Raw genomic sequence first — 263,652 nt, forward strand, 5'->3', positions numbered from 1 at the left:
GAGTTTCTAGGTGAAAGTGACTTTTGACGTGCCTATAGAGCTGCCATTGAGCCCCATGTTAAATGTCTCAAATTTGAAAGCACTATATTTCTAAAACTATGAAACATTTCAAAGTTTCCTTTTCAGGCAAACATGTCCACCGTAAGATGAACCTAAGTAGGCTAGAATGGGGTTGCTAGGTGTAAGTATGTAGTTACTAGTGCATGCCAAAGTTTGTGCTATTGCCATAGAGAATGCATTGGGCGTTTAAGTTAAATAACTCATAAACTACAAAACATAAAAATAAAAAAAGGTTCCAGCATGTGTCTCCACAGTAAGCTGAATAATAAAAAGTGTGAATGGAGTTTCTAGGTGAAAGTGACTTTTGACGTGCCTATAGAGCTGCCATTGAGCCCCATGTTAAATGTCTCAAATTTGAAAGCACTATATTTCTAAAACTATGAAACATTTCAAAGTTTCCTTTTCAGGCAAACATGTCCACCGTAAGATGAACCTAAGTAGGCTAGAATGGGGTTGCTAGGTGTAAGTATGTAGTTACTAGTGCATGCCAAAGTTTGTGCTATTACCATAGAGAATGCATTGGGCGTTTAAGTTAAATAACTCATAAACTACAAAACATAAAAATAAAAAAAAGTTACAGCATGTGTCTCCACAGTAAGCTGAATAATAAAAAGTGTGAATGGAGTTTCTAGGTGAAAGTGACTTTTGACGTGCCTATAGAGCTGCCATTGAGCCCCATGTTAAATGTCTCAAATTTGAAAGCACTATATTTCTAAAACTATGAAACATTTCAAAGATTCCTTTTCAGGCAAACATGTCCACCGTAAGATGAACCTAAGTAGGCTAGAATGGGGTTGCTAGGTGTAAGTATGTAGTTACTAGTGCATGCCAAAGTTTGTGCTATTGCCATAGAGAATGCATTGGGCGTTTAAGTTAAATAACTCATAAACTACAAAACATAAAAATAAAAAAAGGTTTCAGCATGTGTCTCCACAGTAAGCTGAATAATAAAAAGTGTGAATGGAGTTTCTAGGTGAAAGTGACTTTTGACGTGCCTATAGAGCTGCCATTGAGCCCCATGTTAAATGTCTCAAATTTGAAAGCACTATATTTCTAAAACTATGAAACATTTCAAAGTTTCCTTTTCAGGCAAACATGTCCACCGTAAGATGAACCTAAGTAGGCTAGAATGGGGTTGCTAGGTGTAAGTATGTAGGACTAGTAGCATGCCAAAGTTTGTGCTATTGCCATAGAGAATGCATTGGGCGTTTAAGTTGAATAACTCATAAACTACAAAACATAAAAATAAAAAAAAGTTCCAGCATGTGTCTCCACAGTAAGCTGAATAATAAAAAGTGTGAATGGAGTTTCTAGGTGAAAGTGACTTTTGACGTGCCTATAGAGCTGCCATTGAGCCCCATGTTAAATGTCTCAAATTTGAAAGCACTATATTTCTAAAACTATGAAACATTTAAAAGTTTCCTTTTCAGGCAAACATGTCCACCGTAAGATGAACCTAAGTAGGCTAGAATGGGGTTGCTAGGTGTAAGTATGTAGTTACTAGTGCATGCCAAAGTTTGTGCTATTGCCATAGAGAATGCATTGGGCGTTTAAGTTAAATAACTCATAAACTACAAAACATAAAAATAAAAAAAGGTTCCAGCATGTGTCTCCACAGTAAGCTGAATAATAAAAAGTGTGAATGGAGTTTCTAGGTGAAAGTGACTTTTGACGTGCCTATAGAGCTGCCATTGAGCCCCATGTTAAATGTCTCAAATTTGAAAGCACTATATTTCTAAAACTATGAAACATTTCAAAGTTTCCTTTTCAGGCAAACATGTCCACCGTAAGATGAACCTAAGTAGGCTAGAATGGGGTTGCTAGGTGTAAGTATGTAGTTACTAGTGCATGCCAAAGTTTGTGCTATTACCATAGAGAATGCATTGGGCGTTTAAGTTAAATAACTCATAAACTACAAAACATAAAAATAAAAAAAAGTTACAGCATGTGTCTCCACAGTAAGCTGAATAATAAAAAGTGTGAATGGAGTTTCTAGGTGAAAGTGACTTTTGACGTGCCTATAGAGCTGCCATTGAGCCCCATGTTAAATGTCTCAAATTTGAAAGCACTATATTTCTAAAACTATGAAACATTTCAAAGATTCCTTTTCAGGCAAACATGTCCACCGTAAGATGAACCTAAGTAGGCTAGAATGGGGTTGCTAGGTGTAAGTATGTAGGACTAGTAGCATGCCAAAGTTTGTGCTATTGCCATAGAGAATGCATTGGGCGTTTAAGTTGAATAACTCATAAACTACAAAACATAAAAATAAAAAAAAGTTCCAGCATGTGTCTCCACAGTAAGCTGAATAATAAAAAGTGTGAATGGAGTTTCTAGGTGAAAGTGACTTTTGACGTGCCTATAGAGCTGCCATTGAGCCCCATGTTAAATGTCTCAAATTTGAAAGCACTATATTTCTAAAACTATGAAACATTTCAAAGATTCCTTTTCAGGCAAACATGTCCACCGTAAGATGAACCTAAGTAGGCTAGAATGGGGTTGCTAGGTGTAAGTATGTAGTTACTAGTGCATGCCAAAGTTTGTGCTATTGCCATAGAGAATGCATTGGGCGTTTAAGTTAAATAACTCATAAACTACAAAACATAAAAATAAAAAAAAGTTCCAGCATGTGTCTCCACAGTAAGCAGAATAATAAAAAGTGTGAATGGAGTTTCTAGGTGAAAGTGACTTTTGACGTGCCTATAGAGCTGCCATTGAGCCCCATGTTAAATTTCTCAAATTTGAAAGCACTATATTTCTAAAACTATGAAACATTTCAAAGATTCCTTTTCAGGCAAACATGTCCACCGTAAGATGAACCTAAGTAGGCTAGAATGGGGTTGCTAGGTGTAAGTATGTAGTTACTAGTGCATGCCAAAGTTTGTGCTATTGCCATAGAGAATGCATTGGGCGTTTAAGTTAAATAACTCATAAACTACAAAACATAAAAATAAAAAAAAGTTCCAGCATGTGTCTCCACAGTAAGCAGAATAATAAAAAGTGTGAATGGAGTTTCTAGGTGAAAGTGACTTTTGACGTGCCTATAGAGCTGCCATTGAGCCCCATGTTAAATTTCTCAAATTTGAAAGCACTATATTTCTAAAACTATGAAACATTTCAAAGTTTCCTTTTCAGGCAAACATGTCCACCGTAAGATGAACCTAAGTAGGCTAGAATGGGGTTGCTAGGTGTAAGTATGTAGGACTAGTAGCATGCCAAAGTTTGTGCTATTGCCATAGAGAATGCATTGGGCGTTTAAGTTGAATAACTCATAAACTACAAAACATAAAAATAAAAAAAAGTTCCAGCATGTGTCTCCACAGTAAGCTGAATAATAAAAAGTGTGAATGGAGTTTCTAGGTGAAAGTGACTTTTGACGTGCCTATAGAGCTGCCATTGAGCCCCATGTTAAATGTCTCAAATTTGAAAGCACTATATTTCTAAAACTATGAAACATTTCAAAGATTCCTTTTCAGGCAAACATGTCCACCGTAAGATGAACCTAAGTAGGCTAGAATGGGGTTGCTAGGTGTAAGTATGTAGTTACTAGTGCATGCCAAAGTTTGTGCTATTGCCATAGAGAATGCATTGGGCGTTTAAGTTAAATAACTCATAAACTACAAAACATAAAAATAAAAAAAAGTTCCAGCATGTGTCTCCACAGTAAGCAGAATAATAAAAAGTGTGAATGGAGTTTCTAGGTGAAAGTGACTTTTGACGTGCCTATAGAGCTGCCATTGAGCCCCATGTTAAATTTCTCAAATTTGAAAGCACTATATTTCTAAAACTATGAAACATTTCAAAGATTCCTTTTCAGGCAAACATGTCCACCGTAAGATGAACCTAAGTAGGCTAGAATGGGGTTGCTAGGTGTAAGTATGTAGTTACTAGTGCATGCCAAAGTTTGTGCTATTGCCATAGAGAATGCATTGGGCGTTTAAGTTAAATAACTCATAAACTACAAAACATAAAAATAAAAAAAGGTTTCAGCATGTGTCTCCACAGTAAGCTGAATAATAAAAAGTGTGAATGGAGTTTCTAGGTGAAAGTGACTTTTGACGTGCCTATAGAGCTGCCATTGAGCCCCATGTTAAATGTCTCAAATTTGAAAGCACTATATTTCTAAAACTATGAAACATTTCAAAGTTTCCTTTTCAGGCAAACATGTCCACCGTAAGATGAACCTAAGTAGGCTAGAATGGGGTTGCTAGGTGTAAGTATGTAGTTACTAGTGCATGCCAAAGTTTGTGCTATTGCCATAGAGAATGCATTGGGCGTTTAAGTTAAATAACTCATAAACTACAAAACATAAAAATAAAAAAAAGGTTCCAGCATGTGTCTCCACACTAAGCTGAATAATAAAAAGTGTGACTGGAGTTTCTAGGTGAAAGTGACTTTTGACGTGCCTATAGAGCTGCCATTGAGCCCCATGTTAAATGTCTCAAATTTGAAAGCACTATATTTCTAAAACTATGAAACATTTCAAAGTTTCCTTTTCAGGCAAACATGTCCACCATAAGATGAACCTAAGTAGGCTAGAATGGGGTTGCTAGGTGTAAGTATGTAGTTACTAGTGCATGCCAAAGTTTGTGCTATTGCCATAGAGAATGCATTGGGCGTTTAAGTTAAATAACTCATAAACTACAAAACATAAAAATAAAAAAAGGTTCCAGCATGTGTCTCCACAGTAAGCTGAATAATAAAAAGTGTGAATGGAGTTTCTAGGTGAAAGTGACTTTTGACGTGCCTATAGAGCTGCCATTGAGCCCCATGTTAAATGTCTCAAATTTGAAAGCACTATATTTCTAAAACTATGAAACATTTCAAAGTTTCCTTTTCAGGCAAACATGTCCACCGTAAGATGAACCTAAGTAGGCTAGAATGGGGTTGCTAGGTGTAAGTATGTAGTTACTAGTGCATGCCAAAGTTTGTGCTATTGCCATAGAGAATGCATTGGGCGTTTAAGTTAAATAACTCATAAACTACAAAACATAAAAATAAAAAAAAGTTCCAGCATGTGTCTCCACAGTAAGCTGAATAATAAAAAGTGTGAATGGAGTTTCTAGGTGAAAGTGACTTTTGACGTGCCTATAGAGCTGCCATTGAGCCCCATGTTAAATGTCTCAAATTTGAAAGCACTATATTTCTAAAACTATGAAACATTTCAAAGATTCCTTTTCAGGCAAACATGTCCACCGTAAGATGAACCTAAGTAGGCTAGAATGGGGTTGCTAGGTGTAAGTATGTAGTTACTAGTGCATGCCAAAGTTTGTGCTATTGCCATAGAGAATGCATTGGGCGTTTAAGTTAAATAACTCATAAACTACAAAACATAAAAATAAAAAAAGGTTCCAGCATGTGTCTCCACAGTAAGCTGAATAATAAAAAGTGTGAATGGAGTTTCTAGGTGAAAGTGACTTTTGACGTGCCTATAGAGCTGCCATTGAGCCCCATGTTAAATGTCTCAAATTTGAAAGCACTATATTTCTAAAACTATGAAACATTTCAAAGTTTCCTTTTCAGGCAAACATGTCCACCGTAAGATGAACCTAAGTAGGCTAGAATGGGGTTGCTAGGTGTAAGTATGTAGTTACTAGTGCATGCCAAAGTTTGTGCTATTGCCATAGAGAATGCATTGGGCGTTTAAGTTAAATAACTCATAAACTACAAAACATAAAAATAAAAAAAGGTTCCAGCATGTGTCTCCACAGTAAGCTGAATAATAAAAAGTGTGAATGGAGTTTCTAGGTGAAAGTGACTTTTGACGTGCCTATAGAGCTGCCATTGAGCCCCATGTTAAATGTCTCAAATTTGAAAGCACTATATTTCTAAAACTATGAAACATTTCAAAGTTTCCTTTTCAGGCAAACATGTCCACCGTAAGATGAACCTAAGTAGGCTAGAATGGGGTTGCTAGGTGTAAGTATGTAGTTACTAGTGCATGCCAAAGTTTGTGCTATTACCATAGAGAATGCATTGGGCGTTTAAGTTAAATAACTCATAAACTACAAAACATAAAAATAAAAAAAAGTTACAGCATGTGTCTCCACAGTAAGCTGAATAATAAAAAGTGTGAATGGAGTTTCTAGGTGAAAGTGACTTTTGACGTGCCTATAGAGCTGCCATTGAGCCCCATGTTAAATGTCTCAAATTTGAAAGCACTATATTTCTAAAACTATGAAACATTTCAAAGATTCCTTTTCAGGCAAACATGTCCACCGTAAGATGAACCTAAGTAGGCTAGAATGGGGTTGCTAGGTGTAAGTATGTAGTTACTAGTGCATGCCAAAGTTTGTGCTATTGCCATAGAGAATGCATTGGGCGTTTAAGTTAAATAACTCATAAACTACAAAACATAAAAATAAAAAAAGGTTTCAGCATGTGTCTCCACAGTAAGCTGAATAATAAAAAGTGTGAATGGAGTTTCTAGGTGAAAGTGACTTTTGACGTGCCTATAGAGCTGCCATTGAGCCCCATGTTAAATGTCTCAAATTTGAAAGCACTATATTTCTAAAACTATGAAACATTTCAAAGTTTCCTTTTCAGGCAAACATGTCCACCGTAAGATGAACCTAAGTAGGCTAGAATGGGGTTGCTAGGTGTAAGTATGTAGGACTAGTAGCATGCCAAAGTTTGTGCTATTGCCATAGAGAATGCATTGGGCGTTTAAGTTGAATAACTCATAAACTACAAAACATAAAAATAAAAAAAAGTTCCAGCATGTGTCTCCACAGTAAGCTGAATAATAAAAAGTGTGAATGGAGTTTCTAGGTGAAAGTGACTTTTGACGTGCCTATAGAGCTGCCATTGAGCCCCATGTTAAATGTCTCAAATTTGAAAGCACTATATTTCTAAAACTATGAAACATTTAAAAGTTTCCTTTTCAGGCAAACATGTCCACCGTAAGATGAACCTAAGTAGGCTAGAATGGGGTTGCTAGGTGTAAGTATGTAGTTACTAGTGCATGCCAAAGTTTGTGCTATTGCCATAGAGAATGCATTGGGCGTTTAAGTTAAATAACTCATAAACTACAAAACATAAAAATAAAAAAAGGTTCCAGCATGTGTCTCCACAGTAAGCTGAATAATAAAAAGTGTGAATGGAGTTTCTAGGTGAAAGTGACTTTTGACGTGCCTATAGAGCTGCCATTGAGCCCCATGTTAAATGTCTCAAATTTGAAAGCACTATATTTCTAAAACTATGAAACATTTCAAAGTTTCCTTTTCAGGCAAACATGTCCACCGTAAGATGAACCTAAGTAGGCTAGAATGGGGTTGCTAGGTGTAAGTATGTAGTTACTAGTGCATGCCAAAGTTTGTGCTATTACCATAGAGAATGCATTGGGCGTTTAAGTTAAATAACTCATAAACTACAAAACATAAAAATAAAAAAAAGTTACAGCATGTGTCTCCACAGTAAGCTGAATAATAAAAAGTGTGAATGGAGTTTCTAGGTGAAAGTGACTTTTGACGTGCCTATAGAGCTGCCATTGAGCCCCATGTTAAATGTCTCAAATTTGAAAGCACTATATTTCTAAAACTATGAAACATTTCAAAGATTCCTTTTCAGGCAAACATGTCCACCGTAAGATGAACCTAAGTAGGCTAGAATGGGGTTGCTAGGTGTAAGTATGTAGGACTAGTAGCATGCCAAAGTTTGTGCTATTGCCATAGAGAATGCATTGGGCGTTTAAGTTGAATAACTCATAAACTACAAAACATAAAAATAAAAAAAAGTTCCAGCATGTGTCTCCACAGTAAGCTGAATAATAAAAAGTGTGAATGGAGTTTCTAGGTGAAAGTGACTTTTGACGTGCCTATAGAGCTGCCATTGAGCCCCATGTTAAATGTCTCAAATTTGAAAGCACTATATTTCTAAAACTATGAAACATTTCAAAGATTCCTTTTCAGGCAAACATGTCCACCGTAAGATGAACCTAAGTAGGCTAGAATGGGGTTGCTAGGTGTAAGTATGTAGTTACTAGTGCATGCCAAAGTTTGTGCTATTGCCATAGAGAATGCATTGGGCGTTTAAGTTAAATAACTCATAAACTACAAAACATAAAAATAAAAAAAAGTTCCAGCATGTGTCTCCACAGTAAGCAGAATAATAAAAAGTGTGAATGGAGTTTCTAGGTGAAAGTGACTTTTGACGTGCCTATAGAGCTGCCATTGAGCCCCATGTTAAATTTCTCAAATTTGAAAGCACTATATTTCTAAAACTATGAAACATTTCAAAGATTCCTTTTCAGGCAAACATGTCCACCGTAAGATGAACCTAAGTAGGCTAGAATGGGGTTGCTAGGTGTAAGTATGTAGTTACTAGTGCATGCCAAAGTTTGTGCTATTGCCATAGAGAATGCATTGGGCGTTTAAGTTAAATAACTCATAAACTACAAAACATAAAAATAAAAAAAAGTTCCAGCATGTGTCTCCACAGTAAGCAGAATAATAAAAAGTGTGAATGGAGTTTCTAGGTGAAAGTGACTTTTGACGTGCCTATAGAGCTGCCATTGAGCCCCATGTTAAATTTCTCAAATTTGAAAGCACTATATTTCTAAAACTATGAAACATTTCAAAGTTTCCTTTTCAGGCAAACATGTCCACCGTAAGATGAACCTAAGTAGGCTAGAATGGGGTTGCTAGGTGTAAGTATGTAGGACTAGTAGCATGCCAAAGTTTGTGCTATTGCCATAGAGAATGCATTGGGCGTTTAAGTTGAATAACTCATAAACTACAAAACATAAAAATAAAAAAAAGTTCCAGCATGTGTCTCCACAGTAAGCTGAATAATAAAAAGTGTGAATGGAGTTTCTAGGTGAAAGTGACTTTTGACGTGCCTATAGAGCTGCCATTGAGCCCCATGTTAAATGTCTCAAATTTGAAAGCACTATATTTCTAAAACTATGAAACATTTCAAAGATTCCTTTTCAGGCAAACATGTCCACCGTAAGATGAACCTAAGTAGGCTAGAATGGGGTTGCTAGGTGTAAGTATGTAGTTACTAGTGCATGCCAAAGTTTGTGCTATTGCCATAGAGAATGCATTGGGCGTTTAAGTTAAATAACTCATAAACTACAAAACATAAAAATAAAAAAAAGTTCCAGCATGTGTCTCCACAGTAAGCAGAATAATAAAAAGTGTGAATGGAGTTTCTAGGTGAAAGTGACTTTTGACGTGCCTATAGAGCTGCCATTGAGCCCCATGTTAAATTTCTCAAATTTGAAAGCACTATATTTCTAAAACTATGAAACATTTCAAAGATTCCTTTTCAGGCAAACATGTCCACCGTAAGATGAACCTAAGTAGGCTAGAATGGGGTTGCTAGGTGTAAGTATGTAGTTACTAGTGCATGCCAAAGTTTGTGCTATTGCCATAGAGAATGCATTGGGCGTTTAAGTTAAATAACTCATAAACTACAAAACATAAAAATAAAAAAAAGTTCCAGCATGTGTCTCCACAGTAAGCAGAATAATAAAAAGTGTGAATGGAGTTTCTAGGTGAAAGTGACTTTTGACGTGCCTATAGAGCTGCCATTGAGCCCCATGTTAAATTTCTCAAATTTGAAAGCACTATATTTCTAAAACTATGAAACATTTCAAAGTTTCCTTTTCAGGCAAACATGTCCACCGTAAGATGAACCTAAGTAGGCTAGAATGGGGTTGCTAGGTGTAAGTATGTAGGACTAGTAGCATGCCAAAGTTTGTGCTATTGCCATAGAGAATGCATTGGGCGTTTAAGTTGAATAACTCATAAACTACAAAACATAAAAATAAAAAAAAGTTCCAGCATGTGTCTCCACAGTAAGCTGAATAATAAAAAGTGTGAATGGAGTTTCTAGGTGAAAGTGACTTTTGACGTGCCTATAGAGCTGCCATTGAGCCCCATGTTAAATGTCTCAAATTTGAAAGCACTATATTTCTAAAACTATGAAACATTTCAAAGTTTCCTTTTCAGGCAAACATGTCCACCGTAAGATGAACCTAAGTAGGCTAGAATGGGGTTGCTAGGTGTAAGTATGTAGTTACTAGTGCATGCCAAAGTTTGTGCTATTGCCATAGAGAATGCATTGGGCGTTTAAGTTAAATAACTCATAAACTACAAAACATAAAAATAAAAAAAGGTTCCAGCATGTGTCTCCACAGTAAGCTGAATAATAAAAAGTGTGAATGGAGTTTCTAGGTGAAAGTGACTTTTGACGTGCCTATAGAGCTGCCATTGAGCCCCATGTTAAATGTCTCAAATTTGAAAGCACTATATTTCTAAAACTATGAAACATTTCAAAGTTTCCTTTTTAGGCAAACATGTCCACCGTAAGATGAACCTAAGTAGGCTAGAATGGGGTTGCTAGGTGTAAGTATGTAGTTACTAGTGCATGCCAAAGTTTGTGCTATTACCATTGAGAATGCATTGGGCGTTTAAGTTAAATAACTCATAAACTACAAAACATAAAAATAAAAAAAAGTTACAGCATGTGTCTCCACAGTAAGCTGAATAATAAAAAGTGTGAATGGAGTTTCTAGGTGAAAGTGACTTTTGACGTGCCTATAGAGCTGCCATTGAGCCCCATGTTAAATGTCTCAAATTTGAAAGCACTATATTTCTAAAACTATGAAACATTTCAAAGATTCCTTTTCAGGCAAACATGTCCACCGTAAGATGAACCTAAGTAGGCTAGAATGGGGTTGCTAGGTGTAAGTATGTAGGACTAGTAGCATGCCAAAGTTTGTGCTATTGCCATAGAGAATGCATTGGGCGTTTAAGTTGAATAACTCATAAACTACAAAACATAAAAATAAAAAAAAGTTCCAGCATGTGTCTCCACAGTAAGCTGAATAATAAAAAGTGTGAATGGAGTTTCTAGGTGAAAGTGACTTTTGACGTGCCTATAGAGCTGCCATTGAGCCCCATGTTAAATGTCTCAAATTTGAAAGCACTATATTTCTAAAACTATGAAACATTTCAAAGTTTCCTTTTCAGGCAAACATGTCCACCGTAAGATGAACCTAAGTAGGCTAGAATGGGGTTGCTAGGTGTAAGTATGTAGTTACTAGTGCATGCCAAAGTTTGTGCTATTGCCATAGAGAATGCATTGGGCGTTTAAGTTAAATAACTCATAAACTACAAAACATAAAAATAAAAAAAGGTTCCAGCATGTGTCTCCACAGTAAGCTGAATAATAAAAAGTGTGAATGGAGTTTCTAGGTGAAAGTGACTTTTGACGTGCCTATAGAGCTGCCATTGAGCCCCATGTTAAATGTCTCAAATTTGAAAGCACTATATTTCTAAAACTATGAAACATTTCAAAGTTTCCTTTTTAGGCAAACATGTCCACCGTAAGATGAACCTAAGTAGGCTAGAATGGGGTTGCTAGGTGTAAGTATGTAGTTACTAGTGCATGCCAAAGTTTGTGCTATTACCATTGAGAATGCATTGGGCGTTTAAGTTAAATAACTCATAAACTACAAAACATAAAAATAAAAAAAAGTTACAGCATGTGTCTCCACAGTAAGCTGAATAATAAAAAGTGTGAATGGAGTTTCTAGGTGAAAGTGACTTTTGACGTGCCTATAGAGCTGCCATTGAGCCCCATGTTAAATGTCTCAAATTTGAAAGCACTATATTTCTAAAAGTTTTAGTTGTTAACGTTAGTTCAACTTAGAGCTGTAATGCTCCATCATCCGTCTGCTCCAATCAGATCTGCGTTACCTTGTCCGCACCCCTTTATAAACGGTCCTCACTTCCCTTCGCTCATCTGTGCTTCCGTTCAGGTAGTCAGGTAAACGCCCATCGATCATGTCAGATCCAGATGACAGCACCTCTCACCGCCGCAGCTCCAGGCTTGCTGCCGCCGAGTACGTCTCCTGGCCAGACGAACTTATTTACGCCGCGCTCTCCGGCCACGGCATCGTTCCCGAACGGGGCCTAACCCATTCTCAGCTAGTGGATCTCCTTCTCGCCACCATCGAGTCCTCGCAGACTCAGCAGCACGAGTCCCCCAGCCAAGGCAAGAGTAAGGGTAAAAAGAAAAATGCAACCCCGCGTTCAGCCGAGCTCACCCAGGACGAACCCGGCGGCTCCCAGGCCTACGCTGGCCCCGTTCAAGATCCGCATTCGCCGCCATCTCACGACTCCACCGCCCTGCTGCTGTCAGCCATGGCCACCCTGGCCAGCGCAGTCGGGGCACTCGAATCACGGCTCTCTCAGCAAGCGCCCGTGCTCCCTCCTCCAGCGGCCGGCAGCGCCACGCTCTCGTCCTCTTTTCCTCCTCCAAACAACCCAGTGCCACCCCACCCGCGGTCCGGGTTCACACTCTCCTCCGCCCAGCCAGTTGCCCCTGCCGGTAATTATTTCATTTCTCCCTTTTCCGCCATTTCCTCTCACCTCAGAGCCCAAATAACCGAAGGGAAGGACGTTAACCTAGCCTCTCTCATCCTCCCCACTCCCGAATGCGACAGAAAGCTGGTAGGCTCCGACCAGCTCTCTGCCGTGTTCCGCGCCTCCGATCCCCGCCTTAACCGTTCCCTCGACTTCTGCGACTTCGTCATAGCCTTCGGCCTGTTTAGGGACACCCTGTGTGATGCCTTCCCAGAGCGTAGATCCGAGTTAGACTCCTACCTCGCTCTCATTAGCGAAATCAAACGTAGATACGGCGGCCCCATGTTTTACGATTATCATAAAGCCTTCTCAGCTAAAGCGGCTAACTTCCTCGCTCGCTTCAATTCTAGACTCAACTGGGCGTGCCTAGACACAGAGCTGCTCATTCTGCACGTAGGCGGCCACAGGGCCCTTACCTGCCATCTGTGCAACCAAGTAGATCACTCCGCCGAATCATGTCCCAAGTCCGTGTTTCTCGCTCCCTCTGTGAAAAAAGAAAACCGCCCAAAAACTTCGAATCCTTCCGCCTTCGATTCTCAAGATCCCTACCCCCAGGACCAGCCCCCCCCGGGCCAGAGGGACTCCCGCGGAAGAGAGGTGACTTTCTTTAACAACATGCCCATATGTAATAACTTTAACGAAAATGTCTGTACTTTCGGTAAATGCCAATTCTCTCACGTCTGTAGCTACTGCAAAGACCCCCACCCAAAGTCCGTGTGCCCGAGGCGAACCCGCCCTCCGAGGGATGCCAGCAGGGAGGGTCCATCTCACAAAACTCCTCGATACTCCAAACCATTCTAAATAGCCACCCCTCCACCCCCATCCACATTCACGCTTTATCCGCCGCTCTATCATCTCACCCCGACCCAGTATTCACGGACTATCTTCTCACAGGCTTATCGCAAGGTTTCCGCGTCGGCGTTCTCTCACCCCTCACTCACTCTCACGTGTTTCCTAATCTCCAATCTGCCCTGTCAGAACCAGAAATAGTCGCTTCTCTCCTGGAGAAAGAGGTTCTCAAAGGCTTCATGGTAGGGCCCTACCCCACCCCGCCTTTCAATCCGTTTCGCAGCAATCCCATCGGGATCGCTACGCGAAAGTATTCAGGGAAAAAACGTTTAATCATAGATCTGTCAGCCCCCCGTCACGACCTGTGCCCCAGCGTAAACTTCATGATTCCGCTCGAAAACTTTTCTCTGCATTACGCTTCTATCGACGACGCAATAAAACTCATTAAAATAGCAGGCCAAGGCGCTTGGTTGGCAAAAGCAGATATCACAGACGCCTTTAAAGTAATGCCAATCCATCCGTCCCAGTGGTCCCTTTTCGGCGTTAAATGGGAGAACTTGTTTTATTTCGCCACTCGCTTAACGTTTGGCTGTAGAAGCAGCCCCCACATTTTTAACCAGCTTTCGGAGGCGCTCTGCTGGGTTCTGCTGAACGTTAACCGTCTACCCTTCGTCCTCCACCTTCTCGACGACTTTCTGTTAATAGATTTTCCCTCCCAGTCCCCCCCCACCAGCCTCCGTTCACTCAAAGAAACGTTTAACGCCCTAGGGGTTCCCCTCTCGTCCGAAAAAAAACAGTCGGCCCGGCCAAGTCCGTCGAGTTTCTCGGCATCCTCCTAGACTCCGTAGAAATGAAAGCTTCCCTCCCGTTGGAAAAGCTAACTCGTGTCAAAGAATTAATCCAGAGCGCCGCTTCACCGCGCACCAAGCGCCAGCTGCTTTCACTTCTGGGTCATTTTAATTATGCAATCAAAATAATTCCCCAGGGCCGCTCGTTCATATCCCGGCTGCTGGAGCTGGCTAGCAGCGTCGATTCCCTCAGCGACGTAGTTGTTCTAGACGCAGGCTGTCAGTCCGATCTCTCATTTTGGTCAAAGTTATTGCAAGATTGGAACGGTATTTCCCTCTTCTATCACGACCCCGTAACTCCGGCTCACGAAATGCACTTATTCACCGACGCGGCGCCTTCTGCAGGTTTTGGGGGGATCTTCCAAAGGGAATGGTTCTCCGACAGATGGCCCGTCGAACTAACTCAGCCACCGGTTTCTATAGCCCACTTCGAACTGTACCCCATCGCCGTAGCCTGCAAGCTCTGGGGGTCCCGCTGGGCTCGCAAGCGTATAGTGTTCAACTGCGACAATGAGGCCACAGTCTTCGTCATAAATAAAGGCCGCTCCTCCTCCAATCAGATCATGCCCCTTATGAGATTCATCACCTGGTCCTCCGTCATGCTCAACTTCACGGTCCGCGCAGCTCACGTCCCCGGCCACCTTAACAATATCGCCGACTGCCTCTCTCGTTTCAAACTCCAGGAGTTCCACCGGCGATGCCCTTCCGCCAAGCCACTCCCCCTGATCTGCCCGGCGCACCGAGAACTGGTTCTGTCCTGATGCCCCACATCCATCACCTCCGTGCTCTCACCAACATCTATATTAAATCCGCTTTCTCCCCCGCCACTGTTTCCTGCTATGCCTCGGCCTGGCGCAAGTTCGGTCAGTTCTGCGCCTGTCACTCCATTCCCCTCTTCCCAGTACTAGTCTCGACCGTCGCCCCTTTTCTCACTTTTAATTTCAAGTTTAACCACCTCAGCCACAGCTATATGAACAGCCTATTAGCAGGGGTCCAGTTCCACGCCCGCCTTCATGACCCCTTTTTCCCTAGCCTGTTCACCAACCAATATATCAAACTCCTCCTAAAGGGCTTTCAGCGATCGTCACGCCACGCCCCAGACCAGCGTCTCCCCATTACTCTAAACATTCTCCACTCCCTCGTCTCGGAACTCAGGAAAGGAGTCTTCACTCCGTATTTAGACCTCCTCCTCGAAGCCGCCCTTCTCCTCGCCTTCTATGGATTCCTTAGAGTAGGCGAGTTCACAACCAGGTCCACGGCGTTCGACCCCTCCAGAGACGTCTGCGTCTCCGACCTGCGCTTCACCCCCACCTGCTTCAACCTATCTCTGAAACACTCAAAAGCCGACCGTGACCACAGAGGCTGCCTCGTCTCGGTGGCCAAGGTCCCCGGCAGCTTCTGCCCCTTCTCCTCCATGCTGCGCTTCCTCTCCGCCAGAAAACGCTCCTCCGGCCACCTTCCTCTCTTCAGCCTCCCGAATGGTCTCCCTCTCCACCAGCACGCCTTCACCTCTCACCTCCGCTCCCTGCTCCAAAGATGTGGCCTCCCGCCTGACCGTTACTCCAGCCACTCTCTGAGGATCGGCGCCGCCACCACCGCTGCTGCCAGCGGCGTCTCTGTCCCGACCCTGCGGGCCCTGGGCAGATGGTCGTCCAACGCCTTCTCCTCCTACGTTAGACCTTCCTCCGCCTCCGTGCTCGATGCCCAGAAGTCCATGGCGTCCTCCAGCGCGGTACCTACATTGACTGGTGGATGTGTCGGGTGGCGGGTACCTCCTCTTCTGCCCACTTCTAAACATGTTCTCCCTCTCCAGGACGCCCATGACTCACTTCCTCCTAAACGACGGTCGACCCGTCCTCCGGCCACACGGGCCTCCTCCGCCGGGAGTCTCCCTGTCTCACCACCATCGCCAGGTGAACCAAAGTTCCCGCCACTGCTCCTTCTCGCAACCCTCTGCCGAGAGGTCGTCCACTCCTACGCTACTAACCCCACTCTCTCTTTTCCATCCGCCTCTGCAAGGTCCCATCTCCGCAGGCTCCTCTCTCTCTCCTCCAGGCCCCAGGCGGTCCAATGGCGCCCTAGGGCAACCCAAGCGGTAAACGACCTCCAGGTATGTTCTTTAAATTCCTTTTGGGGGGCAGGCTCAAGAGCCCCCCCTGCCTCCGCCAGGCAGGATCCGAACCGAGGCTCTGGTCCGTCCCCAGGGGGCCCACGCCAAAGCTCCTCCACTGTCTCCTCCTCGTACCGTCATCATTCTGTTATCATTCTGTTATCATACTGTCAGTCACTTCTCTGTCCATTCACTCAATCCCAGCTCCATACTGTAATCAATTCATCTGCAATAAATCTCACCTCCAACCTCCACCCTCCGTCTTAAGTGTAAGCTCGTTAAGAGTTGAAGTTTTAGTTGTTAACGTTAGTTCAACTTAGAGCTGTAATGCTCCATCATCCGTCTGCTCCAATCAGATCTGCGTTACCTTGTCCGCACCCCTTTATAAACGGTCCTCACTTCCCTTCGCTCATCTGTGCTTCCGTTCAGGTACCCGCCACCTCCCCGACGACCGCCCAGCAGCAGGCTCCACCAGGTCGGCCCCAGGGGGGCAGGCTCAAGAGCCCCCCCTGCCTCCGCCAGGCAGGATCCGAACCGAGGCTCTGGTCCGTCCCCAGGGGGCCCACGCCAAAGCTCCTCCACTGTCTCCTCCTCGTACCGTCATCATTCTGTTATCATTCTGTTATCATACTGTCAGTCACTTCTCTGTCCATTCACTCAATCCCAGCTCCATACTGTAATCAATTCATCTGCAATAAATCTCACCTCCAACCTCCACCCTCCGTCTTAAGTGTAAGCTCGTTAAGAGTTGAACTATGAAACATTTCAAAGATTCCTTTTCAGGCAAACATGTCCACCGTAAGATGAACCTAAGTAGGCTAGAATGGGGTTGCTAGGTGTAAGTATGTAGTTACTAGTGCATGCCAAAGTTTGTGCTATTGCCATAGAGAATGCATTGGGCGTTTAAGTTAAATAACTCATAAACTACAAAACATAAAAATAAAAAAAGGTTCCAGCATGTGTCTCCACAGTAAGCTGAATAATAAAAAGTGTGAATGGAGTTTCTAGGTGAAAGTGACTTTTGACGTGCCTATAGAGCTGCCATTGAGCCCCATGTTAAATGTCTCAAATTTGAAAGCACTATATTTCTAAAACTATGAAACATTTCAAAGTTTCCTTTTCAGGCAAACATGTACACCGTAAGATGAACCTAAGTAGGCTAGAATGGGGTTGCTAGGTGTAAGTATGTAGTTACTAGTGCATGCCAAAGTTTGTGCTATTGCCATAGAGAATGCATTGGGCGTTTAAGTTAAATAACTCATAAACTACAAAACATAAAAATAAAAAAAGGTTCCAGCATGTGTCTCCACAGTAAGCTGAATAATAAAAAGTGTGAATGGAGTTTCTAGGTGAAAGTGACTTTTGACCTGCCTATAGAGCTGCCATTGAGCCCCATGTTAAATGTCTCAAATTTGAAAGCACTATATTTCTAAAACTATGAAACATTTCAAAGTTTCCTTTTCAGGCAAACATGTCCACCGTAAGATGAACCTAAGTAGGCTAGAATGGGGTTGCTAGGTGTAAGTATGTAGTTACTAGTGCATGCCAAAGTTTGTGCTATTGCCATAGAGAATGCATTGGGCGTTTAAGTTAAATAACTCATAAACTACAAAACATAAAAATAAAAAAAGGTTTCAGCATGTGTCTCCACAGTAAGCTGAATAATAAAAAGTGTGAATGGAGTTTCTAGGTGAAAGTGACTTTTGACGTGCCTATAGAGCTGCCATTGAGCCCCATGTTAAATGTCTCAAATTTGAAAGCACTATATTTCTAAAACTATGAAACATTTCAAAGTTTCCTTTTCAGGCAAACATGTCCACCGTAAGATGAACCTAAGTAGGCTAGAATGGGGTTGCTAGGTGTAAGTATGTAGTTACTAGTGCATGCCAAAGTTTGTGCTATTGCCATAGAGAATGCATTGGGCGTTTAAGTTAAATAACTCATAAACTACAAAACATAAAAATAAAAAAAAGTTCCAGCATGTGTCTCCACAGTAAGCTGAATAATAAAAAGTGTGAATGGAGTTTCTAGGTGAAAGTGACTTTTGACGTGCCTATAGAGCTGCCATTGAGCCCCATGTTAAATGTCTCAAATTTGAAAGCACTATATTTCTAAAACTATGAAACATTTCAAAGTTTCCTTTTCAGGCAAACATGTCCACCGTAAGATGAACCTAAGTAGGCTAGAATGGGGTTGCTAGGTGTAAGTATGTAGTTACTAGTGCATGCCAAAGTTTGTGCTATTGCCATAGAGAATGCATTGGGCGTTTAAGTTAAATAACTCATAAACTACAAAACATAAAAATAAAAAAAGGTTCCAGCATGTGTCTCCACAGTAAGCTGAATAATAAAAAGTGTGAATGGAGTTTCTAGGTGAAAGTGACTTTTGACGTGCCTATAGAGCTGCCATTGAGCCCCATGTTAAATGTCTCAAATTTGAAAGCACTATATTTCTAAAACTATGAAACATTTCAAAGTTTCCTTTTCAGGCAAACATGTCCACCGTAAGATGAACCTAAGTAGGCTAGAATGGGGTTGCTAGGTGTAAGTATGTAGTTACTAGTGCATGCCAAAGTTTGTGCTATTGCCATAGAGAATGCATTGGGCGTTTAAGTTAAATAACTCATAAACTACAAAACATAAAAATAAAAAAAAGTTCCAGCATGTGTCTCCACAGTAAGCTGAATAATAAAAAGTGTGAATGGAGTTTCTAGGTGAAAGTGACTTTTGACGTGCCTATAGAGCTGCCATTGAGCCCCATGTTAAATGTCTCAAATTTGAAAGCACTATATTTCTAAAACTATGAAACATTTCAAAGATTCCTTTTCAGGCAAACATGTCCACCGTAAGATGAACCTAAGTAGGCTAGAATGGGGTTGCTAGGTGTAAGTATGTAGTTACTAGTGCATGCCAAAGTTTGTGCTATTGCCATAGAGAATGCATTGGGCGTTTAAGTTAAATAACTCATAAACTACAAAACATAAAAATAAAAAAAGGTTTCAGCATGTGTCTCCACAGTAAGCTGAATAATAAAAAGTGTGAATGGAGTTTCTAGGTGAAAGTGACTTTTGACGTGCCTATAGAGCTGCCATTGAGCCCCATGTTAAATGTCTCAAATTTGAAAGCACTATATTTCTAAAACTATGAAACATTTCAAAGTTTCCTTTTCAGGCAAACATGTCCACCGTAAGATGAACCTAAGTAGGCTAGAATGGGGTTGCTAGGTGTAAGTATGTAGGACTAGTAGCATGCCAAAGTTTGTGCTATTGCCATAGAGAATGCATTGGGCGTTTAAGTTGAATAACTCATAAACTACAAAACATAAAAATAAAAAAAAGTTCCAGCATGTGTCTCCACAGTAAGCTGAATAATAAAAAGTGTGAATGGAGTTTCTAGGTGAAAGTGACTTTTGACGTGCCTATAGAGTTGCCATTGAGCCCCATGTTAAATGTCTCAAATTTGAAAGCACTATATTTCTAAAACTATGAAACATTTCAAAGATTCCTTTTCAGGCAAACATGTCCACCGTAAGATGAACCTAAGTAGGCTAGAATGGGGTTGCTAGGTGTAAGTATGTAGGACTAGTAGCATGGCAAAGTTTGTGCTATTGCCATAGAGAATGCATTGGGCGTTTAAGTTAAACTAGAAAGCAGTTCCCTGCAGAAACTGCGTGGGCTCGCCAAAAGACGCAATGTATATAATGTACAGTGGAAAATGTATTAAAGCTGAAGGAAAAGTTTTAAAAAGAATGTATAAAAATTGGTAAAAAGAATAAGCATAAATAACTGCATAAAGCGGAATAAAGTATGTGGAAGTAGTACGATGCCCAAAAACTGGCAGAATAAAGTAAGTAAAGTATTACTGTCTACTAATGATTTGTAATGTATGAATAATACTTTACAATGTATTCTTGATGAATTAAGAAAAGGTAAAAAAGAAAAAGAAAAAAAGAGTCAATCCAATGGAGTATACATATAAAAGCATTAATGAGCTTAACAGAAATAGCATACTTTTACATGTAAAAAGAAGGTTCAAATAGCATATAGGCTTATCTTTAAAAGCATAAACACAATGATTATTGATAATGGTCTAAGATTTTTCTTTAAATGTAAAAAAATAATAATATTAAGTTCTTTATTAAAAGTTTTTTCTTTTTAAGTTAAAAAAAAAGTTAAAGTTTTTAATTTTTTAATTTTTTTTTAATTTTTCCAATATTTTCTATCTTTTCATTTTTTCCATTTTTTCCATTTTTTCCATTTTTTTCATTTTTTTCATTTTTTTTTCATTTTTTTCATTTTTTTCATTTTTTTCATTTTTTTTTAATTTTTTTCATTTTTTTTTCCATTTTTTTCATTTTTTAATTTTTTTTTTAATTTTTTAATTTTTTTGAAAATATTTTTTTTATAAACGTGTGTGTGTGCGTGCGTGCACTTGCGAGAGCTGTGTGAAGGCCAGCCAATAGGAAGACAGGGTGTGTGTGTGCGTGCGTGCGTGTGTGCGTGTGTGTGTGCGTGCGCTTGCGAGAGCTGTGTAAAGGCCAGCCAATAGGAAGACAGGGTGTGTGTGTGTGTGCGTGCGTGCGTGCGTGCGCTTGCCAGAGCTGTGTAAAGGGCAACCAATAGGAAGACAGGGTGTGTGTGTGCGTGCGTGCGTGCGTGCGTGCTCTTGCGAGAGCTGTGTAAAGGCCATCCAATTGCACAAATAGCAGATCTACAAGCCCACAAGGTATCGCAGAGCAACTCATTGAGATCTTGTAACTTTAATTTCAGCCCTGTAATTAAGCCCTTATATGTCTCAGCTGTGGAAGTGTAAAAGACTGGGAGTGGCGCGCAACTTGAAGGTCTGCTATTTTACAATGGTCCTGAATGGGGGGAAACTATGCCCGAACAAATTGCTCTATCGCAAAAAGTAAAAGTCGAATGCAAATATTTTTTTCGCTGTGAGTGGCCTGAGATATTGAGGTACACCATGTGCGATTGTGGTGTTGGTACGATCGAAAATGTGGTTATAAGAGCGAGTTAAGAATTGTCATCGCGATAATTTCCTCGTAAGAATTTTACAATGGAGGTCAATGAGCAGCTTGACTGTATTTGTGTCACTTAAATGGCCGTAGTTCACATTCTGTATGTCTCTGTGCTTTGGTGGTCACATTGTGTGAAAGAGGACATGTGTGGCTACAAAATGACCAAAGAACATGCGTGTGAAATGAATATTTTGGCCGGGACGACAATTTGTTTGGTAAATTTTCAAGGAAAGATTTTCTGTCTTCCGCACTCTAGTCAAAGAAGCCCCGCACTCTAAGTTGGCACTAATTAGGCGAAACGGCCTGCGATTGAACTGCGATTTCGGAAAAACCGTTTAACGTATTCGAATACGGTTTGAACCACGAAAAAGTCGTGTGAGCTTTCTAAAGTTTAAATCACGTTTCTACGACAAAGTATGCCAGAGTAATGAGGCTGCAAAAGTAAGGTTGATTTAGAGATAAAATGCCATACATTGTCTATGGGAGGAAGTTTAAAAAGTTAAAAAGTTAAAAAGTTAAAAAGTATAAAAAGTATAAAGATTTGTAAAAATTCCAATTGAAGCAATAATAACTGCAAAGAGCTGAACAGTTTGAAGTTTGAACTAAATTTCTAGCATAAAGTATGTGGAACTAGTAGGAAACCGAAGTTTGAAATCCAAGGGTAACAATAGTGTGCTCGCTGAGGCGAGCCCACAATAAATATAAACTGAGAGTAACTAGTGTGTGCTCGCTGTGGCGAGCCCACAATAACTCAAACTATAAAACATTTCAAAGTAAAAAGTTCCAGCATGTGTCTGAATAATAAAAAGTGTATTTAAGTCCATGGTCACAGACCGCATACTGGTCAAGGTAATTTATACTGGTCAACGTTATTTATACTGGTGAAGGTCATTTATACTGGTCAAGGTAATTTATACTTGTCAAGGTAATTTATACTGGTCAAGGTCATTTAATAGAAGGTAATTTATACTGCTCAAGGTCATTGATATTGGATTGGTCACGGTCATTGAGCGGCGCGCTATAGTGCGCGATTCTTCATCATTGTTGAGGATTTGAAAAAAGGTGAATATCAAGGAAATGCAAAAGGCTAAAGTCCATGGTGTCGGAGGGCATACTATAGTATTTCGTTTTTCGCGATTTCTGAGGATTTGAAAAAAGGGGAAAATCGGAGAAAAGCGAAAGGCTATAGTCCATGGTGTCGGAGGGCATACTATAGTATTTTTCTTTTTTTTTCCACGATTTCTGAGGATTTGAGGATTTGAAAAAAAAGGGGAAAATCGGGAAAAGCGAAAGGCTATATATAGTCCATGGTCTCGGAGTGAACATAAATCATGAGTAATAAATACTTGGTAACCAAACTGTAGGGAGTACAAACACAGTAGAGAACCTGGGGTTATCATCCATGAAAAGGCAACACAATGAGCAGAAAATTAAAATAAACGAAAATACAACAAATTGAGCAGAGCACTGCAGGGACTTGAACCCCGTTCTGGTAAACCAGGAGTACCACACCAGTGCCTTAGTTTGTTTTGTTGTAATTTACAGGTCAATTATTTTACACTTTTTCCTCAAATCCTGCAAAATCATGAAAAACGGCATGCGGTCTGAAACAATGGGCTATCTATAGTATGTCGTTTTTTCCATGATTTCATCTATTTTCAAAACCTCCAAAATCATTAGCTTGTGAGCTTGTAGATCTGATTTGTTTTGCTAACCCTCAGAATAGTGATTCTAGGGTTGATGTCGTTAATGTAATAAATAAATACATAAATGAAAATGGATGGATGGATGGATGTATTTATTTATTACATTAACGATATGAACGAATGAATGAATACTAAATGAAAAAAAGATTTGGAACTCCTCTGTAGTAACGCTGAGGAAACCCCAAACTAGGGGTCAGATAACCATGTGATCAGAACCATCACTGGCTCCTGGTTAAATACAGAACCATGTGATCAGAACCATCACTGGCTCCTGGTTAAATACAGAACCATGTGATCAGAACCATCACTGGCTCCTGGTTAAATACAGAACCATGTGATCAGAACCATCACTGGCTCCTGGTTAAATACAGTTCAAAATCCTCCTCACCTAAAAAGCTCTCAACGGCCAGGCACCACAATATCTCAAAGAACGCATCGATCCCTACAATCCTGAACAGAACACGAGTGCGTTCACAGAATGCAACAATGCTTACTGTCCCAGAAATATCAAAAGTCACAATAGGAGGCAGGGTGTTTAAGTCCCAGGCACCTCCGCTGTGGAACCTTCTCCCGGCTTCGGTCCGTGGGGCTGACACGCTATGCACATTTAGGACCATTAAAAACCTCTCTACGACAAAGGCTATAGCTAGTCATCAGTACTCGGTCACCCGACAAAGAAAAAAGTGAGTAAGGGGACCCCTCCACCCAACCCCTCACCTTTGTTGTGTTTGTCTCCCAGTAGTGCTTGTAATTAACACTGTAATTAAGGCTGTAATTAATCCATATACTGCCACCTGCTGGACACACAGCCAGCCTCAGACTGCCGAGGCCATTTCAATGCTGCACATGCTGGACCCGCATCCTGTTTTGGCCGTTCATCTTTAATGCTACATAAATAGTGTTTGCTAGCAAGCTAAAATGAAGACATCCTTGCTCTAGAAAGTGCCAATGAGGAAGCATGAGTTCAAGTCCGTTGCTCTCCCCTTGTCCCCCATATATGGGGACTAGGTTGGAGGGTGTGTAGAGCCCAGGATCACATTAGATGATTGACACAGGGGTGAAAAATGGGTTACAAAATCGTGGAATAAAAAATATATTTACAGTTTTTTTTTATATATATTTTACAGTCAGCCTGTTTAATGGGAGGTGGACGGCAGCGCTAACCTGACGATGCCAGATGAGGGCGGTATTGGGTAACCATGTTCCCAACACAGCAATCATCTGGGATCTCTCAGGCAGTTGAGCTGACAAATCCGTTCCGTACCGGACCAATCAGCGTGAGCTAAGGGCGGGATATGTGCGAAACCGGACGTGAAGCTATATAGACACGTCAATATGATTGGTTGTGTTTGTACGCCCACACGGTGATAGACAGACGGTCCCATCCAATCATCTACCAAGTATCTTGAAAAAAAGGACAGCCCCGTCATCGAATTTGCTTCCGCGATCCCAGATCCCAATAAGCTGTGAAACAAATTTGTGTAGCAAGCTTCTTGGATCTGGCAGCGTCAGGTTACGGCAGCGCGTCCCAGACCATGGACTAGCCTTTCGCTTTTCCGTGAATACAAAACCTTTTTGAAAGACGCAGTCCCATCAGTGTCCGAGTTGCCAGTGACTGTAGGGTTGTGACCCCACACTACCACAGCGAGGTGGCACGACACTAACATACAATCATAGCCCCGTAGAGAGCACTTTATGTTGACTTAGAGCATGTTACGTAGACGGCACTAGAATTGCATTTTATGTAGTCCTAGCACTTTATAGTATAGCATAGTTTATATGTATAGTTTTTCATTATATAAATATTCCACCGTTACGTTCTTGGCTTACGCATGTTTCATGACAACTACTTTGTGATGCATTGCCATGCTTTGATATTGCTTAATGTAAGCATGCTCTGGATTAAGAGAGTCTGCTAAATGCCTAAATTGTATCATTCACCAGCATACTACTACTTCCTTAATGTAAACGAAGTCCAACAAACCATGTACAACCCAGATTCGGCACAAACAAGGGACTAAATTTTTTTCGCTCCTATGCCACCAAAATGTGGAACGCCCTACCAACAGTCATTAAGTCGTACTGTTTCACAACCTGGTCACAGACAAATCAGACAACTTTAAAACCCATAGAATCACTGTACAAGCAGACATTAACTTGACCAAAAGCCCATGCGTTACCACCATTGCCACATAGTTCAAAAGTACATTTTGTACAAAGTTATTTAATTTTAACAGCTTCAAACACTTTGCAGATGCTCGTCTCATTTTTAAGATCCTAAATGGACTTGCACCTCCACCACTGAACCAGTTCATAGATCGAAGGGACAGTGGTGACAGAGCAACAAGGGCGACTACCAGAGGGGACTGTGAAGTGCCAACCAGACGTAGTGTGTTTGGTAAAACAGTCTTCTCTGTTAGAGCCTCCCATCACTGGAACAGTCTCCCCACAGAAGAGAGACTTCCAACTATCCGACCTTCAAATTCAACCTGAAAAGGTGGCTAAAAACAATTCAAATCTGTAATCATGAGTAACCATCAGCACTAATTAGTATTCGGTGTAATTTCTCACTTCACTTCGCAGTTGTTCTGTCCCCTGTACCATGTTGATCTGTATTGTATTGTATTGTGTATGTGTCATAGAGTGGAAAATGTCATTTGGTTTAATGTCACAGAATGCACAGTGCCACGTAGAGCAGCATGATAAATGGTTAACTTTATATTGTGTTTTATTGCTTTATTTATATTTTGTGTTTCATTTTGATTATGCATGCTGTGTTTCATTTGTGTTATTTGATGAGTGCCGTGCGCTATGATAGCGATGGACAATGAACATTATGCCACAGTATTGTTTACCTGTCAGGTGCTCTAACCAAGGCGTGTGCACACTGTGCAGCCTATCAGACACAGACTGAGTCAAGACATTCATTCGCCAGTGAAAACTCCACGCCCAAATAAAAGGTCCACCTAGATCCCACCTCAGGGCTCTCTCTGCTCAGACGGTGCCTGCTGCCGCCGTTGTCGGATCACGCCAGACCTCTCTCTCATGTCCTCTTCTCCCTACATGTTGTAGGCCAGATAGTTATCTCCCCGTCTCTCCACGCTGTGCTCGCGGACCGGACTTCTCTCCTCCTCCTATACTACACCGTGGGTCCGATGTCCTCATCGCCTCCTCCACGTCGCTGAGATTGATCATTCTGCAATGTCAACGCTCTCTATCATCTGAATTAAGGAAAGTAACTATATGCCTCCGTTCTATTGAGTGCGTGGCTTTTTACTAGGGTGACAGTAAAGTTGATTCGAGTTCCCGTTTCTGTGTTGAGGTGCTGGAGCCAGCCGGATGTGGTGACGGCGGTGGAGCAGCAGTCCGAGATTGATTATTGATATGCTCGTCCTACTCCTTTTGAAAGGAAAGTAATAATGCCAGCGTGCGTGTTGTATCACAGTTGAAAGTGCCGGTTGTGAGAGGGCTGTCACTTATTGCACCATTCTCTTTGCCTAACAGCGGAGCGTCAGGAGTCAGGACGCCCGGATAGCGGCGACGCGGAAGACCCGGACTGTACAGTGTGGATCGGACTAAACTAAATTAGCTGTCTCGTCACGGCTGTGGCGAGGCGCAAAACCCGGATCCACTACTGGACTGGACTGTGGTATTTCTAACCCCTGACTCACTGACTCTCTCCCCTCTAGTTTTAACCATTGCTGCTTGCTATTTTAAATGTGATGAATTGATTAATGTGTTGAGTTGATTTATTGTTTTGTTTTTAAAAGAGGGTACCCTTGCATTATAGTATTTGTATTGTTGAATGAATTCATATGCTTAGATTATAATAAAAAGGCTTTTGTACTTTTATACCTTATCCTATTGTGTCGTGTCATTTGCTCCGTACTGGTGTGAACTGGAGTCCGAACTTTAGAGTAGTAACAACTCTCCCAAAAACCTGTTACATAAGTGGCGTAGTCGGCAGGACCCCTTATTCACACCGTACAGAGCAAAATGGCCGACGAAAATGAAACACAAAATATAAATAAAGCAATAAAACACAATATAAAGTTAACCATTTATCATGCTGCTCTACGTGGCACTGTGCATTCTGTGACATTAAACCAAATGACATTTTCCACTCTATGACATATGGTCATAGACTCATAGTGTTGGGTGCCTGCACATATGGCATCAACGCATGGTGTTGTGTGCGGGCACCCCACACTTTTATCTGTATTGTACTGTGTTTTTGTATGGACGTAGTGTTGGGTGCTTGCACATACAGTATGCACACATGGCATCGACGCATGGTGTTGTGTGCTGGCGACCTACACTCTGTCTTTCTTTTATCACTCACTTTAAGAGCCTGCCCTGCAGGGCCTACAGATGAAATTTAGCTTTGGCTAACTCTGGCCCATTTACATTGATGTGAAAACTGACATGTTGATTAATGTGCATTGTCCCTGTCAAATAAATAAAATAAGTGAATCCCTTGACTCCTTCAAAACCGCTCTCAAATTCGAAAAAGTTTGTAAATGCCAAAACACAATGATTAGAGCGCAGCAGGGAATCGAACCCCATTCCAGTAAACCAGAAGCGCCATGCCTGTGCCTCGTTTTGTGTGTTTTTTTTTAATTCATTACCATGAGACTGTTGTTGAAAACTGGAAGACTCACTCCACAAATACCTTAAGGAAAACTCCTAGACGTCAACTAAGAAAATATATTAATGTTATTTGTTCATGCTCATAAAGTGCTGCAAAGTGCTAAAAGTGAAAAGTGCAGCAGAAAACGTTTGGGTCATCGGCCCATCGTCAGTGCCTCGTCTACTGACCGGCGTGAATTATTAAGTTTTAACTGCAAATAGAAGCATAAATGGCATCAATACACATCACATACCGGGCCCGTGTTCATATGGTACGTGTAAAGATGCAATGAAGCTTCACTCGCACATTATAAAAGACATACATCACATCAATCCACATCACATACCTACCCTAACCTACCCTGCGTGCATTATGTGATGTGGGGATGACATGATGAAGCTTTACTCACAAATTAGATCTGATGATATAGCAGACAATAGTCTTATGACCGAGAGGTTTGCTGCTGCACTGTTGACTTTGAGCAATTTATGAACATAAACAATAAAATGAATAGATTTTCTTGGTCTCTGCCCAAGTAGTCGTCATTAGGTTTTCGTGGCACGAGTATTTTCCAGCCAGTTGTCCCATGTTTCCTACATATCAATTTTAAAATAACATTCACAGAAATAAGTGAATGAGAAAGAGAGAAAGAATTCATGCCATTTGTGGACGATTGACATGAATTATACAAGGTGCAAATTATGCAATGGCAGCAGCATTCTTATTTGCTTAATGTTCTTTGTGCCCCTGTATACAAATACAGGGGCACAGGTATACAATACAGCAACACTATGAACATTAGTACACAACACTATGGATGACATCAGAACACAACAGCAATAAACAAATTTCATATGGCGTGAATGATGCACCGACATCATTTCCCGTTCTGTACCTCACCTAAATAAAATGAGGCAGACCGAGGTGAATGGCGAGCTATCCGCAATTGCTGTGAAATAATCACCAACATAAAAATCACATAAATGCACATCACATACCGGCCTGTGTTCATATGTGATGTGAACCGATGGGATGACGAAATGTAAAATGATACAGTTCCAATCAATTAAGAAACTGTACGCGAGACGCGACCCGAATCACGCATCACATACACTAGTGAAGAACTAGTGATAGAAAGGCAAGAAGAAAGAAATTACTTATAAAATGCGAATAAAATAAACTCAACCACAAAAACAAATAACTTTATTAAAGCAAAGAACAGTGAAGAGAAAAGATGAAGGTCGGGTAGAAACCTTGTACGACCAAAATAGTTACTTTTCTGGACAAAAAAAAAAAAAGGACCTGTGATCCAATGATATTTATTATTAATTAATATTAAACAAAATATTCAATAATGGATTATATTTACATCGTGAGCTTGTAGATCGGACATTTTTGCTACTTTAGTGTTTGACACTGTAGCATGACCAAGTAAGGAAGTTAATTTACAAAAGGGTGAACTATATGGAGATACAAGGTTTCTACCCGACAGCCAAAGATAATAAACTACGACCACTTACCTTCAATATCAGCACTAAACAAAACACACTAACCAAGGAACAAAATGACACATCGGCCATCATTTTGTTCCTGTTAGTTTGTACAGATCTACAGCATAGAAGGCTGTAAACAGTAGGGGTGTAACGATACATTTTAACAGCGATACAGTAACTATTTAAAATGTATAGACTTTTTTAAATCAAGTAACGCCACACAAAAATGTAGTATTGATGCAATAGATTAATTGCAGAGCAAAACGATTCGATACTGATTATTTCCATTGCAAAACAATAGTCAATGTTTTGCAGTTTTCATTTAGATATGCTTAGATACTTGAAATTAAAGTTTTCGATGCAGTTACTATATCGTTACACCCCTAGTAAACAGTGTTGAGCAGGCTACATGCTACCATAATGATACAGACATAAATCACACAAAGTCCACTAGTGAAGAACTAGGGCAATAGATAGGCAAGAAGAAAGAAATTACTTATAAAAAAAATTAAGCAAAATGCGATTAAAAACTCAAACAACTGAAATAGATAACTTTATTATAAGCAAAGAAAAGATGAAAGTGAAGTGTATGTATAATGTGTGTATAATGCCTAGGGTCCTAGGCATTATACACACACACACACAAATGGTGTGAAACGATACATGGAGCGAATGACAACATATGGTATGGTAGCATGTAGCCCACTTGCACAAGAAGCAGCAGGAATCAAAAGGTTAAATACTAACCTTCATTGCTAACAGCAAGCAGCAGCAGCAGAGGAAGACATCGGTATTAGGGTACAAACTGTCAGCTTCACGTTCTGAAATGACAGGGGAAAAAAAATAAACAAATTTAGTTGTCGGCCTACAGGATGACATTTTGGAAGTCATAACAGTCACTGACAGGGCTGTGTCACCATTATTTTACTGTATTAAAAGTGTCAAATTGTGATTAACGAAGGGCCACTACACCCCTTTGGCAACCAGAGCTTATTTTAATGTTTAGGATACAAGACACTTTCCTGAGGTTTGTATATGTGCATTACGTTTCTTTGTTATGCCATGTTCATGACCAAAATCATGCCATGAAAATGTGGTCTCACTTCCTTCCTGGACTACAAATTCACACTCCATGCAGCCTCCACAAGGAGGGAAAGTGCACTAAAGCATTATAGGAATTCAGCAATCCAGTCAAACACACACTGGCCATAGCATGCATATTTCAAATTGTGCTATGGTTATCTACTAAAAATACTATTCACTGCTGGAAGAAATTGCAGTCAATGTCCCTTTAAAAAAGGGACAATTCTCATTTAATTGTGACACCAAATGGACCTGTAACTTTGTTCCAATTGTACACAGTTACAGATCAGTGGTTCAATTTGTATACTCTGAGAATACCTTGCCTTTAAAGGCTTATAATTCAAACATTAAAAACATAGATGGAAATAGCAGATCTAACCCGCTCAAGTTTTTAGCTTGTACATCGGGTAATTTTACTATATTCAGACCTCGGCCATCTTTCCAGCAAGGTGCCAAGTAGGTGCAACTTCCCATAGACAGCCCAGTCATCAGAGTATGGAAGCGCTCGTTATCAGTAAAGCAACCTCCTGCTGCCTCCTGCATGATGTGCACAGTCAAAACAGGTGGTACGCATGGGACGTTGAGTGATAGTCAACAAGCGCTTCCAAACTCTAACACTTCAAAAAAAAAAAAAAAAAAAAAAAACACATTTCTTGACAAGTAGCAGCTCATAACATATCTACGGTGGATTTTTATGAAACAAACAATTTGCAGAGAGAAAGGATAATTCAAGCTTTCCGTACAGCTGCAATGCTGGTGAGTTTGATGTTGTTTAATACGATCAGATAGGACTTTTCTGTTTGGATGAATGGGCTGTCGTTGCACCTAGGTAGCACCTTGCTGGGAAGATGGCCGCGGTCTGAACAAGGTAAATTGGGACACTTCACCCCTTTTGCAACCAGCTCTTATTTTGATGCTGTTGGAGAGACAAGAAGCACTTTCCTGGGGTTTATGTGGGTAATATGTCTTTAGATATTTTAGTATCTCACACACACACACACACTATGGGAATTGTAGTCTGGGATGGAAGTGAGGCCAGTGTCCATGATATCATGGACACATTACCCACATAAAACCCCCAGGAAACATCATTCAAATATGGTTGCAAAAGGGCTGAAGTGTCCCTTTAATTTATTTTTGGAAAATAATATCATGTCTGAATGTGTCTGTCAGTCAGAAACACCGCCGTATCTCCTCACCAATCGCTCCCACTTGTCACACAGGCATTGACCATAATAATATGGAGGTCTTAACGAAGCCCTTTCCAATTTAACAGTGTATATAATTAGTCATATCTGCCTCAAGCAATTTTTTTCATGAAGCCTAAAAGCCATGCATGTATTCATATGTTCAACATCAAACACAATCATTTGTATGACAATGAAATAGTAAACTTAACATGTTGTAATGGTGACACAGCCCTAGTTTCTACTACAGCCACATGTAATCCAGGTACGTACCGTGGGGGGCCTTCCGTCGCTCGGTTGAAGATAGCCGGTATTAATAGAGCCGCGTAGGTTGTATGGCACAATACGTCCCGAGCACCGTACGCCTCGTAATCTCAGGGAGCGTTCGTTGACACCGTTATTCGTTTCAGCTCAGCCGAGTAGACACTCCATTACCAATACCAGCCATCTCCTGATGACTGCATCCAAGGTCACATGATTAACCTGCAAGACAGACATAAATCCAACATTACTCTTTATCCAGATTTTATACAGTGTCGAATTCAAACAATATTGAAGGGATATTTCACTTTAAAAAACGCTTTGTCATTTTATTGTCTACTCAGGATTATGTGAACACAGCAGACAGTTTTTAAGTAGGCCTGTAGAGTTGGCCGAATGGTCCAGGCTCCAAAAACCGACAGTCCAAGAATGTAGATCTCTTTTTTTGGTATTCATTTACCTCCAAAACTAATGCCTCCTAGCCCATATAGGATTGTCACAGTCAAGGTCTGAGGCAAAACATAATACAGTCAGAGAAAAGGCTGGGTATTTTTTTGATGAATCTATCATGGTAAAAAAAAGGATTTTGAAGTTACAATGGGTTTGTATAGGAAGGGGCGGGGCAGCTACAATTTATATCAAATAGCCAATTACTGAATCAAGAAACTTCAAAACTGTCTGGGGTGTTCACATAAGCCCGAGTAGATAATTAGTGTTTTTTTTAAGTGAAATAAAGATGTACAAAAAAAAAGGAAGAAGATCTTCAAAATTATATTACCGTATATTAATTATACAACTTTAGTAAAAGTAGAGGTATTGGCATCAAAATGATTGTGCAGAATGTCCCATTTGAAATGTTTTGAAAACGAAAATAGCAGATCTAAAAGGTCACAATGTGTAGCATTGTATTGTGCACGATTATGTGCTTGTAGATCAGCCATGTTCAAATGTACGGCTGTAGTGGTAAAATAAAACAAATGTAGGCTAGTATGTTTTGAAATAATAATCCAAATCTATAAGTAGCTAGTAGTTCAAAGTTTCCAAATAATCGAGTATATTTTCCACACTATACGTCAGTATTAAAATGTAATCATTTACTTTCCAGCTGTCTGTTTGGAACACTTTGTTTGTTTCCTTCCTTCTCAATAACAAACATTCAACACATTGTTGTCCCTTTTCTGCCACAATAAACAATACTATAAAACCACTAATGATTAAATGATAGCCGTGTTTAAAGGTGGATAAAACCGTGTGTTTTATCAAACAAACAAACATACCTTGCTGCAGCTCAGCCCAAACATGCTCTGAGAGTATTTCCGTGTCCCTATTTAAACCTCCTGGATTCGGTGGTTTCACTTCTACATCACATGAAAGTCCGTCCGTCATTGGTCAGAGTTAATGGCTCATCACGGACACACGCAGCACCTGAGTGGAGTTACACGCATGCACAATGCACAGTGCACACACACACACACACACACACACACACACACACACACACACACACACACACACACACACACACACGAATGGGTCCATTAGGTTCCATTTGTACACTCTCAGAGTTACATTAACATAGTTTTTTTTTTTTGCAATATAAATCGGGGGTCTCAGAGATAGAAATTACATTAAATGGGGGGGGGGGGGGGGGGGAGTCCGTATAGACTAATGCATGTCAAACTGTAAATGAAACGGGTTTAAACGGGTTGAGAATCACTGCTAGAGCCATCAAAATCTTCTCTTATGGGGGTCTCTGTCATATATTCTGTCAAATGGGGGTCCGCGGGGCTAATCAGTGTCAATCTGGGGGTCCTTGACATGAAAAAGTTTGGGAATGACTGTTGTATTGAACCTCTATACACTCACAACAGGACTGCACTCCCCTCTGCTGGCCACTGGTAGCATTAACTACTTGAAGTGATTTCACGTTACATAAATAGCTCTATATTGCTTATTGTCATAGAGCAGTGGATTTCAACCAGCTAGGGGTCCTTGAGGGGGTTCCAGGTGGTCCCCAGGTGGTCCGGGGACCCCCAGTGGTCCTTGAGGGGGTTCCAGGTGGTCCCCATGCAGCTAAATGATGGAGAGTTGGTAACCAAATGGAGCCTTGGAGATTTTTAACTCTTGAGAGCGTACAATGAAACCATGTTACGCTCTCAACAGTCACATTACTGTTAAACATCTAATCTGCATTACTTCATTTTTCAGTCTACACAATTAGAGAATGTAGAAGGATTGTTATTTTGATAAACATTTGCCAAAAGCATGGAATCTTATCCAACGACAACACAGTATTCTTTAGTTTTGGGTCTGAGAGGCTAAATGTTATCAAATGGTGGTCCGTGGCTCAAAAGCCAAATAAATGATTGATTGATTGATTGAAATATGTATTAACAGTTTGCAGAATTACAGTAGCCTACATTTCAAGCACAACTCAATACAAAGACTGTTAACTGTGAGTGGACGACACCATAAAAGCATTATACACTTGTTTACAAGAGGGTCCACCATGTTCAATTCATCAAAACATTTAGAGACGTACAAATAGACACTTATAGTAAAACAAAAAGAGAACAGGAATTCATCATAAAGGAGGTAAAAGAAACATATACAGTGAGGGGAAAAACGGGGGGGGGGGGGGGTTCAGATTTCACGGGGCCAGTTTCGAATTCCAGCCGTCCGTAGGTCATGCCCTTTGAGAGTGGTTTTGAAGGAGTCAAGGGATTCACATGTCTTAATGACTGTTGGTAGGGCGTTCCACATTTTGGTGGCATAGGAGCGAAAATAATTTAGTCCCTTGTTGTTTGTGCCGAATCTGGGTTGTAGGCCTACATGGTTCGTTGCACTCCCTCTGGTGTTGTGGGTGTGGACTTCGTTAACATTAAGGAAGTATTTAGACAGGTACATGGGTATCTTGGTGGTGTATCGAATCTTGTGGACCAGACCCATTCCAGCCTGTCAAAGTGGGCAGGGGTGAGGTGGTTTTGGGGGGTGAGGCCAAGTAGGAGTTTGTTTTGGGAGGCTTGGAGCCTTGTTTTAAGGGCCTTTGAGGTGCTGTGGTACCAAGAGGTGCATGCATAGTCAAAGAAACCTTGTACGAGTGCTCCTGTTTCGGTGCCACGCTACGAAACGCTGTGAAAATGTGCCTCAAATCTTTGAATATATATTATTTCAGAGTGAACGTTTTTAACTCAAATCTTTGCTTCGGGGAGGTTCCTGGGACAACATCATTATTTTCAGATGGGGGTCGGCGGCCAATTACAAATAGTCCTTGACATGAAATATTGAGAACCACTGATATGTTTGGGTTATAAATACACATTCTGTTGACTTCATTCTCCACTCCTTATCCACACCAGGTGAGAGCTGTGCTCCACATTCTGAGGCGTCTCGGGTGGACCTGGGTGGGCCTGCTGTTTGTGGACAACGAGGTCATCAACAAGCTGGCCCTGTCCTTCCAGTCGGAGCTGACCCGGTCCGGCCTGGCCTGCGTGGAGGTTCTGCCCTTCGAGCAGCAGAAGAACGACCCGGCCAAGCTGGAGAGGGTCGTCAACGTGATGAAGGGGTCCACGGCTCGCGTGGTCCTCTGTTTAACATATGCGCCCCATATGGTTTTGCTAATGGAGGAGGTTGGTGTCTATAGGGCATTCACTTCTAGTAATTTGTACTAGTTGCCTAGTTTACTAGTCGACTAGTCGATTAGTTGTTTAAAAACACCTTGAGGGCCCGGGCCTATTTAATCCATTAAATAAAATGTGCCCATGGATCAGTTTTCATAGCACTAATTTGACGGAGATTATCAATCTTTTTTTTTGGAAATAAATATTTGACAGTGTACATTGGTGACTATAACTATAATCTACCTGATCTTGAGGCCTACAAAATCAGGGGGAAAAACTAGTAGTACCAACAAGGTCGACTAGTGGATTTACTATAGTCGATTAGTTGAATAGTCGACTACCCTATCGGTGTCAAATTGTCAAATAATCCATCCATCTCAGTGGTACTCAACCTTCTCAGGCTGTGACCACCCAAAACACTCCACATTTAGAGTAGCAATATTTTTTTACCCTATTTGTCTCACCAATATAGTTATGCAAATGAATGCCTCCCCACACAGATGTCTGTGTTGTCACTGCTGTTGTAAAGTTAAATAAATGTCCAACTTCATGTATTCAACCAACGTATATTACATTTCAATAAAACACAAACATTTATCATGTAATTTTGATAATACAAACATCGTCTATATTTTACTACAGTTAAAAAACACCGCTTGAGAATGTGAACTGTAATGTGCATATTTACTCTTTTTGTGCATAAATGCAATCTGAACACAGAATGCATTATATTCTGAACACAGCTGACAAATTAGAAACTAAAGTGAACGAAACCAATAAAAGCAAAACTAAAACTGAACTGAGAAAATAATCCAGGCTCTAATCTGGAAATAACCAAGGGATACATAAAGTGTTATCCTCCTTTCACTATCCTAAATCACCTTAAACAAATTTAAACTGAAAACAACCCCCCCCAACTGTCCTCCAAAAAACAGTTATGTTATTGGCATGTCCTGGAACTATGTACACAGCAGCAGAATTAAATGTACACTACCTGAACTGGAAAGTATCTGTCAAATATAAGCTGCATGAAAGTTTTACCTGCAACTATAGGCAGATTAATTAATCAGTAGGATGAATTTATAATTCAAAACGCATCTCATGAAGCAACTCCATACATGGATCTGAAAGGGCTCTTCTTTTTTCCAGACAGATGCTTGAGTTTTAGCAGCCTGCAGGCTGAGACACCAAAGCTCATCCTCATCATTTTTGTTAGACATGGTATCGTATCGTATTGTTTTGAAATTTAAATAATCGCCATCGAATCGTTTTGCAATACAAAAAATCAATTATATCAATACCAAGTACTTGCGTGTTGTACAGCAATTTTTTACAAAGAAAAAAGCTACTTTTCCATTCAATATGGCTACACTTGGTCCATCAATAAATGTGTGTATTCTCTGTGTTCATGTCAAGATACAGGTTTGTCCATGTGTTCAAATATAATGTCTATGTATTTGCCAGAGAATGGCTGTAGGCTACATATTAATATCCATATTCATACATTTTCCCTTACTATCCACGCGTTTCACACAGATTCCATTTCTTTGCTAAATAGTCACTGTATGGATTTTAAAGGACAACTTTAGTTTTTTTCAACCAAGGTTCATGTTTTAGGTTGTTATTAGAGAAACTAAAAGGTGAGTGTAAATTTTCTTTCATTTGCTGCTTTCTTTCGTTTTGGGGATTTTAGCAGTTTTTGACAGGGGGGCGGGGGCATTCGAGCATGGGGCTAAATATGTATTTTTTTACCAAATTTTATGGTGATTTATTTATTTATTATTTACTATAGTCCTAATAAACCCCAGGAAATTACATCTGGCCACAGAAGATCACAGGATCTACTGAATGTGAAGGTATAGTACTGCGACAATGGCCCCCAGAAGTCGGCATACCCCTACCGGAGTTAGGACCAAACACAACATAGTTTTTCCTCATCTCTAAGGCCTCCCATACATGAAATGGATTCTTGTATAAAAATATTTTACTGCAAAAGTGGTGAAATTGTTATTTAAAGTTATACACTTCAAACTAAAAATAAAGCCTGTCCGTCTGGTGGTTGAGGCACTTAAAGGCATGTATATTCACAATGGAAGCTCTGAGAGGTTCAAAACTTGGCATACTTGAAGCCAGAACATACCTCTACATTCTAGAAAAGACTGAATGTCAATATCTGAATGTCAATATGAGATATAGTCATTTGAACACATACTTACAGTAGGCGGAATTGTACATCTATGTAGATGTCTTCTCTACTTTGTAGTGACTCTGGAATGGATTGTCATAGCAACACATATGATGGCTTGTAGGAAAGGTGAGGTTCTACTGAATCCAGCAATACCAATTGTGTAAATGTAGCTTGCATAATCGTGGAGTTATGCCACAAAACGTATATGGTGTCCCAAACGGGGGGAAATAAAACTAATGAAATCTACAGTATCACATTAGTTTTATTTTTACTTCACTTATCAAGGGTGGGAAAACATAAACAAATCACTTGAGTAGAAGTCCCTAAAATGTATGAAATGTCTCAAACTTGAGAAATGAGAAATTGTGAACAAATAGATGCCGCTTCAATAGAGAAATATGCAAGCCTAGATTGGAACTACTAACTATTATTATGTTGCAGCACATGACCTGGATCAAGCTCAAATCTCAATATTATCCTCCTAAATATAGATAATCAAGTTATTCATTTCTGTTATTTGAGTTATTTGGTTACAGTCAAGTTATACTACAGTATGTGGCTCCACCTGCATCTTATTGCCTACAGTATGTGGCTTTCTTCATAAAATGACCGGTAAAATCATTTCACATATTTTGGAATGTGAAAAGATGAGATGAACCTTGTCAAATCAAGTAGCTATTTAGCTGACTGGAGTGGAGAGTGACCTAGCATTTAGTTCTCTTTAGTGTAACAGAGCCTACTGCCTGTCCAGTCTACACTGACAATAGCAGAACCCTGCCCTGACACTGTTTCACCAGAATGGAAAATAGACTTAATTAGTATCACTTGTAATATGGTTACTGCACATATACTATAGCCTAAAAATAGTGCGCGTAATGCACAACATAGATACTGTACAAATTCTGAAGTGTGTCTTTAAAATTTTACCTAAATGGAATATTGGATCCAAATCTTTGTATCATCTTTGCTAAACAGTTGGAAAAAAGCACGAAACAAGACCCATAATGTATAAAGCCCACGGCAGAAGACCTTCAACACATACTAACTGTTGTTCAACAGAGAGATGATGTTCATAAAACCCTGGCAAACCCAAATTCAATATACTCTCCTCTCCTCATCATATACTGTATCATGTTGAGAAAACTACTCCAGTAAGACCAGAGTGAGAGCATGCCGTCTCGTCAAGAAAACTGAATAGGGTACAACATTGTTGAATAGGATACAACACTGTTTAACATACAAATATATTGTTTCATTTGTGGGAAGGCCAGCACAATTGATTGATTGATTGATTGATGGATTTAATAGTTTATTAGACATAAATGTAAAAACAGCAACAGAGTACAGTCATACAATCAGTCCAAAAGGGATAGCACAAAAAAGTCCTTGCGGTCTTGTGCAATCAGTTCATAGACAAAACCAGGACTACTGGTCAGAGTACCAGAGACAGGGCCTTCACATGGTCACTGGTCAGAGTACCAGAGACAGGGCCTTCACATGGTCACTGGTCAGAGTACCAGAGACAGGGCCTTCACATGGTCACTGGTCAGATTACCAGAGACAGGGCCTTCACATGGTCACTGGTCAGAATACCAGAGACAGGGCCTTCACATGGTCACTGGTCAGAGTACCAGAGACAGGGCCTTCACATGGTCACTGGTCAGAGTACCAGAGACAGGGCCTTCACATGGTCACTGGTCAGAGTACCAGAGACAGGGCCTTCACATGGTCACTGGTCAGAGTACCAGAGACAGGGCCTTCACATGGTCACTGGTCAGAGTACCAGAGACAGGGCCTTCACATGGTCACTGGTCAGAGTACCAGAGACAGGGCCTTCACATGGTCACTGGTCAGAGTACCAGAGACAGGGCCTTCACATGGTCACTGGTCAGAGTACCAGAGACAGGGCCTTCACATGGTCACTGGTCAGAGTACCAGAGACAGGGCCTTCACATGGTCACTGGTCAGAGTACCAGAGACAGGGCCTTCACATGCAGCATCAGAAAGATTGATGAAGTTGTACATCGGCTGCTCTCGTACCCAGATCTCTTTGCATATGATGACAAATATCATAAATGCTACCTAAAACACTAAATATCTAAACGAAATATAGCAGCTATAAAACAAAGAATTAGAACAGCAGACCAGTATCTATGTCAAAGGTTTTATTAATCGTAAAAGTAGTTAACATCTTTCTTTAAATAAATGAAAGTGATGACAAGTCATCACTTTCAATAAATAAGAGTTATGACATACTGAAGACACTGGTCCATGGTTTTCTTCATCGATATATCTGCAGGTCTATGTAGTAGTTCTGGATTTTCTTGGAGATTTGCATCTTCTCTCATTGTGCCCATTTCCCATGGGCACACTTTTAGAGCATGCAACATCAGACTTTCCATGTTCTACAAATTATAATGCTGTATGTTTCCAGGGTTTGTATTTAGACAATATCATCTTCTTCCTCAGAGTCAGTGTCTTCTGTATGTCATAACAGTCAAGGAGTTTATATACCGTAAATGGAAATTGGTGCATTTACAGTATATAGAGCTTTTATCCAAAGCACTTTACATAGATTGTGCATTACATTCACACATTCAGTCACACACCGATGGCAGAGGAAACCATACAAGACACCGACCTGCATCGGGATCAATTAGGGGTTCAGAGTCTAACTCTGGGGGAGCCCTGGATCGAACTGAGAATATGGTATGTTAGTACTACCGGTATATTGTTAGTTCACACTGAATTTTGTCTTGCGAACCTCACGGTTCTCCATCCAGCCGCTCTATTGGCCACTCTATCCCTGAGGCACTGCCGCCTCGGCATATTACCGGTATTATACTGTATATTGTATATTTGTCATCATACACAAACAGATCTGGGTACGAGAGGAGCAGATGATGTACAACTTCATCAACCTTTCTGATGCTGCATGAAGGACCTTAAGTATCTGGTACACATACCAGTACCAGCCATAATGGCTGTCAGATGTTCTGGTCTTGTACTGGTCTTCACACAAATTAAAAATATCTTTGTATGTTAAACATTGTTGTATCAACCCTATTCAGTCTTCTTGATGAGACTGGTGCAGGCATGCTCTCACTCAACATTTGCAACTTGCTCATTACTGCAGCATATTGTCTGTATATAGAGCCACGGTTTTATGAACATCATCATCTCTCTGTTGAGCAACATTTAGTAAGACCATTTTAATTTTGAGTATCTGCCGATACCGATTTTTCCCCATCTGAAAATTATATTTTTATGCAACTCCTCCAATATCACAATAGTACAATATCCCAAATCACGGACAATATACAGTCTAATATCATGATATGGATATCATATTGATACTAGGGATGTCCCAATCACATTTTTGTGCTCCTGATCTGATCATTTAAAAATGTCATGATCGGCCCCGATTTCCGATACACTTCACATTATAAGATCACATAAGATGCACATAGGTGGAGCCAAATACTGTAGTATAAATTGACTGTAACCAAATAACTCAAATAACAGAAATTAATAACTTGATTATTTATATTTATGAGGATAATATTGAGATTTGAACTTGATGAGGGAACAGGCTTTCGCCTTTGCTGCCCCAACCCTGTGGAATGCCCTCCCTAAGGCACTCAGAGATGCCCCTACCCTTCAAACCTTCAAATCCACCCTCAAAACCCACCTCTTCAAAATTGCCTTCCCTTTTCACAGTCTTTTAATGTCCTTTTTCTATTAAAGTTGTTTTTAATTTGTTACCTCTGTAAACCCCCCCCCCATGTAAAGCGTCTTTGGGTACTCAGAAAAGCGCTATATAAGTTTGAGATATTATATTATTATTATTTAACATCCAGGTCATGTGCTGCAACAATAATAGTTAGTAGTTCCACTGTAGGCTTGCATATTTCTCTATTGAAGCGGCATCTATTTCTTCACAATTTCTCATTTCTCAAGTTTGAGACATTTCATACATTTTAGGGACTTCTACTCAAGTGATTTGTTTATGTTTCCCCATCTTGATAAGTGAAGTAAAAATAAAACTAATGTGATACTGTAGATTTCATTAGTTTTATTTCCCCCCGTTTGGGACACCATATGCGTTTTGTGGCATAACTCCACGATTATGCAAGCTACATTTACACAATTGGTATTGCTGGATTCAGTAGAACCTCACCTTTCCTACAAGCCATCATATGTGTTGCTATGACAATCCATTCCAGAGTCACTACAAAGTAGAGAAGACATCTACATAGATGTACAATTCCGCCTACTGTAAGTATGTGTTCAAATGACTATATCTCATATTGACATTCAGATATTGACATTCAGTCTTTTCTAGAATGTAGAGGTATGTTCTGGCTTCAAGTATGCCAAGTTTTGAACCTCTCAGAGCTTCCATTGTGAATCTACATGCCTTTAAGTGCCTCAACCACCAGACGGACAGGCTTTATTTTTAGTTTGAGGTGTATAACTTTAAATAACAATTTCACCACTTTTGCAGTAAAATATTTTTATACAAGAATCCATTTCATGTATGGGAGGCCTTAGAGATGAAGAAAAACTATGTTGTGTTTGGTCCTAACTCCGGTAGGGGTATCTCGAAAACTAAAGCACTTTTTGACTGTTTGTTGCAGGACTAGTAGCCTACTGGGGGAAGGCTTATACTGTGTATAGGCTCAATATGTCAGTTTGTCACATTCAGTAGACCCTGCGATATTTTGTGGCCAGATGTAATTTCTTGGGGTTTATTAGGACTATAGTAAATAATAAAAACATAAATCGCCATAATATTTTGTACAAAAATACATATTTAGCCCCATGCTCGAATGCCCCCGCCCCCCCTGTCAAAAACTGCTAAAATCCCCAAAACGAAAGAAAGCAGCAAATTAAAGAAAATTAACACTCACCTTGTAGTTTCTCTAATAACAACCTAAAACATGAACCTTGGTTGAAAAAAACTAAAGTTGTCCTTTAAATCATTGAATCGTACCGTATCACCATAAAATGTCGGGGGATGTGGAGTTTGCGCTGGAGTTGCCCAAACTGCAAGTGCACGTTTGAGTGAGGAGTCTGCTATAAAGACTATTCCCGGTTGGTATCGGTATTCTCTATCGGTATCGGCTGATTGTGGTATCAGGATCGGAAACGAAAAAATTGTATCGGGACACCCCTAGTTTTGATTAATAAGTAACTAAGATAAATACTTTATTTGAATTATATGTTTATTCAATTTGACCAAAGTGAAATATGCCAAGATTTACACCTATACCTCAGTCAGTGGAACAGTAGGTCTGCTATATTAGGACTACCTAATGGCAGCGGTGGCCGAACGGTTTGCGGAGCGGTCTTGATATCGGAAGGTCGCTATAGTTCGTATCCCCGGAACGGCACGTTAAAATTACCACCGCTGAAGTGCCCTTTGGACAAGGCATTGAACCTGGCACATATAATAGTCTATAATAGCTTAAAACCTCTTAAACCCCATGCAGGGGGGTCCAGGGGGGGGGAATAAAAAACATCGGAGTTGGAACCTGAGACCTTGACCAGCCCCATTTACCCGCTGAGAGCTGTTCATGGAGGTGGACAGCCGCTGCCCCAGCCGGCGGGGGCAATGGGGCTCAAGAGGCCGCTACAAATCAGAAAACGAGTCCAGTGTGCAGGGACCTTAAAGGGACACTTCACCCTTTTTGCAAAAAAATATATGTTAATGACGTTTAGAAGCTTTAGATCACTTTCCTGGGGGTATTTATGTGTGTAATATGTGGTTTTAGTTATTTTAGATTGTAGCAGTGAGCCTGTTGTCTCTGATGTCATGGACACTGGTCTCACTACCTTCCTGGACTACAATTCCCATAATTCTTTGGTGCACTGCTCCTCCTTGTGGATAGGGGGAGAGCTGTCTTACTGAGACAACATGTAGTCCAGGAAGGAAGTGAGCCCAGTGTCCATGACATCAGAGACAACAGGCTCACTGCTACAATCTAAAATATCTAAAACCACATATTACACACATAAAGATCTTCAGGAAAGTGTTCTAAAGCTTCTAAACATCATTAACATATATTTTTTTGCAAAAAGGGTGAAGTGTCCCTTTAAGTGTAAGGCATTGTTTTTAAATGGTTCTCAAACGCGCATCCTTCTTGTTAGCATTACGTTTGTCTCAACTTGAGGAGAGTGCAACTTCACACTCGTTCAGCACGTCAATCATTCACTCTGATGAATCAAGATAAGCAACTGTGGGTTTTTGTATCGTTTTATTTCTTTTGTTGTTCATCCATTGTTGTTTATATTGTCCATTATTGGACAATTATAATGATCCATTATTGTTTTTGTAGTCGTTCTTCTTGTCGTCGTGTGTGATGTATTATTTCAATCATTATCATGTCCTGCGTACAAAAATAACATTTTCAATAAAATATAAATCATTAAAAAAAAGAAGAAAAAAAAAAGGAAAACAAGACGAGGTCTAACGACGGCATGGCTTCTCTGGAGGATGGATCTCTGTCTGACGTCATACGCATGATGTCATATATTGGTCAGGTCGGTCTTGCCCAAATATGGAGTGAAGGACAGTAGATCTTACATTATGAATTCCGACAATGTGACACACACACACACACACACACACACACACACACACACACACACACACACACACACACACACACACACACACACACACACACACACACACACACACACACACACACACACACACACACACACACACACACACACACACACACGAGATACGAAAAATATTCAGTAAAGTGGTTCGCAAGATTAGCTGGACAGAGACAGACACACCCTCTTCTAGATCAACGGTTCTCAACTTTGGGTCCGTACGGCTCTGGAACTCTGAGTGTGTTCAAAAGGAACCATTAACCCATTCTGACATGAGATCAGATTCATACGAGGTTTCCACTGGACACACACTGGTCTGATGGACCCATTCTGACCCGAGATCAGATTCTAAAAATGTAAGTCTTTCTTCGATTTTTCAAGAATAGCAGACCTACAAGCTCGTAGCGCGCCACTCGGTGGCGCGCTATGAGCTTGTAGATCTGCTATTTTTCAATAGCTAAAGCATAGCATAGTGCTAACACCAAAATGGGTTCCCGTTCAGAATGGGTTAACCATGAGGACTTTACATTGTAGATTGGGGATCGAATGGGGGTCCGTGGCCCGATGCATATCAAAGTGGCGGTCTTTGAAAAAGGAAAAAAGGAAAAAAAAGTTGAGATTCACTGTTCTATTTGGGCCCGCTTCCTCGGAGCAATGGCGTTAAAAAAAAACCCACCAAAAAGCAGCCGACACCAAACAAAGCTAGTGCGGACGTTCCATCGGCGGTGCGGCGATCATAACGGGTCGAAACATTTCAGAACGGCTTCCCGGTCGAACTTGAAGTTGAGGAACGATCGGGACGAGAACAGCTGCTCGTAGTCTCTGCTGTTGTTGTTGTACAGTGCCAGGTGGCCGTTGGTGGGACTGCAGAAAACCGCCTCTGTGGGAGAGAGCACAAGATTAAAGCTGCTATAAGAAACGTTTTTTGGAGTGGTGCTACCACTCCTATAGTGCGTCGCAGTCCCGCCCCCTGTCATGGCGACGCCAGGCCCAGGAAATGATTCCCAATGCATTTTTTCCCCATAGACATTCCAAAAGGTATTTATTTAAAGACGGTTGCGCCGCGGACAAAGCCAACTCAGCCAAATCATGACAATAAACACAATAGTTTGGACCAAACAAATAATTACAAAGAAGAAAAACAAAAAAAGTGTTGTAACCTTCCGTTTTTTTTCTTCGCTTAAAAGGTCTTTAAATAAATACTTTTTGAAAAGTCTATGAGGAAAATGAACGGAGAATCATTTCCTGGGCCCTGGTAGGGGGCGGGACTGCAGTCACTCCCCCTTTCAGAACAACGAGTGGCCCAGGAAATGAATCGCAATGCATTTTGACCATAGGCATTTCTTAAATTCTTTATTTAAAAACCTTTTAAGCGTCGTACGAAGCCAACTCTTGTCGTGACAAATCATGACAACACACACAATATTTTGGACCAAACAAATAATTACAAAGAAGAAAAACAACAAAAAAAGTGTTGTAACCTGCCGTTCTTTTCTACTTTCTAATTCAATGTTTGGTCCAAAATATTGTGTGTGATTTATCACGACAAGAGTTGGCTTCGTACGACGCTTAAAAGGTCTTTAAATTAATAATTTAAGAAATGCCTATGGTCAAAATGCATTCTCAGACAGCCAGCAATGAGTAAAAGGTTTGTCTGCGACTCATCTAGGGCAATCTGCATTCAAAGAGTTTACTAAAAGCTTTGTCATTGGCCTGTGTACTTCCTAATTGGTTTGTCATTTCGACCAGGTTTCTTTTCTTCGAACAATGACAAAGCTTCTAGGAAAATCTTTGAATGCAGATTGTGGCTCCTAGATGTGTTAGGCCTGACTCACACCTTCACAACAGATTGATGTATAGCTGATGCATGAGACTTATTGACTGATGCAAGCTAGCAATTCATTTCCAATGGGAGTCACATGGTTTGACAAAACATTTATGTTGCATGAGGGGGAGGGAGGCAGTCAAAACACAGCCGAAAGCCGTACAACAAAAATGTTGGGTCAAACCATGTGACTTCCATTGGAAATGCATTGGGAGCTTGCATCAGTAAACAAGTCTCATACATCTAGCATGCATCAATGTTGTATGCTAGATCGAAAGGTGTGAGTGAAGCCTTACAGAGCGTTTTAGTCATTGCTGGCTGTCTGAATACCAAAATATATACTTTAGATTCCGGGGGGGGGGGGGGGGGGGAGAATAACCAAATTCATTTGGAACAGGATGACCAACAATAATTCTACATTCTGAATCTCAGTTAACGAGTATTATCAGTACATTATTATCAGTGGGATATTCGTGAATCGCAAAGAAAACTTTGATCCCGTCAAGGTCAGATGGTTGGTCCTATAATAATTTGTCATGAAGGTAAACTGTGGAATTTGGCGGCATAAATAATGAACACAATGGAAATACGGTGTGTAACAGTACCATCTGTAGCTCCCAAAATGATCTGAATTCACGATTTGACTGCAATTATATCGTGAATATTCTAGGGGCGCAACAGTTTATCGAACTAATCAATTTAATCATCCATGTCGTTGGCTAAAGGTATATAGGTTTTAACTGCTTAAGCCCTATAGAGCGCCCCCTTTCAGAACGACGAGTGGCCCAGCAAGTAAATTCCCCGTTCAGTTTCCCCATAGGCTTTTCAAAAAGGTATTTATTTAAAAGACGTTTACACCGCGGACAAAGCCAACTCGGATCGTGACAAATCATGACAATAATTAAACACAATGTTTTGGGCAGACCATATAATTAGAAAGACAGGGGTACAACACTTTTTGTTTTGTTTTTCTTCTCACTAATTATTTGATCGGCCCATAACGTTGTGTTTTATTGTCATGATTTGTCATCAAAATAGAGTACCCCTACTCTACGTCCTCCAACCCTGGGAGGTGAGTCAGTAGGGTGCACAACAGCAGTCACAACAGACAAAATGTGTGTGGGGAGGAATTCATTGTCTTAACGACTAAATTGGGGAGAAAAATCACACCCGTGTGAACCGAGTGGTGCAACTCCCCTCTCTCTCTCTCCCCACCCCCCTCCTCCTCCTCCTCCTCTCTCTCTCTCTCTCTCTCTCTCTCTCTCTCTCTCTCTCATTAGCAGGCAACAGTGCAGCACTGTCTCTCTCTCTCTCTCTGTTTCTGGCACAACCCACTGGTACTCATACTGGTGCTCATTAACCAACACATAGGTGAACAACACATAGGCGGACACGGACATTGCTGTTCCTTGGAGTGATTGCGCCACTCAAAGATGGGTTATATATGCTAGTACATAGATTTGTTCCCCCCCCCCCCCCCCCAAATAGGGAAGCCCAGGGTTAAAGTGGTAAAAGTAACTTTGGTAGGTGGTCAGAGAGGAACTGGCAGTAGCGAATCCATTCACTTTGAGTAGTCGTCATTTAAAATAATCATAATGTTTGTAACAATTGTGTAAAATGTGATTTTGAGATCCGTTTGACCATAGAATGAGAGTGAATCACGATTCGTGGTTCCCCCATTACAGAGCACAGAGGAAACAACACAACGATAATGGACCATCTCCCCAGGGACAACCCGAGGTTCTACCGAAGCTCAATGTCGCTTCCAAACAAACGTTTCTTTCTCTCAACTGAATGTACCTTTGTCAAAGTTGTCCTGTAGTCTTCTGGGTTGAAATTTGCGCTCTTCTTTCTGTGGGAATAATAATAAAAAAATAAAACATCGTCAAGGAATGACTTCATGAGAGCCTCATCACACCACATGCCATTTTAGATCTTTCTGGAGCTACTAAGAAACTCAGTCTTGAGGTTATGCTCTGCTCTCACCCCGTTGCCATTGGCTCCTTTCTTCAGGCTCAGAGAATCTTGGGACTTGCGACTGCCTTTCATGTTTGGAGTCTATGGGGGGGGGGGACCAACAAGAGGAATGTTACTTTACGTTGCACTTGACACTTGCTTTTAAGAAAGCTCGTCCACCGCGCTTTGATATCAATGCGTGGTTACTTCTTCTACAAGTATATTGCTATCAGAAAACTATTGATGGAAGATCTGGTGGTCGAAACGTTGAGAGCACAACACAACAAAGTATGTTTAACAAGTGTGCAGACTTTATCACATTTTCAATTATTTTGTATTATGTTGTTAACACAGTCTGTGGAGAATGCATGTACTTGTACGAGGGAGTGACAAATGAACAGCTTTGCATATTTGATTTGAGAGCCATGCTTTATAATGGTGACGAATCTCACTTGCAGTATTGACTTTGTCCATAGGATGGCGACAAAGACCACATAATGAAAACAAAAGACAGGCACTTCCAACTGTAATGCTATAAAACTCAGTCACAGCTTCAACTGTACAACAGTAAAGCCAATAAACACAGTAGCTGCTTGACAATGAAACCCTTTGAATCTCTGAATCCTAAAAGGGATAGAAACTTTTTTCTATCAATTACTCGACATGAATTCATGGATATTCTTTTGTCTTTTGTCGCACTAAGCCAATAATTTGATGACCGGCAGTGGAGTCTCTTTGCGTCTCCATAGGGAACCACTGTCAGTCATCAAATGAATGGCTTAGGAATGTGCAAACAAAAAAACAAAAAAAAACATTGTACTCTAAACAAACTTAAAATTAAAAGTCCATATGTAATTAACGGAAGCCAGACATTAGGAGGGGCTAGCGCACCTCAGAAATACTGAATTCAGTGAGTAATCGATAGAAAGAATGTCATTTTAGGGTTGAAGTATCCGTTTAAGGTGGTGCAACCACTCCATTGAGCTATGTGTGTGTGTGGGTGGGTGGCTGGGTGGGTGCGTCTGAGCACGAAAAAAGGTAGTCGACAAAAACAACACTGCTGTGTTGAATAATAATAATAATAATAATAATAATAGCTCAGATTTATATAGCGCTTTTCTAAATACCCAAAGCGCTTTACAAGGGAACACCAGGAACAGACTTTATTAAGAAAAAAAAGATCAAAGCTAAAACATAACAGATACAGGGTTAAAAAGATAAAAGGATAAACGAGACCTCAACTGGGGAAGGCTATTCGGAAGAGGTGTGTTTTGAGTGAGGTTTTGAAGGAGAGGAGAGAGGGAGCAGCTCTGAGATGGTTGGGGAGTTCATTCAAGAATTTGGGGGCCGAAACATAAAAGAATGAGTCTGACCTTGGCTTTCATGCACTCGTTCAGCTCGTACTGGCTGAGCGGTCCCAGCAGGGTCTTCTGCGGCCTGGCTTTGCCCCACACGTCTCCCAACAGCGCGTCCGGAAGCTGTGGCCGTCTGTGTTTGGACCTACACGGGTACATGAAAACAAAGATGTGTTGAGTAGAAGAATGGATTGAGATTACTCATGATGTAAACAAAAAAAAACTGTCTAACTCACTCAGAACTGAGGAAGAAAGGATATTTGGATTTGGACTAAATGGTCCGAATATGTTAAATCAGACTTTTGATGAATAAGAAAAAAAAAAAACCCAAAAAACAAGTGACTTTATTGTGCGTTGTTGTCTCCACCAGGCCGAAGGAATGGGGAGAGAGTAGGTTTTGCACTTGCCATCAGGCTGAGGCTCTGAGACAAAAAGTATTATAATAAAAAGAACAGAACAGTTACCGGGATTTCTCCGAAGGTTTGCAGGTCGCTCCGGCGCTGCCAGGGAAGTCGTCGTCGCTGTCGGTAGACTCGCCCTTCAGCCTGGCGATCCACTCCCTCAGCGGCCTGCGGACCAACACCCAGGTCAAACAACCACCTCAATCTATTCATGTTACTCAACCCGCTCGGGACGGCAACCCCCTTTTGGTGTTTTAAGCATTGTGTTATACTTTAGCTACTGAAAAATAGCAGACCTACAAGCTCGTAACGTGGCACACAGCTTGTGTAGATCAGCTATTTTTGAAAAATCCAAGAAGAATCTGTTGAATATATATATATATATATATATTCTTTCAGAGCAAACGTTTCCAACTCAAATCTTAGCTTATTTTTTATTTTTTTAATCTGGGTCTAAATGGATTATAACACATTTAGACCCGAGAGGACCTTTCAAAATCAGCACGTCACCACCGCCCCTCAAAACAACACCCGAGCGGTTTGGGTGGACACGGCACGGGGCCCCTCATAAGGTTTGGGTGGACACGGCACGGGGCCCCTCATAAGCAAAGGACTCTCTCTCTCTCTCTCTCACCGTATGAAGGGAATGGCCATGAAGAACTTGTTAGGGGGCAACCCCAGCTTGGATTTGGGCGTCATGTCGTTCCGGTGACAAGGCAGCTGCTCAATGGGGAACCACTCGATGTTCTACAAGAGGGGAAACACCAACGCAATGAAAACACTTTATTTGATTTTTAAACAAACTCGATTATAAAGAATACTCAATTGTAATCAATATTTTGGTTTTCTTCAGAAAATAGCTAAAATAGCAGATCTACAAGGTTTTTTTTTTTTACTAGGGGATGCAATAGTGAATCAAACTAATAGATTTGATCGATTACAAGAATAACCAATTCTAATCAATCAATTTTCAGAAGTAGCAGAAATAGCATGTACAGGATCACAACGAGCTTGTTGGAACGACTATTCTCCATATTCTTGGCACCAGTTAGACTAACTGATTTAAAAAAGACAATTATTTTTTGTCAATTGAACTAATCGAGAAACCAATAGAACGATCACTAAAAAGAATAATCGTTGGTTGCCAGTCTCGAAATGAAAAACGTCCAACATTAGGCAGAAGGCAGGTGGATGGGTGGGTGAAAGATGTGGGTATATATATTGTGGCGTCTCGGTCCGGGACCGCGCGCCACGGTATAGCCACCTCGGGGAGAGAGACAGAGAGACAGGCAGAGTCAAGCGTTGCCAACGGCAACGGGGGCGGGTCCTGGACGGAAGGTACATCCCAGCCCGTCTCCTCGTCTGCCTTAACAAGCCACCTGCTGCGCGACCACACCCAGGCAGGTTACAAAAGGCTCTGTCCTGCTGTGCTCACACTCTCAGACTCTCCCGAGAGACAGGCTGGCGTGCGGCACCCGGTAAGACGGTTCCATATACTATTCCCTCTCCTAGTATTTCCAGTCATGAGTGAAATGTGATGACAAGACTAACTGTGTGATCTCTCACCTCCCAGGCTCACCTACCCTGTCCATAGAAGTGATCGCTGGGCTCTGGGAAATAGGCATACTGGCTGGGACACAGGAGTGCCCCTAGCCCCCCCCCCCTTTAATGAAGATTGAGGGACAAGGTCCCCAAACCCTATTACAGAAGAGACCTAAGTTGTGGCCATGCTCTATGAAACGAAGAGCCCCTGAGTCAAAGCCCATTCCCTAACGGGTGGACATTTATGTTGTTTTTGACCGACCAACAAATAAAAGTGCCGTTGTGTATAGCACTCTGAACTTGATCTCTGTGCCTTTTTTGGTCTGGTGAAACAGTGCCCCCACATATGGTGGAGAATGTGGGTAGCTGCAGATCCTCATCAAAAAATACACCTAACCCGACAAAACTATGGAGCACACAGCAGCCCTCACTGCCCTCCTTGCCAGCCAAGCTGGCCTACAACGGAGCCAGACGGAGCTGCAAGACGCTATGCAGGGACTGCTGAGACGAATGAATCAAGATGCCAACCACACTAGGGCCCCGGGCGACGTGCTGACCAAACTGGCCACCGACGACGATATAGAGGCCTTCTTGGAACTCTTTGAGCGCACCGCCACCAGGGAGAGGTGGCCGCCCGCAGAATGGGGATCCATACTGGCCCCGTTCCTCTCAGGTGAGGCTCAGAGAGCCTGTAGGGACCTCCCCGCTATTGAGGCCCAGGAGTACGAGAGGTTGAAGGCCGCCATCCTCGCCCGCCAGGGCCAAAGCCTCCCAGCCAGAGCCCAGCGATTCCACAATTGGACATACCAGGCGAACCTGCCGCCGCGACCGCAAGTGGCCGCGCTCCGCCGGTTGGCACACAGTTGGCTGTTGAGCCCGGGAGAGCCAGCCTGTGTCGACCGGCTGATCATCGACAAGTGCATCCGAGCCGTACCGCCAGACGCCAGAAAATACTCGGCCCAGGTGAGCCCCGCCTCCATCGACGAGCTAGTAGCGCTCCTGGAGAACCACCAAGCCTACACCGAGATGTTGAGAGGTCTTAACAAGACAGACCCGCCGAAGCAGACCGGAGAAGAGCGCTCCGGTGGCCGGGACAGGGACAGACGGCGACAGAACACGGGGCCCCCAGCGCAGGCACCCCGACAAGAGACCGGACCGGACCGGTCGGGTCGAGCGCCTCCCCGACACTGCTATGTGTGTGGGAAGCTGGACCACCTGTCCTGGACGTGCCCCGCCCGAGCTGACGTCAGTATGGCCACCGCCGCATCGGACTCGGCCCGACCCTGCCTATATGGCACAGGAAAGAAGAAGAAGCATACTTCCCTGCCGGTGAAGGTGGACGGGAAAGACACCCATGCGCTGCTGGACTCGGGCAGTGTTGTCACACTGGTACGTCCCGCCTTCGCGGGCCCCCTGGGGGAAGAGACCGTGCCCGTGACGTGCGTGCACGGAGATGTGAAGCGCTACCCCACCTCCAGCATCCGAATCCAGACACCGCGAGGAAGCGCCACTGTGGTGGCAGGTGTCGTCCCCGGGCTGCCCGTGCCCCTCCTCCTCGGCGCCGACTGGCCTCTTTTTGAGCGGTACTGGAACCCCACGGCAACCCCGTCTAAAACTCGGACGAAGCGACGCAGAGCCCGCACCGCCGGACGGAACCAAGACCCCCGCCCAGCGTGCCCCGCGTTCCGAGACAGCTCGAGCGCCGGCCCGAGTGACAGCTCGCCTTCAGACGCGCAGGAGAATAGGATGAGCGCCGAGCCGCGCAGCGAGGAGGACACCGAGAGAGAGAGAGAGAGAGAGAGGGAGAGAGAGGGAGAGAGAGAGGACGCTGGAGAGGAGAGCGATCCGTTTGCAGAGTTCCCCCCCCCTGACGCAGACCCCCCGGCACACTATGGCGAGTTCGCCACCCAGCAGTGGACAGATCCAAACTTGGAGGCGGCACGTCAACGGGTGGCGGAGATCGATGGCCCAGACGACGAAGCGGTGAGTGCCAGCACCTCCCCTTATTTCATTGTGAGAAATGGGCTTATATATCGAGTGGTTACAAAGCAAGGGGGGGAAAGAATTGAACAGTTGCTGGTGCCAAAAAGCTATGTATCACGCGTGCTGTACTTGGCGCACACGCACCAACTTGGGGCCCACCTGGGTATAGAGAAAACTTACGACCGAATCCTCGCCCGGTTTTACTGGCCTGGGGTAAAAAGAGCCGTAGAGGATTTCTGCCGGGGATGCCACGAATGCCAACTCGTGGCCCCCAAACCACACTACCGTAACCCACTCGTCCCCATGCCCATTATAGAAACCCCGTTCGATCGATTAGCTATGGATATAGTGGGCCCACTGCCGAAGTCGGCCCGTGGCCACCGCTATATCCTAGTCATTATGGATTATGCCACCCGCTATCCAGAAGCAATACCGTTACGCGCCGCCACTTCCAAAGCCATCGCACACGAATTGATGATGCTGTTTAGTCGGGTCGGCATAGCTTCAGAAATCCTGAGTGATCAAGGGACTTGTTTTATGGCCACGATATTAAAACATTTGTATAAATGGCTAAAGGTCCGAAGCATCCGAACCTCAGTCTATCACCCCCAGACAGACGGGCTGGTAGAACGGTTTAATAAAACACTGAAAGGGATGTTGAAAAAGGTGGCGGAAATGGACGGAAAGGATTGGGACCGGTTAATTCCATATGTGCTGTTCGCGATTAGAGAGGTTCCCCAGGCCTCCACTGGCTTTTCCCCTTTTGAGCTGGTATACGGGAGGAGACCCCGGGGCCTGCTGGACTTGGCCAAGGAAGCCTGGGAGAGTCAACCCTCTCCACACCGCAGTGTTGTGGATCATATCCAGCAGCTCCAAGCCCGGGCCAAAGCGATATGGCCCCTAGTGAAAGAGCATATGGAGAAGGCACAGAGGGACCAGGCCAGAATATATAACCGACAGGCGGCTGTACGAGAGTTCAACGTGGGCGAAAAGGTGCTTGTCCTGGTGCCTACGAGTGAATGTAAGTTCCTAGCTAAGTGGCAGGGGCCGTACGAGATAATGGAGAAGATGGGACCTGTCACGTACAGAGTGAGCCAGCCGGGGAAACGGAAAACACATCAGATTTACCATGTCAATATTTTGAAAAAGTGGCATCCACCTAGCGAGATACCCATGACTGCATTACTGACTGTTGTCTCCCCCCAGGCGCCCCCTCCTGTCCCGGTCGGGGAAGAGCTTTCCCCCCGGCAGGTCCAGGAGGTGAACGAGCTGCTGAGCCGCTGTAGCGACCGGTTCTCCGAACTCCCAGGCCGAACCCACCTAGCCAAACATGACATAGACACGAAACCTGGCGTGGTGATCAGACAGCGCCCGTACAGAATCCCCGAAGCCCGTCGGATATCGATACGAGAGGAAGTAAAAAAAATGTTAGAATTAGACGTGATCGAGGAGTCCTACAGCCCGTGGAGCAGCCCGATCGTGATTGTGCCAAAGCCTGACGGCTCACTACGATTCTGTAATGACTTCCGAAAACTGAATGAGGTACCGAACTTTGACTGTTATCCGATGGCCCGGATTGATGAACTGATCGAGCGGCTCGGGCCCGCTCGGTTCATCAGCACGCTCGACTTGACCAAAGGGTATTGGCAAATCCCATTAACCGAGCGAGCCAGACCAAAGACAGCCTTTTCTACACCAGATGGGCTATTCCAATATAAAGTCCTGCCGTTTGGAGTACACGGGGCCCCAGCTACATTCCAGCGCCTGATGGACAGAGTGTTACGCCCCCACCAGGACTACGCGGCCGCATACATCGATGACGTCATCATCCATAGCAGGAGTTGGCAGGAGCATCTAAGACATCTGGAGGCGGTCCTAGATGAGCTGCGCTCCGCCAATCTCACGGCCAACGCGAAGAAATGCAGAATAGGTATGACGGAGACTGACTACCTGGGATTCACCGTTGGACGGGGATGCGTAAAGCCCCAGGAAAAGAAGGTACAGCGCATCAAGGAATGGCCCCGCCCCGTCACCAAGCGACAGGTAAAATCCTTCCTGGGACTGCTAGCCTACTATCAGAAATTCATTGAGAATTATTCCTCGGTGGCCGCTCCACTGTACGAGCTGACCCGCCAGAGGGAGCCACACCACATAAAGTGGACCTCTGAGGCAGAAACGGCTTTCACAAGGCTGAAAGAGGCATTGTGCCAGAAACCTGTGTTAATATCGCCAAACTTTAACCTGCCGTTTCTTCTCCACACAGACGCCTCAGGGACAGGCATCGGCGCGGTGCTGTCCCAGGTGATAAATGGAGAGGAGCACCCCGTCTCCTTCATTAGCAGAAAACTGCTCAAACATGAACGAAATTACGCAACGGTAGAAAAGGAGTGCCTCGCCATTAAGTGGGCGATACACTACCTGCGATACTATCTCTGGGGCCGTCCATTCACGCTGATAACGGATCATGCGCCACTAAAATGGATGGCCACGAACAAGGACAGAAACAGTCGGGTGACTAGGTGGTTCATCGAACTGCAAAACTACAAGTTTGTGGTGGAACATCGACCCGGGAAGTCAATTCCCCACGCAGACGCACTGTCCAGACTACATGAGGAGAGAAGTGATCATGATGTCTCCCGCCCCGGCGTGAAACATAGGGGGGGAATGTGTGGCGTCTCGGTCCGGGACCGCGCGCCACGGTATAGCCACCTCGGGGAGAGAGACAGAGAGACAGGCAGAGTCAAGCGTTGCCAACGGCAACGGGGGCGGGTCCTGGACGGAAGGTACATCCCAGCCCGTCTCCTCGTCTGCCTTAACAAGCCACCTGCTGCGCGACCACACCCAGGCAGGTTACAAAAGGCTCTGTCCTGCTGTGCTCACACTCTCAGACTCTCCCGAGAGACAGGCTGGCGTGCGGCACCCGGTAAGACGGTTCCATATACTATTCCCTCTCCTAGTATTTCCAGTCATGAGTGAAATGTGATGACAAGACTAACTGTGTGATCTCTCACCTCCCAGGCTCACCTACCCTGTCCATAGAAGTGATCGCTGGGCTCTGGGAAATAGGCATACTGGCTGGGACACAGGAGTGCCCCTAGCCCCCCCCCCCTTTAATGAAGATTGAGGGACAAGGTCCCCAAACCCTATTACAGAAGAGACCTAAGTTGTGGCCATGCTCTATGAAACGAAGAGCCCCTGAGTCAAAGCCCATTCCCTAACGGGTGGACATTTATGTTGTTTTTGACCGACCAACAAATAAAAGTGCCGTTGTGTATAGCACTCTGAACTTGATCTCTGTGCCTTTTTTGGTCTGGTGAAACAGTGCCCCCACAATATATATATACGATATGTACCCTGATCTCCTTGCGGGTTTTGGGGTTGAACTTTGTGTCTCTGGACACTCCGGGTATAATGTAGAGGCGGGCCAGTTGGTCGGTGATTTTATGCTCGATGAACACGTCCTTGGAGATACGATCTTTGATGTCGAAGCTCGTCTCCTCCAGAACCTGCAAAGAGCACGGCAGTGTTGTTTTTGTCAGCAAATTTTGATTTTAGTTTTAGTCATAGTCTCTTGAAACGTTTTCATTTCGTTTTTAGTCACATTTTAGTGACCTGGAAGGTTTTATTGTTAGTCTAGTTTTAGTCGACTAAATATCATAAGATTTTAGTCGACTAAATCTACAGTTGATTTTTTTCGTCGCAATGACTGTTTTTACAATAGCCGATCTACAAGCTCACAACGTGTGAGCATTGTGAGCTTGTAGATCGGCTATTTTCAGCATGCAACCAAGTGTAAAATGACTTGTACTGGCTATCTTGTCCACTAGTCCCTTCCTAACATTTTAGTCGTTTTTATTTGTTGATGAAATTGTCAGTATATTTAGTCATAGTTTTAGTCATCATGGCTTAGTTTTTATGTAGTTTTTGTCAGTGAAAAAAGGTAGTTGACGAACATTTTTCGACATGGTACTAGTCGACGAAAACAACACTGGAGCACAGTCAAAGTCACAGATGAGCGGTCGCAGAAACCGCTTATATCTCCACGTTCTAACTTGAATCAAAAGTAGCAGCTCTACCAGCTCAACGCATGGCGTGAAGCAACACGTTTAGAGCTTGGAGATCTGCTACGTTTGCTAGTTTTTGCGGTTGAATCCTGAAATGTAAATCTGTTATAGACATAATGAGGTTTACACCCGATTTCAGTTCAGTTATACACCTGCACTCAAGAAGATGACCTGGCATCTATCGGGGCTGTCAAAGCAATGTCATTTTAGTTGACAATCAATTGGCATACAAAGAAATGACTGACAAGTGACAATGACCCGGACCAGTAATAATAAATAATGTGCTATATTGGCCAAAACAGGCCAATATACTTAATCACCTTATATAACTTTCAAAACTTTTCAGAAATGGCAGATAATACCAGATCCCGACGTGTAGATTGTCTATTTCTGCTATTTTCCAACTGATGAATTCATACAGATTAAGAAACACAAGATACAAAACCAATTCTGACATGCAAAATAATAGCGATCATGCGATGTAATTGTGACAGGCGGAACATGTAGAAAGCAAACTCGAATCAGTTGAACACTAGCAACGTTTCGGCCTATGCGGCCTTCATCAGGCTATCCATAAAGATAGCCTGATGAAGGCCGCATAGGCTGAAACGTTGCTATTTCCCTGTAAATAAAATGGTGGTCACTGCATTTGAAGACAGTGTGCGGTTGTTTTCCTTGTTCATTTTTGGGGCACCGTACCCTCTCCTACGCACCTGTCGCTTGTAGGTGTGCAAAAGCTTTGCTTTTCAAACTTTAGCTGTTGAAAAATAGCAGATCTACAAGCTCATACGAGCTTGTAGATCTGCCATTTATTTTTTTATCGTGAAAACGTGTGCAAATCTTTTAAAATATACTCTTTCACAGGAAACGTTTTCAACTCAAATCTTTGCTTCCGGAGGGGTTGCAGGTACCTGCAACAACATATTTTCAGATGGGGGTCGGCGGCCAGTTACATATAGTTTTGGGGTTCCTCGACATGAAATAGTTTGAGAACCACTGACAGAGAAACACAGGTTTTTCAGAAAACTGTCATGATTTAGAAGACATTTTGTAGAATCGTCCTCAGGTCAAAATGGATTAACAGACTCACTTCTCGCACGGCACAGTCGTGCGGCGCCTCATCCTCGTTGACTTTCCCCTTGGGGAATCCCCACCCTGACTTTGCCAAGTAACCCTGAACCAGCAAAACCTACAATGGAGTGACATAGTTAGGAGTGACATTGTATGGCTCTTCTCGACTACAAAAGGATAACACATGGCTGCAATTTGCAACACAATTTTTTGAGGGCCACTGCACGATATGGGCAAAATGTCATGTCTCTGTATTATTGCCAAATATTGCGATATAGATATGGTATCCGATATTACCGTTGAAATGTAAAAATTCTATATGTGTTGCAACATTGAAAACTAAACTTTTTTTTTTTTAAACGGCATAATAACAAGTCAATATCACTCACGATATATCAACGATATATTGACCATATATCATATCGCAATAGCGTTGATCGGTACTGATATTGCGCATGTTCATACCTCGATAACGATACGATAACGATAAACTGTGCAGCCATAAGCTCCAGCGCGACAATGCAAGCGTAAAAAAAAAAAGGACCAAAGAAGCTAAACAGAATCTAGGTCTGGTGAGTCGCGGGCGTGTGCACGAAGCGAGCACGCGCACGACAATTTCACGGGACCGCGCCCACGTAAATACGCTTGCGTTGTTGTCCCACGACTTCGCCGCGCGTAAAAAAAAAAAAAAGGAGGTCTCATTGAAAATTATAAACTATAGGCGCGTGAAATCACTGCCCGTCTGGAAAGGACATTTAGTGTGTATGAGCACGGAATGTGCTCAGCTGATTGGCTGAGCACGGAATTTGATGTATGATGATTTTTTAATAGTTGAATCTAGAGTTGCAACAAAACCAGCCATTGACAGCCCATACATGCAAACAGAAAAGTTCTCAGATTGTATTACCCCGGAGTCCGCCAGAAACGAGGAACGCGAAGGTTTAAATTAGTACCCTAGCCCGCCAAAGCCGACATTCTCGGGTTTGTATTGTTTAATCAATTTTTTGATCCGATCGTAGTGCTAGCTGATGTTGATACCCGCATCAACACATACTGGGACACTGGCAGCGGCCATTTTGAACATGTGCTCGCATCCACTTCCAATCTAAGCCCACCATTCACAGCTCTGTATCTCAGAAAGGACATTGAGGGGGCCGTTTCTGGTGAATACAAGGGTTTTCAACGGGCTGTAGGAGGCGGGCTGACACTCGCGGTCGCCTTTTTCCACCACCGACCGACACAACAACATCCGGGCATGAGACCGACACATAGCAGTTTGTCATTGTAACATGCGACTACGGATATTTGGCTCTTCAAAGTAAGTGTTACATGCGATATAACCTTGGCAATAAGCTATCGAGGGATTAATTAATGCTGGTGCATTAATATTAATGTCAATTTCAAAACAGGTGGTACGCAGGGCCAATGAGTGATTTCCAACGAGCGCTTCTAAACTCGAACACTGAAAATGATCACCTGCACGGAATGCATCGACAGAAAGCAGCTCATAACGTGTCTACTGGTGCTGGTGCAGACGCGTACGGGTCCCAAGTATCGATCATTTAGCTGGGGGCGGACACCACAATGAGAGCCAGTGCTAGAGTCCATTTACTCACGTGTTCCAGAGTTTCGTCTAAAATGATGGCGCCGTAGGTGGGGACACCCATCTTATATTCCTTCCACTGTTCGATGACTTTCTGGACATCTTGCCCATGAGGCAACAGGAACGGACAGTGTTGGAAAAGTGTATTGCTGTCAAGGAGAACACTAGCAATGGTGGACAACAGGGACCAAGGGAAGAAGGCAGATCACAACCAGCAGTGGACAATAAGGAAGTACATTTACTTACCATTTACATTTACTTACTATCTCGCTGTAAACAACAGGGACATGCAGAGGGTGTAGACTAGAGGCAGGGGCTGAAATTCCCTAAAAGTGCACTTTGGGGCAAAAAATATCAGATCTACAAGCTCACAGCGCATAGCGCTGAGACCTTGTAGATCAGCTATTTTCGGGGTGCAACCCTGCACTCTTCATCTACTGGAGATGTGGCGTATAACTTTCTTTTGCTAAATTTTTATCCCACGATTTTGCAACCAATTCTTTTCACCCAGTGTCAATTACCCAATATAATCCTGGGCTCTACACTTCCTCTGCCAACCTGGGGAGTGCAGTGGACTGACCTCATGCTTCCTTCTATGCATGAGGAGTCCAAGCTGCTTCTTTTTTCACCCGACAGGCGGAAGTTTCCCCCGGTAGCATGTAGAACGTGGAGGAACACGTTATTCCGACCAGTTCCTTTCCCCTGCATCAGGTAGTTTAGAGACCAGGATTACTGCATGATTTTTGTGAGGGCACCTACCCTAGGGGACACGGGGAGAAGATGCAAACTCCACACAGAAAGGCCCTTTCGCCAACCCCGCCTCGGGTACGGGCACTGATGGCACAGAGGAGAGAACACGCCCGCAGCGGGAATCGAACCCAGGACCTTATGCGCCACGTGACTATGCCACACAACATGGATTTCTAAAACAAATTCTTTCAATGCAGAGTTTGGATAAGAAATGTAATAAAACAATCTCCTGAATACTGCCTTCGGGTACGGCATGGAAAGGAAAGGGTTTGCATTTCTTTCACCATAATAAGTGCTGCATTCATGGTCTGGAGAGGGCAGGGGCTGAAACACCCTTTGATGTCTACGTGTGGACGTGGCTGGTAAACACTCTACTCCAGGGGTGTAACAATATAGTAACAGCATCGAAATATAAGTATGTCGAAATGTAAACAGCAAATATCGTATCGTTTGCCTTTGTATCGTGTCGTTTTGCAATGGAAAAGAATCGGTATTGAATCGTTTTGCAATTGCGTTTGTCCATAATGTGTTCAAATGCAATGTCCATCTATTTAGCAGAGAATCATTGTGTTTACTTAGTTTACTTTATATCCATAATATTAAATCATTCCCTTAAAAGAAAACCTGCGCTATCCACAAGTTTCACACATATGCAATGTATTTACTGTTACTGTACCGATTTCAAATCATTGAATCGTATCGCCATAATGAACCAATATCGTTCATGTATCGTGTCGTCAACCTTGTGTCGTGATCACTGTTAAAATGTACCCCCTTACTCCCCACCCTGGGCAAGACCTAAGCTGAAAAGACTATCAGCGGAAGTTGCAAAAATGTAGTGGAAGTGAAATCGTTGATGCTTTACAAATCAGTTTACATTCTCCGCGAATGAAACAAGTGTTGTGATTGGTCGGGAAAATATCGTATCCGGGGGAAATACATTTGACGGCTGTTCCGGAGGATACAACCGCCGATAGCTTCTCTGCCTTAGGTTGTGACCAGGCTTTTCTTTTCGCAGATAAGTAAAGCCTGGGACCGAGGCTGCTTACTCCCTCGCTCCCTCTGATTAACCTCGCGTCACCAGGCTTTCCACCTCGGAGGACAGCCTGGTCTGTGTTCTAAAATCGCCGTGTGAACCGGTCTGGAGCGGATGGTAATTTAAGTCATAGTACTACTGTTTCCCCCCTTGGCTTCCTGCCAGAGGACTACAAATCATTGACTACAACGTGACGAAAGTTACCATCCACTCCCGAACCGGATCATAAAACCCGAAATGGAATGCTGCCAAGGCTACACCCTCAGATAGAAGGATATCGGCCTTGGCGAAGTCCCGGATGCCACACTGAGGCAGGCCTGGTGTGTTCATCATGCAGAAGTCCAGGTAGAACCAGTGGGCCAGCTCGATCTGGAAGCACACCCGGATGGCATTGTCCCTCTCCTCACTGGGGATGTGCAGGATGAACCGACTGGATCACAACCGCCCCAAAACAAAACAAAAGAATAAGAAATGGAAGGGACAACGAAGTTGACTCTCGTTCTATGTTTATATGCACAGGACAAATGGTAAAGAGGGTCCCAAAAGGGGCTATATTGGGGTCCCACTACCAGAGATTAAAATAGTTTATATACATATCATTGCTAGATTAGATAACACAATCAGGTTCACACACCCAGCCATGTTCACAGATATGGGAAATGGTAATGTAAGTGCATTTAAGTACTTTTAGGGAAAGTGTTGTACCTTTCTACTTGTGTACGGTATTTCATTTCTCAGTATTATAGGCCTTCTACTCCATAACATTAGTCCACTACAACTTGAAAAGTTGACAGCTTTAGTTACTTTGCAGATGATAGACCATTAAGTTATTATCAAATTTAAATGAACAACTGCAGGCTTTTATAAAGGGTCCTTGTCCTTGACATTAAAAAAACAGAAGGGTGAGAAATGAGAATCACTGACATTAAGGCATTAAACCATAGACTGTCAGAGATGTATTGATTCTGAGTTCTGACAAAGTCAAATGTTGGGTAAACAATTAAACATAGCATCCTTGGCTTTAGGGCAGAGGTTTTCAACTCTTTTCATTTCAAGGCCAATTAATTATTCGGCATTTGAGCCATGGACCACCGTGTGATGACATTTTAGCCTTGCTGACCCACAATTAAGACTATTAAATAGTTAAGACTATTAAATAGTCTTAATTGTGGGTCAGCGAGGCAAAAATGTCATCAAAATGTTTGTTATTGTTGGATAAGATTTTGTCCCCAATTCGATGCTGCCTGTATTGAGGCCAACGTTGATAAAAAATAATTCTTCTACGTTTTCTAATATGTAGACTTCTTGTAAATTAAGCAATGCCGATGTTTAACAATAATTAAACTCTTGAGAGTGTAACATGAAACAATATTAAAGATCTAATGAAAGTCCATTTGTTTAACAACTCTCCATCATTTAGCTGGGGACCACCTGGAACCCCCTCAAGGACCACTCACTGGTGGTCCCCGGACCACTGGTTGAAAACCACTGCTTTAGGGTAAACTAAAGGGTAACAGGTACAGTCGCCCCTTTTCCATCTCGCCCCAATACTCTACCTAGCTGTAAATAAACATAATTCATGTTGGTGATTAAGCACTAAAGCACTGTAGGCAGCGGCTACGTGTTTTGTATGGGTACATTCAGAACTAAGTGAAGACGTATCATGCAGAGTTGCAGACAACAACAGTCAGAGATATACACAGAAATAAAGTACAGAATCGACCAGTCAGAAGACATCTCTGAGATGGTCAACTGGTGGATCAGACAGAAGAACCAGGCAGGGTTTTGATTGATTGATTGATTGATTGATTGATTGATTGATTGATTGATTGATTGATTGAATGATATATTTATTAACAGTTTGCAGTAGCCTACATTTCAAGCACAACTCAATACAAAGGCTGTTAACTTAACTGTGAGTGGACGACCCAATAAATCATTACACTTGTTTACAAGAGGGTCCACCTTGTTTAAAATGTGATTGGACCAACCAGGGTGATTCGGAACCAACCAGGGTGGTTCTTCCCCGCCACCCCGCAAAAAAAAGTTCTTTGTTCGCCACTTACAATAATAAACCCACCCCCACCCCTCAAAAAAGGTTATTTGTTCCCCGCTTACAATATAAGCTAAAACTAATCCTAACCCTGGCCTAGCCTAAAGTAAGTGCCCTGGGGGACATATAGGGATGAGCCCATAGCCCCTGGCCTAAAGGTTACCTTTACCCGTTGTGACTATCATTAAGGTTTACCTGCAGAGGTCGTCCAGAACCCCAGAAGGAATCTCGACCCGTTTGGATTCCATGGAGTCAGTCAGTCAGTGCATTTATATTAAAAACATCAGCGGCAGAACCATGCACGCCGGCCGGCAGTGATGATGATGATGAATGATGATGATGCGGAGGATGATCGATAACCTCCTCCAGACCAGAACCCGGGGGAGGGGTGGTAATCACAAAGTTATTGATCAAAGATGATCGGCTGTAGATGGAAAACAACCGCCATCATCACATCAAAGCAGCAGCGTAGCGACGTCGCCTCAAGTCAGCCGCGGTGGTAATAAAAGATGCGTCCGGCTGGTGCCTTCACAATAAAAGCTATGATGGTTGGCTCGAGAGCCATAGAGACAGTTATTATGACATTGAGAGGCGCGCTCGAGCGCTGTTCATGCAGCCTGAAGCCCTGAACTGAACTCAACTGGGACAAGCTGGAGTTGGAAATGTATTGTTTTCAACGAGGGCGGCGCAAATAAGAGCTATTTTAGCCGTGTGTGCAACATGACATTGACTGATTGATTGATTGATTGATTGATTGATTGATTGATTGATTGATTGATTGATTGATTGATTCAGATTTGGGGGCCAGTTTCGAATTGCAGCCGTCCGTAGACATTGACTGATTGATTGATTGATTGATTGATTGATTGATTGATTGATTCAGATTTGGGGGCCAGTTTCGAATTGCAGCCGTCCGTAGGTGCCCTTTGAGAGGGGTTTTGAAGGAGTCAAGGGATCCACATGTCTTAATGACTGTTGGTAGGGCGTTCCACATTTTGGTGGCATAGGAACGAAAATAATTTAGTCCCTTGTTTGTTTCGAATCTGGGTTGTACATGGTTGATGGTTTGTTGCACAACTTGCACTCCCTCGGGTGTTGTGGGTGTGGACTGCGTTAACATTAAGGAAGTATTTAGACAGGTACATGGGTATCTTGGTGGTGTATCGAATCTTGTGGACCAGACCCATTGCAAGATGCTGTACTCTGTCGTCGACCCTAAGCCATTCCAGCCTGTCAAAGTGGGCAGGGGTGAGGTGGGTTCAGGGGGTGAGGCCAAGTAGGAGCCTGACCAGTTTGTTTTGGGAGGTCTGGAGCCTTGTTTTAAGGGCCTTTGAGGTGCTGTGGTACCAAGAGGTGGATGCATAGTCAAAGAAACCTTGTACGAGGGCTCCTGTTAAGGTCTTCAAGGTGTTTTTGTTGACCAGTGAGGAGATCCTGTAAAGGAATCTTGTTCTTTGATTGACTTTTTTGATTACGTTGGTGGCCATTTTATCACCGGAAAGATTAGCCTCCAGGATGGAACCTAAGTAGGTAATTTAATCTTTTCGTGTGATAATATTGTCACCCACTCTAACCAAGAAGCCATCTGCCTTGCTGAGATTACTATTTGATCCGAAGAGAATGGATTCAGTTTTTCCCAGGTGTAAGGATAGTTTGTTATCAGCGAGCCATTTGCAGATTCTACCGAGTTCAGAGCTGAGGGTCTTTTCAACCTGCAGTTTGTTCCTGTCCGAGACCAGCAGTGCTGAGTCATCTGCGAACAGGAACAAGTTGCAGTCACAAGCTGATGTCATGTCGTTAACATATATTAGGAACAGTAAAGGCCCTAGCATGCTTCCTTGTGGGACGCCACAGCTCACTGGGAGGTGGGGGGACAGTGTTCCGTTCACCTCCACCATCTGTTCTCTCCCCTCCAGGTAGGATTGCATCCAGCTCACTGATGTGCTATCAAAACCAATAGCTTTTAGCTTGTTAACCAGTATGGAGTAGTTCACGGTGTCAAAAGCCTTTTGGAGGTCCAGCATGACCATGCCGCAGTATTTGCCAGCATCCACCTCGTTTTTGATGTGGTCGCTCAAATAGAGGAGGCATGTGTCAGTGGAGTGGGATGTTCTGAAACCAGATTGGAACTCGTACATTAATTTATTAGTGGCAAGATACTTTTCAACCTGTTCATAGACAATTTCTTCCATCACTTTCGAGATGGAGCTTAGAATAGAAATAGGGCAGTAGTTGCCAGGTTCTAATTTACTCCCTTTCTTGTGCAGGGGGGTTACTTTGGCCAGTTTGAAATCTTGGGGGACCTGTCCCTGTTTGATGGAGAGGTACTATGTGGGTGATGATTGGAGCTATGGAAATGAGTCTGAGTCTCTGAGAAATTTGGAGGGAATATTGTCATGGCCAGTGCCTTGTGGGGTTGGAGGGCACTCTGTTTTTTAAGTACCTCCTCAGTTGTTACCATTGCCATTTTAAAATCATCTTTACAAACACCTAGGTTTTTGTAGAAGGCTTTGATGTGCTCTACACCAAAACGCCCAGAGTGGGAGGGCAGTTTGTTAACCAGCGTTGTTGCAATGTTTGTAAAGAAGATGTTTAAGTAGTTGGCTACATCAAGCTTGTCAGTGATGAGGGGGTCATTCGATTTGATGTTTATGTTTGTAAACCTGGTTTTTATTTTCTGACCACAGCCTATAGTTGTTTAGTAGCTTCCAGAGCTCCCGAGGATTGTTTTTGTTTTCCTCGGCTTTATCATTGATAAAGTTTCTTTTGGCTGATTTGGTCATGGCAGTTACACTGTTTCTTAGCTTGTTACGCTGGGTTTTTAGGATGCCCAGTTGGGTTTGGAGATCACTGTCGAAGCGCTTGGCTAGCTTGGACTTGCATTTAAGAAGTTCTGAGCATTTTTTTTGTCTCTGGCTTTCATTGCAGTCAGTATGTCCGAATAAATCCATGGCTCCGAGCGGGTTTTGACCCTGATGGTTCTCAAAGGAGCCATGTTGTTTAGTACTGATGTAAATTTGGTTTTAAAGCCAAGCCATGCTTCTTCGACTAGTGAGCTCCTGAGCTCATCGGACCAATCCAGACTCTCCAGTTCAAGGTTAAAGGCCTCGCTAGAGTAGGTTTTGAGGTCCCTAGATATTTTGTGACAGCCAGACTTTAGTTTTAGTTTTTTGCAGGTACAGAAAATCATAAAATGATCACTAAGCCCACATACAATAACCCCTTTCTTGGAGATTCTGGATTTGTCCGAGGTCAAAATGAGATCAATGACAGTTTGAATAGAATCACACACTCTTGTGGGTTGGGTAATTAGCTGACTGACACTATGCAGATCACAGAACCGACTGAATGACTTAAACACAGGTTCTTCCTTATGATGCATGTCTGCATTGTAGACGCCAATCAGGATTTTCTCTACACATACCTCCCCAGCTATATGCACCCCTCAAGTATATCATAGAACCCATGCTGGTTGGGCGGTCTATAGACGGTGCCAACTAATACTGATTTAGCATTTTTTTAAATTAATTCAAACCCACAGTTTCAATTTCATCATGCTGCAAGTCAGTACTAGTAATGTATTCAGTATATTGGTGAATATACATACACACCACCACCGTGTTGGTTTCTGTCATTTCTAATGACTGAGTAATTTTCTGTTTTTCTGTTTTAAACTAAAGTATTGTACAGTAACAACTAAAGTCTCTGTAATGTTTATGTTGTATTATTACAAAAAAAAAAAAAAAGGGATTTAAGAAAATGATAAAAAATAATAATAATCTGGAATTCAAAATGTAGGCCTAGGTTGTTAATCCCCAGAAGCTGTTGAGGTCTGATTTGACCATTTTGCAAAAAGCTTTTAACTTTTTCTTTTTCCTTTAGGCCTACTGCAATGTAGAAATAGTTTACAAGAAAAAGTACGGAATTCAAAATGTACTTGAGTAAAAGTACAAAAGTATTTGTATAAAAATGTACTTGTCTTAAAGTACCAAATGTATAAAGTATACACTCATTATGCAGAATGTCCAGTTTCACAAGTGTGTCAATTGTATAAAAGACGATCTACAAGCTCACAATGATTTGTCTCAACCTGTCCGTCTCTCTCTCTGTGTCTGTCTACACCAGCCACTTCGCCCTGACCATAGCTCACCTGCTGTGGCCACTTCAAATCCTGCCTGCCGTTTCCTGCAAGTGTGTGATTGATTTGATTGAAAATTGTATTAACAGTAGCCTATGTAGAATGGGTACATTTAAAACGAAAGCACAAGTAAATACAAAAACTGTTACTGTGTGGACGACACCATGATAAAGCATTACACTTTACAACAGGGTCCACCATTTTCAATTCATCAAAACATTTAGAGACGTACAAATATACACTTCTGTAACAAAATACAGGAAATCCTCATATAAAGAAAGTAAAAAGGGAAAAACATATACAGTAAGGGGAAAAATGGGTTGGGGGGACTCCAACTTTATTTACAGGGGCCAGTTTCGAATTGCAGCCGTCCGTAGGTGCCCTTTGAGAGCGGTTTTGAAGGAGTCAAGGGATTCACATGTCGCAATGGCAGTTGGTAGGGCATTCCACATTTCGGTGGCATTGGAGCTAAATTAATTTAGCCCCTTGTTTGAGACGAATGTGGGTTGCACATGGTTTGTTGAACTCCCTCTGGTGTTGTGGGTGTGGACTTCGTTGACATTATATTAAGGAAGTGTATTTAGACAGGTATGTCATGATGGGTATCTTGGGTGGAGTAGCGAAACTTGTGGACCAGACCCATTGCAAGATTCTGTACTCTGTCGTCAACAGATAAAACTATCCATACAAAAACACATACAGTACATACAATACAAGAACTGTAAACATGGTACAGGCCAGGGGACAGAACAACCTGAGAGTGAGAACTTAAGTGACACCAGTGATAAATAGAGCTGATAATTACTCATGATTACAGATTTGATTTGTTTTTAGCCACCTCTTCAGGTTGAATGTGAAGGTTGGGAGGTCTCTCTTACTTCTGTAGGGAGACTGTTCCAGTGATGGGAGGCTCTAACAGAGAAGACTGTTTTACTTTGACCAAACACACTACATCTGGATGGCACTCCACAGTCCCCTCTGGTATAGTTGCCCTTGTTGCTCTGTCACCACTGTCCCTTCGATCTATGAACTGTTTCAGTGGTGGAGGTGCAAGTCCATTTAACATCTTAAAAGTGAGACAAGCATCTGCAAAATGTTTAAAGCAGCCAAAATTAAATAAGTTATACTTTTGAACTATGTGGCAATGGTGGAAACGTTTGGGCTTTTGGTCAAGTGTTTCTAATGTCTGTAAAGTGATTCTATGGGTTTTAAGGTTGTGAAACAGTATGTTATGTGTGAAAACAATCATAGCATGCATGAAGAGTTTAGCTGCATTCTGTTGTTAGATATGGTCTAATGTGTCTGAAGTTAGATAAATTGAATTTCAATAAAGTTAACCAATAAAATCTTATTAGCTACATTTTAAACATGTTTTTTTTTAATGTTTTTGTCAAGTTTGAGTCTACTGTAATTCCAAGATATTTAAATTCTGATACTACCTGAATACTGTTTGATAATAATGTCAATGTCAGGGTCTGTGGAGTTATGTGAGAAAAACATACGGACAGTTTGTGTGTGTGTGTGTGTGTGCGTGCGCCATAGACTGTAAAACATAGGTGTGCGTGCGTGCTCAAAATATGCAAACATGAGTTCCTCAACCAATCAGATACATGGATACACAGTTTTTATTCCGATGTCAGACAGGCCTAAATGGGTTAATGCTCCACATCCTGACACAGTGACACTGTACACTTAGTTAGTTGTACGGGTGCAGTACTTAGTTTAGACAGTTTATGGTTTAGACTAGTCATTGGTTAGACCTGTCATTAGTCCTACAACTACAACCTACAGTATCTCAAACCCTCACCCTAAACCTAACCTCCCACAGGGCAGCACACCTAAACCTAACCTTAACGGTTAACCTATGTCTAACCGATGACTAGTCTAAACTAAGTATGCACCCCGTATGGCAAGTAGCGAACATAGCTGATCTCATGTTGGCCTATTATCTCATTCCCAGAATAGGAATGCTAGGGTCCATGTGGTTACCAACATACCATCCACGGGTCCCGGACAACGCTAACATAAAACGACATTGTAATGGGTTGTAGAAAACACTATAGTAGCTTGTTGAGGGGAATGAAAATCGCTCATTTTCTAAGCTACGATTTGATTACTTTTACTTTATAGTATTATTGTTATTATATATTTGTTTTCCCGCCCAACTGTATTCATTTAATATAGACTATGCTATAAAACAGGTCAAACATTGGCCTAACTGTCAAACATTGGCCAAAATAGTTGATCTACAACTGCTCGCAAGATCTGCGGTTTTCACAATATTTAACTGTGGAACCAAGTCAAACTAAATGTGACGACTCAACTCCTACATTTTCTGTGCTTGTCAGAGTGGGGGTCTCGAAATATGATTATTTTGGGGGGTCCCCAGTACAAATATGATTATTTTGGGGGTTCCCCACTCTCCAGTACAAATATGATTATTTTGGAGGGTCTCCAGTACAAATATGATTATTTTGGGGCTGTCACGGCCTGAGTGAGAAGGTCGAATACCACTGCTGTAGATCATCAATCTTAACCTCCTATAGAGTAGTGTATATTGTGTACATATACTCTTTGCACGTTGGTCCACTGATGGATGATGGTAGATGACTACATGAACCCTAGCATCCCTATTCTCTGAGCATGTCATACACAAACATTAGATCAGATTATACACTACTTGAGTTGACATGCAAAACGTTCAAATATACTTACTGTGTTGAAACGATTTGTCATCAGAGCCTGCAGTACAATTTACAAAAGAAACATCCTCAAAGCTGCGTGTAGTAGGGGTTAACACCGGTTATATTAAAGGAGGTGTCATTCACTGATGTTTTTCTTTTTACTCCTTTGTACAACATTGTGGGGTTTTTGTATGCTATGTTGATGAATTGTGCATAGGACCGGCTGGACTGCGATAGAAACGGGTCCAGGACTTTTTGTGTGTTATCCTTTAAGCCATAATACATGACTACAGTATACCTCATGCCGATTACATTTCTGACTAATAAAGTATTCAATCAATCAATATGTAGTTTCGATGCAAACTGCATGAGTATAGCTAAATGTGTCTCGTCAACAGAGGTGCACAATGACAGGTCTAACACAAAGACAGTTTGCACCACGATTGCTTTTATAACAACCCGTCATTGGTGTCCTCAAACTCGGCTTGTGCAACCATCTGCATAATATTTAGTTTTAGCTGTGCCTTCTTTCTCGGAGCCATGCGTTTACAGGCAGGGACTAAGCTTAAAAAGAAATATTCATCTTCATCCAACGCCCCAAGCAGTCCCTTGTGTAGGCCATTCATCTCTGGGTATTCTCCTGTCGTGCGTTTAGGTCCTTTGGTCTCAACAACAGTGGGTCGGGCACCTGACGGCTGTGCAAAGGGGCCCACAGCCCTCAGGGATGCAGTGGGCGGGACACTGGCATCCCGATGATGAGAATCGGCATGAGTGTCTCGGACAGCAGTGCCCGCGTGTCTCCTGTAAATGTGTTTCTTCATGTTTTTTGAATGGATCTCTATGTTGCAGTGCGGACAAATACTATGTGTGGTGGATTGAATTGCTCGCTGCACTCTGCAGGGAGGGCTGTCCAGGACAGGGCTGCAGTCGTCCTCCAATCGGGGAGGGCTGTCCTGGATAGGGCTGCAGTCGTCCTCCAATCGGGGAGGGCTGTCCTGGATAGGGCGGCAGTAGTCCTCCGGTTCGAGAGGGTTGTCCAGGATAGGGCTGCAGCCGTCTGCAGTGTCCGCGTGTCTCCTGTAAATGTGTTTCTTCATGTTTTTTGAATGGATCTCTATGTTGCAGTGTGGACAAATGCTAGTGATTTTGGTGGACTTAATTGCTCGCTGCCCTCTGCAGGGAGGGTTGTCCTGGATAGGGCTGCAGTCGTCGCCTCCTCGGGGAGGGTTGTGCAGGATAGGACTGCAGCCGCCTGCAGCGTCCGCGTGTCTCCTGTAAATGTGTTTCTTCATGTTTTTTGAATGGATCTCTATGTTGCAGTGCGGACAAATGCTAGTGCGTTTGCGTTTGGTGGATTTAATTGCTCGCTGCACTCTGCCGGGAGGGCTGCAGTCTCCCCCCCGTCTGGGAGGGTTGTCCAGGATAGGGCTGCAGTCGTCCCCCCGTCTGGGAGGGTTGTCCAGGATAGGGCTGCAGTCGTCCCCCCGTCCTCTGCAGTCGTCCCCCTGTCCTCTGCAGTCGTCCCCCCGTCCTCTGCAGTCGTCCCCCCGTCCTCTGCAGTCGTCCCCCCGTCCTCTGCAGTCGTCCCCCTGTCCACTGCACAGCAAGGTTATTATTGTTAAGGAAAACTAAAATAAAAAGAACTGAAACTGTATAACTTGTATTGTGCGTTTACAAAACTAGCTAAAACAAACTGAAATGATTCTTAAGTTTTCGTTTTTTGTCAATTTAAAACTAACAGTTTTATTAAGTTTAAAACTTAATAATGTTTTTATTAGACTTAAAACTAATAAAAACTAACTACAACTATTAGCATTATCAACAAATAGAATCTACTAATAACTGATCGATAAAATACATCTACGAGAGTCTAAATCTTATTAGGCTAGGGGGCCTTTCTCCCACTCTGCAATTCCATATTCACATACAGACATCAGAGAGAAGACAGTCAGTCTCAGAGAGAAGACAGCAGTCTCTCTCTCTCTCTCTCACACTCACACACACACACACACACACACACACACACACACACACACACACACACACACACACACACACACACACACACACACACACACACACACACACACACACACACACACACACAGTCAGAAGACATCTCTGAGATGGTCCAATTAGCTCTTCACTAAGTCCCACCCAAGCCCGTTCTTGGCCAATACCACGTTATAGCAACGGTTACTAGGTTAGGATCCTAGTCAAGCTTTCAATGCTGGTCAAAATGGTTTTGCAGTGTCAATAAATATATTTGCTGTACAGCATGTGTGGACCTCAGAAAGAGGGTTTGTTTTCTTACCTTGTTATGAGCAAACTAGTCCATTCCATGAATTATTTCGCTCCGTTGTGCAGTTTAATAGTACATATTAGAAATAAAAATAGGCTCTCATTTACTTCCATTGTAACGGGAAACAACTCTCAAAGTCACTCTTTTAGCACATAAGCGAACACTAAGCTGATTCTGATCGTTTATTCTTATCAGGAAAACTCATGCGGTTTTATTTTTAATAAATGTAAACATTGTCTTGTTTTGTTTTGACTTCAGTGTTGCCACATTGTGTGAGAGAAATAAGCCAACCCACCTCCAAAAACAAGCCAACTCAAATAAATAAAAACAAGCCAAAACAAACACCGTGGAATATGTATTTTTTACTAAATCTTATGGTGATTTATCTTTGTATTATTTACTATAGTCCCAATAAACCCCAGGAAATTACATCTGGCCACAGAAGATCACAGGATCTACTGAATGTGAAGATAGCCTACTGGGGGAAGGCTTATACTGTGTGTATAGGCTCAATATGTCAGTTTGTCACATTCAATAGATCCTGTGATCTTTTGTGGTCACTGGTCAGATGTAATTTCTTGGGGTTTATTAGGACTATAGTAAATAATAAATAAATAAAAATCGCCATAATATTTTGTAAAAAAATACATATTTAGCCCCATGCTCAAATGCCCCCGCCGCCCCCCTGTCAAAAACTGCTAAAATCCCAAAAACAAAAAGAAAGCAGCAAATGAAAGAAAATTAACACTCACCTTTTAGTTTCTCTAATAACAACCTAAAACATGAACCTTAGTTGAAAAAAAACTAAAGTTGTCCTTTAACCATTTTGACCAGCATTGCAAGCTTGACTAGGATCCTAACCTAGTAACCGTTGCTAACGTGGTATTGGCCAACAACGGCCTTGGGTTGGGTGGGACTTAGCGAAGAGACAATTAATACAGCTATATTGGCATCAACTGGTGGATCAGAGTTAGACAGAAGAACCGGCAGGATGATTCGGAACCAACCAGGGTGGTACAGTACATATAGGCTACGACTACCCTGCAAAAAAGGTTCTTTGTATCCCACTTTATACAATAATAAACCCATGTCTACCCTGCAAAAAAAGGTTATTTGTTCCCAGCTTACAATACATCTAAAACTAAACCTATAAACCCTGTCCCTGGCCTAAATCCAGGGTCCCAGGGGACTAAAATAAGTAAGTGGGAACTGCATAAAGTGAATGGCAAAGTGAGTTTAACATCGTTAAATGCAGTCAGATAGGACTTTTCTGTGTGGATGTATGGGCTGTCAAGGCCAGAAAGTAGTTTTTGTCACTCTCAGCAGGCGTTCCCTAATAACTTCCGGGTACCCGGGCCGGGTCACACGCATGTACCCCTTTCGGGCTTTTAATACTCTATGCTTTCGGGACCCTCTGTTACCTTTTCTGTATACGGTCGGTAACCAAGGATCCCGAAAGGGGCTATATGCCCCCCCTCCTCCCCTGTTGTGATGATCATTAATTAAGGTTTACCTGCAGAGGTCGTCCAGAACCCCAGAAGGAATCTCGACCCATTTGGATTCCATGGAGTCAGTCAGTCAGTGCATATATTTATATTTAAAAAAATCAGCGTCAGAACAGAACCACGGCCGGCAGTGATGATGATGATGAGGAGGAACTTCCAGAACCAGGGGCCAGCGGGGGTAATTAATCACAAATGATTTATCAATGATCGGCTGTAGATGGAACTGGGGATGCACACGCAGAAGCCTGTACCCAAACAAACAACCGCCATCATCATGTCGATTGGCAGCGTCAAGTCAGCCGCGGTGGGAAGATAAAAGAGGCTTCCGTCTGGTGCCTTCAAAATAAAAGATGAATGGGTGGATGGGACAGGGGTCAATCGGGTCCAGCCAATGTGTGCTTTTGAGTTTGAGTTCCAAGCATATATACAATCACATTTTGGAAAAGTGGCTAAGGCCGTTTGCCCAAGCCAAGGAGTGTTTTTCGTGCTATAGTTTGACCCAGTGCACGCTACTTAAAGCAAGGGAGTTGGGTTGGAACTAATTCAGAGGTGATAGTTAGTAGACATCTTTATGAACACATTTATTTTCCAGATTGGTCCAGAATTCTGCTAACTATCCCTAACTATGGGGAAAGTTAGCTCTGATCCATAGCTCAGTCTCTTCCTACGCTCGCATAAATGCAGACCAGCCTCTCGTCTGTAGCGTAAATATAAAAAAAAAAACGTTTTACCTACTCACCAATACAAAGGCGGTTGATGTATTTAACAAAAAAATCAGACCAGTCTGAAGCGAGTGGTACTCTAAACATCGGTATTCATTGCTGTTCCTTGGAGTGGCAGAGCCTTAATGCAACGGCAGCAAAGGGCATTAGGGCTATGGACCAGTTCACTTTTTTCCCTTTTTTACTAAAGTAGGCTTATCAATACTGCATTGTAGAAATACTCTGTTTACAAGTAAAAGTACTGAATTCGAAATGTACTTGAGTGAAAGTACAAAAGTATTGGTACCAAAAGTAAAAAGTACTCAAGAACGTCCAGTTTGATTCGATCCGATCTATACAAGTTCACAGTGCGCATTATGAGCTTGTAGATTGGCTATTTTCAAAGTGGCTAAATAAACTGTGTACAGTACTGTCATGATCTGTCTCTCAACTTGTCTGTTTCCCTGTTTCTCTCTCTTGTCTGTCTGTCTTTCTACTCCAGCCACCCCGCCCTGACCATAGCTCACCTGCTGTGGCCACTTCATTATAATCCTGCCCTGCCGTTTCCTGCAAGTGTGTGTATAGTGATATACACAAATACCAGACGAGTTGGCCCTTTACCAACTCGCCCCGGGCGTACAGCTGGCGGAACTGCGTGGCCTGGCATTCCTAAAGTGACCTAAGTAAATTATGCTTAAACGGTTAAACCTAACTTTATTCCTAACCTTAACCTCAAACTATGCCTAAACATAACCCTATACCTAAACTTAACCCCGGTAAAACTATGCCTAACGCTAAACTTATTTCTAACGTTATTCTCTGTAAAACAAAATAAAGAATACAAGAACCGCGGCACCGAGCAGTCGGCATAAGGTCTGCGGAAAAACATCGAGGGGCGAGATGGTTTAGGGGCGACCGTACCTGATACCATATACACTACTTGACATGCAAAACTTTCACTTGTCCGTACTGTGTTGAAATAATTTGTCATCGGATCATGCAGATGCAGTACAATTTACAAAAAAAAAACATCCATGTAGTAGGGGTTAACACCGGTTATATTAGACGAGGTGTCATTCACTGACACCGTTTTTTTCTTTTACTCCTTTGTACATATACATAGTGTTTGCATTTGTTGATGTCAGTTTGTAAATACAACAAAAGATGTGGTTATAATCCATTTCTAATGGATGAAGCCTTGGCCTGGAAGAGAGGTCATCCTTCCAACCCTCAAGCACTGCACTCTCCAGTTGGCAGGGTCAGCAGTGTTTGGCCAAGTCACTGCCCCTCTCCTCCAGGCTTCCAGCTATAGACGAATCCACGGAGGGGCACCCCAGCCGCAGCCATCACCGAGGTGCAACCAGCACCAGCTATAGCATTGGCCACACCCGGGGCCAACAGGGAAGGAAGTGACCTGCCGGCCAGGTGCAGCAAACCAGTGCTGACCACACCCCAGCGACCGCCACGCCCTCGTTTACATTTCTTGAGTTTTCTTGAGTATTCAATCAATCAATCAATATGTAATTTCGATGCAAACTGCATGATTATAGTTAAATGTGTCTCGTCAACAGAGGTGCACAATGACAGGTACACCGTATAACACAAAGACAGTTTGCGCCACGGTTGCTTTTATAACAACCCGTCATTGGTGTCCTCAAACTCGGCTTGTGCAACCATCTGCATAATATTTAGTTTTAGCTGTGCCTTCTTTCTCGGAGGCATGCGTTTACAGGCAGGGACTAAGCTTAAAAAGAAATACTCGTCTTCATCCAACTCTTCAAGCAGTCGCTTGTGGTAGCCATTCTTCTCCGGGTGTTGTCCTGTTCTGCGTTTAGGTCCTTTGGTCTCAACAACAGTGGGTCGGGCAGCCCTCAGGGATGCAGTGGGCGGGACACTGGCATCCCGATGATGAGAATCGCCATGAGTGTCTCGGACAGCAGTGTCCGCGTGTCTCCTGTAAATGTGTTTCTTCATGTTTTTTGTAAGGATCTCTACGTTGCAGTGTTGACAAATGCTAGTGCGTGGGGTGGATTGAATTGCTCGCTGCACTCTGCAGGGAGGGCTGTCCAGGCCGGGGCTGCAGCTGTCCTCCCGTCCTCTGCAGTCGTCGTCCTCCTCGAGGATGAGTCGAAAACTAATACAAAAATAATAATAACGAAAATTCAAATTGAAAGATATAGCGAAATATAGCGAGATATATATATATATATATTAAACAAAACAATAAAGATAACTAACTGAAACTGTATTGTGTGTTTACAAAACAAACTAAAGCGAACTGAAATGATAGACAAAACGTCATTAGTTTTCGTTTAAAAAGATATTCGACCTAAACTAAAAAGAAAAATCCAAGAGGATGATAACCTTGCTCTGCAGTCCTCCTCCTGTCTGCTGCTGTCATCGGATGTGTCGTCTCGTCTGTCAGGGATGGGATCATCACTTTCCCGAGGACAATCCTCTACCTGAGACACAAAAAACACACAAAGACAGTCAAAGGTTTAACCCATTTTGGGCGGGAAGTCATTTTGGTGTTTTAAGCATTATGTTATGCTTTAGCAGATCTACAAGCTCTACAAGCTCATAGCGCGGCACCGAGTGCCACGCTACGAGCTTGTAGATCTGCTTTTTTTTTTTTTTTTAATTGTGAAAATGTGGCACAAATCTTTGAATATATATTCCTTCAGACAGAACGTTTCTAACTGAAGTCTTTGCTTCTGGTGGAGTGCCTGGAACAACATATATAAAAATGAAGCTACTAAAAGTTATAATGAGTAAACAGTTTTCCACTTCCTTTTAGCTAACACCTGTCCTAATCATGAATATAAAATATCTGGGACATGTACATTTGCTGCAAAATTGATTGGAATTCATTGGGATGTTTGTATAAATGTGTATGTACAGTATAGTACATTGGTTGACTCTTAATTAAGCAATATTACACGAGCGGGTGTGCTTTACCACCATTAATGCACGCCTGCGTTGCTGCAAGAACAGCTTTAAAAAAAAACACGTGAACTCAATTAGCCCTTCACTAAGTCCCTCCCCAACCCATCCTTGTCCAATAGGCACGTTAGCAGCGAAGAAAGCTTGACCTGCATAGCAACCGTTGAAGCACGGCTATATGGCAGATTGCTTCCTCGAAACCACATGTTGTGTAACCCTCGTTATTGCAACTTTTGTGTCTGCACATGTGTTTTAGACATACAGTACTGCACGAGCTAAGCTTGAACATCTAACATAAAAATAACTCCAAAATGTATGGACACAGACACATGATCAAAACAATAAGTGAATAATGTGGAGAGAAAGAACCACCCAGCTGTGCCAGAGGGTTAATAAAATATGCACCTGGAAAACAGGCTGTGGTCGGCACTTTGTCAAGTGCTTCTCTGTATCCTCCCTTCTCATTATTGTTTTCCTGCAGAAAGGGCAGTGAAAATGGCATCCTCCAGTCCTGCAGGCCTGATGGCATCTCGTAATGTAGAAATCTATAAAGAGACAAAAGCATCATGTGCAACATTGTGTGGTTTCCCTGCTATGAAATAAAACTAACTGGTGTTACATCCTAACCTGGAGTGAGATAGAGGTGAAAACCAAGGAAAGAAACAAAAGGTGATGGACTGGCTTTCAAAAAACAGAGACATTGTTTAGAGGTGGGTCAGTCCAAGTGTTTTAAAGAAACAAAAAAACAAAAAGAAAGTAAGTATAAACCCTATACTGCTAACAGTAACAGGAACGCTCGTCCCAAAAAGCACTCACAGACGGCTAGCCACCACAGCGGTTGTTGTATTCTCGTATTCGTTTTTACTGAGGTTAAGGACTAAGGGCCGATTCATACTCCTATTTTAGAGCCGAATAAAAGTCGGTTCGGCTCTGTAGTGCCTACAATGTGACGTCATTTGAGGTTCGGGGGGGCGGGTACCGTCCTAAAGTCGGCTCTTCGGTGCTACTGAATATTTCTGACGAGCCGAAATAATTTCGGCACTACAGTGCCGAAACAGTGGTAAAATGGTGGTTAGGTTTAGGTATAGTTTTACTGAGGTTAAGTTTAGGAATAAGGTTAGGTATTTTGGTATAGTTTTACTGAGGTTAAGTTTAGGAATAAGGCAAGGTTTAGGTAAAGTTTTACTAAGGTTACATCTAGGAATAAGGTTAGGTTTAGGAAGGAACGCTGTATTTGACCAAGTGTGGTTTGGGGCGAGCGCTCTTGCATTCCTCCTAACACTAGTATGTGGTGTTATTACGAGTAAGTTTACTTAGCAGCAGTACAAACAAACAGGTATAGTAATAATGGCATAGAACAAACTCCACAAAGCGTATATAGACGGTAACTAACCTTCATATTGAACAGATTTTTTTTTATGCACCTCCAAGTGCTGCAAGACCTTGGCCTCTGTCGTCTGAGGCCTGTAGCGGCGAGTGGGGCACAGCGGGCAGTGGAACAGGGAACAGCACTCCGTGCATTTGGTCACCTGCGGTGGGTTTGTTTTGAGAAAAACGCTGCTATGTACCTAATGGAACAACATAGGGAAAATAACAGTCCTGCGTTTAAAAAAAAGAAGGAAAGAAAAGCTCAAAATGTGTTTTTGTTAATTGCTCTAGGCTAGGCTCACTGTTTCTCAACTGCGGGTACAATAGAAATGTGCCTACCGGACTGGTATTAATTTATGTTTTAATTTATTTCCTCATAGAAACGTACAGTCTACATTTAAATAACTTTTTTCATTAGAAAACGCTCTGGAGAAAAAAATTAATTACATTTTACCAGCCCATTAAAAAAAAAGAAAACGAAAATTATAGGCTAGCTATGAATACAAGAAGACTCACCCCGTTTCTGTTTTCCTCCCAGAACTTTCCCCAGTGAGGGGAGGGAGAGGCTGGACAGCAGAAGGCTGGATTTTGAATTTCTCTAACTATAAACTTTCATGACAGCAGACAGCCTAAGTACAAATATAATTTATGAAAAGCTACTACAGTGAAGTCTGTTCACAGAAGTTGTTGTAGGATATGTGGGGATTATCTGACGAGGTACCATTTGAGGGGGCAAAACCTTACATATACTAAATAATACTAAATTGCTTATAGGGTCAATATAAGTAATATAATATAGCCTTTCCACAGGAGTATCTTTTTAGATTTTTCCAAAAAGAATACAAACAGCCAATATCATATTACAAAGTTATCCCCCTCACTGGGGAAAATTCCGGGAGGACAAACGGGCACGCACCGGGGTGAGTCTTCTTGTTACCCTAGCTACCCGTCTCGTTTAAGTTGATTTCCACTTGAGATCAAATGTGTGTCAATTTGAATGGGGGCAAGTCATAAATAACTAGTAAGTAGTAATAACCGTTTCCAGCTGGATGAATGGATGGATGGTGCAGTTGGTAAAATATGTAGGTACGGACGTGCACAGCACAGACACCAAAGGGGGCTTCAGCCCCTGCCCCTTTACCAGTCTGTAAAACAACTGCCCTCTCCAGACCACGAATGCAGCGTTTACTACATGGTGAAAGAAATGCAAATGCCACTCCTTTCCATGCCATATACCGGAAGGCAGCATTCAGGAGAATTGCTTTTTCACCCCCCGAACTGTCTCCTGAACTTGAACACAATATTTTGCTAAGGAGTGCTGGGGTTTGCGCCACGAAAATAGCTGATCTACAAGCTCTCAGCGTGCCGTTGTGAGCTTGTAGATCTGCTATTTTTGTCCAAAAGTGCCCTCTTACGGAATTTCAGCCCCTGCCCCTCAGACACTCTCTGCACGTCCCTGGTAGGTACGATCCCTACAACATGACCAGGAGGCCGGTTGGGGAGCGAGTACTGTACCTCCTCCATGTGTGCTACTGTAGGTCCTTCACTGTCCAGGTGAAAAGAAAGATGGTTGCCTTGATGGCTGGAGTTATCAGAGGAGACTCGTTGCCGTCTTCACCGTCCTCCCAGTGACTTACTGTGGCTGTGGGGGTTAAAAGCTAAAAGGGATATCATATGGATCACTCACTGGAAAATAAAAGCCTGGGTGCCACTGCCGAGGCTACTCGTACAGAAGCAAGGGTGCTGGCGTATTGGCTTAAATTACTAAATTGGGAATATGGAAATATTTTCTTTTGTCTGGGTGGGGTGTTCAATGGCATAGTAGCATTTCTGTTATTATGTTTCTGTACATTTTACATGCTTGATTGATTGATTGATTGAAATATGTATTAACAGTTTGCAGAATTACAGTACATTTCAAGCACAAACTCAATACAAAGACTGTTAACTGTGAGTGGACGACCCAATTAAGCATTACACTTGTTTACAAGAGGGTCCACCATGTTCAATTCATTAAAAACAATGCAAATGGTAAACCTCAGATCTTAATGTTATATATCTGCTTTAATAATTATCTTATTGTTTTACTTTTGAATTTGAAAGAAATGCGTGAGATGTCATTACGTATGCCTGCTCCAGACCGATTCACTGAAATATGAATTAAATAGATTAGATTGTGTTTACAATCTCACAGAACAAAGATCGGTGGACATTTTCTCAGTATCTCTGTAAAGACAGAAATCACTCTCTGTATGCTTTCATGTGTAATTAAAAAAACAAATATAGTTTATTATTTATATATTGACAGTATTTATTAACAGTAAAGACAGTACAGAAGGGTACATTTCACATGAAAGCACAACTCAATAAAAAAGACGAATGAAAAAAACGATGAATTGAACAAGGTGGACCCTCTTGTAAACAAGTGTAATGCTTTATTGGGTCGTCCACTCACAGTTAAGTCTTTGTATTGAGTTTGTGCTAGAAATGTACTGTAATTCTGCAAACTGTTAATACATATTTCAATCAATCAATCAATCAATGCTGTGGACGACACTTTGTTAAAGCTTTGGGCCTACATTTGTTTACAACAGGGTCCAACATTTCAATTAAACTTCAAATCATCGATCTTCACTCTCTCTGTGACCATGACATGTACTCTGAATTGTAGGACCTATTTTTATCATGTAGGCCTATATGTACCAATCAATCGAATGATAAAAAGGGTGGAAAAAGTCCATCATTCCTATAGTTACAAATGTGTTATTACCATTAACATTACATTGTGAGTCTGTGTTTCCTGAACTAATCTATCATCACAATCTCGTCACTCGTTCGTTGTCAACATTGCGTCTTCAAATAAATATAAACCTAGCCTTAGAATCTTTGATCAAGAGTCTTCAAGACTGTCGTAGATGAATTTGATCGATGTTGACATTTGTTTATTATGTGAACATTATGTGAACATCATCGATACGAGACGTAAATACATCTACGAGTCTTGAATTGATCTCGATACTTTGGTATACAACCTATCCGCATGGCAAAACTGTAAATGTTTTAGTTTAAACGCTTTATTTCTGTTAAAAGTGAAAAACACCAACCTCGTTTTCAGCCACCATGTTTGTTTGGATTTGTTTTGAGTTTTGACTGTAGGATGTTGTTGTTGGTTCATTTGGACCCTGTAGACTTGCCGTAGTACACTTCAGTGTTGCCATGTCCCCTTATTAATTTATAAGAGGCCTTGTTTCTAAAGTGCAGTTGATTATTTGGTTTACTTAATTGTTTCCTTTATTATTACTATTATTATTATTATTATTATTATTCTCTAAACCACGTGCACAAGGCAGTGGTTCATGTGTACGCCCAAAATGTACTAATTTTCCCTTTAATAACCCCCCCCCCCCCCCCCCCCCATCTGAAAATGTTTTGTGCCAGTGAGTACCCGGCCGTACCATATTTGTGTTGTCGAAAATATCCAAATATTTTACAATCATATTAATATTATCTCAACATTTTCGCTCCTTTGGTGCTTGTTGTCCTAGAACTGGTTGCTTGTTTCTCTCCCAAAATCTGGCAACACGGCAAGCAGGCTGCAGTATGGAGATCTCCGTCTCCCAGCAGCAGGGGGCGCACGTTAGTAGCATCAAATGACAAACAGCATGAAAAAAGTCCTCCTTGTCCTTGATCTGTTTGCTAAACAATTAGGAGATGGATGGATGGATGGATGGATGGATGGATAGATGGATAGATGGATAGATGGATAGATGGATAGATGGATAGATGGATCTCCTCACTGGTCAGCAAAAACACCTTGAAGACCTTAACAGGAGCCCTCGTACAAGGTTTCTTTGACTATGCATCCACCTCTTGGTACCACAGCACCTCAAAGGCCCTTAAAACAAGGCTCCAGACCTCCCAAAACAAACTGGTCAGGCTCCTACTTGGCCTCACCCCCCGAACCCACCTCACCCCTGCCCACTTTGACAGGCTGGGATGGCTTAGGGTCGACGACAGAGTACAGCATCTTGCAATGGGTCTGGTCCACAAGATTCGATACACCACCAAGATACCCATGTACCTGTCTAAATACTTCCTTAATGTAAACGAAGTCCACACCCACAACACCAGAGGGAGTGCAACAAACCATGTACAACCCAGATTCGGCACAAACAAGGGACTAAATTCTTTTCGCTCCTATGCCACCAAAATGTGGAACGCCCTACCAACAGTCATTAAGACATGTGAATCCCTTGACTCCTTCAAAACCGCTCTCAAAGGGCACCTACGGATGGCTGCAATTCGAAACTGGCCTCTGTAAAATCTGAATCCCCCCCACCCCCCCCCCCCCCTTTTCCCTCACTGTATATTGTCTCTTTTCCCTTTTTTGCTTCCCATATGATGAATTCCTGTTCTGTACTTTAGCTACATAGAAATGTCTATTTGTATGTCTCTAAATGTTTGTATGTCTTTAAATGTTTTGATGAATTGAACAATGTGGACCCTGTTGTAAACAAGTGTAATGCTTAATTGGGTCGTCCACTCACAGTTAACAGTCTTTGTATTGAGTTTGTGCTTAAAATGTACTGTAAATTCTACAAACTGTTAATAAATATTTCAATCGATGGATGGATGGATGGATGGATGGATGGATGGATGGATGGATGGATGGATGGATGGATGGATGGATGGATGGATGGATGGATGGATGGATGGATGGATGGATGGATGGATAGATAGATAGATAGATAGATAGATAGATAGATAGATATAGATAGATAGGCCTTATATCTATGTTCCTGCTGTTCTCATACAGACAACCAGTTTTGAGACAACCAGGTTGAGGCTTTAAACTTTGCTTTTATGAAATAAAGCACCAAGAAACACTCTTTAATCTATTCTATTGCTAGTAGACCACTTCAAACACACTATATGTCTATGATCTCAAAAATAACTATTAATAACCGAAAATAAACAATCTACAAGCTATTTGTAGATCGGCTATTTTTGGTGTGGGACATCTGACATCATGCTGGCTGCTTTGGAATCCAAATGACTGAAATCAGTTGGCATGATGATTCATGTGACTTTGGGATCAGGCAAGTTACAGTATATACTATCCAATAGTGGAGTGGTTCTCAAAGTGGGGTCCGGGGACCCCCAGAGGTCCTTGAGGGAGTTCCAGGGGGTCCCCAGCTAAATGATAGTTTGGAACCAAATGGATCTTGTGGGTCTGCAACTCCGAGTGTACAAATGGAACCGTACTCAGTTACAGTAAATTAACTTTGATTTTATAATATAAATTGGGGTCTCAGATAGAAATGCCAATAAATGGAGGAATGGGGAAATTAAACCAAAACATGTTATTTTTATGGCTCCTTCTGCAACACTACTACATGTTTGGTAAAAGCTCAGTGGGGAAAAAAGGGGAAAAAAAATATTTTTAAAATGTATTTTTTTTCTGAAAAACCATCAGTGGTTCTCAATATATCATGTCAAGGACCCCAAAGATTATATGTAATATGCCGCCGACCCACCATCTGAAAATATGTTGTTCCAGGGACCCCCCCAGAAGCAAAGATTAGAGTTACAAACTGAAACTCTGACAGAATATATATTCAAAGATTTGAGGCACATTTTCATGATTTAAATAAAATAGCAGACCTACAAGTTCATAGCGCTGCACTCGGTGCCGCGCTATGAGCTTGTAGATCTGCTATTTTTCAATAGCTAAAGTATAACATACTGCTTTAAAACACCAAAAGGGCTTCCCGTCCTAAATGGGTTAAGACTAAGGAATTGTTGTAAATAGCGTACCCGCTACAACCCGCTTTTCTGAAAAACAGAATTATCAACGTTCACAAATACATGGATTTCTCAGTGTCTGTATAGGAGATAGAAGCATTTTGAGAGGTTAACATCGTTGACATTTATTGAAAATTACTTTTGTTTTCCCTAATGTTCATTTATAACGAAAACTCTAACAAAGGAAATATAAAATGTATAAAAAAAAGAAAACACATTTCAGTACACATTTCAGGGATTTGTTAACAAGTTGCAGTGCTACAAACAAAAACAAAGTGTTGCTGTATAAAGGACAAGTGGCAGTTCAAGAACAGCCATGTTTTCAATTAAAAAAAAAAGGGTTACACACTGTGTACAAGCTTGTTATATTGTTGTCGGGCAGAAACCGCATTCTCAATGTAGGAGCCACAGTGTGATTTAAATGCCTAGTCTAATATTATTGTTGTTGACAATTTATATGCACAGTGCCCACTTAATTGATTGATTGGGCGATGCCTGCATTGGTATTGGGTGGTGGGCGTGATCACCAGAGCTGGGCACTGCCACACTAATAATATGGCGTTTGCCTGTCACTTGAGTATGGGAAGTTGGACAGAGAGGGAGTGAGCGTGGGAGCGTCATTTTCTGTTGACCACATGTATGCAATTTAACATCTACGTTTAGGTATTTATCGTTGCTGGAAACTTGTTCTTCTTTGCACGCATGTGATAGTGTCTCAGACTCATGTTTAGCAATGTTTAACTTGATCATACTACGGCATCACACAAAAGCATCAAAAGCACATCTAGAAGCTCGAAACATGGTACGAAGAGACGCATTTCAAGCTTGTAGATCTGCTACTTTTGAACCCGACAGGGACAATGGCACCTGCCGTTTTAAACCTGTGCTCATGCTGAAAAAATAAGAAATCAATCACACTCATGTGAAGTGAGGGGCTAATGTTTGTTTAAAGTGCTCTAAGCAAACATTAAAAGTCCAAGACTTGGCTGCCATATGACATAATTTCAAAAGCGAGACGTTAGAGCATGCCATCATCATACTACTGAACTGAGAATGTTCCACAACTGAACTGAATTGAAAACATAGAAAAATGTGTCCAGACATTGTTTTCAATAAAACAAACAAACTGCACGTGGCAGTGCAATTTACAATTTAGGCATTTAGCAGACACTCTTAATCCAGAGCGCGATTTACAGTAAGAAAGGTAAACATGAGGCAATACATCAAATGCATAGAATTAATAATCTACTAGGATCATAGGTAAACCAATAACCTATCATCAGTCTAAAGAAACAGTATAATATCAAAGAAAAATTGATAATCTGTACATTGAAACTATATGATGCCAGATCGAGTATAAGTACAACTCGGGCTTTAGTGTAAAGGGTTTGGATATGAAACCAGATGGAACTGGATCCAACATTGAGGTTCTGGACATTTGGAACCGGATTATCACACTGTCGAGTTGGTATGTGTACTTCTGCTATACATTTACAATACCGGGTGGTTTGTCAAATGTTTTCATTTCAAGAAGACCCACCATAACTCAGAGTGTACACACGGGTCCATGTGCAGGCTACACTCTCTCAGAGTTACTGGCCTGTAAAGGCCTATTTAATAGTCCAAAGTCTCCGTTTTTAGGTGACCACCGCTATCACCGAAAACTACAACATGAGGTCACTGAGCCGCGGTGAAGCGCAATCCACCGCTCTCCCCGGCTCTTCTCTTCTGTTTTTACTCAGAGCAGCAGCCAGCTTGAGAACGAGAGAAGAAAAGGAATGAAATAATAGATACAGCGACATAAACGGAATAGGAAATAAACAGAAAAGGACCAGAAAGGAATAGAATAGAGGCAGATAGGCAGTAGAGAGAAAGCAATGGACGAATTTGAGTTAGTGTTGTTGGCCATGCGTATATCTTTTCTATGTCCGAGCATAGACATGGTAACGCCTCGCCTGCCTCCGATTGGCCTACCGACACTGCCAGCCTTACCAGAGTTTCCTCCGAGGTGGAAGATGCATGCTGGATGCGAGGTTACTCCGTGGTGGGAAATAAATAATACAAGTACCATTATATAATACAAGAGAATGACAGCTTGGCAAAGCGCAACAGTAACTTTTATTTTTAAGAGGCTAACTATAGTATATACATATACAATATTTTAATGTTGTTTATGCCGTTGGCCTGTTTATTTGTATGCATGTGTAAACATGAAACATTATTCATCTTTTCCCTTGATCGTTATCTTTTTTAGTACAATAGTATTAGTTTACTATAATTAGATTAATACACGATAATCAACACTAACACTTTAATTAGGAAAACAACAATCAATTATTCAATCAAAGCAAACGGCACAATTAACAATATTGTCTCTTCTACAAAAATTAAAGTTACAAGTTACTGTTGCGTGTTGCCATTCTCTTGTACTTGTATTATTTCCCACCACGGAGTTCCCTTGCATCTCGGAGGACAGGAAAGACGGGCAGTGTCGGTAGGCCAATCAGAGGCAGGCGGGGCGATATACGCGTTGGCCATGGAGGGTAGGAGATATGAGCACGGTGATGGACTATTGATGAGCACCTTCATCAAAACCACCGTTCTGGTGAAGAGGTCCGAAACCTCAACTATGAATAGGCCTTAAGGGTCCACTTGGAACCCCCATCAAGTAACTCAGAGGGTCCCTGGACATCACATTGAGAACCACTGGCACTGCAATAATATGTACGCAATACTGTATGTATAATTGAATAATTGAAGGCCAAAATTATATACATTTTACAATTTACAATTTAGGCATTTCTTAATCCAGAGCGATTTACAGTAAGCAAGCTAAATGCGAGGTAATACATGAAATCCATAGTAATTGCTATCAAAAAACATATAATCAGCCTAAACAGTATAATATCAAAGATTATGTAATCTGTACATTGAAACTACTATTTGTCAACAAATGAACCTTACATCTGTCTACAGAACATGCTATCAAAATTACATTTTAAAGTCGTCAAGGCTAAGGTGGAGAGGAATACAAGAACGCTAGCCCCAAAAAACGCTCGCCTCGGCCCGAGTCTAATCCGGCGTCGTCGGAAACGGTCGCCACCGGGTATACCTAAACGTAACCTCGGTAAAACTAACCTTATTCCCAAATGTAACCTCAGTAAAACTATGCCTAAACCTAAACTCATTCCGAGTCGACCTCAGCAAATACGAGCGATCTGCGGAAGAAATGGGGGCAAGTATGTTTTGGGGTGAGTGTTTCCGGTTACCGTTTTGAAGAGGTGAGTCTTATGGCAGAGGAATGGGAGTGAGTCTGCAGTTCTAATTGCATTGGGGAGTTTGTTCCACGGTTTGGGAGCAAGAAGGGAGAAGAGTCTGGGACGTGTGGAGCGTTGTCCTGGACGTTTTAGGCAAGATTCTGCCAGCTTCCCTGTGTCAGCTGATCCGAGTGAGCGGGAGGGGTTGTGTGGTTGCATCAGGCTTTGAAGATATGGGACATTGGGGGTGCCATACCTTTGGTTGCTTTGTAGGCCAACGTCAGAGTTTTGTACTCGGTGAGGGCAGTACATGTTTGCCTGGTTGAAGACCAAGCGTGCTGCGGCATTCTGGATCATTTCTTAAAATACAGTAATCGTTAAAAGGGAACCGTTAAGAAGGAATCGGACCATTAAAATGAAATCGGTAAGATCCTAAAGGACCCCAACCTCAAGTTGTAGTACAGTATGCCATCGCCATGCTACTCAAATCGACGGACGTGTTTGCCAAAGCACTCCACGTGCAACGCCTCGTTGCACTGCCTGCAGCCGTAGACAGTAGCAGTGACGCGCGTGTCGGTGCCGTACCTCTCCGTCACACACTGCTTGCAAAGCTTTCTCTTGTCAAAGATTTTCGCGAAGTCGTGCTGATCCGCGGGGAGTCCCTCGGGTGCCGAGGTGCGCAGAGGAGGACGCCTCGTTGTCACCGGCACGGTGAGCTCCTGCGCCAGGTCCTCCAGCCAGTCCTTGTAACCTTTGTACTTGACCGTGAACGGTTTCCCCCCCGCACTCTTTGCAGCAACGTAGCCATTGTAGCACGTGACGGACAGGAAGAAGAAAAAGAGCCTCCTCCACCATTTCTGCGAGCGATGGTGGAACTGGTAATATCCAACCATCTGCTCCAGCAAATCCACGCCTTTTATGTGCTTCTGGTAGTCGGCGATGCATGCCGGCACCACAAGCTCGGTGTGGTTGGACCCGGCCTTCTTTCTCTTCACAGAGCTCTTCTCGGTGGGATCGTGGTAATTGGAAAGCACCATGAGGGTCTTGGCGTCGTCCTGCCAGACACAGAGTGTGAGTTCATCCATCTGAGCCACTCTGATTTCGGGTTTACCCAACCAAGCGCTCTCGGTCGTTTGGTCCTTTAGGAGGCCGCATCTGTTAGAACGAACATCGCCGCAGGCGTTCAGTCCGTGTCTCGTCATCTCCTGGAAAAGCTCCACCCCCGAGTAGTAGTTGTCCATGAAAACGGACAGATGAGAGCCATAGTACGGCCTGGCAAGATCCATGACAACATTGTGAGCCAAGGCCTTCTCCTGTTTCCACACACGGCTTGCTGTGCAGACCTGGAAGTTTGCGACATAGCCGGTGGAGCTCTCTGCCAGGACCCACACCTTGACGCCCTGTTTTGCTTGTTTGTGGGGGAGATACCGACAGAAGTCGAGTCTTCCCTTGTATTTCACCATGGTCTCATCTATTGTCACAGAGCCGTTCACTTCATAGAGTGACTGGTATTGACAGGAGAGGTAGTCGAGAAACCATCGCATCTTCCACAGCTTGTCCGAGCGGTCTACGTCATCTGCGTGGTTATCTTGTAGGTGGAGATACCTGAAATTACACAGAGATATTCACACATGTATGTTGATGAAACCATATATGACATACATTGCTTAACTCAATCTGGGCGGGAACCCCTTTTGGTGTTTTAAGCATTATGTTATACTATTGAAAAATAGCAGATCTACAAGCTCTGGTCTGCTATTTTTTTAAAGTCGCGAAAATGTGGCGCAAATCTTTGAATATATATTCTTTCAGAGCGAACGTTTTCAACTCAAAACTTTGCTTCTGGGAGGTCCCTGGAACAACATATTTTCAGATGGAGGTCGGCGGCCAAATACAGATAATTCTGGGGGTCCTTGGCATGAAATAGTTTGGACGGACAGACCTCATGCTTCCTTCTATGCATGAGGAGTCCAAGCTGCTTCTTTTCAGGGGAGAGTTTTCCCGGCCGGACGTAGCGTGTGGAAGGAACACGTCATTACTATTACTATTAATATCGTCATCATTTATGATCATAATCGTTTATAATCATCCTCATCAAACAAAATATGATTTGTATTACCTCCAAATCATGGTGAACCTGTCCCGTGACATGACTTGGGGTAAATTGGTTTGGAAAAGCCCTTTAGTTTGTCGCCAGTAGTCTCTCCTGGCTGGCAGCTTGAGAATCCCCATGGCGATGCACAGCCCGATGAAAGTCTTCATTTCCATCACGGTAACGGGTGTCCACTTTCCCCTGGAGTCTCTGGACGGTTCTTCCGTTTCGCTCCTGCGTTGATCTGCGTACACGTTTGTTTCCGTCACGAGTCGCAGAAACAGCGTCTCGGTGAACATCTTAGAAAAGACATCCAGCGGCGTCGCATTGTCCGGCAGTTCGACCTTCACCCCCGGCGGGCGGTTAAACTCCCTCTTGGTGCGCGGGTGGTAATTATCGGTCTTCCAGTCCGCTTGGAACTCACCGACGTCCTCCTCTTCGTCTTTGACGATCACGACTCTCAGCCACCGGTTCTCTGCGAGTGGTCCGGCAGGAGTTTCATACTCGTACTCAGAATAACTGCCGTCCAGATCCTCGATGTCACTGCCTTCACTCAGTGGCCCGTGGTCGTCCTGTGGCGCCTGTTCCACTGCCGTTGTCCCTTGCTGACCCACTAAAACAAGGAAAATAACATCATAATAATATTAATCCATTATTTCTGATGCTCCCAACGCGTGCATTTCAGCGAATCGTGATGCATTTCACATGTTCATCAAAAACATCTAACATGATGTCAACTTCCTTACAGTATGTTAACACAATAAAATGGTAAATGGTGCATTTATATAGCACCTTTATCCAAGGTACTTTACATAGATTGTGCATTACATTCACCCATTCACACACACACATTCATATACCGATGGCGGCGGAAACCATGCAAGGTACCAACCAGCACATCAGGAGCAATTAGGCGTCCAGTGTCTTGCTCAAGGACACTTCGACACCAACTCTGGGGGAGCCCGGGTTCGAACTGGAAGCCACTCTACCCCTGAGCCACCACCGCCCTAATAACTTATACAATACAAAACAACAACAGAAAAACGGAAAGAAAGAGAGAGAGACAGCATGAAACTTACTGAGGTCGCAGTGCTCTTCAGGTTCCTCCTTGACACAAACAGCAGTGTCTGGATTTGGATAGGTCATCTTCACCTGCAGTCTGGACTTCACACACTGGTCTGGAATGAATTGAATTAGGACTTTAATAGTAAGGACTTATTTGATAAATGACTAAGACTAACAAGCCGTGCTGTTAAGTAAATAATCTAAAAGGTAGTCTTAAGAAGAAAAAATAAGTGGCCGCACACACTAGTAGCTTATTATTATTATTCTCTGCGTCCTATAATGAATAATCTCAACATCAAAACACCAGACAGTAATATGCAATGTGGCCCTCTGGAGTGAACGGAAAAATAGTGGCCCTCTGGAGTGAACGGAAAAATAGTGGCCCTCTGGAGTGAACGGAAAATTAGTGGCCCTCTGGAGTGAGTGTGGAAATATAGTGGCCCTCTGGAGTGAGTGTGGAACTATAGTGGCCCTCTGGAGTGAGTGTGGAAATATAGTGGCCCTCTGGAGTGAGTGTGGAAATATAGTGGCCCTCTGGAGTGAGTGTGGAAATATAGTGGCTCTCTCGATTGTCAAAGTTGCCCACCCCTGACTGACCTACTCCAACTGTGCTGCAGGGGTTAGTTAGTGCAAGGTTATGTTACATGTTCAAGAAGAAACACATATACATCCAGTGACCTTGATGCGTGTGTCAGAGGTAGTACTGCCACGATTACACATTTAAGTTGATGATTATTTGTCACTCAAATAATTGTGATTAAATAACGCTTTGATTGTGGGTTTTTTGCATGGAACATTGGAACGTTACAATTTGTATTTCCCTTTACCTTTTAGGCTAGTTGTAATCACAAATTGCACAGGGAAGATCATTTAAATATACAAAGAAATCACAGACGCAATAATATATTTTTTTAAACCTTTTCCATAGTGGAAATAGTCAAATCATCATTTTGGAACAACAGAAACGATTGACTGGTTATTCAAAAATAATTGCGAGTATCTCAGAACAGTCGGAGAGAGTTCTACCTGAAGAGCTGTTGATGGAGACAGCCTGAGCTGCTGGGGGAAGTGGAGACAGGTCCTCATGAGGCTGGTCTGTAGCTACATCCATGGAAACTGCAACACATTCAGTGAAAAAGGCAGACGGTTATGTCATCATATATATACCGTACAAAGTTCTGAGTCCAATATAAAGATGTGTTTATTGGCCACGTCTTTAGTTTTGGATTCGCGGTCCAGGCACCTTGGCTGGTAAATCCAGCATGACAGTGAGTGTGTCGCAGGTTCGAGTCCCGATCCCGACGAACTTTGCTGTGTGTCTTCCCTTCCATCTCTCTACCCGTTTCCATATCTATCAATAAAGGCAACCCCCCCCCCCCCCCCCCATTCTCATATTTTCATGTACTCTCTCTCTCTGACAATATGTGACCCACCGTGCATAGGAGCCTGTGTTACGGCCGCAGGCCTATAGGTCTGTGTCTGGGGTCTGTGTTGGTGCGCACAGTGCGCATAAAGTCGTCCTGAGGACTTCATTCCCGGCCGCTGTCCAAGAGCTGATCTCCAGAGTGGAGTAGGCTGGTGACAGTGCGCCCTCCGTGCAAAGAGAGCATGCACGGAGTAGTAACAACATCATGGCTAGAGTTTCTATAATGAATTGTCTATTTAGTAAACCCTGTTTGATGCTATAATCCTTTAGTAATTCGATATGTCATTGTCTGAGCACCGGGCCACGGAAAGCCTGCTTTTTGTACATATTTGTTAGATTAAATTAGAGTATGGCAATAGTAGGGTACTATTGCTTCTTTATTTTTGTTTGTCAGGTTAGTGTGCCTTTGTTTATTTCCCTGAGTTGCTCCGTGTGTCTTGTATGTTTGTTAAAGCCAAGGTATAGTAATTCCATATGTAAATATATTGTTTTCCATTATTGTGTATGCCACAGAGAGTAATAAACACCCTTTGGCATTTTATCACCTTGCAATAACAGTCCAGACTAGGTGAGTCGTTACAGCCTGTCATTGGATTATTATTCATTTTCGTGTCATATGAAAGCAGGGAATCATAGCTTCAAATTGACATATTGGTTGTTCAGTTTGACCCACCAGTTTATAGAGTAATGTCTTGCAGAGAAACAGCGAGTTGAGAAAACAGGCTTGAAAGGTTCACTTCTGTCAAACCATTTTGATAATAATCCTGATACTTGACCGGAGTGTTATTACCACATTAAACCACTTGGTGTCACACTTCACTCAGGAATATAATTACAGTGCATGAAGGACAGTGACAGTGAGTCACACTTGATTTCTCACAAGCTTCACTTTCCTTCATCTAAACATTAACATCAAAATAATAAATAAATAATATTTGTCAAACTGTTTTTTTTTTGGGGGTTTTTTACCGTTACAGTTGTTGTTTTTCTTTTCTATTTTCTCACCACTTTCATCTGCTTCAAATCCAAAATGCCATGTTCGCAGTTTAAATTCTCTTTGACACTAAACCAGTTGCCGCCCCGTCACTAGATACCCACTATCGGAAAAGCTGCCGATACTGCAATTAAAATGCTGGTATCGGCACCCCCACCTCCCCCTGTCCCCCCTCTGACTCACCGGTTTCAACAGGCTTGGCCCGTGGCTTGGCCCGTGGTCCGGCCCGTGGTCCGGCCCTCTTGGCCCGAGTCCCCATTTTGTTATGAAGGTCTTCTACGGAGAGAGAAGGAAGGAGACTGTTTAGACATCAAACCAAACTGAATGGTCAGATGGCTGCTTATTGAGATGGTCATAGTAACATTATTGACACATTTTGGTCAAGGACATGGCGTCACTCATGTCATGACTAAAATATTTAAAAAAACAGGAATGTGTTTCTTGTGTCCTACACATCATTAAAATAAGATCTGGTTGCAAAAGGGGTACCACACCCGGTCAAGTAATTTCCCCAAATTCAAAGTACCAAAAGCTAACTCTGAACTAGGTAAATCTGCCTTTAGCTTCTGTGGCCCTAATACATGGAACGACCTACACAATACATTAAAATTGACCACATTGGTACCCTTGCATCGTTTTTAAAACCTTGGTGAGCATACAGACCCCACAATATGCAACTGTTTTTAGATCGTTTTGAAATTTGTTTTAGTTTTAGCTTTTTTTGTTCATGTAATTCACATGTATACCTTTTGTTTTTCTTTTCCTGATCTTCTGATGTATTGTGATGTTTTTTGTGCGATTGTATTACTCGCCGTCACTGAAAATGAGTTTGATTACTCAGTGTAATTTTGAGAATAAATAAAACTTGAATGAAGTGTCAGTATCATACCATAGAATGATTATTAATTGTGACTACATGGTGTGGTGCTGCCAGTTGAACCCAACATGTATTATTACTCTAAAAAAAATAAAACCCTCACACACACGCCAGAGAGCAAAAAGCTACCCCCCAGCCCCCCCCCCCCCCCCCCCCCCCCCCCAACCCCTTTGCCCTGACTTACCGGTTTCAACAGGCTTTCCTTTTCTCACACCCCTTCTGGCCTGAGTCCCTCTTTTATTATGAAGGGCTTCTATGGATGAAGAGGGAAGGAAACTTTTATTATGAAGGGCTTCTAGGGATGGAGAGGGAAGGAAACAAATCAGATCAAAGCAGGAATTAGTAACAACATTAAGTTCAGAATGTCAGAGTGCATGTGCTAACACGCTCGCACTTGCATGAGGTTGTATAGCGCTGACACTTTAACAGCATTTAAAAGTGCATGCTGTATTATGTAATAAGTCTAAGGTAACGCCATCCGTCAAGGGTTAGGTCCTAATATGTCTTCTGTGATGTCTAACTTGTGATTTTGTTATTATTGGAGGGGTTTAAAAGAATACGTTCACGTTTTGATCTGATGTGATTGACACGGATCGGGGGATAGACCGACGCTCCTAAAGAAGGCGGAGTCTACCGGCCCGGCCAGGTAGACTTGACGAGAGCGAGAAACGAAAAAGGGAGTCTACAAGAAGGGACCTGGATTAGTTAGTTCATTATTAGCTAAATGAATAGTTTAAAAGGCTACAGGAACGATTGTGCTCGCTATTTGAAGAGGCTCGAGACCTTATGTGGATGACATTTATTTTGGATTTCCTTTGCTTGGGAATAACTTTTACGTTCAGGAAGGATCTTTTGGAGTAACTTTGTTTGGAGACCACGGAACTACTCGAGACAATAAGCGTGTGCGAGACGCGACTTGCGGTTCAAACGTGATCCATTCATTATCCTCACCGTTTAACCTGTCTGTATTCATTGATTTGATTGAGATAAAGGGGTGCTAAACTTGAGCTTTGTTTCTGCCTGTGTTTGAAACTATAGGATAACAGGGGCCCGTTTCACCACTGGCAGAATTAAACCATCCCGGATAGAACTTATAAATCCAGGTTTGACCAAGTCTCCGCAGTGTGGCCTGGTTTGTTCCGCCCCACGAACACCAAGCCAGGCTGAGAAGGAGTGACTAGATCGAGCCAGTCTTGGTCAAGCCGGGCTGAATGCACGTTCCATTCACAACACGTCTTCCCTCAGTGGACCATGAGGTGTACATACCGAGCAGCACAGATTTACCCATCCTGAAATGGGGAAGAAGCTCTTACGAGTAGAGACAAACGATATAATCGATAGAATATCGAAATCGGCCATAAAAATGTATCGGTCTCAAAATAATCCTAATTATTTTCACCCATATTGATAGCAATGTGGCCATTTACCGGTTCAGTCCACCCGACGTGCCCACACGTCATAAGAAATCCAACCGACGAGGTGCTATGACATGTGTACACGTCCTAGCGCATCTTCAATGATATCAAACGAATATTCTGATTTTTTTCCTTTTTAAAATGTTTTAGTTGGACTCCCAAGGCCACCATACGCTTCGCTTTTCGTTCATGCGCGGTCCGGTCACTTCCCTGTTTACCACTGCAGAAAGAATGCATCGTATCTCCTAACCCAGGGAGCTCTCCGTGGTTTTGATCTGATGGATATACTAAGCTCTTCCTTTCTGACTTCTATGAACGCGATGGATTATTTAGCGATATTATGGAAACGACAGCAAGGTAAGCAAGCAAAAAAACATTTCATTTTTTTCCGGAACAGAAGGGGCTTTACAGAGTAAAAGCGTCCGTGTCTTTCCGGCACCCCAGAGCTTCTATTTTGAAGGAATGCCGGCGCTGATTGTGTTAATGGCTTTGCACTCCGACTCGCATATAAATATTATATAATAATGTATTATATCGGAATCGGTTGATACCGGCTACAAATAAGCTGCAAATGAGCTTAAGCTTATACAATAAATACTGCCTGGTGTAATACTGTAGAACAGAGAGAATACTTTGGGGGGCAAAAGTGGATAGACCCAAGGTGTAAGTAAGTACCCCCCAAAATATAGGCTACCTTTACTCACCGGTTTCAATAGGCTTTCCTTTTCTCACAGTACACCTCCTGGCTCGAGTCCCTCTTTTATTCTGAAGGTCTTCTATGGAGAGGGAAAGGAGACTATTTTGACATCTCCTCTCTATACTACATTCTGTGCCGGCTAGGTAGAATGTGAGGAGAGGTTAGGTTGGCCTGCCTCACACGCCACACGACTTGTCTTAAATTGCCTCCTCATTTTCCACAAAACCTCAGCACCGGCTTTTGCCCCAACAGCGTCTACTTGTAATTGTTCACTTTACGGGATTTCGTCAGTAGGCGGCGTGGGCCGGACATGCACCAGCACGATATGTGTCATACTTTTCGAGCTGCAGAGCGTGAAGGCGGAAACAGCTGTTCTGCGCTAAGATTCCTTCCCAAAGCTGCAGAATAGATAACCTGAAGTCTACGCGATGTAATATAGGACAGAGTGTCATATAATGTTTCTAAAACATTTCTCTTTTAACCATCGCTTCTATGCTGCTACTTGCTGCCAAATGCACGTTTACTGTTCTCTATTGGCAATAAACCATGTAATCTCACAATTGCTACGTCGTTTACTCACCGGCTTCAACAGGCTTTGCTTTTCTCATGGTACACCTGCTGGCCCGAGGCCCTCTTTTATTCTGAAGGTCTTCTACAGAGGGGGAAGGATACTTTTATTATGAAGGTCTTCTAGGGAGAGGGAAGGAGACTTTTATTCTGAAGGTCTTCTACGGAGAGGGAAGGATACTTTTATTCTGAAGGTATTCTAGGGGGAGGGAAGGAGACTTTTATTATGAAGGTCTTCTAGGGAGAGGGAAGGAGACTTTTATTATGAAGGTCTTCTAGGGAGAGGGAAGGATACTTTTATTCTGAAGGTCTTCTAGGGGGAGGGAAGGAGACTTTTATTATGAAGGTCTTCTAGGGAGATGGAAGGAGACTTTTATTATGAAGGTCTTCTAGGGAGAGGGAACGAGACTTTTATTATGAAGGTCTTCTAGGCCTGGAGTAGGGCAGTGTTGATTTCGACTAAATGAAATAGAAACTAAATGAAAACTAAGCTATGATGACAAAAACTAAGACTATAGATATATTGTCAATTTTGTCAACAAATAAAAACTAGACTAAAATGTTAGGAAGGGACTAGTGGACAAGAGATCCAGTACAAGTCATTTTGCGACGCATTGTGAGATTATAGATCAGCTATTTTCAGCAAGTGTAAAATCAGTAATTACGACGGCATTAAGGCCCGCCAAATTACATTTTAATCGACTAAATCAACTGTAGATCTAGTCGACTAAAATCTTATGATATTTAGTCAACAACACTAAAATCAAAATGTGCTCTCAAAATCAACACTTATTTTATTGGAATCAAAATGTTCACTACAACAGGGGAAGTTCTCGTTTTCCATAAGGTCTACTCAACTTTACATGGCTCAGGGGCCACTCAGCAAAATTCCAAAAGTCCAAGGGCCGGCAAGCTAAAAATGTAAGTAATATTTTGAAACATTTACCATGTTATTTTGTAACAGACTACATGACTAGTTTAACAATGAAGGAAACAGTAAAAAAATGAACGTCTATCTATAAGGCCAAAACTAAATGAACAAAAAAACATTGTGATTAATGATGAAGTTACAAAATGAGGCTTCATTCACAAAATGTGAAGAGAACATATAATGAAGAGATTATCACAGGTGAAGAGAAAATATAATGAAGAGATTATCACAGGTGAAGAAAGTAAGTGGTTAATATTAATACTCAGCTGACATCACTTTCTCTTGGAAGTTGTAACAAACAACACAATACCTACAACCTTGTTCAAAACAATGAAAATAACTAAATATATTTGTATTGGTATGACCATGACGGGCCGGCGGCCGCAGATACATTAACCCATTTAGCCTTCTAAATCCTGACAGTTTTTCATGTCAAGGACCCCCAAAAATATATGCAATCGCCCGTCGAGCCCCATCTGAAAATATGTTGTTCCAGAAGCAAAGAGTTTAGTTAAAAACGTTCGCTCTGAAAGAATATATATTCAAACATTTGGGCCACATTTTCACGATAAAAAAAAAATAGCAGACCTACAAGCTTGTAGCGCGGCACTCGGTGCCACGCTATGAGCTTGTAGATCTGCTATTTTTCAATAGCTAAAGTATAACATAATGCTTAAAACAGCAAAAGGGGTTCCCGCCCAGGGGCACAACCTGCAACTACCAATATTTACAAGAAACTGTACAGGAAAACAAGGCCAAAGTCGCTTATAAGTGTGGTTGCACTTTACACGAGAGTGCAGTGGCATGCACAGATAGACACTAGGGGGTGCTAGAGCATCACCTGCCCTTGCCCTCTGGATAGAAATGTACAGTGTACAGTATGTGGACCATGGTGACATTGATCAATTCTTGATAAAATAAAGCTTTTAATATATTATTTATGCCCCAAAATCTATAAATCTATCACTATTAAGGCAACCGGACGGTTCCACACGCTGCACAAGGTGCCCTTTTTTCACTTGAGCACCTGCCCCTCTAAATGTCTGTGCACGCCCCTGCCAGAGGGAACTGAGCATGCAAATGCAGTGCAATCATTTCATGCAAAGGTGATGGTACACTGGTAGCACGTCGACTTTAAAAAGGGACACTTCACCCTTTTTGTTAAAACATATATGTCAATGTCTTTAGACAGTCCTTGATGCAGTCCAGGAAGTAAGTGAGCCCAGTAGAAAATCTAAAATATCTAAAACCACATGATATTACACACACAAAGACCGCAGGAAATGTTCTAAATCTTCTAAACGTCAATAACATATATTTTTTGGAAAGAAGGGTGAAGTCACTGAAGTGTCCCTCTGAGTCTAAGGAGGGGTCTCCAACAGAGCATAGGTGTTGGGTGAAATCACAAATCAGCCCTCAGCTGTACCCGCTTGCGTTAATCCAAGCAGCCCCCCCCCCCCCCCCTTTTGCCCTGACTCACCGCCGGTTTCAAGTTCAACAGGCTTTCCTTTTCTCATAGTACACCTCCTGGCCTGAGTCCCTCTTTTAGTAGGAAGCTCTTCTACAGAGAGGGAAAGGAAGACTATTGAATGAATCAATTCAACGCAGAAATTAGCAACATTCATTCAGAATGTCAGCGTGCATGGCATGCGTGCGCATGGATGTATGCCCGACTGTGCATGTGCACACGACCACATGCGCATGTAGTGAACTGCACATAATTACAGGAGTATATTGTGGTACTGGCTACGTTGAAATAATAGTTGTACAAGTTGTAATAATAGTGTTATATAATAATATTTTTTGCTGTAGTATACTAATCAGAGAACCACCTTATTGTATAATGAATGACAGGAGAGAGAGAGAGAGAGAGAGAGAGAGAGGGGGGGGGGGGTGTGGGGGGGGGATTATGGAATCGTTAAAATCCTAACGGTTCCCATCTCTTGTAAGTACCCCCAAACATATGGTATATACTAATACTATAGGCTACATTTACTCACCGGTTTCAACAGGCTTTCCTTTTTTCATAGTGCACCTCTTGGCCCGAGTCCCTCTTTTATTATGGAGGTCTTCTGGGGAGAGGGAAGGAAGGGGACTATTTAATGATGCATGAAGAAATAAATAACATTTACATTTCATTGGAATCAAAATGTTCACGTTCTCGTTTCCATATACATTAGACTCAAGTCATCCTTAGGTCTTTCATCGTAACTTTTAGAAACATAATGGCAGGATCAAAACCAGTGTTGCCAGATTTTGCAAGAGAAACAAGCGGCCAATTTTTGAACAAGGCGCTCAGGTGTGAAGAGGCCAGTCTGAAATTCAAGTCCATAAGCAAAAAGACGGGGCTACCACAGCAGAAAGGATGAATGCATTTTAAATTTGCAATACAATATAAATCATTGTCTTCGTGTAAGTAATCAACTGGGGAAGTTTCATTGTGATAACAATCTAATATAGGTATGGTTTTGCCCACTAAATTCATAATTAACGTTCCAATTTTGGAGCTCTGGCTCATGGACAAAGAACCACAAAGAACTGAACCGGGAACCAACCAGTGGAAGAGGGATCAAAGTGTTGTTGATGCAAAGACTCGCAAAGCACACTGTCCCGGGCAGCGCACCCCCACGCCTCCGCCTCCCAGTTCTTCTGCCCCTTTTTCCATACAGTTGTCACGTTTTCCTTTTACTTTATACCTGATGTAAAGAAGTCTTAGTGCTTTTCTGGTTTCATCCTCGTGGCAGTTTTTGTATTGACCCATTTACAAATGTAAATGTAGGCTATATAATTGTACATAATGCGGTAAACTATATTAATGTCTGTAGTTATTAATGCCTGTAGTTATATGTACATACTACATAGCCTACTGTACTTTATCCACGGGATTCAGCGATTTAACCAAACCGATAATTTAAGCATAATAAGTTAATAACAATATAATTTGAAAATGTAGAAAGATGTCTCTTCAACAAATGCATGGGAGCCAGCGGCAGGCTTTTTCCAACTGCGGTCCTTATATAATTCAGTGTTTTAGGCAATGCGATGCAGGCCTAATTATAATATTATGTTCAACTTTATTCATTCCATACCAAAACTCTGTCTCACTCGAGTGTGTGTGAGATTCTGATCTGTCATCTCTGCGTGTGTCGACACTATACACACGCAGAAGAACTGGGAGGCGGAGGCGCGGGGATGCGCTGCCCGGGGCAGTGTGCTTTGCGAGAGTCTTTGCGTTGTTGATGGTCTGAGGACCAAAATGTGCCACTCTGTGCCACTATATTTTCACCATGTCACTTTTTGTACTTTTTCAAAGTAAAGACAATTTTTTGCATCCAAAGAGCCTCATTCATCCTTCGGTGTGCGACGCCCCGTCTTTCTGCTTATGAACCAGTGGTTTAATAAATATTGCGAAGCAAGCCCAAATAAGCAACTACACTTTAGAGACAAGCCCCCACAAAAAACACAACACAAAGGCCACAACCACCAATATCTATGTACATGCAACTTTACAAGAAACCCACCCCAACCCAGTGCTTATAATAAGCAGACATGGCAAACACTGGTTTCTAAACTAAAGTTTGCTATTTTGGGCTTGTTTCCTAAATGTTGTGTTCCAGTGTGGTTGTGAAAGATTGTCTTGTGTCGGCCAGCCAGGGACCCCCGTGCAATGTTTCACATATATCCAAATATCTCACATGATTTTCAAGATTCTTTTGAAAATAGATGATGTTCAAATTAATTGAATATGGGGGACCCCAATGGAAACAAACCATATAGTGCTCTCTTGGGTTATAAATACTCTTAGCAGACCTTGTATTGAACTGTACTTTCCTGTGCTTTTTCTTGCAAACTGTTAATAAAATATTCAATCAACCAATCGAGCAATAATGTGGTTACTGGTTAAACTGATAGGGCGGCCATTTTCTGGTGTCACAGATTGAAAGCAGTAGGCTAAAGCACATTCATTTTTCCCATAGAGAAAATATATAGCCTATAAATATTGTTTGGGAACCAACAAAGCCACCCAGGCTTGAATACCGGTATTTACAACAGTTTCAAAAGCATGTGTTCCTCATATAACACTCAAGCACGCACGCTACATACGATATGCCAGTGGTTAATTCCCAAAGTGGGGTCCGGGGACCCACAGGGCAGGGGTCCTTGAGTGAGTTCCTGGGGGTCCCCATGAGCTAAATGATAGTTAGGAACCAAATGGACCCTTATCTGTAACTGAGAGTTAAATAAACACATATTGATTTTACAATATAAATTGGGGGTCCCAGAGTTAGAAATAATGGTTGAGAATCACTGCTAGAGCCGTAAAAATCTTCTCTTATGGGGTACCGTCCAAAATTCAGAAAAGGTAGCCGAGGGTCCCGAAAGGTGCTAGGAGGGGGTCCCTGGCGTATCTTTTCAAATGGGGGTCCGCGGGCTAATTTAGTGTCAATTTGGGGCTTCTTGATATGAAAAGGTTTGGGACCCCTGCGATTCGCACACATTAGCTTTAGTTGCCGTAGGCAACTTAAGCTTACCGCGGTTACATTAGCTTAGCATCACCCGATGCGGTCCCTCAGTCCCTACGCTCATACTGTAGGAGCTACAGAATGAGCGTATCGAGGGCTAAGCATCACACAGCTCCACTGTGTTAACGGATAAAACACAAACAGCCTCATCATTATCTCCATACGCAGAATCAACATTTATATTTAATCATGATATGATGCAAAATGATATGCAAAATAAAATCATTAAAGGTTTATAAACTGACCAGAGGCTTTCTTCTTCTTCACAACCATGTTGACTTTTGTTATTGTTGTATGGAGCTGGGATGCGAGTTCAGTTACTACGGGAAGCAGCTGGGCTCACAATTAGCTAATTGCCGCCCCCTGCTGTTCCGGAGGGTCAAACTGAGAACTACTGTGATGATTGATTGATTGATTGAAATATTTATTAGCAGTTTGCAGAATTACAGTACATTTCAAGCACAAAATCAATACAAAGACTGTAAACTGTGAGTGGACGACCCAATTAAGCATTACACTTGTTTACAAGAGGGTCCACCATGTTCAATTCATCAAAACAGTCCTTGAAATTAGAATCACTGCTAGAGCCGTAAAAGTCTTCTCTTATGGGGTCCCTGGCAGCCCACAGGCTAATACATGTGAAGTTGGGGGTCCTTGACATGAAGGGTGCATTCGGAAATGCGCCCTGAACTGAAATGCGCCTCTCTCTTGTCGTTCGTTTATTCAGTGCACTCAGTGCGTTGTCGTTCGAAAATCCAGTGCGCTGCGCACCGGGTGTGCAGAGTGCCCACACTGAGCGACCCTACCCTGAAGCTGACGTTGTAGCGGGAAATTGACATGATAGTTCAGTTGGTGATAAAAGCATGAAATTTGGCACAGATGACCTTCATATGTCCCTAATTGATAATCAACCTCGGGCCACGCAGAATTCCACAATTTTTCAAGATGGCCGCCGGTTTGCAATTGGACCTACACAGGTCTACTAGGGCTGTACATTTTTGATTTCACCATCATTTTGATATAAGAGAATATGTTCTGGAGGTATTTCTACCAAGTAAGATCAAATTAACTTTAGGTTTCAATGTGGCGGCATGTTTTCCAATATGGCCGTCAATAAACTGCATAAATGTACATCTGCTCATGGTTAATGCACAGTTGGTGGTACAAACATGAAATTTAGCACAGATCACCTTCATGACACCCAAATTCATAATCAACCTTGGGCCACACAGAAATCCTACATTTGTCAAGATGGCCGCCAGTTTTCAAAATGGCTGCAACTGGACCTACGTTTTGGACCTTGGCTCGGCTCTCCCGCACTGGCACATCCTGTCAATTCAGGTGCAGCGGTTTAACTTTAATTTGGGGCAAGCTAAACAGCATTTAATAAACTATAAAATGTATTAGCATTGAACCCCATGCTGAGTATCACAGCTATAGTGTCAACCAGTGTGCCCTGGTACTGCAATAACACAATAAAAACTTGTCAATTGGGCTTTTGTGATTTTGTAAACCTGTCAGCCATCTTCACAAATGGAGGGATTCTGCATGGCACGAGGTTGATTACCAATTAGGGTGGTATAAAGGTGATCTGTGCCATATTTCATGCTTGTATCACCAACTGTGTATTATCCATGAGCAGATGTACATTCATGCAATTTATCGGCAGCCATATTAGAAAACATGCCACCATATTGGAACCTAATGTTATTTACTTACTTACTTACTTCGTAGAAATACCTCCAGATCATATTCTCTTATATCAAACTGAAATTATAGTCTCAGCAAAAGGATATAGTCCAAAACGTAGGCCCATTTCAACTGGCGAAACCTGGCGGCCATCTTGAAAAAATGAGGAATTATGCATGGCCCGATGTTGATTACCAATTAGGGTGGTATAAAGGTGATCTGTGCCAAATGTCATGCTTGTATCACCAACTGTGGATTAACCATGAGCCATGAACCATGAGTAGTACAGTTATGCAATTTATCGGCAGCCATATTGGAAAACATGCCACCATATTGGAACTTAATGTTATGTTTTTATCTTACCTGGTAGAAATACCGCCAGAACATATTCTGTCATATCAAAATTAGGGGGAAATCAAAGATTCAGCCCCAGCAAAGTGTTATTGAAAACAGGCTTCTCTTTTGAAAAAAAATTGTAATTCTGTGTGGCCCAAGGTTGATTATGAATTAAGGTGTCATAATGGTGATCTGTGACAAATTTCATGTTTGTATCACCAACTGTGCATTAACCATGAGCAGATGAGCAGATGTACATTTATGCAGTTTATTGGCAGCCATATTGGAAAACATGCCACCATATTGGAACCTAATGTTACTTTTTATATTGTAGCCTACTTAATGTTATGTTTTTATCTTACCTGGTAGAAATACCTCGACCAGAACATTTATCTTACATCAAAATGAGGGGAAATAAAAATATCTACAGCCCCAGTGAAGTGATATAGTCCAAAACGTATGTCCAGTTGCAGGCATTTTTTTAACTCGCGGGATTCAGATTTTACAGAGGCCAGTTTCGAATTGCAGCCATCCGTAGGTGCCCTTTGAGAGCGGTTTTGAAGGAGTCAAGGGATTCACATGTCTTAATGACTGTTGGTAGGGCGTTCCACATTTTGGTGGCATAGGAGCGAAAATAATTTAGTCCCTTGTTTGTGCCGAATCTGGGTTGTACATGGTTTGTTGCACTCCCTCTGGTGTTGTGGGTGTGGACCTCGTTTACATTAAGGAAGTATTTAGACAGGTACATGGGTATCTTGGTGGTGTATCGAATCTTGTGGACCAGACCCATTGCAAGATGCTGTACTCTGTCGTCGACCCTAAGCCATCCCAGCCTGTCAAAGTGGGCAGGGGTGAGGTGGGTTCGGGGGGTGAGGCCAAGTAGGAGCCTGACCAGTTTGTTTTAGGAGGTCTGGAGCCTTGTTTTAAGGGCCTTTGAGGTGCTGTGGTACCAAGAGGTGGATGCATAGTCAAAGAAACCTTGTACGAGGGCTCCTGTTAAGGTCTTCAAGGTGTTTTTGCTGACCAGTGAGGAGATCCTGTAAAGGAATCTTGTTCTGGCTCCAAAACTGTGGAATGCACTTCCCATTGCAGTCAGAACTGCAGCATCACTCCCAATCTTCCGCCGTAGCCTGAAAACCCACCTTTTCAGACTCCATCATGGCCCATAGCACTTACCCTAACCCCTTAGATAGCATTTCTGTTGGCTTAGATAGCATTTGACACAGACTTATAGCATGTTATGTAGACAGCACTATAATTGTAGGTTGTATATAGTCATAGCATAGTACATATGTATAGCACATATGTATAGCATAGTAGTGAATATGTATAGTTTATTATGTATAGTGTATGTATAGCTTCATCATATAGATATTCCACTGTTACCTTCTTAGCTTACGCATGTTTCATGATAGATGCTTTTATGTGATGTATTCCCATGCTTTTGTTCTTGCTTAAATGTAAGTCGCTCTGGATTAAGAGCGTCTGCTAAATGCCTAAATTGTAAATTGTAAATTGTTCTTTGATTGACTTTTTTGATTACGTTGGTGGCCATTTTATCACCGGAAAGATTGGCCTCCAGGATGGAACCTAGGTAGGTAATTTGATCTTTTCGTGTGATAATATTGTCACCCACTCTAACCAAGAAGACATCTGCCTTGCTGAGATTACTATTTGATCCGAAGAGGATGGATTCAGTTTTTCCCAGGTGTAAGGATAGTTTGTTATCAGCGAGCCAGGTGCAGATTCTACCGAGTTCAGAGCTGAGGGTCTTTTCAACCTGCAGTTTGTTCCTGTCCGAGACCAGGAACAAACTGCAGGTTGAAAAGACCCTCAGCTCTGAACTCGGTAGGGCACCCAAAACAATGACACTTTACTTTTTACAACTGAGGAAGCCCCGCCGTGAGGCAGGGCATCAAAAAATTTGTTGATACTCATAATGTTCCTCTCCACGGAAATCTTTAGTAAAAGGCGAAAGATTTATACGATCTGAAGAGAAACAAGAGTGTACTGAAGACTAGACGCGACTGGAACCCAAGCAATGTATTCACATAGCACTTTCAGTCACGTTCTTAAAAAAAAAAAAAACATGCACACTCTGAGAGTAAATTAAATGAAATAACACACCGATTTCTGCATCTAGATACAGCTTCAGCGAAACGCTACAGATAAAATAATAGATTTTTTAAAATAAATTGGTTTCTGACTCTATGGTTTCTAACAGCTTTGCATGATGGGGGGGGGGGGGGAGCTAGTGGTAGGATCTAGGCTGCACTGCAGGCTTCATTTATTGGCTGAACACAATCACGTGTCATCGGAGGCAGTGCCAGCGATAGGTGAGCAATACAATTCAGTTTTTGATGCAGTAGGCCTATTTGGTCTTTAGGTATTACAAGGGGCCTTCACATCTCTATACTAGCCTACTCTCTCACACACACACACACACACACACACACACGCGCGAGCGCGCACACACACAGCTCAGTCGCATGATACTTTTCAACCATTTTACAGTTGAAAGACTTATCATTCATTCTAAAACTACACTATGTTCCTGCTGTTCTCAGACCTAAGAAATTGCAGCTTGAGTCTTTTCATGAAATAAAGCACTAAGAAATTGATTGAATACTTTATTAACAGTTGGCAAAAAAAGTAGCCTACAATGGGAAGATTATACAATATGGTGCTAAAGGAAAACACAAAAAAACCCTATTGGGGTTGTGTCCATTGTGGTTCCGTGTATTCAATTCATCACCACATTTAGAGACATAAGATTCAACAAAATAATGTTGAATTCCGTTTTCTAAAGAAAAGAAAAAACGGAATTCTCAACTTTCACTTATTTACATGCATTTCTCAGTGTTGGTAGCAGAAATCAAACTGTCTTCTTATAGCACATTTAAAACAACTAAAGTTGACCAAAAATGGTGAAACAATCGGAGCATATGCGTGTACACAAAATGACAAATAAAAACACAAAAAAATGTGATGGACTGTCACTGAGTAGATCTAATATGGAGGGGCAGGTTATTCCAGAGCCTGGGGGCAGCGTCTGTGGTTTTCTTTCTAGTTGAGTGCGCCTTGAATAGCAGTAGTTTATCAGCAGATCTCAGAGCTCTAGTTATTGTAGGGCAGCTGGTTGCCAAACTTTTCCATGTCAAGGACCCCCAAATTGACACTCATCAGCCTGCGGACCCCCATTAGAAAATATATGCCAAGGAACCCCCATAAGAGAAGATTTGTACGGCTCTAGCAGTGATTCTCAACCAGTTTAATTTCAAGGACCCCTGAATTAGGCTGCGGTCCCCCATTTTAATGGCATTTCTATCTCTGGGACCCCAATGTATATTGTAAAATCAAAGTTAATTTAACTCTGAGATTGTACAAATGGACAGTTGGCAAAAACAATTTGTACACTCTCTGAGTTACAGACCTATAAGGGTCCATTTTGGTTCCTAATTATAATTTAGCTGGGGACCCCCTGGAACTCTCTCAAGGACACCTGGGGGTCCCCGTGACCCCACTTTGGGACCCACTGCTGTAGGGTTCAGAGAATCGACACTGAGGGGTCAGCCCATTTAATAATTCAAAAGCAAATAAAATAATCTTCAAATCAATCTTAAAATGTCCAGTAGACACAGGGAGCCAGTGAAGGGAGGCCAAGACAGTGGTTATAATAATTATGTTCACGTTTGTTTTGTTTTTTTAGTCAGTAATAGAAAAAAAGGTTTAATAAAACTTTATATATTTATTGGAAATAAACGCATTTCCTTTTCCCTAATGTTCATTGAAGTGTAATCAAACAAAGAAAATATAAAATCCAGTGTAGCTGAGGTAGGCACGGAAGGCAAAATGTGTACATTGCTAGCTCAATATTTACAAGTTTGTTTCTGTGGATTGTATGTAATGTTAATGGGTATATTACATTATGCCCTTGAAGGGTTCTAGCCAGGTTGATGCATAACTGTATCTCATGCTCTGCTTCTGGGGGGGTTTATGATCTCAGATTCTGTGTCACGCTTGCACAGGTGTAATATCACATGAGCAGAGCCACCGCCAAATGGCACCAATCTGAATGCAATAGCATTGCAATAAATGGTGAATGGTTAATCCTGAGCTGAAGTGTTAAAAAAAGAAGATGATACTCGACTTTTTTATTATTCAGCTAGACACTTTAGCTTCAGTGGCAGTGGACAAAAACATAGTGGTACTGTAAGGACAAGTTGCAGAAGAAGGATGAAGTCTGCACACCGTTTTAAAGCTCCTCAAAAACGTTTATTACCAGAGCGGAAAAAAACTATTGATTAGGTCGTCATTAAATCCTGAGCTGTTGTAAGCTAGGTTTACACCTGGCAAAAAGGGTTACATATACTGTGTACAAGCTAGTTAATTATATTGTTGTTGGCCTCTGTACTGTATGCCATCATCATCCTACTGAACTGAACATGTCCACAACTGAACTGAATTGAAAGCTGAAAAATGTGTAGACAGAGTAGACACATTTTCAATAAAACAAACAAACTGGCCGAGGTCGTGTAATAACAACATAACACAGATATTGTCAGGACATATCATTATATGTTATTTATATGCAATACTGTATGTATGATAAAAGAAGAATCATCAAAATGATAATATTGTTTTAAAAATAAAGGAATCATTAAGGGGACCGTTAGGAATCGAGCCATAAAAGGGAGCGGTTATGGAACCAACATCGTTGAAATCCTAAAGGATCCCAACCGTAGGCTTTAGTGTACTGTACAGTATGCCATCACCAGCCTACAGAAATCGCCGGACGTGTTTGCCAAAGCACTCCACGTGTAACGACTCGTCGCACTGTCTGCAGCCGTAGACAGAAGCGGAGACACGCGTGTAAGTGGCAGTGCCGCACCTTTCCGCCATACACTGTTTGCAAGTTCTTCTCTCAGAGAGTTTCGCAAAGTCGTGCTGATCCGGGGGGGGTCCCTTGGGTCGTCGAGATGAGCACTGAAGAGCACTCTTGGTGGTCACCGGGACGACGAGTTCCTCTGTCAGGTCCTCCAGCCAGTCCTTGTAACCTTTGTACTTGAATTCTTTTCCTCCCGCACTCTTTGCAGCAACGTAGCCATTGTAGCACGTGATGGACAGGAAGAAGAAAAAGAGCCTCCTCCACCATTTATGTGAGCGATGCAGGTACTGATATAATCCAAGCATCTGCTCCAGCAAATCCACACCCCTCATGTTCTTCTGGTAGTCGGCGATGCATGCCGGCACCACCACGTCGGTTCTTTCGTCGGACTCGGCCCTCTTCCTCTTCATGGAGCCTTTCTCAGTGGGATCGTGGTAATTGGACATCACCATGACAAACCTGCCGTCGTCCTGCCAAACACAGAGTGTGAGGTCATCCTTCTGAGCCACTTTGATTTCGGATTTACCCAACCAAGCGTCCTCGTCGCCGGTCGTTTGGTCCTTTGGGAGTCCGCTTTTATAACGAACATCGCCGCAGGCGTTCAGTCCGTGTCTCGCCATCTCCTGGAAAAGCTCCACCCCTGAGTAGGCGTTGTCCATGAATATGGACAGATGAGAGCCATAGTACGGCCTGGCTAGATCCATGACGACACTGCGAGCCATAGCCTTCCCGTATATGGACCTCCTGCTGATTGATTGTCCTGCTGTGCAGACCTGGAAGTTTGCGACATAGCCGGTGGAGCTCTCTGCCATGACCCACAACTTGACACCCTGTTTTTTAGTTTGATAGTTTTTTGACCGCCGGTGGAAGTCTAGTCTTCCCTTGTATTTCATCATGGTCTCATCTATTGTCACAGAGCCGTTCACTTCATAGAGTGACTGGTATTGACCGGAGAGGTAGTCGAGAAACCATCGCATCTTCCACAGCTTGTCCGAGCGGTCTACGTCGTCTGCGTGGTTATCTTGTAGGTGGAGATACCTGAAAATACACGAAGATATTCACACTTGTATGTTGATGAAAGCATATGTGACATAATCTGTTGTTACAGTTATTATCCATGAGACATTATTATATGTACAATACATGGTGTGCAGAGCCATAGAGTAAGACAGAGTTACGACATTGTGGGGGCAGAAAACAGCCTGGTCACGTGGTCCATGTACTCACGCGAGCCCACAGACTTCCGGTTCATTAGAAGTCTATGTAGAAGAGGCTGGCCCCATGAAGTGAACGGAGTTGTCGTCTTACTTTATGGCTCTGATGGTGTGTATACAGTACAATAGGATACCGTATTGTATATCATTGAATTGTATATCATTGCTGTCTGGCAGACACCTCTTATCTCCATATTTTGTAAATGAATGCCCTTCTTTGTCATACTACAGTTTCACACAAAAATAGGAGAAATTAACAGCACTTTGTAGCTCTGCTATTTTTTTTTTAAATCTTCATCATCATAATTACCATTATCATTTTTATTACCTCCAAATCATGGTGAACCTGTCCCGTGACATTACTTGGGGTAAATTGGTTTGGAAAAGCCATTTTGTCTTCCGCCAGTAGTCTCTTGTGTATGGCAGCTTGAGAATCCCCATGACAATACACATCCCGATAAAAGACTTCATTTCTGTCACAGAAACGGGAGACCAAGTGTTACGTCCTCTGGACCTTTCTTTCATTTCGCTCCTGCTCTCCTTTGCGTACGCGTTCGTTTCTGTCACAAGTCGCGAAAACAGTGTCTCGGTGAACATCTTAGAAAAGACATCTAATGGTGTCGCATGGTCCGGAAGTTCGACCTTCACCCCCGGCTGGCGGTTAAACTCTATCTTGGTGCGTGGGTGGAAATTCTCTGTCTTCCAGTCCGATTTGAACTCACGGAGAACATCCTTCTCCTCCTCTTCAAAAAACAGGTCTTTCATCCACGCTCCCCCGGAGAAATAATTGGTATCATCAAGTTCGTCGATATCACTGCCTTCACTCTCTGGCGCCTGTTCCTCTGCCATTGTCACATCTAACGGTGTCGCATGGTCCGGAAGTTCGACCTTCACCCCCGGCTGGCGGTTAAACTCTATCTTGGTGCGTGGGTGGAAATTCTCTGTCTTCCAGTCCGATTTGAACTCACGGAGAACATCCTTCTCCTCCTCTTCAAAAAACAGGTCTTTCATCCACGCTCCCCCGGAGAAATAATTGGTACCATCAAGTTCACTCTCTGGCGCCTGTTCCTCTGCCATTGTCACTTGCTGTCACTCGCTAAAACAAGGTAAAGAACATAATATTAATAATAATCCATGGTTGAGTCTTGGAAAAAAAACATCCCATAATGCTTTTTTTTGTTTTACGTTCCACCACATGTAGGCTATTTCAGTGAATAATAATGCTTTTTATTTGTCACATATCCGGAAAAGTTCAAAGACACCTAAAAGTATGTTACTTGCAGTAAAGTACGGCAGGCAGACTAATTACACCTGGTATTAACTGTGTACGCACACATTTTACATCCAAATTAAAAGGATTAAGGTTTTGCGTAGCATACAGTACAGTATGTGGACCATGGTGACATTGATCAATTCTTGATCAAATAAAGCTTCTAATATATTATTTATGCCCCAAAATCTATAAATCTCTCACTATTAACAAGGCAACCGGCCGGTTCCACACGCTGCACAAGGTGCCCTTTTTTCACTTGAGCACCTGCCCCTCTAAATGTCTGTGCATGCCCCTGCCAGAGGGAACTGAGCATGCAAATGCAGTGCAATCATTTCATGCAAAGGTGATGGTACACTGGTAGCACGTCGACTTTAAAAAGGGACACTTCACCCTTTTTGTTAAAACATATATGTCAATGTCTTTAGACAGTCCTTGATGCAGTCCAGGAAGTAAGTGAGCCCAGTAGAAAATCTAAAATATCTAAAACCACATGATATTACACACACAAAGACCGCAGGAAATGTTCTAAATCTTCTAAACGTCAATAACATATATTTTTTGGAAAGAAGGGTGAAGTCACTGAAGTGTCCCTCTGAGTCTAAGGAGGGGTCTCCAACAGAGCATAGGTGTTGGGTGAAATCACAAATCAGCCCTCAGCTGTACCCGCGTGCGTTAATCCAAGCAGCCCCCCCCCCCCCCCCCCCCCCCCCCCCCTTGCCCTGACTCACCGCCGGTTTCAAGTTCAACAGGCTTTCCTTTTCTCATAGTACACCTCCTGGCCTGAGTCCCTCTTTTAGTAGGAAGTTCTTCTACAGAGAGGGAAAGGAAGACTATTGAATGGATCAATTCAACGCAGAAATTAGCAACATTCATTCAGAATGTCAGCGTGCATGGCATGCGTGCGCATGGATGTATGCCCGACTGTGCATGTGCGCGCGACCACATGCGCATGAGGTGAACTGCACATAATTACAGGAGTATATTGTGGTACTGGTTACGTTGAAATAATAGTTGTACAAGTTCAGTTGTAATAATAGTGTTATATAATAGTTTTTTCTGTAGTATACTAATCAGAGAACCACCTTATTATAAGTATAATGAATGAGAGAGAGAGAGAGAGAGAGAGAGAGAGAGAGAGAGAGAGAGAGAGAGAGAGAGGGGTGTGGGGGAGGGGGGGATTATGGAATCGTTAAAATCCTAACGGTTCCCATCTCTTGTAAGTAGTAAGTACCCCCAAACCCAAACCCTCTCCCCAGAAGACCTCCATAATAAAAGAGGGACCAAGAGGTGCACTATGAAAAAAGGAAAGCCTGTTGAAACCGGTGAGTAAATGTATAGACCGATTCCGTAGCGGGTCTCATGGTCGCAGCCTACGTATTTCCTGTAGGCGGACTCGACGTAGCTGCGGGGGTAAAACCCTCACCAGGCGCATCTCTTCCACTACAGTGAACGGCAGAGTGACTGATGTTAGTTTGCCTCAAACTTTACTCTTTTACCTGCTTTTTTACTAACACTAACATTACAAAGATGCCCAGAACATCGAGATGAACCTGTGTAGTTTATGGCTGCTCCAACAGTAGTGGCAACATAAAAAATAGATAAAAACGGAATGTCTAATATCCACCGCGTTGGCGGGGACCAGAGCCATTGAGTAATGGTTGAGACGAAGCAGTGAAAGATACATAACGCCAGTCTTACCCAATACCAAATATTTCTGTTTTATTAACACAAGGTTGCTGTACTTTATACCTCATACTTTAAATGCTTAGTATGAGGTATAAAATACAGCAGCCTTGTGTTCATAAAACAGAAAGATTGGGTATTGGGTAAGACTGAAATTATGTATCTTTCAGGACCTTTCACTGCTTTGTCTCAACCATTACTCAATGGCTCTGGTCTCAGCCACCACGGTGGATATTTTGACATTCCGTATTTATTTATTTTGTATGTTGCCACTACTGTTGGAGCAGCCATAAACTACACAGGTTCATCTCGATGTTCTGGGCATCTTTGTAATGTTAGTGTTAGTAAAAAAGCAGGTAAAAGAGTAGAGTTTGAGGCAAACTAACATCAGTCACTCTGCCGTTCACTGTAGTGGAAGAGATGCGCCTGGTGAGGGTTTTACCCCCGCAGCTACGTCGAGTCCGCCTACAGGAAATACGCAGGCTGCGACCATGAGACCCGCTACGGAATCGGTCTATAGGCTACATTTACTCACCGGTTTCAACAGGCTTTCCTTTTTTCATAGTGCACCTCTTGGCCCGAGTCCCTCTTTTATTATGGAGGTCTTCTGGGGAGAGGGAAGGAAGGGGACTATTTAATGATGCATGAAGAAATAAATAACATTTACATTTCATTGAAATCAAAATGTTCTCGTTTAGACTCAAGTCATCCTTAGGTCTTTCATCGTAACTTTTAGAAACATAATGGCAGGATCAAAACCAGTGTTGCCAGATTTTGCAAGAGAAACAAGCGGCCAATTTTTTAACATGTCCCTGGGACAAAATATTTTCACATCTGGATAATTCCATAATTATTTGAGAACCACTAAAGGAGGTAGGGAACTTTGCGCTCAGGTGTGAAGAGGCCAGTCTGAAATTCAAGTCCATAAGCAAAAAGACGGGGCTACCACAGCACACACTGAAGGATGAACGAATTTAAAATTTGCAATACAATATAAATCATTGTCTTCGTGTAAGTAATCAACTGGGGAAGTTACATTGTGATAACAATCTAATATAGGTATGGTTTTGCCCACTAAATTCATAATTAACGTTCCAATTTTGGAGCTCTGGCTCATGGACAAAGAACCACAAAGAACTGAACCGGGAACCAACCAGTGGAAGAGGGATCAAAGTGTTGTTGATGCAAAGACTCGCAAAGCACACTGTCCCGGGCAGCGCACCCCCACGCCTCCGCCTCCCAGTTCTTCTGCCCCTTTTTCCATACGGTTGTCACGTTTTCCTTTTACTTTATACCTGATGTAAAGAAGTCTTTTCTGGTTTCATCCTCGTGGCAGTTTTTGTATTGACCCATTTACAAATGTCAATCAAGCTTGTTTGTTAAATGTAGGCTATATAATTGTACATAATGCGGTAAACTATATTAATGTCTGTAGTTATATGTACATACTACATAGCCTACTGTACTTTATCCAAGATTCAGCCAAACCGATAATTTAAGCATAATAAGTTAATAACAATATAATTTGAAAATGTAGAAAGATGTCTCTTCAACAAATGCATGGGAGCCAGCGGCAGGCTTTTTCCAACTGCGGTCCTTATATAATTCAGTGTTTTAGGCAATGCGATGCAGGCCTAATTATAATATTATGTTCAACTTCATTCATTCCATACCAAAACTCTGTCTCGTGCAAGCGAGTGTGTGTGAGATTCTGATCTGTCATCTCTGCGTGTGTCGACACTATACACACGCAGAAGAACTGGGAGGCGGAGGCGCGGGGATGCGCTGCCCGGGGCAGTGTGCTTTGCGAGAGTCTTTGCGTTGTTGATGGTCTGAGGACCAAAATGTGCCACTCTGTGCCACTATATTTTCACCATGTCACTTTTTGTACTTTTTCAAAGTAAAGACAATTTTTTGCATCCAAAGAGCCTCATTCATCCTTCGGTGTGCGACACCCCGTCTTTCTGCTTATGAACCAGTGGTTTAAACAATATTGCGAAGCAAGCCTAAATAAGCAACTACACTTTAGAAACAAGCCCCCACAAAAAACACAACCCACAAGGCCACAACTACCAATATCTATGTACATGCAACTTTACAAGAAACCCACCCCAACCCAGTGCTTATAATAAGCAGACATGGCAAACACTGGTTTCTAAACTAAAGTTTGCTATTTTGGGCTTGTTTCCTAAATGTTGTGTTCCAGTGTGGTTGTGAAAGATTGTCTTGTGTCTTGTGCCGGCCAGCCAGGGACCCCTGTGCAATATTTCACATATATCTCACATGATTTTCAAGATTATTTTGAAAATAGATGATGTTCAAATTAATTGAATATGGGGGACCCCAATGGAAACAAACCATATAGTGCTCTCTTGGGTTATAAATACTCTTAGCAGACCTTGTATTGAACTGTACTTTCCTGTGCTTTTTCTGCAAACTGTTAATAAAGTATTCAATCAACCAATCGAGCAATAATGTGGTTACTGGTTAAACTGCCATTTGCTGGTGTCACAGATTGAAAGCAGTAGGCTTAAGCACATTCTTTTTCCCATAGAGAAAATATGTATAGCCTATAAATATTGTTTGGGAACCAACAAAGCCACCCAGGCTTGAATACCGGTATTTACAACAGTTTCAAAAGCATGTGTTCCTCATATAACACTCAAGCACGCACGCCACATACTATATGCCAGTGGTTCCTAGCCCTCCAAGCAGAACCCAATGGTACTGAAGTTTCTGACATTTTGACGACACAGACCATGGGGTCCTGTTCCAGCAGTACCATGCCACCTGATACGCACCCATTTTAAAACATAAACAACATGTTTCGCTGCTCCCCGTGCTCTATGACGATATAATTCAGTGTGAGGCTTTCTGAATATGTAAAGTATAAGTACACATACATGCCGCTGCGAATATCTCCTGTGGCGCGGAAGCCGTTAAGTATTTTTAATATATGTTTGCCCGATTTGGAAGCTTGGATTCTTCTTTTCCTTCCTTGTTTATTGACACCTCATTGTACCGCCTATCTGGCTAGCTAGTGGCGCTATAGCTATGACACAGCAGATCAGAGGCAGGGACGTAGCCGCACAAGCCAACCGCACACCGGGAGGCGGTACAATAAACGGTAAACAAACAAGAAGAAATAAAGCGACCAAATCGGCTTCCGCGCCACAGGAGATATTCGCAGCTGGATGTATAGCTACTTAAAGTTACCGAATTCAGAATAACTCAAGGAAAATAATGGCGTCACATGCCGCGGGTCCTATTTTAGAGAGAATCTCCACTTCCGCGTATAGGAATTTCCATACGAAAATACAGTAGTGAGCAGGGACCCAACGTAAAACTCAACAAAATATCAGAAAAGTTTTACGTAGGGTCCCGAGAGGGGCTAAGTGGTTCCCAAAGTGGGGTCCGGGACCCACAGGGCAGGGGTCCTTGAGTGAGTTCCAGGGGGTCCCCATGAGTTAAATGATAGTTAGGAACCAAATGGACCCTTATCTGTAACTGAGAGTTAAATCAACACATATTAAATTGGGGGTCCCAGAGTTAGAAATATGGTTGAGAATCACTGCTAGAGCCGTAAAAATCTTCTCTTATGGGGTACCGACGTCCAAAATTCTGAAAAGGTAGCCGAGGGTCCCGAAAGGTGCTAGGAGGGGGTCCCTGGCGTATCTTTTCAAATGGGGGTCCGCGGGCTAATTTAGTGTCAATTTGGGGGTTCTTGATATGAAAAAGTTTGGGACCCCTGCGATTCGCTACACACAAGCTTACCGCGGACCGCGGTTACATTAGCTTAGCATCACATAGCCCACATGCACATGCACATAGCACATGCGGTCCCTCAGTCCCTACGCTCATACTGTAGGAGCTACATAATGAGCGTAGGGACTGAGGGACCGTATCGGGGCTAAGCATCACACAGCTCCACTGTGTTAACGGATAAAACGCAAACAGCCTCATCATTATCTCCATACGCAGAATCAACATTTATATTTAATCATGATATGATGCAAAATGATATGCAAAATAAAATCATTAAAGGTTTATAAACTGACCAGAGGCTTTCTTCTTCTTCACAACCATGTTGACTTTTGTTATTGTTGTATGGAGCTGTGAATGTGATGCGAGTTCAGTTACTACGGGAAGCAGCTGGGCTCACAATTAGCTAATTGCCGCCCCCTGCTGTTCCGGAGGGTCAAACTGAGAACTACTGTGATGATTGATTGATTGATTGATTGAAATATTTATTAGCAGTTTGCAGAATTACAGTACATTTCAAGCACAAACTCAATACAAAGACTGTTAACTGTGAGTGGACGACCCAATTAAGCATTACACTTGTTTACAAGAGGGTCCACCATGTTCAATTAATCAAAACAGCGCAATATCATAATAATCATATCACAGTACTACTCAAAACTTTTCATCATTGTCAAGGACCCCTTGACCGTGGACTCCCATACTGAAAAAAATATATATATATATATTATATTATATTATATATATCAGAGAATGTACAAATGGAACCAAATTGGTAAACTAACATCGATTTTACAATATAGATTGGGGGTCCCAGAGATAGAAATGCCATTAAATGGGGGTCCGTAGACTAATGCATGTCAAACTGGGGGTCCTTGAAATTAGAATCACTGCTAGAGCCGTAAAAGTCTTCTCTTATGGGTCCCTGGCAGCCCACAGGCTAATACATGTGAAGTTGGGGGTCCTTGACATGAAGGGTGCATTCGGAAATGCGCCCTGAACGCACTGGTGTGCTCTCTCTTGTCGTTCGTTTATTCAGTGCACTCAGTGCGTTGTCGTTCGAAAATCCAGTGCACTGCGCACCGGGTGTGCAGAGTGCTCACACTGAGCGACCCTACCTTGAAGCTGACGTTGTAGTGGGAAATTGACATGATAGTTCAGTTGGTGATAAAAGCATGAAATTTGACACAGATGACCTTCATATGTCCCTAATTGATAATCAACCTCGGGCCACGCAGAATTCCACAATTTTTCAAGATGGCCGCCGGTTTGCAATTGGACCTACACAGGTCTGCTAGGGCTGTACATTTTTTATTTCACCATCATTTTGATATAAGAGAATATGTTCTGGAGGTATTTCTACCAAGTAAGATAAAAAATAACATTAAGTTCCAATATGGTGGCATGTTTTCCAATATGGCTGCTGATAAATTGCATAACTGTACATCTGCTCATGGTTAATCCACAGTTGGTGATACAAGCATGGCATTTGGCACAGATCACCTTTATACCACACTAATTAATTGGTAATCAACCTTGGGCCACGCATAATTCTTCAAGATGGCCACCAGTTAGGTTTTGAATGACCTAGGTTCAAATAGTGTGGCATATTTTGAAATATGGTCACCATCAACTTAGATCATATAAAGCTTAGTGAAGGTTTTTGGCACAGGATTTAGGAGGCAGCCAATCATGACTAGGTTGCTACTACGCGATTGGCTACACGAGTGGTTCAGACTCTCATATTGGCTTAGGGGCAGCAAATCATGACTAGGTCATTAAAAGAAAATTAGCTGTTGTATGCCAGGTTTCCACCTGGCAAAAAATACACTTTACAATAATTATGGGATACAACTGGCCTGGGCTCAGTAACATCACTATCCTACCCCCAGTCCGATCATTCATCCAATGCTATATGTAATTCCTATGATCTGTACACCTTCCAAAAGACTAAAGCCCTGTCTTCCTTGGCTCGGCTCTCCCACACTTGCACATCCTGTCAATCCAGGTGTGGCTGTTTGCTCATGGTTAATCCACAGTTGATGATACAAGCATGGCATTTGGCACAGATCACCCTTATTGGTAATCAACCTTGGGCCACGCAGAATTTCTCAATTTTTCAAGATGGCCGCCAGTTGAAATGGCTTCAACTGGGCCTACGTTTTGGACTCTATCCTTTTGCTGGGGGTGTATTTTTTATTTCACCCTCATTTTGATATAAGAGAACATGTTCTGGAGGTATTTCTACCAAGTAGGCTAAGATAACCTGTACACCTTCCGAAAGACTAAAGCCCTGTCTTCCTTGGCTCGGCTCTCCCGCGCTGGCACATCCTGTCAATTCAGGTGCAGCTGTTTAACTTTAATTTGGGGCAAGCTAAACAGCATTTAAGAAACTATAAAATGTATTAGCATTGAACCCCATGCTGAGTATCACAGCTATAGTGTCAACCAGTGTGCCCTGGTACTGCAATAACACAATAAAAACTTGTCAATCGGGCTTTTGTGATTTTGTAAACCTGTCAGCCATCTTCACAAATTGAGGGATTCTGCATGGCACAAGGTTGATTACCAATTAGGGTGGTATAAAGGTGATCTGTGCCATATTTCATGCTTGTATCACCAACTGTGTATTATCCATGAGCAGATGTAAATTCATGCAATTTATCGGCAGCCATATTGGAAAACATGCCACCATATTGGAACCTAATGTTATTTACTTACTTACTTACTTCGTAGAAATACCTCCAGATCATATTCTCTTATATCAAACTGAAATTATAGTCTCAGCAAAAGGATATAGTCCAAAACGTAGGCCCAGTTGAAGCCATTTCAACTGGCGAAACCTGGCGGCCATCTTGAAAAAATGAGGAATTATGCATGGCCCGATGTTGATTACCAATTAGGGTGGTATAAAGGTGATCTGTGCCAAATGTCTTGTATCACCAACTGTGGATTAACCATGAGCCATGAACCATGAGTAGTAAAGTTATGCAATTTATCGGCAGCCATATTGGAAAACATGCCACCATATTGGAACTTAATGTTATGTTTTTAAAATTAGGGGGAAATCAAAGATTCAGCCCCAGCAAAGTGATATTGAAAACAGGCTTCTCTTGAAAAAAAAAAAAATCTGCGTGGCCCAAGGTTGATTATGAATTAGGGTGTGATAAAGGTGATCTGTGACAAATTTCATGTTTGTATCACCAACTGTGCATTAACCATGAGCAGATGAGCAGTACATTTATGCAGTTTATTGGCAGCCATATTGGAAAACATGCCACCATGCATATTAGAACCTAATGTTACTTTTTATATTATACTTAATGTTATGTTTTATCTTACCTGGTAGAAATACCTCGACCAGAACATATTATCTTACATCAAAATGAGGGGAAATAAAAATATCTACAGCACCAGCGAAGTGATATAGTCCAAAACGTATGTCCAGTTGCAGGCATTTTTTAAACTCGCGGGCCACCATGAAAATATTGAAATTCTGCGTGGCTCGAGGTTGATTATCGATTAGGGTCATATGAAGGTCATCTGTGCCGAATTTCATGCTTTTATCACCAACTGAAATATCATGCATTGAAAACAGCTATTTGAACTATTTCCCCCTAGCTATTGTCCGGTGTCGGCGGTGTGAATGCGTCAGGTCACAGCTGTGGTCGTTCGTAAATAAGGCACACTGTGACGTCACCGCCCACCACACTCAACAAACTGACCATATTCCCGGTGCGCATTTCCGAACGCACCCGAAAATATTTGGGGACCAGATGGCAAGTCTGGCATAAAAGGGCACCCGAAAACAATGACACTTTACTTTTTACAACTGAGGAAGCCCCGCCGTGAGGCAGGGCATCAAAAAATTTGTTGATACTCATAATGTTCCTCTCCACGGAAATCTTTAGTAAAAGGCGAAAGATTTATACGATCTGAAGAGAAACAAGAGTGTACTGAAGACTAGACGCGACTGGAACCCAAGCAATGTATTCACATAGCACTTTCCTTCACGTTCTTAAAAAAAAAAAACATGCACACTCTGAGAGTAAATTAAATGAAATAACACACCGATTTCTGCATCTAGATACAGCTTCAGCGAAACGCTACAGATAAATAAATAGGTTTTTTAAATAAATTGGTTTCTAACTATGGTTTCTAACAGCTTTGCATGATGGGGGGGGGGGGGGGGGGAGCAAGTGGTAGGCTGCAGGCTTCAATTATTGGCTGAACGCAATCACGTGTCATTGGAGGCAGTGCCCTTTCCTTTGTCCCTGGCTCAGTGGCTCCTCATGTCAGTTTAATTTAACCGTCCATATCATTGCAATGTGTGATAACATTCCACTCAACTCCCACACATGTAAAGCATCTTTGAGTACAAGTTCATGAAAAGCGCTATAAATCCCAGATATAATTATTAACAATCCATGAATCCAAGCGATAGGTGAGCAATACAATTCCGTTTTTGATGCAGTATTTGGTCTTTAGGTATTACAAGGGGCCTTCACATGAGTATACTAGCCTACTCTCTCTCTCTCTCTCTCTCTCTCTCTCACACACACACACACACACACACACACGCGCGAGCGCGCACTCACACACGACACACACACACACAGCTCAGTCGCATGATACTTTTCAACCAATTTACAGTTGAAAGACGTATCATTGTCTCCACCAGGCCGAAGGCATGGGGGGAGAGTATGTTTTGCACTCCGTCCGTCCGTCCGTCCGTCCGTCCGTGTGTGTGTCCGTGAGCAGCTAATCTCGGCCACCGTTAACCCGGTCGATGCCAAATTTTGCACACACACTCCCTGGATGCCAACGATGAACCTCTGCTCCAAACTTTCCAGAACGGCCTGTTATAGCGCCACCAGGAGGCCGCTTTGTGCAAAACAAGTCTTTGCACAGTACACCTACAGATTTTGTCCAAACATCGCGCAAATTGGTACACAGTCTCTCTAGAGCCATTCAACGAAACGGGTCTTTCAGATTTCTCAGACTCCATCCTGATTGGTTAAGATTGGCTTCCAAAGTTCACAGGAGTGCTCAGTTTCAAACAAAATGCTGCAAATCATGAACACATCGCGTGATTTCCGTGAAATTGTGCACGCACATTCCCACTAGGCCGAGGACGAAATGCCACATGAACAATTTCAACTCAGCCTCAAGGTGGCGCTATAACTGGCCGAAAAGTGTTTTTACCTCTAACTGCACGGATCTGTGGATAACTTTGTATGCCAACTCCCTAGTTTACTTTTGTTGCCCTTTTATCCAACCACCAGATGAAGGCAAGCTGCAATGTCCTACATTCCTATCCTGGTGGAGACCTGTGCCCAGAAGGGCACTTTTTCTAGTTCATTCTAAAACTACACTAAAACTACAACTTCCTGCTGTTCTCAGACATAAGAAATTGCAGCTTGAGTCTTTTCATGAAATAAAGCACTAAGAAATTGATTGATTGAATACTTTATTAACAGTTGGCAAAAAAAAGTAGCCTACAATGGGAAGATTATACAATATGGTGCTAAAGGAAAACACAAAAAAAACCCTATTGGGGTTGTGTCCATTGTGGTTCCGTGTATTCAATTCATCACCACATTTAGAGACATAAGATTCAACAAAATAATGTTGAATTCCGTTTTCTGAAGAAAAGAAAAAACGGAAATCTCAACTTTCACTTATTTACATGCAAATCAAACTGTCTTCTTATAGCACATTTAAAACAACTAAAGTTGACCAAAAATGGTGAAACAATCCGAGCATATGCGTGTACACAAAATGACAAATAAAAACACAAAAAAATGTGATGGACTGTCACTGAGTAGATCTAATATGGAGGGGCAGGTTATTCCAGAGCCTGGGGGCAGCGTCTGTGGTTTTCTTTCTAGTTGAGTGCGCCTTGAATAGCAGTAGTTTATCAGCAGATCTCAGAGCTCTAGTTATTGTAGGGTAGCTGGTTCCCAAACTTTTCCATGTCAAGGACCCCCAAATTGACACTCATCAGCCTGCGGACCCCCATTAGAAAATATATGCCAAGGAACCCCCATAAGAGAAGATTTGTACGGCTCTAGCAGTGATTCTCAACCAGTTTAATTTCAAGGACCCCTGAATTAGGCTACGGTCCCCCATTTTAATGGCATTTCTATCTCTGGGACCCCAATGTATATTGTAAAATCAAAGTTAATTTAACTCTGAGTTACATGGTTCCTAATTATAATTTAGCTGGGGACCCCCTGGAACTCTCTCAAGGACACCAGGGGGTCCCCGTGACCCCACTTTGGGACCCACTGCTGTAGGGTTCAGAGAGACACTGAGGGGTCAGCCCATTTAATAATTAAAAAGCAAATAAAATAATCTTCAAATCAATCTTAAAATGTCCAGTAGGCACAGGGAGCCAGTGAAGGGAGGCCAAGACAGGGGTTATAATAATTATGTTCACGTTTGTTTTGTTTTTTTAGTCAGTAATAGAAAAAAATAAAGGTTTAATAAAACTTTATATATTTATTGGAAATAAACGCATTTCCTTTTCCCTAATGTTCATTGAAGTGTAATCAAACAAAGAAAATATAAAATCCAGTGTAGCTCAGGTAGGCACGGAAGGCAGAATGTGTACATTGCTAGCTCAATATTTACAAGTTTGTTTCTGTGGATTGTATGTAATGTTAATGTGTATATTACATTATGCCCTTGAAGGGTTCTAGCCAGGTTGATGCATAACTGTATCTCATGCTCTGCTTCTGGGGGGTTTATGATCTCAGATTCTGTGTCATGCTTGCGCAGGTAATATGTAATATCACATGAGCAGAGACACCGCCAAATGGCACCAATCTGAATGCAATAGCATTGCAATAAATGGTGAATGGTTAATCCTGAGCTGAAGTGTTAAAAAAAGAAGAAGATACTCGTCTTTATTATTATTCAGCTAGACACTTTAGCTTCAGTGGCAGTGGACAAAAACATAGTGGTACTGTAAGGACAAGTTGCAGAAGAAGGATGAAGTCTGCACACCGTTTTAAAGCTCCTCAAAAACGTTTATTACCAGAGCGGAACAAAACTATTGACTAGGTCGTCATTAAATCCTGAGCTGTTGTAAGCTAGGTTTACACCTGGCAAAAAGGGTTACATATACTGTGTACAAGCTAGTTATATTGTTGTTGGCCTCTGTACTGTATGCCATCATCATCATCCTATTGAACTGAACATGTACCACAACTGAACTGAATTGAAAGCTGAAAAATGTGTAGACAGAGTAGACACATTTTCAATAAAACAAACTGGCTGAGGTCGTGTAATAACAACATAACACATCCACAGCTTTTTGTTTTTCAGAAATTACCTCCCTACATAATACGGCAGAACACAAAAGCATTAAAAGTCGCAGATCCACAAGCTCTGTGCACAAGGGTGGAAATAAACAGTTTTGGACATTTGAGTCACCCGACGGAGACTATACAACGTTATATACAGTTAATGGCACCTGTCTTTTAAAAGCCGTCAAGAGTTGGTATGCGGACTTCACGTCTGCAATACAAGTAGTGGTTCTAAATACTAGAGTGGTTCTCATTTCAAGGACCATCATCATTTGTACACTCTCAGAGGGTCCATTTGGAACCACCCCATCAAGTAACCCAGAGGGTCCATTTGGAACCACCCCATCAAGTAACCCAGAGGGTCCATTTGGAACCACCCCATCAAGTAACCCAGAGGGTCCTTGGACCTAACTTTGAGAACCACTGCTTTAATATTTATATGCAATACTGTATGTATGATAAAAGAAGAAGCATCAAAATGATAATATAAATGATAATAAAAATAAAGGAATCATTAAGGGGACCGTTAGGAATCGAGCCATAAAAGGGAGCGGTTATGGAACCAACATCGTTGAAATCCTAAAGGATCCCAACCGTAGGCTTTAGTGTACTGTACAGTATGCCATCACCAGCCTACAGAAATCGCCGGACGTGTTTGCCAAAGCACTCCACGTGTAACGACTCGTCGCACTGTCTGCAGCCGTAGACAGAAGCGGAGACACGCGTGTCAGTGCCGCACCTTTCCGCCATACACTGTTTGCAAGTTCTTCTCTCAGAGAGTTTCGCAAAGTCGTGCTGATCCGTGGGGGGTCCCTTGGGTCGTCGAGATGAGCACTGAAGAGCACTCTTGGTGGTCACCGGGACGACGAGTTCCTCTGTCAGGTCCTCCAGCCAGTCCTTGTAACCTTTGTACTTGAATTCTTTTCCTCCCGCACTCTTTGCAGCAACGTAGCCATTGTAGCACGTGATGGACAGGAAGAAGAAAAAGAGCTTCCTCCACCATTTATGTGAGCGATGCAGGTACTGATATAATCCAAGCATCTGCTCCAGCAAATCCACACCCCTCATGTTCTTCTGGTAGTCGGCGATGCATGCCGGCACCACCACGTCGGTTCTTTCGTCGGACTCGGCCCTCTTCCTCTTCATGGAGCCTTTCTCAGTGGGATCGTGGTAATTGGACATCACCATGACAAACCTGCCGTCGTCCTGCCAAACACAGAGTGTGAGGTCATCCTTCTGAGCCACTTTGATTTCGGATTTACCCAACCAAGCGTCCTCGTCGCCGGTCGTTTGGTCCTTTGGGAGTCCGTTTTTATAACGAACATCGCCGCAGGCGTTCAGTCCGTGTCTCGCCATCTCCTGGAAAAGCTCCACCCCTGAGTAGGCGTTGTCCATGAATATGGACAGATGAGAGCCATAGTACGGCCTGGCTAGATCCATGACGACACTGCGAGCCATAGCCTTCCCGTATATGGACCCGGGTCCTGCTGTGCAGACCTGGAAGTTTGCGACATAGCCGGTGGAGCCCTCTACCATGACCCACACCTTGACACCCTGTTTTTTTGTTTGATACCGCCGGTGGAAGTCTAGTCTTCCCTTGTATTTTATCATGGTCTCATCTATTGTCACAGAGCCGTCCACTTCATAGAGTGACTGGTATTGACCGGAGAGGTAGTCGAGAAACCATCGCATCTTCCACAGCTTGTCCGAGCGGTCTACGTTATCTGCGTGGTTATCTTGTAGGTGGAGATACCTGAAAATATACAAAGATATTCACACTTGTATGTTGATGAAAGCATATATGTGACATAATCTGTTGTTACAGTTATTATCCATGAGACATTATTATATGTACAATACATGGTGTGCAGAGCCATAGAGTAAGACAGAGTTACGACATTGTGGGGGCAGAAAACAGCCTGGTCACGTGGTTCATGTACTCACGCGAGCCCACAGACTTCCGGTTCATTAGAAGTCTATGTAGAAGAGGCTGGCCCCATGAAGTGAACGGAGTTGTCGTCTTACTTTATGGCTCTGATGGTGTGTATACAGTACAATAGGATACCGTATTGTATATCATTGTATTGTATATCATTGCTGTCTGGCAGACACCTCTTATCTCCATATTTTGTAAATGAATGCCCTTCTTTGTCATACTAGTTTCACACAAAAATAGGATAAATTAACAGCACTTTATTTTTTTTAATCTTCATCATCATAATTACCATTATCATTTTTATTACCTCCAAATCATGGTGAACCTGTCCCGTGACATTACTTGGGGTAAATTGGTTTGGAAAAGCCATTTTGTCTTCCGCCAGTAGTCTCTTGTGACTGGCAGCTTGAGAATCCCCATGACAATACACATCCCGATAAAAGACTTCATTTCTGTCACAGAAACGGGAAACCAAGTGTTATGTCCTCTGGACCTTTCTTTCGTTTCGCTCCTGCTCTCCTCTGCGTACGCGTTCGTTTCTGTCACAAGTCGCGAAAACAGTGTCTCGGTGAACATCTTAGAAAAGACATCTAACGGTGTCGCATGGTCCGGAAGTTCGACCTTCACCCCCGGCTGGCGGTTAAACTCTATCTTGGTGCGTGGGTGGAAATTCTCTGTCTTCCAGTCCGATTTGAACTCACGGAGAACATCCTTCTCCTCCTCTTCAAAAAACAGGTCTTTCATCCACACTCCCCCGGAGAAATAATTGGTACCATCAAGTTCGTCGATATCACTGCCTTCACTCTCTGGCGCCTGTTCCTCTGCCATTGTCACTTGCTGTCACTCGCTGAAACAAGGTAAAGAACATAATATTAATAATAATCCATGGTTGAGTCTTGGAAAAAAAACATCCCATAATGCTTTTTTTTTGTTTTACGTTCCACCACATGTAGGCTATTTCAGTGAATAATAATGCATTTTATTTGTCACATATCCGGAAAAGTTCAAAGACACCTAAAAGTATGTTACTTGCAGTAAAGTACGGCAGGCAGACTAATTACACCTGGTATTAACTAGGGATGCACCGATCCAGCTTTTTGGCATTCGATACCGATTTCGATACATGGGGGTCCAGTATCTGCCGATACAGAGTACCGATCCGATACCCTATGTCTAATGTATAATGTAATGTATTGAATACATTATTATATATATTATATATAATAATATAATATATATTATTAACACGTGGATTAATAATATTGGTCAACCATGGCGATTTAACAGGGTTTAACATTCTAAGTACAAATAAAAGCTGTGCAGTATTATGCACTTTCATAGTTTTTAAAATGTTTATTCTTTTTATTATTATTATGCCTATAATTATTATAATAATTATTATTATTATTTTAGGTTTATAATCCATAGTTACTATGCATAATTATATTATGCCTATAATTATTATAATAATTATTATTATTTTAGGTTTATAATCCATAGTTACTATGTATAATATTATTATTATTATTATTATTATTATACATAGTAACTATGGATTATAAACCAGCTAGGCCTACACATAAAAGGAAAGTTGTAAAGCACAACCACAATTTAATTTCTTTCTGATGATAGTCAACCACATCATTTTGGTTTCTATTCCTTATTTATATAACTCTAGTTAATGTTCTATTCAGATATTATTCAATGCTTCATGGCCAGCATTAGCCCCATATGTTCCCTCTCCCTACGCACATTCTGTAGCTACTGTGGGCCAGCATACTCAAAGTACTATTATTATTTTAATATTCGGAATCCCCGCACGCACGCGCACACACGCACACACGCACGCGCACACACACACACACACACACACACACACACACACACACACACACGGTAACGATCGTGTTGCTGCAACGTTAGCTTGCTAGCCTAGCAGTGTTGTGTTTTTGCTACTGTTGATAGCTTTAGCAGCTATCGCTAACATGAGGAACAGCAACAACAAGTAGGATGTAATTGAATGGGGGATTTTGCAACTGACGTCCTCTTTGGCTCTCCGTGTTCATCTGATTCTTTATCTTACATAAAGAAATACGAGCGACCTGTTAAAGAAGTGAAGAACACAGCGGGGGGACAGAAGTGACAGAACGAGAATGAGCGCAGCCCCTCCTCTCCCTCACCTCAACTTTCAAGGCTCAGGAGGGAGCGGGCTGAGGGAGCCTGGGGACTGTTTGACTGTGCGCTGTGCACTGGGCAGACAGGAGCATGTCTCAAGTTCCAACGGGAGAACGGAGCGGCAACTGGATCGGATAATGGATCGGCCCATTGCCACCGATACCCGATCTAGAATTTTAGCTCCGGATCGGCGCCGATCTCCGATACGAGTATCGGATCGGCGCATCCCTAGTATTAACTGTGTACGCACACATTTTACATCCAAATTAAAAGGATTAAGGTTTGCGTAGCATACAGTACAGTATGTGGACCATGGTGACATTGATCAATTCTTGATAAAATAAAGCTTCTAATATATTATTTATGCCCCAAAATCTATAAATCTCTCACTATTAACAAGGCAACCGGCCGGTTCCACACGCTGCACAAGGTGCCCTTTTTTCACTTGAGCACCTGCCCCTCTAAATGTCTGTGCACGCCCCTGCGAGAGGGAACTGAGCATGCAAATGCAGTGCAATCATTTCACCACACTGGTAGCACGTCGACTTTAAAAAGGGACACTTCACCCTTTTTGTTAAAACATATATGTCAATGTCTTTAGACAGTCCTTGATGCAGTCCAGGAAGTAAGTGAGCCCAGTAGAAAATCTAAAATATCTAAAACCACATGATATTACACACACAAAGACCGCAGGAAATGTTCTAAATCTTCTAAACGTCAATAACATATATTTTTTGGAAAGAAGGGTGAAGTCACTGAAGTGTCCCTCTGAGTCTAAGGAGGGGTCTCCAACAGAGCATAGGTGTTGGGTGAAATCACAAATCAGCCCTCAGCTGTACCCGCGTGCGTTAATCTAAGCAGCCCCCCCCCCCCCCTTGCCCTGACTCACCGCCGGTTTCAAGTTCAACAGGCTTTCCTTTTCTCATAGTACACCTCCTGGCCTGAGTCCCTCTTTTAGTAGGAGTAGTATCTTTCACTGCTTTGTCTCAACCATTACTCAATGGCTCTGGTCTCAGCCACCATGGTGGATATTTTGACATTCCGTATTTATTTATTTTGCATGTTGCCACTACTGTTGGAGCAGCCATAAACTACACAGGTTCATCTCGATGTTCTGGGCATCTTTGTAATGTTAGTGTTAGTAAAAAAGCAGGTAAAAGAGTAAAGTTTGAGGCAAACTAACATCAGTCACTCTGCCGTTCACTGTAGTGGAAGAGATGCGCCTGGTGAGGGTTTTACCCCCGCAGCTACGTCGAGTCCACCTACAGGAAATACGCAGGCTGCGACCATGAGACCCGCTACGGAATCGGTCTATAGGCTACATTTACTCACCGGTTTCAACAGGCTTTCCTTTTTTCATAGTGCACCTCTTGGCCCGAGTCCCTCTTTTATTATGGAGGTCTTCTGGGGAGAGGGAAGGAAGGGGACTATTTAATGATGCATGAAGAAATAAATAACAAGAGAAACAAGCGGCCAATTTTTGAACATGTCCCTGGGACAAAATATTTTCACATCTGGATAATTCCATAATTATTTGAGAACCACTAAAGGAGGTAGGGAACTTTGCGCTCAGGTGTGAAGAGGCCAGTCTGAAATTCAAGTCCATAAGCAAAAAGACGGGGCTACCACAGCGCACACTGAAGGATGAACGAATTTAAAATTTGCAATACAATATAAATCATTGTCTTCGTGTAAGTAATCAACTGGGGAAGTTTCATTGTGATAACAATCTAATATAGGTATGGTTTTGCCCACTAAATTCATAATTAACGTTCCAATTTTGGAGCTCTGGCTCATGGACAAAGAACCACAAATAACTGAACCGGGAACCAACCGGTGGAAGAGGGATCAAAGTGTTGTTGATGCAAAGACTCGCAAAGCACACTGTCCCGGGCAGCGCACCCCCACGCCTCCGCCTCCCCTTTTTCCATACAGTTGTCACGTTTTCCTTTTACTTTATACCTGATGTAAAGAAGTCTTAGTGCTTTTCTGGTTTCATCCTCGTGGCAGTTTTTGTATTGACCCATTTACAAATGTCAATCAAGCTTGTTTGTTAAATGTAGGCTATATAATTGTACATAATGCGGTAAACTATATTAATGTCTGTAGTTATTAATGCCTGTAGTTATATGTACATACTACATAGCCTACTGTACTTTATCCGAGATTCAGCCAAACCGATAATTTAAGCATAATAAGTTAATAACAATATAATTTGAAAATGTAGAAAGATGTCTCTTCAACAAATGCATGGGAGCCAGCGGCAGGCTTTTTCCAACTGCGGTCCTTATATAATTCAGTGTTTTAGGCAATGCGATGCAGGCCTAATTATAATATTATGTTCAACTTCATTCATTCAATACCAAAACTCTGTCTCGTGCAAGCGAGTGTGTGTGAGATTCTGATCTGTCATCTCTGCGTGTGTCGACACTATACACACGCAGAAGAACTGGGAGGCGAGAGTCTTTGCGTTGTTGATGGTCTGAGGACCAAAATGTGCCACTCTGTGCCACTATATTTTCACCATGTCACTTTTTGTACTTTTTCAAAGTAAAGACAATTTTTTTGCATCCAAAGAGCCTCATTCATCCTTCGGTGTGCGACGCCCCGTCTTTCTGCTTATGAACCAGTGGTTTAAACAATATTGCGAAGCAAGCCCAAATAAGCAACTAAACTTTAGAAACAAGCCCCCACAAAAAACACAACCCACAAGGCCACAACTACCAATATCTATGTACATGCAACTTTACAAGAAACCCACCCCAACCCAGTGCTTATAATAAGCAGACATGGCAAACACTGGTTTCTAAACTAAAGTTTGCTATTTTGGGCTTGTTTCCTAAATGTTGTGTTCCAGTGTGGTTGTGAAAGATTGTCTTGTGTCTTGTGCCGGCCAGCCAGGGACCCCCGTGCAATATTTCACATTTATCTCACATGATTTTCAAGATTATTTTGAAAATAGATGATGTTCAAATTAATTGAATATGGGGGACCCCAATGGAAACAAACCATATAGTGCTCTCTTGGGTTATAAATACTCTTAGCAGACCTTGTATGGAACTGTACTTTCCTGTGCTTTTTTCTGCAAACTGTTAATAAAGTATTCAATCAACCAATCGAGCAATAATGTGGTTACTGGTTAAACTGATATATGGCGGCCATTTGCTGGTGTCACAGATTGAAAGCAGTAGGCTAAAGCACATTATTTTCCCCATAGAGAAAATATGTAGGCTATAGCCTATAAATATTGTTTGGGAACCAACAAAGCCACCCAGGCTTGAATACCGGTATTTACAACAGTTTCAAAAGCATGTGTTCCTCATATAACACTCAAGCACGCACGCTACATACTATATGCCAGTGGTTCCCAAAGTGGGGTCCGGGGACCCACAGGGCAGGGGTCCTTGAGTGAGTTCCAGGGGGTCCCCATGAGTTAAATGATAGTTAGGAACCAAATGGACCCTTATCTGTAACTGAGAGTTAAATCAACACATATTGATTTTACAATATAAATTGGGGGTCCCAGAGTTAGAAATATGGTTGAGAATCACTGCTAGAGCCGTAAAAATCTTCTCTTATGGGGTAGGCCTACCGTCCAAAATTCAGAAAAGGTAGCCGAGGGTCGCGAAAGGTGCTAGGAGGGGGTCCCAGCGTATTTTTTCAAATGGGGGTCCGCGGGCTAATTTAGTGTCAATTTGGGGGTTCTTGATATGAAAAAGTTTGGGACCCCTGCGATTCGCTACACACAAGCTTACCGCGGTTACATTAGCTTATAGCATCACATATCCCCGATGCGGTCCCTCCCAGACCAGAGGCTTTCTTCTTCTTCACAACCATGTTGACTTTTGTTATTGTTGTATGGAGCTGTGATGCGAGTTCAGTTACTACGGGAAGCAGCTGGGCTCACAATTAGCTAATTGCCGCCCCCTGCTGTTCCGGAGGGTCAAACTGAGAACTACTGTGATGATTGATTGATTGATTGATTGATTGATTGAAATATTTATTAGCAGTTTGCAGAATTACAGTACATTTCAAGCACAAACCCAATACAAAGACTGTTAACTGTGAGTGGACGACCCAATTAATGCTCTTCATGTCAGTTTAATTTAACCGTCCATATCATCGCAATGTGTGATAAAATTCCACTCAACTCCCACACATGTAAAGCATCTTTGAGTACAAGTTCATGAAAAGCGCTATAAATCCCAGATATAATTATTAACAATCCATGAATCCAAGCGATAGGTGAGCAATACAATTCCGTTTTTGATGCAGTATTTGGTCTTTAGGTATTACAAGGGGCCTTCACATGAGTATAATAGCCTACTCTCTCTCTCTCTCTCTCTCGCTCTCTCACACACACACACACACGCGCGAGCGCGCACTCACACACGACACACACACACACACACACAGCTCAGTCGCATGATACTTTTCAACCATTTTACAGTTGAAAGACGTATCATTCATTCTAAAACTAAGCATGTTCCTGCTGTTCTCAGACATAAGAAATTGCAGCTTGAGTCTTTTCATGAAATAAAGCACTAAGAAATTGATTGATTGAATACTTTATTAACAGTTGGCAAAAAAAGTAGCCTACAATGGGAAGATTATACAATATGGTGCAAAAGGAAAACACAAAAAAACCCTATTGGGGTTGTGTCCATTGTGGTTCTGTGTATTCAATTCATCACCACATTTAGAGACATAAGATTCAACAAAATAATGTTGAATTCCGTTTTCTGAAGAAAAGAAAAAACTGAATTCTCAACTTTCACTACATGCATTTCTCAGTGTTGGTAGCAGAAATCAAACTGTCTTCTTATAGCACATTTAAAACAACTAAAGTTGACAAAAAATGGTGAAACAATCCGAGCATATGCGTGTACACAAAATGACAAATAAAAACACAAAGAAATGTGATGGACTGTCACTGAGTAGATCTAATATGGAGGGGCAGGTTATTCCAGAGCCTGGGGGCGGCGTCTGTGGTTTTCTTTCTAGTTGAGTGCGCCTTGAATAGCAGTAGTTTATCAGCAGATCTCAGAGCTCTAGTTATTGTAGGGCAGCTGGTTCCCAAACTTTTCCATGTCAAGGTCCCCAAATTGACACTCATCAGCCTGCGGACCCCCCATTAGAAAATATATGCCAAGGAACCCCCATAAGAGAAGATTTGTACGGCTCTAGCAGTGATTCTCAACCAGTTTAATTTCAAGGACCCCTGAATTAGGCTACGGTCCCCCATTTTAATGGCATTTCTATCTCTGGGACCCCAATGTATATTGTAAAATCAAAGTTAATTTAACTCTGAGATTGTACAAATGGACACTTTGGGACCCACTGCTGTAGGGTTCAGAGAATCGACACTGAGGGGTCAGCCCATTTAATAATTAAAAAGCAAATAAAATAACCTTCAAATCAATCTTAAAATGTCCAGTAGGCACAGGGAGCCAAGACAGGGGTTATAATAATTATGTTCACGTTTGTTTGTTTTTTTAGTCAGTAATAGAAAAAAAGAAAGGTTTAATAAAACTTTATATATTCATTGAAAATAAACGCATTTCCTTTTGCCTAATGTTCATTGAAGTGTAATCAAACAAAGAAAATATAAAATCCAGTGTAGCTCAGGTAGGCACGGAAGGCAGAATGTGTACATTGCTAGCTCAATATTTACAAGTTTGTTTCTGTGGATTGTACTGTATGTAATGTTAATGTGTATATTACATTTTATGCCCTTGAAGGGTTCTAGCCAGGTTGATGCATAACTGTATCTCATGCTCTGCTTCTGGGGGGGTTTATGATCTCAGATTCTGTGTCACGCTTGCACAGGTGTAATATCACATGAGCAGAGCCACCGCCAAATGGCACCAATCTGAATGCAATAGCATTGCAATAAATGGTGAATGGTTAATCCTGAGCTGAAGTGTTAAAAAAATAAGAAGATACTCGTCTTTTTTATTATTCAGCTAGACACTTTAGCTTCAGTGGCAGTGGACAAAAACATAGTGGTACTGTAAGGACAAGTTGCAGAAGAAGGATGAAGTCTGCACACCGTTTTAAAGCTCCTCAAAAACGTTTATTACCAGAGCGGAAAAAAACTATTGATTAGGTCGTCATTAAATCCTGAGCTGTTGTAAACTAGGTTTACACTTGGCAAAAAGGATTACATATACTGTGTACAAGCTAGTTATATTGTTGTTGGCCTCTGTACTGTATGCCATCATCATCATCCTACTGAACTGAACATGTACCACAACTGAACTGAATTGAAAGCTGAAATATGTGTAGACAGAGTAGACACATTTTCAATAAAACAAACAAACTGGCTAAGGTCGTGTAATAACAACATAACACAGATATTGTCAGGCAGAAACCTCTTATTCTTCCACATCCACAGCTTTTTGTTTTTCAGAAATTACCTCCCTACATAATACGGCAGAACACAAAAGCATTAAAAGTCACAGATCCACAAGCTCTGTGCACAAGGGTGCGCACAGAGCTTGCTGATCTGCTGCTTTTGAATTTGAATCCTGTCACCCGACGGAGACTATACAACGTTATATACAGTTAATGGCACCTGTCTTTTAAAAGCCGTCAAGAGTTGGTATGCGGACTTCACGTCTGCAATACAAGTAGTGGTTCTAAATACTAGAGTGGTTCTCATTTCAAGGACCATCATCATTTGTACACTCTCAGAGGGTCCATTTGGAACCACCCCATCAAGTAACCCAGAGGGTCCATTTGGAACCACCCCATCAAGTAACCCAGAGGGTCCTTGGACCTAACTTTGAGAACCACTGCTTTAATATTTATATGCAATACTGTATGTATGATAAAAGAAGAATCATCAAAATGATAGGAAGCATAAAGGAAGCATTAAGGGGACCGTTAGGAATCGAGCCATAAAAGGAACCAACATCGATAAAATCCTAAAGGATCCCAAATGTAGGCTTTAGTGTACTGTACAGTATGCCATCACCAGCCTACTGAAATCGCCGGACGTGTTTGCCAAAGCACTCCACGTGTAACGACTCGTCGCACTGTCTGCAGCCGTAGACAGTAGTGGAGACACGCGTGTCAGTGCCGCACCTTTCCGCCATACACTGCTTGCAAGATCTTCTCTTGTCAGAGAGTTTCGCAAAGTCGTGCTGATCCGTGGGGGGTCCCTCGGGTGGCCGAGATGAGCACTGAGGAGCACTCCTGGTGGTCACCGGGACGACGAGTTCCTCTGCCAGGTCCTCCAGCCAGTCCTTGTAACCTTTGTACTTGAATTTTTTTCCTCCCGCACTCTTTGCAGCAACGTAGCCATTATAGCACGTGACGGACAGGAAGAAGAAAAAGAGCCTCCTCCACCATTTATGTGAGCGATGCAGGTACTGATATAATCCAAGCATCTGCTCCAGCAAATCCACACCCCTCATGTTCTTCTGGTAGTCGGCGATGCATGCCGGCACCACCACGTCGGTTCTTTCGTCGGACTCGGCCCTCTTCCTCTTCATGGAGCCTTTCTCAGTGGGATCGTGGTAATTGGACATCACCATGACAAACCTGCCGTCGTCCTGCCAAACACAGAGTGTGAGGTCATCCTTCTGAGCCACTTTGATTTCGGATTTACCCAACCAAGCGTCCTCGTCGCCAGTCGTTTGGTCCTCTGGGAGTCCGCTTTTATAACGAACATCGCCGCAGGCGTTCAGTCCGTGTCTCGCCATCTCCTGGAAAAGCTCCACCCCTGAGTAGGCGTTGTCCATGAATATGGACAGATGAGAGCCATAGTACGGCCTGGCTAGATCCATGACGACAGTGCGAGCCATAGCCTTCCCGTATATGGACCCGGGTCCTGCTGTGCAGACCTGGAAGTTTGCGACATAGCCGGTGGAGCTCTCTACCATGACCCACACCTTGACACCTTGTTTTTTAGTTTGATACCGCCGGTGGAAGTCTAGTCTTCCCTTGTATTTCATCATGGTCTCATCTACTGTCACAGAGCCGTCCACTTCATAGAGTGACTGGTATTGACCGGAGAGGTAGTCGAGAAACCATCGCATCTTCCACAGCTTGTCCGAGCGGTCTACGTCATCTGCGTGGTTATCTTGTAGGTGGAGATACCTGATAATACACAAAGATATTCACACTTGTATGTTGATGAAAGCATATGTGACATAATCTGTTGTTACAGTTATTATCCATGAGACATTATTATATGTACAATACATGGTGTGCAGAGCCATAGAGTAAGACAGAGTTACGACATTGTGGGGGCAGAAAACAGCCTGGTCACGTGGTTCATGTAGCCTACTCACGCGAGCCCACAGACTTCCGGTTCATTAGAAGTCTATGTAGAAGAGGCTGGCCCCATGAAGTGAACAGAGTTAAAATGGTAAATGGTAAATGGTGCATTTATATAGCGCCTTTATCCAAAGCGCTTTACATAGATTGTGCATTACATTCACCCATTCACACACACATTCATACACCGATTGCGGCGGAAGCCATGCAAGGTACCAACCAGCACATCGGGAGCAATTTGGGGTTCAGTGTCTTGCCCAAGGACACTTCGACATGTAGACAGGAGTTGTCGTCTTACTTTATGGCTCTGATGGTGTGTATACAGTACAATAGGATACCGTATTGTATATCATTGCTGTCTGGCAGACCCCTCTTATCTCCTTCTTTGTCATAATACAGTTTCACACAAAAATAGGAGAAATTAACAGCACTTTGTAGCTCTGCTATATATATATTTTTTTAATCTTCATCATAATTACCATTATCATTTTTATTACCTCCAAATCATGGTGAACCTGTCCCGTGACATTACTTGGGGTAAATTGGTTTGGAAAAGCCATTTTGTCTTCCGCCAGTAGTCTCTTGTGACTGGCAGCTTGAGAATCCCCATGACAATACACATCCCGATAAAAGACTTCATTTCTGTCACAGAAACGGGAAACCAAGTGTTATGTCCTCTGGACCTTTCTTTCGTTTCGCTCCTGCTCTCCTCTGCGTACGCGTTCGTTTCTGTCACAAGTCGCGAAAACAGTGTCTCGGTGAACATCTTAGAAAAGACATCTAACGGTGTCGCATGGTCCGGAAGTTCGACCTTCACCCCCGGCTGGCGGTTAAACTCTATCTTCGTGCGTGGGTGGAAATTCTCTGTCTTCCAGTCCGATTTGAACTCACGGAGAACATCCTTCTCCTCCTCTTCAAAAAACAGGTCTTTCATCCACGCTCCCCCGGAGAAATAATTGGTACCATCAAGTTCGTCGATATCACTGCCTTCACTCTCTGGCGCCAGGGGCGTCATTTGCGCCTCTAGGGTGTTGCCATGGCAACACCCTAGCGATTTCATAAAAATAAAAATAAAGTCAATGATGCTTTTTTTTTTTTTTTTTTGGTTGTTGGTCAGGCCCTTTTCCTTTTTGCGTGCTCAAATAAACATCCATATGTTGTTTTTTGTACATCTTGTTCTTGTGATATGTGATCAGCGCATTAGTGCATCTGCACATGCAGGCGCAGTGAGATGATCATGACACATCGATCAAAGGCACGTCGCACGTGACGCACGTCACTCACCTACTGACCCCCTCACACAGGTTGTGATCGTGGAGCGGAAGCACAACAAAAACAAACAGATAGGCTCATCTTCTCTCTAGCTCTGCTCTAGCCTCTAGTCAAGACAAAAAAATGAAAAGAAAACAGTTGGCATTAGATGCTTTTTTCAAGAAAAAAGAAAAAAACAAGAACAACTCAAGTTCCCCATCCACAAGTTGCAGTTTCGATGTTGACACTAACAACAACAATGCCGACCACTGCGACCAGACATCAACAACAACGGCAGCAAAACCACCACCGGCACCAACATTAGCGACAAGTTCAAATTCAGAAATAGAACAAGATTCAGATTCAGACGACGATACAGCACCGGATTCAAGTTCAACAACAGTTACAGCGGCGGCGGCGGCAGCTGCTGCTGCTGCTGCGGGGCCAGGGGATGGGGTCACACTCACTGCCTCAACAGAAGGACTAGTGCAAACAGGAGCCGCCACTGACATTAGTAAGTCAAAAAATGACTCTCCTGTGCAACCTCATGTAACAGTGTTTCCAGTCACAAATAAGAGACGCTTTTCTGCAGCATATTACAAGTTGCATGATTGGATTGAGTACTCCGTGACTTCAGACTCAGTCTATTGTTTTGCCTGTCGTCACTTCAGCAACGACACCCTTTTGCCAGGGGAAAAGAGGGGTTGTCGATTTTTCATGGACCAGGGAATGGGATTTAAAACATGGACAAACATGAAAACCAAATTTCAAGACCATGTGGATGGTAGGAGACACAGAGGGGCAGTGCTGGCGTGGAATAATTACAGGGCTGTTTGCGCAGGCCAGAGGGAATCTGTTGCTTCTCAAATTGTCACTAACAGAACGGCGGAGGTACAAGAAAACAGGGCTCATGTTAAAACCTTGTTTAAGGCTACAGCGTTACTTGGACGCCAGGGACTGCCTTTTCGTGGGCACAATGAAAAGGAGAGCTCTACCAATAGAGGAAACTTCCTTGAGTTTGTTGATACCCTTGCAGGAGTTGCAGCTGAATCTGATGTGGCTCTGAAGTCTAAGGAAAAGAAATATGGCTATTATACTTCCCCTGAAAGTCAAAATGACATGATTCAAGTGATTGGGGATAGAATCAAAAATACAATAACCAATGAGGTAAAGGAGGCACAATATTTTTCCATATTAGTTGATGAAACGAAAGACGTCTCAAAAAAAGAACAACTTGCAATTCTCTTGAGATATGTGCATAATGGCATTGTTAATGAACGTGCTATAGGCACCTTCTATATGAAGGACCTCTGTGCTGAGTCGCTGGCTACATTCATTTGTGAAGAAATATCTAGAGCTAGTTTGGACATGCAGTTATGTATTGGCCAGTGTTATGATGGAGCCAGTGTAATGCGTGGGTGCATGAACGGTGTCCAGGCGAAGATCAAAGAAAAAGTTCCTCATGCCGTGTATATCCATTGTTACGCACATCGACTGAACCTTGTTCTTGTTGATACCATTCGGGACATTCCAGAGGTGTCCGAATTTTTCAGCATTGTGCGGCAAATGTATACCTTCATTGCAAATAGCAACACCCGACACCAGCTTTTTATGGACGCTCAAACTCACCTGAAGCAGAAGGTCCTACAACTGGAGCGCTCATGTGACACCCGCTGGTTATATTGGTACAGAGCAGTTAATAAAATTAAGCTTCGATATGAGGCCATACTGGCTACACTGGATGCAACTGTACAATCCCACCGTGATGGGTCGGCTGAGGCTCTAGGATTAAAAACGCATATGGAGACGTTTACCTTCATTGTGCAACTTCATGCCATAGACAAGATTCTGGGCGTCACACATACACTATCAGAGCAGCTTCAAGAACGTGGCATTGCCATAAACAAAGCTACTGGTCTCATCCGCAGCGTCAAACAACAGCTAGAGAGGAACAGATCACAAAGCGAATGGGAGTCTACAGTAAAAAAAGCCAAAGCATTTGCTGCTACAGTTGATGTGCCCGTGGATCATGTGGATGCAGGCAGCACCCCACTCGCCCGTCCTACGAGGGTACGCACAGTGTCAAAACTGCTTGCTGGGTTTGTTTGTTGGGCCAGCAGTGGACAAAGAGAGCCAGAGAATGATGACATGCATAGGAGGCTCTATTTTGAAATTATAGATCGATTTATTTCAGAGTTTACTCGCAGATTTACACAGAATGAGGCCCTTCTGCAGTCCATAGAGGCATTCGATTCAAGCAGCCCCAAATTTCTGGATGCCGACATGATTGACGACTTTGCAAGTCTGTATGACATCCATGTTGACCGCACCTTGCTCCCATCTCAATGTTACACAGCACAAGGATATTTAACGCAAAAGGATGGCAGCATCTTGTCAGCCCTTGAAAAGTTAGATGCTCTGCCAACTGGCTTCTCTGAAATTAGAAAACTTTTCCGGATTGCAGCCACTTTACCTGTAACAACAGCATCCAATGAGAGATTTTTCTCTGTATTGAAAAGAGTCAAAGATTATCTCCGGACTACGATGGGCGACGAAAGGCTTACACACCTGATGTTAATGGCAGTGGAGCCAGTTTTGGTCAAATCGCTCAACTTAGATGACCTGGTCACAGACTTTGCTAAACTACGACCCCGTCGTTTTCCCCTCATGGACTGAGTCTCAGCTGCTGCCTGCTGGTATCAAAGGTAAGAATCATTTGTATTTGTTTAATTTATTCTGCTAGCCTGCATGCATGTATCGCTGTTGATTGTTTACTTAATGATTGAATCCAATGAGTGGGACTACAGGCTTCTAATACTGCTCAGTATTGTGTTGTGTGGAATTCAGCACCTTGGATAGCAACGCTATCTGTTGTGATTAGACAGATGTGCGCTGCGAGCCTGTGGTGCCTCAGTCAGACAGCAGATAAAAACGGGGACAGACTGACTGACCGACTGACTGGCTGGTTGCTTTTCGTGGTTGTAATAGGAACTTTCTTCTCTTCCCTTTTCCATTCTTCCTTATTAATCCACAGACAGAGTCTGACAGACTCGAGCAATGATGGAAGAGGAAGAGACAGTGACAGACAGCGAGAGAGAGAGAAAGAGAGAGAAAAAGAGACTCTTGAAGGAGCGCCCAAGAGCTACAATTTATAAATGCCATAAACGTTATCTGCGGTGCCTCCTTGGTTTATTGATTGACATTAACATATATTGTATGGCTTAATAAATACATTTATTTTGAAAACAGACAGTAGCCTGGCCTTGGTGTGTTGTTGTTTAGTCTTTCAATTAATTATTTCATTAAGTTCACTCTCATTCATCCTAGCGCATTATTACTGTGCTGTTTATTGTTTGTTTTGGGGTCAGGTCAGGTCTCTCTATATTAAATAGGTTTGCTGTTTTGAAGTATGTTGGCACACATTCACAATGAAGTAAAGTATAGTTAAGCTCAATAATGGTTGTTAACTTGTTGGTCAGGAGTGCCCTTTTCCTTTTTGCGTGCTTAAATAAACATCCATATTTTGAAAAGGCTTATGTTGTCTCAAGCCCTTTGCGCACATTGACACGTTACAATTTAGCCTTTAGACCCGCAAGAAACCGCAAAAAAGTAAGAAAAAACCCGATAAAAACCCGAAAAAATGCACGCGCGCTGCGCGCGCGTGCATGACCGTTCACCCCCGCAACACCCTAGCTTTTGGTCTAATTACGCCACTGTCTGGCGCCTGTTCCTCTGCCATTGTCACTTGCTGTCACTCGCTAAAACAAGGTAAAGAACATAATATTAATAATAATCCATGGTTGAGTCTTGGAAAAAAAACATCCCATAATGCTTTTTTTTGTTTTACGTTCCACCACATAGGCTATTTCAGTGAATAATAATGCATTTTTTTTGTCACATATCCGGAAAAGTTCAAAGACACCTAAAAGTATGTTACTTGCAGTAAAGTACGGCAGGCAGACTAATTATACCCATGGTATTAACTGTGTACGCACACATTTTACATCCAAATTAAAAGGATTAAGGTTTTGCGTAGCAAGGACCATTATTTATTTGGCATTTTAGCCATGGACCACCATTCGATGAGATTTAGGCTCTCAGAGCAGACCCAAGACTTAGAATATTATTTTGTTGACGACGTTAGGATAAGAATAAAAAAATGTAGATGTTTAATAATAACTTAACTTTTGAGAGTATAAAATGAAACCAAATGGACCAATAAGGGTCCATTTGGTTTCATTTTACACTCTCAAAAGTTAAGTTATTGGAACAGAAATAGACAGTCCAATAAGACCATCAACGCCTGGTCGAAACAAGAAAAGAAAAATGGAGACCAAGAAAGAAATACAGCATGAAACCTACTGAGGTGGCAGTGATCTTCAGGTTCCTCCTTGACAGAAACGCCGGTGTCTGTCTGGGTCTGGAGAGGTTCTCTTCACCTGCAGTCTGGATTCCACACGCTGGTCTGGAATGAAGGAATTGATTAAGGACTTTAACGACTTTGATACGTACATGTTAGGTGTTGTTTGCCCGGGCCGGCCTAGCGTTCCGGGCACCTAGGCTGATAATCCAGCCTGACAGCGTGTTGCGGGTTCGACTCCCGATCCCGACGACCTTTGTTGCGTGTCACTCCCAATCTCTCTCTCTCCCCATTTCCTGTCACCATATTGTACAGTGTACTGTACACTATCCAATAAAGGCAGAAAAAGCCCCAAAAATATCTAAAAAAAAAGAAAGAAAAACAGTTAAGTGCCGGAAACTAACAAGCCAGACTGTGCTGTTAAATTAATAATCTCAATATCAAAGCACCTGAGAAGCTACAATACGTGGAAGCATGTCTCCCTGGGTGATGGTCAAATTAATATACTATATACATGTGGCTATAAGGCTATAGTCTATGTTTAATATTGCCAACTACCTGACATTCAGGAATCCCCAGAGGCATTATTTATTCTGGGGGGAACATTAGCCAAAAATAGCAAATTGTGTTGTGCAGCTATTTTTGGCATATAGCCTAGATTTGTTGAAGACAGAACAAATCACTGCAACTGTGCAGGGCAAGGTTATTATTATTATTAATTATAATAAATGCCAGTGTATTTCCAACAATTAAATAAACTGTGGTGTGCTGCCAGTTGAATCCAAAATACTTTTTACTCTCATAATAATATAAAACCATTAAAACCAGGCTAAAGTCCTCTCAAAACAAACTGGTCAGGTTACCAACTTGGTCTCACACCTACAGTAACTGCTCATTATGCTAGGGTGGGATGGCTCATGGATGGTAGTAGAGGACAGAGTACACTCAGTTGCAATGGGCCTGGTCTAGCTCTGATCCATAGCTCTAATGCGAAATGCAATGCATTAGACCTATGGAGCAGAGCTAGGCCTGGTCTACAAGATACTCAACTGACTGAGACATGATCCATGACATGTACCTGTCAAACTACTACTTCAAAAACGGGAGAGACACACAGACACAGTCAGGCACAACACCAGAGGGATCTCTTGACAGTCCCTAGATCTCGTTCAACCCAGATTCGGCACAAACATGGGGTTGGTTACAGCTGTGCTTACAGTGTTCCGTGCGGTGAGCTTGCGCCATGTGAGCTAGTAATTGTAAAACAGACTGTTACGCAATGAGATTGCATTTTTTTTTTACAGAGAACATAATACAACTTACTTTACTACTGTGTGATGACTGCATGGACATGGCGCACTTAACTCGAAACAGTGTAATTACATATGTTTATTTACGTTTTGAACGGTTAAGATGTCTGAGAACATCCGTGTTATTGTTATTGTGTGTGCCAGACAATAAAGTCAACTGCTGCTAACCGTAATAACGACTGCCGGCTGGAACCTTCAAAATAAAATTCCATCGTTTCAAAATAAAATGTCCCAGATGAGTAAAGTATTGCATTGCACGAAGGGAGTCCCTGGTGCAACATGCAGCCAAATACATGTATACTTTGAGGGTCCCAATTGTCATTGACACGAAAACATTTGATAGTCACTGAGTTAAGGTTTAATTTAAATGTTTTCAGTAGGATAAAATACGTATTTAGCCTACTTGTTTATTATTATTAATAATAATAATAATAATTATTATTATTATTATTATTATAAATGTAACACACTTTATATGTGACACTATCTCAAAGTGCTACATGGTATAAAAAGTCAAGAAAAAGACAAAAAATATTTAATAATAATAATAATATACAATGAAATGAATCAAATTCAGGTCTGCCCCAACCACTATAAGAAAAGGTTTGTTACAGTTACACGCCATTGTAGCCGATCTACAAGCTCACAATGTGTTACGAATCTTACGATGCAACGCAATGTGAGCTTGTAGATCTGCTATGTTCAAAAGATTTGTATACATTTTAAGCATTAAAGCATTGTGAAAAAGGACACTGCATTAATGAGAACTTTCTACTTTCTATTTCTACAATGCGGTATTGATACTTTTACTTAAATAAAATAATAAATTACAGCACTGTTTGCGTGCGTGTGTGCATGCCAGAGAGGCAGTCCAGGCCCTGCTGGGGCCCATAGACTCAGGCACTATATAAATGCACCTTTTATCATTTACCACCAATAGCCTGCATAATATATGCCACAAACCTCCCAAACATACATTTGGATGTATTTCTGTTACTAGGTTACAAACACATAAGTACCACAGGAGCAAAGGTCCCTTCCCTATATGGAAAATACAGGTTTTATGTCCTTAACGATAACCAATATCATTTATAGAAACGTTAGCAAGTTCAATTTAAAAAGAATCAGATCATTCTCACAGTTTTGTGGTAATCATTCACGTGATATTACTTTTAATAAAGTTTCTTGGTTTCTTAAAAGTCTTATTGATCATTATATCATTTATTAAACACAATGATTTAAACACCTCGTGAATCAGGCACATCATTGATTAAACATGCAGTTAAAATTATGTCCAGAAAAAGGCAGACATTCATAGAGTTCCTTTTTGATGTTTGTAGAAAAACAAAAATAAACATTTGATTTGGGCTCCTGACTTAGTTCCTATCAGTCTTGATCTTGGGTGTGGCGGTCGACGCCAGCTCTTCTGGTTGGGTGACGCTGATGGGCACCAGCCTCGTACCTGCTGCGGTGGTCTTGGCTGTCGTGGGTGTGGTGGTCGACACCAGCTGCTCCCGTGGGGCGAGGGTAATGGGCACCAGCCTCTCGTTGGACCCTGCCGCGTCCTTTTCACGGGTTGCCTGGAGGCAGAGGAGACCCCCGTCCAGGGAGCAGGTGACGGACTCGGGGTTGACGCCGTCGGGGAGCTCGAACTCCTGACGGAACTCGTGGAGGCGGTACGAGCTGTGGCTGTCCACTTCCTGTTTCCTCTCGGAGTGACCGCTGACCCGCAGCTTCCTGCCCACCTGTCCGGAAGGAGGGAGGGTGTCAATAATATAGTCTAACCGCTTTCAAGCGCATGGCGCCTGTATTTTGGTTATTTATTATAGGCAAAACAACAGGGTGAGAGGTGCTCGCTGAATTAACCTCCCAGATTATCAGGTCAACGGTAGAGCCAGATCACTATATCATCCATTATTAGATTTATTTTGAGGACATTGGTATCTTATGTAAATTGTGTCCCGATAGTCCGGCAGACAAAGGGCCTTAAGCAATAGCTTATTAGTTCCATGTCACAACTTAGGCATGGTAACATATACCCCCCTATAAAAAAAAAAGCAGCTGGTCACTAGTGAATGTATAGACGATATTTTTGGACCAATAAAAACAACTATATATACCACATTTCACACCCCACCTCTACGATTTTATAATTAAGCCCTAAGCTCACAGTCAGTCACAATATGTCACATATTGTACATTTTCACCATAATGACTTTCCCAAAATAACAAGATACCAGGTTGAAAGTGGTTAAGACAATATACAGTAGGCCTGCATGGCCTACATTTTTCAAGTTGATTAGAAAATGTTGCACTGTGAATCTACACTGTTGGTCAAAACGCTGTAACCACTAGCCTAATCGGTGAACTACTGTAGCATCTGGCACCAGCCGGGTTCTAGTCACAAGCATGGACCCCTATATCTTAACACATTCTGACCTGAGATCAGATTCATACGAGGTTTCCACTGGACACACACTGGTCTGATTAACCCATTCTGACCTGAGATCAGATTCTAAAAAATGTCAGTCGTTCTTCGATTTTTCAAAAAATAGCAGACCTACAAGCTCGTAGCGCGCCACTCGGTGGCGCGATATGAAGCTATGATGCTTGTAGATCTGCTATTTTTCAATAGCTAAAGCATAACATGATGCTAACACCAAAATGGGTGCCCGCCCAGAATGGGTTAACTAATTTAGGCCTGACGTCGATTCTACAAATATCTTCTAAATCATGACAGTTTCCAGAAAAACCCTATGTCTCTATATCAGTGGTTCTCAAACATTTTCATTTCAAGGACCCCCAAAAATATATGTATACTATTTGGCCGCCGACCCCCATCTGAAAATATGTAGTTCCAGGGACCCCCCAGAAGCAAAGATTTGAGTTAAAAACATTCGCTCTGAAAGAATATATATTCAAATATTTGCACCACATTTTCACACTAAAAAAAATAAATAGCAGACCTACAAGCTCGAAGCTCAAATGCTCATTATAAGATGGAAATTGGAATCCCCATCGATAAAGTCATTGGTAGGTATAGGCAGGTTTCTGAACTGTCCATGGCCCATCAATGAGACACAGATAGGATTGAGACATCATTAGTGTGTTCCAATTATATGAAGATATGGTTACAAATGGGTGAAGTGCTCGCATAAGGCCACCACTTCCCTAGCCTGGTAAACCATATCCCAGTCGCCAAATTCACATTTCATGTGTAATCTTCAGACGCATGCAGAATAGTAATACACATGAAATGTGAATTCTGCATTGTTATCAGGTCACCTCCACCACTTGCCTATTACTGCTAATTACTGCTAACTACTAATAGGCCTACTACTATGACCTCAGGTTGACTCCACCCACCTGTTTGACAGACAGCTCCTCGGGCGTGTAGTCCTTGGTGTTGAGCGTGAGCGCAAAGGCTCCGCCCTGGTCCTTGCTCATCTGGAATGTGATTGGCTTCAAGGAGGCGGCGGCCGGCGCCGATTGGTCGATCTCCTCCCAGATGCGTTGGTGCAGGCGCTCCATGTAGTCCATGTTCTGCTTCATGAGCTGGAAGTGACGCACCATTTCCTGTTCCAGCTGGTAGAACAGGGGGCGTGTCTCGGGCCAGAGGCTGCGGACGGGCCAGTGGAAATCCCTGAAGGGTGACATCAGCAGGGCCGCAGGGTCGAGGGCGGATGGCTGGTGGAAGGGGCTAAGCATCGTTTTAGGTTGGCCTCCGGGCAGTTAGCTCTACACTGGTTTAGTTCAACTTAAATAGGACCTTATACTATAACGTTATAGGGTTTCCTCAGACAGCACTCTGCTCAAAGCTAATGATGTTCTTTTATAGTTGGCTTTAGAAGTTATATGTCCTCTGGTCTAGTTAGCCTTCCAGTCTTCTGCTGTCTCTCTCTCTCTTTCTCTCTCTCTCTCTTCGTTCTGTCTTCCCTCTGTGAACGTCCCGGCTTTTTATACCCTGATGGAAAGATCCAGTTGCATTCCTGACAGGATGTCGTGTCTGCATGTGTGTGTGTTGACTACCAGTCAATGTGATCATAGTTTAAAAATGTCCTGAGTTTCTCTCTAGTACCCGGGTGCAGAGTGTGTGTGTGTGTGTGTGTGTGTGATTAAACTTGTGAGGGCCTAATGTCCTCACAAGTATAGAAGTGAGAAAGAGTAGAGATAAATTGATATTTTTTGGTAGCCTATAACAGATTTACAAATTTTAAGGTTGCGAAATGTGTATTAATTTAAACAGTCGTTTGTGTGAAGAATATAGGCAACAATAAAGCAACATTCCTAAACAAGGTCTATTTTCCCTGTGAATAAAAGCATCAACTTTAATTGATTCATAGTTTTAACATTTTTCTTCACGACGCTCCTGCTGTGTACTGTAGGCTAAAACATTTATGTTTACAATTAAGAAAAGAATGAGGTCAGATTGTGGTTATAGTGTTAGAGGCGTTTAGAGGTTAGATTTAAGGATTGGGGTTGGACTTATTCTTGATTTATACTTAAAGTAGCAGCTCTATACACTGTACACAACAATAACTAACAATGTCTGCAATATGCCATTCACAATCGCCACCCTACAAAGTTGATGTCCTCACAAGTATAGTTACCACACACGTGTGTGTAGTGTGTCACATTACTGAGTGACTTTGCTCTATGAATGGCTTGTCATTGATGACTCACAGCCTCTAAAAGGCACATGACAGTTGCACCTCAGCTGTGACACCAAATGTATGATTAAATATGATTATGTTGCAAATGCATGTTGTTTAATAAAAAGAGATTTCCGTTACTGAACAAACACTCTATACTATAGTAATGAGTACTAACACAATATAAGAGCTTTATAACACTTATTTAACTAAATAAAATCACTTACTGCATCTCAATTGTCCACATGCAGCTAGACAGATCAGTAATGTGTGGTTTCTAACACTGTCATAGCAATTTAGCTTGATTTGTTTGCGAAATACCAGAGATTTGTTAACCAGTGTCAAATATGCCTTAAACAATGTAAAACATCCAAGCTTTACAGCTATTTCTTATACGTTATTCTCAAAATGAGATCAAGATCAATAAAAATGTGACTAGACGACAATATTGGCAAGACCTTTTTTGCAGTCTTGCAGTGAAACAAATATTCTCAAAAATGAAATTCAAACATTTACATTTGTATACATCTTTTTTATTTTTTATTTCTTTGAACACAAAGAATTATTTTACTTTTTTCCACTTCCCATATTTCAATATCTGTTTTAGCAACAGCTGGTGGATACTATGGGGGAAATCTGTGGGAACTAAACGGTGTCAAACACTGGCCATAAAATTTAAATATTATCAAATATTATCACACAATGAAAACTAAATATTGTCAGTGTCTTCTCTGGATTCTGACTGGAAGCATGTTTGAAATGTCAAATAACCCATTCAGGACGGGAACCCCTTTTGGTATTTTAAGCATTGTTATACCTTAGCTATTGAAAAAAAAAACGTTAGGATTTAGAAGCCTTTTTTTTAAATCGACCTCAGTCCAAAATGTCAAATAACAGCACAGCACTCTTCTATAGACACAAAGAATATAAGAACTTGATTTAGTAATATATCAGTTTGACTGTTTTTTACGATTAACCCGCATTTTAATCAACCCCCCTTCACTGCCGAGATTGTTGTATTACCTTTAGAGCATACGCTGAATTATTTGGGCTTTTAATCCGCGAAAATCCATCAAAAAAAGCTCCCGTGGTTTGTTATGATCTGTGTGTAGCATCCACCATCTTGGTGCACGCGGAAGACGCACACAAGATTGGTTTCAATGAGGCGTTGCACCCAATGCATTTCCATTGGCCTCAATTTCCCAGAAGCCCTAGCAGCCCACAGCATGTGACGATTTCCGGTTTTGTCATCACAGCGAAGGCATCCGGTCTCATACTCCGCGACGAAGACGGATTTTCTTTTGATTCATTACATTACGGCGGATTAAACACATAAAACAAAAGGCGGGTATGTCCGATACGGCAGCGACATTAACCTGGAGTAATCCATTCAAGGCACGGAAACTGATATACAGTACATCGGTTTCAACTGAACAAGAAACCATCTAACCAGATCAGAAATTAACTTGTGATTAGCATAGCACTACTCAGTGTAGGGCCTGTAGGCAATGTCCTGTTGCCAAGCATTGCCAAGCATTCCTTATCTGCTTTTAAACTCCAATGAAAAACAAAATGTTTACAAAATAATACATATTTGGAGATAACATATTGAGAAGACAAAGTATCACAGTATTCTTTTCAGTTGTAATTTTACAATCAACAGAGCAATGCCAACCAAGGGTTCTAACTGAGACAATTAAGCAACGCAACTCCTGTTAAAGCTCAATACTAGTCTAATAATGTCTCTATTGTTTCAGCATCATGTAAGCATAGAAGATGTCCCAGATAAATAAAATAAAACAAAATAAAAAGAACAGAAAACACAGGGTCACAGTTAGAAGTTAATGGTCTTGCTCAGGGAGTCAGGGACACTTCAACACAAAGACTGGAGGAGCCAAGAAAGTGAATCACCCCACACCCACACACCTGAATCCATGCCATCAGGCATGAGGGGGGAAAAACAACCGACTGCTCGACAAAGACTGTCTCTTGTCTGTCCAATTATATTCGCCAACTTGCGTTTATCCTTGAAAAATGAGGCCATTCCCTATGTGTGGGTTTCTGTCTCATGCTTGTGTACAGTTCTCAAGTGTTTCCTGAGGTGGCCAATTTGTATGAATCTCTTGGGGCAGTGGGGACAGGCTCTGGGCTTCTCTCCTGTGTGCGTGTACTTGTGCATCTTTAAATTGTTAGATTCCAGGAAGCCCTTCTCACAGTATGGACACCAGTATCTCTTCTCCCCATTGTGCCATCTCAAGTGCTTGTTTAGGTCCATTGTCCTCTTGAATTTCTTCTCGCAAAGGTGGCAGTGGTATGGTGTCTCCCCAGTGTGGACTCTGATGTGGGAATTCACCTCTTGTTTTGTATAGAAGTCTTTATTGCAGATTTGACAGACAAAGGGCTTTATTCTGCCATGCACCATCTGGACATGCTTGGTGAGGGTGAATTTGTGGGAATATGCCTTATTACACAGCTCACATTTGTAGACCCTAACCTCCCGGTGAGCCTTGTGATGACGGTTGACCGCCCTGTTATTGTGAAAGACCTTCCCACAGAGCACGCAGGTGAAAGGAGGCAGGTTTTTGTGCATAGGGACATGGCTCTCCAAGAGCGCAGCGCTGGTGAAAACGCGGCCACACTGCCCACACTGGTTCTTGAGCAGGCGCCTACCGAGTACTGATAAGGGCTGCAAGGGTGAAACGATCGGTGGCGCTCGGAATACACCGGATTTGTTGGATCGCACCTTGAAGGGAGTTGAGAGTTTGAATAGAAAAGGGGATGAGGCAACACTAGAGGTGGGGGTTCGAAATTCCGACTTAATTGACGCGAGTGGAAAAGGAATTGGTGGGGGAATCAGTGATGAATTAAATGGTGGGGGAGATGGTGATAAAGGGAATGGTTGGGGAGATGGTGATAAAAGCATTCGTGGGGGAGAAGGTGATAACATCAATGGTGTAGTCCAGAAACTGGTGCTTCTGTAAGGTTTTGAAGATGTTGGTATCTTCATTTGGGCCTCAGTGTTTGAAGGATTTATTGATGAACTTCTATTCTTGGTCACTGGAGATCCACTGGCGTCCATTATAGGTGTGGTCAAGACAACTTTAGCCTCTTTCATGATAATACCGGGTCGGACATTGATTTTGGATTGGTTAGATTTAGCTGCAATTTCTGACTTTGACTGAGTGGTTTGATCCAAAGACTTTGCATTTTTCATCTCAGCATCAGCTGCTTTGGGCAACCTGTCCTTAATGGCTGTTGGATCCACAGTCTTAGCTGTTTTCATCTTGGATAATTTAGGAGTATGAGCTGCTTTGAGCAACCTTTCCTCACTGGCTGTATTAACAGTCTTTCTACACTTTTTTGGTATCACAGTATGGTCAATTAAGCTCTGCCTCTTAGCAATTGCCGTACTGGAATACCGACTCTTTTCACGGCCATCTTTAGTGGACCCTGGTGTCTTGGGCCTGAGAGGAGAATGATCACTCCTAATCTTTTTAAGGCCAGCCACAATTTGACTTAAGCTAGATCTTGTAGGACTGAAAGACGATGATGTAACATCAGCCTTTTGCCGGGTCAACACATCTTTAGCTGGTTCACATCTTTCAGGACCAACAGGAGGAATGGGTTCACAGGCGGTCATGTTTGGGCAAGTGCTCGGACAGGATTCAGTAGAGGTCTTGGTAGGGGTCTCATCCTCTCCAACAAATCTAGCTTTCTTAGCTGGGACGGGTGTGGGCCGAGGTTCTTCCACTGCAGGGTTTGGTTCTGGGACAGGTGTGGGTTCTTCCACTGCAGGGTTTGGTTCTGGGACAGGTGTGGGTTCTTCCTCTGCAGGGGTTGGTTCTGGGACAGGTGTGGGTTCAGGTTCTTCCACTGCAGGGGTTGGTTCTGGGACAGGTGTGGGTTCCTCCTCTGCAGGTGTGGGTTCAAGTTCTTCCACTGCAGGGGTTGGTTCTGGGGCAGGTGTGGGTTTGTGTTCATCCACTGCAAGGGTTGGTTCTGGGGCAGGTGTGGGTTCCTCCACTACAGGGGTTGGTTCTGGGGCAGGTGTGGGTTCCTCCACTACAGGGTTTGGTTCTGGGGCAGGAGTGGGTTCAGGTTCTTCCACTACAGGAGTTGGTTCTGGGGCAGGTGTGTGTTCCTCCACTACAAGGGTTGGTTCTGGGGCAGGTGTGGGTTCCTCCACTACAGGGGTTGGTTCTGGGGCAGGTGTGGGTTCCTCCACTACAGGAGTTGGTTCTGGGGCAGGAGTGGGTTCAGGTTCTTCCACTACAGGAGTTGGTTCTGGGGCAGGTGTGTGTTCCTCCACTACAAGGGTTGGTTCTGGGGCAGGTGTGGGTTCCTCCACTACAGGGGTTGGTTCTGGGGCAGGTGTGGGTTCCTCCACTACAGGGTTTGGTTCTGGGGCAGGAGTGGGTTCAGGTTCTTCCACTACAGGAGTTAGTTCTGGGGCAGGTGTGTGTTCCTCCACTACAAGGGTTGGTTCTGGGGCAGGTGTGGGTTCCTCCACTACAGGAGTTGGTTCTGGGGCAGGTGTGGGTTCCTCCACTACAGGGGTTGGTTCTGGGGCAGGTGTGGATTCGGGTTCCTCCACTACAGGGGTTGGTTCTGGGGCAGGTGTGGGTTTAGGTTCCTCCACTACAGGGTTTGGTTCTGGGGCAGGAGTGGGTTCAGGTTCTTCCACTACAGGAGTTGGTTCTGGGGCAGGTGTGGGTTTGGGTTCCTCCACTACAGGGTTTGGTTCTGGGGCAGGTGTGGGTTCCTCCACCACAGGGTTTAGTTCTGGGACAGGTGTGGGTTCCTCCACTACAGGGTTTAGTTCTGGGACAGGTGTGGGTTCAGGTTCTTCCACTACAGGGTTTGGTTCTGGGACAGGTGTGGGTCGAGGTTCTTCCAGCAGCACTACAGGGGTTGGTTCTGTGTGACTGGGCTGCAATTGTTGGGATTTGAGTTGACGGCGATGACTGCTGAGTTTGCTCATGAGGGGATTTTTATCCAACCGTTTACCTTTCGTCTCAGCTGGTGTAGCCGTGGCGTCACTGGAGCAAGCCTGAAATAGAAAGAATGGAAATAGGGTAGAAAGAAAAAAACATACATTACATTTATTTCAAAAGAAAAAAAAATGATTTTTTCAGACTTTTTAAATTAAAATACATTGTGAAAGTAAATATATATATATATATATATATATATATATATATATATATATATATATATATATATATATATATATATAAATAATATTATTAGTTTAGGTCTAAATAGCAGATCTACAAGTGAGCAATTTACACTATTTTTAATAAGTTTTGGTCAGGCACCAAATTTGTCTTTTTGATCTCGAGCTGAAAACGTTTGTAAACGACTACAGTGTATGTTAATGAATATTAAAGACTCATTATTACCTGTTTCTTATCATGATCTACAGGTAACATTGCCATCTGGGACAGGAATTGGGTTTTGGTCATCTGCTGATGAGGGTCAGATGTGTTGTCCTTGGCGAAGGAGCTCGTTCTGGTGGATGGAGCCAACGTCTCGGAAACCAGGTCATTTCTTTCAGTAGATGCCACTGGCAGATTAATCGATTCGATGGCTGATGACTTCTGTCTGACGACAGATGTTACTTCTGGTGGCGCACACGTTTGTATGCATGCGCTATCTGGAGAATCTTCCCAAGGATCAGGAGAATCATCATCCTCATCGAGTGAATCTGGAGTTGGCTGAGCCGATTCGACGGAGGCCCCTGCATGCTTTTTAAGAGTTGAATGTTTATTTTCGGAACAACATATTTCAGTCTGAGGAGGTGGCATCTTCAACACCAGGGACATTTGTTTTTGCAATGCAGGCGACGACGACAACCTAGTCAATCTGACCACTGGATAACGTTTTTGTTGGACAACAGGTGGTACACTTGGTGGTACTAAGGTTTGTACATGAGTGGATAAAGTTGAGTTGTTAGAGCATGCTTCAGTGGATGCAATGGTCATTTTACACCCTGCAGTATTGGTTTGAGTTAATGATATTTCTGAACTGACTGCTGACGTGTCCGTTTTGGTCGATGTTGCTGAACTGACTGTGGACATATCCTCCTCAGCTGTTGGTTCATCAGTGTTTATTGATTCCACCTTGCGTTTGATTGCAGAGGGTCTTGGTACCTTTGGAGGACGACCTCTTCTGGGGGATTTCACTGGAGCGATTTCATCCGCTCTGTCTGAAGGGGACTGGTCAGTTACCGGGTCTACAGTAACACAGGTGGCTTGAGACCGACGTTGAGGTGCCAAATTCACTGCTGGCGCTTCCATTGCTGCTGAATTGACAGGTGATATATCCTTTTTAGTCAAAGTTGTTGCTGAACTTACTGTTGATGTATCACTTTTAGTCAAAGTTGTTGCAGAAATGGCTCTTGAAATATCCGCTTTAGTTGTTGCTGAATTGACTGTTGATGCGTCAATTTTAGTTGAGGTTGTTGCTGAATTAACTGTTGACATATCCTCCTCGGTTGTGGGTTCATCAGTGTTTAGGTATTCACTTATTGATTCCACTTTGCGTTTGATTGCAGAGGGTCTTGGTACCTTTGGAGGACGACCTCTTCTGGAGGATTTCACTGGAGCGATTTCAGCCGCTCTGTCTGAAGGGGACTGGTCAGTTTCCGGCTCCACAGTAACACAGGTGGCTTGAGACCGAAGCTGAGGTGCCGAATTCACTGCTGGTGCTTCCGTTGCTGCTGAATTGACAGTTGACATGTCCTTTTTAGTCAAAGGTGTTGCCGAAATGACTGTTGATTTGATTTTATTCAAAGTTGTTGCAGAAATAGCTTTTGACATATCCGCTTTAGTTGTTGCTGAATTGACTGTTGACATATCCTCCTCGGTTGTGGGTTCATCAGTGTTTAGGTATTCACTTATTGATTCTACTTTGCGTTTGATTGCAGAGGGTCTTGGTACCTTTGGAGGACGACCTCTTCTGGATGATTTCACTGGAGCGATTTCATCTGGTCTGTCTGAAGGGGACTGGTCTACAGTAACACAGGTGGCTTGAGACCGAAGCTGAGGTGCCGAATTCACTGCTGGTGCTTCCGTTGCTGCTGAATTGACAGTTGACGTAACCGTTTTAGTCAAAGTTGTTGCTGATCCAACTGCTGTTTTCGTTGATGTTGCATCTGAATTCATCTCTGATGTATCAGCTTTCATTGATGTTGCTGCTGAGTTGACTGCGGGCGCCGAAGTTATTGCTGAATTGACTGCTTTTTCCTTTGCGTTTGCTGTCAAATTCACCTCTGATGAATCGGCCTTCGTTGATGTTGCTGCAGAATTGACTGCTGGCGTATCTGTTTTAGTTGCTGATGTTGCTGAATTAAGTGCTGACACATCCGTTTCAGTTGTTGATGTTTTTGTTAAATTCACTGCTGATGTAACGGATTTCGTTGATGTAGCTGCTGTATTGACTGCCGACGTATCCATTTCAGTTGATGTTGTTGCTGCATTGACAGTTGAAGTATCCGTTTTAGTTGTTGCTACATTGACTGTTGAAGTATCTGTTTTAGTTGCTGCTGCATTGACAGTTGAAGTATCTGTTTTAGTTGTTGCTGCAGTGACAGTTGAAGTATCAGTTTCAGTTGCTGCTGCATTGACAGTTAAAGTATCTGTTTTAGTTGCTGCTGCATTGACAGTGGAAGCTTTAGTTGCTGCTGCATTGACAGGTAAAGTATCTGTTTTAGTTGCTGCTGCATTGATAGTTGAAGTATCCGTTTTAGTTGCTGCTGCATTGACAGTTGAAGTATCCATTTTAGTTGTTGCTGCAGTGACAGTTGAAGTATCCATTTTAGTTGCTGCTGCAGTGACAGTTGAATTATCTGTTTTAGTTGCTGCTGCAGTGACAGTTGAAGTATTCGTTTTAGTTGCTACTGCAGTGACAGTTGACGTATCCGTTTTAGTTGCTGCTACATTGACAGTTGAAGTATCCGTTTTAGTTGCTGCTGCATTGACAGTTGAAGTATCCGTTTTAGTTGCTGCTGCATTGACAGTTGAAGTATCCGATTTAGTTGCTGCTGCATTGACAGTTGAAGTATCTATTTTAGTTGCTGCTGAACTGACCGTTGACACATTGGTTTGAATTGCTGCTGAATTGACTGCCGTCATCACCGTTTTAGTTGTTGCTGACTTGCCTGACACATCTGTTGTAGTTGGTACTGAATTGACTGCTGATGTCACCACTGTAGTTGTTAAATTGACTGATGTATCATTTTCAGTTGATGTTGCTGCTGAGTTCACTGTCGAGTCTGACGTATCCATTTTCGTTGATGCAGTTACCAAATTCACTGGCGACGCTATTGCCATTTCTGATTTCGGTTTTATTGATGAATGTTCTCTCCCAGGAGATGATGCTGGAACAATTGGAGAACATTCCTCAATCTCCTCTTCGTCTACTGGAGGAATGCCTGCCTCCTCCTTGGCTGTTGGTTCATCAGAGTTTAGGTTTTCACTTATTGATTCCACTTTCCGTTTGATTGGTCTTGGTTCCTTTGGTTTTCGTCCTCTTCTAGAGGATTTCACTGGAGCGATTTCATCCGCTCTGGCTGAAGGGGACTGGTCAGTTTCCAAATTGACTGCTGAAGTCACCGCTTTAGTCGTTTTAGTTGTTGAATTGACATAATTTTCAGTTGCTGCCGAGTCTGATGTATCCGTTTTTGTTGATGCAGTTACAGAATTCACTGACAACGCTTTTGTTGTTGCTGAAATGACTGTTGATATATGCTTTTCAGTTGTTGACGCATTGTCAGTTGAAGTATCAGTTGTTGTTCCTGGTTTATTGACCGTTGCCTTTTGTGTAGACGTGGTTGCACTTTCAGTGAAACCTGCCAAGTTGTGTCGCTTTGATTTCAAAACTGAAAGCTGCAGTGGTACTACAACTACTCTTGGGAAGCGTGGATCGATGAATGGTGTAGATGAGTTGGTAGTTGCACTTGAAGTGGCAGCAGTTTGTGGAGGGGTAATGGGCAGCAATTGGCTGGATGTAGCAACTGCCCTCTTTGCAGGAACCGTGGCAACAGGGGCTTGGGGCAAACCATTTTTCTGTGAAGATACAACAGTTGCGACGACGGTTGACATGGCTGTAGGGGCAACAGAAGGTGGTGACATTGTTTCATCGGCTGTGGCTTGGTGTAAACAATTTTCCTGTGAAGATACATTTGCAATGACGGTTGACATGGCTGTTGGTGAAGGATTTGATATTGCCTGGGCACCACATGAGGATGTTGGTCTTTGCACAACGATTATTTTCTTGGGAGTCACATTGGGCAACACAGTTATTGTTATTGAAGGGAGGGAACACTGTGTCAGTGTCGACCTGACACTTCCTATGGTTGCCAGTGTTACCGTGGGTGCTACGGTTGATGGTGTCACCGTGGGTGCCACGGTTGACGTTGTTGGGGGTGCAGTCGTTTTGAGAGGATCATTATTATCGCCTTGATTTGGAGAGGTGAACGGCAGTGGAAAATGTTGAGTTTCAGGCAGTGCTGATTTCACATCAAAGTTTGCATTTGAGGCATCGACGAGTAGCATTGCCTCTTGAAGAGTTGGATACGATGTGCGGCGTGCTCTTGGTGGAGCTGATGATCGTGCTATTGCGGACTCCGTTTTAGGGGTCACCGCTGTCTCAGTGGCCGAGGGGTTTTCATTAAGTGAAGATGGAGTCACCTCATCCAGTTTCTCTGGTAGCTGCTTGGATTTGGAAGGACTCCGTTTTATCGAGGCATTTTCTCTCCCAGGAGGTGATGCTGGAACAAGTGGAGAACATTCCTCAGCCTCTTCTTCGTCTATTGGAGGAAAGCCTACCTCCTCCTCGGCTGTTGGTTCATCAGTGTTTAGGTATTCACTTATTGATTCCACTTTCCGTTTGATTGCAGAGGGTCTTGGTTCCTTTTGTTTTCGTCCTCTTCTGGGGGATTTCACTGGAGCGATTTCATCCGCTCTGGCTGAAGGGGACTGGTCAGTTTCCGACACAGGAGGCTCGACACAGGAGGCTCGAGACCGACGTTGAGGAGACTCCCAGGATTTCACTTTCATTGGTGTCCTCCCACTTCTTCGGGATGGTAACAAGACAGGCTTAGAACTAGGTTTTTCCTTTGTGGGGGTAGCGGCCTCTGACAAATTCTTTTTTTTACGCAGCTGAGCCCCTGGTGGTTTCCGAGGAACTATAAATGGTTCATCTTGATCCAGTGTTGAGGTGACTGCTGCGGTTTCAGAGGCTGCCGTCGTCACTGGAATATGCTGTATAACATGAGACTGCTGTTCCATCTTGAATGGAAGAAGTGTGAATGCAGAATGCTCCATTTGGGAGGACTGGCTCTGGGTTCCTCTTTCACAAGATGGTTGGTGTTTGGGAAATTCAATGGTAATCCGTTTAACAAAGGGCTTGACTTGGCCTGTTTAACAAAAGAGATAAAATGGTAAGACACGGGTAGAACATTTTCCTCCAAACAAACAACTTATTAGGATTTATTTAACTTTTTTTAAATCCGAAATCAATTTCGTCTTTGTTTGGAAAAGTCCAATTGTACCTTCTTTTTCTTTGAGGACTCTTAGGTGGTACACTGCAGTTGGCTTACCATCCTCCTGGTTCTAAAGACATACAGAGAAACATGTCACAATCACATCCCAAGGGGAAAAATTACTCACTCATCTACTCATTTCTTAACTTTTAAACAGGTTACACAATGTTTAAAAGTGTTAAAGGTCCAATGACACGCCCCAAAATTAATATGGGTGGTACAGTACATCACATGGTCTGACTGAAAACAGTTTGAAAGCGTTCGCGATTGGCTACGGCGCTAGCAACAAGTTTCGGACTCGAGTCTCACGTTCCCCCGGTCACCAACAACCCTGTCTGCCCGCTCTGAGTAGAGCCCTGAGCCCCACAGCGCGACTACGGTTCTCTTCCCTTTCTTTCTTCCCCTCTCAGCCGCAGGCTGACTGTACACCCACTGTAATACCGTAGTTAGTTACCACAACATTGTTCAAGTGAACTATAGTGTGTTTGTATTCATTGTAATAATCAATATCGCTATGATGAATTATCGGCCTGGTTTTCCGAGCCGAGTTGAGGCATAGTCTTGCGGCCGAGATTATGAGCCTCTCCGGGGGGGAGTCTCTCTCTCTCTCTCTCTCTCAGCCCCGGTTGTCCGCGGCCTCAGAATGCCTCTCTTCGGGCATGATGGAGGTGAAAACTCGAAAAGCTTTCGTCCTGTGGATCCATTTTGATTTTTTTTTTTAATTTCCTGCATTCTCTGGGCTGAGGGTGGAGCCGATTGGTCTGTGTGTGTGTGTGTGTGTGTGTGTACACGCGTGTGTGTGTGAGTATGTGTGTGTGTACACACACACAGCACGCAGTGAACTGGGTGGGCATGTGTGCTATGAGCACTGCAGCCTGCATGACCTGAAGACTAGGCTCAGTGCCCCGGCGGTGAGAGGGGGCATCTGAGACGGGCTACATGCGCGGCGATAAATCATCATAGCGATATTGATTATTACAATGAATAAGCATAAACACACGTACTTGAACAATGTTGTGGTACATAGGATATTTGAAGACTGATATGCATTTTAGCCCGGTGCAGTGCCGCTACTCAACCTGTGAGGCTGAACTTAGCCGTGGTTGAGGGCATGTCAGCGGGCGAGAGAGAGAGCTAGATGGCCGGGGCATGGGACGCGAGTGCGAAATTGAGATTATGCAACAGTTACCCTAAAACAAAAAACACGTCAACTCAATGTCATTGTAACTAAGATTTTCGAGTGATTTTATTTTCTTTTTTTCACCCAGTATGAAGCTAAATGTGACACCAAAATAGTAGCATAAGTTGCTATGCTACTACTGCCACCAAGCCCGGCGAGCCCGCATAGCAGTCGATGGGGAAAGTTAATCACACTATGACGTCAGAATCATGATAGCATTGTTTGATATCCGTTCTTATCTCCAGAGGGGCGTGTCATTGGGCCTTTAAAAGCAATTATTATAGATTGTTCATATATTTTCAAACATAAGACAGAAACACAATTAAATCCATAATCGCAAATATTTGAGCGACAATTTAATAGTCAAGTAAAATGTAATAATCCTGACAGCCCTAACAAGAAATTCACAGTAAATTGGACAGAGTAGGAATACATTTGAGCGCCATACCGATAGAGGCCGTCCATCACCATGGGTCTTGGGCTGTTTTTTAACGTCCACAGCCTCCTGTACATCTTTTAACTTGAGAGACTTGCAAGACGGAGCCACTCCCACACGAACCAGGTCTAACACAAAACACAAAGCAAAGAAAGAAGTGACAATAAGGCCAAAAGATTAAAACTCATTGACTGCCAAGGCCCTCCCTGCCAAGGACGAGCATACCAGTATGTTTAAATATGTTGATTTTTTTGACCTTTAGTTGTAAAGTTTTGTAGCAAAGGATTGTCAACATCTGATGTGAGAAAGCACATGGCCCATACAGAGAAAACCCTTTACTTGTACAGTTTGTGGTGAAAGCTAAAATAAAACTAAACAAAAAAACACTTTAATTGTACAATTTTTTAGCAAAGGCTTTTCAGTATTTGATGTGAGAAAGCACACAAACATATTAGTTGTACAGTTTTGTACAAAGGCTTGTCAATATCTGATGTGAGAAAGTAGGTGAGGACCCATACAGGGGAAACCCTTTAGTTGCACAGTTTGCGTAAAAGCTTTGCTCAAAACTAATTTTTGCACCGTTTCTCAAAGGAAAAGAATAATGGGAGGAATGGGAGGAGGGCGGGTCAAGATCAAGTCAGGAAAAAATAGAAAGTTAGTGCAAAGATTTTACCAGAAACTGTACAAATAAAGGGTTTCCCCAAAAAAAAAAGATTAGCTTGGTTTTTTTTTTTTTAGCTTTTAGCACAAGCTGAAACTGTACAAGTAAAGGTTTACTAAGAATAAAAACAAATCCATTAATAGTTAAAATGCAGCAAAATACTACATCAATTCAAAATATGATGTAAATGAAATCTCGGAATCGGAATGACAGACGGAATAGCATACTGCCGATACCAGCATTTTAGGGAGTATCTGCAGCTTTTCCGATACTGGTAACGGAAAAAAACTAAACAGGGCAGTTTTACCAACGTCAATTACGAATGTGAACAGAAACACTTTTAATACATTTTCTAATAAATATTCCTATTGAAGACTACCAATTTATGCTTATTGTTTTTTTTTTAATATGCTTTATAGCAATAGAAGAAGCTGTAAACAATGTCAAGCTAATGCACTGCATGTAAATATACCACTACACTGCCAGTTACTTTCTGTTAGTACCTACCCTAGGGTACACAGGGAGAACATGCAAACTCCACAAAGAAAGGCCCTTTCGCCAACCCCGCCTCGGGTATGGGCACTGATTACACAGAGGAGAGAACATGCCCCCAGCGTCCCCAGTGGGAATCGAACCCAGGACCTTCTAGCTGTGAGGCGAAAGCACTACCGACTGTGCCACAGTGTCCCCCATTTGATCGATTTGTTGACATTAAAGGGTAAGACCACTTTTTTTTTTTAGAGGTTTGGGTTGTTTTCTTACCTTATTATGGGCAATTACATTCCATGAGTTATTTCGCTCCGTTGTGTTGTTTATTAGCAATTTAAGAAATAACAAATAGGGTCCATTGACTTCCATTGTAGCGGGGAAACAGCTCTCAGTCACTCTTTTAGCACATAAACGAACACAACCTAACTATAACAAAATACATACATAAATGGATGCACTTGGGACGTATCCTCAGTGATGTATCCCAAGGTCATCTGGGTTTCGGGTCTCCCAACATCATACCCCTCACTCAGGTGACCCAGCCGGGGTGATCAAGTCCCGACTTACGTCCCAGTAGCTACCCTCGATAAGTCCCATTAGGGAAAAACCAGGGCCACACAATCCGTTCCTCCTGAACTACTCTGCCGGGACTGGGAGGTACCATTCTGGCGCATGGAAGGACTAGGCTCTGTGGGTTGACTCCTGTCCGGGCCCCTCCTACGTCTCACCAGGTCCACGCCTGCTCTCACCAGGTCAGGCCCTGTGCGTTGCACCAGACTCCCAGCACCAGGCACTTTATTCAGGAATGGTGGATTCTCGAGCCGCAACGGTTCCGCAGGCTCCACCTTGCCCTTGGTGGTGCCGCAGGCTCCGCTTGAGGCTCACGGAAGACACATGCTGGGGCGCCAACCCATACTGCTCCCGGGTGCCATCTAATTTCCGACTGCCACCCGTCTCTCCGGTGGTCACCAGACTATTCCTGGTTGTCACGTAGTCTATTCCTATGAGTCACTATAAATAGAATAACTATAACAAAATACATACATAAATGGATGCACCTGGGACGTATCCTCAGTGATGTATCCCAACAAAAGCTGATTCTGACAGTTTATGACAACAGGAAAACTCATGCGGTTTTATTTTTAATAAAATATGTCAACTTTGTCTTGTTTTGACTAATTTGTGTAGAAAGAAGATCCCGTAGGTATGCCTACACCGACCGAATCACTGCTGTTTGGTCCGATCTGATTGGACCAAAACTGTACACCACTTCCTTATTGGAAACGACGGGGATGTAAAGAAATGGATTTGATCTCATCCGCTTGTCACTAAAAACATACACAGTGGACGTGTTTGAGGGAGACACTTTAGAAGACACTTTAGAAGAAGTGTGTAAAGTGTCTGGGATTGCTCATATGCAACGCTGCAGAGAGTTGGGAACGCCGTAGTACTGCTTTAGTCTATCTCCGACTAAAATAGTAACTTTATAAGTCTATCTTAAAAAGACGAAAATAAAACCGCATGAGTTTTCCTGATGTCAAACTGTCAGAATCAGCTTTTGTTGCGTTGGTTTATGTGCTAAAACAGTGACTTTGAGAGCTGTTTCCCCGTTACGATGGAAGTCAATGAGCGACTATTTTTATTTCTTAAATTGCTAATAAACAACACAACGGAGCGAAATAACTCATGGAATGGAATAGTTTGCCCATAATAAGGTAAGAAAACAACCCAAACCTCTCAAAAAGTGGTCTTACCCTTTAAAAGTAAGCCATTTGATCCGAAAATGCTTTTGATTCATTCAAGTAATCAAATTGAAATATTGCTCAAAACATAAGTGATTTTCATTGCTCTCTAAAACGTTTTGTTTTTGAAAGATAATTAGTAAAACACATCTTCTGGCATGAAGCATTTTCAGATGGGGGTCAGCGGCCAAATAGATATCATTTTGGGGGTGCTTACAGATTTAGAAGGCATTAGTAGAATTGGCCTCAGGTCTTAACCCTAATGGGTTAAACTAAGGTCTTCCATCCAATGGCTTCTGCCTTCTAGAAAAGTTTAGTTGCTCCTCATTTCAGCTTCACGTGTATGGGGGAGTGGCCATGTATGGGGGAGTGTTTGGCTATCAAACATTGTGCGGGGGGAGTACTTTCTGTGCCCAATTAGCAGTGATTAATTCTAAGCAACGAAGTGTACAACAAAATGTAAAACGAAATGTACTTGATGGCATCATTCCAATGCAAAAAGAGCCAGATAAATAATGAAAATGTGTTAGTAGCAGCATCGAGTAGGTGACAATAATAAAAACAGTAGGAAACGTCAGTTCACACACACACACACACACACACACACACACACACACACACACACACACACACACACACACACACACACACACACACACACACACACACACACACACACACACACACACACACCTCAGTGGCCATGTGTGGTTATGTTAGAGCGTCCGCCCTGAAAATGGGAGTTGGGGTTCGACCGCCGACCAGGTCATACCAAAGACTGTAAAAATGGGACCAAATGCCTACCTGCTTGTACGTTGTACCTTGAATAATGTACGTATGTATAATGCATAGTACACAGCGGCTGCTGTGCTCACGCACCTATTATCTCAAGTGCTATGTGTATTTAATTTGTGGAAAAGAGACCCTTTAGTTGTACGGCTGTAAAGCCTGTTAATAAGATAAGAGAAACCCAACAGCTGTGCCGTTTGTGAAACAAGCTTCAAAATCCTCTGAAACCCTTTACTTGTATGTTTTGTGGTAAAAGCCCTCCTCCCCCTTCCCTTACTTGCATTTCTTGGGGAAAATGATATGATGGGAACTATGCACAAAAACTAATTTCACCCACTGATGTGACAATAAAGTTGATTCTTCTGATTGGCACTCAACGTCAAGGGCTGGATTATGGGGTCAAATGAGAACAAATTTTGCATACAGCAATGAATGTGACAAATAGTAGGACTTTGACTTTAACTATTGTGCCGTTTGTATGTCTGTAAACACAGTAGCATGAATAGACCTAGCCGCAATTTGCAAATTGCACCTCTAGATAATTTTTTTTAAATATGTTGAATCTAGAGTTGCAACACCAGCCGTTGGCAGCCCATTCCAAGTCCTATCTGATTGTATTAAACAACGTTAAACTCACCAACATTTCAGCTGTACGAAAAGCTTGAATTGTTTTTTCATACAAATCCACCGTAGGCATGTTATGAGCTACTTTCTGTCAAAACAATCTGTGTCTACGGTGGATTCCTATGAATCAAACACTTTGCAGGTAGAAAGAGGATAATTCAAGCTATTTGTACAGCTGCAATGTTGGTGAGTTTAACGTTGTTTAATACATTCAGATTCAGATAGGGCTTTTCTGTTTGGAATATATGTTTCAAGTTGTTCTAGTTGTTCAAATTGTGGCTAGAATAGACGATGAAATCAATAAAGGCCTTTCTCGGCCCCACCCTTCTCCCATGTGTTTAGTTTCCAAGATGGCCGCAGCACCAGGAGGTGGTGGGGCGGAGGTGAGCGGGCAAGGTCAACATATGCCCTTACTGGGCTGCATTCAAGACACTTTCCTTGTGTCTGACACCTGACTTGTGTCTGAACACAGCTTTGATGGATGTGTTCTGCCCCCCTCCCCCCTTCAAACAAAATGTTTGGTCAAACGACATGGGCTTCCATATGTCAACCCAACCCACTCACCTCCACCCCAACCCTCCTGATGCTGTGGCCATCTTGGAAACTAAACACAATATAAACAATTGGAGAGGGGTGGGGCAGAGAAAGGCCCTTATTTCAACAGGACTAGTCTACTCTTTAAATTCTATGCTGTTATTCTATTTCATACATATTTGGGCATTTTGGGGGGAGTTATTGACTGATAAAAGTAAAACCCAGTTGAAAATGGATAAAGTAAGATACAGTTGGGGTACATTATTGTGTAAACAGAGCAGTCACATTGTGTCGTTATATATGCTATACCTTTTGTTTTTTAATATATAATAATTACAAAAAAGTATATATATATATATATATATATCAGCAATATTTTGCAGTTATTTTCGGACAAATAACAGCAATTTTTCATTTAAATAGAATACAAAAAAGGCTTATTTAAAATGTGTTTAAAGGTAGCAGCTCTGTTTACACGTGCAGTGCGGGTAAAACTCACCACACTGAATAGCAGTGTCTCGCCTCGTCAGTTCAGAAGGTCCAGAGGGTTCTTCAGGCGGCGGTTCCTCCCCTCCGTCTCCTCCACACGGCTCGGCGGTGGAGGTCCCCGCGGTGGAGGAGGTCCCCGTGGTGGAGGTCTCTTCCTCCACCTCCAGGTCCATGCACTTGGAGCGCAGCTCGGCGTTCTCCTGCTTGATGACGTTGATCTCCTTCTTCAGCTCGTCCACCATGGTCTGGAACAGCCGGGTGGTCTCGGCCACGGCGCCCCGCAGCATGCCGTCCATGACGGAGGCGTAGCGCGACTGGAAGTCATCCCCCGACATGATGGGGAGGCTTCTTGGGGTTAGCCGTTTGTTTTTAAAGAGTAGACCTGGTTTTGGCTGGTTGGGAAACGGGATGGCTCCTCGCGGGCCTCTCTCTCTCTCTCTCTCTCTCTCTCTCTCTCTCTCTCTCTCTCTCTCTCTCTCTCTCTCTCTCTGGGTTTTTGTTTTTGTTCCAACGGATAAGAAGAAGCGCGGCAGATGGAAGTTGTACTAGTCCTGACTCACTTAGCTCGAAAATACGCTCACATGTCCCGCACGCAGGTCGACGAAAGAACAAGAATACGACGATAAGGTCAACAAAACAACGAACGCGTCGAGGTCTTTGTTTGGATGGCGTGAATAAATCACTTTTTTATCCGATTAAAAACTTATGCGCCCGCCCTCTCCGCCTGGTCTCGAGCTGCTGCTGTTTGTTGCGACGACGTTATCAAACAACGCAAACAGCTTCCGGGTCGCTCGCGCATATCCGCTAAAAATGTTAATACTGCCACCTACCGCAGTAGTTCCCATACTCTATGGTAGTTATCAAAGTTTGGGTTTGGGTCTGACTATAGCAGTGATTCTCAACCCAAGGACCCCCAGTTTGACATGCAGTGAGTAACCTAGACCCCCATTTAATGGCATTTAATGCATTTCTGAATACAATTTACAATTTAGGCATTTAGCAGACGCTCTTAATCCAGAGCGACTTACATTAAGCAATAACAAAAAAAGCATGGGAATAGATCACATAAAAACATTTATCAAGAAACATGCGTAAGCTAAGAAAGTAACAGTGGAATATCTATATAATTAAGCTATACATATAAATGTCTATACTACTATGCTATACATATGTAGTATAGATGTATAGTTTAGTATAGTTTATACATTCCAAGCATTAGTTTTGCACAAAATATCTGACCTCATCACATTTTGTGCTGACCTCATCACATTTGTCATGACGTCTATGGCCGTTTTTAGCCCAAGGAGTGTTTTCTGTGCAAAACTAAAGCTTGGAATGTATTCAGAATTATGAAAAACCCCTAGTATGACATGTAAGTTTGACATTTTTGCCTGCCATAGGATGTTAGGGTCACAAGAAACCCTTATAACAAAATGGCCCAATACCAACAGCCGGTCAGCAAATGGATTCATGAATGTATACATATCTGCCGGACTATAGGCCTAGCTCCTGTAAGGAACCCCCTCAAGGAACCTTAGGCTACTTTGTTTAAAAGGTGTTAAATAAGTCCCGTAGAAATCATCGTTATAATAATAATAATAATAATAATAATAAATTACGCACTTTACATTACATTTTTTATAAAAAGAACAATTAAATTAATACAATTCAGATCAATGGTCAGAGACCCCCTCCCAAACTACACAGCTAAGAAAAGCAGATAAAGGCAGGGGGGAAAAAAGTTTGAGCAAAGCTTTTATCACAAACTGTACAAGTAAAGTGTTTCCCCGTATGGGTCCTCATGTGCTTTTCTCATGACTGCCAAGTCACCTACTCACCTAGGTGATTTTTTCCCTTTTTTCCCACCTGAAACAATTTAAACATGGACCTGCCTGGAAACTTATGTACAGTCACTGTCCACGGTGCTGCTATACCGGCACCAAGTAGCTAGCCTACCTTAAAACTATTTCAGCACCACGGCCAGCGTCGGAGGTGATTAATCATGCATTAGGCTATCTAAAACAAATAGGACAAAACTGAACTGAGAAACGTCACAGTAGCTTACGATGCTATTACAATTCTCTGGTGAGGTGTAACATAGCCCATAAGACAAAGTGCAGAAAAAATGAATTTACTTCATACATTTTAATTATTTACAATCATTAAAATAATGTCACATTTTGAAGTGCCACTGCCAGGGCAGGGTTCAAGACCACAAAAAACGCCATCAAATGGAGCAGTACAGATCTCCACCAGCAGGTGTCACAGTAATCATAAAACTCGGCGGCGACCCGGTAGGTCTTCTTCCTCATAGTAACGGTCGGAACTAGAATTCGGGAAAAAAGAAGCACAAAAAAATCTAAATAAGGCTGTCGTCGAGAGAACAAACAGCGGACACATTGTTTATGAATAGTTTATGAATATATTAGTGTATTATTTTAACTAAAGTAACAATGTGTGACATAGAGACGTTGAGGCTGTTCGTCAATGAACGACTGAGCTCCGTTGCAGAGGACATATTAGCTGTGTTTGTCAGAACTATCGTACAATACCAACAACAAATAGATCTGCAACACAGACATGGAGACGCCACTGAACTAGCAGGTTTGTAACTGATCATATTTTTATTTTATCGTATGTGCATCTTGCCATCTTCCAAGTTCCAACCTGTAGAGTGTAAAACATTGACATGCCAAATTGATTCCCAGTTTAGGGCAAGAAAAAGACAGCAAACACCTATGTTTGGTTCCATGCAGTTCCTGGTCCAACATTTAGGGTTCTGATTCTGGATCTGAACCAATTCATTGTCAGTGGAAACACTCTGACCTGGTTCAAAATTAGGCAGGAAAAAATAATGGAACAGATACAACCTCTGTGGAAAAGAGGCAAGCGAGTAGACAATCTTATAATGAATATCATAGTGACTGAGGTCCATGGTATGAAGATAGGTTGAAAATGGTTGAACCTTTAATGAAATGAGACGCATTGACATTTGATTGATTTATTAACAGTTTGCAGAATTACAGTACATTTCAAGTGCAACTCAATATACAAAATATGTTAACAGTGAGTGGACGACACCATAAAGCATTACACTTATTTACAATAGGGCCCACCATTTTCAATTCATCAAAACATTTAGAGACATGCGAATATACACAACTATATAGTCAAAACAGAAAATCATCATAGGAGGTAAAAAGGGGGGAAAACATAGGCTATATAGGCCTAGGCCTACAGTGAGGGGGAAAAGGGGTGGGTGGAGGATTCAGATTTTACGGGGGGCAGTTTGAATTGCAGCCGTCTGTAGGTGCCCTTTGAGAGCGGTTTTGAAGGAGTCAAGGGATTTGCATGTCCTAATGACTGTTGGTAGGGCGTTCCACATTTTGGTGGCTTAGGAGCTAAATTAATTTAGTCCCTTGTTTCTTTCCGAATCTGGGTTGCACATGGTTTGTTGAACTCCCTCTGGTGTTGTGGGTGTGGACTTTGTTGACATTAAGGAAGTACAGGTACATGGGTATCTTGGTGGTGTAGCGAATCTTGTGGACCAGACCCATTGCAAGATGCTGTATCAGCATTGATGCCATGGATCTAGAGAACATGACATATGCTATTTATTATACAATCTCAAATAGCCCTGAAACATGACAAATCATCAAAATCAAGCGTCATGTGAACCATGGCTAGTTCTTAAATTGAATTTGCATAGACTTGACTCACCAACATATCGTCGCTGTCAGGTAGAAACCTCCATATTTTAATTAATTAATTTATATGCAAATTAATGCCCTACTTTGTCATGTGACCGTAGTAGTAACAATACCCAATCTACAAGTTCACAATGTGTCATGTTCCATCCATCCATCCATCTTCAACCGCTTATCCGTAGTTGGGTCGCGGGGGCAACAGCTCCACCAGAGAGTTACAGACTTCCCTCTCCAGAGCAATATAAGTGCCTTCCTCCTAGGGCATCCGAGACGTTCCAAGGTGTAATCCCTCCATCTGCGCCATGGTCTCCCCCGGGTCTCCTCCCAGTGGGATGTGCATCGAGGCCTCCCTAGGGAGATGCCCGAGAGGCATTTTAACCAGATGCCCGAACCACCTAAGCTGGCTCCTTTCCAGGCAAAGGAACAGCGGCTCTACTCCGAGTCTCTCCCTTGTGACTGAACTTATCACCCTGTTTCTAAGGGAGATGCCAGCCACCCGTCGGAGAAAACTCATTCGTTGTGTGAGCTTAGTTGTAGACCTGTTATTTTTGCCAGGATTTATGTGTGGGATGATTTATAGTTTTATACACCTTAATCAATCAATCAACGTTATTTTCACAACACAATTACAGGTAACAGTGACGTGAAACTCTTCATCGTTAGGGGCTTGCGCTGAATAGTTTGTATAACCGGTTATACAACAAAAAAACAAGCCAATTTCGATCAGGGCATGACTGGCCTACATGAACCCCACCAGTCGCAGGGTATGTGATGCACTTGTGGATTTAGTTCTGATGATATGCCTGCCTGCCATTATCATACATTATCAAATGTTAAAATATTTCGTGTGCTCAACAACAACTCAGATACTACCGGTACTTCTCCTGTCTTTATTCCAAAGTTCCTTGCATTTCAGAAACAACTCTTGCATTTTATCGTCCTTACTAACTACTTACCTAACATGTTCTGAACTTCTGTTGTGAGAAAGCACATTGAGGAGAACCCATACAGGGAAAACCCTTTACTTGTACCCCCCCCCCCCCCCCCCCCACTTGGTAAAACATGCCACATTTTGAGCTTGCATTTTCATAAGTCATGTGCGTCTGTTTGCGCAACAGTTTTCATAATAAAACAACATTTTCACAATACAAGTTTGGGGGTGGGGTGTGAGAGAGATAACATATGCTAGATCACGCGGTCAATACCAAATGAGAAACAAAAGAGACAAATGCAGATACAAAACAATATCACATATAAAGTTCAACCATTTAATTGTTCACTGTCATTCTGTTTTTTTTTTACCCTAGATGTCCTGCACCCCTCTGTGTGTAAAGAGGAGGGTTCCTCTGAACATCAACAGATGAGCTCCAGTCCCATTCAGGAGGAGCCAGGGTCTCCACACATTAAAGAGGAACACAAGGAGATATTCCAAAGACCTGACATGTCAATGATGACGTCGCTAGCAGTGAAAAGTGAAGCGAATCAAAGAGAGCCTCTAGCCAGCACCTCGACGGAACACATGAAAACACAAGCCGATGTAGAATACTGTGGAACATCACAACCAGCTAATGATGTCCAACTCCTCTCTTCTGAATCTGACACTGAAGACAGTGACGAGTGGGAGCAGACCAGGGAAGATCAGCTAGCTTTAAACTCGGTGAAATTACACAAGACACACACTGTGGGTGGACAAAGATCGCCTTTGAGCAACAAGGTGTCCCAGGAACTGAAAGCATCAAGTACAGAGAAGAAACCCTTTAGTTGTACCGTTTGTGGGAAAAGGTTTAATCAACCTGGAAATCTAAAGATGCACATGAGAATACATAGAGGTGAGAAACCCTTTAGTTGTACAGTTTGTGTGCGCAGTCATTAGAGTTTTGAACTTGTCATGTCAGCTTAAAAATAATAGCAATCACACCACACTTACCAACAATTACATCTAATACGTTGGTACAACCTGAAATATTCATTACCTCAATGCCTGCAACCCCCAAACAAACAAGCAAACAAAAAGGAATAAGTTGAAAGTTTATGCCGGTCAGCTACAGCCAATATATTTTTTTAAGATAATTTTTTAGATAACTTTTTTTATTTTATTTTTTTATAGAGGGATAGGTATACAGTAGGCTGACAGGAAATGGGGAGAGAGAGATGGGGGGGTGACACGCAGTAAAGGCCGTCTTGATCGGGAGTCGAACCCGCGGCACACTGCCAGACTGGATTACCAGCCAAGGTGCCCGTGTTTGTTTGTGTAGCTGATAAACAAGCTCTCAACGCTACGCAAAGCGAACATGTTGTGCGTTTGTTGATCTGCTGTTTTCCCTAGTTTGGGTCCTGGGTAAACATCTAATCTCTCTTTTGGGTCTGGACCTGAAAATGTTGGAAAACACTTGAAAGGAGGCTCGTGTGTGAATGATTGTCCACTGCCTTTTCAGCAATGCTATGGATTACATGTGGGGAAAGCAACTTATTTTGTAATTGTCCTCCATCTGCTAACATCTCAGGTCACGACAGTCACCCAGGCAGTGACAGTTCCTCGCCCTGGGGTCAGACAACCTCCTGGCAGAGTGGAGCAAAAGAGGTTGGCCTTGGCCCCCCATCCATACCCAACAGTAAGTCCCAACGTTGAACTACTACATTGTGCCAACTAGTAGTAACTAGTAACTACAGTACATACTTTGGATGGGACCATATGAAAATTATTCGCGCCGATTGGCGATAATCAAAATATGCTTCAATGCTTTTCTCGGGGGAACATTAGCCAAAAATAGCATATCTGCAACGTCTGTTCGTCTGTGAGTGTCCGTCCATCCGTCTATGGGCGTCCGTCAGTCGGCCTGTCCGTCGGCCTGTGAACAGCTAATCTCAGCTAATCTCGCCTAAACCTTTCATTTCATCTGTGGTTACACTTGCAGTCTTACTCTGTCATTTCACACAGGACTGTTCCAGATAGGCAGAGAGAGAGAGACAGAGAGACACTGCATTATGAATATGAAGTAGCTTGAGAGAGAGAGACAGAGACACTGCATTATGGAGAAGGAGCTTGTTGTTAGAAGAGGCTAGTTGGAGAAGAATAATAAGCTGCAAGAATTACTTTGTTTTGATTAATTTTCTTTCTATACAGCTCTGTAACTGTTTTGCAGCATTTGACATGGTCTTACAGACTGTCCCTACAAACAAAAAGTACATTGCGTGATTATTTGGCATTTTTGTTTGTTTAGCCATATTTAGGGCATTATTTTTATACTTTATACTGTTAACAAGTGGTGTCTTTATTGTGTCATACAGTAAGAAGATAGAGGAAGACCACGCGTTGGTTGCAACTCTACTACGCCCGCTGGGCACTGGCCTACTTGTAACGATGCAATTTGGAAATGAATGCCCCACCCAGATATTATGTCTGTCTCCCTTTATGGAGTTCTTTGTAAGGCATGCCCAAATGTGGAGCATATGCAGCCAGCTTGTGGAGTTCTGTGTCAGGCATGCCCAAATATGGAGTGTTGTGAGGTCAGAACAGGCCAACTCCATATATGGATGCTGGGCAGGGGCCCGGTCCAGAGGCCGGGCAGAGGCCTTTTTAGGGGCAGTTCTGGACAGCCGTAGGTCCGACCGACTCGACACCGGGCACTGCACCCCCTACTGTGGTGTGGGACACGTGTGTCGAATTTGAAGTCGGTGGGGCGAACGGTTCTCGAGGATTACACACAGACAGACATACATACAGACAGAGACTTGGTGCATTTATAGATAGATGCAGAGCAGCAGCTGTTGTGCTTCTTTCATTCCTTAAGGTCCACAGAGTGCGTTTTTCAGATCTTTAGCGACGTTTCTCCATCGATTTTCTGAAAAACACGTCCAGTGTGCAACCACCTTTACATACAGTCAAAACAACTGGATGAAATGTCATATTTTCATCATTACGTCTACATGCCACTTCCAACCTGACATCCTTATTTTGGTCTTTAACCCTTTAACACCCAGCGTTGCTTTTTAGCAACAATTTTATTTTATTTAATTACTAAATTATTATAATTTTTTTCTGTTCTTTTTTCACCTAAATGTCATCAGTGATGTTCATTGCAATGCCATTTCAATGACATTGGTCATGATATTTGCATATAAATACCCCCCACAGAGGCTGAAATTCACACAAATTAAAAATGTCTGGACTCTGTGCGATTTTGAACATTTTTTAACCTAAGACTTTTGACCTTTACCCTAATAAAAGTAGGTAAAATAATTGTAATATATGTTTTTTTGTGATCATTAGAATGTCTAGAACATGTTTTATTCATTATTGTGAAAGATATCCCCCAAATGTAAATTATGATTTTTTTATATTATTATATAATTATTATATAATTATTATAAATTTTCCATCAAACTTTATTTTTTTATTTTTTTTAACATATGTTTTAGTGTCAGTCCTAGTAGTACAAAGTAGTAGTAAGGTTGAAATCTATTTTTTGCAAGTAGAAATTAATGCGGGTGTTAGAGGGTTAAGGGCAATTTAAAAAAAAATCACACGCGTGTGAACTGAGTGGTGCAATTCCCCCCCCCCCCCCTCTCTCTCTCTCTCTCTCTCTCACTCTCTCTCATTAGAGACACTACCCCTCTCACTGTTTCTGGCGCCCCCTACTGCTATTATTAAGTCACATACTCGTGCTCACACAGACACACACACAAACAGGTACGAGGACATTGCAAGCTGGTTGTAGGAGTGGTTGCACCACTCAAAAAAAGTAACATCACACTGTGAGCTTTTGTAGATGTAGCTCATGTTTTTATTGAAGGATAGTTGCACAACATAATTATAATGTAGCTAATGTAGTGTATCATTCAATTTGTTTTCCTTTTTTCTAAACAAAGACAAACATACAATACCCCTCCTACTTGAAAGTATAAAATGATTAAGTGTTTGGCACATTTTAGGCCAATTGCGGTTGAACGTAATATATTTTGATTATTGGTACCGCTCATCGTCAGTCATGTCTTTGTATATTTAAGTTACCAAAAGCCTAACAAGGCAAAACAAATGTAATTTCATGTATATTATGTTCCAATGTTCAATGCCAAAACAATGGCAATTAAATAATGTCCTTTCAGACGGGCAGAGATTAACGCACGCATTGTCGCCTGGATCAATGACAGGTCTGCTCAAGAGGGGTGCGTAAAAAAAAAAAGCTAAACAGAATCCTTTTCTGGTGAGTCGCGGGCGTGTGCACGAAACGAGCATAACAATTTCACAGGACCGCGCCCACGTAAATACGCTTGCGTTGTTGCCCCACGACTTCTCTGCGCGTACAGAAAAAACAACGCAGGTCTCCTTGAAAATAAACTATAATAGCTTGAAAGGACCTTGAGTCATAATCATTTGTCTGACAAATCAACTAAAATGTGATGAACTTGACAGCTCTAATGCCAGGAAGCCCAGCCTCTGCAGCCATGGTGTGGCGGGTCCAGGAACTGGATGCTGGCTCTCCATCCTCCCAGGCCAGCGGACTGCCCACAACACAGCCCCAAGTGAGTGTCGGTGTTGTCCACTAATACTATGACGAAAAATGTTCGACTAGTTTTTTTTCCACTGATTTATTGAAAAGATTTCCAGCACAGGATGAAATCCTCTACGCCAGACTCACAACAGACATAATACATATTAAAATTCACAAGTACATACTATACATACATAAATACATTCCTATTCTTTTTTTCTTTTCTTTTTTACACTTTAAAACAAACCAAGTTCATGTGGACCCGCCCTCTTTGTTTTTTTTCTTATATCTTATATCCCTTATTTACCAGTCTATGACCTTACAAGCCAGCCCTATAGTTATACAACTGATGAAAAACGAAATGAAAACTAGTAAGGTGACTAAAACTAAGTCCAAATATATTGACAATTTCGTCAACAAATAAAATCTAGACTTAAAATGTTAGTAGGGGACTATTGGACAAGAGATCCAGTATAAGTAAAAGACAAGTCATTTTACACTTGGTTGCATGCTGAAAATAGCAGATCTTCAAGCTCACAATTTAGTCGACTGAAACTGGACCAACAATAAAACATTCCAGGTGACTTAAGAGTTTTGGTTGAGGGAAGTAGGAGTGCTGGGGGGGCTGGAGCACCCCCTCCCCCCAGGCACAGCCCCCCCTCGGACAATAATAATAATTTTAATCAAAACTGATTTCTGTTACTAGGCCTAATTAATATGCTGTATCACAGTAATGGCGCCTTATCCTGGTTAATTGCCTGTGTCAGTTTGCGCATGCGTGTGGAGGGAAAATGAAAGCCACGTTTCCACGTGCCACGTTGCACGAGCCCCCTACTCACCCCCTACTGAACGTTCAGCACCTCCTACTGTAAATATCTCCCCGCGGCCATGAGTTTAAGTCTGAAACTAAATGAAAACTATTCAAGAGACTATGGGCTCCATTTCCGTAAACGCCTAAACCCTTTATACCTAAACGTCTTTGACTTTTTTTTTGTACTATTTTGAAAAACATTTTTGAATAGTTCAACTAGCCAATCTACATTGACACATTGTGAGCTTGTAGACTGGCCATTTCAACTATTCAAAAATGTTTAGCAAAATAGTAAAAAAAAAAAGGCAAAGAAGTTTAGGGATAAGGGGTTTAGCGGTGACAAAAAAATGGAGCCCTATGACTACAACCTAAATTCGCTGTGAAAATCACGTGACGCTGTCGCTGACGGGCAGAAACCTTGTATCTCCATATCTCAACGTTGTATGTTTTCCTTTGTAACATTATGCCCTGCTTCACGTCACATACAGAAAAGTAGCAGAAATCTCGAAGCGCATGGCTCTGTTTTTGTATACCTCTGGAATAAATGTTTTGAAAGTGGAAGGGGTTAACTGTGTGTCTGTGTTGGGGTTATGAATATAATATGTAAAGTATTAACGAGATCTTGTGACTGTATAATAACAGGACTGGATCTAATGGTTTTGGACATACATTATGACCGACAGTGACCTTAAGTACAGTAATGGTACGGTATGTCTCTGATACGGGTGAAACATGCAGTACTAATCAAACTAATTGATTTAACAATTTATATACATTTCTTTTAGCCATTTTCAAAAATGGCTATTTTCAAAATAGCGAAATGAAATAATTTCCAAAAACAGCGAAAAGAGCTGATCTGCAAGCTTGGGGATCGGCTATGTTTGCTATTGTTGTGGTTTTGGTGACATTTTAAGTAGTTCATACAACTTAAGTTTTTAAGGTGGCTGCATGCTACCATTTTAGGACGATAATCGAATCAACTTTTAGGTGAAAGTGTGATCACCTAAAATGTGATTTTTATACTCAAAATCACCCTTTAGGTGATCACCCTTTCACCTAAAAAGGTAAAGTCGATTGAGAAGCCCCTGACTGCAGTGCGCATTTCGAGGTGCGCAGCTCAATGTGATTGGAGTCAAATGTGGGCTGAAGTCAACGTGGTCGGCCGTGCACAAACGTCAGATCCTCTGTTTTAAGTTCCCTGCGGCTGTTTCAAGTCACCCCCGGAATTTTCGCAGTTCATGCGTATAACGTTTAACGCGTTCACGACACATCGAAGCTATCAATCAGCATATAAACTTACATGAAACCGTGGAAAGTAAGTGAGACTGTTATTATGCATAATGTACTTTGTAAAAAACCCATGTTAGAGCAGTGGAGCAGCGTTGTCACGCTGCAACAAGCGACCCAGTTTCTAGAGGCTCTGTGCGTGACTGTAGTTCTGTTTTTCCAGGAGACGTCACCTTAGTTTTCCTGTTCCACGTCAGTTCGTCATAGCTCCCATTTGATTGGCCAGGCAGCAGATTTGAACCCGGGAAACACACCTTCATATACCTGTATGTTTCAAATATGCTGGTGAGTAGGGCTGGGTGCATTAACCGCAATACCGCGGTTGTGTAATAAGGCATACCGAGTAGGCGTTTCGAGTTCATAAGCGCGATTATTATGTTTTATTAAAATAATATATCACACGATTTTCTTTTTAAACACATTTTTACAAAGTGCCCCTTATATTATTATTAGTATTATTATTAGATATATTTTTTATTTCATTCAAAATAACTTTTTTGAGGTATCGCTCAATACCGCCATAAAAAACAGTGATTTATTACCGCAATAACAAAAAATCCATACCGCTGAAAATCCCTACTGCTGCTGAGCCAATCAAATGAAGCTATGGGAATGCCACCTCCAGGCTGAGCCAATCAAACAAAGCTATGGGAACGCCACCTCCAGGCTGAGCCAATCAAACAAAGCGATTGGAACACCACCTCCAGGAAAAGGGAACTAGTCATGCACAGAGCCTGTTTGGAACGAGCTGGATCTACACAAATAGTTTGATGCGAAATATACATTTTTGGATTGTTTTTATAATTATTTGCCATGCTCCCCAGTGTGTAAAGCAGTGGTTCCCAAACGTTGTCATGTCAAGGACCCCCAAATTGACACTAATTAGCCCACGGACCCCCATTTGAAGATGCCAGGGACCCCCATAAGAGAAGATTTTTTATGCTTCTAGCAGTGATTCTCAACCCGTTTAATTTCAAGGACCCCCAGTTTGACATGCATTAGTCTACAGAAGACTCCCATGTAATGGCATTTCTACCTCTGAGACCCCCAATTTATATTGTGAAACTTAAATCAATGTGAATTTAACTCTGAGACATTTGTACACCCTCAGAGTTACAGACCATTTGGATCCAAACCATCATTTAGCTGGGGACCCCCTGGAACTCCTTCAAGGACCCCTGGGGGTCCCCGCCGGACCCCACTTTGGGAACCACTGGTGTAAAGAGCTTTTCTTTGGACACATGTCTTTGCCTACATTAGGAGTAATATAAGGTCCACATGTAACGATATGTACTCGGTTTGTTGCTTTTCTGTTTCTTAGTTAGTTACACGCAATGTTGCATTGATAGTGAAATAAAATGCTTGTTGCTTGTTTTTATGCCATACTAATTGCCGTGCCCTTTTATGTCTTATGCTTATAGAGACACATCAGTGTGTTGATGGAGGGCGAGAGACCCAAAATTGAGAAATGCGTCAACAGTGAATATTATAAATGTCCCTTCTGCAAATATAAGGCTGCGCAGTATATGGTCCACTACCACATCATAGCCCATGCTTCAGTGAAGCACAGAGGTAGCTACTATTTATTTCATTTGTTTATTGAATTACAATATTGCCATCATTGCCACATTTCGGGCACAGTTAAAACACATTTTTAATACACATTAACTCTTCATTCCTTGTATCCCTTCTTGTCGCTTTTTTATTTTTGAGTGGTGCAACCACTCCAAGGAACAGCAATGTCCGTGTCCACCTATGTGACGTTAACCTACCTATGTGACTATGAGCACCAGTATGACTATGAGTACCAGTAGGGGCGCTGTTGTGCCAGAAACAGAGAGAGAGATAGTGCTGCACTGTTGCCTGCTAATGAGAGAGAGAGAGAGGAGGGAGGGAGTAGGGAGGGGGGGGGGAGAGAGAGGGGAGTTGCACCACTCAGTTCACACGGGTGTGATTTTTATTAATAGATGCCTAGTTATACTATGCAAATCTATATTGGTGCACATACTGTATGTTGTGCATATTATTTTTTGATATACAGTATCTGCAATTGTTATTTAGATGTTATAGAGTGTCGCAGTCCTGCCCCCTTTCATGACGACGACAGGCATTTCCCTGAAAATAGTATTTCCCACGCATTTTTCCCATATAGACGTTTCAGAAAGTATTTATTTAAAGACCTTTTAAGCCTCTTTCTTCTTTTTAATTATTTGTTCGGCCCAAAACATTGCGTTTGTTGTTATGAGTTGTCACAATCCCAGTTGGCGTTGTCCCGAGGCTTAACAGGTCTTTAAATAAATACTTTCTGAAATGTCTATGGGAAAAATGCGTGGGAAATGTGTTCCCGACGTCGTCATGAAAGGTGGCGGGACTGCGACGCTCTATAGACATTGTGCTGCTTGGGTCGTTAGCTTGCTCACAACTTTGCCCCGTCGTTCCTCTCTTTCAGAGTTCACCATCATAAAGTGTGGCTTGAACTGCAGAACAGCAACACACTTCCACTGTTGCTACTGCCCAGCAACCATCGTCAACAGAGCCCAGTTTCTGAAGCACCTGGAGCTGAGGCACCCGCTGGACTCCCAGGGCCACCCGGTCCCAGAGGCCCTGGTCGAACAGCACCCCGCCGAGGCCCCTCCGGAGCACCCGGCGGAGGACCCCCCCCAGGGGCCGTGGTTCTCCACCTTTTTGCCTGGTGGCGGCGACCCCCCAAAAAGACTGGACCAAGTCTCACGACACCATGTCTAACGGCAATCATCACGCGCACTGAACAAACAACGCGTGTTGCGTGCGCACACTGGGGAGAATGGAAAAAATATATATGTTTGCGCACGCATACAGACTATAATAGGCTAAATGAAAAAAGCAAAACCAACTATATGGGTTGTGGCTTTAACAGGGGTTTTGATAAGTGTGTTGCTGTTTTATATTTGACATGTATGCCTTTACATTTTTTCCCCAATTCCTAAGTAATTTATTTTCAACACTGCTGCTGTTGAATGCATTGTATTAGTCGACAACACTGCAAAGGAGTTGAACTACTTAGTTTAATTTAGATAATAAATACATCTTGAACAAAATGAATGATAACAGGATACATAACAATGTTCAAACGTACTCAGACTGTGCATCTTCCTACAGCTCCAGTAGCCAGTAGCCACCCACCCTCATTATGATAAAAAATAAAAAATAAAATCACTACACAGGGTTTATTTATTTCTATGTGATTTGGACGTTTGGTGTTGAAATATCTCTTCATTTTAACTGCCGTTCAGCCTTGATGTGTCAGAAGCTGACAATGATGTTTTTAGTAGGGGCTGTATTAATAATAACTTAATTTGTGAAATTAATTTGATTAAAACTTTTAACGCATCTAATCCACGCTTGGATGACCCATCCAATACATCCCATAATCCCATTCACCCTGCACTAGCTATAGCCCTATATCTGGAGGATGGGGAAAAGTCAGTTATTGGCCATAAAAGGCTGCACAATTTACATATAGGCAGCGGCTCAAATCGCACAACATGCTTTTTAAAATATATACTTTAATAATATTTATCTGTAGAATAACTGCCCTCAGTCTAATAATCTCACACAGGGTAATAATAATAATACATTTAAATTATTTTATTTTAGATTTTTTTTAAATTGCTGTCAGGCAGAAACCTCTCATCTTCATATTTAATTTTTTTGCCCCCCCTCCCCCGTAAAGTAATGCCCTACTACTTGATCATACTGCAGTGTCACACAGAAGCATCAAATCTGCAAGCTCGAAGCACATTTTGAGTTTATCGAATTTATTTATTATTTGAATCCTGGACATAATGGACATAATGACAGTTAAAAACATTAGCATGAAAAAATGGCTTCTACACAGTTTTCTGTGTAGAAGCCACCGACCCCCATCTGAAAATATGTTGTTCCAGGGACCCCCCCAGAAGCAAAGATTTGAGCTCTGAAAGAATATATATTCAAAGATATGCACCACCATCTACAGGTGCTTGTAGATCTGCTATTTTTGCAACAGCTAAAGTTGAATATAACGCTTAAAACACCAAAAGGGGTTCCCGACCTAAAAACAACCCATATTGTGCGCGTCTGCGCGACACCTCAAGGCGTCAAATGGTGCTAAATGCTAATCGGGTGCTAACATGCATAGCCACAACACACAACAGAATGCCATGACACCATCGTGCCTTTCAGGCTGTGCCTTGCGTGTTGGAGATGGAATTCTCCCATCCCAGCAGCACTCAGCGCACTGCGTTGTTTGTTTGTTTTTCTTTTGTTTGTTGTGCTTTTTTTTCTTTTTTATCCCCAATTTAGCCTTTATGCCAATGAATTCCTCCACACACACATGTGTTAATTGTCACTGTCCTGTTGTTGTTGTTGGGAGCCCCCACCGGGACGAAGTAAAGCCTTCGTCCCACTCCTCCCACCCAACGCTCCAGCCCATAGACAAATATCTGAAATATTATGTTTCTCAATAATATGATTTTATCATGCCAATAAAGCTCCTTTGAATTTAAAATTGATACAAAGGTGTCATTAGAAAGCCTACTTTCCTTAGTGGAAGCACTCTGAGCCTGCATTTATGCGATCCCCGGAAGTAATCGGTAACATATAGCTCTAAATGGCCAACGGCATTGCAACGGCATTAGAGCTATGGCCTTCCCCAGTTCCCCGCACCACATCCAGGTGGGGGACAAAATGGCTGACCCATGGCCTCTCCTTGAACCACTGCTGCTGACATTGACTTATGTTCTGACTGTGGGTGTGTGTGTGTGTGTGTGCAATGAGTCCAGTATTTATAGGTGGAGGGTTGATTGTAGCAGTGTTCACAGGTTTGTAATGGGCTGGGCTGATGAAAGTGGAACCAGGTGCAATGGGAAGTGGGAGTGGCCGAAGTGGAAAGACAGACAGAACTGGGCAGAGGGAGAGATACAGAAACAGCGTTTCCAGACCTGAGCCGACAGCCGCGGCCGTGTTCTGCTGTCGGCCAGCATCTTTTTTTCCGGGTTTTTAGACAGCTGGTGGATGGAAAAGAAGCTCCACCCACGTGGCTGAATGCCGCGGCGGCCAGATTCCCGGGAAACGCTTGCCCCCGCGGCAGTCAGCCGCGTGCGTCGAGCTTAATTTCCACCCACCAGCTGTCTAAAAACCCGGAAAAGACTCGCCCAGACAGCAGAAAACGACCACGCCTGTCTGGTCGGTCTGGCAACAGCTAGACAGAACTGGGCAGAGGGAGAGATACAAAAAGAGAGAAATTAGACAGGCAGAGAGCCAGACCATGACAAGAATATAAACGGTAAGACGGAAGTCAGTTCCCAGTAGGACCCAGTGTATTCTTTGTGACTCGCGTCACGCTCAGTGCAACCACACTGGCAGATTCCCAGAATTGCACCTTTCTAGTTTAAGGTTGTTCTTAATCATGCTGATAACGGTTTTAGTTTTTCATTTTTACATGCAGATATTCTGCTGTTAATGTTTGCTTATATGTGTCATTGAAATAAACCGATAAGTAACATGCTATTAGTTTCCATTTGTTTTGTTTCACTCGATCTTGTAAATCCTTGTTGCAAATAAGTAGTAGGCCTACTCCATTTTGAGTTTCAGCTCCAGAGAAATGGCTGACAATTTCAGGTCAGAATCAACATTTCAGACAGTCAGTGAATTTATCAGCCGATCAGGGAAGTGAATTACTAATTATTACGCTTAGCATACAGCCTACAGAAAACGCATAGTCAGATTAATACATAATAATAAAACTTTATTTGTATCGCGCCTTTCATGACATGAAATGCAGCTCCAACGTGCTTTACAGAGCAATGAAGAAAATAATAGACAATTTACAATTTAGGCATTTAGCAGACGCTCTTAATCCAGAGCGATTTACAGTAAGCAAGAACAAAAAACATGGTAATACATCAAATACCTATTAGGGCCTATTAATACCTATTCATACTCCTATTTTACCGCTGTTTCGGCGCTGTAGTGCCGAAATGATTTCGGCTCGTCAGAAATTTTCAGTAGCACCGAAGAGCCGACTTTAGAACGGTACCCGCCCCCCCGAACCTCAAATGACGTCAAATTGTAGGCTTTACAGCGCCAAACCGACTTTTATTCGGCTCTAAAATAGGAGTATGAATCGGTCCTTAGTCATGAATCAAGCAAAGAACCATGGAATATCCATGAATGAACTATGCATATGTACTATATGTCTACAGAAAATGTTACATCTAAGTTACATAAATTTAACCTTTGCATACGCCTGTAAGGTCGTCAAGGCTAAGTGCTATTTCACTATGGCGGAAGATTGGGAGTGAGTCTGCACTCCTGATTGCAATGGGAAGTGCATTCCATAGTTTTGGAGCCAGAAAGGGAGAAGAGTTTGGGACGTGTGGAGCATTGTCCCAGCGTTTTTAGTGAAGGCACAGCTTCCCCGCCTTCAGCGCCTTGGCTGATTTCTTAACATAAATGGAGTGTTAATGCAGTGACAGATGTCTGCCTGGTAATTACTTAGGCTGTAATAGCTCTAAAATACACTTTACACTTGCAGTAGTATAGGTTGCATGTCAAGTGCACTTCATTATATTCTATAGTGGGAACTTAAGTATGCTGCACGACTGTGTACTAGCTCAAGAGACCCCAAACCCTGACAAGCACTAAGTTGGGATTGGAGGACTTGAGGCATTACATTTAGTTTGACTGAGTTTCATAGATAAATATAAAATATTGCAAACGTTGCCTCATTGTGAGCTTGTAGATCAGCTATATGTTTGCCTATTTCTTATGTAATATTTGCCAATTTTGCCAATTTGGTATTAATAAAAACGTCTTAAACGTGATTAAATTGTCACTTTAGAAATGTGCAGATACACTTATACTGTATGTTACTATGGTCCTTCATAGGTTGCCGTTCCCACCCACACACACTACGTGGAATCCGTGGAGATGGCGCATCAACCCACCACAGCAAATCCACCCACTATGACTTTGCAATATCATTCGTCATTTGTAAGTACTGACTTTCTATGAAGACATCGTGCATGAAAATGCCACCCTTAATAGATTTTTGAGTGGTGCAGCCACACTTGAACAGCAATGTCTGTCTGTCTGTGACTGTCTGTCTGTCTAGAGTTGACAAAGTGGCGCTGTTGTGCGTCACACTGTGCGCAGATGCATGATGGGAAGCTGAGCTGAGTTTTTAGCCAATAGTCCGACAGCCAATAGTCCGACAACCAATAGTCCGACAGCCAATAATCCGACACCCTAACAGCACCACTCAGTTCAGACGCGTCTGATTTTTTTATGTATTCTGCGAATTGTTGGTTTAACGTTTTTATTAACAATTAGGTGCTTTCGGGTGGAAACCACATATGTCCAAATATGTCCAAAACTGTAACTTTTAAGGATTAAAAATCAAAGGTAGCAAAAATAGCAAGGCATCGTTTTGAGCTGTGCTACAAAATGCTTATAAAAGAAAGAAAGAAAGAAAGAAAATAAGTCCTTGCTAGAGTGGTTTTGTCAGTCTTTAAGTGTGATTCATTCTGTGTTTTTTTGTTTGTTTGTTTTTTTATAGGCAATTCGCCAGATTTTGGAGGCCACTTTTGAGGGCAGATCCATAGTGCAGAGTCTGGACAGAGAGCGCTCTATCACTACCAAGCAGAGGAAGCAACTGGTCAGACTCCTTGTGTCTCACCTGCTGGACAACATTGGCCAAACGTGAGCTGCATATGAACTGTGCTGGAAGAACTATACTCAAGATGTCTTACTTAAAACCCAGTCAGGACGGTCGGAAACCCCTTTTGGTGTTTTAAGAATTATATGTTTTCTTTAGCCTTTGAAAAATAGTAGATCTACAAGCTCATAGCGCGGCACCGAGTACTGCGCTACGAGCTTGTAGATCTGCTATTTCTTTGAAAAAACGTGAAAATGTCGCACAAATCTTTGAATATATACTTAACTCTGGGGGCGGGGGGGTCCCTGTAAAACATATTTCCAGATGGGGGTCCACGGAAAAATACACAACATTCTGAGGGTCCTTGAGTTGAGCACCACTGACATAGAAACATGGGTTTTTCAGAAAACTTTTAGGATTTAGAAGACATTTAGTAGAATCTGATTTCAGGTCTAAATGGGGTTAAGTGATAAGTAAGCCTTGCCGAGCCATGAGGTCCATAGGGGACATCAAGCTGTAGCGTGAGGCAGCTTGATGTACCAGTACACCCCCTGGACGCTAGTATGTCGTTAGGGACTTACCCCAATCCAACCCTTGATGCCGAGCGCCAAGCAGGGAGGCATTCTGTCCTTCATTTTCCTATAAGAAAATCCAATAGGATTTACACTGACACACACACACACACACACACAGTTAATCTGTTCTCGATACCTTTTTTCAATTCAGCAATTTGTTATAGTCACATATTATATTGATGATTACTAACACATGATGCATGCTTTCATGAATGTAACACACTTGATCAACTGTATACCTTTAACAGGCCACCGTCGGAAACCAAGAAAGCCCTTGCTCTGGCGCTGGTGTGCGAATTCCCATGCCTTATGGATGACACAGGCACTGGCTATGTAAGTTATGAATCTTATGACACTGGCTATGTAAGTTGTTAATCTTATGGCACTGGCAATGTGATTTTTCTTCAAACTACATATTTATACTTATTTCATTTGTTGTAGTTGTGGTGCTTGACGTGAACAGCCCCGTATTAGCCCTGAAACAGTCATGATGACACGGATGTTAGAATTTTGCACGGCCATGGTATTAGCACCCGTGCTTTCCGTATTCCTCCGGGGGTGAACTCTGAACGTTTATGTACACGTTTACTTTGTAAATGTATCAAGGCGACTAGAAAACAGGGGGACGTTCCGCCATGGCGCTTGCGAGGGATGAGTGTGCGTCGATTGTGAACCATGGCTAGGCCCTGTACAGTATATCCAGGCCACTTGAAGATGAATGTAGTTAATGTATGTATTTGTTGCAGGGGGCGTGGTACACCGCTAGCCAGAAACGCAAGCCTGCCACAGGGTTCCTGGAGGAGCGATTGAGGAATGTCAGGAAGCGTCTGAGACACCGGAAACGACAAGAGCAACAGAACTTACAGAAGGACCAGAGCGTCCCTACAACGCCAGGTTACAATCTGAAGTTACACTCCATTTACTCTTTTCAATGTCATTATTTAAATCAGCTCCTGTACGTCATAAGTTTGATGTCACATAATTGGGAAATTGAAACCCCTTTGTTAAATGGACCTGAACTACTAGACTACTAGATTATCGGTTCTTAGTCTTATCTTGACAAATGCAATGATTTAAATAGATGAATCAATTAGCAGAAAGAATGGTTGCTATGTTTATGTGTGATGCATGGCCAAAGCTGTGCCTTCCCGAGACAAGAACATGTATATTGAGAACTACGGAATGTGAATTACGAAATCAGCCTGACTGGTTTCATGCCACTTGAATCGGCAATGCTAATGGAAACAAAATGGCATCGGCTAGCTGATGGAAAAACCACATGCTACTGCTTCTAGAGGCAACGGTAGCTTCACGCCTGCTCTTTATCATGCGTATAAGCCATTACGACCTGAGGCAGATTCTAAATGAGTAGTTCTCTAACCTTTTCGTACCAAGGACCCCCAAAACCAGATGTATGTGGCAGTGGACCCCCATCCGAAAAGGTGTTGTTGTGCACAAGAGAAGATTTATGTCTAATCTAAATCTAAACATTTCCCAATTTTCAAGATTTCCGTTATTTAATTTAATTTATTTATTTATGTTTCCAAAATAGCAGATTCCTATATCTAAATAAAATAAAATGACACGGATGCTTCTCCGGCTTTAACGGGTTAACAGAATCTGCTGCAAGATTTGGAGAGATGGTGGCCTGGCTGAAGGTCCATAAGTGTCCAGCGTCTCAAGTGGAAGCCTACATGAAGGAGACCGCTGTATACAGAGGCAGGTGGATCCGCAGCAATGGGTCCAAGAGCATCCCGCAGATCCTCAACGAGTTCCCCAGGCTCGTCGACAGTCCTGGCATGGTAAGAAATTATTTAGCAATCGTGGTTTTGATTATTTGAATGGCTGATCGGTCCTCGGCAGAGCACTAGTAGTTTGCTTGTATGTTTAACCATTTAAACCCTGTGTATATTTAGCTGACTGCGGTTCCACAGGGGTCTGTTCATGTTCCTGTCCTTATTTTCCCTCAACACCAAATCTCCTCACAGAAATTGCCAATCGACAAGGTCACAACTCACAATGCATCACAGTATATATGGCACATTGTGATTTTCTTGGCCGCTATTTTAAGTCATAACAGGCAAATGGTATATTCACATGTGTACATACATTTGTATACTATTTGGCTGTTATGACTGGATTCACGTGGTTAAGCAATATCTCTTCAGTTTCAGTTTTTCAGTGTTTTATTTGTACAAAATCACACCCAAGGGGTCTCTGTTCACGTTACAGCAGCAATACATCAAAAACATATCAAAGACACAAAACATAGCAATAAGAAACCCTGTATGGACAGCCAGTGTAGTGCTATGAGTGTTGGTGTGAAATAACAAACTGCACCAACTGCATTCATTCAAACTCCTAACTCTGACTGCAGAGAGAGTCTAATGGTCATTACATCCTGATGTGAAAGAAAATGTCTTAAAATGAACATATATGGACAATCAAAATGAGTTGGAAATATTTAATTTTGATGTGGTCATGTCATAATTAAATTATGACACAGTGACTATCAAGAAAATGAAAACTTCGCACGTCATGTCAAAAAGGTTGCCGACCGCCGATCAAAAACAAGATGGATCTGCAAATTGTTTGTGAAATTATATGGGCTGGCAGCTCATATAATTTCTTCAGACACCAACGTTGTTCTATAGTTGCATATGTTGTTTCCCATGTTCTCTGTAATGTATCAGATATCACAAGACTTCCAGCAGCTTCACCCCGAGGCAGTGGGGAAACTGTTGGAGAACTGGGCGTCTATGAGCGTCGGAATACTTGCATATGCCCAGCGGGAGGGGAAACTGCCCCTAGTGCTGGAAGAACACCACACGTCACCAGGTAAGCCAATGGTTCTCATCTCAAACTTTTTACCTTTCAAGGTCCCGTTAGGGTGCATTTGGTTCCATTTGTATACTGGTATAGTGGTTCTCAAAGTGGTGTCCTTGAGCTAAATGAATTAGTTAATATAGCATCACAATTATGTTTTTAACAACTTTGACACTATACTATACATCGGCTATTTAAAAAGACATCTTGAAAGAATGTGGCAAATTTTGAATATGGTTGAATCTTTTTACATATACAACATATATAAATCTCGCATGGGGGTCCTTAGCTGTCACTATTATTTTCACACAAGGGTCCGTGTTTTATGAACAACAATATCAACAGGTGTTTTATGTATATGGCGGCGGTGGCTCAGGGGTAGAGTGGCCGGATGGCAACAGCAAGGTTGCCAGTTCGAAGTGTCCTTGAGCAAGACTCTGAACCCCTAATTGCTCCTGATGTGCTGGTTGGTGCCTTGCATGGTTTCCGCCGCCATCGGTGTATGAATGTGTGTGAGAATGGGTGAATGTAATGCACAATCTTTGTAAAGCGCCTTGGATAAAGGCGCTATATAAATGCACCAGCTTTATTACAAGTAAGTTTTACAAGTTGTACACGTTTTTGTGCATAGTTCCTATCGTGTTATCTTTTCCAAGAAAACAAAGGGAAGCGGAGGGGGGGGGGGGGGGGGGGGGGATGGGTGGCGGATGAAGGAAATCAAGGCAGGAAAGAAGAAAGTTTAAGCGCTTTTATCACAAAAAAGTAAAGGGTTCCAGATATTTGCAAGCTTGTTTCACAAACGGCACAGCCGTATAGGGTCTCTCTTAGCTCATTTACAGGCTGTACTGCTGTACAACCAAGGCAATAGCAATACTATTTAAATGTCAACACACCACTCTACCTTAATTAATATGCTCATGTTGTTTAGACAAAGCTTTGAAACTGCTGCCGACTCTACTTCCTCCGTCCATCTACAAGAGTGGAGGGAAGATCTGCAGGCCCACCATAGAGGAGTCCCACAGGGCCTTCATTGACATCCAACCTGTACGTTTTATTCTACATCTTTGTGTGTATGTGTGTGTGTGTGTGTGTGTGTGTGTGTGTGTGTGTGTGTGTGTGTGTGTGTGTGTGTGCGCGTGCGCATTTGTACAGCATCGTATACGTGTTTAAAGATACATACGTGTTCAACAAAAGGGAATGCTTTGGTAAAAAGATATGTTTTAGTCCATTTGTAAAAGCATCAGTAGACTGTCAGGCTGCAAAGGGGAGGGTGTTCTGCTGTGCAGCAGAAAGTCCGTAATGTTAATGTCAGTTTAAATTGCAACGCTAAACGAACTGATAATGTGCAATCAACAACAGGTGGGGACCAACATGGCGGAGTACCTACGGCGAGCAGCGGCCACTCGGCCCTTCCCGCACATCTTGTGCCTCGGCGACGGAGAGAGGACGCGCCGGGCCTTCACTGTCGTGCGGGACCAGGCCATGGAAGCGGACACGTTGCTGGCCGCCGTGGATCTGTGCTTCAAGGCGTTCTCCGTGTTCAACATCAAATACCCGAAGCAGTGTCTCCCCACCTGGGAGTTCATCCAGCATGCGGCGTACCAGATCGACGGACACGAGTCCTCCAACGTCAAGTTTTTGAGGACGTCCATTTTTTCAGGCAGCCCACACTTCGGTCCGTCTTAAAGTTAAAATGTCTTTACACGGCAGGAGCGTGACGGATAAAGGATCCGAAAATGATAGATGACTCTTTATTGCCACATGTTTGTTGACTTTGTTCTGAATGACTCTTCATGACACGGACAGAAATACCGGCAATTTGAATTAATCACACTAACTACAACTCTCCTGGTGTGTACGGACCTTAAGTGTGAATTCCTCCCATCCCTGCTGCCTTTTTGACAGTTTATAACTGTACCCACAATTCCTGATCATGTTAATTTCTTATTCCTGTAAGCAATTCCCCTTTGGTTGCTCCTATATTATTTATAGGCTGCTGATACAGTCAAACTTTCCTGGACTGGCGTTTATTTAGTGTAGCCTTTTTCCATTTTTTTGTAACTTTGACAGACAATGATGATTGTCAAAATGAACCATTCATATATACTTTGTAGAACAATCTTAAGCAACTGAAAATCAATTATGCACATACACACACGTTTGATCCCTGCTTATGTTCCCACTGATTTAACCCATTTAGACCGGATACCAGATCCAGATTCTAGAAATGTCTTCTAAATCATGACAGTTTTCTGAAAAACCTATCTTTCTATATCAGTGGTTCTCAAACTATTTCATGTCAAGGGTCCCCAGAATTATGTTGTAATTGGCCGCGGACCCACATCTTAAAATATGTTGTTCCAGGGACCAACCATGAAGCAAAGATTTGAGTTAAAAGCGTTCTCTGGGAAAGAATATATATTTTAAGATTTGCACAAACTTTCGTGATTTAAAAAAAAATATATATAGCAGATCTACAAGTTTGTGAGCTTGTAGATCTGCTATTTTTCAACAGCTATCAGGTCTTAATGGTTTAAATACAGGTAAATACAGTTTTTTAGGCTTATATTCATGTTGAAAATATCACAATTTAACCATTTAATAAAACATGGATGTTAACAAAGGTGACCCTGGCTCTATGTTTGGGCACATTTTCAAACGGTCAATCTTGAAAGATAGCAAACATAGCCGATAGATAGAATGTGAAGATACCCTGTATCTTCACAGTTTTTTGTGTAAATTTTTTTTGGTAAATGAATGTCCTACATCAGTCGTTCCCAAACTTTTTCATTTCAAGGACCCCCAAATTGACCCGCGGACCCCCATTTGAAAAGATATGCCATAAGAGAAGATTTGGACAGCTCTAGCAGTGATTCTCAACCCGTTTAATTTCAAGGGTCACCCAGTTTGACCTAAATTAGGCTAACGTTCCTTGTTTAATGGCATTTCAACTTTCAAGAGACCCCCAATTTATATTGTAAAACCAAGGTTAATTTAACTCTGAGAGTGTACAAATGTACAAATTTGTAGTACACTCTCAGAGTTCCATTTGTACAGAGTTCCATTTGTAGACATTTGTACACTCTCATAGTTACAGACCCATAAGGGTCCATTTTGTTCCAAACTATCATTTAGCTGGGGACCCCCTGGAACTCCCTCAAGTCCCCACATTGGAACCACTGTCCTACATTGTTGTGCAAAAGACAAAGAGCCGATCTACAAGCTCACAACAGAGCACACGGCGACTCAACCCCTCCCACACAGATATGACGCCTTGGTGATGAAATGCCAGGTCTTCACCACTGTGAACACAACATTCCAGTGGGTGTACTGCTACAGTAGCTTAAGTTCAAGTTGTTTTATCTGTCATTTACACTAAATACGGGTATAATTGCTCATGTTCAACGTCCGCTACTACCAGTAATGATACTCTCATATATGTTTTTAGAGATTGTGAGTCAACCATGACAGACCATTTGTGCTTAAAATGGAACCAAGTCTCTGTTAAGAATTTAACACGCGGGCGCACACACACACACACACACACACACACACACACGCACACATCTTTGAATGTTGTCAGAGAGAGAGAGAGATAACTTCATCATAGGACAATTTTAGAATATGACCGACACTGACTGCATGGTAGTCAACACACACACACACACACACACACGACACCCTGTCAGGAATGTAACTGGATCTTTCCATCAGGGTATAAAAAGCCGGGACGTTCGCAGAGGGAAGACAGAACGAAGAGATAGACAGCAGAAGACTGGAAGACTGAGTGAAGGCTAACTAGACCAAAGGACAAGCCAACTATAAAAGAACATCATTAGCTTTGAGCAGAGTGCATTCTGAGGAAACCCTATATAACGTGAGGAAAGCTAGTTTTTCAGGCTATAAGGTCCTATTTAAGTTGAACTAAACCAGTGTAGAGCTAACTGCCCGGAGGCCAACCTAAAACGATGCTTAGCCCCTTCCACCAGCCATCCGCCCTCGACCCTGCGGCCCTGCTGATGTCACCCTTCAGGGATTTCCACTGGCCCGTCCGCAGCCTCTGGCCCGAGACACGCCCCCTGTTCTACCAGCTGGAACAGGAAATGGTGCGTCACTTCCAGCTTATGAAGCAGAACATGGACTACATGGAGCGCCTGCACCAACGCATCTGGGAGGAGATCGACCAATCGGCGCTGGCCGCCGTCTCCTTGAAGCCAATCACATTCCAGATGAGCAAGAACCAGGGCGGAGTCTTTGCGCTCACGCTCAACACCAAGGACTACACGCCCGAGGAGCTGTCTGTCAAACAGGTGGGTGGAGTTGTGGTCAGGGTTTTTGTTATTAACCACTTGAACCCAAGGGGCCAGCTATGCACTCCAATGTTGAAGCGCTGGGCCCTAGTGGTAAGAGGAAGGACTGCAGGCGGACCCGTGGATTCCGGACGAGGAAACCCCGTGCAACCGAGCGCCCAATGTTAAAGCCCAGCTGCACTTCCGCATTTCCGGACACTAAAATGTGGTGTCCAAATGCTGAAAAAATGCGGAAATAGACGGTACTTCCGGCAGCCTTCCGGGTGCTTCAAAACGCCACTGAGCAACTTCCACTGACATGAATAGCGGAGGGGGCGGAGCTTCACGTCAGTTTAGTCTCTATCCTTTTAATACTCTATGCTTGAACCCCGGCATCCATAGTCCGAGGGTAACATTAGCCAAACATAGATTATCCGCAGTGAGCTTGTAGATCAGCTATTCTTAAAAAAGAGAGTTTGGCGTAGAGTGAACAAAAAGAAAAGTCCATTTGATATTTGATATACAACATGTAAAGCATGGGAACAGTCTTGAAGAATTGTAATGCGTGTCAAAACATATCTGTTGCTGAATCTAGTTTAAACTCTAACCCCATGTAGCATTGTTAGTCTCACAAGTGCGCACAATCTCCTTTAAGTGCTTCATACGAATGTGATATATCTTCCTACATTTACATTTCTGCTTTCATCTACCCTTTTGGTGCAATGAACACAGTTAAAAGTAACGCAAAACAATACTCATTATGGGAGATGTGTAGTAGTAGTAGCCGTCATAGTAGTAGTAGTGCAGGAGCCAAAGAGTGCTTAGTTACAGTTATTTTCACTTGATTGGTGATGGGTGTGGGACTGTGGGCACCGCGTTGACACTTCATTATTGGTGCAAGCGTCTCTGTGGGTGGCCACCGGTAGTTGACAAATACAGGTATCTGTACCAGTTTAGTCTAAAGGCTCATACATAGTCTGGATTTACGGTGGTGGGGTGACCACCGAACTACAACATGACGTCACGAGCCGCGGTGAAGAGCAAACCACCGCCACCGCTCCAGCCCTTCTCTCTGTTTTTACTCACCACCGCTCAACGTTATTTCAGCTCCGGTGGTCAGCTCACCACCGGAGCGGTGGTCACCTTACCACCGAAAATCCAGACTATGAATAGGCCTTAAAGGCTCATACATAGTCTGGATTTACAGTGGTTAGGTGACCACCGAACTACAACATGACGTCACGAGCCGCGGTGAAGAGCAAACCACCGCCACCGCTCCAGCCCTTCTCTCTGTTTTTACTCACCACCCCTCAACGTTATTTCAGCTCCGGTGGTCAGCTCACCACCGAAAATCCAGACTATGAATAGGCCTTAACCCTTAAGGCTGTTTGAACTTGGAGGCAGGGTGAGCTTGGAGCGATACATTTTGCTGACCGCACACGTACTTTAAATTGATAGTTTGATTCATTTTGGTTAGCTCACTGTTTAAATTTAGCTTCTTTGCACATATCTTATTTATATTTTATATATATATTTATTGGAAATTGTATTGTAATATTTGGTGCACTGAATAATAAGTAAGGATTTTAAACTTATGAGCTCGTTTGGACATTAATCATTTTATCATCGTTTGTGGCACGTCATTACAGTTTGTTTTTAGCTCCCAGGTTTAGCCTGCCGGTTGAGTAATTTATTGGGAATTATTATCAGCCATACAAGTAGTATTACCAGTAGTAGTAGTATAACTAGTACTGTACTATTGTAAAGTCTCACCTCGTCATCCTAAAGCAGTGTTTGTCAAAGGGGAGGTCAGGGGACCACCAGGGTTCCACGAGGGGGGCCTTACAGGTCTGTAACTCTAACAGAGAGACCTGTAAGGGTCCATTTGTACACACTCTGGGTCCTTAAAAATAGGTATGAGAACTAAAATAAACCGTCGTCAACCTATTTCTTCCGGACAGGTGGGCAGGAAGCTGCGGGTCAGCGGTCGCTCCGAGAGGAAACAGGAAGTGGACAGCCACAGCTCGTACCGCCTCCACGAGTTCCGTCAGGAGTTCGAGCTCCCCGACGGCGTCAGCCCCGAGTCCGTCACCTGCTCGCTGGACGGGGGTCTCCTCTGCGTCCAGGCAACCCGTGAAAAGGACGCGGCAGGGTCCAACGAGAGGCTGGTGCCCATTACCCTCGCCCCACGCGAGCAGCTGGTGTCGACCGCCACACCCAAGACCACCGCTGGGGAGGCGGCCTCCACGACAGCCAAGACCACCGCAGCAGGGGCGAGGCTGGTGCCCATCACCGTCACGCAACGAGAAGAACCAGAGACGCCAGCACACACCAAGACTGAGACCAACTAAGTCAGGACGACAGCCCCAAGATCAAATGTTTTCTTTTTCTTACAACCATAACTTTATAAAAAAGAAAGTGAGGGGCGCTAATATATTAACCCATTTTGGGCGGGAACCCCTTAGGTTATAATTTTGCTTTTGAAAAATAGCAGATCTACAAGCTTGTAGCGCGCCACTTGGTGGCGCGCTACGAGCTTGTAGATCTGCTATTTTTGAAAAATCCTGAAAATGTGGCGTAAATCTTTATATTCTTTCGGAGCGAACGTTTTTAGCTCAAATCTTTGATTCTGTTGAGGTCCCTGAAACAACATATTCTCTGATGGGTGTCGGTGGGCAATTTCATATTATATTTTTGAGGGTTCCTTGATGTGAAAATGTTTGAAAACCACCGACATAGAAACATAGGGTTTTTTGTCAGAATTTAGAAGACATTTGTAGAATCGTCCTCAGGCCTAAAGTCTAACACATGTTGGTTAAAGTCTAACACATGTTGCTATGATTATGTGAAAACGGTGACAAAGCAAACATTGAACCTCGTCCTCGCCCCTCAAAAATACAATGTCTTTCTGGACATTAATAATGTATGTGTGTCTGTTTAATCCATAAGGTGTTTAAATAACATTTGTGTTTAATAAACAATATTTTATGATCAATAAGACTTTTAATAACACTGTTTCTGGGGCTATTTGTAGTAATGCTCTGGTCCTATACCGACACCTAAGGGCCTTTCATGCAGTGTTGGTTTCGTCGACTAATACCACGACGAAAAATGTTTGTCGACTACCTCTTTTCACTGACAAAAACGACATAAAAATGTAATAAAAACTAAGCCATGATGACTAAATATACTGTCGATTTTGTCAACAAATAAAAACTAAAATGTTAGGGACGGACTAGTGGACAAGAGATCCAGTATAAGTCATTTTACACTTGGTTGCTCACAAGCTTGTAGATCTGCTATTTTCAGCGAGTGTAAAAACAGCCATTACGATTTACGACGGCATCAAGGCCCACCAAAATACATTTCGGTCGACTAAATCCACTGTAGATTTAACTAGACTAACACTAAAGCATTCCAGGTGACTAAAAAGTGACTATGAATAAATCTAAAATAGAAATGTGTTGCCAAAAACAACGCTGCTTTTATGGATCATTGCATGACTGTGCAGTGTTTAAACGTACACTTCATCAAAGCAAACAATTTTTTTTAAACTATGTAAGATATAATAATGTATTCATAAATGCATTTACTTTTATAATAACATAATAAAAATATAGAATCTTGACAAATATGTCCACCACAAGCCAGCATGGCGATAACCCTTGAGTATAAATATTTATTAAAGTTAATATTACAGATTTTTATTGACTTTTTATTGTAAGTCCTCCTGTGATGTTCTTGTACAATCACATCACAACTATACATTAAATGGTGTAGAGAATAGAGATATATTATTCATATTCAAATCTTTAGAATCGGTATCAAAAATAAAAAACCTGTTTAAAACAATCCGTCACAATAATTATTATTATGCAACAACAAACACCGAACAGAAGCATGCTTTCCAGATCGTCTTCTTTTAAATATTAAAATGGGGTGGTGTTACGACCCTGGGTCTGTATAAATAATGTGCATATGTTAATGCCATACTACTATGTAATATGTCAGCTCAGATGGCTTACTTGAAAAAAAAAATTAACTGTTCAACTAACAGCTTTCTCAACTGTATGAATCCTCATGTGTCTCTTAAGGTGTTCTTTTCGATTAAAACTTTTGCCACAAACGGCACAATAAAAGGGTTTTTCACCTGTATGAGTCCGCATGTGTTTTCTCAGATCACTCATGTCACCAAAACCTTTATCACAAACTATACAACTAAAGGACTTCTCCCCCGTATGAATCCTCGTGTGTTTCTTCAAATGTGTACTTCGAGTAAAGCGTTTACCGCACACTGTACAACTGAAGGGCTTCTCTCCCGTATGAGTCCTTATGTGCATCTTAAGATTTCCATTTCGGTTAAAAGTCTTACCACAAACTGTACAACCAAATGTTTTCCCCCCTGTATGAGTTCTCGCGTTTGGAGGTTGTTGCACTGATATCAGGTCCTGGGACACCTTGTTTCTCAAATACAATATTTGTCCTTCCACAGTATCGGTCTGATCTACTGACTCATCTTCCCTGGTCTCCTCCCAGTCATCACTGTAGTCAGTGTCAGATTCAGAACAGTGTGAAGAGATGAGCTGCACATCAACAGTTGGTTGTGATGCTCCACAGTTCTCTACATCAGCTTGTGTTTTCACGTGTTCATTTGAAGTGCTGGCTAGAGGCTCTGTCTCTCTGTTTTCATTAGATTCACTTTTCACTGCTAGTAATGTCTGCGTTGACCCCTCAGCCTCCTCTTCTCTGTGAATTAGCCCCTGCTGTTCCTCCTTAATCTGTGGAGGCTGTGGTTCCTCTTGGAGCAGGTCGGGCCTCCTCTCCTGTTGCTCAGGTGATTTCTCCTCTTCACAGACTGGGAGGAAGTCTAGGCAGAATAGGAGATGAGAGAAACAGTTAAGGATGCCACGAACCGATCTTCTGATTGGATATCGGAGTGATATCAGCCAAAAATGTGGATCGGATCGAACTACAGCGAAAATGACCGATCAAATACTCAGATCTAAGAACTCCATTCAGGTACTCCGCTTCAGCACGTCGTTCTATCAAGCAGATCCAGCAAGCTATGCAGTACTATCATGCAGCAGGGGCCACGTGACCATGACAGTGTTTGCTAGTAGTTGAGCGGCCGGCAGTACGACTTGAGTGGAGAAAGCAGCCATGTCAACCGTATTGGAGTATTAATATAAAACGAAAAAGCCACAACAGCCGAATTGCTAAACTTGCAATAAAGAAGCTCCCACGCAGTGGTCGACCAACCTCATAAATCATCTTAAAAGCCCTCACCCACTGCTACATGAAATGAGGAATATTTAAAAGATACAGAACATGAAAAGCGACAACGAGATGGCTCCCTCACACAGCCAACGTTGCCAGAGGATTTTGAAAGGTGGAAAAACTCCCAAGTGAGAGAGCAAGAAGCAATAACAGCGCACATTGCCCAGTCTATTGTGCTTGCCGACCAGCCACTGTCAGACTGGGGAATAATGTTTGGTTTAAACGCTTAAACTCTGTTTTTAATGTGTCTATGGAGTTAACATTAGTCTAATAGACCCCTAGTTGTGGTTGTAATATTCGAATACGTCTTTCCTGTGTATTTTTGGTTTCTTCCTAAAAGCTGAAAGCCTTTGAGTCAAAAGGCCCTATCAAAATCACACCACTTTTGTAACATCATAACCCTAACCCCTCCCTCATTATCATATCATTAATAACATCTGTGGGTGAGGCTTAAGTTCAGGTGGGTGGTGCTAAGGTGAAAACCAGGTATACATGGTATGCGCGTTCAGAAATAGCGCACTGAGCGCACTGTGCAATGCAAACTAATAGGCGAGTGCGCTCCCGGTGCACATTTCCGAACGCACCCTTTAATGAACTGGTGGGTGTGGCCACATGGAAACATAATTTTAACACTTTCTGTACACTTTTTAGAAAAGAATATTCGTCCTAGTATAATCATAGTACCTGATGGTCGTGTTTTAGGGGGGAATCACGGCACTCCATCTTTAATGGAGCACTTATAGAGCCTCGCTACATTATGCCCATTGCCACAGCCGGAGTTACATGACTGAGACAGCCATCCTGCAGACTCTTAAAGACGTGCAAGGTTTCCTGGCTGCATAAGCATATGTGGACAGTGCAGAAGCGATTAGTTTCACTACAGACACCAATGGGTTCACTTGAACTTCAAGTAGCTATAAGCAATAATATGTCAAACTGTTAATGACCGTTTTATTTCTTATCTTTTATTTCTTATCTTTTGGTATTCAGACAGCCAGCAATGGGTAGAAGACTCCCAAAAAATATTTTGTCTCTGTGACACATCTAGGGGCCACAATCTGCATTCAAAGATGTTCCTAGAAGCTTTGTCATTGGTCGAAGAACAAAACCCGATCGCAATTCAGTATTTTAGCTGTAACGTGAGCTCAGTTAATTCTACTCGAGATGGAAGCATTAAGACCCATTTTAACCCTCAATGGCTTCCTTTCTGAAAAATAACATCATTGTAAAAAGATTCACGCGTTTAGATATGGTATTTACAATGAGATGCGGACGGGAGCTGGTGCCACTTGGACCCGGACGTAACGTAGCACTATAAAATGACGTCGGACTTAAATACTGAATGACTAACCAATCAGGAAGTAGACAGGCAAATCGACCAATGACAAAGCTTCTTGGAAAATCTTTGAATGCAGATTGCGGCCCCTAGATGTGCCACAGAGACTACACACTACAAAGCTAGATGGCTCACCCACGCTCTGGCCAATGGAGAGCGACGTTGCTACGTGGCGGCCATCTTACCTCGGGGCCACATAACATTGTGTTTACGGGGCATGTACTTTTAAATAACCACAACTTGCTCAATTTTCAACCGATTTTCAAATGGTTTGGTTTGTTATAAACGTCAGAGACTTCCGCATACTTATATGCATTTATACGACCTTCATAACAATAAAGAAAATAATCAGATAGGCCTAAGCATCATAGCCACATTGACAACGTTTGTAATAAACCAACGTGTTTGTAAATCCGTCAAGATTTGAGCGAGTTATGACTGTTTTTGTTTGAGCTGCCATTGAACATACTGTACTGTAGCACCGAAGTAAGATGGCTGCCGGGTGAACGACGTCAGAAACTCCGCCTTAAGCCATCTAGACTTTATATACATCTATGGTCTGAATACCAACAAATTTAAAGATAAAAAGGTCATTAAAATGTTGACATATTATTGCTTATAGCAGCTTAAAGCATTAAATAAAATACAAAAATAAACTAGACCCTGTGTAACAACACATAAGACAACAGATGTGGATTACTGTGACAGTAGACAACAATAACAAAATGGTTGGCAAATGGCAGGTAAGAAATATAAGAGATAAAATAATGTTACTCAATATGAAATACAGTAGGTAATATAAGTAGGCTTCTTTGTTTGACATGGTGGTCATTTCAGGTAAAAAAAATAAAGTTAGTTATTCTCATTGTTGTGAAGGCGGTGGCTCAGGGGTAGAGTGGCTGGATGGTAACCGCAAGGTTGCCAGTTTGAACCCAGAGTTAGTGTCGAAGTGTCCTTGAGCAAGTCTCTGAACCCCTAATTGCTCCTGATGTGCTCGTGTGTGCCTTGCATGGTTTCCGCCGCCATCGGTGTATGAATGTGTGTGTGAAACTGTGAATGGGTGAATGTAATGCACAATCTCAGTGATGAAAATAGGTTTTCATTCAAGTCCCGGGATGCAGGGATGGTCTTTTAGATGATATTTTGCCATTTTTACTAATTGCAACATTTAACTCCCATTTCATTTTATATGGTTATATTCATGTAGAAAACAGAAGAAGAAATGATTATTATAACTAAAGCTAGCAAAATAAACTAGAATAAAAAAACAGTACAGTAGTACAGTAGTGCATCCCGTGGATGCAGAGGTCGTTGTTTTATTGTGTCCCTTAACTATAAACTGCGTTTTGGGATGCTAAATGCACCCTATTTTAATCTCTGCAATCTATGTAAAGCGCCTTGGATAAAGGCGCTATATAAATGCACCATTTAGCATTTAAATCTAAATGGACCCTCAGTCTGGTTCTGACAGGCTGGTAGTGTGTGCAGGCTGTGTGACAACTGACAATCCAGTTGAAGTAATCCTTTGGTACGGCGGTGGGCCCAGTTATGAGACATAGAAACATGACACGATAATGTCATGGCAGTAAGGCTGACCTTACTGGCAACATCTAAACAGATTCCTCTCGTAGGCCTACCTATAAAGTACAATGCATGCAGGCAGTACTATCACATGTCAAGTACACTGTAGTCTGTATCTCAAGTTCAATATACACAGACTTTTTGTACACAGACTTAGATGTACTATGGACAATTCATAACACTCGTAACCTACTGTTGTGTATAACTTGTTTGTTGACTATTATTCTGGGGAGGTTATGTTCTCTGTTTGAGTTACATCACTTGATTAATCCTGACTACAAAATCAAGAATAAAAACAAATGTAAAGATAAAAAAGTGTTCTTCCTGCCAGATATGATATCCAGAGACTGGATCGGATCTGTATCATATTATATTATTTATATGATGCTCGATCGGTATCGAATCGGGAGTGAAACATCTTGATCACAGCATCCTTAGGCCTAATAATTAATATTTGCACACAAACACAATAGGGCATAGTATTATTTGTCAAAACATACAATATTTTACATTATATACTATATTGAATAAATACCTTTTCTTTTGCGGTTTTCAAATGTTTTTGAATTATCGTCATGGTATATGGTCATGATTCACCATAGCCCAAAATGTAGACTCTAGTAGATGTATATCGATTCTGACAGATGTCAGAAAATGTCAGAATCAATAATTACATCTACGAGAGTTTTAGCCACGGTACGAGCGTCATGGCGCAATTGCCTCCTGTTTTACGCGATCGCTATATTTACAGTCCAAACGTGTATATAAACATTCCGATTTGAAATATAAAGTACTCGCCGCATGTGCCGCGGGTGTTAGAAATGTGCTGGTACAGCAATTATCATTGCTGCATCCCGCGTTGTTTAATAATTTAGCATTTATATCCGAGCAGTTTTTTTGCCATTGGCTTTCAACTACGCGCCCCTATCGGTCGGGAGGAGTGTGGCACTCGGTGTGTTCGATATAGGCACGCTGACCGCACTGCCAATACAGACTAATAGGCGAGTGCGCTCCCGGTGTGCAACTGTGGGTTTCCCAAACGAACCCCGTTTGAGAAAAGTAGCCGGGGCCCGGGGCGCTCGGATAAAAATTATTTTTATTAACGCGGGATGCAGCAATGCTAATTGCTGTACCAGCAAATTTCTAACACCCGTGGCACATGTGGCGAGTAGCCTACTTTATATTTGAAATCGGAATGTGTATGTTTGGACGTAAATGTAGCGATTGCGTAAAACAGGCTGCATGCAGTTGCGCTATAATCATCTGAATGATAGTCATGTTTCAGGGCTACGAGAGTCAAATTTTTGGAAGTGGTTTGGTCTGGATGGCATGGTTTCACGGAATTCACGGTTTAATTTATATAAATATTTTCGAAAATCTCTATGGGATTTGTTATATTTTTTATATTGAAACTCTCTGGCAATACAAACGTATGTTTTCTCATGCCAATAATGCTTATTCGAATTTCGAATTGAAATTACCGCATACAAAGCGGATCCATATTTGTGTTGGCATTGCAACGGTCAGACGAGTCCGACAGTGTAAATTAAAGGGTAAATAAATCGTTGTGATTCGTGACAAACCTGTCAGATCAGAGGTGACTTGAGGAGTGAGGAACTCCAGCTGTCTGTGTTGCAGATCTATTTGTTGTTGGTATTGTACGATTGTTCTGACAAACACAGCTAATATGTCCTCTGCAACGGCGGTCAGTCGTTCATTGACGAACAGCCTCAAAGTCTCTATGTCGCACATTGTTACTTTAGTTAAAATAATACGTCGTTGTTGCTTCTTTTACCGACAGAAGCACTGCATTTGATTTAGCTACATACGTAAACAATGAGAATGACTTCCGGGGTCTATGTTGCGGTTAGTCTCGCGTTACCAGACTATTCCACAATCTCCCTGTCACTGGATAGCCTACTGCCAGACTATCAAAAGAGCTGCGCACGTTTTCGGCTGCGCGCAGCTTAAAAAACGGGTTTTTAGACAGCTGGTGGATGGAAAAAAATGCTCCATTTCCGCGACGGCCAGATTCCCGAAAACGCTCTCCTCCGCGTCAAATGTAAACTGCGCACAAGCATAAAAATGAAGCGTGTCACCCGGAAGTGATAGGCACTAGCCAATGGAATAGATGCAGCCTGCAGGCCATCTACGGGTAGCCTGGTTAATAAACCAGACTAATATCGCACGGATCCGCGGAATATTAGTCTGGGGAGGCCCAGGGGGGCAGTCAGCCAGATATTTCGTGAAGCCTCATTTGAAATCGGTAGTTCATATAATGGCCTGTTGTGGCGCTGGACCGGACCCAAAAAGCCCCATAGCTCCATAGAGGCCCATGTATTTTGGCCCAACTTCACCTAGACTGTATTACCTTAATAAACATGGTCATGAATACTTTCTTCTTCCAGTCACTAGTTTAAAGTCTCATTTCTAATGTCATAATATCCTTTTTGGAAAATTATGGTCCCATTAATTAAAAAAATGACCATAAAGAAAAAAAAACATCGCGTATGTTCTGAGGGGCGTGGCTACCATTACAGTCTATGATCGGGATTCCCCTCCCACTCGAGTCAAAATAAAAACCAACGGAGAAGAAGGGGGGAAGTCCCGCCTCGTTGTCTGGGCAGCCAATGACCAGCTGGTATACAAAACGGAGCCAGCCAATGGCCAGCTGGTACCAAAGATGGCGACTTACATCAGGAATTAGCATATTATTACAGGCTTCATTTTACGTTCATGTTAGACCCGGGGAACGCTTTGTCCATATTTTTTACAGTCTATGGGGGAGGCTCAGCTTGGATTTCATTTCCAGGGAAACATTTTCTCTTTGACGCAATTGGTCAGAGCTACTGTCAGTCAAAGGTCTCAAGCATTGAACGTCACTGTAGCCCGCCCATATTGTATACCGTGTCCCTATTGGGCGCACACATTCTCGTGTGTAGGAAATGGGCGTAAAATTGAGCCTCTCCAGACCGAAATCCGCATGTAGGCAATTTTTTTGCCAACGGCTGATTCGGTCTGGTTTATTAACCAGGCTAATCTACGGGTGGGGTTTCAATTGTAGTTTTCTTCTTTCACAGAGCCAAACGCCCCTGGGAGGGACTTGTGAAGTTGTGAAGTGAATGTCGTGGGATACAGGACATCTGGGCACCTCAAAGTAACATTGTCTGTCCAAAATCAAAATAAAACATTAGAAAAATCGTCTGAAGTAATGTAAAGCAGTGCATGGTTCTCATGTTTGGTTCAGATCACCCCTGTAATCTTTTCATCCATGGCACCCCTGAATTATATTGTTATTTATTTATTGTAACCCTGTTCCATGACATTGAAAATAACTTTATACTCGTACGTTTAAAGGTATATTCAGTGATTTCACTTAATTCAAATATCACTTATTCTTTTGTTTTGTTGTGATATCCTCTCTACTATAGAGTGTGCTGACCATATAAGGAGTTCCTCCCTGTACCCAGTTAACCCCTGGGGGTCAAAAAACCTTAGGTTTCGTTTTTGGCTCTCTATCCTGATTGGATGAAAGGCTTAGGTCCCAGCCAAAAACGAAACCTAAGGTTTTTTGAGTGAAATCACTGAATATACCTTTAACCACTTGAACCCGGGGACATAAAATACCAGTATAGAGCGTCGCAGTCCCTCCCCCTTTCAGAATAACGTGGCCCAGGAAATGAATCCCAATGCATTTTTCCCATAGGCATTTCTTATTATTTTTTTATTTAAAGACCTTCTAAGCGTCGTACGAAGCCAACTCTTGTCGTGACAAATCATGACAACAAACACAATATTTTGGACCAAACAAATAATTACAAAGAAGAAAAACAACAAAAAAAGTGTTGTAACCTGCCGTTTTTTTCGACTTTCTAATTCTTTATTTGGCCCGAAAAATTGTGTGTGTTGTCATGATTTGTCACGACAAGAGTTGGCTTCGTACGACGCTTAAAAGGTCTTTAAATAAATACGTTTTGAAATGCCTATGGGAAAAATGCATTGGGATTAATTTCCTGGGCTACTCGTTGTTCTGAAAGGGGGAGGGACTGAGCGTCGCAGTCCCGCCCCCTACCATGGCCCAGGAAATGATTCTCCGTTCATTTTCCTCATAGACATTTCAGAAAGTATTTATTTAAAGATGTTTACGCTGCGGACAAAGCCAACTCTTGTCGTGACAAATCATGACAACAAACACAATTTTTCGGGCCAAACAAAGAATTAGAAAGTAGAAAATAACGGCAGGTTACAACACTTTTTGTTGTTGTTTTTCTTCTATGTAATTATTTGTTTTGTCCAAAATATTGTGTGTGTTGTCATGATTTGTCACGACTCGAGTTGGCTTCGTACAACGCTTAAAAGGTCTTTAAATAAATACTTTTTGAAATGTCTATGGGGAAAATGCATTGTGATTCATTTCCTGGGCCAGGCGTCGTCATGAAAGGGGGCGGGACTGCGACGCTCTATAGTCTGACTATCTAGCCCCCATGAGCTGAGTAACGGAAGTTGCCATTTCCGTTCACGAAAATATATTTTAAAACATCTTTACAATTACAGCAACAAGCTATAGCCGTAGGTGATTTCTATTTATATTAGAATACATTTGCGCGGAGGAAACAGTCTGGTAAAACGAGCGAGACTACGCGCATGTTAATACAGGCTGGGCTCAATTCACGTTGCAGTTTGCAGATCTAGAACGGATATCGAAATATATGAATGTGTAAGTGGAAATGTCAGGATACAGTAGGCGGGCTCTAGACCGGATCTGAACAATAATGTAGAAGCTTTAAAGACTGAAAGTGATTCATGTTGGTGCATTGATGCTGGTCCACTCCCTGCTGGACATAGGTCAACATTGATTGATTGATTGTATTAAACAATACAAAATCTGCAAAGAGGATAAAACCAGAAAAATCATTAAGATTTGTTGTACATAAAGGGTCCTCCATTTTCAATTCACCAGAACATCTTCAAACCATCAAATACACGGTTAGAAAATTAAGGGAGACATCACATGTACTGTATAGTATAATGATATAAAGCTGTAGTTTTTTTTGCATAAACAATTCTAAATAGGCTACGTTTTCAAGGGTTCTTTGCAATATTTGGTGTGATGTTAGGATGCTGCCATTAGGGCATGACATTTATTAAATTATTTATTTATTATTGCACATTACTATGTGAACCCATTCATTCAGAGACCCAGTGCAGATGTCTAGTGTCGGAATTTAAGTCTATTGTTTAATCCTATTTGTATTGTATGTTCACTCTTATAGGCCTACTACTGTTGCTGTGGATTAAAAAGACCAGAAATGGCAGCCATCACTACATAAAGGCAGCATCACCAACCTAACCCTTACAATATAATGAATTCAGATTTCCATAGATGTACTGTATTGTCTCGGATCATATAAGTGTATAACCATACTAGCAGTGCTTAAATTTAAGTAAAATAAATAAATAAAATCACACCAAACCCATGCCTAAACTGAAGCTATACGAATGGTATAGTATAGTTACAATGGCTACAAATCTAACAGCAGAAAATCGATGATTTCCATGATTGATTACTGGGGCTGACTGGCTGTAGAGAGCTGGCTGGTAGCTCAGGTAAGCAACTTTATACAAATAAAATACATTTATACCCAGAGTGGAATTTCTTTTCAAGGATCACATACTGTGTTCATAATACATTTTTATTTGTAAAGCACTTTTTCACAAATCATAAAGTCCTACAGACTACAGAGTAAAAAAAACAGCCAAAAAAACAGCAAAAGAAAAAAAGAGTTAAGAGAGTAAAGTTCACATTTTAAAATGTCTCAACACTCCATGTTATTCATTTACTTCATAATTGCCCTGGACAGTGACAGAATATTAGCTGAAAAAGTTACCTGCAATCCCCAACAAGTTACAGCATAATTTCTATATAGAAAAACACACATTTTATGTATTCAGTGAGTTATTTGATCATGTTGAGATTATCCGAATCTGTGATTCCTTTGCTTCATTATACTAGACCGTCTGTAGAGCACAGAGTCAGTAACGATGGAAGTTGGAGATCCATGCAATACCCGTTGTACCCGTGTCAGAGTACCCATTCCACCCATTTGTCTGTGTCCCGTTTATGCCCATAAATAGAGATTTCTGTATCTGTCTCTCTATGTCCCTTTATTCCTATACAGTATATGGAGTTCTGCGTCAGGCTGTCCAAATATGAAGTGTGTTGCCAAATCTCAATGTGAAGTCATGGAATCTACAGGCGAGATGATTTAGGCTCATTAGGTACTGCCACTGCCACTGGCAGAGCCTGACCTTTTGTAGTGGTTCTGGAATCTGGACAACTGTGTATCTGACCGACTCCACACCGGGCACTGCACTACCTCCCTGTGGTGTAGTGGAACGTGTGTAAAATAAATGTGAAGTCAGTGGGGCGAACAATTCTCGAGTTACGTGGATTACAGACGTATACACGTACACGCGCACACACACACACACACACACACACACACACACACACGTGGTGCATTTATAGCAGGATATGACTTATCAGTGAATGTACAGTATTGATGGATTATGGCAAAATAAAATCTCATGACTGGAAAATGTTTGTATGACCAAGTCCTCCTAACATGTGATTTGTGAAACCCCCCAGGGATATTCCCTACAAAAAAACACAACACTGTAAAATTACGTTTTAGTAATATTGTTCCTGCTGTTCTACATACTGCCAAACAGGTGAAGAAATCAGTGAAATCACAGATTGAGGCTTTGCCTTTAACCTTTGCTTTTATATGAAATATTCCATATTATTAAGATTTTATGGAAGATGCTTCTGAAGAAATTGCTAGTTTGACCACTTCAAATGCTATAATCTTAAACAATGTGTCACAAATGCATTGAGAGCTTGTAGATCGGCTATTTTCGCCGTGCAACATGCTTCCGCAGGAGACGTCCTGACTTCTATGGAATCCAAATTAGTCATTAGTCAGTTGTGGCGAATGGCCAGTATGAGTATGTATGATAATTATGTCAGCTCAGGTGGATTCCTTGATAAACTGTTCAGCTTTCTCACCTGTATGAACCCTTGTGTGTTTTCACCCAAAACATTGATCATAAACTATAAAACTAAGGTATTCTCTCCTGTATGAATCCTCATGTGTCTTTTCAAATGTGTGCATCGAGTAAAAGACTTGTCACACAGTATACAACTGAAGGGCTTCTCCCCTGTATGAGTACGTGCGTGTCTCTTAAGATGTGTACTTCGACTAAAGCGATTACCGCACACTGTACAACTGAAGGGCTTCTCTCCCGTATGCGTACTTGTGTGCCTCTTGAGATCTCCCTTTCGGATAAAAGTTTTACCACAAACTGTACAAGTAAATGTACTTTCCATTGCATGGGCTCTCATGGATGGAGTTTGTTGCACTGATATCAGGTCCTGGGACAGCTTGTTTCTCAAAGAAAATATTTGTCCTTCCACAGTGTGTGTCTCGTTGTGTGTTTTCATCGACTGATCTTCCCTGGGCTCCTCCCAGTCATCACTGTTGTCAGTGTCAGATTCAGAACAGTGTGAAGAGATGAGCTGCACATCAACAGTTGGCAGTGATGCTCCACGGTTCTCTACATCAGCCTCTGTTTTCACGTGTTCATTTGAAGTGCTGGCTAGAGGCTCCGTCTCTCTGTTTTCATTATATTCACTTCTCACTGCTAGTAATGTTTGCGTTGACCCTTCAGTCTCCTCTTGTCTGTGAATTAGCTCCTGCTGTTCCTCCTTAATCTGTGGAGGCTGTGGTTCCTCTTGGAGCAGATAGGACCTCCTCTCCTGTTGCTCAGGTGATTTCTCCTCTTCACAGACTGGGAGGAAGTCTAGGCAGAATAGGAGATGAGAGAAACAGTGCATAACATATGCATACAATCGGCTTGGCCAATATATCGGCACCAAATTAAATACTATATTTTGACAAAGAATAAATTGTTATATGGCCATTATTCACTAGGAGCCTGGATGGCTGTTCCAGAGTTACAATAATTTATATAAATACTTTCGGCAAATCTCTGTGTGAGAAAATGAATGGGTTTTCCATCTGTGGCACCACTGCTTTTGATTGATTGATTGAAATATTTATTAACAGTTTGCAGAATTACAGTACGTTTCAAGCACAAACTCAATACAAAGACTGTTAACTGTGAGTAGACGACGCAATTAAGCATTACACTCGTTTACAAGAGGGTCCACCATGTTCAATGCATCAAAACATTTAGAGACGTACAAATAGACACTTCTACAGTATATACCGGTAGTCAAAGAACAGAAGAGGAATTCATCATAAAGGAGGTAAAAAGGGGAAATAATCATATACTGTGAGGGGAAAAGGGGGGGATTCAGATTTTACGGGGGCCAGTTTAGAATTGCAGCCATCCGTAGGTGCCCTTTGAGAGCGGTTTTGAAGGAGTCAAGTGATTCACATGTCTTAATGACTGTTGGTAGGGCGTTCCACATTTTGGTGGCATAGTAGCGGAAATAATTTAGTCCCTTGTTTGTGCCGAATCTGGGTTGTACATGGTTCGTTGCACTCCCTCTGGTGTTGTGGGTGTGGACTTCGTTAACATTAAGGAAGTATCTAGACAGGTACATGGGTATGTAATGTTGGTGGTGTATCGAATCTTGTGGACCAGACCCCTTGCAAGATGCTGTGAAGTGAGGGGCGCTCTGTGGGCCCATTGCATGGTCCTGATGACGGTTGATTTCGCATATTCTATGCGGGTGAATGGGGTGTCAATACATTTCTCTGTATTGTCTATGGCAGGGGTTCTCAACGTTTTTGGCTGGGGACCCCCGGAATTGCTTTGGCCATGTCTCATGACTCCAGTAGCATGCACAGATAGACACTATCTGTTTGTGTCAACATTAAACCTGTGTATAGGAGGGGCTAGCGCCCCTAAAAACTAGACCTGTAAGTGCCAGCTGGCCACCGGCCTACTTGGGAACGATGCAACTTGGGTACCTAATAATACCCGTTGTCATAACACCTGTTTTTATCTGTCTGTGCCCCTTTTGTGCCCATACTGTATATCGTCACCTTATTAAACTAATTGCCTAAGTCATTTTTTCAAGGTTTTCAGGTTTTCTTAATTATTTCAATTCCAAAAAATATGAAAAAATTACTATTGACATACAAATAAAGGTGTATGTCAATCATGTAACATGTAAGGATAAAATGACTTAGGCCAATATCTGAAGATGCCATTTTAACTTAGGCAATTATAAACCTTATTTAGGCCAAATTACTTCTGCAGTAAGTGACTTAGGCAAAAGGTGTGCCGGCAGGCGCCGGTGGGTGCCGGCATATGTGCCGGCAAGTGCCGGAAGGTGCCGGCATGTGCCGGTGGCAGGTGCTGGCAAGTGCCGAAAGGTGCCTGCAGCCGCCGGTCTGTGGCGGATTAGGAGGCTTTGCCGATGGCAGAGGAAACACTGCCACGGCAGAGGAAACACTGCCATGGCTGTTGGCGGCTGCGCCGTGGCTGCTGCCGCTGCCGGAGAATGCACTCGCTGTCTCTTGATAGTTTGTTTAATATCAGCGAGCCAGGTGCAAATTCTACCGAGTTCAGAGCTCAGGGCCTTTTCAACCTGAAGTTTGTTCCTGTCCGAGACTAGCAGTGCCAAGTCATCTGCGAACAGGAACAAGTTGCAGTAATGTCGTTTACATATATTAGGAACACTAAAGCCCCTAGTATGCTTCCTTGTGGAACGCCACAGCTCACTGGGAGGGACGACGACGACGACAGTGTTCCATTTACCTCCACCATCTGTTCTCTCCCCTCCAGGTAGGATTGCATCCAGCTCACTGATGTGAGCCGATATCAATAAAGCGTCGCAGTCCCTCCCCCTTTCAGAACAACGAGTGGCCCAGGAAATGGTTCTCCATTCATTTTCACCATAGGCGATTCCTAAATTATTTATTTAAAGACGGTTACGGTTACGTTACGGTTACGGACAGTTGGCTTTGTCCGCGGACAAAGCCAACTCGGATCGTGACAAATCATGACAATGAACACAATGTTTTCGGCCAAACAAATAATTAGAAAGTAGAAAAAAACGGCAGGTTACAACACTTTTTTTGTTGTTTTTCTTCTTATAAATGATTTGATCGGCCCAAAACATTGTGTTCATTGTCATGATTTGTCACGATCCGAGTTGGCTTTGTCCGTGGTGTAACAGTCTTTAAATAAATAATTTAGGAATTGCCTATGGTGAAAATGAATGGAGAACCATTTCCTGGGCCACTCGTCGTTCTGAATGGGGGAGGGACTGCGACGCTCATACCAATTGCTTTTAGCTTGTTAACCAGTATGGAGTGGTTCACGGTGTCAAAGGCCTTTTGTAGGTCCAGCATGACCATGCTGCAGTATTTGCCAGCATCCACCTCATGTTTGATGTGGTCGAAGGCATGTGTCAGTGGAGTGGGATGTTCTGAAGCCAGATTGGAACTCGTACATTAATTTATTTGTGGCAAGATACTTTTCAACCTGTTCATAGACAATTTTTTCCATCACTTTTGAGATGGAGCTTAGAATAGAAATAGGGCGGTAGTTGCCGGGGTCTAATTTACTCCCTTTCTTGTGCAAGGGGGTTACTTTGGCCAGTTTGAAATCTTGGGGGACCTGTCCCTGTTTGGGAGAGGAGAGGTTTACTATGTGGGTGATGATTGGAGCTATAGAGATGGCTGAGTCTCTGAGACATTTGGAGGGAATATTGTCATTGCCAGAGGCCTTGTGGGGTTGGAGGGCACTCCATTTCTTAAGTACCTCATCAGTTGTTACCATAACTAGTTTAAAATCTTTACAAACACCTAGGTTTCTGTAGGTTTTAATGTGCTCTACACCAAAGAGCCCAAAGTGGGAGGGCAGTTTGTTCCAGAGTTGTTGCTATGTTTGTATTGTAAAGAAGATGTTCAAGTAGTTGGCCATATCAAGCTTGTCCGTGAAAAAAAAAGCTTGTCCGTGATGAGTGTCGTTCGATTTGATGTTTATGTTTGAAAACCTGGTTTTTAATTTGCTATGCTCTATATAAACAGCATTCCTCTGTAGACACATGAGGACATTATGAGGATCCCCCACCCCCCACAGACACACACACACACACGCACACGGAATCCCCCCCCCCCGGCCTTTGTTTCCCCCCCTCACTGTATATGTTTCTTTTCCCTTTTTACCTCCTTAATGATGAATTCCTGTTCTGTGGCTATATAGAAGTGTCTATTTGTACGTCTCTAAATGTTTTGATGAATTGAACAAGGTGGACCCTCTTGTAAACAAGTGTAATGCTTTATTGGGTCGTCCACTCACAGTTAACAGTCTTTGTATTGCGTTGTGCTTGAAATGTACTGTAATTCTGCAAACTGTTAATAATCAATCAATCAAAAACACAAACGAGGGAAAATAACTGACATACAGATGGCCAGGTTTCCCGCCATCAGGCATTAAAAATTGCATTACTTTGTCATGGGATTGCTATACAAGAATTTAAAAATACATTTCCCCAAGCACTATTACTTCCAAGCCCAAACATTTAGACTCTCGTAGAGGTTTTTTTCGATTCTGACGAATCTCTTTATTCTAAACGGAGCTTGTTTGTTTGTGCCTTAAAATCACTCTTACCTTGTACAAATGCAAAATCTAAGCTGCTTTTTTATTTGCCCCACTTGTCCGTGGGGTGTGCGTCACCATATTAAACAACTGCGGGGCTTATTTTTCAATAAAAAGGGTATTTTAATCCACTGTCTCGGAATCCTCCATTGTAAATGCGCAACAGAACATTGGCCGGGCCCAGGGATCTCTTGCGCATTTACAATGGAGAGAAAACCAAGATGGCCGCCAGATTCCGAGACAGAGTATGGACAGAGTGGATTAAAATACCTTTTTTATTAAAAGAAATAAGCCCCGCAGGTGTTTAATATGGTGACGTACACCCCACGAACAAGTGGGGCAAATGAAAAAGCAGCTTAGGTTTTGCATTTGTACAAGGTAAGAGTGATTTTGAGGCACAAACGTTGCTCTGCGCGACCATATTTGGGTGTAACTCCGTTTAGACTAGAGAGATTCGTCAGAATCGAAAAAAACCTCTACGAGAGTCTAAATGTTTGGGCTAATTACTTCCCTAATCCAGTGGTGGACACCTCGGTTGATTGACCCCTGCCCTAGAACTCAACCAAGAAGCAATAGCCTTTATGGTACAACAACGCATAAACAGATATGAGGTCTTTTCAGGCATCATTTTACAACCAAACCCAGCATTCAGGCCTACCAGGTTTAGGTTCACAATTCACATCAAAAAGCAAGACACATACGATGTAAATTAAAGGGATAATCGTTGTGATTTGTGACAAACCTGGCAGATCAGAGGTGACTTGAGGAGTGAGGAACTCCAGCTGTCTGTGTTGCAGATCTATTTGTTGTTGGTATTGTACGATAGTTCTGACAAACACAGCTAATATGTCCTCTGCAACGGTGGTCAGTCGTTCATTGACGAACAGCCTCAACGTCTCTATGTCACACATTGTTACTTTAGTTAAAATAATATGTCTCTGTTGCCACTTTTACCGACAGAAGCACTGCATGTATTTAGCAACAACAATGAGAAAGAATCACTTCCGGGGTCGATGATGTTGCGCGCATGTTTGCGCATTGATGCTGGTCCGCCCCCTGCTGGACATAGGTCAACACAGCTGCATTTGAACATACAGTATTAGCCTACTTTGTTGCTATGGTGGTGGAAGCATTTATATATATATTATATATATATATATTATTTTTTGCAGGAAACAATTATAATTTAAATACGCTACGACATATTCAATTATGCATTTATTCACTGTTAATAGACACTTAATGACTGCACATTATGTAAACTCATTATTCACAGACCCAGTGTCTAGTGTCGGAATGTAAGCCTATATTGTATTTGTATTTCATGTTTCCTATACAGGATCTCCTCACTGGTCAACAAAAACACCTTGAAGACCCTAACAGGCACCCTTGTACAAGGCTTCTTCGGCTATGCATGCACCTCAAAGGTTCTTAAAACAAGGCTCCAGTCAGACTCCCCTAAACAAACTGTTCAGGCTACTATTGGCTGGATTAAGAGCGTCTGCTAAATGCCTACATTGTTTGTTTTGCTGTTGCTTTTTGGAATAATTATTTTACCATTTAAATGGCTACAAATCAAACGAAGATCTATGATTTCCATGATCGATTACTGGGGCTACATATCAGGTCTGACTGGATGTAGAGAGCTGGCTAGTAGCTCTCACTCTATAGGTAAACTATAGAAAATAGAACAAACACCCATAGTGGAATTTCAAGTATTCAATTTCAAGTAGGCTATTCAGTGTTTATAATACATTTTTATTTGTAAAGCACTTTTTACAAATCGTAAAGTCCTACAGAAAAAACATAAACAAATATATATATATATATGGCCAAAACCACGAAAAACCAAACTAGGGATAAAATGTAGTCTTCAGAGAATGAAGTTCAAATATAGCCAGTGACAATCATTAATTTAAAATGGTGGACCCTATTGTAAGTGTAATGCTTTATGGTGTCGTCCACAGTTAACAGTTTTGTATTGAGTTGTGCTTGAAATGTACTGTAATTCTCCAAACTATTAATAAATACTTCAATCAATCAATCACAAGTAGGGTAGGGATTGGAGCCGGAGGAGAAGTCAATATTAGCTGACAAAGTTGTCTACATGTTGGCTGGTAATCCAGTCTGGCAGTGTGCTGCGGGTTCGACTTACGATCCCGACGGCCTTTACTGCATGACTTCCCCCCATCTCTCTCCCCATTTCCTGTCAGCCTACTGTCTGTCCCACCATAAAAAATATAAAATAAAAGGCGAAAGCCACAGAAAAAACATAAAAAAACAGTTGTCAACATGATATGGTATCGGCCCTTATTTGTGCACATTTGAGTGAGGAGTCTGCTATAAACACAACACGGGATATATAGCTAGATAGGTATAAACACAACACGAGATCACAACACTGGTATCGTTATCGGCTAACACAGAAATTGTGGTATGGGGATCGGATCGGGAACGAAAAAAATGTATTGGGACCTACACAAAATATGTATGATATGTGAGCTCAGGCGGCTTCCTTGAGAAACTGTTCAGCTTCCTCACCTGTATGAACCCATGTGATTTCAGATAGATAATTTCACCCAAAATATTCAAACTATAAAACTAAGGAATTCTCTCCTGTATGAATCTCCACGTGTTTCTTCAAATGTGAGCATCGGCTAAAAGATTTGCCACACAGTATACAACTGAAGGGCTTCTCCCCTGTATGAATATGTGCGTGCCTCTTCAGATGTGTACTTCGACTAAAGCGTTTACCACACACTGTACAACTGAAAGGCTTCTCTCCCGTATGAGTACTTGTGTGCCTCTTAAGATTTCCATTTCGGTTAAAAGTTTTACCACAAATTGTACAACTAAATGTTCTTCCCATTGTATGAGCTCTCATGGATGGACTTTGTCGCCCTGATATCAGGTCCTGGGACAGCTTGGTTCTCAAAGAAAATCGTTGTCCTTCCACAGTGTGCATCTGATCTTGTGACTGATCTTCCCTGGTCTCCTCCCAGTCATCACTGTAGTCAGTGTCAGATTCAGAATAGTGTGAAGAGATGAGCTGCACATCAACAGTTGGTTGTGATGCTCCATGGATCTCTACATCAGCTTGATTTTTCACGCATTCATTTGAAGTGTTGGCTAGAGGCTCTGTCTCTCTGTTTTCATTATATTCACTTCTCACTGCAAGTAATGTCTGCGTTGACCCCTCTGCCTCATCTGGTCTGTGAATTAGCTCCTGCTGTTCCTCCTTAATCAGTGGAGGCTGTGGTTCCTCTTGGAGCAGATTGGGCCTCCTCTCCTGTTGCTCAGGTGATTTCTCCTCTTCACAGACTGGGAGGAAGTCTAGGCAGAATAGGAGATGAGAGAAACAGTGTGATCCTTAATATTGGCATACAATAGGTTTGTGTTGCATTCCTGTGCCAATAATTAGGAGACTCCAGTAGGAGTAACAAACCACATCTCTTAAATTTACAAAAATATAAATGACCTACTCTCGCCCTACAGCACATATAAACAGATCTGACCTATTAAAACATTTTATATCTGAGGCTTTTTGTGTACAATTTAAATAGTTCTGAGAGACAATTTGATAAGGTTCAGCTGCCCCTCGTTCATTACCTGAATAGAAGTACCTATGGACAGGATACAATTAAAGATGTACAAATATACACTTCTATGAAGAAAAAAAATATCATATAAAGAAAATAAAAATGGCAAAAAACATGTACAGTATCGAAAAAAAGGGGGGAGGGGGGGCTCTGACATTTTTATGGGGGTAGTTTTGAGTTGCAGCCGTCTGTAGGTGCTCTTTGAGAGTGGTTTTGAAGCAGTCAAGGAATTCACATTTCTTAATGGCTGTTGGTAGGGCGTTCCACATTGTTGTGGCATAGGAGCAGAACAAGACCGAAATTAATTTAATCCCTTGTTTGAGCCGAATCTGGGTTGCACATGGTTTGTAACAGTTTTTGTATAGAGTTGTGCTTGAAAATGTACTGTAGGCCTATTCTGCAAACGGATAAAAACTTCAATCAATGTTGAACTCCCTCTGGTGTTGTGACTCGTGTGTGGACTTCTTTGACATTAAGGAAGTATTTAGACAGGTACATGGGTGTCTGGTGTAGAGAATCTTGTAGAGCAGACCCATTGCAAGATGCAGATTCTACCGAGTTCAGAGCTGAGGGCCTTTTCAACCTGTTTGTTCCTGTCTGAGACCAGCAGTGCCGAGTCATCTGCAAACAGGAACAAGTTGCAGTCACAAGCTGATGTCGTTTACATAATGGAACATTAAAGGCCCCAGTATGTTTCCTTGTGGAATGCCACAGCTCACTGGGAGGGGGACAGTATTCTGTTCATCTCCACCATCTGTCCTTTCCCCTCCAGGTAATAATAATAATAATAATAATAAACTTTATTTATATAGCACCTTTCATACATAAATTTAGCTCAAAGTGCTTTACAGAGCAGAAAAAATAATAAAAACAAAAGCAAAACAAAACAGCATTAAAGCAGGCATGCAGTTTAAAACAATAGGACAATAGCGCAGTGTCAAATCAGGAGAAGGCAGTGGTACAAAGATAAGAACAGATAAAGCTGGACAACGACATTAAAAAACGACAATAAAAAACAAGCAGTAATACAATACAGTGAGGACATGAATAAAAAAAATAAAAAATCACTTAAAAGCAATGTTGTATAGGTGGGTCTTGAGCTGAGCTTTAAAAATGTCTACAGAGGCTGCCTGACGAATGTACAGTGGGAGCTTGTTCCATGCCCGACTTGCCCGTAGAAGCAAAAAGCTGCTTCCCCGTATTTTCTAGTTGCCACCTCTCTAGGCAAAGCGAGCAGGCCAGCAGTGGAAGACCTTAGGGGCCGGTTTGGGACACATTTATGCAGGCAGTCATGTAGGTAGGAGGGCGCGAGACCATTGAGAGCTTTATAGACAAGTAAAATAATTTTAAAATCAATCCTAAAAACAACCGGAAGCCAGTGCAGTGATGCCAAAACTGGAGTAATATGTTCTCTCATCTTAGTTCTAGTTAAAACTCTAGCTGCTGCATTTTGGACAAGTTGTAATCTGTCAGTTGTTTTCTTAGGCAGTCCTGAAAAGAGTGCATTGCAGTAGTCAAGCCGAGAAAAAACAAAGGCGTGGATTAGCGTTTTTGCATCGTCCAAGGACAAATAGGCTCTGATTCGTGCAATATTTCTAAGGTGAAAAAAGGCAATCTTGGTAACATGATTAATGTGTGAATTAAAATTCAATTCAGAATCAATAATAACCCCCAGGTTCTTTACTGTACTGTTACTTTCTACAGTCAGGTTGCCAAGTCTGCTTATTATTGATTCTTTCTGCTCGCTAGATCCGATTATGAGAACTTCTGTCTTATCCTCATTTAGCTTGAGAAAGTTCTCACTCATCCAACATTTGATGCTAGATAGACAGGTCAACAGCGGTAGGATTGCATCCAGCTCACTGATGTGCTATCAAAACCAATTGCTTTTAGTGTATTCATCGGTATGGAGTGGTTTACGGTGTCAAAAGGATTTTGGAGGTACAGCCTGACCATGCTGCAGTATTTGCCAGCATCCACCTCGTGTTTGATGTGGTCACTCAAATAGAGGAGGCATGCGTCACTGTCAGTGCATGGAGTTGGAGGTTCGGAAGCCAGATTGGAATACAGCAGAATAAAGCTGAAACAAAGCAGATCTACACCTTGAACTGTAGAGAACGAAAATAAAAGCCTGGGTACCAAGGATAATCTACACCTAGATCAGTTGTTTCATATAAGTGTATAATTGTATGTCTTTAAATGTTCTGATGAATTTAAAATTGATGACCCAGGTGTAATTGTGTCTTAGTGCTTTTCCCGGTTATATCCTCAGTAGCAATTTTTTTATTGACCTGTACTTTCGTTTGAACTATACCCAATCTAGTCTGTGAATAATCAATTTGTGTTGGCATTGCAACGACAGACCGTGTAATGTTATGTAAAGGGTTAGGAAAGGGTTATTTGTGACAAACCTGTCAGATCAGAGGTGACTTGAGGAGTGAGGAACTCCAGCTGTCTGTGTTGCAGATCTATTTGTTGTTGGTATTGTACGATAGTTCTGACAAACACAGCTAATATGTCCTCTGCAACGGCGGTCAGTCGTTCATTGACGAACAACCTCAACGTCTCTATGTCACACATTGTTACTTACTAGTTAAAATAATACGTCTATGTTGCAACTTTTACCGACAGAAGCACTGCATGTTTTACCTACATACATAAACAATGAGAATAACTTCCGAGGTCGATGTTACGCGCGTGTAAATATACAGGCTGGGCTCAATTCACGTTGCAGTTTGCAGATCCGGTCTAGAGCGGATATGGAAACTAGGGGTGTTTATGCATGAGTGTGTTTGAGTGGAAATGTCCGGATACAGGCTCTAGACCGGATCTGAACACTAGCTCTCACGTAGAAGTTGTAAAGACTGATCGTGTTGATGCATTGATGCCGTATACTCTAAGATTGATGCTGATCCGCCCCCTGCTGGACATAAGTCAACACAGCTGCATTTGAACGTCACACGTAGTACTTTGTTGGTATGGAAGCTGTATATTGTTTGACTTTTTTTGTTGTTGCAGAAAATCATTCTAAATATGCTACGTTTTCTTTGCATTATTTGGTGTAACGTTATTGATAAATGTAATTGACATAGTTCAATTATTGATGTATTCCTGCACATTATGTAAATTAACTCATTCATTCAGACCCAGTGCAGATGTCTAGTGTCGGAATTTAAGTCTATTGTTCAATCTAATTCTAGCTTATTTACTATACTGTTGCAGTATTCGTAGTAGAGCAGTGTAAAGGGACATGTCTCCTACAATTTGGTACCGATACAGGAATAATATAAGCATTAATCCACTGTTAGTCTCTTGTTTAACTGACACCTGGTTATGTAGACAGATGCCAAAACATTTGTAGACCTGTATACTTCGATGTAGATTATTGATCTTTTTGATGATGCTGTGTTCTTGGTTTACCTATGATGACCCTAGATTACTATTTCTAGATGCATGTGATGTATTTACCTTGTGCTTTCCTTGCTTTCTGTAAATCGCTCTGGATTAAGAGCGTCTGCTAAATGCCTGTTCTTTTTCTCATTATTTTACTATCTAAATGCCTACAAACAGAAAACTATTTCCATGATTGATTATATATTGCTATATATCAGGGCTGAGTGGATGTACAGAACTGGCTGGTAGCTCATTCCACTCAACTTTATACGCAACCAGAATAAGCACCCAGTCGAATTTCCCTAGAAGGATCACATGCTGTGATCATAAAATACATTTTTATTTGTAAAGCACTTTACTATTTCACAAATCTCAAAGTCCAACAGAATTAGAAATAATAAAAAACTGCCAAAACCAGCCAACTAGGGATAAAAACATAGTCTTCAGAAATTAAAGTTAAAATTATTTCACAAATCTCAAAGTCCAACAGAATTAGAGATAATAAAAAACTGTCAAAACCAGCCAACTAGGGATAAAAACAGTCTTCAGAAATTAAAGTTAAAAAAGGCTATAGATCATATTTACATTTTCATCAGATGTCTGCACACTCATGTTATTTATTGATTTCATAATTGCCCTGGGCAGTGACAGGTAGGGCAGGGATACGGAGCTGGAGGAAGGTAAATGTGTTACTGTACCTCCAAACCCCCACAAGACAAAGTCACAGAACTTTTTTTCCATGTGCTTTAGAAATAAAGTGGATTGGACAGCATTATTTCTATTCAGAATATAATGTGAAAAACCAATTTAATGTTGAGATTGTCTGATTCTGTGATTCCTCTGCTTCAGTATCTATGACTGGTTGTCATTGCCAGTGTGTATGATATGTCAGCTCAGGTGGCTTCTTTGATAAACTGTTCAGCTTTCTCACCTGTATGAGCCCTTGTGTGTTTTCAGATCGCTAATTTCACCCAAAACATTCATTATAAACTATAAAACTAAGGAATTATCTCCTGTATGAATCCCCATGTGTTTCTTCAAATGTGAGAATCGACTAAAAGACTTGCCACACAGTATACAAGTGAAGGGCCTCTCCCCTGTATGAGTACGTGCATGGCTCTTAAGGCTTGTACTTCGACTGAAGCGTTTACCACACACTGTACAACTGAAGGGCTTCTCTCCCGTATGAGTCCTTATGTGCGTCTTAAGATTTCCATTTCGGTTAAACGTTTTACCACAAATTGTACAACTAAATGTTTTTCCCCCTGTATGAGACCTCACGGATGGAGTTTGTTGCACTGATATCAGGTCCTGGGACAGCTCGTTTCTCAAATACAATCTTTGTCCTTCTACAGTGTGATTTACGACATTGTGTGTTTTCAGTGACTGATCTTCCCTGGTCTCCTCCCAGCCATCACTGTCGTCAGTGTCAGATTCAGAACAGTGTGAAGAGATGAGCTGCACATCAACAGTTGGTTGTGATGCTCCACAGTTATCTACATCAGCTTGTGTTTTCACATGTTCATTTGAAGTGCTGGCTAAAGGCTCCGTCTCTCTGATTTCATTATATTCACTTTTCACTGCTAGTAATGTCTGCGTTGATCCCTCATCCGCGTCTTGTCTGTGAATTAGCTCCTGTTGTTCATCCTTAATCTGTGGAGGCTGTGGTTCCTCTTGGAGCAGATCGGACCTCCTCTCCTGTTGTTCAGGTGATTTCTCCTCTGGGAGGAAATCTAGCAAGAGATGAGATGAGAGGAACAGTGTGATGTGATGTGAATACACACACACACACACACACACACACACACACACACACACACACACACACACACTTTCTGTTTGGCTTTTCCCTTCACTCCACAGCGAATCATCTGCCTCCATCTCATTCTCACCCTGTCCTCTGCCTCCTCTTCTCTCACACCAACTAACTTCATGTCCTCTTTCACTACATCCATAAATCTCCTCTTTGGTCTTCCTCTAGATCTAGGCATCCTGTCTGGCAGTTCCAACCTCAACATCCTTCTACCGATATACTCACTATCCCTCCTCTGTACATGTCTAAACCATCTCAGTCTGGCCTCTCTGGCTTTATCTCCAAAACATCTGACATGCGCTGTCCCTGCTCTGATGTGTCCACTGTGTTCTAAGATACACCAACGTCTACACTTTCTCAGAAGACTTAGGCTTTTTGGAGTCAGTAGAAATATCATGTTGACCTTTTACAGAGCTAGTATAGAGTCAATCCTAAGATACGGTATATCCAGCTGGTTTGGCAATCTAACTGTGAAATACAAGTCTCAAGTAAATAGGCTAGCAAACATGGCTGGGAAGATCATGGGCATGTCCACCCCACCCATCACTCCCCAGGCCATCTTTGAACAAGCAGTGGTGAGACAGGCTCGGAATATTGTATCTGACCCCTTGCATGTACTGTACCGAGAGTACGAGCTGATGCCATCCGGTAGGAGGTATAGAACTCCACGATGTGTATATAATAGATTTAAACACTCTTTTGTTCCCCTGTCAACTAAAATGCTCAATCAGGGATTGCCGAATGCACTTTAATGACTATAGTTGCACTTTATCAAGGGAATGTGTGCAATATCTCTGTTCTGTGTATGTGGGTGCTTTATGGTGTTTTTTTCTTTTTCGTATGTGAACGTGTCTGTTATTTGTATGCAGCTGTGACTCTGTCTCCAAGACAAATTTCTCCCAAAGGAGACAAATAAAGATATCCTTGAACCTACTCCTGAATCCTATCCACCCTTGAACCTCAACATTTTAGTCTCTTGCTAGCTCCAGCCTCCAGCTCTGCTTCCTGTCTTTTCCTCAGTGCAACTGTCTCTAAGCCATTCAACATATGGTCTCACCACCGTCTTGTACACCTTTCCTTTTATTCTTGCTGATATATGCTCATTTGAATTGAAAAGACTGTAGTATGCATGTAAAAGCAATTTTAACGCATACTTTTGATTGATTGATTGAAATCTTTATTAACAGTTTGTAGAATTTACAGTACATTTTAAGCACAAACTCAATACAAAGACTGTCAACTGTGAGTGGACGACCCAATTAAGCATTACACTTGTTTACAACAGGGTCCACATTGTTCAATTCATCAAATACAAAGCAGATCACCTTGCGTTGGCATTGCGACAACAGAGTAGACAGTGTAAATTAAAGGGTAAATAAATCATTATGATTCGTGACAAACCTGGCAGATCAGAGGTGACTTGAGGAGTGAGGAACTCCAGCTGTCTGTGTTGCAGATCTATTTGTTGTTGGTATTGGACGATAGTTCTGACAAACACAGCTAATATGTCCTCTGCAACGGCGGTCAGTCGTTCATTGACGAACAGCCTCAACGTCTCTATGTCACACATTGTTAGTTACTTTAGTTAAAATAATACACTGTTGTTACTTTTACCGACAGAAGCACGGCATATGTTTTTAGCTACAAACAATGAGAATAACTTCCGAGGTCGATGCGTAGGTAGAAATTGTAAAGACTGATCGTGTTGGTGCTGGTGCGCCCCCTGCTGGACATAGGTCAACATACCGGTAGGTGCATTTGAACAGCTCGAAGCTGTATTTCCCCCCTTTCTTTTTTTGTGCAGAAAACCATTCTAATTAGGCTACGTTTTAAATTTCAAGTCTTCTTTGCATTATTTGGTGTAACGTCAGTATGCTGCCATACTATGAGGGTGTGACACATATTCAATTATGTATTTATTCATTATGTATGTGAACTCAATTCATTCAGAGTCCCAGTGCAGATGTCTAGTGTCGGAATCTAAGTCTATTGTTTAATCTTTTTTTGTATTTTATGTTTACTCCAATTACTACTGTTGCAGTGGATTTACAAAATAGGCCAGAAAAGGCAACCATCTCTACACATAGGCAGCATCATCATATCATATATTGAATTGAGATTTCCCCAGATGTATTGATCATCTGGCTACGTGAGAGTATAACCATACTAGCAGTGCTTAAATTTAAGTAAATCCATTAAACCCCACCTAACTCATGCCTAAACTTAAGCTACGCACGGTAGGCCTATAGTATAGTTACACCAACAAATTACAATGATGCTTGTGTGACACAGAGCAGTAATTGGTTAACTAGGTCATTTGTAAAATTCTAGACCTGTAGGCCTATACTTCAATGCACAAATTATTAATCTTTTTGATATTATATTGTTTAGACTGATGCTATAGGTTTACCGTCCTATGAAAATCCTAGATTACTCATTTCTATGCAATTGATACAAGGCTACATGTGCTTTCCTTGCTTTCTGTAAATCCCTCTGGATTAAGAGCATCTGCTAAATGCCTACATTGTATGTTTTACTGTTCCTTTTTGGAATAATTATTTTACCATTTAAAGGGCTACAAATCTATGATTTCCGTGATTGATTACTGGGGCTACAGCTACATATCAGGGCTGAATGGATGTAGAGAGCGGGCTGGTAGCTCATTATAGCAATAGAATAAAATCACCCAGAATGGAATTTCACTTCAAGCCAGGATCACATGCTGTGTTCGTAATACAATTTAATTTGTAAAACATTACCATTTCACAAATCTCAGTCCTACAGAATTAGAAATATTAATAAAAATCACACCCATGTGAAATGAGTGGTGCAACTCCCCTCTCTCTCATTAGCAGGCAACAGTGCAGCACTTGTCTAATACTATCTCTCTCTGTTTCTGCACAACAGTGCCCCTACTGGTAGTCATAGTCATATACTGGTGCTCATGAACACATAGGTGAACCAACACGTAGGTGAACACGGACATTGCTGTTCCTTGGAGTGGTTGCACCACTCAAAAACAACCAAAACCAGCCTATAGGGATAAAAAGTAGAGTCCTCAAGGAGTACAGTTCAAATATAGATCACATTTTACATTTTCTCAGATGTCTGCACACATAATTTCCCTGGGCAGTTACAGGTAGGGTAGCGATCCGGAGCTGGAGGAACCGGATCCAACATTAAGGAACCGGAATCGCTGCCGGAACCGGGTTTTATCACACTGTCGGAGCCGGTATGTGGACTTTGTCTGCTATACAGTTACAATATTGTATAATATTACAATATTGGTGGACCAACATAACTCTCAGTTACAGAAGTGTAAGGGTCCATTTGGAACCTCCTATCGGAATTGTTAAAAGGAACCGTTTAAGGAATTGGACCATTAAGAGGGAATCGTTACATTAAAATCCTAAAGGATGCCTAGTGAGTGACAGGTGTATTGGAGTAGCATCATTTGGTGAACTGTTCCATTGGGGGTTAGGGTTATCTCAGAGTCAATCTGCTAATCAGAAGGTCACTGGTTCGTCTCCTGGACCCAGTCTGTGTCAAAGTAGGGACACGTAACACCTGACTTCTCCCCGAGCGCTCATCATAACCATCTGAGCAGCCATAAGATGGGTGAAGCTGAAATCTGAATTCCCCTTTATATCAAATTATATTCCACAAGTAAATATTAGCTGAAAAAGCTGTCCACATGTAATATAGATGATTCTGTGATTCCTCTGCTTCATCATCTATGATTTATTTCAGTGCCACAGCAGTGCCATGTCAGCTCAGGTGGCTTCCTTGAGAAACTGTTCAGCTTTCTCACCTGCATGAACCCTCGTGTGTGTTTCCAGATAGCTAATTTCACCCAAAACATTCATCATAAACTAAGGAATTCTCCCCTGTATGAATCCCCATGTGTTTTTTCAGATGTGAGCATTGACCAAAAGGCTTGCCACACAGTATACAATTGAAGGGCCTCTCCCCTGGGGGCGGCGGTGGATCAGGGGTAGAGTGGCTGGATGGTAACCGCAAGGTTGCCAGTTCGAACCCGGGCTCCCTCTGAGTTAGTATCGAAGTGTCATTGAGCAAGACACTGAACCCCTAATAGCTCCTGATGTGCTGATTGGTGCCTCGCATGGTTTCCGCTGCCATTAGTGAATGTGTGTCTCAGTGATGTAAATAGGTTTTCAATGTAATGAGTCCCGGGATGCAGGGATGGTCTTTTAGATGAGTCCCATTGAAATGTTTTGAGTCCCACTTCAACGACATTAGGAGTCAAATTTTGCCATTTTTACAGCATTTAACTCCCATTTCAATTTATGTGGTTATAATGTGGTTATATTCATGTACAAACAAGAAGAAGAAATGATTATTATAACTAAAGCTAGCACAATAAACTAGAATAAAAAACAGTACAGTAGTGCATCCTGTGGATGCAGAAGTCGTTGTTTTATTGCGTCCCTTAACTATAAACTGCGTTGTACCCTATTTTAATCTCTGGTGTCTGAATGGGTGAATGTAATGCACAATCTATGTAAAAGCCTTGGATAAAGGCGCTATATAAATGCAACATTTACCATTTACCGTTTACCCCTGTATGAGTACGTTTTGCGTGCCTAGTAAGACTTGTACTTAGACTAAAGCGTTTACCACACACTGTACAAGTGAAGGGCTTCTCTCCCGTATGAGTCCTTATGTGCGTCTTAAGATTTCCATTTCGGTTAAACGTTTTACCACAAATTGTACAACTAAATGTTTTTCCCCCTGTATGAGTCCTCACGGATGGAGTTTGTTGCACTGATATCAGGTTCTGGGACAGCTCGTTTCTCAAAAACAATCTTTGTCCTTCTACAGTGTGTGTCTCATGTGTTTTCAGTGAATGATCTTCCCTGGGCTCCTCCCAGTCATCACTGTTGTCAGTGTCAGATTCAGAACAGTGTGAAGAGATGAGCTGCACATCAACAGTTGGTTGTGATGCTCCAAGGCTCTCTACATCAGCTTGTGTGTTCACTTGTTCATTTGAAGTGCTGGCTAGAGGCTCTGTCTCTCTGATTTCATTATATTCACTTTTCACTGTAAGTAATGTCTGCGTTGACACCTCATCCTCCTCTTGTCTGTGAATTAGCTCCTGTTGTTCATCCTTAATCTGTGGAGGCTGTGGTTCCTCTTGGAGCAGATCGGACCTCCTCTCCTGTTGCTCAGGTGATTTCTCCTCTGGGAGGAAATCTAGGCAGAGGAGATGAGATGAGAAAAACAGTGTGATGGTTAATACACACAAACACGTCACACACACACACACACACACACACACACCTTTTCCGTTTGGGGTCACCACAGCGAATCATCTGCCTCCATCTCACCCTGTCCTCTGCCTCCTCTTCTCTCACACCAACTAACTTCACGTCATATGATGAATTCATATGATGAATTCCTGTTCTGTTCTTTAGCTACATAGAAGTGTCTATTTGTATGTCTCTAAATGTCTTGATGAATTGAACAATGTGGACCCTGTTGTAAACAAGTGTAATGCTTAATTGGGTCGTCCACTCACAGTTAACAGTCTTTGTATTGAGTTTGTGCTTAAAATGTACTGTAAATTCTACAAACTGTTAATAAATATTTCAATCAATCAATCAATCAATCAATCTCTTTCACTACATCCATAAATCTCCTCTTTGGTTTTCTTCTAGGCCTCCTGCCTGGCAGTTACAACCCCAAGAACCTTCTACCGATATACTCACTATCCCTCCTCTGTACATGTATGTCCAAACCATCTCAGTCTGGCCTCACTGGCGTTATCTCCAAAACATCTGACATGCGCTGTCCCTGCTCTGATGTACTGAATCATATCCTCCACCCTTGAACGGTTGAACCTCAACATTTTAGTCTCTGCTAGCTCCAGCCTCCAGCTCTGCTTCCTGTCTTTTCCTCAGTGCAACTGTCTCTAAGCCATACAACATAGTCTCACCACCGTCTTGTACACCTTTCCTTTCATTCTTGCTGATATGCTCATTTGAATTGAAAAGACTGTAGTATGCATGTAAAAGCAATTTAAACGCATACAAAGCAGATCTACACCTATATTTGCGTTGGCATTGCGACAACAGAGTAGACAGAGTAAATTAAAGGGTAAATAAATCATTATGATTCGTGACAAACCTGTCAGATCAGAGGTGACTTGAGGAGTGAGGAACTCCAGCTGTCTGTGTTGCAGATCTATTTGTTGTTGGTATTGGACGATAGTTCTGACAAACACAGCTAATATGTCCTCTGCAACGGCGGTCAGTCGTTCATTGACGAACAGCCTCAACGTCTCTATGTCACACATTGTTAGTTACTTTTAGTTAAAATAATACACTCTGTTGCTACTTTTCCCGACAGAAGCACTGCATATGTTTTTAGCTACAAACAATGAGAATAACTTCCGAGGTCGATGCGTAGGTAGAAGTTGTAAAGACTGATCGTGTTGGTGCATTAATGCTGGTGCGCCCCCTGCTGGACATAGGTCAACAACATACCGGTAGGTGCATTTGAAGTTTGAACATCATACAGTAGTAGTACTTGTTGGTATGGAAGTTCGAAGCTGTATTGTTTGACTTTTTTCTAAATAGGACTATGCTACGTTTTCAAGGGTTCTTTGCATTATTATGCTGCCATACTATGAGGGTGTGAGTGACACATATTCAATTACCGGTATGTACTTATTCCTGCACATTATGTATGTGAACTCATTAATTCAAGAGTCCCAGTGCAGATGTCTAGTATCGGAATCTAAGTAAATTGTTTAATCTTATTTGTATTTTATGTTTAACTCTAATTATTACTGTTGCAGTGGATTTTAAAAATAGGCCAGAAATTAAGGCAACCATCTCTACACAAAGTCAGCATCATCAACCTATAGCCCACATAGGCCTACCATATTGAATTGAGATTTCCCCAGATGTATTGTCGCTGATCATCTGGCTGAGAGTATAACCATACTAGCAGTGCTTAAATTTAAGTAAATCCATTAAACCCTGCCTAACTCATGCCTAAACTTAAGCTATGCACGGTAAATGATGTTGGTGTGACACAGAGCAGTGTAAAGGGAAATGTCTCCTACAATTTGGTGCCAATACTATATTAATAAGCATGAATCCACCGTTAGTCTCTTAATTGGTTAACTGACTCCTTGTTATGTAGACAGATGCCAGGTCATTTGTGAAACTTTAGACCTGTATGTAGTTTATTGATATTTTTCATATTATACTGTTTAGACTGATGCTAGGTTTACCATCCTATTATAATCCTAGATTACTCATTTCTATGCATTTGATGTATTACCTTGTGCTTTCCTTGCTTGCTATAAATCCCTCTGGATTAATGGTTCTTTTTGGAATAATTATTTTACCATTTAAAGGGCTACAAATCAAACAGCAGAAAATCTATGATTTCTGTGATTGATTATTGGCGCTACATATCCAGGCTGCAGGACATATCAGGGCTGAATGGATGTAGAGAGCGGGCTGGTAGCTCATCATAGCAATAGAATAATCACCCAGAGTGGAATTTCACTTCAAGGATCACATGCTGTGTTCATAATACAATTTAATTTGTAAAACACTACCATTTCACAAATCTCAAAGTCCTACAGAATTAGAAATAATAATAAAAAAAATAAAAAAAAACAGCCAGGGAGTACAGTTCAAATATAAATCACATTTTACATTTTCTCAGATGTCTGCACACTCCATGCTATTAATTGACTCCATAATTGCCCTGGGCAGTTACAGGTAGGGTAGCGATCCGGAGCTGGAGGAATTGGATCCAACATTAAGGAACCGGAATCGCTTCCGGAACCAGGTTTTATCACACTGTCGGAGCCGGTATGTGGACTTTGTCTGCTATACAATATTGGTGGACCAACATAACTCAGTTACAGAACTGTAAGGGTCCATTTAGAACCTCCTATCGGAATTATTAAAAGGAACCGTTAAGGAATTGGACCGTTAAAGGATGCCTAGTGAGTGACAGGTGTATTGGAGTAGCATCATTTGGTGAACTGTTCCACTGAGGGTTAGGGTTATCTCAAAGTCAATCTGCTAAATCAGGTCACTGGTTCGTCTCCTGGGCCCAGTCTGTGTCAAAGTAGGGACACGTAACGCCTGACTTCTCCCCCGAGTGCTCATCATAACCATCTGAGCAGGCATAAACTGGGTCAAGCTGAAATCAGAATTCCCCTTTATATCAAATTGTACTTTGTAAATATCAGCTGAAAAAGCTGTCCACAAATATAGATGATTCTGTGATTCTTCTGTTTCATTATCTATGGGACTTATTTCAGTGCCACAGCAGTGCCATGTCAGCTCAGGTGGCTTCCTTGAGAAAGAGTTCAGCTTTCTCACCTGCATGAACCCTTGTGTGTTTTCAGATAGCTAATTTCACCCAAGACATTCATCATAAACTATAAAACTAAGGAATTCTCTCCTGTAGGAATCCCCATGTGTTTTTTCAGATGTGAGCATTGACCAAAAGGCTTGCCACACAGTATACAATTGAAGGGCCTCTCCCCTGTATGAGTATGTTTTGCGTGCCTAGTAAGACTTGTACTTCGACTAAAGCGTTTACCACACACTGTACAACTGAAGGGCTTCTCTCCCGTATGAGTCCTTATGTGCGTCTTAAGATTTCCATTTCGGTTAAACGTTTTACCACAAATTGTACAACTAAATGTTTTCCCCCCTGTATGAGTCCTCAAGGATGGAGTTTGTTGCACTGATATCAGGTCCTGGGACAGCTCATTTCTCAAATACAATCTTTGTCCTTCTACAGTGTGATTTACGACATTGTGTGTTTTCAGCGACTGATCTTCCCTGGTCTCCTCCCAGCCATCACTGTCGTCAGTGTCAGATTCAGAACAGTGTGAAGAGATGAGCTGCACATCAACAGTTGGTTGTGATGCTCCACAGTTATCTACATCAGCTTGTGTTTTCACATGTTCATTTGAAGTGCTGGGCCTGGCTAGAGGCTCTGTCTCTCTGATTTCATTATATTCACTTTTCATTTCTAGTAATGTCAATGTCGACCTTTCATCCTCCTCTTGTCTGTGAATTAGCTCCTGCTGTTCATCCTTAATCTGTGGAGACTGTGGTTCCTCTTGGACCAGATCAGGCCTCCTCTCCTGTTGCTCAGGTGATTTCTCCTCTTCACAGACTGGGAGGAAGTCTAGGCAGAGGAGATGAGAGAAACAACAGTCAGTCTGATGCTTAAAATGTGCTTACAATAAGAGTTTTGTTGCATTTTTATGTGTCGAAATATATTTGAATATATAATTGTATTACTATAGTCTATATATTAATACAAACTTATGTTTTCTCATGCAGATAATGCTCATTTGAATTGAAAGCAACTAGTAGGCCTATGCTGGTCCTATGCAAAAGCAATTTAAACGCATACAAAGCATATCTACACATATGTTGGCATTGCAACGACACACTACAGTGTAAATTAAAGGGCAAATAAATCGCTATGATTTTTGTGAAAAACCTGGCAGATCAGAGGTGACTTGAGCCTCAAGTCACAGTCATTAGGCAAATGGACTAATATGTCCAATATATAATAATAAAACATGTATGTTTTCTCATGCAAATAATGCTCATTTGAATTTAATTGAAATGACTAGTATGCTGGTGACTGGTCCCGTAAAAGCAATTTAAACAAAGCAGATCTACACATATTTGTGTTAGCATTGCAACGACAGACAGTGTAAATAGTTATGATTCGTGACAAACCTGGCAGATCAGAGGTGACTTGAGGAGTGAGGAACTCCAGCTGTCTGTGTTGCAGATCTATTTGTTGTTGGTATTGTACGATAGTTCTGACAAACACAGCTAATATGTCCTCTGCAACGGCGGTCAGTCGTTCATTGACGAACAGCCTCAACGTCTCTATGTCACACATTGTTACTTTTGTTAAAATAATACGTCTCTGTTAGTTATTTTACCGACAGAAACACTGCATGTTTTTAGCTACAGCCATATATAGCAAAACAATGAGAATAACTTCCGAGGTCGAAACTTCGAAAGTGTTGCGCGCGCGCATGTACAGAATGGCCAGGGCCAGGTATAGAGCGGATATGGAAACTAGGAGTGTTTATGTATGAGTGTGTGTGTGGAAATGTCCGGATACAGTAGGCGGGCTCTAGACCGGATCTGAACACTCACATAGAAGTTGTAAAAACTGATCGTGTTGGTACATTGATGCTGGTCCGCCCCCTGCTGGACATAAGTCAACACAGCTGCATTTGTAGTACTAGTATGGAAGCTGTATTGTTTGACTCTTTGTTGTTGCATAAAACCATTCTAAATAGGCTACGTTTTCTTTGCATTATGTGTGTAAACGTTAGGATGCTGCCATTAGGGCATGACTAGCCTACATTACATTATTTATGTGTCATAACTTCACATTATGCAAACTCATTCATTCAGAGACCCAGCCACTGGAGATATGTCTAGTGTGGGAATTGAATTCTATTGTTAAATCGTATTTGTATGTAATTTTAAAAATAGGACAGAAAAGGCAGCCATCTCTACACAAAGGCATACAGGCAGCATCACCAACCTAGTCCATACAATATTGAATTTTAATTTCCCCAGATGTAGTATTGTCTCTGATCATCTGGCTACACAAGAGTATAACCATACTAGCAGTACAAGTAAAATAAATGAATTAAACCCCACCAAACTCATGCCTAAAAGCGAAATGAGGACCCTGATGTAAACAAGTCTTTATCCTTTTCTGGGCTCATTGTAGCAGTTTTTGTATTTGACTTGTTGCTTTCATTTGAAATGTACCCATTCTACATACTGTGAATACTATTTTCAAACAATCAAACCATTTGCTACCTATACCAGATTAATAGAAGCATGAATCCACCGTTAGTCTCTTGCTTAACTTAACTGCTTGACCACCTGGTTACATAGACAGCTTTCATTGCTTGCAGAGTGTCTGCTAAATGCCTAAATTGTATGTTTTGCTGTTCTTTTTTGGAATAATTTACTATTTTACTATTTGAATGGCTACAAATGAAACAGCAGAAATGTCTGTGATTAATTACTGGGGCTACATATCAGGACTGATTGGATGTAGAGCTGGCTACTCATTTCACATTAACTTTAAACAAATAGAATACATTTATACCCAGACTGGAATTCCCCTTCAAGGATCATATGCTGTGTTCATAATACATTTTTATTTGTAAAGCATGAGCTACAGATAAAAATAAAATAAAATAAAGTGGCCTATGGCAGAAAACATGGCCAAAACCTTGAAAGACCCAACTAGGGATAAATAGTAGAGTTCCAATATAGATCACATTTAAAATTTCCTCAGATGTCTGCACACACATTTATTGACTGGGCAGTGACAGGGTAGGAATCTGGAGCAGGAGGAACCGGATCCAACAATGAGGAACTGGAATCTGTTCCATCACATTTGGAACAGTTTCTGGAACCAGGTTTTATCACACTGTCAGAGCCGGTATGTGGACTTTACATCTGCCATACAATTACAATTTTGGTGGTTCTCAAACCAGAAGGACCACCACAGCTCTCAGAGGTATAGAACTGTAAGGGTCCATTTGGAACTCCTATCGGAATTATTAAAGGGAAGGGAATTGGACCGTTAAGAGGGAACCGGAATTGTTACGGAACCGCAATCCTAAAGGATGCCTAGTGAGTGACAGGTGTATTGGAGTAGCATCATTTGGTGAACTGTTCCCTTGGGGGTTAGGGTTATCTCAGAGTCAATCTGCTAATCAGAAGGTCACTGGTTCGTCTCCTGGACCCAGTCTGTGTGTCAAAGTAGGGACACGTAATGCTCCCCCCGAGCGCTCTTCATAACCATCTGAGCAGCCATCAGCTGGGTGAAGCTGGAATTCCCCTTTATATCAAATTAAATTCCACAAGTAAATATTAGCTAAAAAGATGATCCACATGAGCCACAGTAGGCCTAGTTGTGCTACCTCCAATCGCCCACAAGAACAAGCTACAGAATGTTGTTTCAACCCTGTTGTTTTAAATGTGCTTTATAAATAAAGAATGTATTGAGTTATTTGATTATGTTGAGATTGTCCGATTCTGTGCTTCGAGTGGCTTCCTTGAGGAACTGTTCAGCTGTCTTACCTTTCTTGTGTGTTTTCAGATTTCACCCAAGACATTCTATTTCTTCAAATGTGAGCATTGACCAAAAGGCTTGCCACACAGTATACAATCGAAGGGCCTTTCCCCTGTGTGAGTATGTTTTACGTGCCTCGTAAAATTTGTACTTCGACTAAAGCGTTTACCACACACTGTACAACTGAAGGGCTTCTCTCCCGTATGAGTCCTTATGTGCGTCTTAAGATTTCCATTTCTGTTAAACGTTTTACCACAAATTGTACAACTAAATGTTTTCCCTCCTGTATGAGACCTTGCGGATGGAGTTTGTTGCACTGATATCAGGTCCTGCGACATCTTGTTTCTCAAATATAATCTTTGTTCTTCAACGGTTTGTGTCTTGTTGTGTGTTTTCAGTGACTGATCTTCCCTGGTCTCCTCCCAGTCATCACTGTCATCAGTGTCAGATTCAGAACAGTGTGAAGAGATGAGCTGCACATCAACAGTTGGTTGCGATGCTCCAGGGTTCTCTACATCAGCTTGTGTTTTCACATGTTCATTTGAAGTGCTGTCTAGAGGCTCCGTCTCTCTGATTTCATTATGTTCACTTTTCACTGCTAGTAATGTCAACGTCGACCCGTCAGTCTCCTCTGGTCTGTGAATTAGCCCCTGCTGTTCATCCTTAATCTGCGGAGGCTGTGGTTCCTCTTGGAGCAGGTCGGGCCTCCTCTCCTGTTGCTCAGGTGATTTCTCCTCTTCACAGACTGGGAGGAAGTCTAGGCAGAATAGGAGATGAGAGAAACATTGTGATGCTTAATATTTGCATTTGTTTGTTGTTTGTTGCATTTTTATGTGTCAAAAAACATTTTAAATTTTAATATATATAATATATATAATTTAAAAAAAATCACACCCGTGTGAAGTGAAGGGCACTCTTATCATTATACATCATCATACATCATCTCATGAACAACTGAAATGTGATTGGTTAGCCAATTTGCTCGTCTACAGTCTGACATAAAATTTCCCTTCATTGTCAAATGGTAAATGGTGCATTTATATAGCGCCTTTATCCAAGGCGCTTTACATAGATTGTGCATTTCATTCACCCATTCATACACAGATTGCGGCAGAAGCCATGCAATGTACCAACCAGCACATCGGGATCAATTTGGGGTTCAGTGTCTTGCCCAAGGACACAGGAGGAGCCGGGATTCTAACCGCCGACCCATGGATCATCGGACGACCTGCTCTACCTCTTGAGCCACAGTTGCCCCGTCAATGGCATTTAATGTTTGTGTTGCCACAAATTGACATTATATTTGAGGCACATATGACCTCATTTCTCCTTTCATTGTCAATGGCAAATATGATACATGTGGGGACAAAAGCTGTATATAGGACGGGTTAATGCCCCTCATAAACTAGAGTTTTCAACAAGCCTGGAAAAAAAGGCCCGTCCCTACCTGGGCTCTCATCAAACCCTGTACACTAAAGAGTCAAGACACTGCCCTCACTGCCACCCTTAGATCTCCATATATGGAGCTAACCTGTTCTGACATTCCATATGTTGATCTGATCTCATCAAACCCTGTACATAATTCATTCCATATGTTGACCTGACCCCCAATGCCAAAGCACCAGCGAGCGCTCGCCCATGCAGTCTGCCGTCAACCAGGCAGATGCGTGCACGCTTCTCGCCCTCAGGGAATCTTACTGGTATTACTAGTATATAGTCTACTTAGAGCCCATAGAGCCCAATATGAGCTCAGGCATTTTGAGTACCCTAATGTTAGAAATAATGTTGAGTTTGGGCCGGTCCCCAGCATCTAGATTCTAGAAACTGCCGGATGACAACTTGCATATATTGAATAATTTAAATAATTGGCATAATATGTGACCATACCTTTAAAAACCTGTATAAGGCTAAATATTTTTTTTAAATCATCATGCTTTACGTAACTTCCAACTCCAAGTATTAGTTTTGCACAAAATAGGCCTACACGTGTTGGGCTAATATCGTCATATCCGTCATCAGACATGTGATCACATGGCTATGGCCATTCTTACCCCAATGAGTGTTTTTTCTGCAAAACTAATGCTAGGAATGGATTCAGAATCATGAAAACACCATAGTTTGACATGTCACATGATACTTAAAAAGCATGATTATGTTTTATTTATTTTTGCCTTAATGGTATGGCTATGCCAATTGTGATAGTTGCTCAACATAGGCTATGCAAGTTATCATCCTGACATCCAGCAGTTTCTAAATGCTGGGGACCCAATCCGACCCATACCCAACATTTCTAACGTTAGGGTACTCAAAATGCCAGGGTTCATATTCTGGCAAATGGACTAATATCATAATATGTCCAATACATCATAAAACATGCATGTTTTCTCATGCAGATAATGCTCATTTGAATTTAATTGAAATTACTGTATATGCTGGTGACTGGTCCCATGATGTAAAAGCAATTTAAACGTACAAAGCAAATCTACACATACTTGTGTTGGCATTGCAACGACAGACAGTGTAAATAGTTATGATTCGTGACAAACCTGGCAGATCAGAGGTGACTTGAGGAGTGAGGAACTCCAACTGTCTGTGTTGCAGATCTATTTGTTGTTGGTATTGTACGATTGTTCTGACAAACACAGCTAATATGTCCTCTGCAACGGCGGTCAGTCGTTCATTGACGAACAGCCTCAACGTCTCTATGTCACACATTGTTACTTTAGTTAAAATAATACGTCTCTGTTGCTTCTTTTACCGACAGAAGTACTGCATGTTTTAGCTACATACATAAACAATGATCATGGGCAGCGTCTAGTGAGCTCATCTAGGGCAGCGTCTAGTGAACAGATCTAATGAACAGATTTAAGGCTTCCGGTGGACGATCTCTTCAAAATAAGAGTACCCTCTAGAGTATTGAAAAAAAGTTTAATTTGCACATTAAAACTACAAATTAAGCATTTAAATGATGCTATATGATGCTATAAGACACACATTATGTTTCTGTGTAAAAATAAGTAATTAAATCCTTATAATAATAATAATAAAGTTATCTAAATGGATAAATGCTATTCACTGGAGTGCATGGACTTTATAAAGTGGACACTGGACAAAAGACGGCTCCGCAAGGCAACTATCTGGACATACCCACGCGTTCGGGGAGATGTCCTATACCACACCCCACTCTCCGCTAAGCGGGAGAGGTGTAAAATTCACAGCAGCAGACCTTCTACTGGGGTCAAGGCTGACAAAAAGTACCGTTTCCGGACCCAGAATGGACACTGGACAAAAGACGGCTCCGCGAGGCAACTATCTGGACATACCCACGCGTTCGGGGAGATGTCCTGTACCACACCCCACTCTCCGCTAAGCGGGAGAGGTGTAAAATTCACAGCAGCAGACCTTCTACTGTGGTCAACGCTGAAAAAAGTACCGTTTCCGGACCCAGAATGGACACTGGACAAAGAGGCCTCCGCGAGGCAACTATCTGGACATACCCACACGTTCGGGGAGATGTCCTCTACCACACCACACTCTCCGCTAAGCGGGAGAGGTGTAAAATTCACAGCAGCAGACCTTCTACTGGGGTCAATGCTGACAAAAAGTACCGTTTCCGGACCCAGAATGGACACTGGACAAAGAGGCCTCCGCGAGGCAACTATCTGGACATACCCACACGTTCGGGGAGATGTCCTCTACCACACCACACTCTCCGCTAAGCGGGAGAGGTGTAAAATTCACAGCAGCAGACCTTCTACTGGGGTCAAGGCTGACAAAAAGTACCGTTTCCGGACCCAGAATGGACACTGGACAAAAGACGGCTCCGCGAGGCAACTATCTGGACATACCCACGCGTTCGGGGAGATGTCCTGTACCACACCCCACTCTCCGCTAAGCGGGAGAGGTGTAAAATTCACAGCAGCAGACCTTCTACTGGGGTCAATGCTGACAAAAAGTACCGTTTCCGGACCCAGAATGGACACTGGACAAAGAGGCCTCCGCGAGGCAACTATCTGGACATACCCACACGTTCGGGGAGATGTCCTCTACCACACCACACTCTCCGCTAAGCGGGAGAGGTGTAAAATTCACAGCAGCAGACCTTCTACTGGGGTCAAGGCTGACAAAAAGTACCGTTTCCGGACCCAGAATGGACACTGGACAAAAGACGGCTCCGCGAGGCAACTATCTGGACATACCCACGCGTTCGGGGAGATGTCCTGTACCACACCCCACTCTCCGCTAAGCGGGAGAGGTGTAAAATTCACAGCAGCAGACCTTCTACTGTGGTCAACGCTGAAAAAAGTACCGTTTCCGGACCCAGAATGGACACTGGACAAAGAGGCCTCCGCGAGGCAACTATCTGGACATACCCACACGTTCGGGGAGATGTCCTCTACCACACCACACTCTCCGCTAAGCGGGAGAGGTGTAAAATTCACAGCAGCAGACCTTCTACTGGGGTCAATGCTGACAAAAAGTACCGTTTCCGGACCCAGAATGGACACTGGACAAAGAGGCCTCCGCGAGGCAACTATCTGGACATACCCACACGTTCGGGGAGATGTCCTCTACCACACCACACTCTCCGCTAAGCGGGAGAGGTGTAAAATTCACAGCAGCAGACCTTCTACTGGGGTCAAGGCTGACAAAAAGTACCGTTTCCGGACCCAGAATGGACACTGGACAAAAGACGGCTCCGCGAGGCAACTATCTGGACATACCCACGCGTTCGGGGAGATGTCCTGTACCACACCCCACTCTCCGCTAAGCGGGAGAGGTGTAAAATTCACAGCAGCAGACCTTCTACTGTGGTCAACGCTGAAAAAAGTACCGTTTCCGGACCCAGAATGGACACTGGACAAAGAGGCCTCCGCGAGGCAACTATCTGGACATACCCACGCGTTCGGGGAGATGTCCTCTACCACACCACACTCTCCGCTAAGCGGGAGAGGTGTAAAATTCACAGCAGCAGACCTTCTACTGGGGTCAACGCTCAAAAAAGTGCTGTGCCTTGGGGCATTGACATGAAATCACTTTCTCTACGCAAGCTAAGTCAGGTCAAGGAGTTACCTCTAGCTTTGGAATGGGTGTCACTTGTGTGCGTTGATTGCATCTGTCTGTGCATTTATGCATTTGTTTGTCCTGACGAAACTTGATTATTTCTCGACTGTTTATTTTCTCGTATGACACGACATAGAAACTACTTGTGACTACTGTCTTTGTGTGCTGTCGAGCGGATGTTCTTTGCATCAAAGGTATAGCCTGCTGTGTCATTCGATTCATTTGTCCAGATATGCCATTTATGATCTTTAAGGATGTACAATGACGCATATGGTGGCCTGTCGAAAAATACACACATACTGGTCAAAGCATACTCATTTTGGTGGTACAGACAGGATAAATTGAACGTTTTTGGATTTTTTGTGCCAGCTCTTAACAGGAGAAGTAAGGTCTGTGGGCTGTTAATTACTTCATATGTTGATAAGCTCTTTTCCTGCTGACATGTTTCACATTGTTCAGATTGAGCAGGTAATATTTGTGCAATAGTGTCTAAGATGCCTTTTTGTGACATGTCAAGTGGCTGCACTATGAATTGTGACATGTTCTTTGTAGATGGTAAGGCCTTGTCACCACATTGAGTACAACTATACAGACTAAGACTTTTCAGGCCATCTCCAAGGAAAGGAGACCGAAGTGTGTATTCTACAAAGCTGTTTAATATGGTGCATTCTTCTGTCCTAGAACATTTCTGAGACACTAATGACACTGATGTGTTGGCTAGATTGAATTTCTCAAGTTTCCGTCTAAATGTTGAGTCCTGCGCTGCTGCTTCTTCAAGCCGTGTGTGACATTTTTTGATAGCAGATGTCTGTTGTAGAAATGTTAGAATTGGTAATGGTATAGCTTCACACATATTGTCATTTAGACTTTCATTGCATAAAACCACATCATCATCATCTTCTTCCAAATTGTCCTCCGTTATTGTTCTGTTAATTGCTTTCAACTGTCCAGGCACAGAATGTACAGATGTCTGTATGTTTTGCTTGAACAACTGTGTGGACACCACACATACTCAACCAAACTACTAGTTTGTGTATAAAATCTAATGGGTCATTGTGCATTCCTAAGGCCAAGTAAGATGCTATTCACTAGTTGTTGAGTGACACCACAGATTGTTTTGCAATCAAATGTGTGACCTGGATTTTGAAAAAACGCTTGAATGAGAGCTGCTAAATTCCCCGGCATAGATGACAACTGAACCATCGAAGTAGGTGTCAATGGTTTCAATTTATCTTGTACTACTTGTAGATGCAGTATACCCACGCGTTCGGGGAGATGTCCTGTACCACACCCCACTCTCCGCTAAGTGGGAGAGGTGTAAAATTCACGGCAGCAGACCTTCTACTGAGGTCAACGCTCAAAAAAGTGCTGTGCCTTGGGGCATTGACAATTATTTAATTAACGAATTAAATAACCTTATTTTATTCTGAAGGCAACCGGATGTCTTAAATTAGCTAGCTCTCAGACAGGAAATTCTAAATTAGCTCATAAGACGGAGCCAAATATCTGTCTGAGAGTGGAGCCTGCCTGGCAAATTACATGGGGGGTCCTTTTTGTGGGCTTGGCCGAAAGTGGGCGTTACCAAAAGGTGGGCGTGGCCATGGCCGCCAGAAGTCTGTCAGATTTTGACAGCTTCAAATTAGTGTTAAACATAATATAACCCAATTGACTCCAGTCCTCTCTGTTTAATATATCTATAATGAAACTATATAAACTATGCATATACCATGAAGTGCTATGACTACTAGCTCTGGTCCATAGCTCTAATGCGTTTCATTTAGAGCTATGTTACTCTAAACTTCCCCGCTCGCATGAATGCAGACCAGCCTCTACTCTTTGGCGTAAATAAAAAGAACGTTTTTGCTACACATAAAAACAAAGGCGAGTTGTGTCATTAGAAAGCCTACTTTGGTAATTGGTTCTAGTTCTAGTGAACAGAAATAATAAATAAATAGACTTGGTAACCTAACTGTAGGGAGTGCAAACACATTAAAGAACCTGGGGGTTATCATCTATGAAAAGGCAACACAATGAGCAGAAAATAAAAATGAACCATGTAAATACAACAAATTGAGCAGAGCACTGCAGGGAGTTGAACCCCATTCCGGTAAACCAGAAGTACCACAACCAGTGCCTTGGTTTTTGTTTTGTTTTACGAGGTCCATTCGTTGAAATGTAAATGTTGCATTGCAACGGTAAAGTAATTTCACAATTGACATTGTAGGCAATAATTAATAACGGTATGGCACCAGGCCAAAGCCATGGGGATAGAGTATGTTTTGCACTCTGAGTGAGTGTGTGTGTGTGTGTGTGTCCGTCAGTTTGTTAACAGCTAATCTCCAGCACCATTAACCCGGTCGATGCCAAATTTTGCACACACACTCCCTGGATGCCAACGATGAACCTCTGTCCCAAATTTTCCAGAACGGCCTGTATAGCACCACACATTTTTGTATGCCCTCCGAGACTATGGACTATAGCCTTTCGCTTTTCCGCGATTTAACCTTTTTTCAAATCGTGAACAATGATGAAGAATCGCGCATGCCACTTAATGACCTTGGGGTCATCAAGGTCATTGATATTGATCAATAACCTTGAGCAGTATAAATGACCTTCAATAAGACTAGTAAATGACCTTGACCAGTATAAATGACCTTGACAAGTACAAATGACCTTGACCAGTATAAATGACCGTGACCAGTATATGACTGACCAGTATAAATTACCTTCATGAGACTAGTAAATGACCTTGACCAGTATAAATGACCTTCATAAGACTAGTAAATGATCTTCACCAGTATGAATTACCTTGACCAGTATGCGGTCCGTGACCATGGACTATAGCCTTTCGCTTTTCCTTGATTTTCACCTTTTTTTTAAATCCTCAACAATGATGAAGAATCGCACACAATAGCGCGCCGCTCAATGACCTGAGACCATGGACCAATGAACCATGTAAATATAACACATTGAGCAGGGCACTGCAGGGAGTTGAACCCCGTTCCGGTAAACCAGAAGTCCGACACCAGTGCCTTAGTTTTTGTGTTGTTGTTCATTTACAGGTCCAGGTGTGCATACGCATGTGCGCCTGTGCGTGTGTAGGTGCATTTGTGCATGTCTGTGCACGCTTCAATGACCACTGTTGGACCCCATGGGGATCAAGGACCTCAGGGAGCCACCCATAATTCACAACGGTCACAGCGAACTCTGTTGCATCACAACTGGTGGCCAACAGTCGTAACCAACACCGCCACCGACCCACAGGAGAATACCATCGCACAGTGGTATCAGACCAACCACAATCAGCCAGCCCTCAAACCAAACCCTTCGACCTAGAAGAACTCGAAACTGCAATGGGAAAGTTGAAACCCGGAAAAGCAGCAGGGATTGATGACATACTGGCAGAAATTATACAGCACCTGGAACCTAACGCAAAGACCTGGCTCGTAGGGATGCTGAATACATGCATGGCACAGAAAACCATCCCTTCTGTCTGGAGAACGGCCAAAGTGGTTGCAATCCCTAAACCTGGCAAAGACCCATCATCCCCAAAGAGCTACCGACCCATTTCCCTCCTCTGCATCACCTACAAGAGAGGCTGCTACTCCAACGCCTCATGCCACTCATAGACACCAAACTGACTAAAGACCAAGCTGGTTTCCGTCCCGGCCGCTCCTGTGCTGGACAGAGCTCAACCTCACCCAACACATTGAGGATGGGTTTGAGGGAAAACAAATAACTGGAGCAGCAACTGGAGGGCGAAGCAAGCACGCAGGCAGCTTGTGCCTGCCTGCCTGCCTGCCTTCCTCATGTGGAAGCTGCGTAGTTGAGTTTGTGTGTGTCTTTCTTTTTCTGTCTTTCTTTCTTAGGACGAAGATCAAGGTAGACGCCGTTGGAAGGCTCAACACAAGCCGATGCCCTTAGAGATCCATCCCAAAGCTTCCCTCAGGGAGTCCAGCAAGCCAGCTAGCCAGCAAGCCCGCCCAGTCAGCCAACGCAGCCAGCCAGCTCCGCCAGTCAGCCAGTGTAGAAAGTCAGGCTGCCAAGCCAGCGCACATCAGCCCTTGCAGTCAACCATTGTAGCCATACCAGCCTTGCTCAGTCAGCTCAGCCAGGCCTCTCTCGAGGCCTGGCTCTCTGTCTGCCTGGCCCGGTCTGCCCCGCCCTGCCTTGCAGCAACAGAACCAGCCTTGCTGGCAAGCCAGCCAGCTCAGAATACGAGCTCAGCAAGCCAGCGCAGCTGGCAAGCACGCAGTTAGTCTAAACCAGTTTCAGACTGGCAGGCCAAGGCAGACAGACAGGAAGACAGAGGCGCCTAGGCAGGCAGACAGGCCAGGAAGGCAACAAAGTGCAGGCAGGGGGACTATCCGGCCTACGGCTGCGCTGCAAGGGTTGGAGCCTGGCCAGCTCCTGCTGGTCTAGACTGAGTGGCTGTGGCTGCACAGTAAGGCTGCGGTAACCTAGTCTGGGCTTGCTGCTGCACTGGCTTGCTCAGCTCGCATTCTGAGCTGGCTGGCTTTCCAGAAAGGCTGGTTCTGTTGCTGCAAGGCAGGGCAGGGCAGACCGGGCCAGGCAGACAGAGAGCCAGGCCTCAAGAGAGGACTGGCTGAGCTTACTGAGCAAGGCTGGTATGGCTGCAATGGCTGACTGCAAGGGCTGATATGCTCTGGCTTGGCAGCCTGACTTTCTACACTGGCTGACTGGCGGAGCTGACTGGCTGCGTTGGCTGACTGGGCAGGCTTGCTGGCTAGCTGGCTTGCTGTGCTCCCTGAGGGAAGCTTTGGGATGGATCTCTAGGGGCATCGGCTAGTGTTGAGCCTTCCTATGGCGTCTACCTTGATCTCCGTCCTAAGAAAGAAAGACAGAAAAAGAAAGACACACACAAACCCAACTATGCAGCTTCCACCTGAGGAACCGAGACGCAAGAAAAGAACTGAGCGTCACTTGGGATGGTCACAAACTCTCCAACCATACCCACCCCATGTATCTTGGAGTTACACTGGACAGGACACTCTTCTTCAAAAAAACACCTGGAGAACACAAAAGCCACGGTCAACACCCACAATAACATCCTGTGAAAACTAGTGAACTCCCAAGTGGGGCGCAGACCCACAAACAATCCGTGCAACTGCCATGGCCCTGTCTTTCTCTACAGCAGAGTATTCCTGCTCAAGCTGGAGCCGATCACGTCACACCAAATTGGTCGACACAGCCCTAAATGACACCTGTCGCATCATCACGGGATGGGTCAAGAAAACACCTGTCCCGTCCGTGCCTTTATGCGCTAGCCGGCACCTCCCCCCGCACATCAGACGACTGTGTAACGCTCAAGATGAATGGAAAACACAGGAGATAGACAGTGAAGTCTGGAATGAAATGATAGAGAACACCTAACACACACAGTTTCCTTTCGTGGCTGTTTACATTCGAGGGTCGCCGGTCCTCTCAAACGGAACAGTTTAACGTCATGCCCAGGACGAAAAGATATAGAGAACACCATAATGACAAATGACAAATAACAGCAGGAAGGCATGGGCCACAATCCACCGTCTTGGCAAAGACCACACCACCCATAATTCACAACGGTCACAGCAAATTCTGTTGCATCACAACTAGTGTAGGTATTGGATGGAGCCCGCACACCACAGGTATAAGAAAGACGTGATGCATAGGAGGGAAATGGGTCGGTAGCTCTTCGGGGATAATGGGTCTTTGCCAGGTTTAGGGATTGCAACCACTTTGGCCTTTTTCCAGACAGAAGGGGTGGTTTTCTGTGCTGTGCATGTTTTCAGCATCCCCACAAGCCAGGGCCTTGAGTTAGGTCCCAGGTGCTGTATCATTTCTGCCAGTAGGTCATCAATCCCTGCTGCTTTTCCGGGTTTCAACTTTCCCATTGCAGTTTCAAGTTCTTCTAGGTCGAAGGGTTTGGTTTGAGTGATGGCTGATTATGGTTGGTCTGATACCACTGTGCGATGGTATTCTATGTGGGTCGGTGGCGGTGTTGGTTACAACTGTTGGCCACCAGTTGTGACCAAGACCGCCACCAACCCACAGGAGAATACCATCGCACAGTGGTATCAGACCAACCACAATCAGCCAGCCTTCAAACCAAACCCTTCGACCTAGAAGAACGTGAAACTGCAATGGGAAAGTTGAAACCCGGAAAAGCAGCAGGGATTGATGACCTACTAGCAGAAATGATACAGCACCTGGGACCTAACGGAAAGACCTGGCTTGTGGGGATGCTGAACACATGCATAGCACAGAAAACCATCCCTTCTGTCTGGAAAAAGGCCAAAGTGGTTGCAATCCCTAAACCTGGCAAAGACCCATTATCCCCAAAGAGCTACCGACCCATTTCCCTCCTCTGCATCACCTACAAGCCTATCCCGTCACACCAAATTGGTCGACACAGCCCTAAATGACACCTGTGGCATCATCATAGGATGCATCAAGACAACACCTGACCCTGTCCCAACACCTGTTTACATTCGAGGGTCGCCGGTCCTCTCGAACGGAACAGTTTAACGTCATGCCCAGGACGAAAAGATATAGAGAACACCAACATGACAAATAACAGCAGGAAGGCATGGGCCACAATCCACCGTCTTGGCAAAGACCACACCACCCATAATTCACAACGGTCACAGCAAACTCTATTGCATCACAACTGGTGTAGTTATTGGATGGAGCCCGCACACCACCAAAAAAAAGAAAAACAACATACTATAGTATGCCCTCCGTGACCATGGACTTTAGCCTTTCGCTTTTCTGCAATTTAACCTTTTTTCAAATCCTCAACAATGATGAAGAATCGCGCACTATAGCGTGCCACTTAATGACCTTGACCAATATCAATGACCTTGAGCAGTATAAATTACCTTCAATAAGACTAGTAAATGACCTTGACCAGTATAAATGACCTTGACAAGTACAAATGACCTTGACCAGTATAAATGACCTTCACCAGTAGAAATGACCGTGACCAGTATATGACTGTGACCAGTATAAATTACCTTCATGAGACTAGTAATTGACCTTGACCAGTATAAATGACCTTTAGAAGACTAGTAAATGATCTTCACCAGTATAAATGACCTTTAGAAGACTAGTAAATGATCTTCACCAGTATAAATGACCTTGACCAGTATGCGGTCCGTGACCATGGACTATAGCCTTTTGCTTTTCCTTGATTTTCACCTTTAAAAAATCCTCAACAATGATGAAGAATCGCACACTATAGCGCGCCGCTCAATGACCTGAGACCATGGACCAATGAATGAAATACAACACATTGAGCAGGGCACTGCAGGGAGTTGAACCCCGTTCCGGTAAACCAGAAGTCCGACACCAGTGCCTTAGTTTTTGTGTTGTTGTTCATTTAAAGGTCCAGGTGTGCATATGCATGTGCCCCTGTGTGTGTAGGTGCATGTGTGCATGTGTGTGCACGCTTCAATGACCACTGTTGGACCCAATGGCGATCAAGGACCTCAGGGAGCCACCCATAATTCACAACAGTCACAGCAAACTCTGTTGCATCACAACTGGTGGCCAACAGTCGTAACCAACACCGCCACGACCCACAGGAGAATACCATCGCACAGTGGTATCAGACCAACCACAATCAGCCAGCCCTCAAACCAAACCCTTCGACCTAGAAGAACTCAAAACTGCAATGGGAAAGTTGAAACCCGGAAAAGCAGCAGGGATTGATGACATACTGGCAGAAATTATACAGCACCTGGAACCTAACGCAAAGACCTGGCTCGTGGGGATGCTGAACACATGCATGGCACAGAAAACCATCCCTTCTGTCTGGAGAAAAGCCAAAGTGGTTGCAATCCCCAAACCTGGCAAAGACCCATCATCCTCAAAGAGCTACCGACCCATTTCCCTCCTCTGCATCACCTACAAGAGAGGCTGCTACTCCAACGCCTCATACCACTCATAGACACCAAGCTGACTAAAGACCAAGCTGGTTTCCGTCCCGTCCTGTGCTGGACAGAGCTCAACCTCACCCAACACATTGAGGATGGGTTTGAGGGAAAACAAATAACTGGAGCAGCAACTGGAGGGCGAAGCAAGCACGCAGGCAGCTTGTGCCTGCCTGCGTGCCTGCCTGCCTTCCTCATGTGGAAGCTGCATAGTTGAGTTTGTGTGTGTGTTTCTTTTTCTGTCTTTCTTTCTTAGGACGAAGATCAAGGTAGACGCCGTTGGAAGGCTCAACACAAGCCGATGCCCCTAGAGATCCATCCCAAAGCTTCCCTCAGGGAGTCCAGCAAGCCAGCTAGCCAGCAAGCCCGCCCAGTCAGCCAACGCAGCCAGCCAGCTCCGCCAGTCAGCCAGTGTAGAAAGTCAGGCTGCCAAGCCAGCGCACATCAGCCCTTGCAGTCAACCATTGTAGCCATACCAGCCTTGCTCAGTCAGCTCAGCCAGGCCTCTATCGAGGCCTGGCTCTCTGTCTGCCTGGCCCGGTCTGCCCCGCCCTGCCTTGCAGCAACAGAACCAGCCTTGCTGGCAAGCCAGCCAGCTCAGAATACGAGCTCAGCAAGCCAGCGCAGCTGGCAAGCACGCAGTTAGTCTAAACCAGTTTCAGACTGGCAGGCCAAGGCAGACAGACAGGAAGACCGAGGCGCCTAGGCAGGCAGACAGGCCAGGAAGGCAACAAAGTGCAGGCAGGGGGACTGTCCGGCCTAAGGCTGCGCTGCAAGGGTTGGAGCCTGGCCAGCTCCTGCTGGTCTAGACTGAGTGGCTGTGGCTGCACAGTAAGGCTGCGGTAACCTAGTCTGGGCTTGCTGCTGCACTGGCTTGCTCAGCTCGCATTCTGAGCTGGCTGGCTTTCCAGAAAGGCTGGTTCTGTTGCTGCAAGGCAGGGCAGGGCAGACCGGGCCAGGCAGACAGAGAGCCAGGCCTCAAGAGAGGCCTGGCTGAGCTGACTGAGCAAGGCTGGTATGGCTGCAATGGCTGACTGCAAGGGCTGATATGCTCTGGCTTGGCAGCCTGACTTTCTACACTGGCTGACTGGCGGAGCTGACTGGCTGCGTTGGCTGACTGGGCAGGCTTGCTGGCTAGCTGGCTTGCTGTGCTCCCTGAGGGAAGCTTTGGGATGGATCTCTAGGGGCATCGGCTAGTGTTGAGCCTTCCTATGGCGTCTACCTTGATCTCCGTCCTAAGAAAGAAAGACAGAAAAAGAAAGACACACAAACCCAACTATGCAGCTTCCACCTGAGGAACCGAGACGCGAGAAAAGAACTGAGCGTCACTTGGGATGGTCACAAACTCTCCAACCATACCCACCCCATGTATCTTGGAGTTACACTGGACAGGACACTGTTCTTCAAAAAAACACCTGGAGAACACAAAAGCCACGGTCAACACCCACAATAACATCCTGTGAAAACTAGTGAACTCCCAAGTGGGGCGCAGACCCACAAACAATCCGTGCAACTGCCATGGCCCTGTCTTTCTCTACAGCAGAGTATGCCTGCTCAAGCTGGAGCCGATCACGTCACACCAAATTGGTCGACACAGCCCTAAATGACACCTGTCGCATCATCACGGGATGGGTCAAGACAACACCTGTCCCGTCCGTGCCTTTATGCGCTAGCCGGCACCTCCCCCCGCACATCAGACGACTGTGTAACGCTCAAGATGAATGGAAAACACAGGAGATAGACAGTGAAGTCTGGAATGAAATGATAGAGAACACCTCACACACACAGTTTCCTTTCGTGGCCGTTTACATTCGAGGGTCGCCGGTCCTCTCGAACGGAACAGTTTAACGTCATGCCCAGGACGAAAAGATATAGAGAACACCATAATGACAAATAACAGCAGGAAGGCATGGGCCACAATCCACCGTCTTGGCAAAGACCACACCACCCATAATTCACAACGGTCACAGCAAACTCTGTTGCATCACAACTGGTGTAGGTATTGGATGGAGCCCGCACACCACAGGTATAAGAAAGACGTGATGCAGAGGAGGGAAATGGGTCGGTAGCTCTTCGGGGATAATGGGTCTTTGCCAGGTTTAGGGATTGCAACTACTCCAGCCTTTTTCCAAACAGAAGGGATGGTTTTCTGTGCTATGCATGTGTTCAGCATCCCCACAAGCCAGGTCCTTGCGATAGGTCCCAGGTGCTGTATCATTTCTGCCAGTATGCCATCAATCCCTGCTGCTTTTCCGGGTTTCAACTTTCCCATTGCAGTTTCACGTTCTTCTAAGTCGAAGGGTTTGGTTTGAGGGCTGGCTGATTGTGGTTGGTCTGATACCACTGTGCGATGGTATTCTATGTGGGTCGGTGGCGGTGTTGGTTACAACTGTTGGCCACCAGTTGTGACCAAGACCGCCACCGACCCACAGGAGAATACCATCGCACAGTGGTATCAGACCAACCACAATCAGCCAGCCCTCAAACCAAACCCTTCGACCTAGAAGAACTTGAAACTGCAATGGGAAAGTTGAAACCCGGAAAAGCAGCAGGGATTGATGACCTACTGGCAGAAATGTTACAGCACCTGGGACCCAACGCAAAGACCTGGCTTGTGGGGATGCTGAACACATGCATAGCACAGAAAACCATCCCTTCTGTCTGGGAAAAGGCCAAAGTGGTTGCAATCCCTAAACCTGGCAAAGACCCATTATCCACAAAGAGCTACCGACCCATTTCCCTCTGCATCACCTACAAGGCTATATGAGAAGCTGCTACTCCAACGCCTTGTTGCCACTCATAGATACCAAGCTGACTAAAGACCAAGCTGGTTTCCGTCCCAGCCGCTCCTGTGCTGGACAGAGCTCAACCTCACCCAACACATTGAGGATGGGTTTGAGGGGAAACAAATAACTGGAGCAGCATTCAGAGATCTCTCTGCTGCCTACGACACTGTCCAACACCGCACAGTGGTCAGGAAAAGCCTCCTCAACAACAGGCGCTTCTATGTCCAGTTAAATGACCAGAGGAGTAAATGGAAAGCCCAAAAGAACGGCCTCCAACAAGGTAGCGTGCTCGCCCCCCTCCTTTTCAATATCTACACAAACGACCAGCCACTACCCAATGCCTAATGCCAGCGTTTCATCTACGCCGACAACCTCTGCATTACGACCCAACAAGCAGACTTCCAGAAGATTGAGTCTGTCCTTGAAAGTGCCCTCCAAGAAATGTCAAGCTACTACAATACAACCACCTGAAACCCAACCTATAGAGAACACCTCACACACACATAATTTCCTTTCGTGGCCGTTTACATTCGAGGGTCGCTGGTCCTCTCGAACGGAACAGTTTAACGTCATGCCCAGGACGAAAAGATATAGAGAACACCAACATGTCAAATAACAGCAGGAAGGCATGGGCCACAATCCACCGTCTTGGCAAAAACCACACCACCCATAATTCACAACGGTCACAGCAAACTCTGTTGCATCACAACTGGTGTAGGTATTGGATGGAGCCCGCACACCACAGGTATAAGAAAGACGTTCTTTGTTGAAATACTGACAGCGTTTCGATCCATTTGATCTTCATCAGGTCATGTGTACACAAAACATACACTTTTATACTAAGGGAGTGCCCCCATTAAACAATCAAAATACCACATTTTGGTGCCCCTCCCATCACTGCAGGTGTGACACGTCAACCCTGAGTGAGTAGGTGGGGACCCAGACATATTGATGTAAATATAGTCTGTTCAGAAATTGTAGTGCCTCTCATAGAGCTTGTAGGTGATGCAGAGGAGGGAAATGGGTCGGTAGCTCTTCGGGGATAATGGGTCTTTGCCAGGTTTAGGGATTGCAACTACTCCAGCCTTTTTCCAAACAGAAGGGATGGTTTTCTGTGCTATGCATGTGTTCAGCATCCCCACAAGCCAGGTCCTTGCGATAGGTCCCAGGTGCTGTATCATTTCTGCCAGTATGCCATCAATCCCTGCTGCTTTTCCGGGTTTCAACTTTCCCATTGCAGTTTCACGTTCTTCTAAGTCGAAGGGTTTGGTTTGAGGGCTGGCTGATTGTGGTTGGTCTGATACCACTGTGCGATGGTATTCTATGTGGGTCGGTGGCGGTGTTGGTTACAACTGTTGGCCACCAGTTGTGACCAAGACCGCCACCGACCCACAGGAGAATACCATCGCACAGTGGTATCAGACCAACCACAATCAGCCAGCCCTCAAACCAAACCCTTCGACCTAGAAGAACTTGAAACTGCAATGGGAAAGTTGAAACCCGGAAAAGCAGCAGGGATTGATGACCTACTGGCAGAAATGTTACAGCACCTGGGACCCAACGCAAAGACCTGGCTTGTGGGGATGCTGAACACATGCATAGCACAGAAAACCATCCCTTCTGTCTGGGAAAAGGCCAACGTGGTTGCAATCCCTAAACCTGGCATAGACCCATTATCCACAAAGAGCTACCGACCCATTTCCCTCTGCATCACCTACAAGGCTATATGAGAAGCTGCTACTCCAACGCCTTGTTGCCACTCATAGATACCAAGCTGACTAAAGACCAAGCTGGTTTCCGTCCCAGCCGCTCCTGTGCTGGACAGAGCTCAACCTCACCCAACACATTGAGGATGGGTTTGAGGGGAAACAAATAACTGGAGCAGCATTCAGAGATCTCTCTGCTGCCTACGACACTGTCCAACACCGCACAATGGTCAGGAAAAGCCTCCTCAACAACAGGCGCTTCTATGTTCAGTTAAATGACCAGAGGAGTAAATGGAAAGCCGAAAAGAACGGCCTCCCACAAGGTAGCGCGCTCGCCCCCCTCCTTTTCAATATCTAAACAAACGACCAGCCACTTGAAACCCAACCCATCAAAAACCCAACTATGCAGCTTCCACCTGAGGAACCGAGACGCAAAAAAAGAACTGAGCATCACAAACTCTCAAACCATACCCACCCCATGTAACTTGGAGTTACACTGGACAGTTTAACGTCATGCCCAGGACGAAAAGTTATAGAGAACACCAACATGACAAACCCTACACTTAAACCCTCTATATTTAATAAAAAACAATTCTGGACAGGAATCCTGTATTGCAGGGGTGCCCAAAAGGTACATCGTGATCTACCAGTAATCACAAAGGCTGTGCAGGTAGACCATATGGCATGCCCCTGTATATAATCTATCACTTGAATTAAGGTGACTTGACACCAGCTCAAATGTTGCACACAAACATCAGTAGCAAAAGTACAAAGTTATTGTGACAGTAATAATTGCTATAGTGTGTGTTCAGTAACAGGAATATTCCTGTCTCTCCAGCTCTTTAATAAATAGAAAAGAGTTTAATCAGGATTGGTAGTAGCCACAGGATAATCTAAGCGGTGGATATTGCTCTTGTCTTCATGTCTTTATGTATGTAAATTGTCTTGTTGTTTGTGTCAAATGCGTGTATATGTGTTCTGCATATACTTGGCTGCTGTGTTGCAAGATAATGGGAGTTACTGATACTATGGGAGTGAATGGGAGTGAAAGGGAGGTACTGTTACTATGGGACTGATACTATGGGAGTGCATGGGAGTGGATGGGAGTGAATGGGAGGTATTGTTACTATGGGACTGATACTATTTGAGTGAATGGGAGTGAATGGGAGGTACTGTTACTATGGGACTGATACAATGAGAGTGAATGGGACTGAATGGGGTGTACTGTTACTATGTGACTGAATGGGAGTGAATAAAAGTGAATGGGAGTGAATGGGACTGAATGAGAGGTACCGTTACTATGGGACTGTGTTTAACAAAAAACTGGAGAGACCGGGAGACCTCTGTTACTGAACAAACACTATAGCAATGATTTTGTCACAATATAGAGCTATTTAACACTGTTACTGAACACACACTATAGCAATGATTACTGTCACACTATAGAGCTATTTAACACTGTTACTGAACACACACTATAGCAATGATTACTGTCACACTATAGAGCTATTTAACACTGTTACTGAACACACACTATAGCAATGATTACTGTCACACTATAGAGCTATTTAACACTGTTACTGAACACACACTATAACAATGATTACTGTCACACTATAGAGCTATTTAACACTGTTACTGAACACACACTATAGCAATGATTACTGTCACACTATAGAGCTATTTAACACTGTTACTGAACACACACTCTATAGCAATGATTACTGTCACAATACAGAGCAATTTAATTTAGGTAACCAAATTGACCCCAATAGTAGATCTTTACACTCTCAATAGTTCAATTGTTGTTAAGCATCTGCTTAATTTCCAAAAAACTACACAATTAGAGAATGTAGAAGATTGCTACTTTTGATCCTTGGATTTTATAATGCTGATTGTAGCATAGCGATAGTGGTTAGTGACTGAGCTTTGTTAACATGAGTGCCCGGGATCGTTTCCCACCAATTTCAAAGAATGTTTGTTGCTTCGTGCCAATTTTCACAGAATGTTTGTCCTTTTACCTACCAGACAATACTCTTCTCACCTCTAGTCGATTATTTATTCAGCGTTTGAGCCACGGACCAACATTTGAGGCCATCTAGTCTCTCAGACCCATTTGAGCCACTGACCACCATTGTGAGTCTATTAATGTGAAATGGTGGTCCGTGGCTCAAACATGTTATCACTTTTGAAGTTACTTGTTGTGTTTAGATATGTAAATACTACTCTTTAAAGCCGTGTTTCGGTAGTCGAGTGGGTACTGTCGACGGTTAGTAAACATTGAGGCCGGGCATAGTTGTTTATAAACCTTCGACACTAACCATTCGGCTACTGAAACACTGTTTTACAGTTTCGTACAAACATCATATATAAACATCATAACAAGTAACTTCAAGTGATAGACGTTTGAACACACAAACAACAACAGCGTTAAGTATTAAATAACATTTATCACTTACTTGCTCCGAAGACCGATGGTGACGTGGCACTTCCAAACAAACACTGACCAAACCTACCTCCACGCGTCTCTTCCGTATTTGAGGGCGGCGGCACTTCCTTCCGGTGTGAGGCCACGCCCGCGAGATTTAACCGCAAATCTATTGTAGTCATATTGTAGTCATATTGCCCCTACGTTACATCCGGGTCCCTTGGTCCCATCCGCTTCTAATGCAAAATAGCTACATATGAACGCGTGAATCTTTTTTTTTTTTTTTACAATAACGTTATTTGTCAGAAAGGAAGCCATTGAGGGTTAAAATGGGTCTTAATGCTTCCAACTCATATAACTGTCACCAACAACACTTTTAATGATATTACATGAAGCAGACAGCCCTGTGATGAAACCTTTAGCATTACACTGTGGTTAATACGTTTTTATTCACAATGGAATGTTATTGTACTCTTAATATATCATGGTGTAGCACAGCACAGTAGATTCATATTTCAATCGATCTGGGATGTTAAAATTGTGCAAAACTCTGTTCAATGAATGGCCTCTTCTGCTACATTAAAATTACTAAACATTAAACGTTACTTATACCTGTTATTGAGACTCCTATAGAGCATGTTGACATGGATAGCTTGGTTAGTAGTATCTCTGTTAGTTAATGCAGTTTGATTGATTCAATTAATAGCCTATTTTATTAGACAAAAATGTAGAACAGTAGTGTCATAGAGTGGAAAATGCCATTTGGTTTAATGTCACAGAATGCAGTGCCACGAGCAGCATGATAAATGGTTAACTTTATAGTGTGTTCAAAAATGGCAGATCTGCAAGTTCAGTGTCTTGAATGAGATGTGCTGTGAGTTTGCATATCTGCTATTGTCCAGCATAGGACCGTTGCACAGTGAAGTATAGACAAGGCTTTAGGATTTATAAGTCGTTTTTAGAATATAATAGAATATTCACTCCAGTGAATAGCATTTATCCATTTAGATAACTTTTTGATGTTATTTAATTACTTAATTTTACACAGAAACATAATGTGTGTCTTTACAATAACTGTAATGTAATAATAATACTAATAATGTAATGTAATAATTATTAATTAAATAACCTTATTTTATTCTGAAGGCAACCGGATGTCTTAAATTAGCTAGCTCTCAGACAGGAAATTCTAAATTAGCTCAAAAGACGGAGCCATGATCATGATATTAGCTTCCGAGGTCGACTAAAGTGTTGCGGATTCAGAATGGCACGCTAGTTTACAGATCCGATCTAGAGCGGATCAGCGGATATGGAAACGTGTGTGCGTGTGCGTGTGTGTGTGTGTGTGTGTGTGTGTGTGTGTGTGTGTGTGTGTGTGTGTCCAGATACAGTAGGCGGGCTCTAGACCGGATCTGAGAACTCTCACGTAGAAGTTGTAAAGACTGATCTTGTTGGTGCATTGATGCCATAGAGTTATACTCTAAGATTGATGCTGGTCCGCCCCCTGCTGGACATAGGTCAACAGGTGGATTTTGCAAAACACAAAGAACAAAAATACTCTTAATCATCCCAGGCGTAAGAAGAAGAAATGGTACCCTTTTCACATTGGCCAATTATAGCGCCACCAGGAGGCCACAACCCGACCCTGGTGGAGACCTAGCTGTGCCGCCCCGATGGGCACTTTATCTAGTTTGACTATTTTGTTGTTGCAAAAACAAAAACAAAAAATTCTAAATGGGCTGTTTTCAAGGGTTCTTTACATTATTTGGTGTAATAATAATACAACTTTATTTGTATAGCACCTTTCATGACATGAAATGCAGCTCAAAGTGCTTTACAGAACAATGGAGAATAAAATAAAAGCAAGGCAACGACATTAAAAAAACAAGCAGTAATGCAATACAGTGAGGACATGAATAACAAAAAAAAATCAAAGATCAATTAAAAGCAATGTTGTAGAAGTGGGTCTTGAGCTGAGCTTTAAAAATGTCTACAGAGGCTGCCTGACGAAGGTACAGTGGGAGCCTATAAGGGGTGTAGGCCTATAAGGATGCTTCCATTAGCGTGTGACATATTCAAAATGAATTATTAATTTATTCACGATTAATATAGCCTACACATATTCATGAGTATGACACATTATGTAAACTCATTAATTCAGAGTGTAGTGCCAGTGCAGATGTCTAGTGCCGGAATTTAATGGAAAAAAACATTGCATGGATGCACCTGTGAGTCTGTGACGTATCCTCAGTGATGTATGCCAAGGTAATCAGGGATTCGGGTCTCATTCTCATACTCCTCACTCGGGTGAGCCAGCCGGGGTGATCAAAGTCCCGATTTATGCCACAGCACATCTGCACAGCCAGTGCATTTGTCTAGTGCTGGAATTTTATTCTATTGTTAAATTGTATTTGTACTTTATTTTTTACTCATACTGTTGCAGTGGATTTTAAAAATAGGCCAGAAAAGACAGCGGGTGGCAATCTCTACACAAAGGCATACAGGCAGCTTCACCAACATAGCCCATACCATATTGAATTTAAATTTCCCCAGATGTATTGTCTCTAGCAGTGCTTAAACTTAACTAAAATTTGTTTTAAACCCAACCAAACTCATGCCTAAAAGGGAAATGTTCCTACCATTTGAAAATGGAGGACCCTGATAACAATTAGTGCTTATTCTGGTTTTATCCTTTTCTGGGTTTATCAGTTTTTCAATTAATCAAGCCATTTGGTACTAATACTGGATTAATATAAGAATGAAGCCACATACGTCTCTTGGTTAATTTAACTGATTGCCTACCTGGTTACGTAGACAGTTTTCTCTGGATTAAGAGTGTCTGATAAATGCCTACATTGTTTGTTTTGCTGTTCCTTTTTGGAATAATTATTTTACCATTTAAATGGCTACAAATCAAACAGCAGAAAACCTATGATTTCCATGATTACTTGTGCAAGCAGAGCGCGCAAGTAATAGTTTTCGTCCAGCGATTCGATGCGTATGTCGCAGTTTGGTGTATGCGCCATGCCAGCGTATGACGTAATGACTACTTGTGCTTGATATGACAGTGGTGTCAAGATTACATACATGTATACATAGGGGCATTACCTTTATTCCTCCCGACACTAAAACATATCGTCATTACGTCACCATCGAAAACCAATTACACCCTGGCATTTTGTCCTTTAATCCACATCTTTATTACGTCATCATTGAGAGCTAGTTGTACCAGTTGTACCCCGTCATATGCTGCTACGATACATACACATCAGGGGCATACGCAAAGTAACCACAGTATACCGCTAATCAATTTACAAATTACATAACATAGCTGAGATTGGACAGTGTGTAGCGGTCGACAGTACTTGCGCGCTCTGCTTGCGCACTAGTAGCGTGCAACAAGCAAGTAGGCACTCGACAGAGGCTGACGTAGAGAGCTGGCTGGTAGCTCATTTCACTCTAGGTAAGCAAATTTATACCAATAGAATAAACACCCAGAGTGGAATTTCCCTTTAAGGATCACATGCTGTGTTCATAATATTTTTTTAATTTGTAAAGCATGTGCTACAGATAAAAATAAATAAAAAGTATGAGGCAGAAAACAGCAATGGGCAAAACCACGAGAGACCAAACTAGGGATACAAAGTAGTCTAGTCTTCAGAGAAGATCTGGTCGTCAAAGTCAGAAGTGGCTGACTGACCTTGACTACGCGGATGATATTGCACTGATTGCTGAACACATATCCTCTGTTCAAGAGCTTTTAAAATCACTAGAAGTGTCAGCAGCCAAAGGAACTGGTTGGAATAACGTGTTCCTTCCACGTGCTACGTCCAACCAGGGACACCCCAACCCCCCCCCCCCCCCCCCCCTCCTGTCAGGTGTAACGGAGCAACTTGGACACTCAGGCATGAAGGAAGCATGAGTTCAAGTCCGTTGCTCTCCCCATGTCCCCCATATATAGGGACTAGGTTGACGGAGGGTGTGTAGAGCCCAGGATAAAAAAAAATGGGTTACAAAATCGTGGGATAAAAAATAAATAAAGAAGAGTCAGCAGCCAAAGTTGGTCTATTGCTCAATGCCAAAAAGACTAAATGCCTGCTTCAGATTGAAGACTCTGTTCACCCAACCATCCGCTCCATGGAAACTGAGGAATTCAAATATCTTGGAGTCATATGTAGTCAGTAGCAGAAAGGTCTTCCTGACAAGGAAAGGACATGCCTGGAGCGCTTGCTACAATCTATATGGCAGTCAGACATCTCAAGAGCTAACAAGATCAACCTGTTCAAAGCCTGTGTGGAAAGTATCCTTCTTTATGGTGCCGAAACATGGACAATGAATAAGGAGTTTCGGGATCGTCTTGACGGAACATACACAAGACTCCTCATGCATGTCCAGAACCTCTCATGGAAGGACCATCCCACTAAAGCTCAGATTTGGGCATCCCTCCCAACTCAATGTGGCAGAAAGAAGACTGGACACTGCCACAGAGCAAAATACCAGGTAATTTTGTATATTCTTCTGTGGAGACCATCAAGAGGAACAAGATCTCTCACATTTCCAGATGTTCTGAGTAGGGACACAGGACTGACTGACTGACCAGTGGAAGCAGCTTGTGTCGCAGATCTCGAGGGCACTCGAAGGATGATGATGAGTCTTCAGAGAGCAGCCATAAGCAGGGTGAAGCTGAAATCTGATTTATTTTTTTAAAGAGGGGAAAAAAGTAGTAAGTACATTGGGTAAAGTGAATGTATTGAATCATTTGATCATGTTGAGATTGTCTGATTGTGCTATGACTTGTTTTCAGTGCCACAGACAGTATATGTCATTGTCAGCTCAGGTGGCTCCCTTGAGAAACTGTTCAGCTTTCTCACCTGTATGAACCCTTGTGTTCTCAGGTCGCTAATTTCACCCAAAAGATTCATCATAAACTATAAAACCAAGGATTTCTCTCCTGTATGAATCCCCAAGTGTTTCTTTTTTTTAAATTGACATTGAAGACGGAGAGGAAAGAGGGAGGGAGAGGGAGAGACACGCAGCAAAGGTCGTCACTCATGAACGGGACTCGAACAGTACACGTGACACGCTCTCAGGCCAGAGCCTATATGTGGCATGCGCCTGGACCACTAGGCCAGCGGGCGCCCCAAATCCCTGTGTGTTTCTTCAGATGTGTATGTGCATGGCTCTTCAGATGTGTACTTCGACTAAAGCGTCTACCACAGACTGTACAACTGAAGGGCTTCTCTCCTGTATGAGTCCTTATGTGCGTCTTAAGATTTCCATTCCGGTTAAACGTTTTACCACAAATTGTACAACTAAATGTTTTCCCCCCTGTATGAGTCCTTGTGGATGGAGTTTGTTGCACTGATATCAGGTCCTCCTGGGACAGCTCGTTTCTCAAATACAATCTTTGTCCTTCTACAGTTTGTGTCTTGTTGTGTGATTTCAGTGACTGATCTTCCCTGGTCTCCTCCCAGTCATCACTGTCGTCGGTGTCAGATTCAGAACCGTGTGAAGAGATGAGCTGCACATCAACAGTTGGTTGCGATGCTCCATGGTTCTCTACATCAGCTTGTGTTTTCACGTGTTCATTAGAAGTGCTGGCTAGAGGCTCTGTCTCTCTGTTTTCATTACATTCACTTTTCACTGCTAGTAATGTCTGCGTCGACCCCTCAGCCTCCTCTTGTCTGTGAATTAGCCCCTGCTGTTCATCCTTAATCTGTGGAGGCTGTGGTTCCTCTTGGAGCAGATCAGGCCTCCTCTCCTGTTGCTCAGGTGATTTCTCCTCTTCACAGACTGGGAGGAAGTCTAGGCAGAATAGTGAGAGAAACAGTGTGACGCCTAATATTTGCATACAATTGGAGTTTGTTAAAATGTTATGTTTTATACTATTTGAATATTTTATACTATACAAACGTATGTTTTTTCATGCCGATAATACTCATTTGAATTGAAAATTACAGTAGTATGCTGGTCATATCATGTAAAAGCAATTTAAATGCATAAAAAGCAGATCTACACATTTGTGTTGGAAGTGTAAAGGGGCAAAGATTTAAAAGATTTAAAGGGCAAATCGTTGTGATTTGACATTTGTGACAAACCTGGCAGATCAGAGGTGACTTGAGGAGTGAGGAACTCCAGCTGTCTGTGTTGCAGATCTATTTGTTGTTGGTATTGTACGATAGTTCTGACAAACACAGCTAATATGTCCTCTGCAACGGCGGTCAGTCGTTCATTGACGAACAGCCTCAACGTCTCTATGTCACACATTGTTACTTTAGTTACAAATAATACGTCTCTGTTGATTATTTTACCGAAAGAAGCACTGCATTTGATTTAGCTGCCAACAAACAAACAATGAGAGGAATGACTTCCGAGGTCGATGATGTTGCGCGCATGTAAATACAGGCTGGGCTCAAGTTGCAGCTTGCAGATCCGGTCTAGAGCGGATATGGAAGAAACGTTTGGGTGTGTGTGAGTGGAAATGTCCGGATACAGTAGGCGGGCTCTAGACCGGATCTGAGCACTCTCGCGTAGAAGTTGTAAAGACAGATCGTGTTGATGCATTGATGCTTGTCTGCCCCCTGCTGGACATAGTTCAACACAGCTGCATTTGAACATCATACAGTACTTTGTTGGTATGGAAGCTGCATTGTTTGAGTTTTTGTTGTTATTTTCAATTAAGGGTTCTTTGCATTATTTGGTGTAAACGACGCTGCCATTAGGGCGTGACATATTCAACTAGAACTGCACTCTGTCGAGTGCATACTTGCTTGTTGCACACTAGTAGGCCATAAATGGCCATAAACTAGCCATAAATGGCCTACTAGTGCGCAAGCAGAGCGCGCAAGTACTTTCGACCGCTACAAACTGTCAAATCTCAGTTTCTCTGTGAAGGAACGTTTGGAATGTTGAATTATTAGGTTTAACTATTTGCTACCTACCTACTTTATGCATGTAACGTAATGTCTACTTGTGCCTGATATGGCAGTGGTGCCAGATTACATACATGTATACATAGGAGCATTACCTTTAATCCTCCCAACACTAAAACATATCGTCATTACGTCACCATCGAAAACCAATTACACTCTGGCATTGGGTCCTTTAATCCACATCTTTATTACGTATACATATACACACCATGTGGCACCACTGCCGTATCAGGCACAATTTGCTGGGACAGTGTATACGCATCAAAAGTGGCGGGACGGCTGGGACGGTGCATACGAGTCCCGGGCGAAACTAGTACTTGCGCGCTCTGCTTGCGCAAGTAATTGCTTGCGCAAGTAATTGCGCAACCTAGCCCATACAATATATTGCATTTCAATTTCCCCAGATGTATTGTCTCTGATCATCTGGCTACGCGAGAGCATACTAGCAGTGCTTAAACTTAAGTAAAATCAATTAATCAAACCCCACCAAACTCATGCCTAAAAGGAAAATGTCTCATACCATTTAGTACCAATACGGATTAATACAAGCATGAATCCACCGTCTCTTGGTTAACTGACTGACCATCTGCAGTAGACAGATGCCAGGTAATTTGTAGACCTGTATACTTCAATGTACAGATTATTGATATATACTTTTTATATTATACCGTTTAGATACTAGAGTCCTAGACTGATACTAGGTAACCCTGTTTTTAACCTTCTATGATTGATTATATGTTTTTTACCATGTAGCACTCTGGGATTCCCTGTGAATGAAAAGTGCAATACAAATATTATTATTATTATTATTGGTTTACCTACAGTATGGTGATCCTAAATTACAATTTCTATGCATGTGATGCATTACCTTGTGATGTCCTTGCTTGCTGTAAATCGCTTTGGATTCAGAGCATCTGCTATGCCTAAATTGTATGTTTTGCTGTTACTTTTTGGAATAATTATTTTACCATTTAAATTGCTACAAATCAAACAGCTGAACATTTTCAGATTTCAGTGATTGATTACTAAATTCCCTTCAAGGATCACATGCTGTGTTAATAAATGTTTATTTGTAAAGCATGTGCTACAGAATAAATAAAACAAAAGTATGGTAGAAAACAGCAATTGCCAAAATCGCGAAAGATCCAACTAGGAATAAAAAGTAGTGTCTTCAGAGAGTAAAGTCCAATTATAGATCATATTTTACATTTCCTCAGATGTCTGCATACTCCATGTTATTTACTGACTCCATAATTGCCCTGGTAGGGTAGGAATCCGGAGCTGGAGGAACCGGATCCAACATTGAGGAACCAGAATCTGTTCCATCAGATTTGGAACAGTTTCCGGAACCTTGTTTTATCAAACTGTCAGAGCCGGTATGTGGACTTAATATCTGCTATACATTTACAATACTGGTGTTTCTCAATCTCAAATCTTTTCATTTCAAGGAGTCGGGACCACCATAAATCTCAGAGTTACAGACCTGTAAGGGTCCATTTGGAACCTCCTATAAGAATTAGCCCTTCGCTAAGTCCCTCCCCCAACCAATAGGCACGTTAGCAGCGAGGAGACAGGGCAAGCTGCCCATCTCCCATTGAGATGCATGTTAAATGACGGGATTTCTCCATATAAATAATCTATCATTTCAGTAGAAAGAGTTCCAAAATGTCCCGATATCCGATCTCCGATTATTTGCAGGGTCATATCTGCCGATACCGATATTATACAGAGGACCACAATGGAAACAAGCCTAGGCCCTATAGAGGTATTAGGGGGCTTGGCCCAAAGTCTGTTAATAAAGTATTAAATCAATCAATAAAGTGCCTATACTCTTTTCCAACTGAATGAGAGTACACAAATTAAATGTAGAAAAATGTAATGTTTATTTTTAAAGGACAACTTTATTTTTTTTCAACCAAGGTTAATGTTTTAGCTTGTTATTAGAGAAAGTAAAAGATGAGTGTAATCTTTTTTTCATTTGCTGCTTTCTTTCATTTTAGGGATTTTAGATGATTTTGACAGGGGGCGGGGGCATTCGAACATGGGGCTAAATATGTATTTTTTTTAACAAAATATTATGGCAATTTATTTTTTACTATAGTCCTAATAGACCTCAGGAAATTACATCTGGCCACAGAAGATCACAGGATCTACTGAATGGGAAGGAGGCCTACAGGGGGGAAGCCACACTGTGGGCTGTATTTTGCGTGTCTTAAGTACCAGGTCTTATTCCCTAACTTGAGTAAACTAAAGACCTGGAGGCGTGATCAATGCCATTTGGCTATTCTGAGTGGCCAAAGAGCATTCACCACACCTCCAGGTCTTTAGTTTACTCAAGTTAGGGAATAAGACCTGGTACTTACTACAAGCAAAATACAGCCCTGTGTGTCATAGGCTCAATATGTCAGTTTGACACATTCAGTAGATCTCGTGATCTTTTGTGGCCAGATGTAATTTCTTGCAGCAAATGAAAAAATAAATAACACTCATCTTTTACTTTCTCTAATAACAAGCTAAAACATGAACCTGTGAAAAAAAATAAAGTTGTCCTTTAAGATTTTACATCATATTTGATTTAGCTTTTGATCTAGACTAGAGGTACTAGACACTTGATTTATATTGAACTCATTGATGATTTTCTTTTATATTTTTCATTGAAAAACATTTTTGCTGGTGAAAACTAGTCTAATCTGTATTATTTTGAGACCGTTCCGATATGGCATTTCTTCTGGCCGATATGGCCTATTCCAATTATGTTACCGATTAATCGTGCATCCCTAAAATATAGTCAACAAGGCCTGCA

At 42.5% G+C, this 263,652-nt stretch overlaps 14 protein-coding genes across 19 annotated transcripts; 2 read left to right on the forward strand and 12 right to left on the reverse strand.

Annotated features, from left to right (window-relative positions):
* Positions 1–43,619: 43,619 nt before the first annotated feature.
* dcp2 (decapping mRNA 2) lies at positions 43,620–64,106 on the reverse strand. Its single transcript, XM_083791580.1, has 11 exons — positions 63,839–64,106; positions 61,869–62,020; positions 59,818–59,945; positions 58,221–58,319; positions 56,420–56,572; positions 50,176–50,288; positions 49,605–49,709; positions 49,159–49,285; positions 47,816–47,887; positions 47,630–47,681; positions 43,620–44,884 (listed from the first exon to the last, which is right to left on the reverse strand). The coding sequence occupies exons 1-11, from the start codon at positions 63,889–63,891 to the stop codon at positions 44,739–44,741; spliced, it is 1,200 nt and encodes a 399-aa protein (XP_083647706.1). The 5' UTR covers positions 63,892–64,106; the 3' UTR covers positions 43,620–44,738.
* A 6,091-nt stretch (positions 64,107–70,197) lies between these two features.
* Positions 70,198–74,533, reverse strand: LOC310878057 (uncharacterized protein). Its single transcript, XM_083792138.1, has 2 exons — positions 74,281–74,533; positions 70,198–71,977 (listed from the first exon to the last, which is right to left on the reverse strand). The coding sequence occupies exons 1-2, from the start codon at positions 74,331–74,333 to the stop codon at positions 70,915–70,917; spliced, it is 1,116 nt and encodes a 371-aa protein (XP_083648264.1). The 5' UTR covers positions 74,334–74,533; the 3' UTR covers positions 70,198–70,914.
* A 1,488-nt stretch (positions 74,534–76,021) lies between these two features.
* LOC310877635 (uncharacterized protein) lies at positions 76,022–82,506 on the reverse strand. The gene is made up of 6 exons (XM_083791581.1): positions 82,389–82,506; positions 80,800–80,942; positions 79,310–79,484; positions 78,322–78,461; positions 77,338–77,435; positions 76,022–77,107 (listed from the first exon to the last, which is right to left on the reverse strand). The coding sequence occupies exons 2-6, from the start codon at positions 80,806–80,808 to the stop codon at positions 76,603–76,605; spliced, it is 927 nt and encodes a 308-aa protein (XP_083647707.1). The 5' UTR covers positions 80,809–80,942; positions 82,389–82,506; the 3' UTR covers positions 76,022–76,602.
* Positions 82,507–87,468: 4,962 nt separating this feature from the next.
* LOC310878552 (piggyBac transposable element-derived protein 5-like) lies at positions 87,469–103,221 on the reverse strand. Of its 2 annotated transcripts, none has more exons than XM_083792890.1 (11): positions 103,179–103,221; positions 100,411–100,482; positions 99,891–99,971; positions 97,493–97,564; positions 96,920–96,991; positions 94,985–95,053; positions 94,107–94,199; positions 92,530–92,619; positions 91,518–91,616; positions 90,466–91,051; positions 87,469–89,951 (listed from the first exon to the last, which is right to left on the reverse strand). In XM_083792890.1, the coding sequence occupies exons 1-11, from the start codon at positions 103,204–103,206 to the stop codon at positions 88,826–88,828; spliced, it is 2,388 nt and encodes a 795-aa protein (XP_083649016.1). In that variant the 5' UTR covers positions 103,207–103,221; the 3' UTR covers positions 87,469–88,825. The 2 variants fall into 2 exon arrangements, with proteins under 2 accessions (XP_083649016.1, XP_083649015.1); XM_083792889.1 differs by having other exon boundaries at positions 94,985–95,095.
* Positions 103,222–109,737: 6,516 nt separating this feature from the next.
* On the reverse strand, positions 109,738–118,090 carry LOC310877789 (piggyBac transposable element-derived protein 4-like; the record flags this gene model as incomplete). The annotated part of the gene is made up of 5 exons (XM_083791737.1): positions 118,075–118,090; positions 114,552–114,623; positions 113,062–113,142; positions 111,389–112,156; positions 109,738–110,884 (listed from the first exon to the last, which is right to left on the reverse strand). Exons 4-5 carry the CDS (start codon positions 112,135–112,137, stop codon positions 109,738–109,740), a joined length of 1,896 nt encoding a protein of 631 aa, XP_083647863.1. The 5' UTR covers positions 112,138–112,156; positions 113,062–113,142; positions 114,552–114,623; positions 118,075–118,090.
* Positions 118,091–125,440: 7,350 nt separating this feature from the next.
* Positions 125,441–144,630, reverse strand: LOC310877958 (piggyBac transposable element-derived protein 4-like). Of its 3 annotated transcripts, none has more exons than XM_083791976.1 (5): positions 144,423–144,630; positions 143,102–143,204; positions 142,456–142,497; positions 137,986–138,483; positions 136,155–137,308 (listed from the first exon to the last, which is right to left on the reverse strand). In XM_083791976.1, the coding sequence occupies exons 3-5, from the start codon at positions 142,476–142,478 to the stop codon at positions 136,186–136,188; spliced, it is 1,644 nt and encodes a 547-aa protein (XP_083648102.1). In that variant the 5' UTR covers positions 142,479–142,497; positions 143,102–143,204; positions 144,423–144,630; the 3' UTR covers positions 136,155–136,185. The 3 variants fall into 3 exon arrangements, with proteins under 3 accessions (XP_083648104.1, XP_083648102.1, XP_083648103.1); XM_083791977.1 differs by lacking the exon at positions 144,423–144,630 and adding an exon at positions 143,979–144,108; XM_083791978.1 differs by lacking the exons at positions 136,155–137,308; positions 137,986–138,483; positions 142,456–142,497 and adding exons at positions 125,441–126,844; positions 127,335–127,874.
* Positions 144,631–145,617: 987 nt separating this feature from the next.
* On the reverse strand, positions 145,618–148,314 carry LOC310877466 (heat shock protein beta-11-like). The gene is made up of 2 exons (XM_083791340.1): positions 147,776–148,314; positions 145,618–146,154 (listed from the first exon to the last, which is right to left on the reverse strand). Exons 1-2 carry the CDS (start codon positions 148,115–148,117, stop codon positions 145,786–145,788), a joined length of 711 nt encoding a protein of 236 aa, XP_083647466.1. The 5' UTR covers positions 148,118–148,314; the 3' UTR covers positions 145,618–145,785.
* Positions 148,315–150,367: 2,053 nt separating this feature from the next.
* Positions 150,368–156,284, reverse strand: LOC310877790 (uncharacterized protein). Its single transcript, XM_083791738.1, has 3 exons — positions 154,464–156,284; positions 152,065–154,111; positions 150,368–152,028 (listed from the first exon to the last, which is right to left on the reverse strand). Exons 1-3 carry the CDS (start codon positions 156,246–156,248, stop codon positions 151,109–151,111), a joined length of 4,752 nt encoding a protein of 1,583 aa, XP_083647864.1. The 5' UTR covers positions 156,249–156,284; the 3' UTR covers positions 150,368–151,108.
* A 12,624-nt stretch (positions 156,285–168,908) lies between these two features.
* On the forward strand, positions 168,909–191,222 carry LOC310877897 (uncharacterized protein). 2 transcript variants are annotated; one of them, XM_083791892.1, is made up of 12 exons: positions 168,909–169,155; positions 171,566–172,087; positions 172,763–172,870; positions 175,672–175,787; positions 184,758–184,862; positions 185,428–185,570; positions 186,350–186,434; positions 186,848–186,995; positions 187,719–187,903; positions 188,795–188,939; positions 189,856–189,971; positions 190,287–191,222. In XM_083791892.1, exons 1-12 carry the CDS (start codon positions 169,005–169,007, stop codon positions 190,611–190,613), a joined length of 2,151 nt encoding a protein of 716 aa, XP_083648018.1. In that variant the 5' UTR covers positions 168,909–169,004; the 3' UTR covers positions 190,614–191,222. The 2 variants fall into 2 exon arrangements, with proteins under 2 accessions (XP_083648018.1, XP_083648019.1); XM_083791893.1 differs by having other exon boundaries at positions 175,672–175,781.
* Positions 191,223–192,688: 1,466 nt separating this feature from the next.
* Positions 192,689–196,361, forward strand: LOC310877844 (heat shock protein beta-11-like). 2 transcript variants are annotated; one of them, XR_014570832.1, is made up of 3 exons: positions 192,689–193,237; positions 195,178–195,681; positions 195,753–196,361. XR_014570832.1 is itself a non-coding variant. In XM_083791804.1 (2 exons), exons 1-2 carry the CDS (start codon positions 192,896–192,898, stop codon positions 195,565–195,567), a joined length of 732 nt encoding a protein of 243 aa, XP_083647930.1. In that variant the 5' UTR covers positions 192,689–192,895; the 3' UTR covers positions 195,568–195,726. The 2 variants fall into 2 exon arrangements, 1 of the variants encoding a protein (XP_083647930.1); XM_083791804.1 differs by lacking the exon at positions 195,753–196,361 and having other exon boundaries at positions 195,178–195,726.
* A 187-nt stretch (positions 196,362–196,548) lies between these two features.
* On the reverse strand, positions 196,549–203,201 carry LOC310877843 (uncharacterized protein). Its single transcript, XM_083791803.1, has 2 exons — positions 202,994–203,201; positions 196,549–198,083 (listed from the first exon to the last, which is right to left on the reverse strand). The coding sequence occupies exons 1-2, from the start codon at positions 203,160–203,162 to the stop codon at positions 197,263–197,265; spliced, it is 990 nt and encodes a 329-aa protein (XP_083647929.1). The 5' UTR covers positions 203,163–203,201; the 3' UTR covers positions 196,549–197,262.
* Positions 203,202–207,909: 4,708 nt separating this feature from the next.
* LOC310877898 (uncharacterized protein) lies at positions 207,910–214,013 on the reverse strand. Its single transcript, XM_083791894.1, has 2 exons — positions 213,796–214,013; positions 207,910–209,273 (listed from the first exon to the last, which is right to left on the reverse strand). Exons 1-2 carry the CDS (start codon positions 213,962–213,964, stop codon positions 208,525–208,527), a joined length of 918 nt encoding a protein of 305 aa, XP_083648020.1. The 5' UTR covers positions 213,965–214,013; the 3' UTR covers positions 207,910–208,524.
* Positions 214,014–214,890: 877 nt separating this feature from the next.
* On the reverse strand, positions 214,891–219,271 carry LOC310877560 (uncharacterized protein). The gene is made up of 2 exons (XM_083791468.1): positions 219,064–219,271; positions 214,891–216,386 (listed from the first exon to the last, which is right to left on the reverse strand). Exons 1-2 carry the CDS (start codon positions 219,230–219,232, stop codon positions 215,647–215,649), a joined length of 909 nt encoding a protein of 302 aa, XP_083647594.1. The 5' UTR covers positions 219,233–219,271; the 3' UTR covers positions 214,891–215,646.
* Positions 219,272–220,443: 1,172 nt separating this feature from the next.
* Positions 220,444–223,480, reverse strand: LOC310877934 (uncharacterized protein). Its single transcript, XM_083791940.1, has 2 exons — positions 223,260–223,480; positions 220,444–221,778 (listed from the first exon to the last, which is right to left on the reverse strand). Exons 1-2 carry the CDS (start codon positions 223,426–223,428, stop codon positions 221,036–221,038), a joined length of 912 nt encoding a protein of 303 aa, XP_083648066.1. The 5' UTR covers positions 223,429–223,480; the 3' UTR covers positions 220,444–221,035.
* Positions 223,481–263,652: the final 40,172 nt, after the last annotated feature.

This window comes from Protomyctophum parallelum (genome assembly GCF_964188405.1).
Source record: "Protomyctophum parallelum genome assembly, chromosome: 20".
Lineage (NCBI taxonomy): Eukaryota > Metazoa > Chordata > Actinopteri > Myctophiformes > Myctophidae > Protomyctophum > Protomyctophum parallelum.

What these genes read in the sequence shown, in the direction of transcription:
- dcp2 (XM_083791580.1), bottom strand. Translation starts at nt 63,891, where the DNA reads ATGGAATCCAAACGGGTCGAGATTCCTTCTGGGGTTCTGGACGACCTC. An exon ending in CCGGGACTTCGCCAAGGCCG is followed by an intron (nt 59,946 to 61,868) that starts ATATCCTTCTAT and finishes ACAGCAATACAC; the next exon opens with TTTTCCAACACTGTCCGTTC. An exon ending in AAGGAGCCAATGGCAACGGG is followed by an intron (nt 47,682 to 47,815) that starts GTGAGAGCAGAG and finishes TTATTCCCACAG; the next exon opens with AAAGAAGAGCGCAAATTTCA.
- LOC310877560 (XM_083791468.1), bottom strand. Translation starts at nt 219,232, where the DNA reads ATGTGTGACATAGAGACGTTGAGGTTGTTCGTCAATGAACGACTGACC. An exon ending in AGTCACCTCTGATCTGACAG is followed by an intron (nt 216,387 to 219,063) that starts GTTTGTCACAAA and finishes TATTCTGCCTAG; the next exon opens with ACTTCCTCCCAGTCTGTGAA.
- LOC310877958 (XM_083791976.1), bottom strand. Translation starts at nt 142,478, where the DNA reads ATGGCAGAGGAACAGGCGCCAGA. An exon ending in GCAGAGGAACAGGCGCCAGA is followed by an intron (nt 138,484 to 142,455) that starts CAGTGGCGTAAT and finishes CCTGGCGCCAGA; the next exon opens with GAGTGAAGGCAGTGATATCG. An exon ending in AGGTTCACCATGATTTGGAG is followed by an intron (nt 137,309 to 137,985) that starts GTAATAAAAATG and finishes GTGTATTATCAG; the next exon opens with GTATCTCCACCTACAAGATA.
- LOC310877790 (XM_083791738.1), bottom strand. Translation starts at nt 156,248, where the DNA reads ATGAAAGCTGATACATCAGAGATGAATTCAGATGCAACATCAACGAAA. An exon ending in TAGATCATGATAAGAAACAG is followed by an intron (nt 154,112 to 154,463) that starts GTAATAATGAGT and finishes TTTCTATTTCAG; the next exon opens with GCTTGCTCCAGTGACGCCAC. An exon ending in AAACACTGAGGCCCAAATGA is followed by an intron (nt 152,029 to 152,064) that starts AGATACCAACAT and finishes ACAGAAGCACCA; the next exon opens with GTTTCTGGACTACACCATTG.
- LOC310877843 (XM_083791803.1), bottom strand. Translation starts at nt 203,162, where the DNA reads ATGTGCGACATAGAGACTTTGAGGCTGTTCGTCAATGAACGACTGACC. An exon ending in AGTCACCTCTGATCTGACAG is followed by an intron (nt 198,084 to 202,993) that starts GTTTGTCACGAA and finishes TATTCTGCCTAG; the next exon opens with ACTTCCTCCCAGTCTGTGAA.
- LOC310877466 (XM_083791340.1), bottom strand. Translation starts at nt 148,117, where the DNA reads ATGCTTAGCCCCTTCCACCAGCCATCCGCCCTCGACCCTGCGGCCCTG. An exon ending in AGGAGCTGTCTGTCAAACAG is followed by an intron (nt 146,155 to 147,775) that starts GTGGGTGGAGTC and finishes CCTTCCGGACAG; the next exon opens with GTGGGCAGGAAGCTGCGGGT.
- LOC310877635 (XM_083791581.1), bottom strand. An exon ending in AAAATCTGTTCAATATGAAG is followed by an intron (nt 78,462 to 79,309) that starts GTTAGTTACCGT and finishes GTCTCTTTATAG; the next exon opens with ATTTCTACATTACGAGATGC. An exon ending in GACCACAGCCTGTTTTCCAG is followed by an intron (nt 77,436 to 78,321) that starts GTGCATATTTTA and finishes TTTGTGTCTCAG; the next exon opens with GTAGAGGATTGTCCTCGGGA.
- LOC310877844 (XM_083791804.1), top strand. Translation starts at nt 192,896, where the DNA reads ATGCTTAGCCCCTTCCACCAGCCATCCGCCCTCGACCCTGCGGCCCTG. An exon ending in AGGAGCTGTCTGTCAAACAG is followed by an intron (nt 193,238 to 195,177) that starts GTGGGTGGAGTT and finishes TCTTCCGGACAG; the next exon opens with GTGGGCAGGAAGCTGCGGGT.
- LOC310878057 (XM_083792138.1), bottom strand. Translation starts at nt 74,333, where the DNA reads ATGGAATCCAAATGGGTCGAGATTCCTTCTGGGGTTCTGGACGACCTC. An exon ending in GTTCTGGACGACCTCTGCAG is followed by an intron (nt 71,978 to 74,280) that starts GTAAACCTTAAT and finishes GGACGACTGCAG; the next exon opens with AGGACAGGGGGACGACTGCA.
- LOC310878552 (XM_083792889.1), bottom strand. Translation starts at nt 103,206, where the DNA reads ATGGTTGTGAAGAAGAAGAAAGCCTCTG. An exon ending in AGGAAAGCCTGTTGAAACCG is followed by an intron (nt 99,972 to 100,410) that starts GTGAGTAAATGT and finishes CCCTCTCTGTAG; the next exon opens with AAGAGCTTCCTACTAAAAGA. An exon ending in AGGAAAGCCTATTGAAACCG is followed by an intron (nt 95,096 to 96,919) that starts GTGAGTAAAGGT and finishes CTCCATCCCTAG; the next exon opens with AAGCCCTTCATAATAAAAGT.
- LOC310877897 (XM_083791892.1), top strand. Translation starts at nt 169,005, where the DNA reads ATGTGTGACATAGAGACGTTGAGGCTGTTCGTCAATGAACGACTGAGC. An exon ending in GCACATGAGAATACATAGAG is followed by an intron (nt 172,088 to 172,762) that starts GTGAGAAACCCT and finishes CTAACATCTCAG; the next exon opens with GTCACGACAGTCACCCAGGC. An exon ending in TGCAATATCATTCGTCATTT is followed by an intron (nt 184,863 to 185,427) that starts GTAAGTACTGAC and finishes GTTTTTTTATAG; the next exon opens with GCAATTCGCCAGATTTTGGA.
- LOC310877934 (XM_083791940.1), bottom strand. Translation starts at nt 223,428, where the DNA reads ATGTGTGACATAGAGACGTTGAGGCTGTTCGTCAATGAACGACTGACC. An exon ending in AGTCACCTCTGATCTGCCAG is followed by an intron (nt 221,779 to 223,259) that starts GTTTGTCACGAA and finishes ATCTCTTGCTAG; the next exon opens with ATTTCCTCCCAGAGGAGAAA.
- LOC310877898 (XM_083791894.1), bottom strand. Translation starts at nt 213,964, where the DNA reads ATGTGTGACATAGAGACGTTGAGGCTGTTCGTCAATGAACGACTGACC. An exon ending in AGTCACCTCTGATCTGCCAG is followed by an intron (nt 209,274 to 213,795) that starts GTTTGTCACAAA and finishes TATTCTGCCTAG; the next exon opens with ACTTCCTCCCAGTCTGTGAA.